We start from the raw sequence: 288358 nt of genomic DNA on the forward strand, positions 1-288358 counted from the left end.
GAAAACTCTAGAATTGATCTTGTTAAGTCCATCAGAGATTTAGAAGTTGTTTTGGACTATAAACTGACATACAACGAGCATAAAGATAATACAGTAAATACATCACTGAAATTACTTGGCTTCATTATCAGAATATCTTCTGATTTTACTTATGTCCGTACAATCAAAACTCGTTATTGCTCAACTGTTCACCCTTTTCTAGAATATGCCTCCATAGTCTGGTCTCCATTCTATGTCAATCGCATAAATCACATTGAATCAGTCCAACATCGCTTGTTTCGAAAAGTAGCAATGAAAATGATGAAATGATGAAATTGCATCGTCGGTCATTAGTCTACTTCAGGTGAACTAATTTAACACGCGTGTGTCATCAACTATGAACTATGGACCCTACACACCTAAAAAAATAATAATATTAGTGATATAATTTACTAATAGCTACCTCGCTTCCCGTGTGACAATCAACTAAAAGACATCCTTAGTTCATAATCCAATTATTAAAAAAAAAAAAAAACTCAAAAAACGTAAAACTTTCACGACATAAATGGTGATCCCGACGTGATCCATAACGTGTTACTGACAAAACTAAGTGTTCAACTGATGGTACCTAAAGATGCTACTGCTAATATAGTAGTAATGCGTAATGCACTCTTTACTTTCTAGTGGGGAACTGAGGTCATTTTCTATTTTCCTGGCTTACAGCAATTCAACATTCGTGATAAGTAATTTGTAATTTAGATTTTTAAAATTATTTATTGTTTTTTAAAGGAATAACCTGCTAAGCCTCTATTTTGAGGCTTGTCAGCAGGTGAGATAGAGGGGATATGGAAGGAGGTAATGAAAAGTACACCACAACACCCAGACCAATTGAGAAAAAATCTTTCTCGCAACTGGCGGGAATCGAACCCGCGACGCCAGTTTCACAGATAGCCGTCTAACCAATTGCGCCACGGCGCCTGTCACCTTTACATACACAAAATATATTATTTACCGTTCCCACAGTCCTAAAGACAATAGTTGGTCAGATGACAGGGGGAAGTGTTTTTTGGGTGTATTGCACATATGTTTATTTTAATATCTCTTATAATTATGACATGTGTAATGCTGAATACTATTTAGTATTTTTTTTCTGTAATAATTTTAAAATTGCAAACATAGGTTTAATCAATTCACGAAAAAAATCTCCATCTAAGATCTGATTGAGCTATCTAAGACCAATATAATCCGAAAATACGTAATGTAACAGTTAAAATGCTGTTTTATTAAATAAATTTGAAAGGCAGAATGGTAAACGCTACACCGCGTGTAAAGTGGTCACTCAAACTAGCCAGTGACGGATTTTAAGCCGTGTAAATTCCTGGATTTCAATATTCCCCTTCTCAATGGTGCTTTTTTCCTCTGTCGCAATAAATTTTTATCCTAATATCTCCCCAATGAGTAAAATCCAGCAATGTTTACAAACATTTGGACAAATTTACCTTTTTTTTATAAAATTACAACTGGTAGAAAAAACTAATAAAAATTAGTATTGTTAGACTATTATGTAAAATAATTCAACCAGATGAACTTCATCCACATCAATAAAGGTTTCAGTTAGTAAAAACTACACAAAAGTAAACAGAAAAGTTGAGTGAATGTTACTGAGTTAGTAAAGAGGCTTCTATAACAGGGCAATACGGGTCATAATCCCTGTAAATGCCTAGATTTTCATATTTCCTTCTCCTTAAATGTTTTTCCTATATGTTGCAATAAGTTTTACAAAGATGCCTATATTATGTTTGGGATATATCGAAACTTGACATACTCGTATCTACACTACATCAGACACTATAATTTAAAATTTCGCAAATAGTTTTTAACCGTTTTTAAGAAATAAAAATCAAAAACCGTTTGAATGGTCATTGCGATCCTTGTTTTTCTTTTTCACAATTTTTTATCGCAACAATCATAATATACCAATTATATAGTTGTATCATTTTCGTGTTTTTGTCTTTTGAGAAGGACAATAATTCAACCAGTAAAATGCAAAAAGCCACCCTCTAAATGCGTTTCAGCGAGGAAAAAGTTGAAGGAAAACTCTTAGACTTTCCTGTTTTTTCAGTTTTTCTGCCCTTGTTGGTAGATAAATGGGAAGGTTATATATCATCGTTAGTTCACAAGCTAAAGCACTGGATTCTATTCCCTTTCTCCGGATTTGTTCTTCTAAGTTCCTCGAATGAGGCTTTGTTTATTTGAAATAGGGCGCTACTTAACTCGTTACAAATGGGCGCATTTCAAGTTTTATTAGCTTAATTCCTTGAAGTTTAAAAAAAATATTTAATTAAGAATTGTATCGGACGTCCAAAAAAATTACCAAGACTTTTTTACTAACTTGTTACAAAAGTTGACTCTTGACCCCGATTGTATCTGCCATTTAGTTTTAAAGTTTTTTATAAATTGAAATTATTATAAATACCTAAATATCAATGAGTTCTAAATAACTTATTATCAGAAAATGGAAATCAAGTTAGGGCAAAATGAGATTTGAAACTCGGAGCTCTGATCCACCATTCATAGAGGTCATTTTCTTTTTTTCTGGCTTTCAGTTTTTTGACATAAATTTTATGTAATGGCGTTTGAAAACAAAATTTTTAATGCGTCCAAATCCTATCAAACGGGTTTTTCTGGAAAATATCAATTAAAAATAATTACGAATAAGAAAATCTAAAAAACATGAGTTTAACCAATAATGACATATGGGTTTGAAGCAAGGGCAGACACAGTCAGAACTATTGAGGACTTCCGAAGATGAAGACGCTGAGGATGATAACAGACTTATCTCTTAGAGATCACTTGAGGATCGCTAGAATAAGAGAGGTATGAGAGGTTGACGACATTGTGAGATGAAGTAGACAGTAAAGGAGGGACTGGTACGCTTATGTCCAAAGAATGGACACAATACTTGAGTTTTCCCTTCGCCTTTCACTTTTCTTCCCTCTTTACCCCATTCCGTCTTAATTGTTTAGTGTGGATATTTAGTAAATTTTTATTTCTAATAATATTAATGTTTTTATTTTGTTTTTAAATGAAAATATTATAATATACCCACAATATGTTTATTAGGGTGGTTCAATTTCTAATTTTTCGGAAATTCAAAACGGCCTTAAGCGGAAAAGATGTTCTATAGCCTACATACTCGTATTAAGGGAAAATAAACAAAAAACAAAATTTTTACGATAACATTTGCCACGAGACTGTTGAAGTTTAGGTATTTTAACATTTTAATGGTAGAATTAAAAAAAAAAATTGGGTAGGGCAAATATTTTTTTTAGTATTTATTGCAAAGACAAAACATAAACAAAATGGATACAATTTTTTTTTAAATATGTGTTGAGCAGTTTCAGAAAATATTTTTTTTTATGTTAAAAAAAACATTAAAATTCCAGTTGACGGTTATTACTAGTGTTAAACACTGGCATTAATTTGTGCCGTTTTTTGTTTATCTGTTTCTTTTTTGGTTTCTGCAGAAAGAAACTGATGCTTTTGTAACTATTTTGACAATTCGTGTGGTTTGACTGTGACAGGAAAACCCCTTTGTGGAAAGTAGTATGGCCTCCTGAACAATCGATGTGTCTCCTATTGCTTCTGAAATCATCTTGTAGGTAAATTGTTAAGTCGTTCTAGAGTCTGCCAGATTATCTTTTTTAGTCAAATACACATAATCTGTTGCAGAAATATCACATTCTGGAAATTAGAATATTCAGATAATTGTTGCAAATGTAGTCCGTTTTATTTTGCAGGCTATCGGAATTATCCGGAAAATCATATTTTCTTACTTCTCTTCTCTTGTCGGCTAGAACGTGGCTTGCACTGATAAAAGAACATTCTCAGGATACAAAGTAAGTCTTTTTTTAGACTGGATCATAATAACTCAATTGAATGAAACTCTTTAATGTCACTTAAATCTCGGGTGGATTATTGTGAGATGATGCTGCTAATAAATCATACTTGCTGTTGTAGGCCACCTTAATTGCCAAATTTTTCTATGAGTTCTCTTCGACAGACTTTAATTGCAATGTCCAAAGTTGATAGTTTCAGAATGTCCATTAACTGAAATTGATCAGTGCTTAAGCTTTTTTTATTAATGACTTCAGGTAGCTTGCATTCTATTGAGGTGAATAAAATTATAGGCAGCTTCTTACCATCTAACAATTTTTCGATTTCTCCCGTGAATCTTTTGAGCTCAATTGTAGTTTCATCCAAATTTGCAAAAATATGACAATCTGCAACGTTATTGGCATGTAATTGGTACAAAAACCACTGTTTCATGGAATCCAATCTCAACCAGCTTTGTGAAAACAATATCAGACCTTGTATTGTGTTTTACAATTTTTCTAACTCTTCCGACATTGACAAATAATTTTCTAATATGCTTGGACTCAAGTTCTCTTTACCAGACGTATGTGTTGTTTTGATTTGATTTTCCTTCCGATTTTCCTTAAAATTATGGTCTTGTCATGACGTCGGTCAAAATATAAATTAATCAGATCAGAATTTGCTACAACTGGCTGATATGGTAAATTGGTTCTTGTTTTTGTTCTCTTACCCCGAATTAAAATTTAATCAATGACGTTCGATATGTTGCTTAGTAATATAAGGCCAACATCTTGAAGTAAGGCTGACATGATAGCTACCCCTGCTTAATCAGCATACTTATAATATCACTACTACGCAGTTCTCTTAGCATATGTGAGTAATTTATAACCAAAAAGGTTAGTAGCTGAAGTTTTCATAAAGTAAATAGACTATATATTCATGGCCAGTAACAAATTATTGTTTAAACTAAGAGATAAAATATGTCAAATGAGTATTTCATGGAAAATTTAATTTGAATAATTGATACAGATGACATAATAACCTTGTTTTCGGATCAAATGATATTATTAGTTTATTAATGTATTGTCTTTAATACTTTGGTAATTAGCTGACATTACTATCGGATCAAAATGAAAGTTGAGTCCTTTTTATGAATTGTGGAAACTTATCTTTCACAGATTTGAAAAAAAATATTTTACCAAATGACTTCGAAACCATTACTTTTGTTCCAGTAAAGCAATTCTTGAATCAGTTAATCTATTTCTTACGAAGACGTGAAACATACACGGGAAATTAATATTGGCCATATTCAACACTGTTTAACAAGATTTCACAAGAAGTGCAATTGAACTGTATGAGGTTCTTCTACAAGCATTTCGTCACAACTATCTGATTTACTGGATGAATCGCTTTACCGTTACCGTTCGCGGACGAAGCCTCACGTTTATTTCGCTCATTTTAAAAGAAAGTATTTTAGGAGGAACAATTTATAAATTTATTAAAACTCGTTCATATGAGTCATAATATTTTTTATTTATATTCTTAAATCCCGTATGTTGAGGGTAAATTCAGTCATTACATTTTACTATCGCTAGGTAAACAAAATTTTCCTTCTGTTCTGGAAATACTAGCCAAAATGCTTTTAAGGATGTTTAATTTATATTATCTATTGTATAGTGTTCCAAAACATATTTTATAATGGTTGGAAGCAGCCCTAATTTTCATAAGAGCTCTAGTATTTGAGCAAAATATTTTTTGTAGGCCCTGTCTCAAAAATTTTATTGATAACTTCGAATCACGTCGCTCGCAAAACATGTATCTAAAAAAACTTCATCAATTTCAGCTAATTTAAAAAAAAATAATATTCGTATTATTCGTTAAAAAAATATATTAAAAATAATAATAATATATTTAAATATGTCATAATAATGGACACTCAGTGATACATGAAATTACTTTTATCATTAAAGAAACATTTTAAAAACTAATACTTTAGTCTATCACAGAGTTGATAAAAAAACAGCTTCACGGTTTCACTACTAATTTCTTGGAATCTTAATTGAAATATAATATTGGCATTTAGAACGTATAAGGTTTTTTACCATATAGAAAAAACAGTCAAAATTTGTCAAAGGTTTCTAAGTTATCGAGAAAAATATAAACAGTATATTTGCTGATCAAAGTCACCTTACGATTCAAATGTCGCCCGATTTTACTATTGATACTGGCTTCAAGGTTGGCGTGTGAGGGGGAAAAAAGCATAGACAAAAATAGGGTTGTTTTAATTTCTATAAATGGCATTACCAACATTAAAATAAATGCATGTTTCGTGGTGTACTGTTAGGTGGATTGGTATAATTTAATTTAATACCAACCGAATATAATAGCTTTTCTGAGACATTGAATATTGTAAACGAAATTTATGAATGAAATTATTGGTTATCTTTATAAAAAACGTGATATTTCCCTATTCCATTTTTAAATCATTCTTCCTAATTACTTTATATATTTTAATACATATTTCCTAAAAATGAGTTGTTCTTCTTTATTATTGCATTTAGGTATTTTAAATCATATTTTCTAAGAACTTTATATTTGTCAACATTTATCAAGTAAAATATTTGCGTACATTATTTATTTATTTATTATATATACGGCCTAAGCCAATAACAACAGTTATATGAAGAAACTTAAATGCAAGAAACTGAACAAAAAGAACATAAAACTATTTAGCGAAGACAAATAAGGGCAAAACAATAATTATATACAATATATTCATAAAAACGAAAGACTAAGACTTCGAGCTAAACCATGCCAATCCAACTTCATCCTACACTGTTTAGTCGAATTGACTAATCTACACATTCTGGACATTGGGGCATAAAAACCAAAGTTGCTCTTAGAAGATTTTATAAATAGCAGATTTTGACTTCTGGTGACATGGTTGGGAACATGAAAAGAAATTGATTGCAACAGAGATGGGACATCACTATAGCATTAAGTATTTTGAAAATGCATATAAGGTCCATCACAGTTCTACGTCTCTCCAATGAAGATGGATTATGAGATCGCTCTATTTCAAAATAGGAATAATTACCCCTTTGTAATCCGTAATCAATTATGGAAATATTCCTTATTATTATATGTATCAATATTATTACTTCATGTACTAATATAATTTATTTAATAAAACAGAACATAAATGAAAATTGAGCTCGCTCTGTAATGATTATTGACAAGTTCTCAAATTTGGATTCGATAAGGGGGACAATTTGTAGCGGGAGACAGCTCGCACGATTAATTTTGGCCGGAAGTTCCATCAATCTTCCGACCGGCACAGATAGGTCGTCAGATAGCCGTCACTTTGCCATTCATTAGTGATGTAACACTAATGAATAACCGATTGATAAGATTCTAAATAAAAACTAATAATTCATTTTTAATTTATTTAAATCTTCAAGTACAAAACATAATAACATAACCTAGATTATAAAAACAATAAAACGCTTTGTACTTACAGCCAATCTGCCAAACAAAATGAATTTTTTACCCTTGAAAATAGACGCATTGTATTTTAGTTATGCTATATACATAAATTATTAAATAATAAAGTAGACTCTTTTAACCTACTCTCCAAAATTATTCCTAATGTTCCCTTTCGCAGGACAAGAAATAAGTATTTATTCCATCTGCCAGTATGTAGCACTAACTATGCACAACACTCTTTCCTCTATCGTTCTTGCTCTAACTTTTATTTTATTTTTCATCTATTGATATATTTTACATACCCCTTAATTAATTTAATAATAAATTAAGACTTACTATTTCTGGCGGCGATACGATCCCACTTACTATTGAATGATGCACCCTCCTGAACACTTACTCTCACACTGATACACATAAACACACATCTACACTTACAAAAACACATAAACACATCCTTTTGTTGTAACACAATTTAATAATATGTATGATTTTTATTTAGAAACTTTGCTGGTCTGTCTTTAAACTGATTTTTTTTAAATTTTATTATATCATTGTCGACTGTTTGTTTCTTTAAAATAAATAAATAATGCTTTGGCGGAATTATTGCTTAAAGTAATATTTTCCAGGGAATCAAAAAACATACCGCTAAAAAAGTTGCTTAAAATGTATACGTTCAAAATATGTATTCAAAATATTCAATATAAATAAACATTAATTTTGAATAACAGGTTTTTGAGTATACAGATGTAGCTTGTTGGCCTCTAGGTGTAATGATGAGCGCGTTTGTCTACTATGCGAGAGCTCTTGGGTTCGATTCCCACCCTGGTTGATATGAAATATTTATTTTAAAGGGGGTTTTCACACAATAATATTTCATAGTCCCTAGACTGGTACCTAAAGCGTAAAACTAATTACTTTACTTCAATGTAAAAAAAATGATCACATTACGCAGCGATTGGTGTACCTATATAATGCCTTATACACCATTAGGTGTGAAAAAATAATAATGATGATGACGTAGCTTGCTCATATACACTAAAATAGTTTATAACGTACGTTATATAAATTAAATTATGTAAAATATGAGATCAGGTAATAGAGTTTGAAACGAGACGAGAAGATGATTCAGGAAAAAGAAGGAATAATTATGGGTAAAACGGGAATAAATATAAAATAATGTGTATAGTCCAGTGTTGCCTTTAACGAAAAACAATATGTTTATACAGACAGTTAATGGCTCTGTGGGATTTTATTTGTTTATGAAGTAGGTTTTGTATTTGTAACATTTATTGTAAATAGTAAAAAAGTTTTTTGATCAAAGTCCTTATGTGGACTACAAGATTAAAAAAAAAAAAAAACATCGTTTAAATTGAATTAAAAAAATAAAGTGATGTAAACATTGGAAGGTTTAGTAAAGGACTAAATGGTGTTAAACCTAAAAGACCTATGTGGAACATATCCTCCAATTCTTCGGGTACTAAGGCGATCTTTTTTGTACCAAACGTCACCACCTTTTAATTAAAAAACTAACCAACTTTTCGAGAAATTCTTGGCACAATAATTAAAATAATTTACCGAAGTAAGTAAGCAATGGAGTGTATTTTAACATAACTTGTTGAGTACGATTGGCAACAAACTGAGACAAATTATTTGTTTTAAATTTGAAACGATAAGAAAGGAATACATTTTTATATATCCAGGCAAATAAATAATAGAGTTCTGTGTGTGGCATGAACCAAACCCTGGACGTGTGTTTTCGACCAAATCGTTTATTTCAGATAGCAGAAGTAGACCAAAATTTAGATGGCTGGATGATGTGAAAGTGTCTGAGAGCAATTGGCCAGATGAACTGAAAAAGAACCTCATGGTGCAGAGAGAAATGTAGAAAGTTTTTGGTGGAAGTTAGGGCGCACGGCGGGCTGTAGCGCCACTGATGATGATAAGTTCCTCTCACGTAAAAATCCCGATCAAAAAAGTTAAGTAAGGTTAAGTCCACCTCAATATGTAAAAGTTGGTATGTTCGTCTACCATTCTTGAGATCATGGATTTGATTTCTGGCAAGGTGGGCGTGAAATATTGATTTTGTAGGTTGTTTAAACTGCAAAATTTAATTTTTCCTGGACTGGCACCTGAAATGTAGCATTGATCCTTTTACCTTCATATTAATCAGTTTTTACTTAAACGTAAGTATGTTTAAATTCAATATCAAATTGCACAATTGTTTTTTTTTCACAAGATTGATTATCAATAATTACCTTAGACAGCGTCAGCATAGACTGTTTCACATTCCAATATACAGGACCAATCTGCCAATGGTTATGCTTGTTGGAAGGACTATCTCTATGTTGAACAATATCACTTTGGACATTGACATTTTTCACGTCTCTGAGGGAGTTTTTTGTTACAAGATTCTCTTACTTTTTTAACATATTATTCTTTGGATATTATGTATACTAATGTGTTTTTCTTATTCATATACCTAATTTTAACTAATTATTTTAATTATTTCTGTATGTATAAATTAAGATATTCCATTTTGTAATGTATATATATATGAATCAATAAATAAATTGAAAAAATAAATAAATAAAATCAACGGAAAAGAAAATACAAAAAAGATCTTCGTCATCATTGTATTAATTTACATAATTTGCATGCGGGTAGGTAATTAATAAATTAAAATAAGTAATCACATTAACTAAACAAACGGTTTAATGTATAAAGTCTTGCAAAATACAAAACAATACAACTTTACAGTTCTTATCAATAAGCAATTTATTAATAATGTTAAAAAATTCACGTAAATTATCTTTCCTCACTTAAGTAGCAATAGCAGATTTAGACATATTTTATTTTAGTCACAGCGTTAACTTAAAAAAAAAAAAATCGTTTCTCATATAGTTCGAATAAAATAAAAATAAAGAATCATGTATCCGATAGTAATTACTGATTTTTCGCATCACTACCCGTCAGATTGACTTTTTGAGTGTTTTGTGGCTCCGGACCAAAGTGACCTATCCGCATCTTACAACAAAGCATAGAAAAGTGGAGATGGATCCCATTTATCAGAAGTTTCAATACTTTTATCCAATAATGACGCAATGGGCGTTACAAATAGGGTGATTTGTTCAAACTTCATGGCACATCTCATGTCACGAAACAAAAAAAATGATCAAATTATTCTCTATTTTTACCTAATAAATACAAGTTCGATTTTGTATCACAAAGATAAATCAAATGTTGATTTATGAAGAGCTTACTTAAAAACAACGTCTCCATTGCCAAGAAAATGAAGAATACAATTCTGTGTATGTGTGGAAGTGACTCCGGATCTAAAGGGTTGTTGGAAATCAATGGGTTGTGGTTCTGTAGCTAGTGTCTCGGACTCACGGATCAAAGGTCCGTGGTTCGAATCCCACTCTACCCCAACTTGATTCCCATTTTCTAATAGTGAGTTATTTACAACTCGTTGAAAATGGCCCTCAAAATTAAAAATTTTGGTAAATCATAGGAACGCAAATATATATATATATTTTTTTTAAATGGCCCGAGGTTCGAACTCCACTCTATCGCAACCTGTTTCCTATTTTCCGATAAGTTTACAAATTTACAACTTAAAGATAATTAGCCACAAAATACTTTTTTTTTTTAAATTGAATTTTATTAATTTATTTGACTTACCTTTATTTCTGATATTTTCATTTAAAACTAAAAAAATATATTTTAAGTCTAGTAAAAAGGCTGAATAATACCGACTCAATTTTTCCCTTTGTAAAAGATATTTTTAAAACAGTATTGAAATAACTTAAAAAAACAACAAATAGAACCATCGAACCATCACACCGTTTCCCCGTAAGGGTAAGCAGAGAGAATAGAACGTCATATTATTCTCATTTCTCCCTTACTCTTCAATCACACATTTTCTTAAGTATAGAAAATAAAAAATCTTAAAAAAGAAATTCAAGCTGAATAAAAATGAATAAATGTTACGAAAAAAGGAGAACTTTTTTATTTAAAAAATCATATATAAGTCTTTATGACGGTCTCAGCATTTGTAGCCAAAGTTTGAACATTGAACATTGAACACTGAACAGCATCAGGTGTGAGTGGATCCACCCTGCAGTGGTATGGAGAAGCGTATTGTTGGAGCTTTTGTGGCGTTGCCATAGGCTCCGGGCTCATTGGCGAAGTAAAGTGGCAGGTATAAAGTAGGTAACATTGGCGGATCGTTACTATGGAGCAATATCTTCCAATTAACCAAACAAACACATGAGACATGTACTAGTAAATACTATAAATAAACCAAGGAAGAGATGTGTAGGAAATAGAAAAAGAAACGGTTCGTATTTTGGTAACAAGTTCCGTAAAAAGGTATTAATGCTTCATATGTTCCTAGAAGCATATTAAGAAAGTTGTTTGCGGACCTGCAGGCTTATTCTGTCACAATTTCGTTTCGTATGTTCGTTCGTTCGTCATATATTCATCTCCTTCAAACGCTAAGTCGTATTTTGGTCTTGTTTCCTTTCAAATGATACGAATAAATTTACAAAATGAATTAGTTACACAATAAAGCTACTGCACTTTATTATTGAAAAGTGTGACTAAAAGCCGCCCTGTAAGAGACACTTCTAATATTTTTAGCTCAAATATTTTTACTATGCAGAGTTATTTAATAATTTATATTGTATTACACTCCCACACTACCAGAAGTCAAACAAGAGGATGGGTCATGGGGTCTATCACAAACTCTGAATTCGAGCAAAAACATTTCAGGTTTCTGGGCCCCAAAATATTGAATATGTTACCCAAACGTTGCAAAACCATGACCCGGATTCAATTCAATAAATTCGTGAAAAAATGGTTAATGGGTTAAGGTCAAGAAATTTTTTTAAATTTACTCAAAATACATTCTTAAATAATAAATTAATATTGTATAACTGTCTAGTAAATAAACTAGTAGGTGGTAATGTTAATGTTTATTTTTGCATAAAAATGTCTGCTTTAAAATAGGTTGTACCTAGTTAGGCACACTAGACATGATCCAAATAAATCTATAACCTAAGTGTGTATGTGGTAGATAAAGTAATTGTTATTTTTGTTAATTGACTATGATATTATTAATAAACTGTATCAATAATATTTTGATTTTGTCCAAATGATTGCAAAAAATGACTTTGTTTCACCCTCCAGGGAGTTAACAAGATTCAAATATTATCAACAATATTTTGAGTTTGTCCAAATTTTTGTAGACAAGGACTGGATTCAACTCCCTGGGGAGCCGTTTATATTTACATATTACAACAGAGATGAAGAATATTTAAGAAAAGGTAATATATTTGTTGGTGAAATAATTCAATTAGATAAATCTCACCTGCATAAATAAAGGTTTCAGCTCTTTAACTTCACAAACATAAACAGACGAAAGAATTGAAGGAATATAGATGTTCAAATATAGGCAGAATCTTGAATGTTACACAGTGTGTAAAGTGGCCACTTAAACCAGCCATTGAGAGGTCATAAGCCCTGTAGATGCCTAGACTTATATCTTACCTTTTCTTAAATTTTCTTCGTCTCTGTTGTAATATGTTCAAATATTATAACAAATGTAGATAACATTCAACAGACCAAACTAAAAATATTGTTATTTAAACCAACTGGGCCGCAATTACAAACGCTATCTTCATCGGTACGTACCGAGACGGTATATTTATTTTTTCTACTATTTGTACCTTTCTTGATATGGTGAATTTAAATCTCCCGATGTGTCGATAAACGTCATACGATCGAATTCAACCAATTAGTGAAGCTGAAACTTTTTAAATTTAAGTATTTCTCTGTCGTATTTTAAATAAACTTCTGTTATCACAAGTTAGTCTTTTTACCCAAAGTGTTTACTTCGAAACGATTAAAAAATATAAATTCATTACAATTAAAGCAAGAAATGCTCGCTTGAACACTTTTTAAATGTCTGAAAATTTATAAGACGATATGATTTTTTTTCTGTATGTATCTACCGGGGTATTAAAAAGCTGGCTCTTTCGACATTTCAATACATATTCACGATAGAAAAAAATAATTGAATGTATTAATTGTGTACAAAAGACACGTTGCACTTTTAGGACGAAAACGAGTCAATTGAAAAAATCATCTTTTAGGGAAATTACAAAAGAATAATGTAAATTGTGACACCTTCATATTCTTACGTCGATTGTTTCGTATGTTTCGAGGTAAGCGCCATATTTTGAATGAAAAGTTATACTGAAAGCATGCAGCTATAAATCTATGAAAAAAAATCGTGATAAAAATAATTGATTATATGTTTAAACAGGACATTTATTAAATGAGTCTTTATTGGATTAAAAAAAAACATACAAAAGCCCTTTGATAAATAAGATGACATAGTTTTAGTAGGTCAGATGAGGTCACCAAATACATGCTTTTATTTATTCACGAAATGACATAAACGCTAACGTAAACAGGTCACAAAGATTATCGATATTTAAAATAATAAAATGACATAAATTTAAATAAGTCACCAAGATTATCGGTAAGCCGGAACGAAACAATCACATAGTGAAATTGGTTGTTTTTAAATTTGAAAAAATAAAATAAACATGCCATTTGTATCGGAATAAAATCGACTCAACCGGCTTTAGGTCACGATATGTTTGTTTGCGTTGCGTCCTTCACACAGCGATGTAAACATAACACTAATTGCGTCGCTTCCGAACTGATATGGAATCTAAATTTTCTGAGCAAAAAAGAGCTGATGTAACGGTTTTGACCGATGTAACCCAAATGTTGCATTTTTTAAATGCAGAAAGATGGATAGTGTTCATTGAAGTCGTTTTATGATCTCAAGTAATATTAAGCTTTTTTTAAATTCGTTCGAATTCGTTTTTGTCTCCGCTATCTTGTCTTTTTTTTAAATATTCTCCCTCTCTGTTTTGTTATAATACTCTATACTACTATCTATTTTGCTGGAAATTGCGGAGAATCCAAAAATAAATTGTCCGACACCGGGGATTCATACAAAATAAAGTCATCCCTTAATCCAATTATTATCATAGCTGCAAGCTTCCTGCAGTTGCTATTTTTCATCATTATTCCAGACAACTCTAACGTCTCGAGGAGAAAAATCTTTCTATTTTAACTATAATTTATATCTTGGAACTCATTTAAAAATTGAAAAAATCCCCAAGAGGGTAAAGATTATGAACCAACATCCATTACAATTATTTATAAATCACACATTAATTAAAGTGTTAAGTTTACAGGTTTTCATCATCAATAGCAATAAAAATATATCGTTTTCCAGAGTCCTAAAGTATCACAGTATCACACAATAACAATTTTTTTTCTGAAATTAATAAATATTTATTCACTCTTAACAACTATTAAGTAAATGCTTAAACCCTAATTGCGAATATTAATAATTATTTAATCTAACAAAATGTATAATTAACAAAAGGTATAAATATGGCATAATCTAGGCGGGCATGGCAAGAGAGACATCGTAAGTCAGGAGTGACAACACTGCTTGCTTCTTGACTGCCCAACATAATTAGGAGGCCATATTATAGAATTCAATTCAAGCAAACTACGAACAAATGATTTATACGATGTAATTGCAATTTTCGGACTTTTGAATGACTTAGATATTCGCAAAATGAATCCACAGATTTTTGACGCTTTCATTGAAATTTGGTCAATGTGATAGTTGAATTTAAGTGTGTTATCAAAAAGTATCCCAAGATCTCGAATAGTCTCGATGTTCATTAAAATTGTGTTGTCGATTGAATAATTGAAAACGATTTTATTTATTTTTCTTGTGAATTTAATTGACAAACATTTATTTATATGAAAAAATAGGTCGTTTTCATAACAAAAAATGTTGGTCATTTTGTAGTTTACGACAGTCATCAATTGATTTTATAATTTTGAATATTTTAAGGTCTTCCGCAAATAAAAGATATTTGACAATTTAATTTTTACAGCAATATCATTTAAAAATATCAGAAAAAGTAGAGGTCCGAGGTTGGATCCTTGTTGTACCAGAGGATACGGAATAAGCAGAGCCTGAAAAACCGCTGATAACAACAATCTGAGATCTGTGCGTGAGGTATGTTTTAAATCAATTTGATAGTGAGCCATCCACCCCAAATCTCTGAAGTTTTAATAGTAAAAGATTATGATAAACTTTATTGAAAGCTTTACAGAAATCTGCATATATGGCATCAACTTGCAAATTGTTATCGATGCTGTCACTCAAAAATGGGTGTCTTGGATAAAATTTGTTGCAACAGATCGTTTAACATTTAAGTATTACTTATAAACCTCGCATAGAGTTAAACTCGGCTTAAATCTGAGATAGCGACCATAGAAACTTATACCTGCACATTATGTGGTATTACTCTGGAATACGCACGCGATCTGTCAAAAGTCATCAAAATGGATAGTTTATTAGTTTTTTTTTCAATTTTAAACAATTTCGAAGTTCTGCGACCTTCTCAATGCGATTCAAGTGATTTTTAGTTATCTGTTTAAATAATATCTAAAATGTCATATATTTGTATGTGATTTAATTAATTGTGAAAAAAAAGAAACACGGATAAACTTTAGAATCCGTTTTTAACTTCTCATCTTCTTCCTAATTTTGTTTTTTTTCGGTTTTCTACGGTTTTCTCTATGTTCTCGATTACACTGACAGTAGTTTTGATTTGACTTTGACGTTTGTTTGTGTTGTTATAAAATTTACTGCGCACGCGCACATATCAGCGTTGACTGTATAAAAAAATTAAGCATAAAATAACCTGTGAATTGTTATTTTAGGTAATAAATATTTTAAAAAGTAACCTTTTTTTATATCGGTTTAAATAGATAAACTGGGTATAGTTATTTCTTAATATAAACCTGGTATAAGGAAATCTAATAAATAAGGTCCTTCATATGCTGGGTCTAAAGTATCGTTTCGTGAGATGGTGATGGTTTTCGTTAGCCAGAGGTAAGGAGTCTAAATAATTGTTATTTTTTTCATTTGAATATTCTATAAAATATTATGTATTAGAGAAAAAAATACTAATTTTATATATTATATACTATTACCTGAATAAATACATTACATAAAATAAAATACCAAAACATTTATTTTTTGTCATAAATCACGTGATATTCGCTTTAAAATGATTGTGTGGTTTTTAATCCCAAAATCCCGGGAATGAAGAAGGATTATCCCTTTTTTATCCTTCATATGCTCCCTTAAGTAGCGTATGGTAGCTTTCCATACAAATTATGGTTGACAAATACGTATGTGTATTTGTACGTATGAAATGCGACATAGATTACAATAGTCCTGTGCATAATCGGTTATGATAATCGAACCGTTCCATTAGTTCAACCTAACTCACGAATTATTACATTTGATTCATAACCAGTTACGAATATCAAGATATGCAACGGAAGGATAATTAAAAGTAATGATCTTAATTATCATTATCATTTCCTTACCTGCATGTTTTGGTACATTGCATTGGAAAAGTAAATGCAGTATACTACGATCCTCTGAAACAGAAAGGCAAGTCTTGCTATAGGTACCAGTCTGAACACAATGAAATATTGATGCATAACTACCATATAAACAAATATTTTATTTCGATCTTATGTTTTGTCAATCAATGGTAAGCAAATGCGCTTACTATTTTACAACGGGTGGGGTTTTTGCAACTCGATTCCCGATTTCAGGGTTATTTAAGGACTAGTCATCGCATCGGGACGAAAACACTTGTCCATAATTCTGATTGCATTTCACACACATAACTATATTTATCAGTCGTAAGCCACGTAAATGCCTAGACTTCCATATTACCTTCTCAAAAATGTTTTTCTTCACTGTTGAAACATATTCAGTACTTCTTTCTTGGTTTTGTCTAGAGCGCTTGTCTCAGCCTTAAATAATGCACAAATCTCGGCATAAGCACACCTATCATACATAGTTTGACCACACATTCACTCAAGAGATTGCATTTTGACAGCATTCAGTCTACTTTCCTTATAATTTTTTAAATTCCATAATTCACTTCCACACTCAAGTGTCGGCACCAAGACTCCATTGCGAACTGCTAATTTTGTCTTCTGCGACAAACATTTATTTGCCAAGAAAAAAATCCCTCTCCAAATACGAGATTTTACTCTATTTGAGATGTAGAAACGTTATTATTAATAATGTATGTACAAACCTTATGTCTATAAAATCTTATTTTTTTAATCATTTTTTTTTTCAAAATTTAAATAATAAATCAAACGATTGATTTAAGCGCACCATTCACCCTTTTATTTATTTATTAATGAATTTAGTCCATTCAAAAAATGGCAAACACATATCCTTATAATACGTACAGACACAATTGAAATAAAATTCAAAGAAAAAAATTAAATCAACGACAAAAAATTTACAAAAAAATACTACTTTAAGACAAGATCTGGTCATTTTAGTGATTGTTTAAGTTTAGAAATACTTACAAACAAAAAAGTTTAGATCATGTCTCGAATGATCTTCACCTTAGCCTCTTTCTAATATCTTTCTCAGTGTTTCCATCCCTCGTAAACAAACATCCCCGATATAAAAATTCCTCTACATGTTTCAGTATAACCGCATTCTCTGTGGTTTAACATTTAGTCATACTTTCATTTCTTTCAAAAACCATCACATTCGATTTATCAACACATTCATCAGCAAATCACCACTCTTGCATTACTATCTTATTGTTTTAGTATTTCAAATGAATAATTTGCCGATAATCGAATTCAATGACACCAATCAATCGGTTTTGCGCACCGCTAAAACACAAACACCTTTTTTATCTATTGATTTTCCGGTACATTCAATGCTTAAGATCCATCGTGTTTTCTTTCAGAAGTTTCATAAATTTTCCTTTTAAATTTACATGCCGGATCTCCCGCCAGCAAAAAATATATTTTAAATGTATCGTATCTGATCACGTACGATTTCAATGCGGCGAAATTTTTACCGATCTAAATAAAGAGTCTAATTTGTATTCTATATATGAAAACGTGTTTTCTTCAAATGATATGTAAATACAGAATTGTAAAAGCTATCCTTAAAACATATGTACATATTTCAGTTCCAGTTTCATTGCATTAAAATGGCGTTCAATTTTTAGACAAATAGCACAAAATAATTATGGATTATATTTAATTTATTATGATATCGCTTATCTATAAATTTCTAATACAATCATACACAAATAGAAAGTAGATTGATATGTAAAGCGTTCTAAACTTACATATGTAGCCCCTAATAGTCAGCGTAGCTAGAAATACCATAAGCAAAGTTACTCAATGTTAGTATATAACCACTAACCGAACATTTATAGCTACCGGTTTCGAGACGTACCTGTCTTTTCGTCAGCACACTCACTACACCAACATGCAAACACAAAAGTACACTTTTACCATGACCATCACCTTATATCACCGGATTTTTTCATAAATACTACAATATATATGTAGTATTTATGAAAAAATCCATTAACTACGTGCAGAGTTAAAGGGAATCCAAACACAAAGTTAAAAACAAAGTTTTTTTATTTATTTAATCCTTTTTTAGTATCTGAATGTACAATTTTAACTGCTGTATCCGTATTAAACTTGCAATTTACATTAATTAAATGATTGGCGAGATATGAAAAATGTTTTTTACTTATTATTTGAACAAAAAGAGTATAAAAATAATTTTGAGAGTTTTGTGAAGTAGAATAGTAGAATAAGTAGATTTATTTTGATAATAAATGTACATTTAAATATATAATTAAATTAAATATATAAATGCACATCGGGCGCGTTCTGCTCATACATATTATGGATGCGGCGAATCTCTTGAATATTTGAAAAAAACAACATGTATTTTTTTATCAAAAATTATAAATATTTTTTTTTAAATCTACAATCATTCCAAAAATTATCACTGAAAATGTTTATGCTCTGAATGTTCTGAATATCAAGGTACCTCGGCCTTGATAGTATTCTTTATATACGCTAAAATTTGGATACTCCTCTTCATTTTGAGTCCAATCGTATTAAAAATGGTCGAATTTCCGGGCACGCGTATAAAGGTTCATTACGTTGTCGTATTACGAGATTCATAGAGATAAGAGCATCCAACTCGTAATGCGAAGAAAAAAGACTAATAACGTATTGCATAATGTTTTAAAAAGCATATTATTGTAATATGACTTATTCTTTCTGGCTGCGATACGATCCCACTTGCTATTTTATGATGCGCACACTTACACACACCTGAACTCTCCACACACATACACACGAAGACACAAACACTTCTCTACACTTACTCTCATACAAATACACATACACACACCCTTTTTTGTACCACAATTTAATTTGTATACTTTTTACTAAATGTTATCAAATATTTGTATAAAACCACTAACCGACTTTTCTATGTCTACCGGTTTTGAGACGTACCCGTCTCTTCGTCAGGACACCAATTAAACCAACATGCAAACCAACCGAAACCGGTAGACATATCAAAGTCGGTAGGTGGTTATAAACAAATATTTAATATCTTTTAGTAAAATGTTTGACCACAAAGTTAATGCTTTAAATATTAAAAATATACTTTTTAATAAGAAACTTCGCTGGTCTGTCTTTAAATCGTATCTTTTTCATGTTATTATATCATTGTTGACTGTTTGTTTCTGTAAAATAAATAAATAAAATTAAGGAACATCATCTCGAGTTTAAGGTACTGTCCTAATGTTTACAGCTTTACCGTTAGACCCGCCTGCTGCTGTGTTCAGTTAATTTATGGAAAATCAGTTATTATTATTGCAAAGGAAACTTTTATAGTACCATATTCGTAACCTTAAGCACACTTTACAGAAGTAATTCTACGCCATATTGATTTTAATAATCATTCCTACTAAAATTTAGAACATGATTATTTGTTGTTAGCATCACTACTGAAAATACTCACCGCACGCGCCTGATAAATATACATATGTAAATGTATATGTGTGTGTGTATTTTGCATGTTGAGGAGTGGACGAGGTGTGAAGATAAAATATATCTCGTCCCAAGAAGGATAATTTAGAGAGTAGACCGTATTGTTGGAGTAGAAGGGCAAGAAAGGTTGCGCAACTCCACTATCCTGCTGATGTTAAAGCATAACGCGGAGCTGGAACCTGGTGAAGAAGTTGGCGAGTTAGAAGTCTTGCGACGCTGGCACAGCTTGTATCGAGATTGTGGCCTGAGTAGGCTTCACTGGTAGAATGTCATTTGTTCTAAATTGAAATGTGTTTGTCCGGTACTCACATTGCAAACGCATGATTATTGTTACGTGGAGATGCGCTAGAAAATGGGAAGGACGGGTAAGTAGATATAGATTTGGTTGAGAGTTGATCCGAACAATGTATGCTGTGTTTATATTTTCATGCAAAAATAAAATATGTTTAGGGACATGCGAGTAGCTAAAAATCCTCAATACTTGCTAAAATACCTACCCCGTTAATCGTTTAACAGCAATTATTATTCTTAGTACATGAGGAAATATTGTAAATATTTAAGTTAGTTTGATAATGTTCTAACGAGACAAAACGCGTCACATTATACACTCTTGAACATATTTAAAAAATAAAATAAGAATTTAATCTAATAGTCGTAGTAGTAATTTTATTTTGGATACCTTTCCAAATTTTACCTAGTACATATTTCATTTATATTTATTTAATGTTCGCTCAATTCACAACAAAAAAATAAATATATTTGCGCACACGTCACGTCCTTAACTTTTATGTAGCTTTGATGTAACACGAGTCCAGATAGGATACAAGACTTAATGTATCTCTCTTATTTAATTCAATGATGAAATTGTTTTTTTTGTATTCTTCGAATTGTCGTTTTCACATCGGATTTGCAAAGTTAAATATGCGTAAATTTGCTGGACTTTAATACAATACATTTTTATCATTATAATGCAAAGGTGATGCCAATATCACAATAAATCTGTTTTATTGTATAAAATAGCGCACGAGAATTGAACTTATTACAAAGAAGATAGAGACACTGTTCTGTGGCCGGTGTTTGTGTGAAAGAGACAAAAACAAACAAATAAAAATTTGTTCAATCAGTCGGTTATTGGCAATGAGTAGGAATCCACGCTAGTTATATGACGTTCGTTTTATGATTTTCAATTTATTTTGATAAAACAGACCTAAATTGTATAGTATTTTTTATAATTTTTGGAAGATAGATTATTTGACGGTATGTCGCTATGTTTTTTTTTTCAAATGTCAATTCAGAATATTCTGTCTTTTGCTTGAGGTAACTTGATGTTACATCACCGCGTGTTAAGGAATTTGGCAACACATCCTTTTAAATGTTAAGAGATATTTCTTCTTTATTTTTTTGTATAAAAAAACGTTAAAATTGTTATTTTGTTAAATTATATTAAAAATGCATTCGAAAATTTTAGGTGTAAAAAAAATAATAAAACGTGATCTGACCACGGTAAAATAGTCAATACTTAAATAAATCACATATTACCCCTTTTTAGCTTGACAATTGAAATATTAGGCGACTAGGAAATAGTCAGATCAGTGACATTGTAAGAGAAATCGGTTATTTAACCATACTTACATATTCATGAATTTGTACAACATGCCTTAAATCTGATCAAACAGAAGCCGTCAATACTCCTTTTCTCGTTCAAGAACGTTCATGAATAATTCAATTCTATGAGATATTTACTACTTCGTTTTATGGTTTGATTGCTGAAAAAAATTGACATTTTGATAAAATACTTTCACAATTTATTAAACAAAAACTAACTATTCTGAGCTTAGATATTTTAAACTTCTCAATAACCAGTTGATTCTCAATAAAAAATAAACAACTGACTAATTTGTTTTAAATTAATAAAAGAGAATTATCTGAGTCGGCAATTAATACGAACGCTTTTCTCAAAAACTGCCATGAAAGTTTAATTATAAAACTTTTACCTAAAGTATGGGTGTCAATACAATTGTATTTTTTTTCCAAAATGAAGAGAACTCTTGTTCTCTAAGTAATTTGTCCTCTTGTATAAATTACAACAAATAAGTCAAAAATGTATTATCTTCATTTGTTATCTCCTTTATTTCCCCGACTGAACGTAAACTGAATGAGGTGTCGAAAATGCTCACTTACGTCCACTTGCTTTTTTTTCTCCATTTTTAAGGCTTGTAATCAACACAAATAATACCTGTAACGTCAAAACAAATACAGTATCTTGTTAAGCAGAAATTTATATTTTAAATTATGTAATATAATTACCATTATGTTTTAATCTTGGTATTCATTTTTAAATTGGACATCGAATGTATATTGGAAAACGCATTTTTACACAGCATAAAAAACACTCATTTTAGAAATTATCAAAACAATTAAGTCTTTTTCCAGAATTAAAATCCGGGATATTTCTACCAATTTTGCTTTCCGAACCCAATGTCAAATTGTCCATATGTAGATTATAAAAAATACAATGTCATCATTTAAATAAATGAGAGAGATAAATCAAGTCAAGTATCCAATGTAAACTTTTGTAACACCATCGCCACACCAGGGATATATATATAAAATGGACAGTTTTGTTTATGGTTTTCCGTGATTTCATATAAAAATAAAGTTGCATCGATTGAAAATACATTTTATTGAATACATTAACCCAGTGTCCCAAAATACGGTTTATATTTTTTCTATTGCTCTCTTTTAAAATAAATTTATTAATGAGCCCAGTATTACCACGTACCCAACAAATATTTTAATACTTACATATTTTTAAAAAGCAAAAGAGCTTGAAATTCATTGTACCTAATTAACAAAATGTCAAAGGGTAAATGTTTAGTTGAATTACTAACTACTTTGACCTCACCAACTTTGGTTTATTAAAGGAAACAGTGAAATATATTCCCAAAACAAGGAAACTGCTAATAAATAAAGATATAACGCCGTAACTTTACGTCACACGTTAATAACACGGGTAAGCTCTAATTTATGAGATAAACATTTTGCTTCTGAACTAACTGATTCTCATGACGAGAATTTTTATATTAAAATTGTTTTTGTTGGCGATACGATATATCAGAAGAATCTCTTAGGGAATTTTCATTTCGTTAAATGAAATTATTAATGAAAATTTTTGCCATGTTTACTTTTTTACAAAAAAAACTCATTGTTTCGTTTACCCACCGTTCGTATAAATTATGCCTAGAACTGTACATTTGTATGCTTGGTTTGAATGTAATTCATTCTTACAAGTTATGTTACCTGTTACTTTTTAACGTCGAATTTCCCTAATAATTAAAACATTTCATTTATCGTATTATCGACAATGAGCGTCGTAATCGGTACGCTTACTGCAGCCGGTCTCACTACGTTTCTCGACCAATCAGAGCACGCCTTTACAATCTGATTGGCTGGAGCACCAGTATGAGTAATCTTACTGGTTACGATGCTTACTGTCGATAATACGATAAATAAGACGGTTTCATTATTAGGGAAATTTCACCTTAAAAAGTTACAGGTAACATGACCCGTTACAATATAATATGCTGAAGAAATTCAAGCTTCTCGATGGTTGACCCTTTTGATTAAAATAAATCGACATTATTTATTTATTATATATATACGCCCAGAGAGCTTTTGGGTGAACAATATTTGAGTTTGTCCAAATGTTCGTAGACAAAAGACTGGATTTCACCCCCTCGGGAGTCATCAAAATTAACAAATTACAGCAGGGATGGAGAATACCTTAAATAAGGGAATATGGAAGTCTAGGCATTTACAGGACTTATGACCAGTCATCGGCTGGTTTAAGTGGCCACTTTACATACTGTGCAACATTCACCATTTTGCCCATGTTTGAACATCCATATTTCTTCAATTCTTCCATTTGTTGATTTTAGTGAAGTTAAAGAGCTGAAACCTTTATTTTTGTTTGAACATTTGGACAAACTCAAATATTGTTATGAAACCAACTGGCTCAAGAAAAAGTTTAAAAATTGAAAAATTGTTTTTAGGCGTTGCTTAGTATGTGAAATAATTCAGTCACAACAATTAAGGTTTCAGCTCTTTAACTTCACTAAAATCAACAAATGGAAGAATTGAAGAAATATGGATTTTCAAACATGGACAAAATGGTGAATGTTGCACAGTGTGTAAAGTGGCCACTTAAACCAGCCAATGACAGGTCATAAGCCCTGTAAATGCCTAGACTTCAATATTTCCTTATTTAAGGTATTCTCCATTCTAGTTGTAATTTGTTAAGTCTATGGTATTATTTTTATTTTGTTTTTATTCAATACAATTTATGATAAGGGCTTAAAATCTATAACAAACGTAATTTGATATAATCTAATACACACAACCAACATAACTGTGAAGCCTTTCTTTTACTATACGTGTAAAATAAAATAAAATATTTTACGCATACCTAGGTATTAATGGATACCTGTTTTTGTTTTTTTTTAAATATTTCATTATGTTTGCAATTGTAGAATTTTATTTTAAGTTTCAGTTTTATTCTAATGTGTTCTCTATCAAACTTTTTATACTACCAATTATTACTAATTCATTTCGTACTTTTTTGCGCATTCATATTAACGTATTTTTTTGTTTTTTAATCAGGGATTAGATTCTCATCAAGCAAAATTCCCAGATCTTATATCTGAGACACTCTTATCATCTATTATCAGTTTGCATCTCTTAGGGTAATTAGATATTGTTAACTTACTTCTGCAGGGGAGAAACGAGGAGGGGTGAGGGGGAAGTCTGATACACCGTCAACAGCGCAACCGCGCCCCTCTCGCTTCTCCCCTCTAAAATTAAGCAAACATTTGCTTTTTTAATATTTTTTTTTTTTAATTCTTCTTTCTAAATATTTTTTTAAGTATGCTTATATGTCTTCTTGCCCAAACTGATCATCGTGGTTTCGGATGTGACAGAGTTTAAAGAACATCCTGTATATTCGATCGATTAAAATTGCAGTGTAGTTAACTTGGAAACGTCTTTCGAATAAATCACGATGTGCTCTCTTTGCTTGTTTTACCGTTCTTGTACTATATCATTTATATGAATTTATACGCCTTTTTACCTAAATAAATAAATAAACAAAAGTAAGCGTGATTAACATTTGTTGCATTAGAGATGGAGAACATTTAAGGGAATAAGAAAGTCAAATTTCAGAAACTTAATTAATAATTACCCGTCAACTGGTTTAAGTAATCAATTTATTCATTCAATTCCTCCATTTGTTGACTTTTGTTAAACAAAACAATAAAAACTTTATTGATCTAGGTGAGATTAATCCGATTGAACTGTTTCACCTACTAGACAACTGCCGAATAAACTTGATAATTGTTTTACTTATTTTATATTAGCTGGTTTAATCAGTCCTCGTAGAATTCAGTTTATGTATTGAAATATTAAAACAAACTCTGAATAGTTTTAAAGTATGCAACTTTCGCTTTTTGTTAAAGCTAAGTTGTATATATATTTTGAAATAGAAGAGACAGTGACGCGCGCACAAAGCTTTGGCACCTGAACCGAAAAGTGGTACCTGTATACGGTGTCTCACAGCCAAAGCTTTTCTAACTAACTGCTAAGGAGCTTTCCGCAGACAGGACATCGAATATCTAACGCAAGCATTTTCATTCAAGACTTTCCACAGAGTTCTAGAGTATCTACTATTGCTCCCACACGGGCTCAGGAAATTCGATTCGGCGAACAAACATAAGGACAGGAGACTGTTTCTTAACATTTTGAAATCCGTATCTTCGTTTAGTGCAAAAATACAATACTCAAATATTTTAACATTTATTCTGCATCTTTTATAAGTAAATTTTAAAACGCATATTTTAAATTTTTAAATGTACTCAAGTAAAAATTATTTTAAATGTTTAATTTCTTATAAACCCTTTACAACATAAAATATTTTTTCAAAACATGCGATGAAACTCGACTTATCCGGATTAATGAGTTCCAGGCGTTATCCGAATACACAGAAATTCAAATAGTTGGATTAACCTTTAAATTAAGGCAATGATTTTAAAGAAAACGCAAAATTTAATGCGTAGTTATTTTTTTATTACATACGTATCACTTTATTTTTTGGAACAAAAAAAAAACTACATAGGCATAGCCTGTGCGTGGATATACTCAATCAAGAATATATTATTACACATAAACATATTTTAAAGTGTGCTCTTACAATAATAATATAGTATAAACATAAATCTTGTTTGCAAATGTGTCTCGAATTGAAGTCTGAGTTTCGAAATGGTGTGAATGAACCTTTGCCTAATTTACTACTTTACAATTTTATTCAAACTTATAACGGTTCATCTAAAAAAAAAAATACTTTACGTAAAAATTTAATCTCCTTTTAAATACTCACTATCAAAAAGCGAAAACTAACAAAAAGGATAGAAAAAATTTATTTTTACCGACAAGATATCTAAACTGCCTAACTAGTGAAAGCTTTCTCGTTTTAAGACAGTCAAAATATAAAAACAAATATCAATTAAACAAAAACAAACTTATTTAATATTTTCAGAAAAAGGAAGTAAATAAATGAAAAATGTAGCAGAAAAACATAACTCATCATCATAATTCCCTTTCCGCACCTAATAGCGCATAGGGCACTGCTCGGTAAACCGATCGCAGCGTTTCTTGTTGATTTTTGTTACATGTGGTTAAGATGATCTGCGCTCTCTGTCTTACGCTCCAGGGACTATGAAATAATTTAGTGAACAAATACATTTTTTAAATAAAAAAACCAAGTTGAAAACACAGTAAAAGAAATAGTAAAAAACATATTGAACGCCTATTCAAAAATACAATTAAAAATTTTATTGTAAAAAACACACTGAAACATAGGAATAACGTAGTAAAAAAACTGTTTAAAAATATAGCAAAAAACATAGTACAAGTCGTGGTAAAAAACATAGTTAAAAGTAATGAAAGTCTAAAAAGTTCAATAAAAAAAAACAAAAAAAAAATTAAATTAGAATATGTGTTGGCCATTTAATAGCCATCATCAACCGCTCAGGGCCTCCGCGACCAATTTTAACAAGGAAAAAGTTAGTGACTTCTTTATCTTGTGGCTCTTACAACCTTTTCATGGTTCTAGCATTACATTATGTAGCTTTTGTTCCATGTAGGGGGGTATTGTCTGTGCTAAAGATATTCTTATCATTTTCGGAAAATTAGATCGGTACTGGAACTTGAGTCTGATAATGATGAGAAACTGATAACTGAGTGACCACCACTGGCCTTAATAAATATTTCTGTCTAATATCAAACACTGCAAATAACAGACATTATTTGTATTTCGTACACGTCACTGTTTTTCCACCGAGTCTAACATGCAGTGTAAAGTTCCAAGATATGCCTATCTTATTGTTCAAATTTCTAACTGGAATAATTAATCACTCCACTGTAGAGACATTGGGTGTTTGTATCATTAAGATGCGCTGTAAAGTTTTTGAATGTGTTCACAACACGTACAGTGACTTGCCAACATTTCTCTATCCACTTTTGCATCTTGGTACAATGAACCGACAGCATCACAAAGATATAATGTGTCTCGTGGAAACCATAAATGTAGAAGACTAGTGGAGCTGTGAACATGACAATACATCCCGTTAAGTAACTTTTGAATCAAACTTGTCTCACAAACAGAACATCGCATTGGTTCCTATTATTTAAAGGTTCTTCGACTTTACGAAATTATTTTTTAAAAACAAAGGATGTACGTTAATTGTTTATGCATTTATTTTATTTTATTTATTTTAGTTGTACAGCAAAATACATTTAAAAACGAAAAAACATAAAATGAAACTAATAACAGATATCGAGAAAATTACATTATACATAAACAAATAGGTATAAAATAAGAATTTCTTCGTGTTTGTGAAAGACAGAGAGAGTGAGGATATGTATCTGTGTGTGAAAGTGAGGGTGAGGGTGTGTGTGAATAATTTTTAATTTTGTATTGAAAAAAAGAGTGCATAAATAATAATTTGTTTAACAGCATGAAATTTCTAAATGAAGACATTGTAAGAATAATTGTTCAATAGAGTAGATTACGTTAGTGAACATTATCAATTATATACATTACCAAAGATTTTAAAACTAGCATTGAGTATTAATTTTAGAGCTAGAATTTCGAGTTATTTATTACAATCGAAATAGTCAATAGAAAGAAATTTAGAATTATACTCTCTAGCAAAACGCAAAAGTGAAGAGTTTTTGGAATATTTTGTACGAACAAATGGTTCATGGAATAAACAGTGAGATGTGTAATGAGAACGGTAGCCAGAAGAGTTAAAAGCTTATTTTGAGACTAGATTTACAAAAGCATATTAAAAAATGAGAAATTACATCGCTTTATATTTGATTTTTCAGCCGCAAATATGCAAATATTTTAGGATTTTAATGAAGATACGATAAATTTAGGATTGATCATAAAATATAAAAAAATCTGTTTTAATATGAATTTTTTTTTCCATAAGACTTTTCCAGACCGCGTAATTCTATTGAAGGTGAAAAGTAACTTGTGGCACTTGTCAAAAATCACGTCAATTGGTCGCTTCATTGTGACAACAAAGAATAATTTATTTTTTTACAATGAATTCACCCGACGGAGTGATTTTTTTTCGCGATGGAAAGTAGCCTATCTCACTTCTCAGAAAGGCTTTCCTTATGCACAAAACCGAATCGATCGATTATTTCGTTGCGACGTGAAGAAAACGCAAACAAAAAACAAAGACACTTTTGCATTTATAATATTACTGTGGAAAGCAATCCTTTTCTGTTTTTTGATTGCCTCCGTTTTTGTGCGCTAAACATTGTTTTTTATTTATATATTTAAATGTTCCTACTAACATAAATACAATTTAAATGTTTACTTAGTTCACGACAGGCACTAACTCAGTAATATTTCAAAAAATTGTACGCACTTTACATTATACATCCGTATTATTTACGGTTATTTAGTTTTTTTTAAATTTATGTAAGTATGAACGTAACTATTTTTTTGTTATTTTTATAAATTTATAGTTTTTCAAGTCAGAAGTTACAACAACTCAATTCGGGACATAAATAATATTAGCATTTAGAAAATAACACATATTGTGAACAACAAGGAAACAAAGCAAGTTTAGAACCTTTATAACTCAATATACTACAGCAATATATACGCCTAAAACCTTTTTTTACTCAAGCAGAATAAATATATATAAAAAAACGCTTTTATGAATAAAAAAAGTAGTGAATCTACTACAGGAGATAAGATCATTTACATCACATGCCATGCAGATGATGCCGTTAAAGTAATGATGAGAACATATCCATCTCAGTTAGTAAACATCTGGATGCCTAAAAAATGTCGTATAGTACAATGAACAAATGATTATTGGAAACATAATTCGGATATACAAAACGTGTGTCAGACCAAATCATGGCGTATTCAATAGAAGCGAGGATAGATAGAGGAGGATAGATGTTATGATATCTTATCCACGTTAAATCCCTTATAGCGTTTATAAATAAATATAAAGCATAATTTATTCACTATTTGAATAAATTATTACTTTTCTGGGGGTTAAAACGTGTTTTCTTATGCAGCACATAAATATACTACCAAACTAAATTCAAAGTATATTATGGCAAAACACAAAAAGAGTTTTGAAAAAATCGTTAGTAATCTAACGACAGAGCACAGTAAATAAGCTTTATACGAAATACTGTTATTTACCTATTGACTTTTTATGTTTACGAGAAAACTTGACAAGCCAATTTTTGTAATGGGTCTTAAAACTAAATAACCTACTCGTAACAGGCACCATAAATAAATCCAAAACGATACAAACAATCTTATTTTTATGGCACTCCTGTAAAATATAAATTGTATAAACATATTATAGACTCGTAAAAACCGTAACGTATTTTCGTCGAAACCTGCTCAGAATATCCAGGTTGTAAATTTTTGCATAATGGTCGATGTCTGAATTGCAATATTCTAACTAAAGATATGTTTGTTACTAAAATATATTATGGCGTTTACGGTCGTGAAGTAAGTTCGTTATTCATTTGGTGTAAAACATGATAAATTGACATAGAAGGGCAGAGCGGGGCTACTTGAGCCGCAAGGTTAAGTGAACAACTCATACTGGTATTTAAATGCTGCATAATAGAAACAATCTTGAATGACGGATAATGAAGGAATTAAAAAAATCAGCCATCATACTTAGAAACCGATCGACATTCAATCTGAGCGTACTAGACCAACGTGGTTTTTTTACACTCAAAGTATAATAACCATTGCATTGCATGTTTGTTTTTGTACGTCCACTTTCTTTGCGTTTTTGTTACCTTTTGTTTTAAGTGCGCAGCTCTTACATTTCAAAAAATATATTAAGGCAAAACTTAAGGCAAAAAAACGGAATCACTATAACATGGCTCAACAGACCTATTTTTGGCTTGATATTTGGTAGCATTGCTTAAGGTATGCAAGATGCACACTTTAAGAATAAAATTATTGAAGATATGAATTATCATTCATGTTTTTCTGTAACTGAATTTAATTTAATGTACCTTTTTATTTATAACATTAATTTGTCTACATTTTATTTTGCACAATTTTAAGAAACAAATGAATGTATCAATGGCAATAGTAACCGAAAATATGTTAAAAAATAAAAACTATAGCCGACGTATCTGCAGTATATTTCAGCTCTAATGAACCCAATTGTTTTTTAAACAGCCAAATAATATTTTTAGGGATTACTTGCTTAAAATTTCAACAAAATTATTTTGCGGGTTTGTTCTTTTGTATATGCGCTGTCTCACGTGTGAATGGGCCACTGAATATGATTTTGAAATAATATAAAAATTACAAGATAAGGTAAGTTAACTTTTTAGTAACAATAATAACTTTTCGGACGTGCGTACTGTGTTTTTCAACTATGAGCCATTTCCACATCAAATGGATAAAAAGTAAATATATGTAATATTTTAGTGATTAAAAAAAATCTGTTAATTTAATGTGTGTGTCATGGGCAAATGAAGAAGGATCACAGTGAGATATTTTTTAATGTTTTTTGAGAGTTAATAATCCCCTTTGTATTGTCTAAATTATCATTTTGAAAATAAAACATATTTGACAGCTTTGATATAGGTAGTAAATAATAATTCGATATTCAAGAAAGTTTTAAGAAGTAGTCGGTGTTTGTCAATTTTTCAAACACAAATGAGAATAATTTATATTAAATTCATAACTTTTTGATAACATAAATATAACTATTCATATAAAATAGATCCTAAAAAAGAAATAAAAAAAACTGAACTCAAATTACAGTCACCAACTACATCTCAAACTACCGTAGTCATTCCAAACTTGATATAAATAAAATAAAAAAATGATAATGGTAGATGGGGCAGGATAAAAAACACATGGAAACCTTTTAAACTTTCAGCAAATCATTAGTTTTTTTTTCAAAGAAAATGGATAAATTTAAAATTGAAAAATAAAACGATGTGTTGAAATCAAAAGAAAATAAAAAAACATTCAATCTTAATCAGATTGAACAAATCGTTCTTAATACTTATGTTGAAATTCAAGAAGTTCAAGTGGAAAATGATGAAAATCCTAAAGTCCCGATAGAACGATTATAATTCAAATTAGATTGCGGAGACATAAAAAAATAACATATCATCGATTATTATTTCAATCCATATAAAAAAACAAAACAATTCAATTTTACTCAAAAGAGACAAAGGAAAAAATTCTTCAACAAAAAAAAACAAAGGTTTTATCTGTCTAAGACTTACAGTGAATTTTAAGGAACAAATATACACTAATGATAAACTAACTCCAGCAAAAAACGACTACTCTGACTCACCAAAGCCTATGGTTGGCCGAATGCAGTCAAAATACAGAACAATAGTTTTTTTCTGATAATCAACAAAAAGAAACCATTCCCTTCTATCTACCGAGGCATACATAACCTTCCAAACATACCTCACTTGACGGTATCTCATTTTTTCTTAATACAGAAATTACCAATAATATACGAGAAAATATCACTACAATAACATTTTCTCTCTTCAAATCAAAATCCTCTTTCTTTTCTAACTCATATGTATAGTGTCCATGCATGCGACTTAGCTGTGGAATCAACTTGCATCAACGATGTTACTACAGTATATCTGTTTAAATCACGTTTGAAGAAATATCTCCTTTGTCTTCCTACATCTCTCCCCCTTTTTTCCCTCTTAATTCCCTTTTTCCATTGTGTAATAGTATTTATTTAAGGCAATTAACATACAAATACCATTTTTTTCTATTTTTAAATATGTTTAGTTTTTTTGATTTTTATTTTCTATAAAATACAATGTTGAGCAACTTGAATGAAAATAATAAATAACTTTTTTCAATAACACTATTTTTTATGTTTTGAAATAATCTGTTTTTTTATAGTATCTGTTGTTTTTACTTATAAAAATAAAATAAAGGCGATTGAAATAAAACTAATTTAGTATACCAAAGCAGAGCCTTATGCACCATAAGATGTAGAGAATGCTATGATGATGATGAAATTGTAAGCTAAATGGTGAAACGAATTCTTCGTTACGTAGAAATAAAAAAAAATGTATTCTACATTTAGCCTTACAAATGTCTTTATATTCCTGTTAATCAAACTTTACCATCTCATTTCAATTTATAAATTGAATATAATTTCTAATGAATACATCTGGTTTGCATTTTGCTTATACTGATCAATAAACAGCATTTAAGTTTTACCAAAGATGTTGCAGAGAAACTTATGAAAGAAGCAGAGCTCTTAAGTTAATACTCTTAAGAATCAATCCTCAAGAAAGCCTTTTTCTACCTTTGACTTAAAGGGTCTTTGCTTTGACTCGACTTTGAGTGAATTTTCGTTCTAGCTCAATGATTGCAAAAATTGTTTCACAGTCAACTTCAAGTTAGTCTTTTTACGATTTTCTAACTTAAGTGGGGAAAATTCAATAGATAATCAATATCAATGTTACTTTGTTTTTCAAAAACCAATGTACGAAAAACTCCGATTTTTCGCACTAGTTTAGTACAGTAATGAGAAAGTTTAGTGGTTTTTAAAATATTTTTTATTTAATAATACACTATCTATATAAATTTCAAAAACATATCTATGGACGAGGGGAACAACCACATAAGTCAAAATACATTAATTTTCAGGAGACAGCTTTTTGTGTCTTTAACATTGCAGGAATCAAATCTAACATTGAAAAAACATTTTTTTTTCTCCATACTTATAGGAATTTGAGTATTGCTTGTAATCAGGAAAACAAAGTCATGTGATAACTCTTCAATGTAACGTCGTTTAAGGCATAAAGTAAGGTTCTTCGAGAAAAAATTTTTTAAGCCGAAAACTAATAAATTTATTTTGTGTGATAAACAACATTGAAAATACTATCCTAAATAACTTTATTTGACTCCTGTATTTTGGAACACGTGCGAACATAGGTGCATACTACAAGATGAGCAAGTAATAAAAAAAATGAATAAGTTGACTTATGTGGTTGTTCCCCCCGCCCGTTTGTCTATCTTATTATCGGCGCCATGATTTTCTAAGTTTTGTGATTTTGAAATCGCTCCGCCTGTGACGTCACAAGTTCTCTTCGAAGAGTTCTGCTGATTGGTGGGTTGGCTTTCCGCAAACCGGATATATATCACAAAACTCAATTACTGGTTGATTCAAGAGAACTGGTGACGTCGTTCAGAGCAGTTTTTTAATTATTTTTTTATTCGTTTTCAAACATCTTCGCTAAACAATGCAATGCTCTAATTTTTACCTTGATTGAGAAAAGATGTTTATATTCAATTTCCCGTAACACTAAACTTCCTCCCTTAATGTAACGTGTTTTTTTATGTGTAGTTTCAAATAGTTATCATCATTTTCAACATCATTCCCCTAACTTTCAACAGCTAATGGTGTATAGGACACTGCATTGGTACACCAATCGCATCTTATCTTGCTTATTGTTTTATTACATGAAGGTAAGATGATAATTCTTTCGTTTCAGGTGCCATTGCAGGGACTTTAAAATAGTACAGTGGAAAAACACCTATTAAATAAATATTTTATTTATTGATTTGGTGTTTATTTTGTAGAACTATATGTTCAAACTTCTAATATTAGAAATCAAACACTGATTTGAGTCTACTGAACACTTTATTTTATGATATATAATGACATTCTATCCATTTAACCTTCACATTTGTTTGAAAATGGCCTAACAAGGCGAAACAATTGTCACGAAATTTTTGTTTTTATATTTTTTATATTTGTAAAAATAAAATAAAGTGTTCAGAAGACTCAAATCAGTGTTTGATTTCTAATATTATAAGTTCAAATATTTTATGTTGGCAAACCGGAGACCTCGTGCATGATAGGCAAACGCGCTAACCACCACGAGGTTGACTTTTGTAATAACGTCAATTGATAATTTTGTCGCTTATAAAATTAATAAGCAAAGTTTTTTTTCAGATTTGTACTCTCTAGCAACACTCAAATTAATAATGAAATGACTTATTCTTGAACAACGCTTGCAAAATATTGAAATTTGTTTTTAAAATCAATGTTCAGTTTTTCAGATCCCTTCATAAAACCATACATTTACTGCGTGGTAAGTTTGGCAACAACATTATTTCCTGAAAAAGCCATGTTAATTGGCCACCACTATTCTATGATTTGACGCCATTGGATTATTTATTATATAGTTGCGTTAGATCTATTGTCAATGAAAAACGAAAAAAAAAACTATTTTAGCATTGGAATTCAATATAATATGCGCTACTTCAGAAATAGTGCCCGATCTGATTGTAATACTGACTTAAAATTAGACCTACATAATGCACTACGAAAAAATATGTGAAAAATACGAGGCGTGATTATCGTTATTAACATTTCCTTATCCGCACCTACCTGGTGCATAGAACACTATAATAGCACTTTGATTGTAGCCGATCTTCATCATTTACGGTATAATTTAACTAAATGTGGGATCAGTGTGAAAGGAGATATTCTGAATAAGGTAGAAGAATTGGTGTACTAATTTGAGTGCCAGGAACAGGGTGAACGGTGCACTAAAATCTACTTTGGCCAAAAACTTTTATCGCAGGAGGCTAAACTCGCAGTTCACAACGGAGTTCTAGTGCCAAATCTAATATATGGGAGCGAAGTATGGAATTGGAAAAATGATGATGAAAGTAGATTGAATTCTGTCGACATGTGATCCCTCAAGCGAATGTGTGGTAAAACGATGTATGATAGGTGCACGAATATCGAGATCCGTGAAGTATGTAAGGCTGAGACATACATTATCGACAGAATCAAGAAAGGGGTGCTGCGTTGGTTTGGAAATGTAGAGCGAATGGACAGCAAAAGTTTTTTCTGATCGTGAGCACGGATATAAAACTAGAAATAAAAATGAAGTATGGCTGCCATTTCGTAAGAAGACAAAAACACAGAACTCGTTGATGCACCGAACTGTACAGTTATACTATAGGAAAATAGAATTGAAAATAAGAATACAAAAACAATTAATTTCTTTTGAATGTTAGTTTAAAAACATGTGTGTAGCAGATAAGTGAGCTCTTAAAAAAATATCGTATTTGAGTTGGCTTTAAAGAAGTTTTTTTTGCGGGTTTTCCAAAATTATAAGTCAATGTTTTTTTAACGAAAATCATTGTATGTGTAAAGGTTTTCACGGTCAGTGTTATCAATATGTTTTTTTTGGGTGATAACGTGTGTGTTGGATTGGTTCTGACGTTTCGGCTACCAGTGCAGGAGCCATCTTAAGAGAAAACTGAGTGTTTTGTATAAAAAAGTATGTGTTCAAGTACTAGTAATTTGTTCCGTGTCGCAGTCGGCGGTAGGCACATTTCTATTAGTTTTCGTAGTATATAGTGCTAGAAACCAGTAACACAGACACCTAAATAACATAAACAAAAGCGACGGGCTTAAATCAAACTCAACATGCTCAAGCTGTGGTGATTGGTGAGTGGTTCAGTGATTGTGTTGTAGATGATTTTACATGAACCCATATCAATAAATCTTCTGGTTCTTTCCAAAAATTTAAAATAAAATAGTTTCGTTCTCTGCGATATTTTTGGTTATAGCTTTGAAGTTTATAAATCTTAATAATTAGTGTTTATTTAATAATAATTAGACATAAATTAATAGAAGGATATTCATGTATAATGTTTGTACTTTTTTAAGACCAAATAATTCATTTAAAAAAAACTTCACTTGCCACTCACGGAACAACGAAATATTGCAGTGTAGGACCACCTGTAAAATAGAATCGAACCAAGGACCGCACACATGATAGACAAATGTGCTATCTACTAAATTACGATACATACTCTTCACTCAATTCCTTTTTTCAGAGTTTTTACCAAAGAGTTGCCATCCAATCAAAATCACTCGTCTGGAGTTTAGGTTATATTTTATACTCTGAATTGTACTCTCGTATACGGCGCGGACACATAATAAAAAGTTAAAATAAGCATTTTGAAGGTTATAATAAGCTTAAGCTTAAAGCTGTAAACGTTGTAAACAAATCACCAGTCTTGAAGATGCCTACTTAGGCGAAAGCGCTCGTTGGTCAAAATAATAAAAAGTAAAACTAAACCAAGAAGTTTCATTGATAAGTTTATTTATAAATTTTATCATTATCATTATAATAAGCTTTCTAGTTAACAACTATGAGCAATAGAAATACATTTTTTTAATTGACAAATAACTTTTTGTCTTGCGTTTTTTAATTGAACGAACAAAACTTCCCCTCTTCACAAAAAGCGTAATGTTTCCTCCAAAAATCCGGGATTTGATGGAAACTGTCGTCTACCCCGTTAAGGCACTACTTCATATTTAAATTAAGTTATAAATCTTGAATGGTTTTTCTTTACGCAAAATAAACCTCAAGTGACCCAGTTAAGCACTCAAACAAGATGGCGTAATCCAGTTACGCATTTTTTGTCACGAAATTCATTATTTCAGTCGTAAAATAAACACCAGCGGTATTTCCTCGTTTTCTTCAGCGTCTTAATTTTTTATGTTTAACTTTGCCTAGATAACGTAAAGGGCTTATTTCTAGAAGTGTAGGCAAGAAACACCTTTATCTACGTCCCTCGTGACCCTTCTCAAATTGTCAAATATTATTTATGCACTATAAGAGACAGCAATGAGAAGGGATCTCCCCAGGGAAAATCAATCTTGTTTAAAGTGACTGAAAATATGATGGAGAAATAAAGTATGGTGTTTATATTATGGTGCCCTGTCTTATTGTAAAATCAAAACCAGAATATTTTTTTTATAATAAAAGCCACATCAAAGTTTGTTAGTGTAAATTATTGACGGAAATTAATTGTAATTTAATTGAAAATATGTAATGCCATCGACATCAAAAAGAGACTGGTGTAGGCCTTGGATTTCTCAGTGTTCATGTACAGTATGAAGTGTTAGACACTGAGAGAATTTGAAAACAAAAGTGAAAAACTAATGATTATTTGAATTTTTAATTGTTAATCCTTTTTAAAACACAGGACTTGATCATCAGCGGCGTTATATAAATAATTCTTGATCATCATTGTATTGATTTGCAAGTCGCTGCGTGCAAATAATTGGTGAATTCAATGAATAATTAGTACCATGATGATGACAGTAAAACAAAAAATGTAGTCTTGTTGGTCTATGTGAAATACGTAAGTTTATTAAAGTTAACAGTTCTGGGCAATCTATTTTATTATTTAATAATTTGTAAATATACAAGAGGTCATCTATTGTCCTCCGGCTTGACAGTAACGGTAAATTTAAATTTGATTACAATAGGTAGACCTATTTTGAATTGAGCGTATCTTAAAACTTTATTTGTACTCATTTAAGATCTTATGAGTTGCAGTAATAAGCAGGACTTCAAACTGCAGATGCGAACTCTAGCTGTGATTTTACAATAGAACAAAACAAAATAACGCTTGTTTCAATATTTTGAAAATCCTGAGTGTTACGTATAACAAAACCTAAAATTTACACAGCCTTATTGGTGATATATAGATATTATGTCATTTTGATTCCTCTATCCTTACTTTTCAAATCAAAGGTACCAGTCCCGAAAGTAATGAAACCGGTCTCTGGTTGTTCCAAATTTGTGAATTTAAGCATCACTCATATTTTGCGTATTCCTATTAAGTTAATTCAATACTATTAAGCCACTTTTACGACTCAAGAAATAAAATTGAACTTAAAAATTATTATATCGAAGATGGCCCGTATGCAATTATGTATTCAAAGAGTTTTCAATAAAAACATAATATTATCTTACTATTAACCTGTTATAGCATCATAAGACAGTTCACTAAAGTTCATTGAAAATCGATGTCATACCACTAGTACGACCATTCAATGCAGTTAAAGTAAATTTTCTCACAAATAAATGATTGCATCATGATGTTGATGAGTTAGGTTGTGGTCCTGTGGCTAGTATCTCGGACTCACAGATCAAAGGTCCGTGGTTCGAATCCCACTCTACCCCAACTTGATTCCCATTTTCTAATAGTGAGTTATTTACAACTCGTTGAAAATGGCCCTCAAAATAAAATATTCGGGTAAATCATAAGAACGCAAATATTTCTTTTGAATAATAAAAAAAAGTTCGTTTGAGATCCAGGGTCAAACTAACAGGGACGCGTATTTTAAATATGTAAAAACTGGAAAAAAAGGACCTATTTCGCTATTTTTTAAAGTAAGCGAAACAATTGTTTACACGTATTTCATATTTCTTTTCACAATTGAAAATACTTTGGGGCATTGTAACATAATGTGATACAAATGTCACATTATAATTTTCCAATCATTTTTTTTATTTTATAATGAAAATATAGAAAAACTTAAAAATACGTATTTCATATTTTGCAGAAAGCTATCAGAATACCTTGCATTTTTTTTATTTCAAAGAAGTCGAGTAAAAAGGGGTTAATGAATATTTGTCGGACGTAGCTGAGTAATGTGGATGTATTTAAAGTATTAACATAATTAAGGTGTATGGTGATTTTATTTTGTAAGGGACAAATAAATATACTGCGGATATCTCCCGAGAGCCTTAACCACGCTTGCGTACGTAAAAGGAAAGAGGTTCTTGATGTACTGCACGTCTGCTGCTAAAGTCTAGCTAATTAACGTTAGCAAAATTATTGGGTTACTTAACAGGTCGTTATAAGTTTAAACATAATTATTTTCTCCTTTATTCATTTTAAAATTTCAATATTTTCCTTATCTCTTTCAATGTATTATGTTCTAAAAAAAGACAGAGAGGTCAACCAATTGGCGATACGGAATAATGTTGATAGTTGATTTGCTTTGAAAAATATTTTAAAAAATTATAGTGTATTTTGAAAATAATATTTTCATATAATACTCCCTTAAAATTCCTGATCTTCTGGTACATATTTAAGATAATAACAATAAATTTATTGTTTTTTTATTTGAGTTTGTTGGGTATTTCATTTCTGCTAAGCTTCTGTTTTGAAGCTTAAGCAGCTTAGAAGGGTTGGGTAAACGACTAAGATTAATATTTACAATAGCAGAATCGTGTGAATAAGATAAGAATGTTTTGTAAAAACATAATTTATAACAGCCAAATACCCATTTTATGTGGAAACAGTAAAATTTAGGTATTTATGGGGGCTTCTGACCTATCATTGGCTGGTTTTTGTGATAACTTTCCTCGCTGTGTCACCATTCTGCTTAATGTTTGTGAATTTCTCATAGATACAATTTTTAGAAGTTATATATTATATATAGCTAATGCAGGTGTCTTTTACATTATTTGACCCTCCCTTAAAGGCGATATCTGCTGAATTTTAAATTTTATTAACGATATTGTAAAGTTTTTTTATAACGATATTATTTATTTTATCCGATCGATCATTCTTTTGAATATATTATCTACTGCTAAATGGTTGATATATTTTGAATTCTATTCTTATTCTATTCTATTCTATTTTTTGTAATAAAATTCGTTGCAATGCACACGGAAATACCTTTGAGACAAGATGTATTAGTCAGGAATTTTCAGGGCTTACAACACAGGCAGAATGGTGAAACTTTACACGGCGTGTAGAATGGCCGCTCAAACCAGTCAATGACGAGTCAAATGTCTTCTAAATACCTAGACATTCGTGTTTCCTTCTCAAATGTGTTTTCTCCGTTGCTAAATTTTCAATCTTGATAACTCCCTAGAGTGATTTTTTTCTCTCAATATATTGAACTTTAAACAATTGTAATCAGGCAATATCGACAATATTTTGAGTATGTATACATATTTTACAAATCACATGTCATAAGTCCTGTAAACGCCTAGATTTTCACATTCCACAAAAAAATCCTTCATCTCTCTTGAAATTTTCGTATGTTGATAAGAATCTTAAGAGTGTTAAATTCCCGTATTAGTCTGCAAATATTTTGACCTAATTAAAATTAAACAGCATTGGTTAATTAAATTTGAATAAATAACACTGTTCAACATGATTTTTGTCTCACAATAGATGCAATTAAGGCAATTTTTTATCCTGTTTTCAAATATGTATTTGGAATTTCTCCATCACGTTTAAAGTTTATGTTAGAAATGTGTTTGTTTAAAATTTGTGATATTCAGTAAGCTAATTTACACTATACCAAAGCTTATATTATCATACGTCTTGCTGCTACATAGCGCATGAATAGATGTAATTAAAGCGAGTAAAAATGATTTTGTAAATCAACAACAACAAAAAACAAATACATCGAGCAAAGTAAACAGTAAAAGAAAATAGAAAAAAAGAGCATTCTTAACATAATGTATGGTTAGAAAGATGACAAAAGAGATGGCCAATAAGAGTGACTATTGTAAGTTTTATGTAAGTTTGGTATTCTCCGCTCATTTGCCAACATCTGGCTAACATTGAGGGGAGATCCTTAAGCCCACCATCCACCCGCAGCAGTAATAGAGTCTTGGGGGACTCTCTGTCAGCTGCGCATAGAGGAAAGTTATTATAAATATTCCAAAGGAATACAAACTCTATGCAGATTAAGGAGGGGGGAGGAGGATGTATGAACTAAGGCCAACACGTCGTCCCCACCCCTCAGGATCCCCTCAATGCCTCTGTTTATTTTATTTTAAAAATATGTATAAACACAAACAATTTACATAAACAAACGTATCCAAATATACAAATACAATTTCTTAAAACTATAGTAGCACAACAAACATAACTAACACAACAAACATAAATAAAACACGGATATTTACAATAAGAGAACGGTTTTATATAAAAAACGACTCCCTGGGTGGTCAGAGGCAGAGGATCCGAATACCACTCACGTAAAGGGAGGACAAAACAAAAGGACATGTGCGTTCCGCTCGGAAGAAAGCACAGTCCCAACTATATCAGCATCTCACAGGAACAGTTGCCCGTCCCACCATATTTTACCCACCTAGGCGTCCGCATCTGAGGAGCTGGCTAACAGCCTAGAATGCTGTTGTAGGTAATACATCCCTTTCGCCCGTAGTGCGCTGGTTACTTCCTGGTAAATTAATGTAGATGCACAGCGCACATGTTATTGTGTAAATAGGTGTTGCCGGCTTCGTGCCCTTTTTTTATTTTCAAACGTTTGATTCTAATTAATTTTTCATTGATATTTGAGTAAATTTGTGTGATGGAGGAAAAAAAGTATAATTAGTGTTTTTGAATAAACGTAGGTAGTACAGTTTTGGTAACACTGTTATAATATTACTACTACTACTACTACTACAGACATGCCATTTCCCCGTAGGGGTAGGCAAAGAGAATGGACCGCCACACACGTCTATCATGGCATACATTCCTAGATTATTTCACATTCATACATTTTGTCATACATGCCCTTCGGTTCTGTCTGCTTTTGATATAACTAAACTTAAGATTTTGGTTTATCTGATCATGCCACGACTACCTTGGTCGTTTTCGTCTCACGTTACCATTCATTTTTGCCATATATACTTGTTTTACCGTCCATTCGTTCTACATGACCAAACCATCTCAGAGACCCTTTCTTAATCTTAATTATACTTGACTCAGATTTACACTCTCGCCTGATTTCATCATTCGTAACCCTGTCATACATTGATTTCCCACACATTTGCATAAGAAAAACCGCGTTCACTCGGCGTTATAATATTATATGTATATTATCAACATTGTTAAATTTAAGCAATTGCTTGTCACAAATAAATACTTTCCAACAGAAACACATTTATAAAATCACTTTTAAGGGTTTTCGCTGTTGCCATTTAATTATGGTTAGGAATGGGTTGGGGTTGAAATAAAGCATCCAATATAATTCACCCTTTGTTTATAGTACATCTACACATTTGTAACTTAAAAGTATTAACTTAATGTCTTTAACAATTAATTAACAACATATTTCCGAATTTTAAGCTACGGTTGGAAAGAGGAACTGTTTCACACCCAGCCAGTACGGTGGCTGCGCGCGATGTTTATGACATGATAAATAAATAAAAAGTTTTGTTATTTTTTGTTATTTTACTGATTCATTAGAATTGAGTTTTATTTTAAGTTCCTTACTGGTTCCTGACTGGTTGTTTTCCAAATAAAATAAATTTTAACAATTCTCATCTTTCTTATGTGAACACACAGGTATGTTTACACACACACATAATTTGATGATAAAAGCATGAAACCATTGCATGAATACTGTATGATAATACGATTCGCGTATCGATTTACCTCGCGACAGTTTCTATAACTTGAGCTTGAGCAAGTATGTTGCAGATAAAAATATCAAATCTGCAATAGAAATACTATCCATATGGTAACAGTGACTAAAACCGTAATGTAAAATATCTTGAGAATTTAATAATATATTAAATAGGAAAATTTATTTATTAAATACATAAATGACGCTTTGTGCATTTTACGTTATTTAAAGTAAAAAATACACCATTAACTACACGTATGTACAAGTAAATAGTAGTGACAGACAGAAACAAGATTTTCAGCCAAAACCGCAACTACATTTCGGCTTCTGTTCTTGTTTAGACCGAAACTGAAATAAAAACTTATTTAAGTAAATTTCAAGTCGCTTCAATACGCCCATAATTAGGCGTTTTTATTGTTAAACATAACGAGATCATTGCTCAACTGTTCGCTCTTTTCTAGAATATGCCTCCGTGGTCTGGTCCATGTGAATTCTATAAATTATATTGAATCAGTCCAACATCGTTTGCTTCGAAAAACAGCATAGATGCTTTGACTATCAATCAATATTAAATATTTCTAGTCCACAAAAACGTAGAACTAATATTGACTCCATATACATTCGGCATACTAAATGGTATAATTGATGTGCCATCATTACTGGGACAGGTAAAATTTTATATTCCGGCTCATAGGTTGAGAAACAATGAAGTACTATTCATCAATCAGCTTAGACCAAACTATGGCCTTAACTCTCTAATGACCTGTCTTTGTCGTATTTTAACTCGAGACAAGATCTGGATTTTTTGGTTTAAGTTTGCATGGATTTCAACGAGCTATTAATAAACAGTCCAGATTTTGTCTTGATCTCCCTTATGTTTGTCAATGTTTCATTCGTTCCTTTTTAATGTTTTTAACAATTCTTAGATTGTTATATTCATTCATTTAAATTTTATAAATGAACAATGTCCGTAAATAAATAAAATGAATGTTAAATGGAATACTAAATGAAATAAAACAAGGTCAATAACCCCAGTTAAAAAGTCAAAGCAACTTCGTAAAAACATATTTTATATGTATTTTATATGATTATAATTATTAAAAAAACGGCATACATTTAATCCGTAGATTTGTTTATTTTAAGCGTTTTTGAGTTTGCTGTATTTGACGAATATATTTTATGAAACAGTCCTTTGATCTGCGCTATAAGAAATTTTACCCATGGGCTATAAAGGAATTACAAAAATATAAATATTAAAGATCTAGGAACTCACGAGAACTTAGTCAAAAGCCATAAGATACATCCGAGTACAGCCGAACGTAATCCAACACATCCCGAGCGCACGTTTTGGCTGAGCCAAAGTTTCAGACAATTTTTAGCCGAAACTCGTTGTATTCCATGAAAAAATTCAATCAACATTTAACTTTAAAAATTCCACTAGATTTATGAGTATCCATCTCTGCCTCCTAAAAACTCTGCAACCTAGAGTATGCCGATGATGCGGTTATACTTGATGATTAAGTCGGGGGTCTTCAGGTCACTATTGATAAGCTAAATAAGCTCCTATTTAGATAAGCTAAATAAGCTCCTATTTAACTTATCTAAACCACACAGTTTTATTTCCAGTACATACATACGTGTCATGCGCGGTCCGCTTATATAATGCATGGAACCATTGGTTCCCCTAAATTAAGACAAGTAATGTTTATGAATTACCATGTTTAATAAATCACTCATAATAAATAAACAAATAATGTTAAAAAAAAATAGATATTAATCGTGATAAATTGCGGAGGAATTTTACTATCGCCTAGTAAAAAAATGATAAAAAGCAACGTGATCTCCCAACACATCCATTTACCAACGTTGTCATGCGCGTACTGATCGCCGAGTACTTGCTACTGGCTGGCTGGGTATTAATAATTTAAAAAACGATCATGATTCGCGAACCAAATTCGAAATTCTGTTCCAGCACCGTACTAAACGCGCAGTCCGGGCGTAGGCGCAGACTAAAATTCTCACTAAACAACGGAAGCAATCGAACCATATCAATACATCATTTTCCATGTAGTTTAGATGCTATGCGAACGCAACGCCGCGTAGCACAGATGCAATTTTGGTATTTTGGCGCTGAACATAATATTATAATGTAGAATTTAATTCAAACATTACATCAATATAATGTTGAATTTTCGTTGAAACATCATATTTTTTAACAAGATAATGTCTATTTTGGTTTTACTGCGTTTTAGTCAAATAAAATATAGCGCTTTAAAATACTTTGCAGCTATAAATTATTGTTTATAATATGGTGAAGTAGGTTGATTTATGATTACAATTACTAGATATGTAAAATTATTGTTATTATTTCTAATCATATGAATATAGTATTTAGTTTGTCTTTAATTTCTTAAGGGCAGTGTATATTATTATATACCAACAACTGACACATAATTTTCTAAAAGTGAATTATTTACAACTCGTTGAAAATGGCCCTCAAAATTAAATATTTGGGTAAATCATAAGAACGCAAATATTTCTTTTTATTAAAAAAAAAAATAAAAATTGCTTCTCTAATCAAAAACCTTACCGCACGCCTCTGATACGTGTATGTTGATGGGTGCTGGACTCAATATCATTGTTTTGTCTATATATTTATTTCCAGAGCAATCGTTAAAGAGGCTTCATATAATTCATTTACTATAGTTGCCTGTTAATTTACCTCTTCACTTATTATTACTATATCATCTGCAAAACGGATATAATGTAAAGCCATATTAAGAAAATTATTTTTTAATTAATAAACAAATACAAAGATTCGACGAATGGTTACGTTACCTGCCTTTGTACTCGTTCACCGAACGACACACTATGGCAATACTCCTACTACCATCACGCTGATCTCTGATGTTGGTTTTCTATGCAAAATCATCGTGGAGCAGCATAAATATTCCGGCTATGTTTTCATTTTGATTTAAAATAAAACTGCGAATCGCGCAATACGTGAGGGTACTTTGCTTTTGAAGATGGTATCGTTTTATTATTTCCATAGTATTGTATAAATAAAACGGCAAAATGCGTTTTCGCGAGATTCGAAATGTAAAAAGGTTTTGTCTGATGTTGAGATACACGTCATTAAATGTTTACGTGTCTTATCTACGACGATGTTGCGGTTTGTGCGTTCGGCCAGACATACAATTAATATTAATTGGACAATGTTTGATTATGTCCAAATGCCTGCGGACTGGCTGGATTTCCTCCCTAGGGAGTAGTTCATATTTAAATTTATTTCAACAGAAAGGGAAAACATGTCAACAAATGGAAGAGTTGAGGAAATGTGGATGTTCAAACATGGGTTGAATGGTGAATGTTACACAGTGCGTAAAGTAGACACTTAAACCAGCCAATGACAGGTCATAAGCCCTGTAAATGCCTTGACTTCCATATTCCCTTCTCAAAAATATTTTCCCTCTCTGTTGAAATAAATTTAAATATTAATTGGTTTAAGTCGTATTTTCTCAACATTATTTTATTTGTCCGAGTGGATGAAGAATTCAACTAAGTGAGTAAAACTTAGGTAAAAATACTGAAAAATGAAATCGTTTAGAAAAACATCCGTCTTGTATCTAGTGCAGTGGATGGCGCGTTTGCCTGAGGAATGCTTGAGGTCCCGGGTTCAATTGCCAGGAAGGATAACATAAACTATTTGTTTTTTAAGGTTATTATTGACTTGCATTTCATTATACCTGGACTAGGAGATGAAGCGTAAAACTAATCACCTTTCCTTCCTGTGACAGATGATCGAGACATACCGTATTTGATTTAACAATTCAGTGCCCTATGCACCATTGGGTGAAGCTAAGGATTTGGTGATGATCATAATAGCAATAAATCTTTATTAACCACAATATACGATGTATTTTATATTTCTTGCTGTGCCTATCAAAAACCTAAATTTTAAATAAATAAAAAATCTATTTTTACATCCATACTTAGCTTCCTCTACATTATTTATACATCTTCTTATATGCCACGTCATGTATTTCTCGGTCTTTCTCGTGTTCTGCATCCATCAACATTCTCATCGTTAATCCTTCTAGACATTTTTAAACCGCCCAGCAGAAAGAATCGAAAGGATAAGGAAGAAAGGCGGGAAAAAATATGCCAAAACACACAGACTAATAAAAAAAAAATATTTTTTCTATTTTTTCTTACAACTATTTAAGGTTCATACAATAGACCCACTTTATAAAGTAAATTCTATAATACAAATTTATAAAAAAGAAAAATTAAAAGAATTTTAAATGAATAAGTCACTCAGATACCAACATAATATTAAAATTCCTAAATTCCATACAAGTCATGGTCAAAATAGTTTTGAATTTAAAGGTGTAAAAAATTATAATAATCTTCCTAATGAACTAAATACTTTTAAAAATAATATATCAATAAATAAATTTAAAGTTAATCTAAAAAATTTTTTTGAACTCGTGTAAAAACAACATTAAATTTTAATTACTATGAATGTATTATTGTTTTATGTTTTTTCTTTATATATCCAATCTTTTTATTTTTCTTTTCATGTACTCGTATTAAAAATTATATGAACTCTTATTAATAAACAACTAAAACAGTGTAAGTCACTCTCCAAGCACAAGTGTTAAGTCTCTTTTTTTTTTGTGTTACAGTGATAACATTTACCAGATGTGTAAAAGAAGATATGTTTAGAATTTCACAGAAACACGTACTTTTTATGAAATTTATGAATAAAAAAAAATATTAAAAAAAACTGCAACTGGCAGAAACCTACTTCGCGAAGCTTGACAATTTATAATGTTGTTCTGAAATTGAATTTGACATTACAGTACAGTTCGGATTACACTCCTTCACATTCCGATCATTATTTTCTGGTTGATAACCCTTTAAAGAGATAAAACAGAAAAACTGTTATGGTAAATTCAAAAATCTCGCTGAAGCTACCACCACACCGTAAAAATGTCGTCACCTGGGGTTGCTAGCTTTACGTCCTATCACAATCTGCCCCACATCTGTATAGGTCAACAGGGCCGGCGTATGGTTTTAAAAAACAAGAACATAATTGACTTCAGAAAAACTCATTTTTAATCAAAAAGTTTTAACCATCAATGTTATATTTTGTATCATGTAAATTGTTTATTTGAATAAATATTGTGTCCATTTCATTTTCAAATACCTCTTAATTTTTTGTGTATATTTTCTTATTCAAATTATTTCAATTTTTATTATTTTAAGTTTGTTTTTTTATTAATGTGTGTTTTTTTTATTAATTTTAATATTCATACAAATAATATTGTTTGTTTTTTTTTAGGATTTACATTTACGCTTTAATTTTTATTACAACAGGTATTTTTTCTTATTCGTATTTATTTTTTATTTTTTAATGAATTTTTACTTATTATATTTATTAAAATTTACATACAAACATATATATTGACGTAAAGAGAAACACAAAAAAAACAGTTAACAATTCACGTCGAAGAATTTTTCAATGAAAAAACTTGTTACACGTTGGGAGAAATGGTTAGGCTTAACAGAGAGTATGTAGAAAAATAATTCTATGATTTTGAAGCGTAAGCAGTTTTTAATGTACTTTTTGCCCAATTATTCACATTTGTTTTTCTTCATATTCTACAAGCATATGTACTTCAAGCATACTTCACAACCTATCCTCGTATTACATATTTTATTCAATCTGTATTGAGAACTTTTGGGAAATATGCCTGTTCTTTCGACATGCCAAATAAATTCGTTTCCCAAAAAATACCCGCTAAATTAAATTTTAATGGAATTTGACTCTGTATAAAGCGCGAAGGTAACAAACTCCGATTTATTAGCTAGGCTTCGATAATCTGAATAAAAAAACTGGCTAGGAAATTACGACTTTCCAACCCGTTGTGTGCCATATAGTAGCTTTTTACTGCCAAACTTAACCTTTGTTTAAATTTTGTATGGACTAGGAATATTTTATCCATTTTTATGTGCTACAATAAAGTCTATACAAAATCCGTTAAGGGGTTTTCCACATTAAATCATATACCTTTGTAGTGTAATTTTGTATTATTGGATTATGAAAATCGAAAATATGGTCTGTGTCCGGTTGAATAAGTGAGTGCTTTTTGTTATTAAATTCATTTCATAGTGTGTAAAATAAAACCAGACCCCTGGACAAGTAAAATAAAGACGGTAAAAAAAATCCTCATTATAACAGTAAAAAAAAGATTGAACATTTGGGCCTAAGTCAATTTGTATTTGTAAAACAGTATCGATGAAAATAATATATCTGACTCGAGTCGTGCCGTGGCTTTTTAGAAATATTTTGATCAAATTTGTAACATGGAATACGGGCACAAGTCGACTTGTTCCCGCAGTGCAACGCAATAATATTAATCTATGATTTAATATTATTTTTTTAAAACCAACTAAACTGTTTGTTCCCTGGAATACGTGATTTTTTATTTCTTTATTTAACATGTTAGACATAATTTTAAATTGTACATTGGTGGATTTATTGCCAAATGGCAACTTCTTCCAACCAACTGATAATGATAATTTCACTAAATAGAGTTATAATTTAGTAATTTAACTTTTTTTGTTTTTTTTTATTGCACAAAAAACTTTTTTTTTTTTAAAAGTACTAATGTCGTATTAATTTTTTTATTATTATCTCGTTATTCTTAATTTTACTGTGTTATATTTATATTTAGTACATAAGATTTTCTCATGGTTATTGCTATCTTTATTTAGAAATGTTATGTTTCTTTTTAACTTTTTGTATTATATGTTTACTTAATTGTTTAGTTTTAATTATTCTCCTATTTCATACTATGTATGTACTACATGATTATTGTGCATTGCTGTGATTATTTCTGTAAATAATTATTTTTTTGTAAAAGGTTCTTTGAACCGTTGATGAATAAATAAAAAAAACCTCTTAACACAATTCTATATTTTATCACTTTACATTGTATTTTTTTAAATTTATGTTGTTAATACACTCATATTTTTTTATTTTTTTTATACCGACTATACCTCTTAACACTGTTCCTATCTTTTATGTCTTTATATTGTATTTTTTTTTAAATTCTGTTGTTTATATACTCATCTTATTTTTTTTATACCAACTTTACTTCTAAACACTGTTCTATCTTTTGTTGCTTTATATTGTATTTTTTAAATTTGGTATTGTTTATATACTCATATTTTATATATGTTTTATGTATGTGGGCGTGAAAAATTAATAAAATAATATTAAAACATATTGTAGAAGGGCACTAATTTTATCTCTGGTCTATGTCATCGTCGAACCTGAGATATTTCAATAAGAGCAGAGGTTGGATGAAATTCATGTAGAACGAATGGATAAGAAAAAATTAGTACAAGAAGTATATATATATATATGGTGAAAATGAGTGGTAACGTGAAACGACCAAGAAAGACGTGGCATGATCAGATAAACCAAAATCTTAAGTCTGGTCATGTCAAAAGCAGGCAGAACCGAAGGACGTGTATGACAAGATGTATGAATATGGAAGAAGCTAGAAATGTATGCCAGGATGAACGTGTGTGGCGGTCCATTCCCTCTGCCTTCACCTACGGAAAATGGCGTGATGGTAGAAGTAAAAGTAGTAATATCAGTGAGACAGCAAATGGTTGAACCCTCAGGAGAAAGTACTAATATCCTTTGAGCCTTCTACATAGTTGAAGGTGAGCTTGAGAAAGAAAAGATAAGTAGAAATGTAGAAAAATGAGTGTTTAGTGGAAATATAACTCCAATTTGAGCAATAGCAAAGCAAAAATGTATTTATAAAGTTAGACCTAAGTGTACTTAGTGCCAAATTGGTTTTTGTATGGAGAAAAATAACAAAGAAAACTGGCACAAGTCGTAAATAAAAATAAATAAATGAAAACGTGATTTTTTTAAAGAAATAAATATGTAATCTCGTAAAAAATACTATATTCAATTATTTAATTTACTTTCAAATAATTTTGAATTATCTATCCTTACCTCTGTTTTGTATAAATATATTGAACGGCTTAGTAAAGATACCAGTCTCGAAGATGTCGCGAAAGCGATGAAACCGGTCACTGGATTTTCCAAATTTGTGGATTAAAATATCACTTGTCTTTTATTTATATAATAAATATTTAAATATATTCAAGCATTGAAGTTGAAAATGGAAAGTTATGTCTTTTGTAATTTATAAAAAACCACCGATTCCCTAGCTGTCAATAAGTAAAACATCCACACTGTTAAATTACACCACACAGACTTATGCCCCTTTTCCATGTCAGCACAGAATTAACAAACCTACTTCTTTATAGGAAAATAAATATTTAGGTTAATAAGGTTTATGAACTTTACATAAATTAACGGATGGACCCACAATTTTGAGGCCCTTACCATAGGCCTCCACAGCCTAGTCTTTTACATAAAAGAGAAAATAAAAGGAAAAAAAAGTGTTTCATGAAGAGAAAAATAAATTCCAAAGAAAATTATTTGAATTTGATTCGCCCTTTAATCAAGGCAGTATATTATATACAATTATGGTAGTGATACCAATGACTGATATGTAAACTATCGTATGTTGAACACATAAACTTTTCAGGAGAGCTATTTAAAAATGTTTTTGTATACTTAATTAACAATTTTGAAGCTATTTATGTGATTTTTTTAATTATATTTATGAAAATTCATGTGTTTTAAATGACATTTGAAGATTATGTTCACTTTGATCACTTTTTGAATTTTCAGTAATACAATTTTTTTTGTGGAATAATTATCGGTTCAAAAGACCGAATTCAGTACTTACGGTTTTTCACTTGGAATCTGCATTAACCCATACGTACATGGAACAACGTACGTTCTGACGGCGTAATTAATTGTAACTGATACATGCAATAGGCGGCGCCACGTCCGTTTCTATTCAACACAATCGTTTGTTTTAATACCATAGTTTACGCCATGGTTGTAAAACATATGATTTTTTACAAGGAAAAAATTGGTTGTATAGATATTAAGATTTCGAATAAAGGAATTTAAAGTTATTGTTATTATCTACACGTAACTTTTAAGAAATGATATTCGATATTTTGGGGTAAACGATGGTATACGTAGCTGCCAATGATATGTGTGTAACCACCAACATTTTCGGGGTCGATACATAGAACTCAATTCCACATAGCTATTAAATATATTATGCATACTCACAAATGTAAATTTGGATGTAACCGTATATTCAATTTGTCCTTAATTTAATACTAATGATAGCACTTTATATGTATCTACGTACATAGCTGGCAGATATAATCAATTCATAGAGATGTAATTTGGTTTTCTAGTTTGTCGATTTATACAATTTGAATTGAAAATTCAGTATCGTACTATTTGTTTTCTCAAAAAGTTTGTAATTTGTGTATTTTTATGTGCTTTTATTAATTATACAACGTTTAATGGAATATGATAATAACTTTTCCATCTGAGACATTGTTTCATTTTATGAAAGTACTGGATATAGGACAATTTTATTTATTTTTTTTATTAGGAAAACAAACAGTATGTACACAAATATTGACAATTTTTTTGTATATTAGCGTGTGTACTCATGCACACACCAAAAAAATTGTTGACACTTAATACAATAATTTAAATTATGTTCAATATAATAATGTAATAGAAACGAAATGAAAAAATATGTAAAAAATAATAAAGTTAAATATCTGCTACTCTCAAAATTTCAATAATTTTTAACCTAAATTTATATTCACTGTCACAAAAAATATCAGCCTCGGTAAATATATTGTTATATTGGTCGCATATTCTAGGTATTGTAGATTGTTTAAAATAGTTTGTTGACGCATTTTCTGTGTAAAACAGAAAATTTTGTCTTGTCGGTCTAGATGGCAAACGAAATGGAAGTCTTTCAAGTAGGTTAGGAGAATAAATTTAATTTTTTATTAATTTGAATAAAAATAACTAGTCTAATATTATTCTTTGATTTTTAAGAGAGTTCATTCCATGGTACTGTTTACTTTCAGCATGGTTAGAGAAGTTAATGTTTAAGCAATAGTCAACCTGCTTAAAAAAATTTGCTAAACCCTTTCTAGTCTATTAATACTTACATTATAGTAAGGTGACCAAATAGACAGACATAGTACAGTATTCTAACTGGGGATGAACAAATGTTTTGTAGAGTTTTTCATATGTCTCTGCATGTTTAAATGGTTTCAGTGCTGCAGAGCAGCGTTTATTTTATAATTAAAAAATACATACAAGAATTTGTTACCCACTAAATACGAAAACTTTTCGGTGGGACACATTTTTTTATGACAATTTTATATTACATTTATTTTATTTATATTTTACAAATTTATTCATAAACAGGCACTATAAAGTATCTAGAAGATATTTCTTCACTTCTTTTTTTTTCGTTTGAAGATCTTTCATGTTAATGATGGTTTGTGGGAGATCGTTGAACAATCTTGGAACAACGCAATTTAATGTTCTCTCTCCGAAATAATTTGTAATTCGGGGAACAAACAGGGAGTCCTTAGTTTTTAATCTAGTGTTGTGAGTGTGGGAAACTCTTTTTTATATTCCGGATCAACAAAGTGATCTCTAATCAATGTGTAGTCACAAAGTTGTTTTACCGGCAAGACATTACAGAATTTAAAAATATACACCTTCGCGCATATGTTTCGCCTCACGGATTATGCTATCCGGTACAAGCCCCCTCAACAATCTCACCTGAATATCATAAATTTTACCTAGATGAGACTGGAAGGTGAGACCCCAGACACGCACTCCGTAAGATATAATGGATTCAATGAGCAAGGTATATTTTTATTTATATCCCTACAGAGATGAGGTAGAATTTTTTCAAATTCAAGGTTCAGGATTATGGATATTCGAGCGTTTACAGGGCTTATGACCTGTCATATAAATAATAAATAAATAAAAATATATACCTAATCCCGTCTTGGGAGAAATCCAGATTTGTGTGCAGGTACACAAACCAAAAAAAAGCGAGGTATATATTATGTACCTTAACGTTTTAAAAAGGAGAATGCTTTTGATTTCATAAATCACCTTAAGCCAGTACCCTAATCTGTCTCAGATTCCATCAATATGAACATCCCAGCTAAATTTAGAATCAATAATTTATCCTAAATATTTATGACTATTTACAACATCAATTATGGGACAATTACATTTATCTGATTCTATATTTAAATTTGAATGAAGGCAAACATTAACATGAGCTTGTATTTCTATTTCAAATTCACATTTAGTAATATATCGTGAGGATACATGAACAATTTTAGTTTTTTAGAATTTATTACTCAGCCATAGTCATTCGCCTCGATACTCGAATAATAAGTCCGACCATTTTATGTGTTTTTTTCAGGACTGATTCAATATAAATATTAAACATTAGTTTCGTATCAATATTAACACGTATCAAATAAACATTTTAAAGAGTCATTTACACAATTCTGGTCATGACGACTTTCTCTGATAATGTTGGTGATGTTATGCAGAACCATTATTTTGATGGGAAATGTTTCTGATTGTCGGTAAATATTCTTGACAAAGATATCCCATTTCAGTCCAAGAATGTTTCTCTGTGCCCTGTTCTAAAAAACCTTTATCTTTTTTTTTTTTTTTTTCTTCACATAAGCATTCTTCTAAACAATTTTCTTAATTCCCGCCAAACTGCAAAAGCAGTTTTTTTGCAGAGATTTCTCTCGTTAAACATTTTTGTAACACAATATAATAATGTTTACATAAAATATTTTTAAAAAATCTTAAAAATATCAATAAAATAAAAGTTTAAAAAAATTAAATACAAATAAATCAAGTCTTTTTTGATAACGAAATATATAAAAAATAATAAACAAACACTTTTTTTGACACTGTTTTTCTTCTCCGAGATCGGATTCTTTTTAGTGAAACTTTGATGATCCTAAAATATTATAAACATTACAACTCGCCTTCTTTCCTTACCTCCTACTCTCTACATAGTATAGTGTAGACATTCAGTCAATTTTTACTTCTTAATTCTATTTTTATCAATATGAAAAAATTATTGATAAACCAACAATATGTTCATATACCACTGATTTTCTTAAATTGAACGGTTTGGGTGGGTAGGAAGAAATTGCCTTAAAGAACTACGCCCGCCCTTATGCATATGCATGTTTACTGTAAATGTATATAAAGTTTTAAAATATATAAAGCTTTTATTTGACGCAAATTAAGTACATTATTTTTTTTAAGTAAACAAACAAATAATTCTCCTCTTTAAAGAAATATATACTTTGCACATTATGCACTGGGCCTCTGTAGTGTAATGGTTATGATACTTGCCTCACGTACGGAAGGTTCCGGGTTCGATTATCAGTGAACACAAAAAAAAGATTTAATCAAACCTGGGTGCTCTGTGTTGTAATTCACAAGCGTTATTCACTTTTTAGCTTGTTGCGTTGTAAAAAATAAAATAATAATGATAAGCAAAGCAAAAAATATACAACTCACATTTAAAAAAATAGTGTTTTATTGAAAAATAAGTCCCGCCTTTCAGGTGCCAGTCAAAGATTATTGAAATATTGCAGCATAAAACAAACTTCAAAACCAATATTTCACGTCCATTTTGCCAGAAATCGAACCCAGAACCTTAAGAATGGTAACCGAATGTGTCAACCACTACGCATCAAGATGGACTCTTTACTCAATTTCCTATTTCAAGGTTTTTTCCAAAGAGTAGCCATTGAGGCAAAAACGCTCTTTCATTTTGAAGTTATTTTTTGTAAAGGCGCTTTTCCGATCATTCATTGCAAGACGTCATCCGTGAAGATATTCAAGTCAATATTGTTTTCTAAGAAATTCGATCTTTCGGCTTTTCAAATTTGCTTTCAAGAATTGAAGGGTAAAATACAAAGTTCGTGACCTTACCAACCCTTGAAAAGCGCCCCAAGTTGAGGAACAGTCACAGTTTAATTTAAAACCTCGTTTTAAACTTCAAATGTCACAAACCAACAATTTTTCAGGAGAGTGTTTAAACTGAATACCATAATTATACCCTGGGTTTTATGTCTTTTAATGAAATAAAATCATAAACATACTTTTATTGCACTGTACAAAAATTAAAAATTAAAAGATACGTTTCTGATATCTTTTTTATGTATGTTATGTATATTCTATTTTCCCACACCAAGCACACGAGGTTTCATTTGTATTGATGTGGTATTTATTTAGTTTTTATTTGTATATACTTTTGCCTTATCATGGAAATCTTTTGTAAAAAGATTGTTACTTTTTAAAAATGTGAAATAAAAATAGTGTGACATTTTCTGTTTTTGGACAATATTCGAACCATTGCGGTATTTAAATATGAATAAATATGAATGGTTGAATTAAAAATAGCTGTTTTTAACTCTTATGGTGATGTCACACTAGTCGACATAGGACACAAAACTTGATATATCTCTTTTATTTTTTTTAATGATGAATTCGTATTTTTTGTAATCTTCAAATAAACATTTTCACACCCGATTTGGAAAGTAAAATATGTATAAATGTGTTAAATGTTAATACTAAAAATAATTATCCTTACTCCGCGAAGAATGAATGTCCGCTAATTCAGCAACACATATATACAGATACCGTATACAAGAGAGAGCACGAAAATAGAAGTTATAACAAGGAAGACAGAGACGCTGTTTTGCGACGGGTGTTGTCTAAAACAGATTCAGTCTTCAGTCGGTTGATGACCGTGATGGGGGACGCACGTGCGTAACATGAGCGGCGTATTTGTGATTTAAAATTTATTTTGCTATAACAGGGCTAAATTATATGTTTATTCGCATAAATTAACGAAAGGAATTATTAAACAGAGTGTCTCCGTGTTATTTTTTTTCAAATGCCTAAACTTTAAAATATTCCATATTTTACTAGTGGTAACACGATGTTACCACCGCGCGGAAAGGGATTTTTTACCACAGTCTTTTAAGGGTTAAAAAGTAGTATAGTAGTGAACATCATCATCACCATTCTATGGCCGCTCCCTAGCTGGAGCATATGGTATCCACAAAGAGCCTTTATGCATCTCTGTCGACCGCTTACTCGTTTGCGTCCTCCCAAGTCAGGTTCTTGTCCCAAAGTTCTGAGATAAACTGCCGGTGAACTGTCAGCAGTGGACATCCAGGACGTCGAGAACCTTATGCCTTGTAAAGTAGGCAAGCGTGGTTAAAACTCTCGGGAGGCATCCGCAGTATATGGCCTAGCCAACCATATCGTCTGTTTTTTTATTACCCCATTCCTCAAAAAGTCAAACTACCGCACACCTAAGATTCTTCCGAGACACTTATTTTCGAAACTCAGAATTTTGCTATTTTGGGCCCTAGTGAAGTGCCACGACTTGCATCCTTAGAGGATAATGGGTGTTATGCAGGCGTTTTATTGGCGGTATTTGGTTTTCACTGAGTAAATATTCAATCTCTAGACAGCCTTAATACTGAATGTGGCGCCTTCTACTCCTAACCGTAATCCCAGTTATTTTTTAAGGCTGCCATTTTCTGTAACATATACTCCCAGGTATTTGAAACTCTCGACCCTTTCGATGATTTGGTTTGGCAAAGTCAGGGAATTTTGAGCATCAAGGCACAAAGTATTACATAGTACAGGGATTTTGGCAATATTGATTTTTAAACCCATGCTCGTGGAGTACCTATTTAGCTAATCTACAGTGACCTGAAGACCCCCGACTGAATCGTCAATTATAAACGCATTATTGGCATACTCTAGGTCGCAGAGTTTTTGGGAGGGGCAGATGGATATTCCTCTATCTAGTGGAATCGACTTTCTAAGGATAAAGTCCACAAGGATTATAAAAGGGAACGGTGCAAGGACGCAACCTTGGCGAACTCCGGTGGTGACCTCAAACCAATCTGTGACAACATCGTTAATTCTGATTTGGCATTCGCTACTTGAGTTAAGGGCTTTAATAAGTTCGATTAGTTTTATAGGCATCCCATATGCCTTTAGTACTTTCCAGAGTGTAGGTCTTTGCGGACTATCAAACTGTTTTTCGTAATCTACGAAACACATAGCCAAGGAACTATTAAGTTCCTTGTTCTCCTGTACAATATGTTTTCTTTCTGTTTTGTTATAAATTTCAACACTAAAAATTCGTTTTAAGTATCCTCCAATATTGAAATATTTGTGTAAATCATAAAAACACGAATATTTATTTTTCCACATTAATCAATCCTTATTAATTAGAAAAACCATAAAAAAAACACAATCACTTTAAAATTTTCATACCGGGAATGTTACTAAAAACTTTGTTATTTTAAAATTATCTTCGCATACCGTATTACACCATTTGAAACTGCTTAATGCTCAATCTTAAATTTTTAGGTTTCAAAATAACTAAGACCGTATCTGAGAAGGAACGGTAATTTAATAATAGATAATTTTGATTTCTCTAAAATAAATTTAGTCGGTCTCGTGATGTAGTGGTCAGCGCGTTTGCCCACCATGCAAGAGGTCTTTTTACACTAGAATTTTTCATAGTCCCTGAACTGGTATTTGAAGAATAATATCAAATCAAAAATCATCTTACCTTTATGTAACAAAAATGATCACAATACGCTGCGATTGGTATAATAATGCAGTGCCCTGCGCACTATTAGGTGCAGAAAGGAAACGATGATGAAACCATATTTATTTGAAAGTGTTTTGTTCAAAGTTAATTTTTTTTTTCAATACACATGAACAAAATAATTTAATCGATTCGCTAAATATCTCAAATTCAAAAATAAAACATAGTTATATTCATTTTGGTTGAATTTAAAATAAGCCATTATTTACAAATTACTATACAGTTTGCCCACCGTATACCGCACACAGCATCTGAGGACATAAATCTTCTTGGCGGTGCTCACAATCACGGAAAAGTAGCTCGTCGTCGAACGAGAAAGCTACACAAAGGAGCTCTCTGTATTCTGGTAGCCTGAGCATCTTTGTACTGATAGAAGTTAATCCAGAAGTACATCATGTGTATTTTTTGAGTTAAACTGATTGGACATAATCAATTCGCGGAAATAATTACAAAACTTTTTAAAAGCTTCGAAATTCTTTTTGGAAATCACCAGCTCTGTATATCCAAGAGGACCTATAGCAGGCCAACAGATAGTAGCGAGAAGCTCCATTTAGATCATATTGAGGTAAAAAGGGACAAGATTACGGTATGTATTTAAAATATTGATTAGGATATCCGCAGCAGCACGAAGGGGAATCAACAATTTTAAAAACAAGTTTTTAGTCATAAAATTTAGCATGATCTGATAAAAAACTGCATGGTCCAATGATCGAGGATTACTCAAGAAGATTTTATGCGCTGACGGATTGAAGAAAAAAAGAAAGGTAACTCTCCGTGAAACGGAAGATTTTCATCGTGATTGCCAAGTATCTAGAAGAGCATAACATAACTTTAAATAATTGATCGAGACATTCGCCAGAGTAGACAAACGCCACCAACGACAGAGGAAAACTTTTTTTCAAGTGGAAATTTGCGGATCGTTGCTGGACTACCACATTTAACAGGGACAAGCCCGTTAGAACCGGGAGTGCATATGTCAAGCATCTCCTATATGCTCTAACAAGGACTGGAAGAGATTGACTTTATCCGCTTAAATTAATTCGCCTAAAATATTGCAAGTCACATTAGTGTGCCCAACATACAAATACAAAGCACGCGATGCCAAAGAAAACGGAGTTATAATAGGCCGTTGAAGTATCAAAAGAGAATGCCCAGCTGGCTCTGGCCAAGCGTGCAACTTTGTAGAAAGCCGTCATTTCCAAATTCACAGCTTTCCTAGCAAGGGAAGCATAAGACAAATTTCTTTCAAAAAGTAAAGCGAGGCTTGACACTTAAAACCAAATTGATAGCTCAAATATAAGTGCTCAGGAATTCGGTAGAAGGAGGACATTCGAGATTATTTTTTAATTGTAAAATTTGAATTTTTCGACGAACAAAACTTAATTTGTTCCGAATACTCCAATCGGCTACTGTATTTACTGCATAAGCTGCGTCACCTTTCGGGGACCTGCGGGTATTGCACAATTTACAAGACTACGTAAGTATGATTTAAACCAGCCAATGACAGGTCATAAGCCCTGTAAATACTTGGACGTCCATATTCTCCTCTCAAAAATATTCTCCGTTTTTAATTTAATATATTACGTAATTATGCTATTCTTTTTAGCGTTATTGATAAGCATATTTTCTTAAAATTAAAGGTTAGATTACACAGGAAGAAAGCTCATTTCTTCCACAAAAAAAGTGTTAAGTCTAAAACGGAATCCATAAAATGTTATTTTGAGTTGGTAGAAAATTCAAAATTAAAAAAATCATTATTGGCTTTCCTTAAAAAAAAATATTGATTTACATAAAACAACTACGAAACAAATTTTTATTTAGCCCTTTACTTTTCTTCATTCAAAAGAATTCCCGCATTTTCTCCTTGAATTATTGCACTAGAGCAGTGATTTTTTTACCCATAATAGATATAATATACTATTTGCGTGTATTTATTGTTCGGCTTTTTTGATAAAATGTTTCTTATGGGAGCTAGGATAATCCGGAAACCCATAAAAGCGCCTAGTTTTGTTTACCGCCTTCAGACGGACGATATACACATATCATAAATAATTTTGAAAAACAGAAAACATACCTACACAGATAATTTAACCCTAATACTTTTTTTTAAATACGAAATCAATTCACTTTTGAGGTGCGGAAAACAGAACAACGAAACTTCGATTTTGTCGAATTTAGTCAGGCATAATCAGACCAACGTGTATTAGTATTCTGTTTCGCATAGTGATTTACTACAAGATCTATGTTCGAAAGTTTAAAAAATCTTGCATTTCTTTAAATAAATACAAAAATAAAATTAGAAAAAAATCTCTAATCTTGTAAATTGCTGAAGATTACACTGCATCAAAAGTAAAAACTTATTACGATTACTAGTATTGACATTCACGTGCACATATTTTGCTTGTTTCGTTTTTTTATAATCCGTGTTTGTCTTTGCTTCATAGTTTCATGTTCAGTTTTTTGTCTATGTTTCCTCATAATTACTGTTGTAATTTGCTTTGGCTGTATATAAAAAATACATTTTTTTTCGTTTAATTTAAAGCTATAACAATAATAAGTCAAGCAAAGTTGAAATATTTATACACAAAAAGGTAACTAAATAAATATGTCACCTAAAATGTTGAATTCCTAAAACATCCATCTTTTGATCGCAAAGATCTATCTTGTTCAGTTAAATAGACATTTCGAATAATTTCAAATATTTGAGAACTCAATTTTTCTTCCTAATGAAGCGTTATTCATATAGCTTTCAAATTTGGGCGAGTTTTGGAATAATTATAATTAATTGTTCCTAATTCCTTATCTTGAATCACGATTAAACTATCGTAGATGGATTATTTATGGTCACAAAGGCCTTTAATGGAAATTCGTTTAAATTATTAAAGCACGAGAATTTGGAAGCCGTCCAAATGTCAAGAACAAAACAAAATCTGTATAAGATGCATAAAATTATACGTTTAATGAATAATTAATAAATATTCATCATTATTCATGAAGGAATTAAATTTCTTAAAACTGAATAAAATTCGCATCTGCTGTACCAACCTTGATTCTTATGATGATTAAATTATATATTTTTTCTTACGTTATATCTAAAAGATTTGTAAGAAACACGAGATCGCAGAGTAAAATAATATTTTTTTTAGTATATAACATAATCATATCGTAATAAACATTGTTCAATTGAGTATTATTTAATTTTTAAATTATTTATACTAAACAGGTTAATTTTATTACAATGAACAAAGTTAAATGTTTCTTATATATGTAAAAAACTTTCTATTTATTGATTTGTCAGTCCTATCATACATGTTTTGCAAGAAATTCTTAAAATGTGTTATAAGTTTGTTTGAACTACTTTAACTTATTTCAAAACTAACACGTGAACATTTTGCAAACTTTGAAACACGTCTCATTTTATTAGTTTAATAGTTGTTTGTACACGAGTTATTTCAACACCGTGCCGTTTGGCTTTGTACACTAATTGTTTTAACAATTAAAAAAAAAAAGATTTTAACAATACCAAGGCGCTTTAAATGCCATTTAACAATAACTTACTGTCGTTAATATTGTTGATCACAGCGTAGGTGTTAATTTAAAAAATGTATACCACAAATAAAGCTCTAGTAATGATATTTTCTACGTTAATATAAATTTTAAAAAGCTAGTCTTAAATTCGAAAAGGTAAAATGTAGGTATCTCTCATACCAGTGCGAATGGTAAGTTTTTTTATAGGTAAGCTTTAAAAAATATCGTTTATTTGTACCTACATGGGAGGTACATAATATAATGTAAGTAATATTTACTATAAATTGAAATTTTTTTGTGGTTCTGTATGATACAACAACTCTCATCCATGAAATCAACTCAAATTATGTAACTTCGTGATATATTATATTATAAAGATATATTATCCATTACTTTAATACATAGTTCGTTAAAAAAATAAATCAAAAATACCACTATGAATTCAGTCGATATTAGGTATTCAATTGAAATTTCAACTGGCCGAATTGTTCTGGTAATTAATAGTGCTAAAGACGGGCCGCATGGAGCGCTATATGTCCTGCAATATGACGCATGAAAGTAATTATGGTCTTATGTCAAAAGTACCATCTCAAAGAAAAATAGTTCTTAAGAAACAATGTTTGAAATACTGTTTTCCAAATCAAGAATCTTTAAATAATTTGCGTAATCTGCGAGTTTAATCTAGGAAAAAAACCGGCACTGGGGTTACATTCAAAATATAGTAAAATTATTTGTATGACAAAATAAGCTGGAATAATCAGTTAGTTTCTTGGCTCACCGCAGGCGCTGGGCGCGCTTTATTTATATTAATATTTATATTAGGATAAAAATACAAATGGTGGAAATGATTTAAAATAAAAAGTAATTATATTTGTTTTTTATGTAAATAAAGTTACAATAAAACATTATTAAAGTTAGTCCAATATAATGGTAAGCTGCACATAATCACTTCTTTACACGGTTCACCCCTGTCTCATACTAAGGAGTATCTTATCTGAATTGTCTTTTTAGATTTTTAATTTTAAGTAAAAAGTTCAAGTCTGACTTGCTCTAACTTAAATTCTATATTTAAAGTCAAAAATTTTAAAGCTTTCATTCATGTTACGAAGCTGATTATTTTATGCGTGAAAGTATAATAAAAAAAAATGAGCGAAGAAAAAAAATCCTAAAAACAATCTTTTAGAAATTAAAAAAATATTAAAAAATTGATCAATTGGAAAATTTTCAAAAACTCATTGAAAAATCAACTTGAAAACTACGCATTATCGCAGAATATACATGAAGGTGATTCAAATAACCCTCAGTATGAGGCATCTACATTTTCCCTTTGGACGTCACTTCTCCGGCCACTCTTTATAAGCTTACAGTAATTTTACATAATTACAAAATGTATGTATCTAGACCAATTGTCAGACTAATACTGGTTTCATCGCACTTGCGACATCGTCAGTTAAGTATGGTTTTTTAAAACCTAAATAATGAGGTTTTTTATGTAGTTTCGCAAGTTTGTTAATTTATTAAATACATTTAAAAAAAAAAAAAAAAAACACCTTTTAACGCAGGGAAAAGTCAAATAGTTATATTGCAAAAAGCGGAATTAAATTTGATTTATAATTAGAAAGTCAAGAATCGAATATAATAGCACGTTACCATATCTGAAATTAAAAAGTTTTAAATCAGTTTTTCCAATCGGTATATTTGTATATATTTGTATATACTACATTTTTGGGGGTTTCCCCTGTTATATTTATTTATGTGTTCATTTTTGAATAGCGTTTGTAGTGTAAAACTATGAGTAAAAAAAAATGAATCAAAAATTCGTCGAACAACTGCACAAAAACAAGGTTGAGAATGCTATTTAATAAAATGGTACAAGCTGTTATTTTTTATCTTCTTAATATATCGATTACCCGTAAAATTAATAATATAACGCAATTTATTATTGCCTTACAGTTAAAAAGACTCATTAGAAGCGCGAAGAAAATGGCCTTACAATTCTTAAGTAATTTCCTTCTTGGCCTTCATTCTCTAACGGACCTACATCGTGGTAAAACGTGTCGCCACGCAGAAAAAAGTTGTTTTGCGTGATGAGAAAATGCTTACATTTTACTATAACTGAAAAACAGAACGAACATTCAATCGTTTCATTCATAAATACAATCCCATACGTTATTTTACAATTATTAAATTAATAATACACTGACAGCCAGTGTCGTTGCCATGATAATGAGTTACACAAAAGTTTGAACTAAAGAAAATGTTTATGTCTCTTTCTCACACGAATGTTTGTATGAGTATTGTGATTTGTAGTCCCTTTATTACAAATGGAGAAGTTCAGTGGTTCTTTTGAATATTTTTTTATTTGTCCATAAACTATTAAACGAAGCCAAAAAAAAAAATTTAATTTAGCCCTTTTTTGAAAAAAAAAAAGTACTTTTTTATCATCGCTATGACTTTTTTAAAGTTTTGTATTTCTAAAATTACTCCGCGTATGACGTCCCAAGTTCTCTTCTGCTTCTTCTCGGTCAGTTCTAAAGATTGGTCCATCGATTTATTGTTAACTGGAAATTTATATATATCTTCTGAATATACCGACTTTTTAATATTTTTTGTATGCTGACATACATAAATACATGTATGTGTACATTCTTTAGTTATTTTATTTTTTATACGCATGTTTATATAATGTTTTTTGAATTTGTGTATGTCTAACTAACTCATTATATTTTTGTATTTTATTTTGTAAAAGGCACTTGTGTCGTTTAATAAATAATGAAATAAATATTGGGGGTCTTAAAACCAATATTATGAAAAAGAAATGTTTAAATTACCTACTCGTCTAAATTTGTCATTGCGTAATAGTACTAAGATCTCAAATAATTTGATTTCGTTTAAAGTGTTAAATTAATTTCCTTTCAATTGTCAAAAAACTTTTCGAATCACGACTTAACTTTTTATGATTATGTAATTTCCACTTCAAAATAGATTCTGCGTAAAAACGCTTTTAGTTCTGACAAAATTGAGATTTTTCGTCTAGTTTAGAGAGTGTAATGTGATGAAATTTATTCATGCCTATTTTTCATGACATCTAGAACTCTAATATTCCATGAAAGTCTCCAAACTTTTCCCAGAACGACAAAATTATGTTGATAGTCATTTATTTTGATGAGATTTATGAAGACGAATGTTCATGCCCTTCCATTTGTTGTAATGTGGAACGAATTTTGACAGTTTTGTCTTATTATTTTTTACTCTTTTCGATTTGTCCTATAAATTTGTCGCTTAAGTTCAGTGATATGTTTCATTGGTTCTTTTAAAACACATTTTGTTTCAATAGAGACATTGTTTTTGAAAGAGTAATATTATGTGAGTTTAGGCATTACAAATAAAAGCAAATAACCAGTCATTGGCTGGTTTAAGTTGTCAATAAACTTGAAAAATTACGTATTATTTTCCGTTTTGAAACACATACTAATATTTTTAAAACCTCCTGAAGACATTTCTTAAATTTGTCCATTTTAAATTTCTCGTTTCAGCAGCTTTATTTCATTAAAATCAATCGTTATCTTTGAACAAAATCAACAGAAAAATTCCAACAGGACTAACATTAATTTTTAAAGTTATGAATTTATTTATTGAGTACCCAGTTTTGCTAGAGTAAGTGTCTGTCATATCATGTTTTGTAATTTTTTTTCATATTCAAGTTAAATAAATTTTAAGATAGTGTGTAAATGTGTAATGCAGAATAAAAAATTGTTGGACTTGGTAGATATTATTTAGGTATTTTATCAATACTTGGTACCTTTTGAGAGAGATATTTACGTAGAAAGCCTTTTTACGTTTTGAACTACATAATGTAGGTTTTTGTGTTTTTAATAAGTTTGATGAATACTGTATATTTGTCTGAATACGTTCATCATTGTTTGTCATTAGATGTTTATTTCATGTTTTTATTGGGTGTTAACATAAATAGTCTCAGTTTTTTTTTCTTATTAAACTATGAAACGACATTCGAAAGAATTTTTTTGCTCCTTAAGACATTGTTTGCTTTAACGTAAATGTATTTTTTTTGTTTATTTAATTGTACAATACAGCACTCCTGACAATTATAATTTAAATATGTAATATAAGTAGGTAAATATAAAAAAAAAAACAAATAAAAAAGATTGTTACGGTCCACAAAAACAATAGTAAACAGAGACGAATTAGTCACCAATACACGTTATGATACATAACTAGAGAGGAAGAGTTTGAAACTGGTAATCCCAGTATGGAAAAGATCCACCTCTCTCGGTACGCTGTTCAACAGACTAATGATTCTCCCCGCAAGCATCACCAAAGGTAAATTTGGCCTGCATTCTGGAAAAAAAAATAGTCTGTGTTGCCTAGCTTTTAAATAGTTGCTCGGTGCATACAACTTTATCAAAGCCCCCGCTTTATTACCCGTTCTGAAGTTTAAATAGCTAATTTATAAACTGATCGTTAAATCGATTTATTTGATTACAAGCCTTCAAAAGGGAATGTCAAGAAGAAGGAAGTGAGCATTTTAGACACTTCCTGCTATTCACACACTGCTGTCAATCGAGGAAATAAAGGAGAGAAAAAAAATGTTGTATGATTTTTGTCTTCTTATTCTCTTTATTTGAAAAAAAAACAAGATTAACCAATGTCGCTCTGTAGCTGCAGGATGAGTTGTAATCCAGCACTTATTTGCAAACGATTCCTAAAAATAATTAGAAAAACCAACATTCGATTTTTTAAATTGGGGATAGGATTCAAACCGTCCATGAACTCCGTAGCTGCAAGACATGCTGTAATCAAGCTCCCATCTGTTTTTTTTTTAATAAATTAAAATTGGAAACGTAGAATTCGAATCCCAAACGTCGATGGGCTATGTAGCTCAAGACGCGTTGGAAAATTTATTGTACAGCGCATTTGAGGTGATTTTCACAAAAAATGTCGCCGTATAAATTATAAACAATATTAAAATAATCATAAAATCTTCATCTATGTTAAAAAATATATGTTTTAAAATTTTCGACATAAGGCCTTCATCCACTCACGTCTTTAGTTTCCCGAGAAGTTTTATCGCCGATTGTCTAGAAAAAACATGTATCTATGTTAAGGATGTCCCAATATCTAGGCAAGGAGTAATACTGGTATAAAACTCAGGTTCTCAATTGAAAACTGTATTTTTTTTATTTATTCACAAAGTATCTAGTAATGGGTTGTGTATGAATAAGCATATTGGATAGATGGCCTCCGCGGATTTGCTAGCACATACGCTCTCTTTTGACGTAATTTTCCATGATCGTTTTGCCTAAATGTGGCTGAATTTCTTTAATTCAATTTAGGTAGTCGTGAGATTGTTGGTGTAAACCTTAAATTTTAAAAAACTGTAAAGAAAAAATTTCAAAGGCGTTAAATCGAATGATTTAAGTGGCCAATTCTGATCACCAAAATGAGTAATTACATAACCAGGAAACTAATAATGCAATAATTAAATTGTTTTTTTGGATGTAAGGCTTGCGGCATCATTTTGTTGAAACCACATATCGTCCATATTTATATCTTGCAATTTAGGCACAAAAAAATAAATCATCATCCCTCGATAGCGAGCACCATTAACTTTTATTGCTTGACCAGCTCCATTTTCGAAGAAGAATGGTCCAATGATGTCTCCAGCTTGAAATTCGAATAAAAAAGAAGCATGTTCTAGACGTATTTGTTTCTCAATAATCACTTATGGATTTTCTGAACACCAAATGTAAAAAAATTGACGATTAACAAAATTATCAATGTTAAAATGGCGGACTCCGTGTTGTAGTGGTCAAGGGTTCCGGGTTCGATTCCTAGTGAAAAAGACAAAAAAAAAAGTGATTTTTCTCATTTCTGGGCGTTCAGTGCTTTAATTGGGCCTCCTGGCCTGTTGTGGTGCAAAAAAAGAAAAAAGCCTTATCGCTGAAAATTGTTTCGTCCGAAAAATTAACATCCACATATTGTTCTATAACCCATTAAACGAACTGTCTTCTCTGTGCGTGGTCAGTAGGCTTCAGTTCAATTAAACTTTGCAAAAACGAAGATGCAAAATTTTCGCGAGTATAAGCCATAAAGATGTTTTCGAAATGCCTAATTCTTGACCACGGTTGATGTTCCTGGACGATTAGCAACACTCTGCGATGTTTTGTATTGAACGAGTTGTTGAAGCACGCCAAAGTGTCCAAGATCATGAATTGCTCCTGTCTTCTTGAACTTTAAAATCAATGTCTTCACCTTTGTAGAACCCAAATTATTTTTTTAAGATTGCCTCACAGTGAAAACGCACTGTTATTTTATGAAACACTTCGTTTTTAATAACCCTTAACTGTCAGCTTTCACGATGTATTTTTTTATTTGTTTGAAACACTTTACCGCGCAAATGGTGCAAAATCCAAAACTTGCGTGAATTTTGGAACTCCCTTTATAAAGTTTCCAAATATATTTTTTTAAAGTAATCTTGTTAAATCATGACACATGATACGAAGGTATAATGGTCCATTGGGGTTGCACTTTATCTAACTTGCTTATCGTAACACCTGTTCACCTAACTCTACTCTAATCAGAGAAAACTACACTTGACTTTCCCTCTTCGTAGATTGTACGGCTTAACATCCCTTAGAAATCGCTTTCCTCCAGACAGAAATAAAAATAAGTATTTAAAACTAATTAAATTATTAGACATGTTGAAACTATCAAATTTATCAGAATACAGAGAAGTTTAATCATGAAAGAAGCATTTTATTAAATAGAAATGATTTATTTATTAATTCATACAAATACATATTTATTACAAAAAACAACGTATTCCTAACTCTGAGGCCAAAAGCCCAGTGTAGAGTTGGAAATAACATAATGTAAAGTGGAAGGATGCAAATTATTAAATAAAAGCAAAAATAAGAATCAAACATTATTACGTTATACATATTTTGATAAACAATGATTTAATATTTTAATTTTGTCGTTCTTTATTTCCACAAATATTATGATTTCTAGGATTTTAGTAAAATAATTAATCAGTAGACAAAACAACTCATATACATTATTGACAAAATATTCTTGACAAATAATGCAACCGCCTCTATGCTTGTTATAATATGCATACAAGAAAATCGAAATGAGTTAGTTTTTCTATTTTTTTATATTTGAAAAAAAACGTAAAACAAAGTATTTTAAACTTATTTATTTATTTAATATATTTCAATAAACGTTCGTAAATATGTATTTTTAACCACACCCAATTTTTTTATATCTACCAGCTTAAAGACGTACCCGTCTTTTTGTCGGGACACTAATTACACTAACGTTCTAATTTAATGAATAATACGCTTGTGGAAGGTAAGGTGAGCGGCGATAGCGGGGTGGTCCGCTATAAAATACAAACATATTTAAGCAAGTGACCGTGGACCGCCTTGCTGTCGCTTTTGGCTAAGTTGCCTGCGGGTGCGATACCCTACCGTTACCACACCACAATGTTAAAACTTGCATCTATCTTGGTACGGGTTTACCTACATAGATAGATGCAACAAAAAATAAAAATATTGGAAATATACAGTCAACATCCCGTAGACGTCCCGGAACTAACTAGTGTTATAAGCATAAAAGTACCTGTTCAAAATACTCGGCGGCTAAACTTATTTTTTTTATCTCTTAGCAGTCAAAATTACTTCACAATTCACCAATACCTAGACTAAACTGGCCAGCGGCTAGGTAACGAGTATGGTGAAGTTGATATATTTCGTCTGACTTTATATAATTTTAAGTTAAGTATTCAAAAGGTGTTAAATTAATCTGTATAATATTTTTGAATATTATTCTTTATTTACTATTTTTTTTCATATATCTCTATAATAATGTGTATAGTTATGTTTGTATATATATATATATATATATATATATCTATATATGTAAGCATGCATGTATGTTTATGTGTGTATGTATGTAAACATGTGCATGTAAATGTATGTGTGTAAGTTTTTATATATAAGTATATTGTTTATCTTTTAAAATACCCATATACCTATTACCTTTGTTAGTAAATTTCCTATATTTTGGTTTTTCTTGTGTTATCTTTAATTTTAACTAAATGTACACACTTATGTTTCTCTGCTGCACATAAATGTATTTCTACTAAATGTAAAAGCTCGTAGGGCGTGTATATTAATAAATATAAATCAACATTGTAATTTTAGGGATTATATCTAAATATTTTTTAATGTTTTAAATATTTACTTAAAGGGGTGGTTTCACACCAGAATATTTAATAGGCCATGGATCTGTACCTGAAGCGTAAGACTGATCACCTTACCTTCATGTTACAAAACTGATAGATATATGCTTCGATTGGTGTACCAATCCAGTGCGCTATGCACCATTAGGTGTGGAAAGGGAATGATGATGATAATGATTTCTTAGTGTAAATACGCATTGTATTAATATTATTTTTAATATGTAAGGTGATTTTTTCATAATGCTCAATAAATATTATTATTATTATATCAATATCACAAACGTCCAAATACGCTTTCACCGCAGTTGCACAAAAATAGAAAATCACGGTGCTTAAGTATCACATTAAATATACGAGTGTATTATTTTCATGGTGTTTTTTTTTTACCATTAAAGTCATTTTACTAATTCTGAATATGCTTTCCATTTTTTTCCCGCACTCAAGGTTTCAGAGTATTTATTTATTTTATTTATTTGACACTTTGTATACATATAAAGGTGGGTAGGCAATTTCTTCCTACCTACCCAAACCGTTCAGTTTGAGAAAATTATAAATACATTGACATATTGAATCTTTTCTGTCTCCTAACGAAAAAAAAAAATGAAAAGAGAAAGAAAATGGAAAGAAAAAAGGAAAAAGAAGAAAAACCAATACATGGATTAGAGCGAGAACAAAGATCGCCAATGTGGTCCATAGGGCTGCCAACCAGAAATGGAGCTGAGCTGGTCATAGCCAGAATCACAGACCCTAGATGGACCAAAAAAGTCCTGGAATGGTGACCCAGAACGGGTAGAAGAAGTGTCGGCAGGCCTCAGACAAGGTGGTCTGATGACATAAAATGAGTTGCAGGAAGTGGTTGGATGCGGTTGGCTCAGGATAGGGAAATATGGAGACTAAAGGGGGAGGCCTATGTTCAACATTGGACAAGAGACGGCTGATGATGATGATGATTGAATCTTACAATTTTATACAAAAATTAAAAACAAAGATTAACAAAGAAATATAAATATAAAAAAATTAACACTAAACTATGAAGAGAGGAAAGGGGATGGGAAGGAAAGAAGAAGGATAAAGAAACAATTTAAATATTTAGATAGTGACATTTCAATCTTGACTTAAATGTTATAAAGAAGGAGCGTCTCTAACATTAGTGGGTAGATTATTCCACAATAGAGCGGCTACTACTGTGAAAGAGAAGGCAAGAAAATTTGAGCGATGACAGGGTATTAAAAGGGTTCTCTCGTTACTAGAACGAAGAGATTGTCCGTGTTGTGAAAGAGGCTGGATAAGCTCTCTCATATAAACAGGCGAAGTGGGATTATATAAAATATTGTGAAGAAGTGATAGAATGTGAATGTTTCTTCTATGCCTGATACTAAACCAGTGTAGTTGCGTGCGATACTTGGTTATGTGGTCAAATTTGCGAAGATCAAAGATATAACGAATACAAATATTCTGCAATCGTTCTAACTTATCAAGTAATTCAGAGTTAGCATCTGGATAACATACATCCGCATAGTCAAGGAGTGGAAGAAGTAATCTCTGGACTTATGTTTGCTTAAAATTAATTGGCAAGAAATTCTGTAATCTTTTAAGTGAGTGCAAACTGCTATAAAGTTTACGATTTCCTTCGTTAACCCGATCGTGCCACCCTAAATGCTTATGAAAGATAATACCTAAGTTTTTGACTGAAGTCATGAATGGAATTTCTGTACCATCTATTTTGAAAAGAGGAAGTGTGGAAAAATTCAATTTTGAATACATTTTTTTACCACCAACAAATACAATTCCATGTTTGTTGGTCCATGAAGAGATATGCTCGAGTGCAAGTGACATTACTTTATGTGTTTCAACAATGTCGACGGGTTCGAAATGAATAAACAATTGCAAATCATCGGCATATAAATGGTACGAACTGGCACAATGCATAAGACATTTAAGAAACGAGATTGTTTAAGGGACAACTTACGTACATTATAACGTGATTTATTTGCGAAACATATTTTTATTCGTTTTTTCCTGTATGTCGTGGCTGGTTTGTCTCTTTTAAGGTCCCACTTAAGTAGTTCGCAAGCATGTTTTAGTTTCATTTTCCCGTGTAGGGCGATTCAGGCTGATATCTTGGTGAAATCTCAACACATGGTAAGCAAGAGATACGTTGGCTCCAAACCTTATCCTCATCTTATCATCGTTCTGTTTATAACTTTTTTTTTAAATGTAAAATTATTTTTCTTTTTGAGGCTCAAATCACTTCACCTAACACATTACATAATTTATCAGGACAGTTTACACGGTTACGTGGCATTGCAACGTTAAACATATTATTTATTTATTTGACACTTTATATACATATACAATAAATATACATATAAGGGCGGGCATATTGCCTTAGGGCAATTTCTTCCTACCTACTCAAACCGTTCAGTTTAAGAAAATTATAAAAACATGGCCATATTGAATCTTACAATGTTATACAAAAATTAAAAGCAAAGATTAACGAAAAAAAAATAAATAAAAAAATATATAAAAAAATTAACACTATACTATGAAGAGAAGAGAGGGGTGGGAAGGAAAGAAGAAGGATAAATTAACAATTTAAATATTGAGATAGTGACATTTCAATCTTGATTTAAATTTAAATAAAAAAGGGGCGTCTCTTACATTAGTGGGTAGATTATTCCACAATCGAGCGGCTACTACTGTGAAAGAAGTGGCAAGAAAATTAGAGCAATGACAGGGTATTAAAAGGGTTATAAATTATAGTTGATAGTTTTAGAGGTACACGAATTCGGTTTGATAATTCGTGATACTAGTTACAACGGAAAACAGATATTCACATTACTAACGGTAAAAAAAAAAATAGTGCGGGTCATGCCAAAATTCGCTTAAAATTCTTCAATTGCTCGGGAATCCTGAAGTCGTCAAATTATTGCCCAAAACCAGATTTATCAAAACAAATACGAAATTGTTTTAAAAAATGCATGATGTCAACTGGTACCAAAATAAGAAAAATGTTAAAAATATAATATGTGAGGCAAGATATGGTGATTTGGGAGCAAAATATGAATTAAAAAAAAAATGCATGATAGACAATGTCTGATGGCATTCGAATTAAACAGGTAAAATTACATAAGAATCAACGACAATAGTTCTTGTACCACAATCATTGTCGATTAGTGTAACCATGCGACAACTACTGTATATACGAGTATTTGACGAAAGAGTACCTACTTTAATAAATTATAATTCTGACAATGAACAAATTTTTTCGTTAACAGAAGGTATGATATCAAGAGGTTGTCTGAAAACAAACATATGTGTTGAAATTGTCGTAAACCTGTTTTATACGGTGCAGAAAACTGGTAAATTTATGACAAACCTATTAAAAGATTTTTTGTCTGAGCCGATTAATAATAAAATTCTGAGTGTGAAAATTCGTTTCGGAAGTTTGTCTATTTCTCAAATTATATCCATCTTACTCCAACATAATCTTAATAGTTTTTCGCTCTTTTGGAATTTACGAAACGAAAGTAGTTACAGAACAATGGTCTAGATCCCTGTAGAGTGGAGGTAAGACCGCTTTGTGGCGAAATAGTTGCTGTTTGCCCACCATGCCTGAGGGTTTGATGTTATTTGATTTTAAAGGTGTTTCTGCAATTCAATGTTTCATGGTTACTGGATTGGCACCTAAATTGCAAACATTCTAACAAAAATGATCAAGATACGGTTCAACTAGAGTACCAATTCGGTGCCTAATGCACCACTAGATGTAAATAGAAGCATGATTGAAGAGAATGACTTATATACTCGTATAAATACTAAGCCTTAAATTGTACATCTCTTCCATTATTTACCCAAACCTGATTCCCATTTTTCGATGAGATTTATTTATAATTCGTTGGAAAAGGCCCACGAAATTTTTAAATTTGGGTAAATCAAAAGAATGCAAAAACATCTCTTTAAAAAAGAAAACAATTTTTTTTGCCAAGTATTATTTTTTGGTAAATTCAGCGATTTTTAAGGTTTATTTATTTGTTAATGGACTATCAAACTAAGCAAAAAAAATGGTAATATTTTTACGTATCGAATTATTAGTGCTATGAATTAAGTTTTGTTATTTTGAAATTACTCCACGTGTGTTGTTTCAAGTACTCTTTGGTGAGTACTGCTAACTGGTAAATTGGCTTTCCGTCAACTAGAAATATATCAAAAGACTCATAAGTTGATTCAGAATAATAAATGATGTTCAAAGAAGTTCGTTTTTGTTAAAAAAAAAAAATTTTCATATATTATCAAGAAAATTTGCCATACAATTATTAACGAGAGTAAGTAATTTTTTTTATTTCTAATATAATTTCTCAACATTTTCTTTCCTACGTTCTGAGTCGTGTAAAGCGGTCACAGAATAGGGTGAAAATACGCAAACGTGTGCGCGCTAGAAGACGCTATAATGCGATTAGGTAACGAAGAGTTATGACGTCACACGTCAGCTAGCAAGCCTGGCTTGCAAACTCTAACAATTCCCAAGGTATACCCTTGTATGACTTGTAATATCAACTTATATTTAATGAGACATAACTTCATTGAGCAAATGCATGCAGCTAAATTAATTTGCATTTATTAGCTAATGGGAATGAAATCGTGCGTTTTAAAATTATATTTATTTCAGTAACGCGAATCACTTATATCTAAGTCCACTAGAGACATTAAGTAAAATAATTTTCTTTTAATTATAAAGCAATATTTTATGATGTAATAACTTATATTTACATATAAGTTATTAATTTAAAAAATACTTGGTTCACTTCCACTTATTTAATTTGACCAATTAGCGCTTTCACCCTCCAATGGACATCTTCAGACTGGTGAATATTATACAGTGTATGGATAATTTATATAAAACTAAATATTATCTTAAGTGTAGGTACATTTAAAAATAAGTTGAAAAAAATACAATACGCAATATTGCAATGGAACAGAGTGAGACAAATGATCGAAACACGTGTTGGCGGTGTACTTTGAGGATATTCTATGTTATGAAAAATATTTATTGTTTTATTACAATGTACAGGGTCTAACTAAGGGGGCTAATAATAATGAGTTATAAAATTCTATCTGCTGATTTATTAAGATTCTATCGCTATTATTTTTTATCCTATTTATTTCTAAAATTTCTAATTTATCTAACTAATATAAGTTATTACATCATTACAATGGAATTCCATCAAGAATTGTCAATAAATAATTTAAATGAAAAAAAGCAATATTTTATCATTAATATAACATATTCTTGCTCCGAAATATCTATCTGAGAATTTCATTTACCATTCTGATCATGGTCTTTTGTGAGTTATTTTTTATTGTAATGTTGTGAATTCCAGATCATAGGTCTAAAATTTACTCTTTGCTTTACTACAATCTTTAAATCAACTATTTTCTAGCTCAAGTATGTAACTAATTGAAAATGTGCCTGTTTAAGAATAAATTGTTAGAATGCAAAAATTTTCTTATCAAAAAACATTTTTTTAAATGTTTGGTTCACCACTTTAAGCATGACAACATTTATATTTAAATGAATAAAACATTACTTTGGGTATATAAATTACAATTCTATTCAATTAAGTAATTCACTTTTTTTCAATTTGAAGCACTAGCGTTCATTACAATAAAATAAATAAAAAACAATCGTGTTTTCAACCTATTTTTTTTTTTAACAACCGGTTTCAAAGCTACCCAAGCTTTTTTATCAAGGTATAATTGAACGTAGTTATGCAGAATGCAGCCATCCATAGAAAAGCGAAACTGAGATTATAGCACCTTTATGAAATTTGTAAATTATCAAGTCTACACAACAATCGGTATGTTTTTGACTTTGACAAATGATAAACAATAAATACATTTTTTTTTCATACAACAAACAAGAATCTTATTATGTATTTGACCAGTTTTAATGATTTTTAAAGTACCGTCAGATTTTTCTAGTACTATGGGTGTTCTTTGCAAATTGAGAAATGCCGTTTTGTAATCGATACTATTTTTAGAAGGTGATTATTACATTTTTTTTGTATAAAAGCGGTCTAGCTGTTTTTAGCTAGTTATTAAAATAAAGTAGGATAAAATTCATTTGATAATTATTAATAAATTAATTATTCATTATTAACTATATTAATTATTCATTATCAATGAAAATAATTCATTGGCTTATTACACCTTGATAAAGAAGCTTGTATAGCTTTGATACCAATGGGTACCAAAAATAAATGGTTGGCAACAAAGTTTTTTTATATTTGTTTTATTTACTAACTTGTTTATTGTAAAAAAAACACTGCTTTTTTGTATGAACAAAATAGATAGAAAGACGTACGGTCTTTTGAACGGTTATTCGGGTATGCGGAGGGAGTACTTTTAGTTATTAAGTCGAATGACGCTTCCAGTAAAATGCACTCAGATGCACAGGATAAATTTCATTATCCGTTACGTAAACAAACTTATCACTTTGTGATTCAAATATCGTTAACAGAATAACTAACTTTCTGCAAGCAACTTCTAAATTACTCCTGTACTATTTAACATACATAAGTTTTGGGAGAATTTAGCATATTATGCTCTCCGTCGGGGGCTCGCTCAGAGTTTGCAAGTATGTGGATTATTTTCTACATATATTTGAAAATTTGACGATAGGTTAAACCGTAATCACTTAATAATTGTGGGAATTTTTTAAACTTTTCACAAATAAATTAATAAGCATGTTGCCAAAAGCAATATCTTCCAACCAACCAAATAAATAAAAGTGTAAATAAATCATGATTCAATTGAAAAACATAAAAATGTATTATTAATATGTGTATTTTTTTTTTTTTAAATAAATATTAGCGTTCTTATAATTTACCCTAATATTTCAATTTTGGTGGCCATTTTCAACGAATTGTAAATAACTCACTATTAGAAAATGGAAATCAAGTTGGGGTAGAGTGGGGTTTGAACCTTGGACATCCGGCCCGTGAGTCCGCAACACTAGCCACGGGACCACTACCCGATTATTATATTTATTTCATTAACCCTTCCACACTTGGGGGAAGTTTTAAGAGTCCCCCGGGTGGCCTATTTTCTCAATATTTTTTTTATTTCTCTGATGTAATTTTTTGCATAATCCTACCTCATAATGTTAAAAATCTATGTAAATAACAATGTTTTGAGTAAATCCAAATGTTTGCAGACAGGCTGGATTCAGCCATTGGGAGTCATTCAGATCCCTATTATTGCAATAGATAATGAAAACACTTTTGATAAGGAAACATGGAAGTCTAGGTATTTATAGGGCTTATGACCTGTCATTGGCTGGTTTGAGTGTTCACTTTACACACTGTGTAACATTCACCATTCTGGCTATGTTTAAACATTCACGCTTCTTCAACTATTGCATCTAGATAATAGATAATACAGTTAATAAATTACTGAAATTACTTGACTTCATTAACAGAATATCCTTTGATTTTTTTAATGTCCGTACAATCAAAACTCTTTATTGCTCAACTGTTTGCCCTCTTCTAGAATATGCCTCCGTGGTCTGATCCTTCATTCTATGTCAATCGCATAAATCACATTGAATCAGTCCAACATCGCTTGCTTCGATAAGTAGCGTGGATGCTTGGACTAGAGAGAGGTTGTTATTCTTATGCTGATATAGAGTCAATGTTAAATATTTCTTGTCTACAAAAACGTAGAACTAATATTGACTCCATATATATGTTCGGCATACTAAATGGTAAAATCGATGTTCAATCATTACTGGGACAAGTAAAATTCAATATTCCGACTCGTCGGTTGAGAAACAATAAAGTAATGTTCATCGATAAGCAGAGAACATACCATGGCCTTAATTAAAAAATTGTAAAGACGATGATGAAACTTTTTTTTTAAATACACGACTCTGAATAAATGAACTCTCACATTCCTTCTCCATTTAAATTATTACATGATTTTAGTGTAAATTAAATTTTCTTTGCTTTAGTTTTAAAGTATTTAAAATAGGAGCCGTTATTACATCTTAAGTCTGGAGGCTTTCAATATCCCATAAGCAAAGTTTTGAATGCAGCTTAACCGATCTAAGTTCTTGAGTTTAAATATATTATTATTTTCTCATAAACTCACCCCCGTCATACACATAAAGGGAAAGTTTTCAACTTAATTATTTGCTTTGCAATTACCGTCTTATCTTGACGAAACAAATATTTACATCTCGTCCTCTGTAAATCTTCAAAGGGTAGATTATCAAAATTCTGCCAAAAGTTGGAGAGTCAATACATTTTAACCTTTATACGTATAATTTTTAATATAAAAAAAAAATATCAAATTCGTGTTTTCGTATTGAATAATCTATTTCCTTAATTCGTCTTTTTTTTCTAACTCGCTTCCATGGACAGGACACAACAACAAGCAGCTGTCAGTGTTATTATTTACATACTATCATCTGATACACTAGGCACTGGATTGGTACACCAATCGCAGTGTATCTTGATCAGTTTTGTTACATGAAGGTAAAAAGGTCCAGAGGTAATGAAATATTCTATCGTAAAAACACCTTTTAAAATATTTTTTTATGTCAACCACGTCGGGAATCGAACCCGAGACCTCTTGCATGGCAGGCAAACGCACTGACAACTACACCACAAGGCCGACTGATGTACTATTTTATTGTTAAAAATGTACCAAATACCATAACTTTGGCGGCCATAGGGAGATAGCGGGTTTCGGCAAAACACCACTTAATTATTTACTGATTTTATCAATTTAGTAGTTTTTAGGAATAAAACGAAAAACTTATAAAAATTTTACAGCCACGCTGTATATTAATATATTTTTTTCCATCAAACGCGGCAGCATTATTCTTCGTACCGTCACGTCTCATCATCACGAATGCCCGTCAGGCAATGAGCAAGTGAGGCTCGATACCAAGAACTTGTCCAGAAGGGGCGATTTCACCGCAAAACGTTTCGCGCGTTAGCGAGATACTAGGCGCCAATAACTCGCGTCCACAAGCATTACGCGAATCCAAAATACGTGCGTAAATCGCGTGCACTTTGCCAACTCTCGATTCGCGCTTGATTCGCTATTACGAATTACGCACCAGAGAATCTCTACGACAAGCTGTAACGAATTGAAATGTCATATACGAGGCTTGTTTTTTTAAGTTTTTTTTTACCACATTACAAACAATGATTAATAATAAAAGTAATGTTATTTCACTGGGGTTAACCGTGACAAGGACACTTAACAATAACCTTTTTTTGTTGTATGGAAGTGAAACATGGAACTGGTAGAGGAAGGATGAAAGCCGAGTGAACGCGGTTGAAAGGCGATCTCTTAGACGAATGTGTGGGAAATCAATGTATGACAGGGTTACGAATGATAAAATCAGGCGAGAGTGTAAATCTGAGTCAAGATGTATGAATGTGGAGAAAGCTAGGAATGTATGCCAGGATAGACGTGTGTGGTGGTTCATTTTCTCTGCCAAAATAGCGTAATGGTAGTAGTAGTAGTTTATTTTTACATGTGAGAATACAGAAAAAAAAAACTAAATGTTTAGGCAGTTTTAAACCCTACGTATTTGTGTTTATATTTTATTCATGTGTACCTATATCATTTATATTGAAAAACACACAACAAAAGAACAAAAACTAAACAAAAACTATACATTGGTTATAATATTGGTTTGGGCGAATGACACTATCCATTTTACTTCTCCAGCTCCACTATCCATTTTATCAATATTTCATTAAGTACTTGTAAAGTCTTTGTGGTAGTGGAACTTGGCAGTCTTGTAAATCGAAAAGTAGAAAACACTCTTGTGAAAAATTTCTTTTATTTTTATGCTTATTTAGAAGTACAACAGTAACAGACAGGGCGTAGATGTCAACTGCAAAGATAAGACGTGCGAGAGTAAAGAAAGTGAAGTCCGCATGCAAAGACAGAGTAATACGGCGTTCTATCCTCTCCACCTACCCCCGCGGGGAAACGGCTCGAGTAACACTGTCCACTGATCTACCCAACTGGTTGATTGTCTCAGTCTAACTACGATTTCAATGTGTTTATTTTATATAGGAGAACAATTAGTTTGTTATAAATGAAATGGCCGGCGCAGCGCCAAGACGCGTCTGTTCAAAATTTAAGCCGCCTAAACAAACTGCATAATTTAAAACGTGAAATAAGTATTTCCCTTATAAGAAATATCGTCGCGCAGCAAAAATATTTCAGAGCTTTCGTATTCATTACACAACTGTCTAAAAATAATAATTATCCAAAGTATATCTTTACAACTTTCAAACTAAAATACAAGTTTAAAAATGCTGGTACTAATTATATTCTACAAAAAAAACTATATTCATACGCGATAAGACATCACCAGAAAATTCTAGTAGGCCAAATACAAAAGTTAACATATGTCTAGAAATCTACTCATAAAAGGTCTACACCGTACCGTTTTAATATTTAAAAAAAAACAAGTAAACTTTCTGGAACAATTTTATTTTATGATTAAAGACCACATTTTTATTTATTTTATTAGGTAAACAAACAGTATGTACACAAATATTGCCAATTTCTTTGTATATTAGAGTAAGAAACTCATGCACACACCAAAAAAATTCTTGACACTTAATACAATAATTTAAATTATGTTCAATATAATAAATGTAAAAGAAACGAAATGAAAAAATAATTATGTTAAATGTCTGCTTCTCTCAAAATTTCTATAATTTTTGACCTAAATTTACATACATTGTCACAAAAAATATCAGCCTCGGTAAATATATTGTTATATTGGTCGCATATTCTAGGTATTGTAAATTGTTTACAATAGTTTGTTGACGCGTTTTCAGTGGAAAACAAAAGATTTTGTCTTGTCGGTCTAGATGGCACACGGATTGGAAGTTTTTCTAGTAGGTTAAGAGAATCAGTTTTATTACTTATTAATTTGAATAAAAATAACTGGTCCAACATTATTCTTCGATTTTTAAGAGAGTTTATTCCATGGTACTGCATACTTTAATTATTAAGACACATTATTAAGACACTTGTCATATCAAACTACAAGCTGTTGTATTCCGTCATGATAGAAGTTTGCAGCCAAATGCACCAAATCGTCAGTCAGTGAAAGCTCTGACCCATTTGCGAATCACTCATAATATTTTGTCCATACACTTCACAAATTTGGCGGTAAATGTCAACTGCTTTCACGCCTTTAACACTGAGAAAACATATAACCTCGCGTATTTCAGTAAGCGGGATTCTCTATCTAAATAAATGTAAACGCGATCGACTGATGCCGCAATGGCATATGTGACTTGTCAACAGATGTCGGTACACAGCGTGCATGTGCAGAACACCGGCCGCAGCGCTGCCGCGGCGGAATTTGAAAACGGTACTTACTTAAAAATCTCCCTTTGTATTACGCACTGGTCTGTGTAATTTTACGTCACTGGATTTTATATATATTTTTAAGTACAAACAGGGCGCATTGTTGTATCGCGTTTATTGATAAAGTTTTTTAATGACAAAAAGTTGTGCTACCGAATTTTAAGCGTTCTTTGCATTTTGAAATATCTTTAGTGTCACAGTATAAGAGATTCATTTTTTCGATTTCCGCAAGTCATTAATTTTTGTATCTGACATTATAACCTCCACCCTGAAGCAGACAATGTGGCTCCCGTGATGTATATAAACACAACGAAAATACAAACAAACTTACAACCTTGAACATGGATTTTAAAACGCGATTTCAGGAGACGTTTTTAGTTTGATCTTATTTTCTATTATTATACTCAGTATTAATATTTTTGGAAACCATAGTTTTTTTAACATTCTTTTTAAATGTGAAAAATTACGTTTATTTGTTATAATTTTAACGTATATTTTTATCCGTAATAATTTTAGGTTAAAAAATTTTTTCAAAATTTGAGTATATTTTGTAAAATTCCCGAATTTTTAGTCTTTAAATATTCATACCTTACCATCTACAGATGTGCAAAATACCATAATACTTATTAAAATAAACATAATTTTAAAAGTTATTGCGCCGTGAAAAAGAGAAAAAATAAATACTAAAATGGATTTAAAGACTATGCTCGTAAAGCTTTTGAATGAAATTATAATCAATATTATTGTAAATATATCGTTAAGTATAACGTCATGCAAAAAGAGTCGGTATCAATTGAATAATTACTCACTCATTTAAGTTTATGGGAGAATGTTCCTTGTGGTATTTCGCTGTTTTAATTTTAAAAATCGTTATTCTGGCTTTTTATGTGTGTTAATTCTATTAATTAAAATTCTAACAATCTTAGTACAAACTTGTTGAATCAATGTCAAAAGTCTTAGCCACTACACTTAAAAGAGTAAGACACCCAGAAAATTCACAATTCTCCTTCAGCGCTGTCTTCCGGGTGACCGTAGGTCAAACGACAGTGAGCATTAGGGTGAACTTCAAATCTCACAAACCAATACAGTACCCTATCTTTCACTGGGTGCAGATAGGCAAAAGATGATCATGATTCTGGATTCTAAATCATTCCAGAAATAGTAGGGTTGCTTATTTCTGAAATGATTTAAAATCTATGTAGACACAATCCATATTTTTATAAAGTAGGAGGTGCGTTTACATCTCATTAACGCTGGTGATAAATACACAAGATTTGAAAATGAGATCCTGAAAGGGGAGATGAGCTTGGATAAAGATATTAACCATTAAATATTACTGCTTTGTTTGGCTCTGTGGATTCACCATTAAAATTTAGATTCAGTGGGTTTGTGTTTTCTTCAATGGTGAAAAAATAACACGAAAATATAAACTAATGTTTGCATTATTCTCGCTTGTATATTTGCTTGTACAAATCAATATACAACACTGTAATGAATACACGCCTTTGTCGAAAAACGTAATTATCATCACTTATTTATAATGATTTTATATTTATCACAGTTGATTTTGTGTTGATGATTGTTGTGATAATGTCTTCATTACTATTTTTTACTTATATTAGATTTTTTTTGTTTCAAGAACTTTATAACATTTTTTTAGATGTCGCTAGGATTTCGAGACGATGAGATTAGCCGATTGTTGGACGTGGATACTCATGATGATGATGACGAAAGCGCACAACAGCTAGAGATATTAAGCGAGCCAGAAGATAACCTGAAAGTGAAGGAATATCAGCTGACTGAAAGTGAATCTGAAGAAAATATCATCGAGGTGTCAGTTTTCTATGAAAGCTCCGATTCAGATGTTCCTGTTTCTCAGTTACCAAAACGAGAACGCCGCATAGAGTCTAGTTCTTCAAACTTTGAAGATTCTGTCCCAGTTGAAACTATTCAAACCGGTCAAGATAGACTACAACAACATGACCCCAGGGTTGTTATTCCGAGAAAAAAAAATATTTGAGGCAAAAATGGGCATAAATGGACAACGAAGCCTAGAAAGCGAAAAACTCGTGCTGCTTGTAGATGGCCATTATGCTTGTTTTATAACTCGATTAACATAGCAATTATAAACTTTTACACTGCAGAATAACTGCAGAAACAATAAAAAAAGCATATCCTGACGTGATTTTGTTTTGGAAATGGATGATGCTCTTATGGAGCCTCAACTCAAAGAAAAAATAAATATTACAACTTTGCGGCGTAAATTGAAATAGCTCATATAAAGTATTATTCTTAAAGCGGAATCAATTTAAGAACCAAATTCAAGAAAATTATTTGCCTTTTGTCCATCCAAGTCAAGGAAAATGACAACAAACTTTTGCATTTCATGCAAAAGAGCCATATGTAGGACGCATAATATGAACATGTGTCCCAACTGTGCAGAATAAAACAAAAATATGTTTTATTATAATGTGATTTTTTTAATCAAAATAATAACAATTTTTCTTCTCATATAAGGAAAGAATCTTATTTTCTCCCGTTTTATTTCTATGTCATATTTTTAACGAATATTTAGCAACAACATCACTCGTAAGATAGTAAAATAATCAAGGGTAAATCTTTCATCAGTTGGCTTTGCTCACAGGACGTAAATACAAAAAAATGTAGCGAAAAACGTTTACCATTTAAATATGCTTTTTGAGGCAAGCATCAAATAGTAAACACATTATTTAAAACAACGTATTATTTATATTACAATTTTAAGAGACAAGACGAAAGAAGAATTTACGTAGTTTAATGTGATGCCACAAAGATCAGTGGACTTTTTACATTAGGAAGCCCTTACAACAAATTAATAATAACAAAAGAGTCTAAAGCAAAACACCCTCTTATTTTTGGGTATTTTAAAAGTTAAAATTGGCCAGTGAAAGGCACCATTTTTCACGTAAAGTGATTCCAACTTGATTCATCTCTCAATACCAGCGATTTTTAAGAAAATATTTTAGGAAAAAATATGTTTTTCGCAAGGCATAAATCACTCTTCGCCGAGTCCTTTAAAATATTCCGCCTCTTTTCTTTAGAAGCGATTACCACAAACAAAGTCTCCTCCAATTTACGTGCTTAAAGCTTGTTCTAATCGTGATTTAGAGAGTTTTATTCAATTGTGGTAATATTGATCCATTGGTTCACAAAAATAGCTTTTTAAGTAAGCGGTATGAAAATATTTCTTCAATTTTTTTAAAAGATGTAAAGGTTACAGATAGTTACATAGCAATGAAATACATATTAATAATAAAAATAGTAAACAAATTTTTTTTACTTATGCATGGCCTATTCATGGGTATACAAGAAAATATTAATGAATTTTTGCTCCTATAATAATTCCAAAAGACCGCCATAACAGAAAGTGGCTTCTTAATAAAGAGTTTTTTTATTTATGTTCTAAAAATAATTTACCTATTTAAATGAGGATTATATGAGGATTATTTTTTTCATTTATTTGTTTTTCTTTTTGTTTTTTCTTATTTTTTTTATTGTGCGGATACAGTCTAGCTACTGCCCCTTATTTCGAATGTAATTGTTTATGTAAATATGTATTAGTTTATTTACGGATATTGTCCATTTATATTATTTATAGTGTATTAATATTACAATATAAGAAAAGTTAAAAATATTTTTTCTTTAAAGAAAAGAAGCATTGACAAACATTGGGGATATCAAGACAAGACACTAATTATTTGTGCTCGTTCAATTCGTTGTAAACCTTAACCAAAAAAGTTCAGATCTTGTCTTGAGTTAACAAAACGACAAAGACGGGTCATTGAATAATTAAGAGCGTAGTTTGTTCTATGCTGATCGCTGAACAGTACTTCATTGTTTCCCAACCTACGAATCAGAATATGAAATTTTTGTTGTCCCTAATATTTATTTTGAAGTAGCATTAATATTTATCTAGGTTAACTTCACCAACAAGCCACAAAAAGTCTCTTGGTGAAATTTCTGTATTTATGAGATTTATTCCTTTTGTATGTGTCTTTATTTTTATTTATGTTTACTTTTACAATTAAATAAATAAATAGTTAATGAATACCTTAAAAATAACGGTGCTGTTAAATTTAGTGCGATATCTTCTTTATAAATATATATTTCTTTTGTACGTGTGATGTCACTAAACTCCTCCTAAACGGCGTAACCGATTTAAGTGCGGTTTTCAGCAAAATGTAGATCTTTACGCTGCGCAAATTCGTAGGTTTTAAAATTTTCAATCGAATGTTTATAAAAAACTTAGAAGCAAAACTCTTTTTTTCATTGACCTATCAATGTTGATTCAACGAGAATGCATATACAAAAAAATGGACGGGTAATTTAATTTATTTTTAAATTATTTTTTTGCACCACAACAGGCCAGGATTACAGAGGTGAATTACATCACAGAACCCCCGGGCTTGAGAAAAATTAAATTAAATTTTTGTGTTCTCACCGGGAATCGAACCCGGAACTTTCCACTTGTGAGTCAAGCGCCTTAACCACTACACCACGGAGGCCGCCTGGTGTTGTTTTTTTGTGTTTAAAAAAAATTGTCGTTTAATGTTTACAAATAAAATTCGCTTTTTAAGGCTCCCAATCAGATGCTTCCCTTACAAACCTTATTATTTCTTCCCATTTATTTCTTGTTACTGGATTTTTGGTTATACTAACATAATATTGACTGACATTCGATACGTTTTTGAAAATTGCATTCCTGAATAAAGTGCAACCCTGTTGGTTTTGAAAATTTTATATTTGAAAATGAATAAATTTATGTTTTGGAACTCAACCATAAACAAGTACCTAGCAGGGGCGTGCGGTGACTACTGCTGGGAGGGATGCTGGGAGGGTTGCTGACAGTGAATATATTTTTAATATTAAGACTATTATTGAGTGACGTGTTTCTTATCTAAATACTTGTCATCGTGAAATAAAGAAATCATGCAAATAAATAATCGTTTTTTTTAAATCACCTGTAAGTTAATCCATTCATTTGAGCTTTAGATTGATTCGTCGTTTTTACTTCGAAAAATCGTCGATGACTCAATCATAAAAAAAAAATTTTTCCTTCAAGGTAACATAATTTTTTTCTCAACAGAAATAATAGCGAGAGATGAAAGCTTGTCCTCACCAACTGTACTAAAATTCTATGTTTTCACTCTTTTCATTGTTGAAAACGAAAGCTGACACATAGTTTATGTATTACCAAAATAGTTTAAAAGTAAATGATTAAAAACACAACCGTTATAGACTCATTTTTGACTAAATTACTGATAAGTGACAAGAACAAGACAGCGGCTCGAGGTACTGCGGAACTGTAAATAACTAGGTACCTACAAAAAAGTACAAAAAATCAATACCATGCCCAAGCTAACTGACCAAATTTAAATAATAAGCAATAAGGAAATTCAGCACTGTGGGAAATCGGATACAAATAATGTTTTCTTGCACGCGGTAAAAAAAAGAGCATTAAATTGTACGGTAAAATTTCTTATAAATGTACGAAAAAAAAAAAAAAAATACCTTAATAAAAACGCACTACTTTGAATGACGTCACTGGTTCATATGAACCATCCAATGATATGAGAGCATTGAAGGATATCCGGTTTAGTCACCGTAAATGAACCAATTGGAAGAACTGTCATATAACAACCTCTGACGTCGCACGCGGAGTTATTTCAGGAATACACAACTTTAAAAAATCATAGCGCCGATAATACGATTTATAAAAATAAAATATAAAAAAAATTGGCTGAGTTTAATATTATATTAACAAATAAAAAGAGAAACAAAAGACACCGAACTTCCTCATTTCATACTTTATGCCAAATGATATAAAAAGATCTTTAACTTAATGCGCATGCGCGGGATCGGATTTTGAAGTATAGAATCAGACTCAATTTTAACAGCAGAATCCAGCTTATTTTAAAATACAAGGCGACAGTTTGTATACGGTATTACGTTGGTATAGGAATTACGCGTACGTGGACATACCTAAGCAGATATAAATTGTGAAATTATTGTTTCGATAGAAAGTTCTTCGAAATTTTTTTTTATCAAGGATATTTTGTGGATATTTTCCCTTTCATTCTCGTTTATTTTAAAACAGGTATACATTATTCTACATGTTTTTCAAGGGATGCGCCGCATCCACAGTATCTATGGACAGAACGCGCCTGGTACCTAGGTACCTACTTAAATTCAGTATTAGAATATTAGTAATTTTTACTTTTGGAATTTAATCGATCTTTTTCCAAGCAAACAGCAGGCATGCCAACGTTCGGGCTGGACAACGTCTGTCCGGTCCGCTAGTTTTATACAATAAAATAAATGATATTTATTAAACAACGCAAAAAGCTAAACAAAAGGCAGCGGCACATTTCTAACTCAATTTCAAACAGAAATCTCATCTCGCGCGTCCTGACCGGGAATTTTTACCTGAGCATTTTCACAGTGAAATGAGACTTGTTATTTATCGCAGTAGTTTTTAAGATACTTCGAAAGGGTTGCGTTTGAAACGGGAATTTATAAGTCTTTTCTTATCATTGTAATGCAGAAACAAGGGCAGTGATTTTTTACCGGAATGAACAGCGTTTTACCCTCCTCCATACCCCTGGTGTAATTTACATACTTGTGAGGTAACTCTTAAAACTGTTTTATATAAATAATGTAACTGAATATTTTCTTTGAGTAAAATCACCACATAAATTTTATCTGCCAACCGGTTTTAGAATACGACCACTCCTTTGTCAGGGCTCAAAATAAACTAACAATGAATATTTTTATTCTTACACACAACAAGTATAAATCTTAGAATAAATCATCTGCCATCATGTGCTCTAAGTGTTTTTATGTCCTGGCTACCATTTTTCAGAAGATAAATATATTTTTAATTAAACTGAACGATTAATATTTTGTTATAAAAATAATTCTCACTGGGTATGTAATTTTGCCTAGTAAACCGAAATGAACCATCAGAGTTTGTTTATAGGGCAGTATTTTTTGTAATGGTACGTTTTACTCCCAAATAAGCATATATTGCCCCTTAAATATTTTAAATTTTCGAAGCCCTTTTTAAACAGTGCTCAAAGAAGCAAAGATCCAAATCACTCTGTCTTTGAATACAAACCTCGCTTCTTCTACATTCGTTCATCATGCACGCATGCCGATTATTTCTACTCTTAAAATATCCATCTTCAAGTATTTGATAGACTCGATAGTGGCGTGTCTTTCTCATTCTTCCTCGTTTTCTGTATCCATCAACATTCGTATCGTAGATCTTGTTAGCCGTGCTTTCACTGTCCATTCGCTCTACAAGTCCGAACCAACGCAGCACCCCTTTCTTCATTCTGTCGATAATGCTTGTCTGATTTTAAATTGTTCACGGATCCAGATGTTTGTGCACCTATCATACATCGTTTTTCCACATATTTGCCTGAGAGATCGCATTTCATCGGCATTTAACCTACTTTTATCATTATTTTTTCAATTCCATACTTCGCTCTCATACAAAGTAGGCAAGTGTGGTAAAGAATCTTAGGAGGCATCAGCAGTATATGGCCTAGTCAGCTAAATCGCATCCGCTTGATGACAGTAGTCACCAGAGTTTGCTGCGCCTATTTTTTCATAACTTCATCCCTTACGAAGTCAAACCACCGCATTTTTAAAACTCAGTATATTGCTGTTTTGGGCCCTAGTGAGGTGCCATGATTAGTATTTGCGGAGTAGAATCGGTATTACGCAGGCGTTATATATACATTTAAATATTTTAAATATTGCAAAAGACTAGATATTACTCATTTGTAAAAAAAAAACTTATTATTTTTTTTATTAAACTTCAAAGAGTCGTTGTAAAACATATAAATTGTGAATTTATTTTTTTTAATGTATGTTTTGCATGACCTTAAATAGACTGAGTGAGAAGACCTTAAAAACCGGCAATTTGAACATGAACCTAATCAATGTATTATTCAAATGAAAGAAAAGTTATGTTTACTGAAAGACGATGTAAATGATATAATAAATATGTTTAATGAAAGTTAATGTAGATATTTATTTACATACTTATTGTAATATACGCTAACTTAGGAAATAAAATAAAAAAACTAAAAAAAACAATTCGCTCTTCTTAGAAGAGAACACTTTTCATTGCTTGACGTACCGCATCATTCTTCAGTAATTCCTTATCTGTTCTGGATGCCAGACTTTGAAATGAGCTATCACTTGCCATAAAAAATGCACCTTCCTTGGCCACTTTTAAGAAACGCCTGAAATATTATTATGTATCCTTGGAACACTTGACAATATTTTGAGTTTGTCCAAATAGTTGTAACAAGGACTGGATTCGACTCCCTGGGGAGCTGTTTTTATTGACATATTACAAGAGATGAAGAACATTTAAAAGAAGGTAATATAGAAGTCTAGGCATCTACAGGGCTTATGACATGTCAATGGCTGGTTTAAGTGGCCACTTTACACACTGTGTAACATTCACCATTCTGCCTATATTTGAACATCTATATTCCTTTAATTATTTTATCTGTTGATGTTTGTGAAGTTAAAGAGCTGAAACCTTTATTTATGCGGGTGAGATTCATATAATTGAATTATTTCACCAACATACTGGGCAACGCCTGAAAATGTTACTTTTTCATTTTCTATACTTCTATTATGGACCAGGTGGATTTATCAACAATATTTTGAGTTTGCAGAAATTTTTGTAGACAAGGACTGGATTCGACTCCTTGGGGAGCTGTTTATATTAACATAATACACTACATGAACCAGCCAATGACTAACTTTTTTTCCATCCCTGTTTTAATTTGTATTCCTATACGTAGAAACATTTTATCTTACCTCATAAACTAACCTGTAAATCACAAACTACAGAGTGAATCTTAAGTGTGTGTTCACTGTTGTCAAAACTAATGTTTTGACAACAAAACACGCCCTTAAAAAAACACACACACCTTCAACAATATCGAATAACGTGACTGCCTTTATTCCATCTACTGGCAGTTCGTAATTACGCAGAATTCTCGTTTCGTTTCGTAATATTTCGTTATACGCAGAATTCTCGTAAAATTTGTTTAGCTTCGAGCTACAGTAAATTTATAGACTATAGGTGCCTAGATCTATTTAATTTTAGTCAATTCATAAGAGGTGTCCATTTTTTTCCAAATTTAATAATGAGAACAAAAATCAAACAAATTGATTAGTTTTTTCCATAGAATAAAGAATTGTCCAGAAACCACATACGCGCATCAAACAGAAGGTGACTAAACATTAGACTTTTTAAGGAGTAGTTTTACGTTATGACCTATTCGTTTCTTTGTAGACGTCGCTCAGTACAGAACTCCCGATTTGAATTCAGCTATGCCGTGTTGTGTCGTTTTAAAGCGAAGAAATGCTGCTGGGATAAAAAATAAACAGGTTGGGATCACATTACATGTGTAGGTAGCAAATGCACGTGTAATTAGAAAATGTATTGCTTAAAAATAAAATTATTTTTCCATCTGTCAGATTGTCAAAGAAAACAAAATTGACATTTTGTTAGTGATGCCAGGGTAGTCAAGTTTCTGACTCTACTTTACTCATCTAATGAGAAAACTAATGAAAATTGAACCTCTTGAATTTAACAACGCCGTGGTGGAAATTTGACCAACATTATCTTTAAAACATCAAATAACGTGACATAAAAATAACCGTGTTGTAAAAAAAAATGTATATTAGTTTTAAGCTCAAAGTTCATTAATTAAATTACGTTTAGATATTAAATGACACTTTACTTATCCACTCTGTGGTGTCAATCAATGTTTCTGCGTGTACAATAAAAGTTTAGAGAAATTAACAAATTGCTTTGTTTTTAAAAACATCTTACATTTGTGTTATGATTATATTTTTCCGCGATTTGGCAACATTACTCGGCGACTTTACACATGCGCGCGGCTAAAGCGGGGCAAAGTGGTGGGTTTTTTGTACACAGTCCGATGTATTCAAATGTGGTTCTACACTCCTTCTGGACTATTCTTAATTCTATGGTTTTTTCATTACTTCGAATACATAAATAAATACATAAACTCATTCTAACTAAGAATTGCTTCCTTTATTTCAGTCCGCCTAGCGGTGTAATGCTCAGCCCATTTACCAACCATCCAATAGGTCTCGGGTTTGATTCCCGACTGGTTGACATGAAATAACTAAATATTTAAAACATTTCTATTACTCCAGAATATTTCATAAATTGGCACCTGAAGAGTGAGAATGATTATATCACCTTCGTTTAATTAACACGATCCAGATACGCTGCGATTGAAGGGGCTCATAATGATTATTTTCACTCTCAGTCATTGCACGCTTTAAAAACGCCCATTTTCTGTATATGCACGGAAAGGCGGAGTGAAAAAGTATAAAATAATTTAAATGTGTTTTGAAATAACTTATTTGCGTAATACATAAAACAATATATTTAAAATTAAAATCTGAGCACTTTTTTGATCTATATAAAAATTTAAAAAGCTATCGATAATAATCTACCCATAATAATTAAATGAATAAAAGATTTAAATAACAATCCTTAGATAAAAATGCTTAATAACACTGTTCAACAAATGAATTTTTTTTAGTTTACATGAGCTAAATATGATGATTCTTGTAGAATTTTTCCCCTTTTTTGCACATAAGGTTTTAGAGTAAAACGCATTAACCCTTTCATAAATTTGTGTTTCTAGAGGTAGATACATAATATCATAATTTATTCATGAAACATATTTGATTTTATATGTATTTTATTGCTGGCTTGTCTTTTAAAAGGTTCCAATAATAGTCTGTAAACATGTTTTCCTTCTATTTTACCCTGCAGGGCGATTTAATACAGCTGAATATTATTAAACTTTCTAAACATGTGGTAAAAAACAAATTTTATTATTTATTTAGTTATTTTTCCTTTCTAGGGTTTGAATGTTACTTCTCCAAATACGTAACAAAAGTTGTCTGGGTTTTTTACACAGTTGCGTGGCATTGTTAAGATGATCAAACAATTGCATAAAGCTTGAAGGTTTTGCAAATTTGGTTAGTCCAAGTTTTAAAAAGGAAATGAATGAGTGATGATTTGCACTTCACAAACGATAGTAATGAAATAAGCAACTAAGAAAATAAAACATTATTCCTAATAACATGTAAAACCACACAATTATTCCTTTTTTGGGAAACCCAAAGTCGTTCTGTAATTCGCTAAAATCGAGTTTATCCGGATTTATACTCCATCGAGTGAAAAAAAATACATAGTTATGTAACTATGAAACGGCTTGATGGTTTGATTTGTTTAGTTCTGTGTGCCTACTTTACAAGACATTAGGTTCTCGACGTCCTGAACATCCGCTGCTGACTGTTCGTTGGTAGTTTATGTCAGAACTACGGGACGCGTACTTGATTTGGGAGGACGCACAGGAGTTGGCAGCCAAAGATATGCATGAAGGCCCTTTGTGGATACCATATTATGCTCCAAATGGGAAGCGGATATAGAATGATGATGATTTGCAAAAAAATATCAATTTACTGTATTTTTTTACAGAAGAAGATAACACTTAGTTAGGTTCGTAAGTTCGTAATAAGGAAGCACAGCGGTAGTTTTATTTATATTTTATTTGTTAACAGTTCGAAAGGGACAGACTATATAAAATAGCAAAAATAACTCAAAATAATGAAGACTGGAATAAATTTAAATCGCAAAGAAACAAATACCTAATTGAATTAAAAAAGAGAAAAAATGAATACTTTAAAACAAAAATTGAAGCTGAAAAGGAGAATCCAAAAAAAATGTGGAATACAATTAAATCATTGTTAAAAAGTAAAGAAAAACAAATAAATGAAAACATACAATTTCCTAATGGAATAGAGAGATCTAATATATCTAATAAATTTAACAAATATTTTATAAGAAGCGTGGAAGAGATAAATGAGAATATAGAACATATAAATTATAATTTTAACTTAGATGAAGAACAGGAAACCAAATTAACATTCAAAAAATTAACACAAAAAGATCTTTACGCAATAATTAAAACAATTAAATCAAAACCTAGTCCAGATGGAATTACAATTAAATTATTGGAAAAGACTCTACCCATCATAGGAAATTACTTATTGGATATTATAAATGAATCGTTATTGCATGGAGTCTTCCCGAAATCATGGAAAACATCATGTGTCATTCCAATAGCAAAAATAAAAAAATCAGTGAAGTGTGAAGAATACAGGCTGTCATACTCTTTTTTAATATTAAATCTTACCTTGCGGCTAATAGTCTCAGGTAGAACTTGTTCTTTTTGATCTCAAGGTTCCTTGAAGGATAACATGGGTCCTTAGTTACTTTCCATTAGGTATTATTGCAAAATTCTAATAAAATACTGAATCTCTTGCTTGGTTGTGAACAACGGTGGGAAAAGACAGAATAAAGTGGTTCATTTCAAGTTTATTTATTACAAATCAGTAAAATATAGTTTTACAGACAACGGACATATATGTTTCTTAAGATGTACAACAATTATTTATGAGGGACTTAATTATAGTAAACAGGATTAATAATAATTGGAGCAGAGATCTCTCCTAGTAAGAATTAAAATTGAAAATAGCCCATTATTAACAGGATTCGAAATTAACCTAATGTGATTACTTCTAAGTGTCCTAGAACCGAAAATAATTTGGGCAGCGGTTCCCCGTAATGAGGATAAAGATTTGAATAATCCTGCGTATCCATTAGTTCACTGTAGTATTACATTAGGAGTCACTAATTTTCGAAGTATATTTCCACCAACCTTTATGAAGAGATGCACGCGAGGCACTCACATAATCCTCTGAGAGATTCGAACCATTCTATATTATTTCACTTGAGAAGGAAGTACTAGGAACACCAGCGATTACGAAGGATCCTAGAAATGGCGTCCTGTGTCGATTTGCCATTGAGGAGAAAAACTGCTGAGTCACGCCTCTGCAGGATGAATCAAAGAAAATGTCGACAACTCAGGTTCAAGGGCGAGATTCCGGGGTAACCTGACTCTCCATACTACAAAAAAATGTATTTCTTTACAAACGGCTCGAGAAAGTAAGTTAAAAAAAAACAACAGTTCCGTGCTGTATACTGTACTTACTAAATGGAGATTTGTTAGTTGTTACGTGGTGTATAAGGCTAAACAGCCGTCATAATGGATTCTAGCTTAAAATGATCATACGTATCCGATCTGTGGACAATAATGAAAAATTACAAATTTGTATAAGCGAAACAAGTTGACTTATATATTCGAAAGTTGTTGAAGACTTACCGGAAGCTGGTTTAATTAGAATACAAGTTTTTTTTGGGCACAACTCAACATGGTGCATAGGGAATTATACCAAAACTCCCATAGTTATTTGCGAGGGAAAACTGGCCTAGCGCGGCGTGGACACTGCTCGCGAACCAGATTGCAACTGGCTGGCTCGCCAGCGCGAGTGCTACGGCCCTACGTTCAAAAAACTAGTGTGGTGGGAGGTATCACGTGACCGCGGCGGAACGACCGCTGTCGGGTAAAGCGTTTATTTACGCGATTGATTTTGTTTTCTATATTCAATTTTTACTTTTAAACTATAACGGTTCTGATTATCTTATAGGTATAATTATTTTTGTCGCGGGACGCGACAAGGCCCATAAACACCCTTCCAAAATATGAACAATTATTGGAATATATTGTAAAGAATGAGTTAGTTAATTTTTTGGAACAATGGGAAGTATTATGCAAAGAACAATGTGGATTTCGAACCAATCAATCTTGTGAAATGGCTATTAACTTGGTTTTAGAAGATTGGAAAGAGGAAACCGATAAGAACATGTTCGTAATTGCAGTTTTCTTGGATTTTAAAAGAGCCTTCGAAACAATAGACCGAGAAATAATTATTGAAAAATTGAAAAAAATAGGAATAAAAGGAAAAACTATAAAATGGTTTGAAGAGTACCTTGGCGATAGATACCAAATAACGAAGGTGAATGATGAAATTTCCGAGCCCCTCAAAATTTCATTGGGAGTACCACAAGGATCGGTTCTCGGACCGGTTTTGTTTATTATATACATAAATGATATTGTCGAAACATTAAAATATTCAAAAATAAGACTCTTTGCAGACGATGCCTTAATATATATATCGGGAGAAAATTATAAAACAATTATGGACAGACTAAATCATGATCTTAATAGTGTATCACTGTGGCTAAAAATTAATAAATTAAAATTAAATGTTAACAAAACTAAATATATGAATATTTATTTTATTTTATTTTTTTTTTTATTTTTTTTTTCAAAAATATTTACAAAAAAATCTTAATTAAAGTCCTGCTGAATTGCATACATACAACTCGTCAGCAGGTTCTTATAAATTACATTAATTATTTACACTTAGCCTACATTAACAATAATTTTACTTAAAAAACAATTACAGATTACATTTTGAAAAATTAAAAACTATCACTAATACAAAAAACTTTTTTCTAATAACCATAATTTGAGCAAACGTCGAACTCCTGTATTTAACTCAGTATTTTCAATATTGTTTGGTAACATATTAAATATTTTAGGTATACTGTATTGCAGTGTCCTTTTGCCATATTTATTGCAGTATCTAGGAACAGCTAGCCCTTCCATACTAGTAAACCTGGTGTTGTAATCATGTACCAACTTGAGTTTATACTCGGAGTGCGACGCATGCTGACAAATTAATTTGTACCAAAGTAGAGCCCTAACAGATAATTTATTTACAGATTTATACATTAATGATATTGAAATATTGTGTCTCTGGCGGTATACATCTTTATGTAGTAGCAATTTGATCATAGAATTTTGCAAGGTTTGAATAAAATTAATATTAGTTTAATATTAGTTTTAGTTTAGGAATAGGAAACAAAAGAATAGAAATTACACCATCAATTGTAATAGAAAATGAAAAACTTAATGAAGTCACTGAAATTAAATATTTAGGTGTAATGTTGGATTCAAAACTTACATTTCACCAAAACGCTAAGATGGTAATAAATAAGATTGCAAAAAAAATATCAATTTTGGGAAGGATCAGAAGATTTATTGATAAGGACTCCTGCAAAACTATTTACAAAGCAATTATTGAACCACACGTTAACTACTGTAGTAGCATTTTATTTTTATCAAACAAAGAAAACATAGATAAACTAACTGTATTACAAAATAAAGCCTTTAGAATCATTTTGAAAAAAAACAGATATACGAGGGTAAAGTCGATGGTAAATGAAATGAAAATATTAACATATAAACAAAGAATATTTTACAATACAATGATATTTGTTCATAAAATTATAAACTCTAATAAAAAAACAGAATTTTGGAAAAAAATTGATCGGAACCAGCATGAACACAATCACAATACTAGAGAAAAGAACAAAGTTAGACTTCCATTTAGGAAAAAGGCAAAGTCACAAAATTCAATTTTATTTAAAGCAATTAAAAAGTATTACGAAATGGAAAAAAATATTTATGAAGAAAAAAACATATCAAAATTTAAAATAATGGTCAAGACATATGTGATAAACAATTTATAAATTAAATATATTTGCAATGTTATTATTAGAACACACATAACAATATGTATGATATATGTGCCCTATTTTAAGATTTAAATTTTTAAAAAAATAGACTGTCAAATAAAGTCAAACAAATGTTGTATTCTTTTGTATTGTATTATCAGCGTTATGATTTTTAATTTTTTGCAAATTTGAAATTACTCCATCTGCGACGTTACGAGTTCTAGCTAGAGAGTTCTTCTGGTTGGTGAGTTGGCTTCTTGAAGCCGAAAATCTATCAAATTTTAATCATTGGTTTATTTTCAAGAATTTGTTACGTAACTCAAAGTGGCTCATTTTTTTTCTTACGTTTTCGAGAAATTTTGCTAAACAATTAAATCCTCTCATTTTGGTCAGATGTAAGAAAACATTTTTCATATTCAATTTTCTAGAGCAATGACAATCCTTATTGTATTTAAACAATATTTTAACCACCCCCAGTTTATAATAATATATAAACAATATAATAATGAAGGTACACTTTAAAAGGTTGATAAAACTTCCTTTTATGTACCCAGTTTTTAATGCTAGTTTTTTAAATATATTATTATAATTTTATTCGAAGCAAGGCATAAAAAACTCTCTCCTTTCTAGTACAAATGTACATGCTTACAATTGTGGAAATGCGAAGAGCCACGTCAGTTTTCAAATTACAGGCTATACCTGTGGGACTACAATTTGAGCTTTTTTCCAGCCTAAAATAGGAAATTTCGGAGTAAACCGAACCTGAAAACCTGCGGAAATCAACTGCTACCTACTTGACACGAAAATAACACTTATTTTCAAAATTACCTCTTAAATTATTTACTAGCTTTTCATAAGGGTCTACTTGCGTTTTTCTAGTATGTATTTGGTCTTATTTGGTTCTATATTTACTACAGTCGATTAACCATTTTCAATATCAGTACCGGCTTTTGTTATTTTGTAATTTTGTTGGCGACCTACGTGTCGTAATAGCTAAGACATTTGACTTAAACCGGAAGGTTCCGGGTTCGATTTCCGGTGGGAACACTTAAATTAATTTTTTTTTCTTCTCAAACCTGGTTGTTCTTTGCTGTAACTCACCACTCTTATTGGGCCTCCCGTCCTATTGCGGTGCAAAAATAAACATATTTTTTTAATATGAAAAATATTATTTACTTTTTATAAAATACCAAATAACTATTAGGCAACAGAAGGTAACTTTTTTTTTTTTTTTTTTTTTTCTTTTATTCAGGAAACATACAGTACAGTTACAAAGTTTAATATTTTACACAATTGGACTTAATTCTAATGGACCAGTGAAGTTTCCATATTAAAAAGCAATTAAATCTAATGTTAATTATGAAAGTATAAAAAAGAGAAGGAAAAAGAAAACATAAATGAAAGTTGTTTAAAAATTTAAATTTAAGTAAAAAAAAAATATATTTTAAGGTTTGTAGTTTGTAGTGAGTATTTACAAATGGAAATAATATTAAAAATGAAGAAAACTTGTAAGATTAATTAAGAATTAAGAATGGAAATAAAGAATGAAAAACATACTCAGATGTAAAAATAAAATAAAATAGTAATAACATTTTTTTTTTCTAAAAAAGGAAAAACTTAAACACATATTTATTTTAAGGGATTCAAAGAAACGATTAGAAGAATCTTTAAGTGAAATATAAGACAGTAAATTTAAATTTAGGTCAATTTAAAAAACATCTTCAAAATTAATGACACATTATAGTAAGAGCAGCAATATATTGATTTTATTAACATATATAATATAAGTAATTAAAAGTAGTTTAAAAGTATAACAAGTATAAAAACATGCCAATGGCAGCAGAGAAAAAAGAAAAAATAAAGAAGGAATAACAAGTATGGCAAGTAATCATTTAAAATTTGAAAAAGCAATATAAGGAGAAGATTTTAAACCAAGAGAAGTCGATAAAAATTTCATTAAAGCGATTTTAGAAGTAATACAAAATTTCAAAAGAGAAATTTAATTTATAATAATAATATGAATGTATGTAATTTGAGTGATATAAGAGAAAAAGGGACCAACCGGAGTTTTATTCAAAAGTTTTCAATACACTATTTTTAAATAATTGTAATCCTGTATGATATATATCTATATGGTTAAAAAAGCTGTTAAAAGTGGAACACGATCTGTGTAAAAACGAATTCTGGCAATAGTTCGTATTGACAATAGGTATTCTAAAGGTTGGGTGATTTCGTAGGGCACGTGATGGACAGTTAATTTGAATTTTATTTAGGAGCTGGGACGAATCAGCTAGACTGTTAATAATTTTATAATTTTATAGAGGAATGTGAGGTCCATTAATGTTCTCCTTTTTTCGAGGTTAATCAGTTTGTGAAAACGTCCAGATAAGTCATGATTTGGAAATATAAGAGAGCATCGGAAATTCAAATGTTTTAAAAATTTGTTTTGTACTTTCTCCAGCCTGTCAATATAAGTAATGTATTGTGGATTCCAAATATAAGCAATATTGATATTAATATTGATTTTCTAATAGAAGCAATATTGTTTATTTTTGTATTAAACAGAAACAAACCTTTAACAATGATATAATAACATTAAAAAGACACGGTTTAAACAAAAATCATACATATTAAATTGTGGTACAAAATAAAAGGGTGTGTTTATGTGTATTTGTATAAAAGTAAGTGTAATGGTGTGTTTGGGTGTATTTGTGTGGGAGTAAGTGTTTAGGTGAGTGTAAGTGTGAGCATTATTAAATAACAAGTCGGATCTTATCGCAGCCAGAAAGAATAAGTCCTAATTTATTTTTGAATAATTTAAAAGGCGTGTTAGGTATATCAATAGATAAAAAAAGAGCATTATAGTTAGAGCAAAAACGATAGAGAAAAGAGTGTTGTGTATAGTTAGTGCTACAGACTAGCAAATGGAATAAATACTTATTTCTTGTCACGCGAAAAGGGACGTTAAGTTCATTTTTGGAGACTAGGTTAGAAGAGTCTATTTTATTATTTAATAATTTATATAAAAAGCATAATTCAGATATAGTGCCAGATAAATCCATACAAAAAAACACTAGGCAAAGACAAAACGGTACTCTATACAAAACGGCATGTTTTATTTTTATTTAGAAACTTCGCTGGTCTGTCTTTAAACCATATATTTCTAATGTTATAATATCATTGTCGACTATTTGTTTCTGTCAAATAAATAAATAAATATTTAATAAACCAGCCGGAAAAATATTCAAATTAACTAGTTTAAATAAAGTCACAATAAAATAAATTGTCACTACACTATTACACAATTGGTATGGAACACAAATAATTCAAAACGAAAATGTTTATAGGTGGACAGGCACTGGTTTCAAAAGTTCAAGGAATTAATATTTTTAGATGTTCAGTCGTTCTTGTTTTATTTAATTTATTTATAACAATCGAATTAATTGATTATTTCCGTCAACGTAAAGTAAAAGAGCAATAATTCCCTAAGGAAGAAATTTAGCCTGCCTACAAGCATTTCTACGTACTAAAAATATTGTTGATTAAACTAACTAGTACAAAAAGAAGTATTTAAATTGAAAATTTGTTTTCAGGTGTTGCCGGTGGGTGAATTGGTTCAGCCGGATGAATACCACCAACACGATAAAGGTTTCAGCTCTTTTACTTTACAAAGCTGAAACCAAAGATGGAAGAGTTGAGGAAGTGTGGGTGTTCAAACATAGGCAGAGTGGTGAATGTTATGGTGTAAAGTGACAGGTGATAATTTCTGTAAATGCCTAGAATTCCATATTTCCTCTTTAAAATGCTTTCTCTCTCTGTTGCAACAAATGAAGATTATTCTCGTTTTCGAAACCAGGTATATAATTAACTATTTTAATGATTTTTTCGTAATATTTGTATATGGCCGACATTTCTATATCCACCATCTTAGGTTTATATAAAAAATGTCTCAAAACCGTTGGATAAAAAATAAGGCAAGTGGTTATGTAAGAAAAACGAATTTACTTACAATTATTGCTAATAATTTACCATAAAGTTAATGAAAAAACGCTTTCGAAAAAATAGGTTAACTGCTAGAAAAATCCCGATTAAATGTTTTATCCATTTAACAGTTATGTAAAAAGCCTGAATGAAAACGTGTTATTAGTTCAAAAAATATTTAATTTTTTAATTCGTGAAAAAAAAATTAACAAGAGTTTAGGAGGAGAGATTTATTTAATAATTGAATAACTAACAAACGGAAAATTTTAACGATTATTTCCGTTTTTTAATGATTGATTTTTTTTTTAATAATTGATTTAATTTTAACTACTAGAAAAAAGTAAAAATATGCGTTATTCCCATAAAAGCTACATTTAAGATGAAGTAAATATTGCATTGCCTTCAACGATGTGAAAAAAATATAAAAAATCAAAACGCAAACATTCCTTAACTCATATTTATTTCTATGTAACTCGTTATCATAGATACAATAATAGTTTGTAGCTAGCAATATTTAATCAAGGATACAGATGACATTAGATACGCAATGAATAACAAAATGCTAACCTTGATAACATTACTCCACTTCAGCAGTGCTTTCATCTCTGTGGATTTCGATCTTTTGTTGGCTAGGCTCAAAACACTTAATATGACACAACCGGTTATAAAATGATTCGGATCGTATTTACGAGCTAGACAACAGTGCATCAAAACACCAGATCATCAATCGGAATGGGTTTGATATTGCCGCTGGAGTACCTCAAGGTGGAGTTTTATCACCATCACTATTTTCCCTGTTTATCAATCCGATAGCGGAATGTGTCAATTGTTCATATCATCTCTATGCAGATGATTTACAACTATATCTTCATTGCAGACCTAAAAACACCAGCAAAGCAATAGAATCAATGTCTAATACACTAAATTGCGTGACAACATGGACAAAAGAGTATGGTTTACTAACTAACTCATCTAAAACACAAATTATGTTTGCGGGTAGTCAAAGATTGCTTAGTAAGCTAGACGTATCTTCACTTAATCCTCCTTATGTCAATGGTACCAATATTCAATGCAGGAAATTCGTTAAAAATTTAGAAGTACAAATGGATGAAAATCTCTGCTGGCGAGCTCATACTAATGAATTAAGCCGCAAAATATTTTTCAGACTACACTCACTTAGAAGGTTGCAAAAATTCTTACCCATTAACACTAAATGCACCCTTGTTCAAGCATTACTACACCCGTTCTAGATTCCCCCTATGTTTCCATTACTGATTTAAGCTGTGAGCAACTCGATAAACTATTTTCATATATCTTAAGCTTTTTAATTTTATTTTCTATTGAATATGTTCTGTAACTTGAATTATAAAAATTAAACTTTTATTTTATTGATTGATTGGAAGAAATTGTCATTTGGCAATAAGCCCGCCAACGTACAAATAACATTATATATAAACAGTTAAATAAAAAATTGAAAAATATTTTATGTACGTCACTATCAAAGTTTTGTATCCTTATCTAGTGCTGTATAAGGCACTACATAAAAACACTGGTGATTTCTAAATGCGCGATGATTTGTCAAATTAGATAATGGAAAACCATTTTAAGTGTGAAAACCCTATTGTCAACTGGCAGTAGTCAAACTAATCATTTTACGAGATTAGAGATCAAGGAAGATTTTTATTAGACCAAAATTCGATAGCCGTATAAATATTTGCTTAAAAAATGTCACTTCAAGTTTAAAATTTAATAGATTCAGTAATCTTTTACAGTACTCATTTTTTATGTTACAAAGTACGCGCGAAATATCTCGCTCATGGGCTGACTCGACACAAGACACGGTAGCTTTTGCAAAATATCTCGCACGTGGCCTGGAAGGGGTTAGTAGTGCATTTGTGCAGCAAATTATTCTCCCTAACCTCAAAATAAGACGCAAACTTTTTCGTTAAATCTTCTATTGATTTTGTTTGAAAGAAATATTTGTCAACAAACGAGTTTCTTTTTCGTCCTAATAATTTATTGATTTCGTAACTAGGCACTGGTTTAATAAATTATATTCTATTTACAAATGAAACGGTTAATCTGTTTTTTCATTTTATTTATTCATTGAAATTTTCGTACATAATGTAAATTTTGCATTGGTGAACTTATTGCTGAATCATCGCTTTAGATTGTTTTGTCCAACAGATCAAAACGCAAATCTGCAGAAATAGAGCTTAAAATTTTATTTTACTAAATAGGCACAAATAATGACGAAAACTTTAGACAACATTCATTAAAAACCCCCTTAAATTATGTTAATAAAAAAAAATATTTTTAGATTATAAACTAAAGCTTTCTGAAGACTTCTGTATGTTTAACACAATTTCGCGAAAAATGATTTGTTGGATTAAAACAAACTAAAGCGACGAAATGGCGACTTCTTTCAACCAACAAATAAAATTGAAGTTTTATTTACATAATTTAAATTACAAAACGTATTCAATATAAAATAAAGTAAAAAGCCAAGGAAATACGAAAGTAGATATAACAATATTTGTATATAAATTACCTTAAATCAATACTATAACTCCGTGGGAAAAGAGAATAAAGAGGAAAGACAAAAGAAAAACGGAGGATAGATTAAGTAGAAATATATGTTTTTTCAGACGTGATTTAAACAAAAATGCTTTAGAAACATATTTGATAGTAGATGGGAGATGATTCCACAGCTGATCCCCATGGACAATAAAAAGGTTAGAGAAATTATGGATAGGTATTGAGAGGGTGCTTTGATAATAAGAACGAATAGGTAAACCATGAACTGATAAGCATTGAAGTTTTTCTCAAAAATGTGTAGGTTCATTAGGACTATGAAGTTCAGAGAATAAAAATGAAAGGGAGTGACAGTCGCGCATTTTGAAGTTTTTTACAGTTGTAATGCAATTAAAGCATTTTCACCATGCACAAAGATATATTTCTTTGTAGCATGAATGAAGCTACAGATGTAATTACTCACGAATTGAAATGACGTTTTCTGTACGCTAGTAATGTGTCTAAATAATTATTCGTCTTGTCTATAACTGATTATTAGTTAATCAAGCGGATAAATTTATAACAGGTTACAAATCTCTTAGTTTTATCCATCAATTAATTATGCGTACATATCCATAATAAGTATGTCCAAGCTCGATTTCGTAACATCTTATCTTGCTTATTGGATTGAATTTACGAACGAAATGATATAACTATTATTTTTCACAGTTGCAATTAAATCAAAGCAATTTTTCATCACATACCACGGCATATTTCTGCGTAACGTCACATTTAATGATAATGAATGATTATCAGATAATGAGAGCCCGGAAGGTTATTTTCATTTCAGCATTGTGCCTTTTTAATTACTTATCACTGACCGTAACCAAATAAAAGTTGATCCATTTGATATTTTTATAACGGATTATGGATTTTTCGCTAACATCCATCAATCGGTTAAGTGCATTTATCCACAATTATTAAATAACAAAAACTTTATAAAATACAGTTTCATTTTCTAATTAAAATGCATAGTATGCAAAGGTGGATAGGTACTGGTTTTGAAACTTTTCAAACAAAGCTTTTCGTTTTATTGGTATGATTCAACCCGCTTACGAGCTTTTTTCCCGGATCGGATGCGGAAGCCGGAAGTTACAAATATCTCAATACATGTCAGAGTTGACATTCCAAAACATCATGTTTATACCTTCCTGCCTCCATAGTATTTGTACGGAGTTTCGTAATAATATAAACATGTCCCCTGGTATTTTACCAATCAAATATGATTTATTACAGCGCTTTAGAATTCATTGAAACCAAAATGAATATTTTAAATTCGAGGATTTTGAAATCACATGAAATGATTTAAATGAAACGTTAACTTGAGAGTTTTCAATATTGTTTGTGTTCCGAAATGTTTATAGAAAAGTGTATTATCTGTGTCTTGGCGGATGAATAATACAGTTCTGTATCTACAATAGAAACAGAATCCTGAATAAGTGCTTTTGACTCTATGGCTGCTCTCCTAAATTTCCTGAATAAATAAATCAAGAAAATATAAGTCCGCCGTGTATTAAAACGGTTGATGCGTTCGCTTACCATGTTAAAGAACCTGAGTTCAATCGACCGTAGGATGAACGTAAAATATCGGTTCTGAAAATGGTTATACAGTGCAATATTCCATTGTCCCTGCACTGGCACTCAAAGCGTAAGACTGATCACCATATTTTCATGTTACGGATGATTGAGAAACATTTCATTTGGTATACAGACTCAGTGCCCTATTCACCAATGAGTGTAAATAGGGAAATGATGACAACTACATCAAAATGTAAAATTTTATCTTTGAGATAATATCTATTATCTTTTAGATAAATATTTTTGCGTACCCTATATTAAATATTATATTATTATCTTTTTTATACTTACTGTATACTAATTATATCAATTGTTTATTACAATTTTTGAGTATGTCCAAATGCTTGCAGACTGGCTGGATTTCCTCCCTATTGAGTTATTCAGATTTAAATTTATTTCAACAGAGAGGGAAAACATTTTTGAGAAGGGAATATGGAAGTCTAGGCATTTACAGGGCTTATGACCTGACATTGGCTAGTTTAAGTAGCCACTTTACACATTGTGTAACATTCACCATTCTGCTCATGTTTTAACATCCACATTTCCTCAACTCTTTCATCTGTTGACTTTTATGAAGTAAATGAGCTGAAACCTTTATCGCGTGTGTGAGATTCATCTTGCTGAACCAAATCACCTACTAGGCAACGCCTGAAAACAGTGTAAATGTTACACAGTGTGTTAAGTAACCACTTAAACCAGCCAATGACGGGTCATAAGCCCTGTAAATGCCTAGACTTCCATATTTTCTTCTCAAAAAATGTTTTCCCTCTCTGTTGAAATAAATTTATATTGTTTTTAACCTTAATTTGTTTATTACTTTTTTTTTGCTTAAATTCTCTACAAGTTATTGACAATTTGCTTTTCAATTCTAACATTTTTCTAATATCCATATTTATATATATTTTTTTTAACTATTAAAACTTTCACTTTTTATTTTATATTATGCTTTTTTGTTTCTAAAAAAAGTGTTGTTTATTTTTAAAACTATAACTTACTATGTTTGTACTTACCTGTATATTTTTTGTAAATGCCCCTTGGGCGTATTGTAAAATTAAATAAATAAATAAAATAAAATAATATTGAAAATAAAACTAGTTAGAGAATCCAGGCAACTTCTTTTATAATTTGTATGTACCCACATACCTATTATAACGAGTTCATTTATCCGCGTAAGCACTGTATGTCAATTAACCCCGTTATTTGCCGTGCACTTGCAACGTTGCCGGAACACCTTTTTCCGAGCTAAGGTTGAACAACCTAACGTGACATTTTTTTTTTCTCTCAAAGCTCGTTGACGACGGAGTTCAAAACTTCCAGATGTAATTTCCGAATATTAAACGGAACGTGGGCAACTCAAATCAAAAAAAGTAATCCCGAATCAACCCTGGGGCGTCAAATTTGATGTAAGTTCTCGTTTTTTTATTTTTTGCTATTGCGGAGCTCCAAGAATAATTTTCTTACGTTTTTGGGTAATGTTCAATCAAGCTCCTCTTGACTATGTGAAAACCTAACCTAGAACTGGCACCATATATTATATAAAAATCCTCTATAGATATACATCTTGCAGATAAAACCATATATAATTTACTCAGCGAGATGCTGGGAGGCATATATGGCTTTACAATTGACAAAATTCCAACCTTAAACCTCGACAGTCAAAAGTTCATTCTTTGATGGTGTCAAATATTCCAGAAGAAAAAATATTTTCACAAATAAACCACATGATGACTATCTCCGCTCAATTTTCCAGAAGTTTTTGAAGGTTATCCGTTAAACTAATGATCTCTAGAAAGGGTCCAACATTTTTTTTTTAAGCAGGTCGACTACCGGTTAAACATTAACCTTTCTAATCATGCTGAAAGTATGCAGTACCATGGAATAAACTCTCTTAAAAATCGAAGAATAATGTTGGACCAGTTATTTTTATTCTAATTAATAAATAATAAAATTGATTCTCCTAACCTACTAGAAAGACTTCCATTCCGTGTGCCATCTAGACTGACAAGACAAAATCTTTTGTTTTACACTGAAAACGCGTCAACAAACTATTTTAAACAATCGACAATACCTAGAATATGCGACCAATATAACAATATATTTACCGAGGCTGATATTTTTTGTGACAATGTATGTAAATTTAGGTCAAAAATTATTGAAATTTTGAGAGAAGCAGACATTTAACATTATAATTATATAAATATTTTTTAATTTCGTTTCTTTTACATTTATTATATTGAACATAATTTAAATTATTGTATTAAGTGTAAACAATTTTTTTGGTGTGTGCATGAGTTTCTTACTCTAATATACAAAGAAATTGGCAATATATGTGTACATACTGTTTGTTTACCTAATAAAATAAATAAATAAATCTCTTAGGAAACGTGGGAGAAGTCATCTGTAGTATAAAAAATTACAGCTTAATTCAAGAAATAAACTCCTTTTCATTAAACTTTAATGAAAAGTTTGATTCATGAAATACCTATCAGGAGAACATTTTTTGGAAGAACTAAATTTCTGATTTTGTTTAAGTATCCATTTGAATCTTGTTTATTTATAAATTTCATTTTGTTTTGTAGTCCTTCTCAATTTTCTTTGATTCAAGAGAGCTCATTTAAATGATTTCTTGGTGCAAATCTTTCATTTTTTTTTCTCTTAATGGACAAAACATTTTTTTTTTTACATTTTTGAAAGTGGTAAATATTCTATAAGGAACTGATTAATTGATGTATAAAATAAATTAAAACAACTTTGATTCTAACGACTAATTTTATCTACTTATAAAAATTTGGAAAAAAAAAATTTTTTTTTGATTAAAAATAAAGTTCAACAATGTTTGAGTATGTCCAAATGCTTGCAGACTGGCTGGATTTTTTCCCTAGGGAGTTGTTCATATTTAAATTTATTTCAACAGAGAAGGAAAACGTTTTTGAGAATGGAATATGGAAGTCTAGGCATTTACAGCGCTTATGACCTGTCATTGGCTGGTTTAAGTGACCACTTTACATACTGCGTAACATTCACCATTCTGCCCATGTTTGAACATCCACATTTCCTCATCTTTCCATCTGTTGACTTTTGTGAAGTAAAGGATCTAAAACCTTTATGATGTTGGTGAGATTCATCCGGCTGAACCAAATCACCTACTAGGCAATTGGAAAATTGTTTTCAGGCGTTGCCTAGTAGGTGATTTGGTTCAGCCGGATGAATCTCACCAACATCATAAAGGTTTCAGCTCCTTTACTTCACAAAAGTCAACAGATGGAAGAGTTGAAGAAATGTGGATGTTCAAACATGGGCAGAATGGTGGAAGTAACACAGTGTGTAAAGTGGCCACTTAAACCAGCCGATGACAGGTTAAAAGCCCTGTAAATGCCTAGATTTCCATATTCCCTTCTCAAAAACGTTTTCCCTCTCTGTTGAAATAAATTTAAATAAAAACAAAGTTGTTTCTTTTTATTTTACAATAATGAATAAAGTTAGTGCGTCAAATAACGTTGATATATATGTATGCCATAGATTTGGCACTAAGCACCCGCCTTGCGTTACATTCAACTTAGGTTTTGGAGCTTATCTTGTGTTTGGTGGGATATTGTGTTTTTCCTTGTATACGCTAAGCAGTGCAAAAGGGCGAGATAAAGGCACAGATTTGAATTCAGAGGAAGTGGCATACACAGTAAGTCCTTTTTACTCTACTAATTTCAAATTCACGTTATGTGAAGCGTCATCTCTATTCAAGTATACCTCTGTGTAGCATATACGAGAATGTTTAGTATCCGATAGTGATAACTTTAAAGTGGATAATAATTACTCTTAAAAGGCTATGCTACAAAATTCCTTTACAGGCGGCGATGTAACATCGTCTTACCTCAAAAAACAAAATATTTTGTAGTTTGTATACATATTTGAAAAAAAAAACAAAGGCAAACACTGTTAATTAATTATTTTTCTAGCTTTTTAAATCTTTATACATAAACTTGTCAAAGTGACTTAAATGAAAAATCTTGTGGTAAAACTTTTCAAAAACTTATGTACATTAGTGTAGACCGATATTTTTTTTCCGAATTTCAAAATGAAAGGGGTCTTAAAAGTTGCCTTTTGGATTACTCGGAATGCAAAAAAAAAAAAAATATATATTTGATTCTACTTTTGGACCTCAATTAGAGCTTGAAGTTTTCGAAAAAGTCATTTTTTGTGCTTAACCGGCTTTCATTGCGTATTTTAGTAAGAAAATCAGTCTAAATAAATTTTAAAATGTTCATTAAATCTTATTAAATAAGCATTTAAGTGCGTAAGTTGCATTTTGTTTTGTAATAAATGGGTAGCATTGTTTTAACGAGCCATTGTTTTCGTCAATATTAGCCAGGCGCTCAACGGAATTAGTTCCGGGGAGTGTAAACTTTTTTTATTTCGGTAGTTTTAAAACCTATTGAAATTTGTGTGATGATTAAGTTATATATTTACTAACAAACATATAATTTTATCAATATAGATAATGGACAAAATATTTAGACAGCTATTTAAACCTCGGTTGAGGGCCAAAAGTATTATAGAATATTTTTTTATACAATTTTTACATTCAATGTGATCCAAAATGCAAATTTTTTAGACCCCTTTTACTTTGATGTCTAAAAAAATAACAAAACTTCATAAATCATCGGCCCATTCTAATATCCATTTCCCAAGGAATTTATTTGATCAAAGTAACTTACACGTGTTACTTTTAATCTTTCTGCGCTACGTGAACCAGATTTTATGTATCTTTTTTTGGTTTATTCCCTAAGTGTGTGAATACCCAATTACAACATTTCCATGAAATTCGTGAAATATGAGAATTTTTAAAAACATTTTCGAAGCAAATATTAAATTTGAAACACCTGTTATACTTTCGATTAAAATACCGAAAATTTTAAATGAAAAATGTTTTACGCATAGTAATTTATTTGATATTATATGTACATAATATTAAAAGTAGAATTCGTTGAATAACCTAAATAATACCTGACTTTGACTTTAATTTTTCAAAGCACATTTCGGGATTTTGAACATTTAATTGCGCATTGATAAATTCATTTATTACCAAAAGTAAAACGAGTATGTTCTCGTTTTTATTTTGTTCATTATTTGCATTATCATATCTACATTTGCGTAGCACTCTATTAAATTAAATTTCGGTGACAACAGTCACCAAGCAAAGGAGATACGATTGAGTGGGCCATATACTGCGGACGAGGATCCCTAATCACGCTTGCCTATTTTACAAGACATCAAGATCACGACGTCCTGGACAGCGTTCTGTTTGAGGGTAGTTTATGTCAAAACTACGAGAAGTGAATCAGGCTTGGGAAGATGCATAGGAATTGTCAGCTGACAGAGATGCCTGGAGGCTCTTAAGGGATTCTGTATGCTCCAACTAGGGAACGAACATGTATTTATAATGAAGATTATGACATTTGGGTAGTGTAATTTATCAATTAAAATTTCACAATCACAAGCTTTACCCTAGTGTTATGCTTAAAATGCTTGTTTTTAATCCCATTATTTTTTTAAAAATCATGATAATTTGTATTTCACAGTTTTATTTTATCCATTAATTGAACATTAATAATTCAACATAACACTGGGAAACATACAAGACGACGACATAATATTAGTCAAAAATGCTGACATACATAAATATAACACCAGACAACAAAAACACTATCATATTGAAAAAGCAAAGACAAACACAGGACAGTCAAAAATACTACATAATGGACTTAAACACTACAACGACCTACCTTACTACTTGAAAACTTTTAATGGAGACAAATTTAAAATCAATCTGAAAAAGCACATGATGACTGAACTAACTAGACTAGACGAGACATAAAATGACTAGACAATATTAAATTTCTAATGTAACCCTAACGGGTTTTTTAAAATTGTAAATAAATAAAAAAAAATAAAATTAAAAAAAAACATATTACAACAGAGATGAAGAACATTTTTGAAAAGGTAATATAGAAATCTAGGCATCCACAGGGATTATGACATTGGCTGGTTTAAGTGGCCACAGAGGGTTGAATCTAGTCCTTGTCTACAAAAATTTTGACTAACTCAAAACATTGTTTTTAAATCAACCTGGTCTGAGAAGAAGTAAAACAATTTATATATAATTGAAATAATTCATATAGATGAATCTCACCGGCAACAATAAAAGTTTCATCTCTATAACTTTACAAACGTCAACAAATAGAGTAACCCAAGGTATATAGATGTTCAAATATAGACAAAATGATGAATGTTGCGCAGTGTGTAAAGTGGTCACTTAACCGGCCAATGACAAAGTTGGTAATAAATGAAAATGCACACTCCGAGCTATCCACGCACACACACATGAACGCACATATAAAACAAACACAAACATATACATTACATGCGGTACATATACATAGCATAAACCACTCAGGATGCACATTCAGCAACTACCCCAAATAATCAACCCCATGAAGAAATTTTCTGTATAAATAAATAATATAAATTGCAGTAATGGACCACTGTTAGAATCAATTTTGCACGCCCTCTATGTCAGGAATTGAACCTAGGACATCAATTTGTACTCAGGCTTGAGAATTTTTTTTGTGTTCTCACCCCGTGATTAAGTCTGACGTACTGGTATATGCCATAACACCACGGAGGCCATTAATGAGAATATGTATTAAATAATTAAGAATATGTCATGAACACATGTATTGAACCGGGTTATGGTACTGTGGTTAGTGTCGCAGGTGCGAACCCCACTCTACCGCAACTCGGTTCCTATTTTCTAATATTGAGTTATTTAAAACTCGTTAAAAATATTTTGTTAATCATTGGAACGAAAATATTTATTTTTTTAAGAAAGGAGAAAAATTCACATAATAATTGATTGTTCAGTGGTCATTTAAAAATCATATTTTACACGGTTTTTAGTGGTTTAATTAAAATGAAGATACTATAGAAAAACAGACTATAATTTATCGTATAATATAACTCTAATACGAAAATCAGTTTTTAAAAAAACTACCCTTTACTGAGTATTACATGAACTTATTTTCACCAAAAGTTTTGTTCTCCCTTCTTATATTAATTTTCTGCGCTAAAATACATATTTTGAAGGCCACTGTAAACATCCCCCATCATTGTTTCAACAATGTTTTTCTTATGTTTTTATTTTCTTTTGAATGTTTTTATATTATAAAAAACTCTCTTTCATTAAAGCCCTAAAGTATTTGTTTACGTCTAAATTTTAAAAAATACGTTTTTAAATACGAATTTATTCACATCTGAATACTGTGCTGGTACAAAATATTTAATTAAAAAAAAAAAAGAATAACCCTCTAAGACTCTATTTTGAGGCTTGTCAGCAGGCGGGTTAGAAGGGATATGGAAGGAAGTAATGACAAATACACCACAACACCCAGACCAATTGAGAAAAATCTTTCTCAAGTTTTTTTCATGCAACTGGCGGGAAACGAACCCGTGACGCCAGTTTTGGCCGTCTAACCAACTGCGCCACGGTGCCTGTCCGATCACTTGCCAGTGAGCAGTTATAATTAGGAGGTATCCCACCTAATGGTGACTCGGCAAGTTAAGGCTCAGAAGCTGAGAGTACCTCGAAAGCAAAATTATTATTGACATAAAATGATGGGTATGATTCCAAAACTATTTTATTTATTTTACTCGCCCAGACGGCTTTTACATGACCGGTAAAAAAAAATAATTCAAGTGTTTCGTAGTATAACGGATTTATATGTATGTCAATCAATGGATATGTACTAAATCATTTTTATTTATTTTTGTAGGTATCGTATTCTTTTTCATTTTTTATTTAGTCTTAAAATAGTCCAAACATAAAATATGAATGTTGAACTAAAATAATATTATTATCTTCTATATATTAACATTTCTATGGTATTTATAACAGTTTTTGGCAAAAATGATCTTGAAAGACTTTACGTAATTGTATAAGAAACACCACAAACCGAGAGGTTTGTGAGGTTAAAGATGTGGTCAAATGGGGGCGAAATCAAAATGATACAAACACGTACAAATATTTGATTCCACTATTCCATGCACTGCTCCACATGGAATTCCAGATGGACAACATCCACCAGGAAGAACGTTGGAGCTATAGCTGGAGTTCAGCGTAACAAGGGGATAATTCTCTAAAATTATATTATGGAGTCTTCAAAAAAAAGAAGAAAAAGAAGAAGAAAATTCAACTAAAAGATACAAGTAGAGAAACATAAACAATTTTTTCAGGAAACTGAACATTTTTACTAGAAATATATTGGCAGCAATGTCAAAAATATGCTTTTATGCAACAAACATTTATTTCCCATTAAAATTAAAACACTCAGTCAAAGATTAAATAAAACTTATAATATTAGAAATCAAACACTGATTTTAGTCTACTGAACACTTTATTAATAGACATTCGTTTGAAAATACCCTAACAAGGCGAAACAATTGTCACGAAGTTTTGTTTTTATATTTGTAAAAATAAAATAAAGTGTTCAGTAGATTCAAATCAGTGTTTGATTTCTAATATTATATGTTTAAATATGGAGTTCTACAAAATAAACACCAAATCAATCAAAGACTAAATAGTTTACTTGAAATTCCTTATTTTAAATTCAGAATCCGCTAAAAACACTTATTTTTTATTGCCCCAAAACTGTTTAGTGCATTTCATAAGAACAATATGACGGAGATTAATTATTTGACGTTGTTTTGATTTAAATTTTAGTTAAAATTATGGAAAAGCAGATATAGATAGTATCTTTTTTTAATGAATATCATATATTTTAATTATATTTTTCTCATTTTTATTGACAAAAAATTGAGTTTTAGTATAAATACTTATTTTTATTTTTTAATATATCTTATTCCTCCAGTGTCTTTTATTGAAATTAAAAATAATGTGTATTTTATTTATACTTTTACATTGTTTGTATTCTTTTTTTATACAGAATAATATTCCCTCACTGGGGTGTCCCGTGCCGAGGGAAACATTTTACGAAATGTGGAACATGCCTTAAATTAGTAAATTAACAAAGTTATTTTAAAAATAATAATAATAAAAAAACGTAATTTATCTAATTATCATTAACATAATAAACAAAATAAACTAAAATAATCTTAAAAAAACATAACCAATTTATATAGACCAATAGACAGAATTTCATAAACAGTACACACATTTTACCTATGTGGCTTGATTCACTCATCGATCCGTGTGCAACCCACCTCCACTATCCATTTTTTAATAGCAATTTTATACTGTGAGTAATTACTTATTGCCCTTATAGAAAATGGAAGTAGATTGTACACTTTAACCGATTAGTAGCCCAATCCTTTTTGACCGAAGGTTATTTTAATTTTTTTTTGCAGCATCGGGGTGGAGTATCTAGTAACTTTTGTATCCCCACACATATGCCACATTGTTGTGGATTTCATTGTGTTATTGTGTAGCTTATGTATACCTATCTTAAAATGCAAAAAAAATATATAATAAATAACAGTAATAAGAAAAACAAAAATTCAAATATTAACAAATTCGCTTCAACACTGGTATTATATATATTTTTGGGAAAGGAATTTTAAATCGACTTATTTACAGGACAGACAATTTTTTATAATTGTCATTCATGAAGTTAGGTAGTTTACAGAAATAAAACTCAGGTCTGTTACATGTTTGTTGTTAAACTAAAAACCAAACAAAAAAATTGGAATATTTTTGTTCTTCACACAAATACAAGATTTACTAGATACTCCACCCTGATGCTCCAAAGAACAACTCAAAATTAATACAACTTTCGGTCAAAGAGGATTGGCCTACTACTCGGTTAAAGTGTACAATCAACTTCCATTGTCCATTAAAACAAATAATAAGTACTCTCAATATAATTGCCATTAAAAAAATGGTTATTGGAGGCCAAATAGGTAAAAAATTGTTTCCTGATTATGGAATTTTGTCTGCAAGTTTATATGAAATTATTATGTTTTTTATGATTATTTTAGTTTATTTTGCTCATTATTTTTACGATGATAATTAGGTTAATTAGATTTATTACGTTTATATTTTCTTATTATGTAAACTATGTTAAATAACTAATTTAAGGCATGTTTTATGTTTCCCTCGGCACGGGACACCCCAGTAGGGGAACATTATTCTATATAAAAAAATTTACAAAATTGTAAAAGTATACATAATTAAATAAATAGTACAAAATTACGTCACTTTAAGAGGTTGCTAAATTAAAACTATAAGATACACACTATGTAACATTCTCTATTCTTTAGTTTAAACATCCATATTTCTTGATTCAACAGTCTGTTTTCTGCAGTAAGTTTAGGAATCGTTCATTGTTTTCTCTGAACTGTTTATAATTTTACCTCGTGAGATAGCTAGAAACCATAATAAATTTATTAACCAAACTTATTTACTGTGGTAATATTTCTTGCATTTATGTAGGAATAAATGATTGTAAAATTGTAATAAATTTATTTAAAATATATTATAACATTATTTTTAACCACGTACAATTTTAATATATATAAACAATACTAGATTCAGGTATTCTGAATTACCCATCATCAGGTGTAAATACAACTCAACTAAAATGTACACATTTGTACTTATGGTACGTTTTTCCACAAAGCGAATGCTGAAACAATAAATAGGTTATTTGTAATAAATTACCATTGATTTATATGCAAACACTAGATGCAACAGAAGACACCCACCCTGTCTTGTGTTCCAATCAACCTAAGTTCCAGAACCTAACTTGTTGTCAGTAAACGTGAAGCAGCGTAAAAAGGCGTGACATTCAACTTTGAATTCTCATTAAACTGGCATAGACAGATGTTCACTCGACAACGTTGATGTAATTAAGAAGTAAATTTTTCCACACTTCCTCTTTTCAAAATAGATGGTACAGAAATTCTATTCATGACTTCAGTCAAAAACTTAGGTATTATTATTCATAAGCATTTAGGGTGGCACGATCAGGTTAACGAAGTTAGTCGCAAACTTTATAGCAGTTTACACTCACTTAAAAGATTACAGAATTTTTTGCCAATAAATTTTAAGCAAACATTAGTCCAGAGCTTACTTCTTCCACTCCTTGACTATGCGGATGTATGTTATCCAGATGCTAACTCTGAATTGCTTGATAAGTTAGAACAATTTCAGAATATTTGTATTCGTTATATCTTTAATCTTTGCAAATTTGATCGAGTATCGCACGCAACTTCACTGGCTCAGTATCAGGCATAGCAGAAACATTTACATTCTATCACTTCTTCACAATATTTTAAATAATCCAACTTCGCCTGTTTATCTGAGAGAGCTCATCCAACCTCTTTCACAACACAGACTATCTCTTCGTTCTAGTAACGAGAGTACCCTTTTAATAGCCTGTCATCGCTCCTATTTTCTTGCCTCCTCTTTCACAGTAGTAGCCGCTCGATTGTGGAATAATGTACCCACTAATGTTAGGGACGCCCCTTCTTTATTTACATTTAAGTCAAGATTGAAATGTCACTATCTAAATATTTAAATTGTTCCTTTATCCTTCTTCTTTTCTTCGCATCTCCTCTCCTCTCTTCATAGTATAGTGATAATTTTTTTCAATATATTTTTATTTTTGTTAATCTTTGTCTTTAATTTTTGTATAAAATTGTAAGATTCAATATGTCCATGTATTTATAACTTTCTCAAACTGAATGGTTTGGGCAGGTAGAAAGAAATTGCCTTAAGGCAATATGCCCGCCCTTATATGTATATATGTATTGTATATGTATATAAAATGTCAAATAAATAAATTAATAGATCATCTCTTTTTAATTATACCTCTGTATTAATTACTGATTTGTTTGCACTAAAGTGTAATTGAATTCAAAACATACCCAAAACCAATAAGTGATATTTTAAAATGATTTTAAATATAATGTAAGTAGATCAAAGTTTTGCTTAACTATGCATGAAAATATGGAGTAAGAATTTACCTACAAGAAACTTCGTCAACTGTTTGATTATATGCTAATCTACGCGTCAGAAAGTCTTAAATTTTAAATAGATTCTGTCTAAAAGTTTCTCGTAAATGTAACATGGGAAGCGTTTCTAAATTGTGCTATGCATAACTTCTAAAAAGTTTATATTTGTCGAAATCTCTAAACGCAACGTTGAATCAAAATAACCGTACAAAAATTGGCCGTCGGGATATTTATGATCTATGTCAAGATAATCCTAATATGAGATGTATTAATTTCAGTTATTTTGAATGATTTTTTCGCGGTTAGATGGGATAATATGCTGCTGTGGTGGTGGGTGTTTGGTTCAGAGATTGTGTTTTAGGTGATTTCGCATGAACCCATATCAACAAAAAAACTTCTGGTTCTTTCTAAAATCAAAAATGTTTTGTTCTCTGCAATTTTTTTCGTTACCTACCACTTTAGTGTTGCAGTGTAATGTGTGTTTCAAGTTTGTATAGTTTAGAACTATTGATAATTAGATAGAATTTAATTAATATTAAGACATTCAAATATTATAATATTTTTACTACTACTATATTTTAAGACCAGATTAAAAAAAAAGAATTATGGAGGTCGCGATCATTATATGATACACAACGTAAATAGCTTTTGAATTTACAAGTCTAAGAATAATTTATAGTCAAGAGCTTTTGTGATTCAAACTCCACGTATTTATTAGGAGGCTGTCGGCGTGGAAGAGAGAGTAATCTTTATTGTATTCTTATTTAATAATATTTTGACAGCGCCCTCTGGTGGCCAGTATTTAATTTCGTGCGATGTTCTGGTACAAGTTATTTTTAATAATGTTAAGTTATTTTTTGCAGTTATTCACTGGCTTGTTTCGATCATATAATGTCGATATGACAAGTAGGTAGAACATACCCAGGTAAGATACAGATAGTACAGAATTTAAGTGTATACTGTCTCGATATATACATATGAAGATAGCGTTCATAATTGAGGCCCTGGGGTCATATGCAGGAAAGACGTGACATTTTGTCACGCACTCGAAAATAGTTGAGTGGTTATCTCGAGTGCTTTGTCAAATTGCTATCTTTGAAAAACCTTCGACAATTTAATAATAAAGCGAATGAAAAAGTAGCTTAAATAACAAATACATATTTATCTTTGGCTTTCGTGTTACCTCTAAACATCCATTTTCTTCCACTATATATTGTTTCTAGTCAAACTTGCTCCTTTGTGTATTTTCTGTATGTTATTTGTACGTTTATGACAAAAGAAAATATTTTACTCAAGACACCGCAACATTTAAAACTTTTCTTAACTCTATATATTATACGTTGATACGTTATATGAAATATGTAAAAACAATTCGTTTAATGCATTTTAAAAGCTAATTATTAATAAATATACAATCACTATCTCAAATACGTATTTAGACATCAGCAAATAATAAAATCACTCTTAAATCGTGTTTCATTTTGGAAACGATTAGAAATATGTATTGATATTTATATTATTTGCACATTTCTGGATACACCAGAATCATAACTTTCATCAATAGGGAAATATCACGGTTTTAATACATTTTTTAAAATAATAAAGGTCTATAAAATACTGTCCAGTAAAAAAAATAATTATTAGTAGCCTAATAATACTTTTGAATCTATTTCATATACTTTTATCGGTAATCGTAGTTTATGATATATCCCTATTGTCTTTATTTTAACTATAAAAAAAATAAATTAAATAGTCGTCATTCAAAGAAGAATTGCAAGCGTTTTACAAGAAGAAAGTTTGACAGGTGAAGGTAAAATGTCACATTCGACTGTCAACGTCGAGTGTTTTGGGGCACTCGAGATGAATTCGACTAATTTTTGATCGACTTCACTCGCATAGGTGGTTCAAAAATACTGCCGCTCAACAATTTACAAAAATCGCGATTCTTAAGACGAATGAGTCTTGGAGGAAGAGATTTAGCAATGGACATCATAGCACTCGCTCTCCACTTATTAACCCGGCTCTTTAAAGACCTAAGCTAGGAGACCGTGAGTCATAATAGAGCTACACAGATCTCAGTAACATCACAAGCCTATTTAGCTTTGACCTCTGTAGTGATAAGTAGGTTCATAGTCCCATTAATATTAACTTTTAATTATTCAATGATCAACCATGTAACCAGCCAGTAAATTAAAAATATTGTCATTAAGTTTAAATTACTATACATATCGTCCAACTCTGCTTAATATAAAGGTGTGGCGTAATGAATGGATAACTTTAAACCTACGCATAAGTGATCATGATGATTCAGCAAATTAATCAAATTATTCGTAATTTTTTTATTTATAGAAAATTACGCCTATCGCCACTTTTTTCGGTTATAAGATTGCAAATTAAGGAATTTTCTCTTTATGTTCAAAAATTGACATGAATAGATGTGCTTTCAAATGTAAATTCCCATTTTTGTTTTGCTGGAATATTTTTTTTCAAAAAGCGCTTTAATTTAGATTAATGTTTTTGCTAATTTTTTTCGTAAATTTGATCTCTTGTAACGTAAAAAAATATACGGTCACTTGAGAGAATAATTTAGAAGTAAACTGTAAATTTCATTGAGATTCTTAAATAACACACAATATTTCTTGGATGAATATTATTTTATTTTTCTACGATTTCTTTTCCTTTCTCTCCTAACAAGTTGATTATTTTTATTAATTTATGTTTTGAACTTTAGTTTAAATTTTTGGGGAAAATTTTATCATTTTATCAATATGTTTTAAATATTTTCGTAAGTTAAATCTACGTTGTTATATTAAAATCAAATATACTTTGTTTTAAATAATAGAATTGGCTGTGCACTATTTAGCCAACTTACTGGAATAAAATTTATTATTATTACTGTAATTTCTAGAATTTTTTCTTTAAATTCAACCTATTCCTGTGACACAAAAATGGCAGTTTCCATTCGATAGCACGTCTGCTTTCTAAAGAACAGATAGAGAATATTCCTTAATTGACAGAATCTCTTATACTTCATTTAAATTTCTCCATAAAATGTAGCATTTTCAATGTGTTCAATTTAACGTAACACGTTGGTTGTTTACGATGTTTTACTTGGAATATCTCAAGCTCTTATTTGTTTGTCAAATTACTAAACATGGTTCTTTGTTTATTCAATGAAATGTTTGCTTAGCTTTTCTAAGCAATATGGTATTTGTTTGCTAAATTTTGTCTTAGCAATTGATATAAACAATTTGCGTAATCCAAATATAATTAAATGAAAATCTCATATTGGCGCCATGAGTGGGTTGACTGTCTTCTATCTTCGAACATAATAAATAATTAAATGATTTGACATATTTCATTAAATAAACTTATTTAATTCATATGTCTATTTGTGGATTAAAATAAACGAATTGATTTTTTATCGAATTAAAAAGTAATTCACTTCTAAATGCAATTCATTGCAATTTGCAGACAAAACACATATTTTGTAACGATTGTAAGTAAACTCATAAATAAAATTAATTATATTTTTACGTGGATTCTGACTTTTTAAACACCAAAAAATTTCATTAAAACCCAGTTGGTAGAAAAAAACTTCTTTAAGGCAATTTCTTTATACCTACCCAAACCAATTTCAACCAAAGTTCAATTTGAGAAAATTACAAGTGCATGGATATATCGAATCTTACGATTTTATACAAAAATTTAAAACAAAGATTAATAAAATAAAAAAAAATAACACTCTACTATGAAGAGAGAAGTGGCGATGAGAAGGAAAAAAGGAGGATAAAAGAACAACTCAATTATTCAGATAATGACATTTCAATCTTGACTTAAATGTAAATAAAGAAGGGACGTCTCTTACATTAGTGGGTAGATTATTCCACAATTGAGTAGCTACTACTGTTAAAGAGGAGGATAGAAAATTAGAGCGATGAAAGGGTATTAATAGGGTTCACTCATTACTAGAACGAAGAGATTGCCCGTGTTGTGATAGAGGTTGGAAGACCCTTTTCAGGTAAACAAATGAAAAGGGATTATTTAAAATATTATGAAGAATTGACAGAATGTGAATGTTTCTTTAATGCCTGATACTGAGCCAGTGTAGTTGCGTGCGATATTCGGTTATGTGGTCGAATTTACGAAGATCAAAGATATAATGCATACAAATATTCTGCAATCGTTCCAACTTATCAAGTAATTCAGAGTTAGCATTTGGATAATATACATCCGCATAGCCAAGGAGTGGAATAAGTAAGCTCTGGACTAATGTTTGCTTTACATTAATTGGCAAGAAATTCTGTAATCTTTTAAGTGAGTGCAAACTGCTATAAAGTTTCCGTCTGCCACTCTTAATCCTTTTGAATGATAATACCCAAGTTTTGACTGAAGTCATAAATAGAATTTCTGTACCATCTTTTTTGAAAAGAAGACGAGTGGAAAAATTCACTTTTTAGTACATTTTTTTAATACCATCTACGATTTTTAATAAATCTCTTCTTTTTGACCAATCTGTTTTTTGGTTAGCTGGAAGATATTGCTAAAAACAATAAGTCTGACAAAGTACTTATTCTTTGTACTTGAAATTTCAAATAAATAAATGACATTTATGAATGTATTGATTTTAGCATATAAGACTCCCGAAATGACACGGAATTTTCAAACAAATCGGAATATAAAAAATGTCATAGTTCTATACAATTGTGTATTTTGTTTTTTTTGTGTATTAAATACATTTAAAAAAAAAAACATACAAGCATTAATATAAAATCACCTTGTATCTTAGTGATTTTAGCATAAGTCTACATAGTGTATCATAATGGCAAACTTACGTTACGCAAGGTTTTCCAGGAGAGGTTTTCTGGCAGAGGGCTTTGTAATATTTCAGCCAATGTCTAAGAAAAAGCAAAACGAAAGCAATTTTCTTCAATTTAGTATTCCATTTCATCGCCGAGCCAAGTACTAGGGACGAGGAATCCCACATTAGCAACATTTTTTTTTGTGGACGCCTTCGTTTGTAAACATGCTCCCGTACTAAATATACGCCGTGTCAAGTATGACAGAAATATAATTGTAATATTCGTAGGTTTTTGGCGTATTTTATTACAAGGATAATTCTTAATTTTTTTATTACTTATATTTATTTGTAATTTTAAAAACCCTGTCACGATTATATGAACATATTTTATGTTATTGATTGATTTGGTGTTTATTTTGTAGAACTCCATATTTAAACTTATAATTAGAAATCAAACACTGATTTGAGTCTACTGGACACTTTATTTTATTTTTACAAATATAAACATGTAAAAATAAAAACTTCGTGACTTCGCCTTATTAGGGTATTTTCAAACGAATGTGAAGATTATTTGGATTGAATGTCCTTATATAGTTATATAATTCAAGGTACTTAAGTAGAAAATAAAAATAATCTTATGAACTTTAGCATGTACATTAATCATAATAGACGGAAAAACCAATGGTTAAGGGTGAGGCTAAGTGTTTAATAGGTAATGGGGATTTATATAACTATAAAAGGACATTCAATCCAAATAATCTTTACATTCGTTTGAAAATGCCCTAATAAGGCGAAACAATTGTCACGAAGTTTTTATTTTTATATGTTTATATTTGTAAAAATAAAATAAAGTGTTCAGTAGACTCAAATCAGAGTTTGATTTCTAATTATAACTTAAATATTTTATGTTACACACGTTGCGTCTTGTTTAGTTATTGAAGTAATTATGTGCTTCTTAATGTCGATTTAAAATTTGTCACCTGTATAATTTTCCGGTTGTAGTATTTAAGTAGTCCGGTAAGTATTTTTTTTCCACAACAACAGGTCAGGAGGCCCAATTACAGTGGTGAATTACAGCACATTACAGACAAAATTGCAAAAATCACGGCCAATTTTTGTGCTCTCACCGGAAATCGATCCCGGAACCTGGAGTCTGTGAGTCAAGCGTCTTAAACCCTACACCACGTGGGCTGGCATTGTAATGCTCAGTCTGCTGCATAGTATTTTTGACTGTCCTGTCTGTGTCCTTGCCTTTTCAATGTTGTAGTATTGTTTTCTGTAATATATTTGAACGTAGTTATGCAAAAAGCAGCCAGCCATTGACAAGTGAAACTGAGATAATAGCGAATTCGTGAAAATAGTGAATTATTAAATCTACACAACAGTTGGAATGTTTTTGACTTTGACAAATGATTGTCGGCCTCGTAGTGGAGAGGTCAGCGCGTTTGCCTACCAAGTAAGAGGCCTCGGGTTCGATTCTTGACATTGATACACACCAGAATATTTCACAGTCCCTGGACTGGTACTTAAAGCGTAAGACTGGTCATGTTATCTTCATGTCACAAAAATGTTTAAGATACACTGCGATTGGTGTACCAATGCAGTGTCCTATGCACCATTAGGTGCGGAAAGAGAATGATGATGATGACGAATGATAAACAATGAATTCATTTGTTTGTTTTATATAACAATGAAGAATTTAAGTATATATTTGACCAGTTTTAATAATTTTTAAAGTAACGTTAAATTTTTCAAGTACTGTGGGTGTTTTCTGCAAATTAAGAAATGCCTTTTTTGTGGTCGACACTTTTTCAGAAGGTGATTATTACAGTTTTTTTAATGAAAGTGGTCTGGCGGTTTTTTGCAGAACATAGATTTGACCTTACTGCACCCGATAATACAAATATCTGATTTTTTCAAAATTGTGGACTGGCTGCTTTCTGCATAACTTCGGTGATCTGTGTATGTCAGCATTTAGTATGTTTCCCTATACATTTTTTTACAGATTTTTTTTGTCTCAATTTTTGCAAGTATTTTCTTTATTTTATTTATTTATTTATTCATTTTACAAATTTACGGACAATGTTCAAATTATACAACGAAAAACAATAATAATACAGTAACAAATAATAGAAGCAATACAACAAAGAAAAGCAAAGACAAGTTTTTTTTTTTTTTTTGTAAAAGAAATATTTGCGTTCTTATGATATACCCAAATATTTAATTTTGAGGGCCATTTTCAACGAGTTGTAAATAACTCACTATTAGAAAATGGAATCGAGTTGGGGTAGAGTGGGATTCGAACCGCGGACCTTCAGTCCGTGAGTCCGAGACACTAGCCACAGGACCACAACCCGATTCAATTCGATTCCGATCAGTTAATACATTAGACAGGCTTGATGGAATCCAGGTTAATTCTACAAATATCCAGTCAATTTATTGGGAATATTTCTTCAGTCTATTTGGAAAAAAAACAATTTACGATCAAAATAATTTAGATCTTGATTTTCATTTACAAATCTAAACATTCTTGGTAAAGGCGCATGGAAACCATAATTAGTCTTATGATGACTGAGGAACAAAATTGCATTATTTCTGAGTCTACTTGAAGGAACATTAAGAGATATTTGTTGGAGAATAGTCGGGACATCAAATAAACTATTACGTATTTTAAACATGCAAATTAAATCTGCATTAAAACGACATTGTGAAAAACTAGATATATTCCGGAAAAGTTCCATGTTGGTATAGTTATAGTGGTTTCTTGTGATTCCTAGTTAGTACGAAATTTTTCTTATAAATTTGTGCTGAACTGATTCGATGCAATTTATATAAGTAACATATACGTATTCAAGAATGGAACAAATTAATGAGCTGTTAAGTGTTTTTAGAGTTAAAATGTTTTCAAAATCGGATGTAGCTCTATTAATAAATCCGAAAAATTTAAGAGATTTGTTAATGGTGTAGTCAATGAGTGCATAAATAATAGTTTGTTGTCTTAAATCACCCCAAGATCTCTTATTGAAGTTACAACGGAAAGAATTTAGTCATTAAATTTATAATCAAAAGTAATATTTTTATTTAGATCTACGGTAATTTTTTTTTGTATTTATTTATATGTCATTTAAGGTTATTTATTTTGCACTAGACATGAATAAAATCAATATCATCTTGTAAAACAAGACAGTCACTAACATTTTCAATTCCTTTAAGAATCTTATTATCGTCAGCAAAAAGGCAAAATTTTGTGGTAGAGAACGCAATGACAACATCATTAACAAATAAATTAAAAAGAAGGGGGGCTAAACGAGTGCCTTGCGATACACCTGATGTAACCATAAAACTATTCGAGATGAAATTATTAATCATGACACTTTGTTTTCTTTGGAAGAGATAGGATTTTAGAAATGACAAGAATGGGCCTCTAATGCCAATAGCATAACGTTTAGAGAATAGAGTTTTTTGATCGACTTTGTCGAAGGCCTTAAAAAAGTCAGTATAGAGTACATCAACTTGTAGATTGTTTTCAAATGCTCTTAAAATTGTAGCAGTGAATAAAAGTAGATTTTTAGTGGTTGACGAACAGCAGATTTAAATCCATGCTGTTCCTCGATCAGTACATTCTTAAAAACAGGAGTTATTTTATTACTAATAATAGCTTCAAATATTTTCGGGATAGGAGAAATTTTGGAAATGGGTTAATAATTCGCAATATCAGATTTTATATCAAACTGGCGCGTTTTTTCATACAATTCAGAAGTAAGAGTCAAATAATGAAAGTTGTATATTATAAGTTCAATATTTTTTGTATTCCCATGTTAGAAACTAGTTGCTTGTTGAGTATTTAAGTGTGGACATCTTGGCGTTTATAAACTCCATTTGGTAAAGCCAAGTTGTTCTTACCACAAATTTGTTAGCCTTAGAATAGGATCTTGTTTCGTTGGCTGTAAATTATTTATTCCAAATTAAGAGAAAATCTCCACATTTATAAACAGCTGTTTACTTCTAAAATACACAAGTATATAAAATATTTATGTAAATAAAAACAATATAATAGTAGGATCTCAATATGACAAACGAATAAATTGTTTTGAATAATTTTTGATGCCAGCAGTGATTTATCAATTTATAATATTTATTCCATAAATTCATGCTGACAATGTAATTTGCTTTGTGCATCATTATACCTATTCACTATCCTTTGTTGTGTCATTCACAAAGCAGAATAATTAATTTTGTGTCCCAATTAAATCATTAAAAAAAGGAAATATCACACAAATTGGTTGATTCGTAAGTCCGTGTAATTTATTGTAGTCCTGGGACTATTTTATTTTTTTCAAATTAAAAATACATATTCATTAAGTTAGGCGCATTTTGCTTCTTTGGGTAAACAACCCAAGTTAAGCAGGAATGTTTCATATAGGAAATGAATATAAATATGATTGTTTATTAAACATTTAAGTTACATATTCAAAATACCAAATAATTACAATGATTATAAAAATATGCATAAATCTTAAATTTAAAAAGTACGAATACGATTAGATAGAAATAAATTGTTTCAGATGATTAAGTAGTATATATTTATATATAAAAATTAATAATATAAAGAACCAAACTTTTTTTTAAATACAAGTTTATATATAAGATTTTAGCAAAAAGCATTACTAATTTATTTATTAACGGCCGTAGCAAATTTGTACTAATTTTACAAAATAGTGAAAAATAAACAAAGAAAATAGTAAAGGGAAAGCAAAGTTTATAAACAAATCATAAGACTTGTGATAAAACTGCATAAGATCACCTAAAAAATAAGTAAAAGTGTTTTTAAAATTTACAAACATAATATTACGTAAATGTGTACGCCCATTACGTAGGCACATTATTTATATTGTATACGTTAGTATAAATATTTGAATTTTTTTTATTTATTAACCGATGAAATTTTTGGTTCATTGTTTATGGTATGTTATTTGTTTTATTTTATTTCATTCAGAAAACATACAGTCATACATCTTAAGTATTTAAAACAAGTTTTTATTATAAAAAAATAAATAGAGCAACTTTGTTTTTAACCACTAATTTTTATTTTTCACCGACCGGTTTCAAAGCAAACAAGCTTCTTTGTCAAGGTTTACGTAAGTAATGAATTGATTCCTTTTTATTTTATATTTTAAATAAAAAGGAATCAATTCATTGGTTACGTAAACCTTGACAAAGAAGCTTGTTTGCTTTGAAACCGGTCTGTGAAAAATTAAAATTAGGGGTTAAAAACAAAATTGTTTCATTTATTTTATTATAATGAATAACCACAAAGTAAGTGCTTCAAATATAAACTTTATACAAGTTTTTATTAATTATGTTAATGATAATAACATTAAATTTTGCAAAAATAAAACCTAAGCGAGAAAATAATGATTTTACAATCAACATTTGGGTTTTCCGCTGAGGTTATTATTGGTAATAAATGAAAATATCGGATACACACTCCGAGCCATCCATGCACACATATATGAACGCATGCATATACACACATGCATACGCGCATCTACATGTTGCCATGTACAAATAAAACATACACAAACACATACATACATTACATGCGATACATTTATATAAATATTTATTTCCATTTATTTATTTATTATTTAGTTACATTGAGAAAATTGAAGAGTATCCAATTCATTCTCAACACATTCCAAAATATACACATCAGATTTGTTAAATAGGAAAGAGAAAAAAAAGTCTTGTCAAATGGACATACATATTTTGTATGTTTTATTTACATGACTTCCTTTGGTTCTGCATCGCGGTAGGTAGAAAAGCCTGTGTTGCCTTTGTGGAAGATAATTAATATCGGAATTATGTATGCGACCACCAATGAGTTGACAAAAGTGAACACTCAAATAAATATCTCTTCTCCACAACAATGATCGGTAGCCCAGCATTCCTACTAAGGAGTCAGTCGGGAAAAGCCACGGGTAAAATCCATACTCCCTGAGATACAGATAAAGCAGATTTTTTTTCATTTTTCAAAAAACACTCAAGTTACTTGCTTACGAGGGCCGTAAAAATAAAACTAATTGTTATTTTTTCTTAAAATGTTGACAGACGTCATATGTTGAAAAGAAGATGCCATAACCAATATGGCGTTTGATGAGACATAACGTCATCAATCGAAGGCAAGCTTTCCGTCAAATGACCCTCGTGCGCTGAACTTGGTTTGAACTGTGTGAAAAAAACTTGAAACTTGAAAACTTGAAAACTTGAAAAAAACTGTGTGTGTTTACTAAATGTTATTAAATATTTGTATTTAACCACTTACCGACGTTTCTGTGTCAACCGGTTTTAAGACATACCCGTCTCATTGCCAGGACATCAACTAAGCCAGCATGCAAACCAACATGCAAAACCCACTATACCTCTTCACCATAGTTGTTGGACAAAAATATAAAACCAACACGACATGCATTTTATTAAGCCCATGCACTGATTAGGACAAACATGCACTGATTAGATTATGAACATATTCTGTTGTTTGAGAATTAATTAAAAAAGTAGAGGGGGTGGAGGGAGGGGGTAAGCTTAATAGCTTCAATAGGGTGACTATTACAGTGAAACATCGTATAAAGGACTAAATTGGAAGTTTGTTTGATTATTGATCAAAGGAACATTATTTTTTAAAGCTTTCCTAATGTAAATTATTCCATATTATTTACTTTTAACCCTTTATTATTGTATGTAACTCCTGTGTTTTTATTGAAGTCATGATTTAAATTGATCATGTGATTTGCGAATTCAGAGAAATTATTATTGTGAAGACACTTCATGTGTTCTTTAACACGAATATTAAAATTTCTTGATGTTCTTCCAACGTTAACTGAAGGACAAGAATTGCATTTTAATCGGTAAACACCTGAATTATTTTATATACTATTTTTATTTTTATTATCAAGCAATAATTTACCAACCTGTAATCATAGAAAAGTCAGTAAGTGGTTTTATACAAATATTTAATAGCATTTAGTAAAATGTTTGACCACAAAGTTAATGCTTTAAATATTAATAATATGTTTGTTTACTTTACGATGACTTGATTTGTGATTAACTCTTAATTTAGGAATTCCGGGTTATTTAATCAAGCTTCGATGTAATTTTCAATGCATTGATTCAAATACATAAAGGTAGGTAGTTTATTGGTAAAGCTTAAATGTGTTGATTGCACTAATTCATATTATTATGCAAATGACCGTTTAATCAAAACGAGGGTTTGGTACAAAGGATCGTTTTCCAAACAAGCACAACCCCTACAGTCAATACCACGGAAAATGGATAATGTACAATTCGTAGTTCATGTGGAATAAGCTCAAAGCATTACATCTGTCAACTGCAATTAACTAAGCAATTTTCCCGCATATACTCGTATGATACATGTATTAATAAAAAACATTAAAATAGATTGGGGTTGATAAATATTGAAATTGAAATTAACAGCTTTTGTTTAGTAGACAAATAGTTGTTGTACATATTGTACCTTTGGGATGAAAATTACTCAACTAAAAAAATCAACTTTTTAAGAAATTACAAAAGAAAAATGTCAATTGTGACACCTTCGTATTCTTTCGTCGATTATTCTTATTTTTTGAAGTAAGCATCAAATTTTGATTAAAAAAATATACTAAAGTCTTTCAGCTATGAATCTATGAAAAAAACCTCCAGTAAAAATAAATTATTATAAGTTTAAACAGGACATTTATTTGATGAGTCATTATTTGATTGAAAAAAAAACAAACAAAATCCTTTTGATAAATAAGATAATGACATATTTTTTATTGGGTCAGACCAGGTCACCAAACACATGTTTTGTATTTATTCAAGAAATAACATAAACGTAAATAAGTCACTAAGATTATCGATAATTTAAATAATATTTTTTTAATTTTAATTTTAATTCTTGTTTATTAAGAATAAATTGACATTAACTGAAATAAGTCGCTAAAATTATCGGTAAGTCGGAACGAAACAATCATAAAGCTAAATTGGTCGTTTTTGTATTTAAAAAAACAAAATAAACATGCCATTTGTATCAATATAAAATCGACTCAATCAGTTTTCGGTCACTATATGTTTGTCTGCGTTGCATTCTTAAAACATTGAAAATAATATGTATTTTTTTTTGTTTATTATTATGGTTTAACACGAGCACAGCTAAAAAAAATATTAAAAAATTATGAATATCTAAACGAGTGTAATTTTAAATGAATAAAAAAATAAATTAAACTTGTGTCCGTATTTTTCTTGATTTAAAAATCAGCACCAAACGTAAAACAAAATGGTACAGATTTAAAATCATTTCAAATAAAAATTTCCACTCAAATATGTGTTTTGCTATTGCATTTTATTTTATTTTGTATAATTACAAGCATAAAAATGGAATTCTAGTAAACAAAAGAGAGCATTTTTGATAAATATTATCGTTCGCATTTAATCGAGGAAATAACGCTGCTAAAACTGATTGCGATATTTGCGCAGTGAACGGTGAAGAAGCTATGAATTATTTAATAATTTGTGGTATTTTTTTTGTATCGTCTTGGTATCTTCGTTTGGAAAAAAACAGACACAATTTATGTGTACACCTAATATTTTAGTATATAACCACTTTAAATGACAGCCTTTCTAGAAATCAAGCCTACCATCTTAAGCGTAGTTGGTTAATGCGCCGATTACAACAACACAAGCGGACTTTTCTGCACCCATTTTTAATTTTTTTTTACCTGAGAGCAGGCATTACGTCAAAGCAATCATCCAGGATTTCGGTTCTATTTCGCACGCAGAACTGTATTTTCTTACAAAATTACACTCGTTTAAATATTAATAAACTTATTGAGGCTTTTTAGACTGTGCCCGTATCAAGCCATAATAATTATCAATAAAAAAACACGGTAAAATTAATAAGATTAAATTAAATTTATTTCAACAGAGAGGGAAAGAGTTTTCGTGAAGAAATTTGGAAGTCTAGGCATTTACAGGGCTTATGACCTGTCATTGGCTGGTTTAAGTGGCCACTTTACACACTGTGTAACATTCACAATTCTGCCCATGTTTGAACATCCACATTTCCTCAACTCTTCCATCTGTTGACTTTTGTGAAGTGAAAGAGCTGAAACCTCAGGTTCAGCCGGATGAATCTCACCCACGTGATAAAGGTTTCAGCTCTTTCACTTCACAAAAGTCAACAGATGGAAGAGTTGAGGAAATGTGGATGTTAAAACATGGGCAGAATGGTGAATGTTACACAGTGTGTAAAGTGGCCACTTAAACCAGCCAATGACAGGTCATAAGCCCTGTAAATGCCTAGACTTCCAAATTTCTTCACGAAAACTCTTTCCCTCTCTGTTGAATTAAATTTAAATATGAACAACTCCCTAGGGAGGAAATCCAGCCAGTCTGCAAGCATTTGGACATAATCAAACATTGTTAAGATTAAATTATATTGATATGTGATGCAAAACAAAAACAATCCAGAAAAACAAGATATAAATAACAAATAATAAAATTCCAAAGAATACAATTTAAAAAATAATCGCATGTAAATATTAATATATAAATTATATGAATTTAGATTCATACATAATCAAATGCCCGAAAAAAATGTATAATTAAAATCAAGAAAAAAAAAGTATAGTCAAATATAGTGGTATAGAAAAAAAACACTAGGATTATTGAAATCAATAGAAAAAGAATATATATATATATAGAAACATAAATTAAACGAGAAATATGATATGGTGTCTAGAAACTCACTTTATACTTTACTTAGAAATAAGATCAATAAATAATGTACCAAATAAGAGTGATTACGAAATCGAATAATATAATAATAATTAATAAAAAAAATATCAAAATACAAGTAAAAGTATGGAAGGAAAGCAAATTTTACAATTTTTAGCAATTGCTTATTTCGAACTTTAAAAAAATTAACAACCCAATATTGAACACCTTATATTCCATTTAACTTGGACTTGCACCTGAAACGTAAGATTAATCAAGATAAGATTAATTGACAGGCGCCGTGGCGCAGTTAGTTAGACGGCTATCTGAGAAACTGGCGTCGCGGGTTCGATTCCCGCCAGTTGCAAGAAAAAAATCCTAGAAAGATTTTTTCCGCAATTGGTCTGGGTGTTGTGGTGTATTTTTCATTACCTTCTTCCATATCCCCTCTATCCCACCTTCTGACAAGCCTCAAAATAGAGGCTTAGTGGGTAATTCCTTAAAAAAAAAAAAAAACACTGTAACTTCCGGTCACAGATGATAGAAATGCTCTGCATTTGAATTAACAATGCAGTTTTCTATGTACCATTGGGTGCGGATGAAGGTTGATGATGATGATTATTGAACTTATTTGCCTATGCGTTTTCTAGATACAAGTCTAGAAAACTGCTTACGAAATAAGAAGATGAAGGCATTAAAAAATAAAACAGTTTGAAAAGTCTAGTCACGAAAGACATATCACATATGATACATGTTCTAGTAGGACGCGGCGTATGGCGGAATCTTGTTGAAAACTCGTCGTGAAAGCGCAGAGAAGAGCTTTTGGCCACTTGCCAAATGTTTAGATATTGTCCCATATCCCTACATAGTCGCTATTCACCCCTTTACTGGGGAGAAAGTTATTGAATCGCCTACCCCAAGTAAGAAATTGTCATTATACGAAGCCTTTGCCCTTAGAAACATGTTTTTACGAAGTTTTTAGCGTTTTATTGAAGAGTGTATAAGAGTTTGTTCGGAAGTTTTGTCTTGTCAAACGATACAGAGACGTTGCTTGATTACTGAAAACATCTGAAATACGTTTTTTTCTACCTCACCGATCAGTTTACCAGATTTCATTAACATTTTTTTAAAAAGTGTATTTAAATGTTAACATATAAGTGGTGAGTTATCATATAATTATGAATCGATTTGTTGTCCTGGGGCTAGTGTCTCGGACTCGCGGATCAAAGGTCCGTGGTTCGAACCCCGCTCTCACCCAACTTGATTCCCATTTTCTAGTAGTTAATTATTTACAACTGTGTAACATTCACTATTCTGCAGATGTTTGAACATCCACATTTCCTCAACTCTTCCATCTGTTGACTTTTGTGAAGTAAAAGAGCTGAAACCTTTATCACTTGGCTGAGACCAGCCAATGACAGGTCATAAGCCCTGTAAATGCCTAGACTTCCATATTCACTTCTCAAAAATGTTTTCCCTCTCTGTTGAAATAAATTTAAATATAAACAACTCCCTAGGGAGGAAATCCAGCAAGTCTGCAAGCATTTGGACATAATCAAGCATCTCTATAAACATATTACTAAATATTATAATCAATAAATGCTGTTCTGAAGCACTGAGAGACGTAACCCAAACTCTAAAGAAAATTTTATTATATTTTTGATATTTAATATTAGCACTCATAATAAAAATCACGAATTTACTTGTCAAAATATAAAAGCGCCATCCCAAGCGTGAAATATTATTAAACTTTCAAGAGTAATGCGTTATTTAAATATCTCTAAAACAAGAAGAATAAATCTGCCAGAAAAAGGCGGATACGCTTTGATTGTTATATACTGTGGAATCTAAAAAACATAAATAATGTATGGAGTATGGAAATATATCTTGTCTCCATACGTGTGTACACATACGAGGATGTCATTCTGATGCGAATATTCCATAGAGATGTAAGAAATATTATGAAAATTTATTTCAACCCTCGCGGAAAAGTTCCCTTTATATTTTTCTGTACATTTGACTGATACAGTTAGAAACACATTTCTAAAGTTCTGATGCGAAATTTGATAACAATTACTCAATGTAAAAATAGAATAACCACCCTTGATAAATGTTTAGTTTATTTATAGTTGAGTTGAAAAATATCAAACGCCAGTATTTCTACCCAATTTATTTTTGACATTTGTTCAACAAAATGTAATGAAAAAAGTGTGATCATTGCAGTACTATTTAAATTAAAACAGCTCCTTATATTTACAATAAAGGCATTGTTTAAAAACTCAATGCTAAATATTTTCATTCATCTTTAAATTTATTTCTTAAACATTGATACATTTTTATTGCGAGAGAATCTATAGAAAACTGGTGCATTTATTTATTTGTTTTATTAATCGATTTGTGAGTTTACAATTTATGTATTGCTTATTTTATATTAATGAAAATGTTCCCTCACTGGAATGTCTCATGCTGTGAGAGACATTTTTCAAAGATGCTTTATTAAACATACTTCAATCATAATACCAACTACATATAAAACATAAAAAGAACACTCAAAACACACAAACAAAATACTGTTAATAAAAACATCTCTTAACCTTTTTGACTTAATCCACTCATCAATTCGTACGCATCTCACCTCTATTATCATTTTATTAATGGTGATTTTCTAGTGACGGTATTTACTAATTATCTTCATGGACAATGGAAGTACTAAGATTATACTGTGTTTTTTTTTTCAAGAAATCTTTGCGTTTTACCCAAATATTTTAATTTTGGTGGCCATTTTCAACGAGTTGTATATATTTTAATTTCTTGCAACACAGAGGAAAAACATTTTTGAGAAGGGAAAACCAGTCTGCAAGCATTTAGACATGCTCAAAACATCGTTGAGCTGTAAATAATTCACTACCAGTAAATCTAAATCAAGTTGTGGTAGAGTGGGGTGTGAACCTCGGACCTTTAATTCATGAGTTCACGACACTAGCCACGGGACCACAACTTTAATGGAGAAGTAGAGCAATCCTCCTTGACCGAAAGTTGCTTTGATTTTCGATTGCTTTTGCAGCATCAGGGTGAAATGTGTAGTTACTCTACTAGTTGTGTTTGATTTCACGGGCATTGACACCAAACACAACTATGTCAGAAGTTTTAAATACTTTTAGTATGCATGCATTAGTAAAACTTTTGCATAGATTTGTTTTATAGTCATTTAAAACGGAACCACGTAACGTCACTATTCTTTATTATTTTACTAAATATATAACAATTAAAAACCAGTATTTAAAATAAATAATTCCAGCCGACCTCATGAGAAATCGAACCTGTGACCACATATTCGGCAAAAGCATTAACCAGTTCACCACGCGAGGGGCTAATCTCCGCCTGATTGTATTTTGAAAGATTTCAATCGGATAGTTATCGAGTTCAAAATACAAAGAACCATACGAATACTATTTTTTGTTCTGCAAAATACCAAGTTAATATTGTCGTTTTGACTGAATTTTGCGGTATTTGTAAACTAAACTCACTCGAAACGACCTACAGAGAGTACCCACATTATTATACTCAAAACAATTTTTAATTTTGTCAGTCGTAAGTAATTTCTTTGGGGTGTACCAGAATTATTTAATAAACTGTTTTGCATATCAAACGCATAAATTATTATTAGAAATAAATTTAATTGTTTCGATTGAAGTAAAAAATATTAACATTTTTATTAGTTAATTCATTTAAATATTGTATAAGGTAAACAAAGAGCGTAAACATTTTTTTTAATTGTTAGAGGACACATCTTTACTAGACAACTATTCTTATGACGATACAAAAAAAAAACAAAGGTAGAAGATAAAAAATTAAATAGATGTACGAGTCTATAACGATAATAATGAAATTAATATGTGCTTATCTCAATGTTTCTATGACTTTTGACAAAAATTTGTATTCGTTTTCATGAAAAACATCAACCTCGCTAAATTTATAGTTATATTTTTCACATATTCTAGGAATGACACATTGTTTTAAATAGTTAATTAGTGGTTGTCTGTAGAAAACAAAATATTTTGTCTTGGTCTAGATGGCACGCGGAATGGAAGTCTTTTATTATTTCAAGTAGATCAGGGGAATCAAGTTAACTGTTTATTAGTTTGTGCAAAAATAATTGATCTTGCATTTGTTTTTGATTTTGCAGATAGTTTATTCCGTAGTACTACATTTTTTGAGCATAATAAGAGAAGTTAAAGTTTAACCGGCAGTAGACCTGTTGAATTTTTGTCGAACCAACATTTTCCTAGATACCAGACATTTGACACTTATAGACTATACTACAGGTGAATATATGTTTTTTCGTTTTCAATAATGAGTAATGGTTACATATTATAATTTTTTGACTATTCAATAATAAATTAATAATTGTAGTCTGTCTTTACGGGTTATTTAACAAATTACTTAATGTAGACTGTGAAAACCAGGAAGACTAACATTACTAATGAAAAATTAATGACTAGAAAGCGGATTCATGCTAAACTGGCGATATGTATAGAAAAATAAATTTATACTATGTGCAAAAGCAGTATTCTGGAAGTGTATTGCCATTTTAATTGGTGAATTCTAACTTGCATTTGTACGGCTTCTAGGTGCGTAAAATAGTGCATGAGATCTTGCTTTGGTACTGTTATTCATAGAACATCGCATTCAAGTCAAAAGTAATAATATTTTTCATCTAATTGATAAAACATGACAAAAACATCATTCCATGCTCGCACCGCAAACAAAAGGACCATCCCTACTGAAATTTGGAGAGCTGCTAATTGGGTGACTGGCTTAGAAGTACTGGCAACTTTGCTTTTCGTGCGTATGGCGTATGAAATTGAATCTTTCGTTCTCAAATATATACGTTAAGAGTGAGACGTGAAGAGCTTGTGAGACAATTGTAGTTTGGTACCATTTAACTTCATTGCCCGCGACGCAACGGCGATGTGCAACACGCAGGTAATTTTTTTATTGTTTCAGTGATTTATCTGCAATTTATGAAAATGATTTTTCTGTTACTAATAAGAAATAATTATTTGCAACAAAATTTTAACTGATACGTGAACGTATGATGAGAAATACCGAAAATCTTAACCCAGCATTCATTATATTTATAAAGATATTCAAGTTGTTTTATAAAGAGAGAGTAAAAAACACGATCAATATATAATATTTTAAGCTAATTCATACCAATTTATCTTCATCCCACACTATGTTAATGGCGAAGATATCTTTGAAAGGCCCAAAGAATTTCAAGTTTTGTGACGAATTAATGTTTCTCTAGGAAAATATGATGCCAAATGAAATGATGTTGAAGTTCAGCATCCTAGCTTAAAAAAAATATGGATACAACATCGGATAGTACTTAAATAATCAGAAAATTATTTAAATAACAAGTTGCATAGAAATGACTCAGTCGTTATAATTTTACATAAAGACAAAAAAGTGTATTTTTTTATTACGTGAGTAAAATCAAAAAATCATCCTTGAGTAAAATAAAGTGGGTACCACATGTATGTACACAGTAGTAGTCTTTTTATTTCATTCGTTTATGGAGTGAACAATACAATCGACCTTTTAAATGCAGAAACAGTGCAGTTTTTCTAACTTTGTTGGCACATCCATATGTAGGTTGCCAATGCATTACTTTAGTGTCAACTGAGAAGATGTCACAGATTAAACAAAAATCTAGGCACTATTCCAAAGAAAAATAGAACTACAGAAAATGGCAGCTTTACGAACAAAATCAGCGCTAAAAGAAAATAATTGCCATACACATTAAATAATCATTAAAAGATTCAAGTATTCACATATTACGATAGAGATTAAAAAGATTTTAGAGAAAGGAATATAAAGTCTAGACATCTACGGGGCTTATGACCTATCATTGTCTGAAGTGACCATTTTACACACTGTTATATTTACCACTCTGCCTATATTATTTAACTTCACAATCATCAACTAATGAAGGAATTGAAGGTATATACATGTTCAAATGAAAGGCAGAATCGTGAATATTACAAGTGTGTAAAGTGGCCACTTGGCCACAAAGTGGCAACCAGCCAATAACTAAATTTCTATATTCCCTTCTCCAAAATCTTTTTCATAGCTGGTTCAATATTTTTTTTAAATTTTATTTTGGAAATCAACAGTTCTATATACATATTTATAGTAAACAAACAGATATAGTGTATAAACAAAGTATACAAAGTTAGCTTAGAAAATATATTACATATTAAATAAATACATATAAGTTTATTCATATAAAAATGTTATTTTTATGTACTTGCAAATATTTTTCAATAATCATAGAATTTTTATTTTATTTTTTAAGAACAGTAAGTATTGTAAATTGGGCGGGATTAGGACAAAGATGTTTGAAGAGAGAATAAGCAGGGGAATGGCGATGTACATATTTATTATTATAATGTCTAATATGTTAATATTAATAGATCTCTAAGGGGGTTGAATCTAGTCCTTTGTTGATTGATATTAAAAATTGAAAATATTTTTGACATTCAAGAATGTTAGTGAAAATCCTTCATGAAAGTTCATTGTAATTAATTATAGAAATAAAATACATGTGATCATTAAATCCAAAAATTTGGGATAACCTGTGACCGGCTTCATCGTTTTCGCGTCATCTTCGAAACTTTGTCAAAAATTCTTTCAGACAAAAATAATTAACCATGTTTTATGTCTAGCCAAACTCATGTAGACAAGAACTTGATGCTACCCCCTTGGAGATACTTGTATTAATATATTAAAACAGATATGAACATTTTATAGAAGGGAATGTAAAAGTCTAGTCATTTACAAGACTTATGACCTAAAATTGAATGGTTAAAAGAGCCACTACACACACTGTAACATTCACCATTCTGCCTATGTTTAAACATCTTTATTTCTTCAATTCCTACATCTATAGATCTTTGTAAAGATGGAAAGTGAATTTACCAATTTTAATGCAACATGCAACAACGCGAATCCATGTTCAATTGATTTCATTTTTCCAGGATTTTCACCCTCAGCAAGACCTGGAAACGCCTAGATTTTTACTCTCTCTAATAATTAATTCATCTCAGTTGAGACGTTATTAATTTATATTGTTTTAATCAACGTCACTCTTTTCATTCCTGTTCTCCTAACAAGCCATTTTTAAACGATAAAATATTTTATGTATTCCGTTACCTTGCAAAAATGGAGAAGTTTTTCAAAATTATTAGTAATTTATTTATGAATAGTTTAAAAAATGTAGCCAACGAAAGCTTTAACATTCCATGTTCAATATAGCATACTCAATACAGTTCATATTCTGTGGATATTGAAAATTCACTTCATGTAGTTAAAGGATGTTTTGCTATAAAATGTTTATTTACATTAGCAAAAAGGCTTCAAAGGATAATATTTTATTAAAATGCGTTTATAGAAATGTTTGTGGTTGGTTAAACGTAAAAATTTTTGAATGAGATTTGACTTTTTTAAGAAAACATTAATATTATTTTTAAAAATGTCCCAAAGGCGGCTTCTAAACCAAAATATATTTTCATTTATCTTTGTTGCACCAAATAAGGGAATACGTTTGAAAAAAAAGAAATATAGAAGTCTAGGCATTTAAAGGGCTTATAACCTTCCATTGATTGGTTCAAGTGGCCACTTTACACACTGTGTAACATTCACCATTCTGACTATATTTTCACATCCACATTTCCTCAACTCTTCCGTCTGTTGACTTTAGTGAAGTAAAAGATCTGAAACCTTTACCATGTGTGTGAGATTCATCTGGCTGAACCAATGCATCTACTAGGCAACGCCTGAAAACAGTTTAACAATTGTATGCTCTTTCTTATACCAATTAGTTTGATCGGCAATGTTTGAAGTATGTTAAAATGTTTGTAGAAAGGCTAGATTGAAATGGAGGCAAGAAACATAGGCAGAATGGTGTGGGTCCATCCTCTCTTCCCACCCCTACCCTACTCCTTCCTTTACACGCGGTGATGTAACATCGAGTTAGCACAAGCAAAAACATCATATTCTGAAGTTAAAACATTTCAAAAAAAAACTCAAAGAACCGTTTAATAATTTGTTTCAATAATTTATACATTTTTTAACATAATCTGTTAAAGCAAAATAATTTAAAAATCATAAATACACCGGTCATATAACCAGCGTGCACTCTCATCTACTGACAATAACATATTAATTTGAAGTTTTTTTATTTCTTTCACGCAAACACCGGCCACAGAACAGCGTTTTAGTCTTCCTTATTTTAAGTTATATTCTCGTGCTCTTTCTTTTACTGTAAAACAGATTAATTGCGGTTCTGGCATCACTTTCATTCGTATAAATATTCTTTGCAGAGTAAGGATAAATATTTTTTTAATTAAAATCCAGCATATTTGTATAAATTTTTATTTCCAAATACGATGGGAAAATATTTATTTGAAGAAAACAAAAAAAAACAACTTCAGCATTTCAATAAACAAGAGAGATATATCAAGTCTCTTATCCTATGTAAACTCGTGTTACATCATTGCCACACATGAGTTAAGTATAGTATATTTATATATGTACATATATATATATATATATATGTACATATTTATATATATATATATATATCTTTACAAAATTCAAACTAACGGTAAAAATATTAAAATTTATTTCAACAGAGAGGGAAAACATTTTTGAGAAGGGAATATGGAAGTCTAGGCATTTACAGGGCTTATGATCTGTCATTGGCTGGTTTAAGTTGCCACTTTACACACTGTGTAACATTCACCATTCTGCCCATGTTTGAAATCCACATTTCCTCAACTCTTCCATCTGTTGACTTTTGTGAAGTAAAAGAGTGTTTCTTCCTTCTCAAAAACGTTTTCTCTCTCTGTTAAAATAAATTTAAATTTGAACAACTCCCTATGGAGGAAAGCCAGCCAGCCTGCAAGCATTTCGACATACTCAAACATCGTAAAAATATTTGTTGTCAATTTCCTTAATTAAATGTTGCTCTTTGACATTTCAGTCATATTTAAGTTTTTAATTTGAATATTAAGGAGTTAGGTTTTTTTTTGTTTTTATTGTTTTTTTACCCTTCGTGTTTTTTCTACAGTACTTCATTTGTTTTTTTGTTAAGTAACTTGAAAAGCTTCTTTTAAAAAAAATTTCACCCTGTTATAGTTTGTATGTGGGTGAATGTATATGTGCGTGTGAGTGAGTGTGCGTGTGCATGTATATGGGTGTATAATTATACATGCAGGCGCACGCATGCGCATTTGCACGCATTTGTATGTGCACTTATTAATAATAAAATGTTTTATTTACCTATATTATACTAGCTGACCCAACAGAAGTTGTCCTACCCGAACGTTGGCTTGCCTTGGAAAAATAACTTGAAAAATATTGATCAATAGGTACCTAGGCACTAGTTTGTGATTAAATTCCAAAACTAAAAATTGTCAATTTAAAACAAATATTGAATTTAAGTGGCTACTTGTTTTTGTTGAATTCCAAAACGTTAAATAAATATTTTTTCAAATATGGCATTCTTTTTGCAAACGTCAAACTTCAGTCGTCTCACCAACAAAGGCGTGTACTTATATAAATGTAGGAATACAATTTTTAAAAATGTATTGAATTTAATATTTTTTAAGTGTTACCAAAAATCCAATAAAAAGAAATAAATGGGTAGAAATTATAAGGAATTTAAAAAAAGAATCTGATTGAGATCCATAATAAAAAAATGCTCTTTGTAAACATTCAAAAACAAACTTGTCTTATACACAAAAAAAAAAATATCTTTCCATTTTTTTGCAAATGCATTCTTTTCGAATGCAACCCTGGTAGATCGATGAATAAAACATTTATGCTCCTAACTTCTTTTTTACATATTCAATTAAAGATTTTTATGTCTACAAACACGCACAGCGCAAATATCTATATTTCTCTGAAAACCGTACATAAATCAGTTAAGCCGTTTAGGAGGAGTACGGTGACATCACACGTACATAGGAATTATATACATATATATATATATAAAGATAAAACAAAATAAAAATAAGTATTTTTGACGGTCCCGTATTTTTCCTTGCTTTTAAGTGATAAAGTTGTTTATATAATATGGCAGGCTTGTACCAAAATAGCACGCATCATTGAATTCCACTCACTGTATTGAACGTTTTCTAACAAACAAAAAAACACTCTGTATACTTGGCAATTTAGCTCTCCTGAACGTAGTATTCCGTAGTATTATGAAGCCGAGGTAGTTTGCGGAAATAGACTTTCAACCTACATTGTTACTTTAATGACCCAATATGTACTTGAGGACCACTTCATTTGGAGCCAAGGAAAACTCCAGGCTCTTGAGATAGCTCGCTATTACGAGAACAACGTAAGCATTTATTAAGACGTCGATTGAGCGGGTGTTTATTTAAGGAGAAGCTATCCTTATGTTTAATGGGCCTTTTGATGCGGTGCTAATATGCATGAAAGTGATTCAATGTATCGGAAAGTTATTTCCTTATTTATCACGGACGCATTAACGATAGCGATCAACTCATCGAGTGCCCACGCAATAATTTCGTTATCGGAAAACGTAAATTCATTGACTTCCGTAAACTGAATATTATTTCCAATGAAGTCATTTAGAAAATCATTCATTGAATTAAATCCATATAAAACACGTACAAGAAAATATGATTTTACACGTAACCACTTACCAACTTTTCTGTGTCTACCGGCTTGAGACGTACCCGTCTCTTCGTAAGGACACTAATTATACTTACATGCAACACCCAATATATACCTTCACCCAGTTGCGAACGGTGATTTTATTTACAGGTTAGCTATAAAAACATTATTAATTTGTTCCTACATAGAAGGCACATAATACATTAAGTTATTTATTTATTTATGCTTTATTAAATTAGTTCATAGCATCATAATACAATATTAACATATTTTTTCAAATTAATTTTTGATATTTCGATTTTTACTATTTCCTTTATTTCTTCAGGTAACTCATTGTACAGCTTTAATCTCTTGTACAATGAGTTTTGAGATTATGTTTTTTTCCTCGTTGGTTTTATCTTATCTTTTTCTTACCCCTTGTTTCATATGTATGACATTGTTGGTTAAATTTTATTATTGTTTTTATTTTATTCATCCCCTCAATTATTTTATGCATAAAAATTGCCACATTATATTTAATTTGTTGCTTTACTGTAAGCAAGCCAATTTTTTCGTGCATTTTTTCTACATTAGAATATATATTTTTTTGAGTAAAATACTCATCGCCTTATTTTGAAGAATTTGTATATTTTTAATTTTTCCTTCATCACATGAAAAAAGACTGTGAGAACAGTAATTTTTGCAAGGACATAATATTATTGTTTTATATATAATAAAATACTACTTTTTATATCAATTACATTTCGTAATCTTCCCATAAATGGATTTTTTTTTGTTACATATTGAGGAAGTAGACCCCGAGATACATTACTTCGTCCACAGAATTTATATTCAAATTACCAATAATAATATTGTAACCCTGGGGTATTATTTTTTTTCTAATATTCATATAATCTGTTTTTAACATATTAAATTTTAATCTATTTACTTTTAACCATTTTGATATGTTTCATAAATTGTAATTAATCTTATTAATAACTATTTCATAATTATCTCCTGATATGTAAACAAGTGCATCATCTGCAAAAAATTGGATTTTCATGTCATTTATGTATTTGATAAACAATTATATTATATTATAAATGAATTATATTATAATGTAAGTGTTTACTATAAATTGCCATTTTTTCGGTGGTTCTGTGTGATACACCAACTCTTATCTATGAAATCAACTCAAACGACACTTTGTGATGTATTATATTGTGTAGCTATATTATCCATTAACTTAACAAATACCTTATATAAAAGTTTATTAAAAATGGCCCAATGAATTCAGTCAGTATTAGATATTTACATTACGATTAGGATGCCAACTGGCCGATTTGTTCTAGAAATGAATAATGCTGAAAACGACCGCGTTGAGCGCCACATGTGTTGCGAGTCATATGTCAAAAGTATCATCTCAAAGAAAAATAGTCTTTGAAAAATAATGTTTCTAATACTGTTTCCCAAATCGAGAATCTTCAAAGAATTTGTGTAATCTGCAAGTTTACCTTGGAAAAAAATCCTGCCACTAGGTTTAATATATTATGTTCAAAGTATAGTACACTTATTTGTATGAATAAATAAAATGTAGTAATTTGCTAGTTCTATGGCTCATTTGCTGGCGCTGGCGTATTTTTTTTAAATATGTTTATTTATATTTGGAACAAAATACAAATGGTGCTAATGATTTATAAGAAATAAGAATTATTGTTTGTAAGCAACCCTTACATGCTCTTAGTTTAAGTATGTGGGTTTAAACACCCTTACGAGCATGTGGTTTTAAATCAGGATGTTTGCTTTATATTTTTGTGCAACAACTATAGTGAACGTGAGTATTGGGTTTTGCATGTTAGTTTAATTGTTTTCCTGACAAAAACTCGGGTACGTCTTACAACCGGCAAACATTAAAAAGTTGGTAAATGGTATTCAAAGATATTTTAAAACATTTTGAAAATGTTTGACCACAAAGTTAATGCTTTAAATACTGATAAAGAATATGATTTTATTGGATAGTGTTTTTTTAACATGTATAATAATTCATATGATGTTACATAAGATGACAAAGTCTACATAAAATACCAGACTGTATACATATCTTTAAAAAAAAAGAACATCGTATTTTGCTGTAGAAGATCTGACATACATGATAATTTTTAACGAATGTCGTAAAATGCGTTTTTAAACTGAAAAAGTATGTGTTTTATTTGTGTTTTCAAATAACTAAATTTTAAAAATTGGCATATTTTGCTTAACCCTTTGATCCCTGACAAAACAAATTTATCCCGGTGTCAAATAACTCATATCTCTTTGTATGAAAATGCATTTAATATAACTTATCACTATCGGTACATATTTGAATATTTTTAATAGTTTTGGCCATCATAAAGTAATTAGTTCCAAAAAATGTGATTGGTTATGTTAAATTATTACTCAATATTATAAAATGATGGCAAGTTTGTTCTTTTTTATTATAATCTGGGTTTTGCATTTATTTTTGTAAATATATCGAATTAAAAAAAAAACAACTTTCAATATTGCAATTCCCTGGCGGTACAAATTTATACCACTATTTTTTCTTTAATATTCAGACTAGTAAAAAAACAAGAAAAAATCGTAATCGATTTCAAGTTATAAATAGCATAATTAATAAAAATAACCAAAAAAACGGTATTCAACGGAGAATCAAACATGTACTCAGGAAGCAAAAGATCAAATACAGCCAGGAATCCTAGCCTCCTTTTTCGCTTTAAATCTTGCAACTCTCGCGTAAATGTCGCGCTCACGAGAATATGAGTTTCAAAGCTTTTACTGCATAGGGCGAACATTGAAACAAATAGGGGAAAATAGAATATTTTTACGTAATGCGCAAATACAGAAAAATGCAAAACGGACCACTTAATGGTTTTTATTTATTTTTATTTTCCTTGTAATTTAACCTTGTAATAAAAGTGATTTATAGAACTTTATAGAACTTGCCCGAGCTCACGAAGCAAACAGACGCTTTTATCATTTTCAATTTCGTTTATGTTATTTTCATTTTGATAGATTCATTTACTTAGTTTTAAGAAGTGAAGATCCATCACTAGAAATTATAGAACTTATAGAAATTATAGTTATTATGGTATTGAGATTTGGGCATTTGCAGGGCATATGAACTGTCATTGACTGAGTAAGTTAATACTGAGTAATATTTACCACTGTGCCGGTGTTTAAACATCTACATTTCCTTAACTCATCTATTTGTTGACTTTTGTGAAGTAAATGAGTTGAAACGTTTATTTGTGAGTGAGATTCATCCGGCTGAACCAATTCACATTTTACCTTCTAGGCAACGCTTGAAAACAGTTTTTCAATTTTTTTACTACGTCGTATACCAGTAAGTTTAAGTAACAATATTTTGAGTGTGTCCAAATGTTTGTAGACAGGCCGCTATACATTTACGTGAAACATAAAATTTGGTTTTCAAAATCCAGTTAAGAAAATATGATATTATTTTTAACGATGTACATTTTATTTGAGTTTTTTGTTGTGGATTTATGTTCATATTTTTTTATTGCACTATACAAGGCTAAGAGATCCCATTACAGTGGTAAATTGCGACACAAAACCCCCAGACTTAAGCAAAAAATATAAATTAGATCTCCTCGGGAATCGAGCCCCAAACTTTCCGCACGTGGTATTTTTTTTAAATCTACAGGCTTATGAAAGCCTTAACAGATTGGCATAAATGAGTTTATATTATATTACATGATTTAATTCAAACAATCTTAAAATCAATTAAAATTTACAAACATATAATTTCGGCATAATCTAGGCGGACATGGTAAGTGTGTCATCGTGAATCAGGATTGACATCACCGCTTGCTTCGTGAATGCTTGCCTTTGCTGTAGAAACACATCGACATAACCGTTTCATGAGATTTACAAAATGTAAACCTTTAGCCAGGGAGCTGCCATTGTTTTATTACATTTTGAATATTTTTATCTTTAATCACCATGAAAGAATATGATATTTTACTTTTGTGTCAAGTAAAATATCATATTTTGTGTTTTTTGTTCTCAATATGGGCAATGCAACACAGAGAAAAAAAAGTTTGTTTTACGTATGTTCTTGAATATTTTTATTTAAAGTTTTATATTACACTAGCTGATCCGAGAGACGTTGTCCTGCCCGAATGTTGGATGGCCTTGGAAAAATACTTTTTATTGATAAGTAGATACCTAGGTACTTGTTTGTGATTTAATGTTTATTTGTGAAGATCAAGTGCCGAAATTTAACAACTTATTATTTAACGTGGCGGCCTCCGTGGTGTAGTGGTCAAGACGCTTGACTCACACACGGAAGGTTCCGGGTTCGATTCCCGGTGAGAACACGAAAATTAAAATGTGATTTTTCTCAAGCCTGGGTGCTCCGTGATGTAATTTACCACTATTATTAGGCCTCCTGGCCTGTTGTGGTGCAAAAAAAAAGTAAAATGTACAAAACTATTTCTGTATGATATAGTGCTACCTATCAATGTTCATTTAAAAATACAAATGATTCCTTTTTTCCTGTATCACGTAAAATTACTCGAATATCAAAAGTAATACACAAGTGTATCTGACATCTTAATCAAAAAAATAATCAGAAATTTTAGGCGGGAAACATGCGTAATAACAAACAAAATTAAAAAGAAGCAGATATATTCCTTGGTACCCACACTCTACACTACGCAGATGCGTTTCTACTATCATCTCCCAGGGAACAGCCAAATGTGAATCAAGTGTTTTTACAGTTATTTACTAGGAAAAAGACAATAGATCCTGTTTACTGCATACGAAAATAAAATAGGGATGAGTTTGAGTTTGGGTATCGTCTATTGTCTTGTTAACTTTAATAATAAGTTAAGGAATGCTATCTTTGTTTAGTTTTTTATATTTTTCTTTTAGTGCTGTTACATGTTCACTTAATTGCCATACTTACTAGTTCTTTGCTCAATGTATTATTATTGCGTTTCTTAAAATTATTTTTTATTATTAACTTTTTAAAATCATTCTTATGTTGTTGAAATTCCATTTGTCGATGCGTTTTGAAGGTGCAAGACTTTTTGTGATGTTAGCTATCATATTATGTAAATGTTATCAACTATCAAATATCTAAATTAAGTAAATGGGGTCTAGAATTTCAACCGTCCATGCGCTCAGTAGCTGCAAGATTTGTTGTTATCTAACTTCTGATTTTATAAATTTGATTTTTATTTCGTTTTTAAAATATCATTTAAACTCTAAACTTCATTGTCAAATAAAAAAATTAAAAAATAAAATGTTAATAGGGGCTAGATTTCTTATTGTCCATGCGCTCTGTAGCTGCAAGACGTTCTGTTATCTAGCTCATATAAATCATAATTGTAATATATCATAATTGGAGACGAGGAACTAGAATCCCAACCAACATGCGCTCTATAGCTGCAAGACGTGTTGGGATATTTATCTATTGTACAGCGCCCTTGAGGTGATTTTCACAAAAATGTTGCTAAATAAATTATCCAAACATTATTATTAAATTCCAAAACTAAAAATAGTTTATATTTTAATATTAAATTTTAGTAGGTACTTGTTTATGGTTGAATTCCAAAACATAAAACAAATATTTTTTCAAATATGGCATTCTTTTTGCAAACGTCATACTCCGGTCTTTTTACCAACAGAGGGAAGTACTTATTTATGTAGGTATACGATTTTTTTTGAATGTATTAAATTCAGTACATTTTTTTTATAATTAATAAAACATTTAATACAAACATTACATATTATACTCCCAGGAGTTATTAGAAACTCATTTGGGATTGTACATAAGAAAAAACATTTTTTTGACAATACATAATATCATACAAATTAATATATCCGAAATAAAAAGAAAACATTATTGTATAAAGCAAATTATTAATGTCGTAATAGAACTTTCTTTTTCATACAATTCTTTCTCTGTTTTTGATGTGTATTATTATTATCTTATCTCTTTCTGATATTAATTTATCAAATATTTTTGTGTACCGTATATTATATTATTTTCACATATATACTTACTGTTAACTAATTTTCATTATTTGTTTTTAAGATTAATTTGTTAATAACATTTTTTTTATACGTATATATGTGTATATATGTGTGTATATATATATTTAGAATTCTTAATAAGTTATTTACAATTTGTTTTTTAATTTTAACATTGTTCTTATATTCATATTTTTAATCTTTTTTTTTTATGCAAAGTTTCGCTTTTTATTTTGCATTGCAGTTTGCTTTTTATTGTTTCTACATGTATATAAAATCTTTTTTTATTTCTTTTAATGTGTTGTGTATTTATAAAACTATTACTTTCTTTGTTTGTAGTTACCTGTATATTTATTTTTATACTTATAAGTATATGAAAATGTATTTATTTTTTTGTTTGAATTCTTTACAAGTTACTTACAATTTGCTTTTTAATTCAATTACTTTTATTATATCCATTTAAATTTTTTTTTTTTCTTTTTACTATGTAAAGTTTCACTTTTTATTTTGCATGGCAGTATGCTTCTTATTGTTTCTAAATGTATTGTTTATCTTTTAAATTTTTACGCACTATGTTTGTACTTAACTGTATATTTTTTGTAAATGCCCCTTGGGCGTATTGTAAAATTAAATAAAATAAAATAAATAAATAAAAAATATAAAACACCATCTTATATAAACTTCATTAAAAATGATCAATATCAAAAAGATTTAAGAAATATTTTTTAATTGCGACACTTCTGGATTTTTTATTCAGTTTTTCGTGTCTTAGCACATCAGGCAGTTTATTATATTCGGAATGGCCAATATTTTCCAAGGATCTACTGCCAAACTGCCAAACATGAAGATTCCTTGAATAACGCGTATTGTAATTATGACCAAATGTGTATTTTAAATTTGAGTGAGCAGAAAAGTTGATGATTTTTAAAATAGTATTGGTTATGTCATGCAGTGGCATTACCTTAAAAAGAAGTATCTTTGTTTGTCGGTAGATATCCTTGACATGAGAATCCCGTTGTCCAAGAATGTTTCTTAATTTTAGTATAACCAAAAATCCAGTAAAAAGAAATAAATGGGAAAAAAAATTAAGAAAAGAATCTGTTTGAGATCCACAAAAAAAACAAATGCTGTTTGTAAACATTCAAAAACAAACCTTTTTTCATACACAAAAAAACAACATCTTTCCATTTTTTTGCAAATGCATTCTCCTCGAATGCAACCCTGGTAGATCCATAAATAATACATTTATGCCCCTAACTCGTTTTTACGTAATCGATTAAAGATTTTAATATCTACAAACACGCACAGCGCAAAGATCTATATTTCTCTAAAAAAACCGCAAGAAATCGTACCGAGGAATTATATATATAAAGAATGCGTATTAGTATTGAAATATTAATTAACATGGCTAGCCACGAGCACAGCCTAAAAAGGGATATTAAGTTCACGAACCTGTAAATAAGTGTATTTTTTTAATGAATAAATTGAATGATAAATAAATAAATTATAATTCTCTTTATTAATTCAATTCTTGGTAACAAAAGTCTACAATATATGCAAGAAAAGCGATTTGCTTATAAATTTTAATAAATCGAAGGTGATGGTTTTTGAAAGGGATGAAAATATAACTAAACGTGAGATATTCTAAATCAGGTTAAAGAATTTGTGTACCTGGGAAGTATGTTAACTAGGGATGGAAAGACCGAGAAAAATATTGAAAGGAAGATGAGTGCCGGGAACAGGGTGAACCAAAATCTACTTTGGCAAACAAATGTTTATCGCGGGAGGCTAAACTAGTGGTTCACAACGGAGTTCTAGTACCAACTGTAATGTATGAAAGCGAAGTATGGAATTGGAAAAATGATGATGAAAGTAGGTTAAATGCTATCAAAAGCGATCCCTCAGGCAAATGTGTCGTAAAGCAATGTATGATAGATGCACAAATGTCGAGATCCGTGAAGTCTGTAAGGCTGAGACATGCATTATCGACAGAATCAAGAAAGCGGCGTTGCGCTGGTTTGGACACGTAGATCGAATAGACAGCAAAAAAAACGGCTAATAGGTTCTCGATGCAAATGTTGATGGGTGCAGAAAACGAGAAAGACTAGGAAATACATGGCACAATCGAGTCCATCAAATACTTATATTAAATAAGATGTACGTGTCAAAAGTAGAAATAATCAGCGTGCGTGCATGAGAAGATGTATGAATGTAGAGGAAGCGAGGTCTGTATGCCAAGATAGAGTGAAATGGTGTTCTATCCTCTCTGCCTACTTCTACGGGAAAACGGCGTAATGGTTTGTTTTGTTTGTTTGTTTTTAACTATTTTACTCAATTGTCTTTTAATATTTTATAGTCGTGGTGAATAACCTTTATAACAATTATTTAACGTACATATTTTGATGTCATGTTTTACTTTAGAAAATAAATAAGGTACGATAAATAGCTAACCATTAACTCTTTTACAAAGAAACCTATTCAGCGTTGTCTTTTTTCAACACAATTTCTTGATTTTTCCATATTCCCATGTATGTTTTCCGTCTCTGTTGCTACAAATTTAGATCTAAATAACTCCCTAGGAAAGAAATCCAGCCAGTCTGCAAACATTTGGAAATACTCAAAAAAAAATCTTGACACTGTACACTGTAGAATATTTCCCCCGTGTAAAAAGTGGTTCGAGGGAAATTTTATTTTTTATAGTAGTAAAATATGTATTATGGCACACTCCATTAAGGGTAAAACTGTCTTCCTATTTTTCGGGATAACCGTAAAAACTATTTCATATAACGATATAGTTCGCCTCTAAGATAACTTGCAATAAGTTTTAATTCAATGTGCTTCACTAGTTATGATGTTATGGAAAAAGTATTAAAGTGTCTTTGATCTCATAACTACCTTCAATAGAAAATAACTGGGAACTTATGCAACGGAAATGGGGAAGCATTATATTAGATTGCTCACCTGCTTGGGATATCTTGACGACTGCTGTTAGATGACATTTATCTAAAGTTATGTAGGTTTTACCTCCGAGTTGACCTCAGCGATCATAAAATTTCAACGAAGGGTTGGATTCTTGCCTGTATTGGAGGTCCAAACATTTTTATCGGAAAGATCTCGAATAAAAATATTTCTTTAAGACCCCATCCAAACGCTATGGAAAATAATGAAAATAACGTCGTGTTTTGGTTATATCTAAATAATTTATTGATACTTTTAGTAAAGAATTTTAAGGAAATCAGAAAAAAAGTTTTTCAGAAAAAACGTTTTCTTTCATTTTAACGTATCCTTAAAAACTGAGGTAAAAATATAAACGTGATTTTATTAATTAGTTATTTTTAGTCTTGATGATAAGGAAGTAACCTTGAAACCGGTCGACGTACAACTCAAAAATTAAAGAGATTTACACAAATTTATCAATAAATAAGTTTAAACATATTAATTATTGATTATAAATGCCCTTTTATACAGACAAAAGTACTTTATCAACGATAAAGTGAAGAAAAAAATATAGAAAATCTAATACAAACGTATTCGAAAGTGCTTTTTGAGAAGGAATGTTTAGGTACTTATAGCGTTTACGAGGAGTGGGTTGTTTCCATTATTATTATTTTATTTACTTATCCGCATACATCGGTGCATAGGGAACTGAATTGACACTCTGTGTCAGCGATCATTTGTAATATTCGTGAAGGAAAGACCTGGCATACAATCATAAATATTTTACGACACCGAATTCACAGTGAATCAAACGTGAGACCCCAAGCACAGCAGAAAAATGCACCAACCCAAGATCACAAAGTGTACAAATTGATATTAGTAATAGTTTTTACCTGAGAGAAGTAAGTTATAGAGTCAGTAACACTCTTCCGTAGTTTTGGTTTAATTACACATAACACACAAACTATAATTCTTTATTTTAAAAGATAAAATACGGTAGTTCACTTTTTGCAATTTTGAAGTTAAAAATGCAGAAATTATAGCGATAAACTATTTTATACTTAAATAAAACACCGAAGTCCACTTTTGTAATATAAATGCTTTTTCAAGATGAAATAAAAATAGGAAATCCACTTTATTTTAATATAGAAAACTTATGTAGTCCCAGGTACGCTTTTTTTATTACCATTATCACACATCCATTGATTTTCACTGCTGATGCATAACAAGCCTCTCCCATACTCCTCCAGACGTCCCTGTCTTGCGCTTTCTGTATCTAGTCACCAGCAATTCTCTCTTTGTCATCTGATCATCGTATGGGGAGCCTCCCTTTACTTCTTTTGTCTTCACTGGAGCTACACTAAACTACGCTTTTAGACCATCTTTGGTCTTTTAATCCAACAACAAGTCCCGCAAATAACCATTTAAGCTTAACCAATCATTTGACTGCGTTCGTTATTCTCCACCTTTTCCGTATCTCGATGATGCTAATCCGTTCAGACTATTATATGTAGCATGACTTTATAATGCTTTCTCTGTGGAGGTTCCTTATAATTGATTTAGTGATAGTAAGTGTTTTTGCTCCATATGTCAATACTTGAAGTACACATTGGTACATTCTGTGTTTTAGACATTAAGGAATGTTGCTGTCGAAGAACTTCTTGAGATTGCCATATGCTGCCCACCCAAGACCGATTATTTTCTAAAGCTCAGTGGTTTGGTTATCTCTGGAAAGTTAAATTTTGTAGCCGAAATACTTGTATTGGCAATATCTACAGCGCCATCGAGGACCAGATTTGTCATTAATTTGGTCTTGCTTGTGTTGATAATGCTAAGGAGTCTCACTTTTCCTGTCTCATCTGTAAGCTCTTTTAACATGACGCGCGTATCATTCAGATATTCTGATATCATTAAGGTGTCGTCTGCAAAATCGTAAACTTGTTAAATTGAGGCTATTTGAATACGTTCTATTATTTTTTTAAATCATAATTTTATATTCTTTGAGATCTTTATAGATTAAAATAATTTCATTCAGTTCAACGGTTATTGTGTTTTAGAAATCGCACAATCAGACAATTTTGATTCATGAACATTTAGTTTAACATTTTTTTTAATTGTTAGAAGACTATACTTACATTCTTTTTTAAAATGCAGGTATTAAAAAATATAAATGAAAACATTAAGACTGTTTAACAACCTATTTTCAACAATGTATTTTTATCAGATAAAACACCACATCATTATTTAATAAATAAGAGATAAATATCAATTCTTGAGTCCTGTGTAGACGCATGCAATGTCATAGCCACACAAGATTTAAAGATAGTCCTGTTAATGCCCAGAATTCCGTATATCCTTCTTAAAAACAGACCAAATTTATTCTCGTCTGTGTTAAAATATATTTCAGTAATCAAACTGGTTATTTTCAGTGCTTAAAATTTTTGTACTAGTGAAATTTAGAAGTTCCTTAATATAAATTGTGTTAGACTCTTAAGATGATTTCATCAACAAAAATTCTTATACAATTTTACCAATTATCGGTAAAATAAATAATCAGGATATCGGTACAATTAATAATCATAATTTATATTCAATAAACTTTTCGTTTTCTATGGGGCTGCTAGGACATTGTTCGAGGGAAGATCTTTATATTCTGCAAATTATCTCGTTTCTTTGAACCGGAAACTATTCTTTAGAACGACTTTTCTACTTGAGTAAATTTGCTCCAATTATTTTATAAAGAGGCTTTATATTTCGTTTAATGTTTTCAACAGGGGATTTTATATAAAATACGCAAAAATCATTTTCATCAAAAAGAATAAGAATGGTTCAAATTTCATCTAGCTACTTTTTACTGTTCTTTTAAAAATTTCAATTTAAAAATCGTTACGTAAAATTTATGATTTTCAATTTGGAAATATTTTTTGTTAAAAAGTAGAAATATGAGGGTTTTTCTGACTAACATAAGCATTACAGTTTTGAGGGAAATCGCTTTCGAAAATAAGAATGAAGTTGGAGTAAATTGTGTTATTAGTAAGTCCGCGGAACTTTCAACGAGACCACAACCCAAAATTCTATTTAAATGATTTATTTATTTTTAGTAAAATAAGGAAGTTCAAATAAATAAAATAAAATAAAATAAAATAAAATAAAATAAAATAAAATAAAATAAAATAAAATAAAATAAAATAAAATAAAATAAAATAAAGTAAAATAAAATAAAATAAAATAAAATAAAATAAAATAAAATAAAATAAAATAAAATAAAATAAAATAAAATAAAATAAAATAAAATAAAATAAAATACATACAAAACATACAAGACGACGACATGATATAGGTCAAAAAAGCTGACTTACACAAATATAACACCAGACAACAACAACATTATCATATTGAAAAAGCAAAGACAAACACAAGACAGTCAAAAATACTACATAATGGACTTAAACACGAACTTGAAAACTTTTACTGGAGACAAATTTAAAATCAATCTGAAAAAGCACATGATGACTGAACTAACTAGACTAGACGAGGCTTAAAATGACTAGACCTTATTAAATTTCTAATGTAACCCAAACGGGTTTTTCAAAATTGTAAATAAATAAAAAAAAATATATAAAAAAAAATGAAACAAAATAAATTCATTTATTATATAAATGAAACACGAGTGATACTTTAATCCACAAATTTGGAATTAAAGTATTACGTATTAAAGTATTGACGTATTAAAGTAAAGTATTAAAGTATCACTCGTGTTTTATTTATACTCGTATAATAAATTACAGTGAACTTCCATCAAGAATTTTCACTTAAAAACTTAACTGTTTTAAAATAAATTATTAGCATAAATATTAGCATTCGTCCATTTATAAATTGTTATCCTATTTCTAGTTATCAAAACGATTTTTTGTTTTAATAAATATAGTGATATAGGAATGTATTAAAAAAATGTTAACAAAAATGTTCAAATGTATCAGTGAAATAAAATAAATTATTCGTACATTAATTTGAAAATGAAAAATGTTTTACCGGTTCTTAAAATTATCACTCTTTTTTGCAATATTGTGAAATACAATAACTTTTAGGACTGTTATTTAATAAAAAGTATGAAAAAATAGCTATCGGCTGATTTTTTTAGACTTCAATACGCACGGTACAAGAATTTTTAAAATTCTACGCCAAGTCTCTACGTAAAGAATTTCGTTTGAACACAAAGACCAAACTCACAGATATAAGTGAGACAATCGAGTATAATATTTTACCCCATAATCAAGCGAGTTTTTTTGGTTTGAAATTTGGGCACATTTCAAGGTAATGCCTGAAACGATAGGCACGCATTTTCAGTTTCCCCTTTTCCAATTACCCTCATTTCCGTCATGTTCAGCAGACGAAATAAATTTACAAAGGTTTCCTTACTTACTGATAGGTGTACGTGATTATACCTGGATAAAAATCAACACATTGCATGCGGAATCCAAAATCAGATTTAAAATATTACATGAATTACATTGCTTAACAACTCCTAAAGCTTTTGCGGTGAATTTATACACCATTATTTTATTTATTTTATGCTTGGTTCGAATATCAAACTAGTCTACACCACCTTAAAAGTTAACAAAAAAAAATTAATTTACGGGGTTTTATTTGTATTATTCCATTAAATATTTAAAAACCGTTGATGTTTTTTCAAATATATTTTATGACACCTTTATAAAAAGTGTTTTTTATATAGAGTAACGAATTGCCTCATTACCGCTTCACGCTTCACGTTTTCTTTATGGATCAAATATTTGCTTTACGAAACATGACAGAAAAAATTCTTGCTAAAAACCAAAAGCTTTTTTGCGGATTTGTCGATCTGCAAAAAGCGTTTGATAACGGAAAAAAAAATAGAGGGTTTTATCGGAGTATGGAGTGAGCGGAAATCTGACACGGGCTATTACTTCTCTGTATAAAGACAGGATAGCATATGGTAGGGTAAATGAATCATACACATCGTGGTTTGACATTCATAAAGGAGTCAAACAGGGATATGTGATGTCACCATGGCTGTTCAACGTTTATATCGATAACTGTATGAAAGAACTGAAAGGCTTAAGAATGGGCAAAAATGGGTGATTTAACTGTCAATCGTCTTTTGTATGCTGATGATGCCCTGCTTCTTGCTAACGACAAAGGAAAACTGCTATTCGTGGTAACAAAAGTCAACGATGTATGAGAGGGAAGCGATTTTCTGATGAATGTCAATGAATCGAATGTGATGGTTTTTTAAAGAAATGTAAGTATGTCCAAATGTGAAATCACTGTAAATAAGGTTAAACTCATAGAATTAAGAATAATCCAGAAGGTGCGTGGAATCATATTTGAATACATCCGACTGTGTCCAAAAATCCCCCCACTTTGTTCCACTTTCGCCGCGCGCATTCGTGAAGTCACTGCGTAATGTTGCCAGATGGGAAAAAATATAATCATAACACAAATGTAAGGTAAAAAAAAAGCAATTTGTTGATTTCTCTAAAATTTTATTGTGCACGCGGAAACATTGATTGACACAACATGATAAAAAAGGGTCATTTAATAAGAGTAATTTAATTATTAAACTTTGAACTTAAAATATTAAACAAATTTTATTTTACATGAATCGGATATTTTCAAATCATGGTAAATAATATTTGATATTTAAAAGATAATGTTGGTCGAGTTTCTACCACGGCGTTGTTTAATCCGAGATCTTATTTTGATAAGTTCTCTTTCTAGATGAGCAGAGTAGGGTAAAAAAATTTACTACCATGGCAACACTAACAAAATGTCCATTTTGTTTTCTTTGACAATCTGAAAGATGGAAAAATAATTAAATTTTTAAGTACTGCATTTGTTACCTACACATGCATTTGCTAATTACATGAAATGTGATCCCATCCTGTTTCTTAAAGATCCCAGCAGTATTTCTGCACTTTAAAACGATACGGCATAGTTGTATTCAAATCGGGAGTTGTGTACTGAGTGACGCCCACAAAGAAACTATTGGGTCAAAACGTAAAACTGCTCTTTTACGAGTAGTTTAGTCCCCTTCTGTTTTATGCGCGTATGCGATTTCTCGACTATTCTCAATTCTATATTTAAACTTAAACAGGCAGAAAATTGTGTTTATCTGGAAAGTATGTTTACTAGAGATGGAATTGAAAAATATATTGAAATGAGGGTGAGCGCCAGAAACCGAGTAAACAGGGCACTTAAACCAACCTTGGCAAATAAATTGCAGTTCACAATGAAGTCCTGGTCTCCACTCTGATGCATAGGAGCTTAAGTATGGACTTGGGATGATAAACAGGGATGAAAGTAGGCTGAACGCTGTCGAAATACGATCTCTCAAGCGTAGTAAAATTATGTACGATAGATGCACAACTATTAAGATTTATACATTATGTAAAGCTGAGATAAGCACTATCGACAAAATCAGGAAAAAAGCTCTACGGTGGTTTGGACATGTAGAGCGAATGGAGAGCGAAAGAATGGCTAAAAACATTTACAATGCGAATGTCAATGGATTCAGAAATAGAGGAAGACTGAGAAATACATCAAATCCTACTAAATTCAACTAATACTTGAAGATGGACACGTTAAAAATCAGAATAATTGGTGGGCGTGCATGAGAAAATGTATGAATATAGAGGAAGCGAGATCTATGTGCAAAGATAGATCGATGGGGCGTTCTTTCTCTCTGCTTTCTCTTACGGAGAGACGGTGGGATGGTTTGCTGTTGATCTTTTTATATTAAAAAGATTTTTCCTTTTATATGGGTTCTACGCTTAGTTTTTAAAGCATACCTATTGCAAAATACATTTCGATAAAATTATAATTTGTTAAATATTCAAGTTAAATAAATACGTAAAAATTTACATTTCAAAGGTATTTTGTTTTTCCGAATTCTCATATCATATTATAAGTGATATGTTATATGAATTGACAATGTATTCATTGCAAAATGTTTGGCAATTCATCTTGTTAATTTAGAGATAAAATAAATCCTATTAGGTAAAATTTACAATCTTTCCTATTAAAGGGGACTACTGTAAAATAAGATATAAAAGTTTTTTTTGCCCTAATAATTTTTTTATTTAGTTTTCAATAAATTACTGGGTTTTTCCAGCCTATGTACGTTATTTGGATATAATTGATACATTATTGACTAAACAATCTGGTATTAAAACTAAAAAAAATCAATTGAAAATTAAGCGTTACCTAGATAGTGAAACGATTTAACCAGATAAACTTACCTACATGATTAAGGTTTCAGGCTTTTTACTTCACAAAAGTCAACAGATAGAAGAGTTGAGGAAATGTGGATGTTAAAACATAGGCAGAATGGTGAATGTTACACAGTGCGTAAAGTGGCCACTTAAGCCATCCAAAGGCAGGTCATAAGCCCTGTAAATACCTAGAGTTTCATCAGCTCAAAAATGTTTTTCCTCTCTGTTGCAACAAATTAGGACTTTATTTTTATTTGAATATAATATTTACTTAATTATAGTATAATTAACAAATTTTATATCGCAGAAATCAGTCTTTTCAATTTTTTTTATTTAAAAAAAAAAAAATTACAATATTTTAAAGCCTAGTTAGGAATAATATATTAGAAGCAAATGACTGGTCATCTTATTTGGGTGGATATTACAAATAATCGCTGAAATCAAATACGCGACGAACAATTAGGTATGAATATTAAAAAAAACCTTTTTGTCTATTTATTTACTATACTGGTTATGTAAAAAAATCATATTTTATGAAACCGAGACAAACAAGGGCAATAAAATAATGGTTCACAATACATAAAATATTTCGAGCTAAGCCATAAAAATACATCTTTATCTTCCACTGTGTGGTGTGCTGAAGAGATCTGCGAAACGCGTGAGATCTATCCTAAAAAATCCAAAATAATGTGATAATTTACTAATTTATACATTCTGGTCATTGGGGGCATAAAAACAAAAGTTGCCATAGAAGATTTGATAAATAGAAAATTTAGACTTCTCGTGACACGGTTAAGAACATGAAAATAAATTAAATACAACAGAGATGGGACATCAGTTAGAAAATTAAGTATTTTGAAAATGCATATGTAGGATAAGGTTGTTGAAGGTTGGTAAATCTCCTACTCCAGTTAGAGATTGACAGAAGAAACGAGGTTGCTGTTCAATGCGTATTTATTACATGGCAAATAAATAATGAATCGTGTCGCGCGAGTGTTACGGTGATGAGGAATTGAAGTAACTGCAATTGAACTACATACTGAAACTGAGTGACTGATTGACTGAACTTCACTGGACTGGGCGTTGACTGCGCCTCGTGTTTTTTTTATAGGCCACGTTCATTTGTCCTTCATATCTCCACGGTAGGGACGAGGTTAATGCGCTGCATGACGTTGATCTCGTCTTTCGCAGAATTTAATGAATCGAATTTAAAATTGAATAAAATTAAAATAAAATTTTAATTCTGTAATGTCCTGCCGGTAAAACAACTTTCTGAATATAAATTGATTGTTGATCACTTTGTTGATCCCGAATATAAAAAAAGAGTTTCCTACACTCACAACACTAGATTAAAAACTAAAGGCTCCCTGATCGTTTCCTGAATTACAAATTACTTCGGAGAGCGAACAATTAATTGCGTTATTTCAAGGTTGTTCAATGATCTCCCACAAACCATCATTAACATGAAAGATCTTCAAATGAAAAAAAAAGAACCGAAGAAATATCTTCTAAATACTTTATAGTGCCTGTTAATTAATAAATTTAGATAACTTAAATAAAATAATGTAAAATAAACCAGTCATTAAAAAATATAAAAAAATTGTCCCACCGAAAAGTCTTTCGACTTGTGGGTAGCAAATTGTTGTGTATTTTAAATTATCAAATAAACGCTGCTCTGCAGCAGTGAAACTGTAAAAAAAATCACTAGAAATCGCTGATTTGCTTTTTAAAGTCATAAGTCTATGATTCAGGTGAAATTATTTATCGCGTGTGTGTCATAGACCATGGACCATGAACCTCACACATATATAACGTTATGTTAAATTCGTATCAAAATCCACCCGGTTAAAAACAAAAAATTATGCCACTTTTGTAAAGGGGTATTTCGAGTATTATGAAATTAAAATTTATGACCTACTTCCACTGTCCATTTAAACAATTAGTAACGAGAAAATGTTGAAAAGTCTATAAAAAAATGGATAATGGAGCTGGGTTAAGGTGGATTGTCTCAATCGACAGTGCCAATATTGAATCACCTACTCTAGTTAACCTACTGTAATTAATGTTATGTTTTTGTTTTTTATTGTGCGTTTTATAATATTAAAATAGTTATACAGAAATGAATTATAAAAATTAATATACAAAGTTTAATACCAGTATGCAGAGACAAAACTTGAGGTGAGAAAAGTACATTCTATTGCCTTCACCTTCGGGTTATTTTCTGCATATGAGATTAGAATGTACTTTCCTCACCTGAAGTTTACTCTCTGCATACAAGTATAAAACTGTATTAATATTTTATTATTTTTCTCTGTATTTTGAGTGTTCTTTTTTTATTCTCACATGTTGAAAAATAAACAAAATTATATTGTTAAGTGTCTTCGGCACGGGTAACCTCAGTGAAGTAAAAGTATTTTTACTGCAGGCGCCGTGGCGCAGTTGGTGAGACGGTGAAACTGGCGTCGCGGGTTCGATTCCTGCCAGTTCCAAGAAAAATATTTTTCTCAATTGGTCCGGGTGTTATGGTGTATTTTTTATTACCTCCTTCCATATCCCCTCTATCCCACCTGCTGACGAGCCTCAAAATAGAGGCTTAGCGGGTTATTCGTTTTAAAAAAAATAAATTTAATATTGTTTTTATTGTGATAAAAATGAGTGTATAAATAAATAAATAACAGAAAATAAAATAAATATTAAAGCGACATACGAGGTTTTTACATGAAACTGTCAACCTTATAAAAATTCGTTTCTTGTCTTACTTCTTGTAAAAAGTATATTCTACCTATAACGCATGTCACCAATACTTTTCTCATCCCTTTTAGATGATATGTTCCTGAAGGAATGGGCTGAACGGAGCAAATAATGTAAGAGAATGATTCCTTACCCGACTTCGTACACCTTCAATAAAATACTATATCGAATTGCTTACGGAATAATTTTCTACAGAAGTTGTGTGAGCGTGCGTGCTTGTGCTAATATAAGGCTTTGTAAATTATTCAAAATTGATGATATTACCTTTATTCGAACAAACAATAATGGCGAAAAGGACAATAAAAAAATACGATTTAAAGGGTGTTCATGTACATAGGTTCACCTATGCATGTGTTATTATGCTAAAACATGACTTCCAACAGGGAGGAAAAGCATTTTCAAGAAAAGATTAGGAAAGTCTATTAAGAGGCCTTAAGACCTGTTATTGGCTGGTTTAAGTGGCCATTTTTCACAGTATATAACGTTTACCATTCTGCCTATATTAAAATACATTTTCTTTCTCTGTTGTAACAAATTTAAATCTTAACATTTGGATATCAAAAACAATAATTTCTGAGAATGGCTGGATTTCACTAAATTTATTGCAACAGAGAGAGGAATATGGAAGTCTAGGCATTTACAGGGCCTATGAACTTATGTTGCTACTTTACACACTGTGTAACTTTTTCTGATGTTTAATGATTTTTTTTAAAAACTTTTTTATTCGTTGACCTTTGACGATCAGACTTGATTCTTCTAGTCTTTTAACAAGCTAATGAACTAACAAACCCTATCGCGATCAAAATTGGGAAAATTAGAATGATGATGACAGACAAATTTTCTAAATACTAACCAAAAATGAGCGAGCAGAGTGATCAGTCTAAACGCTTTAAATACCAGTTTCGGAACAATGAACTAGTGCCGTATAGAAAAACCTTTAAAATAAATATTTTACTTCTTCCCTGCCGGGAATAGAACCCAGGGGCTGAAGAATGGTAAACGAAAGCATCAACTACTAAACAAGATCACTATACATGTTTTGGCGGATTAATATTACAGTTATGTGTGTGAAATAGGACCAGACCCTGGAAAAGTGTTTTCGACTCTATGGCTGCTCTCAGGTAAAAATGCTGAGTAATGTTTTAATAGCAAACGGTAAAATTATACAGCTCAGATCATTAACTTCTTAAGGATCTATAATAATTATCCTTATCCTTTTCCACCATGTTCCAAATGAAACCTGAGGCCTCTAGCTTGGTAATAAAATGACCCGACTATTAGACCACACGGTAGGAAAAAAAACCTAATAATTTTTCCTATAAAGAACTGGAAAGAACATGTAAAAAGAATCACTTGAATAAAAACACATTCTTGAAAGCAGTTTTAATTGAAACAAAAGTTTCGAAAACCTATTTTCTGTACTAAAATTATCCTAAATATCAAATTAAAACCGATGCCTGCGGAAATACTAGAATTTTTGTAATTGGATAAAAAAATATGGATTGATTTTTTCCTCAACTTTGTTCGATTGGTTTTATAATTGAACTAACTAATTTAGATTCAGAAACATCATTTTCAGTTTTTTTACACTCCATAAAATTTTATGTTCTTAACCTAATTTTCTAATTTAAATATTCCCTTTTAGTCCTTTCATTTCACCGTATTTGAGAAATAATTTAAATCAATATTTGATTCTTTTGGTTAAATTTTTTTTACATTAAGTTTTTTTATTTTAATAAGGTATATTTAATAATGTAAATAAACTTTCAAATAAAGTATTTTAATATACGATCACCGAAACCCTTTTTAATTAAATACAGGCCTAAAAATTTGACCTTAATGTGAAGGTTTTAATCATCTCAATTAAAATATGTTTCTTTATTTTGGATTTTGGACGAGTGATTTCGAAGCAGTGGCTGCTCTCGGGGAAAACTTTTTAATTAAAAAAAATAGTATATTTACGTCCGCCTCATAGTGTCGTGGTTGGCGCGTTCGCCTACCATTTCTAGGGTCCTGGGTTCGATTCCTGGCAGGTTAAATGTGAAATATTGATTTTAGAAGTTGTTTTAACTGCGAAATTTCATTGTTTCTGAGCTGGCGACGATCATCTTTGTGTAGCAGGTGATCGAAATACGCTGTTTTTAGTTTTAAAAGGCAGTTTTCTAAACACCATTAGGTGCAGAAAAGGAAATAATGATAATGATGGTCAATCATTGACTGGTTTAGGTAATCACACTTAATAAGGAAATTCTTTATGGTGTAATTGCTTAGTCGTTTGGCGTAATTAAAGTGGTCCAGGTAAAATTTCCATTGAAATGACTAAAATTAAATGTCATTTTCCTCAAGCCTGAGTGTTTTGTGCTTGTTACTCACGACTGTTATTTAATTTGTCATATTGTGGTGAAAAAAAGTAATTTATTTAAACAAATCGGAATATACCAAGACTGTCAAGTAGGTAAATTATTTATTCCGATGAATTCCAATAATGGTTTCAGCATAATTTCGAATGGAAAAATCAAAAAATATTAATATTCCGACATAATAAATATATAAAACAGAAAACGAACGATCATAGGCCCAATAAATGCCTTAACTATTTTATTTCTTGTTTACAAAAGTTATCTATCTCTGTTTTAATCTTAAGGTAATAATACGCCACTGGCTAATAGAGCCAATTATCAACCATAAAATTCATAATTCCCTTTTCGCACCTAATGGCGCATAGGGCACTGCGTTGGTACACCAATCGAAGCGCATCTTGATATTTATGTTACGTGAAAGTAAGGTGATTAGTCTTTCATTTCAGTTACCAGTCTACGGACGATGAAATATTCTAGTGTAAAAAAACCTTTATAAAAAATATTTCACATCAACAATGTCGGGAATCGTACCTGAGATCTCTTGCATGGTAGGCAAATGCGCTGACCATTACACCACGAGGCCGATAAAACCACAAAATCAGCTATAATTTGAAACAATACAGTGGGCCATAGGTACTCGGGTCAAGAATTGCAAGTGCAAACTGAAACCATTCGTTTCACGTTTGTTGTTCGCCGAACCAAAAACTTCGTTTGGGTTTGTTCCACGCAATAGATCTAAAGATCTTTGCTAGGGGGGTATTATTCTAAGGTTGTAATATAAATCTAAGAAAATTATATATTTTATTTATGAGTTGTCATTTATTTGACACTGAAAAGTTGTTTGTGGCAGAGAATTATTTTGCTTTTAAACACTTCAAATCCTTCTGCTTGAACGTTGGCGTAGGTAGGCGTAAAACATAATTTTATAAGCTAACTTAACTTGTTTATAAAGTATTTTAAAAACATGAGTAGGTGATTAGAATAAGGGGTATTTCATGAAAACAGCGTTTTAATATTTTTAAGGGAAAAAATAAACAAAAAATACTTGCATATTTCATTCTTCATAAGTAAAAAAATATGAACAATAACAAAATATAGAATTAAATTAGCATATATTTGATCACGCTAAAAAATATAAAGTAATAAATTTGAATATTTAAAATACAAGTATGATTATAGCGGAAAGGTTTTTCGAAATAGTAAAATGAAAATATTTTCTTCTTAAAAATCTATTTGTTTTTTTTAAACCTTTATTTAACTTTTAGAATATTTCATAGTCTCTGGACTGGCAACTGAAGCGTAAGACTAATCATCTTATCTTCAAGTAACAAAAATGATCAAATACCCTGCGTTTGGTTTACCAATGCAGAGCACTATGCACTATAAGGTGCGGAAAGGGAAAGATGATGATGATTATTTAACAACAAAATATTCATTAAGTAAAAATAAGAACACTTCAGGTTTAATTTGTTAAAAAAGAGTCTGGTTTTTATGTTTGGCAAGCGTATAAAAAAATTTGAAATTAAAACACAAATTAAAAAGAAAAAAAATACATAGGTGTCATGTGTGGTTAGTACTGTTCTACGGTGTTGAAAAATGTACTGTCAAGGTGAGCTCCATAAAGGGTTTTAAAATGTGGCTTTATGAGAGAATACTCAGAATCTTGAGGATAGATTTTGTGACCAAAGCAAAGTGCTGCAACAAGAAAGTCGGAAGATCCTTAACTCTTGTGTGGCTGTGATGTCCCACTAGTCGACATAGAACACAAGACTTGATATATCTCTCATATTTTTTAAAATTATGAACTCGTTTTTTTTGTAATCTGCAAATGGACATTTTAACACCGGATTTTGAAAGTAAAATTTGTATAACTGCGCTGGATGTTATTCCAAAAAATATTTATTCTTGCTACGCGAAGAATGAATGTCCGCTAATTCAACAACACATCTGTATAAGAGAGAGCACGAAGATAGAACTCGTAAAAAGGAAGACTGAGACAGTGTTCTGTGACGGGTGTTGGGTAAAACAGATTCAGTTTTCAGTCGGTTGATGGCGGTGATGGAGGACGCAGGCGCTTAATATAAGCAACGTATTTATGATTTTTAATTTATTTTTCTACAACAGGGCTTAAATCTTGTGTTTATTTGCGTAAATTATTGAAAAAGAGTTAATAAACAGTATGTCTCCGTGTTATTTTTCTTCTTCAAATGTCTGAACTTTAGAATATTCCATATTTTACTAGTGGTAACACGATGTTACATCACCGCGCGGAAAGGAATTATTTACTACAGTCTTTTAAGAGTTAATCACTGTCAAGAAAATCTTCTACCTTCAGAAAACTACTGCACGTGAGGTGGGCTTGAATCAATGAAGGTAAAACAACGTTCATGACTCAAAGCCAAAACACATCCAACAGAGCAAGTGGTAGATTGCAGTCAACAAATAATTACACTTCTGAGGCAGTCGATAAGTTGACGTACTTAGCCTTTATTCTCACTGAATGTATTGAGGAAACAACTAAAATAATGAAGCAAATATCGGGGGACAACAGAACGTATTTCTCTAAGCGGCCAGTGTTTAAATCCCGAAGCGTTCACAGAAACAAGAAGATTACCCTTTACCTGACCATTATAAGAAATGGGAAATGTGTTAGTGCCTAAGAAAATCGTGAATGGATATCCAGGGGGAAAAGAAGGATTGAAAGACCAAAGTTGGGGTGGAAGGAAAACGTCAAAAAGATACAGTATAGCTTCTACGTGTAGCAAATTTGATAATGGCTGCCGAGGGCAGGCGGAGTTGGAGGTGAAAGTTGAAGGAGGCCAAGGCTCGATTTGGGCTGTAGCGCCATCAAAGAAGAAGAAGAACCAAGAAAATTCCTGAAGAAGAAAAAGACTGTCCTTAATAAATTGAAGAAAAGACGCATATATTGGCCATATGTGCGGATGCAAATATGCCATTTTACAGTAAGTGGGAAGGCGATATATATTATGTCCTAGCTGAGGAACAGCCGAGACTAGACGTGAATGCGCAGGCACGGGGTTGGAAAGTTGTTCCGGTTGGCTCAGAATAGGGGTTTCTAATCCAGAGATATTATCAACATCGGTAGGTCTAATACTTTTTCTTAAAATACTAGCATATTGCTCCATAAAAAATTGAAATAAAAAAAAAATTGGCATTAATCCAATAATCCATTAAAACTCTCTTCTGTTCCCTAGTTCGCCTGCACCTAGAGTATTTCTCTGTTATTTGGTCTCCATATTATGATGTTCACATCAAGAATATTAAATCGATTCAACATCGATTTAAAAAAAAAGATAGGCTGGAGGTTGAGCTTATCCAAAGACCTTTATACGTATAATGAGTTAGAAACTACATTGAAAATATCTTCTTCTTAAGACCGTCGAAATAAATCTGACCTTATAGTTCCATTTAAAATTCTCAACTCACTCTTTGATGTGCCTGAACTATTGAGCTCAACAAAATTAAATATCCCTACTAGAAACCTCAGACAAAACTTACTCTTTCATACCGATAATCATAGAACCCAGCGCGCGACAGCTGCCGAGCCCAACGCGCCACGAGTTGGTTTTCATTCCCCTATGGCCAGAATTCTTAGGTCTGCCAACAGTTGTCTTCTTTCAAACGATCACTGAATCAAATTCAATTATAAACACCTCTATCCCGCTTCAACTCCCACAAAGTCTACTATAAACCATTGAGTCTTTCTAATTTTGTTATAATAATTATCTATGTTTAAATGTGTCCATAAATGTCCATATATATTTATAAATAATGTTTCTGTAGAGCAATATGCTAGTTATTTAAAAAGGTGATGTGTGTTGCAAATAATGTTATTTTGAAAATAAGTACCTATTTTTTCGAGCGCCAACAAAATAAAGACGATTGTTCTAAGAACATTTGCTCGACAGTTCTACTCAGGGATGTACTGACTTCTTAATGAAATCCAATACGTTAGATTTAAGTTCCGTAAATCAATTAAACGTGAAACGAATACTGTACGGCTTGTATAAACAACACGTGTGTGGGCATACAGAATGACATATTTGACTTATTTAATATAAAATAGATTTGATTTCGAAACAGTATAAACCATACATCTACTGAAGAAATATTCCATAAATCACAACTTATGACACCAAAACAATTATACACTAAAAGAATATTCACTTATAGATTCAAAAACTACTCTTACTCAAATAAAAGACACAACCCCCACAATACATCACATACAAATAATATAATCACTAGATCCTCAACACATAGACAACTTAAACAAATACAAACTAATACCACTTTCGGACAAAGGGATTAGAATTGAATTAAAATCTATAATCTACTTCCACTATCTATAAAAACAATTAGTTATAAGAAAATGTTTTAAAAGGCTATAAAAAATGGATAGTGGAGCTAGGTAGAAGTAAAATGGATTGTCTCATTCGCCCATACCAATATTGAATCAACTGCTCCATAAGTGTATAGCTTATGTTAGGTTTTTTTTATTGTCATTGTGTGTTTTAGAATATAAATAATGTAGATGTACATAAATACCTTGTTTTTAAAACTCTTAAAATATTTGTTAATTATCTTTGTTTTTTAAGTTAGTCTTCTTTGTTTATTCTCAAACGTAATTTCAAAAATGTATATTGTTAAGTGTCCTCGGCACGGAAAACCCCAGTGAGGTCACATTATTTTTATTATTAATTATAGTTTGTTAGCGAAAAGTGTGAATAAACAAAAAAATAAATATGTTGGATATTTGTGGAGCTTTGTTTTATTTTAGAGAAATATATCAATAAAATTACTTTGTTTTATGAATACATATGTTTGTTAAGTTATTATATTACCCTGAAGAGGGCAACTTGTAGATGCCGAAAGTAGTGGCTTGTGTCAATAAAAAAGTGGTTAAAAAAACAAGGTATTTTTTAGACTTCTTTTCAATATAAAACAAGTTGAAAAACATTCTAAAATATTAAGAATTATACATCCCACACACAAGCCATGCCTTGGTTGGATTTTTTTTTTGTAAAAATTAAATAGTGTTTTTTTTGTAATTGAAACATGTGTTACCTATTGTTAAGACCGAAAAAAAAATACTACGTAGAATGCATATACAGGCAGTAAATATAAAATGTAAAAACAGAGAAAAATGTAGAAAAATAAATTAGGATTCACTGATTTTTTAATTTTCAAAAGAATATTGATTGAGAAGGTAAAAAAAAGTGTAACGTTTGAAGTGTATTCAGTGAAAACACGAAAAACGACAATTTATTACCAAAAGATTTTGGATAAATAATAATTGAAACCGTAATTAGTTATATAGTGTCGTAAAGCATTAATAATTAATGATACCATTTCATGATAACGAAATCCGTTTAGTACGGATTGGTATTATTTCGAAGCCTTCATAAATAGCGATGGATAAAACACATACATTTCGTCTTATACGAAGGGTTGTTATATTGTCATAACAATATCACGTAAATCCGTGAAGACAAAGGTTCTATAGCGGCCATTGTGGTCAGAAACGATGCTTACGTGACGAAACATCAAGAAAGGACCTAAATATGACAAAGGAAATCCATATCGCGGGTCTAAATCCTTTGTACTGGATCTAGGTCCTTTAATCGATGTCTAAAACGAAACATTGTTTCAAAACGCTCAAGATCTTTATCTCTATGTTTTGTAACACAATAGCTCACGTTGTTCTTAACACATTCATCCATTAATTATTTATTTTAAAAAGAAAAAAACAAAACTACCAGAGTATTTTCGCAAATAAATCTATTATCAAATTTAACAAATATTTGAAGGTGGATATGTCAAAAGTCGAAAAAATCTGCGCACGTGCATGAAAAGGGGTATAAAAGTAAAAGATACAAGGTTCATATGACGTTAATTCCTCTCTGCCTATCCCCACGGGAAAACGACATGATGATTTGTTTGTTTTGCTTGGAAATCACGTAACTTCGACGTCATCTGTCACTCGCTTCTAACAAACATCGCGAACAAGTATGGTGCGGTAACTTAATACTCGAACGTGCCATTTGTCCCAAAGGGAAAGAAACATTCATGAATTTCAAAGTATGCGTATTTGAAACCATTGTAAAAAAATATCCAAAGTCATTCGGAAAAAAAATACCCTTGCCATTTTATATTTTTCTTACTTTAAAATATTTCTTTACTACTTTTCTTCTATACTTCACTCTTTTACTATAAATCTTTTATTCTTTTTTTTACTATACATTACTTTTACCAAGTTTAACCATAATATTATTTAACTTTGATTAAAAATGAAAAAAAAGATTTAAAAAAAATTCCATTGCCATTTTATATTTTTCTAATTTTGAATATTATTTACTACTTTTCTTCTATACTTCACTCATTTACTATAAACCTTTTATTCTGTTTTTTACTTTATATTACTTTTACTGAGTTTTACGATAACAATTAACTATGTTTTCCTTGTATAATTTAACTTTGTATTTGACTTTAATTTTGTAAAAATTGGCTATGGCCGTCACTTGTAATAATAAATAATAAAACATAGTAAAATAGTACTACGAAAAGTTAAACACATTTCAGTGGTAGCGTTGTAAACTAGTTAATAGTAAGAGTCAGATGATAATCTAGTGGCCTCAAAAACATTTAAGGTACGTATAACGAAAGTAGTTTTTAAAAAAATATAAACTAATATGAGTTTTATATAATAATTTAAAGTAAAACGACCAGAGCATCCTTAATTCGTATTTTTTCAGCAAAGATTTAATAAAAAATTATTAAATCATTACATACGAGCAAAAATTACACATGCCACAATGAATCATTATTTTTATGTTCATACCGACTTGATAGATAATTTCACGTAAAATCGGAACTACAAATTGTTCAATATACACAGATACATTTATGTATAATAATAATTTACTGACATTTTCGTATCATCATCATTTCCTTTCCGCACCTAATGGTGCATATGGCGCTGCGTTGGTACACCAATCATAGCACATCTTGATCATTGTAGTTACATGAAGATAAAATTATCAGTCTTACCCTTCAGGTACCAGTCTTGGGACTATGAAATATTCCAGTGTGGAAACACCCTCTTAAATATTTTTTTTTATCAACCATGTCGGGAATCCAACCTGAGACCTCTTGCATGGTAGGCAAATGCTCTGACCATACACCACGAGGCTGACATATCCGTATATACATACATACACAACAAAATAATAATGCAGATGAGCAATACAAGAAAAATGCTGTTAATATATTTTTTTGACAATATATAAGCAATTCCTGGTAATCGGAGTTAAAAAAATGTGTTGATCTTTCAAAAGAAAGTTGTTATTGAACAATTGGCTCATATTTAAGGCTATTTTTTTATAAAAAAATGATGGATAAAAATTCATTTTAAAATCATAACTATTAAAAGTTATTAACTGTACATCATTAAAAAACATTTATGACCCAAATTTCGAAAATACTTTTTTGTACCTGCAAGATGTTAATTTTCAACGTATTTTTGGGTTTTAACACAAACATCAATATATGGAAGAGTCGAAGAAATACAGATTTTAAATGTAGGCAAAAATGATGAAATCGTTGGAGTGTGTAAATCTGAGTCAAGTTTAATTGATAACATTAAGAAAGGGTCGCTGAGATGGTTTGGTCATGTAATACGTATGCACGACAAAGGCATGGTAGAACAAGTAAATATGGCAAAAATGAATAATTATGTGATACGAAGACGACCAAAGAAGACGTGACATGATCAGATAAACCAAAATCTTAAGTCTGGTCATGTCAAAAGCAGACAGAAGTGAAGGGCATGTATGACAAGATGTATGAATGTGGAAGAAGCTAGAAATGTATGCCAAGATAGACATATATGGCGGTTCATTCTCTCTGCCTACCTCTACAGAGTGATTTCGTGATCGTAGTAATATTAGTAGTAGTCAAATAATGGCAGAATGGTGAATATTACAGAGCGTAAAGTGACCACTTACACAGTTAATTACAGGCCAAAACTCCCGTAGATGCCCTTACTTCCATATTCTTTTTTATATATAATGTTATTCACCTCTGATGTAATGTGTTAATATTAACAGCTTTCTAGGGAATTTAATCCAGTTCTCGTTGACAGAAATTCGGAAAAACTCAAAATATTGTCGATAATCTACCTGGTCTAAGAAGTGTGAAAATTTAAAAATATTTTCAGGCATTGCCTAGCATGCAAGTGGAATAATTCTATCAGATGAATCTCTTCCGCATGAATAAAAGTGTCAGCTCATTAACTGCACAAACACCAACAGATAGAAGCATCGATGGAATATAGATGTTCAAATATAGGCAAAATAGTGAATGTAACAGTGCGTAAAGTGGCCACTTAAACCCGCCAATTTAGAAGGTTTGTCGAGTTTTTTTTATTTTCTAGAACTGAATTTATTGCGCAAGGGATTTATTCAAAGCTTTTGAAACAAAATGAAGAATCTATTTAAAAGTAAACACCAAAATGAAATAAAAGGTAACTTTTATTGACCAGATTTGTTTATTTTATTTTCTTTAATTGATCAAATGCTTATTTTCTTCTGCAAAATAAACAGGTATCATTTATTTTTTTCCTATGTTAAGATACTTAAAGTGTCGTATCTGTCATTATCAAAATAAACTAAATTCAAAACATCTACGACAGAAGTAAATTTCACATCAAAGGGAGACGACAGATATAAAATGTTACTCTTCAGTCGTAAACCAAACTGTCTCTATTTCTGTGTTAGTAAGTGATAGCAAAATAAACTTTGAAAGAAAATATTCTTCGGTACAATGAAATTGTTAATATACTACAACAGAGCACATTTTAGAAAATGGAATATAGGAGTCTAGGCATTTAGGGCTTATTACCTGACCTTGGTGTCATGTGGGAACTTTACACGCTGTGTAGCATTCACCATTCTGCATTTATTTTATTTTATTTTATTTGGGAAAACAACATTTCATCATACGTATTTATAGTAAACAAACAGATATAGTGTATAAACTCAGAACTTATAACAGATTTCCACAAAGTATACAAATTGGTAAAGAAAATATATTACATATACGTTTATCCATTTCAAGGTGATGTCCACATGCTCCACTTAGGAGCGGATGTGGAAAAGAGGAGAAGTTTATACATATAAAAATGTTATTTTTATGTACTCGTAAATATTTTTCGATAATCAAAGAATTTATTTTTATTTTTTTAAGAAGAGTAAGTTATTGAAAATTGGGCGGGATAAGACGAAAGGATGCTTGAAAAGAGGATAAGGAGGGGAAGAGAGATGTGCATATTTATTATTAAAATGTCTACCAAGTTACATAATTCATTTTTAGTGTAAATTTTTTTCTGACTGATGTTTGTGTAATCTATGTCTTTAAATTTTGTATTGTACACTGAAAAAGTCTTACGAAAAAATGCATTTTGAAAATATGATGTTTTACTTATTGGTACATGAAACAAGTGGTACCGTCTGCAAATCCTGGCTGGCACATGTATTGTTATTAAACTAAGTAGTTCTGTACAGTGAACTATTCCTGTCATAATTTTGTGAAGCAGTAGTTGGTTCGCACACACTTACTATTCTATTTAAGCAAATTGATTAGTATCTTAATGTTTAAGTTCAGAGAAAATAACATTTCTAACATAAGACTCTCTTTGGCATAAGTGAAGCAGTTTTTGTTATTTTTCTCGAAAACACCAAAACGAAAATTTCCTATCTTTACTTGCAATGCCTTCCACTCATTTCCACATATCATTTTTGTTAAAAATCGTTTTTTTACAACTCTTTGAAATCAATCAACAAAATGTATTACAATGAAAAAAAATTCATCTTCCTTTTTGAAATTATTATTTTTATATTTCAATAATTAGTTAATACGGAATTGCCCCTATCCTGTCATTCAAATGTTATCTTTCATCAAAGCTCGTCACGATTATGTCCAAACCATTTTAAGAGCATTGCCTCCATTTATAGAAAGATATCTGTACAATGATCAAAACATACGGCTTTATCTTTAGAAATAGGGGAAGAAAAAAGACGTCGACGAGATTATGCCAGACATTTCATTTTGAGAATTTAATTAATTTTTTTGGTACCACCCTTTTCCTATTTTAAAAAGATGTAAATATAAAAGATGATTCAAGTTATGAAACGTGCCATAAAGGTAAGAAATATTAAAACGTTTTTATGCTTTGCACATTTATATTAAAATAATACAAAATTTATATGTATTTTTACAGGGTGTTCATTAAACCCCTTCACATCCAAAATCACGATGATCAGTATGAGCAAGAGGATATTTTGGCACATTTTTTTTTTTGGAACGAATAAAATTTTAAAAATAAAATGTCAAAAAAAGCAAATGGTTGCTTACTTCTGCAGGGGATAAACGAGGAGGAGGGAGAGGGAGTTCAATACGCAGACAACCGCGTGGCCGCGCTCCCCTCATTTCTCCCCTGCAGAAGTAAGTAACCATTTGTTTTTTTACAAACTTTTTTTTTTAAATTTCTTTGTTCTAAATATTATTTTAAATATGCTTATATGTCTTCTTGCCCATACTGATCATCTTTATTTCGGATGTGACAGGGCTCAAAGAACACAATGTGTATGTATGTATATGTATGCATACTGTATTTATTTATTTTATTCACAATGTACTTATGTAACTTTAATCGAGACACAAATATCAACTAATCCAAGTAGCGAGAGAGGAGTCGGGTGGAGCATTAATGTTTTTGGTACTGAGGATATTTTATTTATGTTTGATATTGTTCGGAAGAGACGACTGCGTTTACTATCAAGGCTCACAAAACAAACATTTTTTCGCCAACTGCTGCTAGGTTTACGCCTATACTAGAACTTGCGTTCCATAATCATAACAATATTCACCAAATAAGAGAAACACCTTCAATAAAGTTAATTCAAAATTGGGGAACCAGATTTAGAGATTCAGAGACAGCTGTCAACAGAAATCGCCAAGTTTCAGGTCCATTTTTTTTAACCGATGAAAACGTCCAGCTTGTGAGTGATTCAGTGTGCCCAACAGAATGCCCTACGAGGTTTTTGCGAAACCTAAATGACTTAATACCGAGAACACGTACAATATTTTCTATTCGTAGACACTTTTCGTGTACAGCTCCAAGAGTGTTCAACGTTTTGGGTGAACATACTAAGTTCTCCAAAACAATGTTTTAGATGAAGAACAATAACTGGATTTGTCGAGGGGAAGAGACCACTGTATAAGATTGCTCCGAGAATGAATATTTAGTATCGATGCTGTTTTCATTGTAACCCTTAATTATCTTTGAATAAAGTTAATAGTGATGCTTAATAATTTGTAAATGTGTATTTCACTATTGCTAGTCGTAACATAAAATTATTTATTAATCTGCGAATTAAAAAATATATTGTACCATATAAAGAAATAACTATTTAAAAAAAAAAAAAATATTTTTTATTTAATTTTGCAATCAAAATTCATAAGTTAATTAAATTATAAAATTATCGAGGAAATAAATTAAAATTTTAGATACATGATCTTAACTTTGCTACATCTTGATTTATTAAATAACTTATCAGTAATATATTTCTTGACATGAATAATTTTAAATATGTATTTTGAATATTGACGTGTCGTTATATTTATAAATGTTTTGAATTTAGTACAGAAGAGTCACGAATTAACACGGAATCTTATAAGTCTGGAAATAAAAAAGATAATTGTGCTTTAAAAATATTGTGTGAATTAAATAAATAAAAAAACAAAGTGTTGAAAAATCCACAAATTTCACTTAGGTACAAGGCGTTTATCGGTTTTATGAATTGTTTAATCATCATTACATAAAATAATGATAAAACTACTAAAGTTTATTCCATATGAAATCCAGTAGTCAAAAAACGGAACAATAATGATTGATGGACAAAACAAATATTCTATGCATGTTTCTGTGAATTACTAAGCAGAGGGGACTGTAATGGAATTGAATGAAAATAAGTAAGTATCTTCAAAGCGATGCGTTATGCGGTTTCAGTCGTCAATCACAACCTTCAACAAAGAAGACGGACTATTAAGGGAAGCCACTTACCGCGTCCACTCTTTCTCGTTCTCGTAGCTTTCGGCTGTATCCAGACACTTGACACTTCAGATACGGCACCAAATACGCGTTACGCGGAGGGCCTTGTGCGGCGAGCTTCTGACACTACTGGCGCGATTGGATGGAAAATAAATATATGAAAGCGGCGCGGCGATTAACAAAAAATGTTGCGGATAGACAATAGGTCTAGCTGTGGCGGGTGATGAAGGAAGACTGAGGAAGGGTAGGCAAGGCAAGTTGGATGTTGATATTGTGACAATAAACGACACCGCATACCTACATAATGATAACATAACTCACGACGGATGGATGCTTAAGACTTTTTTTACGAAAACACGACTGAGCAATATCTTAACATTGACGTAGGAAATTTCCGTGTTAAACTTTAATCGAACAAGCAAAATTATCATGACTGGAGTTCACACAATCTGAGGAAAATACGTGAACAGTCATTGCATAGCCAGAAGGTAATTGTCTAGTGGGCTATTTCAAGTAGAGGAATCATTCGCCTATATTTTTTAATACTATCGTTGCCAAGCTGTGATGGTTAATTCTGAGAAATATTTTGAACCTCAGTTATTTTTAAGGAGAAATTTGCATTTGCCCTTTTTTCAACAGAAACATTGACTTTAATATTTTACCTCCTTTTTTACAATAGTAGCTGCTCGATTGTGGAATAATCTATAGACTAAAATCAGAGATGACTCTTATTTATTAACATTTAAATCATGTATGAAAAAAAAATTCACCTCCTGAATATTTGAGATTTTTTTTTCTCGTCCCTCTTTCCTTCCATCTTTACTTCTTCTTCTCTTCATAGTATATTGTAAATATTTAGACAATTTTAATCTCTAAAAAAATCGTATTTATTTATTCGACGGCTTACGCCTTTGAATGTTTAATAAAGCATAAAATTATTTTTAAAAACAAGTTTAATGTAACAAAACACCTGTACACAAGTGAAGACAATAAACATACACAAAATCAACAAATAAAAAAGAAATAACAAAAAAAAAATAAACAAGGTATGCAGCAAATTAAAAAATAATTTAAAATTATAAATACAAAAAGGATTGAATTTATTGAAGTAACAGAGGCGATGTATCATAGTATAAACAATTCAACATTAAATTAATTTGTATAAAGATTAATGAAATAAATCTAAATTTCTACGTTTGTTTAGAAACATGTGGAGCAGTGAAATATGTGAGTATCTAGCATAGTTTAAACTATGCGAACCAACAAAAAAAATGAATATTTTGTCTCGTCTCACACTGTCTCACATAAACATTCACAGAATTTAAAAGAGCGGTACTGTCAAGAACATTATTTAATAACTTGAAAAGCAGCACTAAATAAGTCTGTATATACATCGATGTTTTGTTCAATAATAAAAATATTATAATTTATCTACAATGTGTTCATATACCACTGATTTTCTCAAATTGAACGGTTTGGGTAGGTAATACCGAAATTTCCTATATATGCTAGCCCTTATGTAAGCTGGTATTTAAAGCGTTCTGATAAATCAACTGTGAATGCATCTATGAATGCTATAAGGGATTTATTTCGAGGAAAGGTTATCTCTCGGCTAGGTGACAACTCCCGGTCAGCACGATGCCTGATGTTACTTTTTTTGTGAAGTTTCCTCGAGAGCATTTTTTACCCAAATTAATCTACCACCACCACAGAACAGAAATAAATTATACGGGCTGAAGTCGCGAAGATTTAGAAAATATGCGCGAAAGATTAAAGGGGTGCTTACGTATTTAGAAATTAAATCGACATACATGTGCTTAAAATTAAATTGATAGTAATTTGAATAACTTGTAAAATTTTTTTGCTTTCATTTTAAATTTTTTAAATCTGCCACTAACCTGAATGTATTATTTATATTTGAAAAAATGTGTTTATTTATAAAAAAAATTCAATCAAAAAAAAATTCACAGTAAAGCATAGATCTTAACAACAAATTAAAACACGATGTGCAACTCGTGGTACCACAAAAAACTGCATTTTTTCAGAGGCATTACACGCTGCTGGACCCCTAAGTTTAACAGTCCGCCTCGTGGTGTAGTGGTCAGCGCGTTTGCCTATTATGCAAGAGGTCTCTGGTTTGATTCCTGACATGGTTGACATAAAATATTCATAATATTTTGAGTTTGTCCAAATGTTTGTAGAAAAGACTGGATTTCACAAGGGAGTCATTAGGTTAATTAAATTGAGTCATGAATATTGTAATAAAACAAATTGGTCTACGAAGAAGTAAAAAATTTAGTGAATTTCATGCTGTGTATTGAATGGTCAACCATTGGAGAAAAACGTGTATTTTTTCTAGAAAGATTTGAACATAACCAAATAAAAAAAAAACAAAAAAACGTTTGCAGTGAAGAAGCTAAGTTTTTTTTTTCATTTGCCAATACTATCAAACTAAGTCGAAAAAAAAATTTTTTTTCATTCATTTTAAAGTTTTTTAATTTTGAAAATACTCCGCCTGTGACGTCAAAAATAACAATCAAAAAAGTTCTCCTGAATGGTTAGTTGGCTTCCTGGAAACCTAATCATTGGTTGATTTTTAAGAACTTGTCACGTTGTTTAAATGGGTCCATTTAATAACATCATTTTTGTTATTTTTTCCCCGTGTTTTCGTGAAACTGCGACGTAAAATTAACTGCTCTTATTTTTACGACGTGTAAAAAAAACATTTTTACATCCAATTTCCCGTAGCACTGAACTTCTTTTTACAAGCACTTACCTGCAGGGATATCTCTCTTCAAACCTTTGGCAACGAAATATTAACAAAAATTTTAAAAAAGTAAACTTAAAATTAAATGTATTCCTTTTTATAATTTAAAAAAAAAATCTATGTTTTTACCTACAAAAATTGTGTATATTTTTTCACATACTTTGTGAAAATTTTATTTTTTAACTATTTTCAAATCAACTTTTGGTTTATTTTTATTCATTGCTGGATAGAAACTATCATGATGCCATAGATTTGTGTAAAAGCTTCACCCTTTTCTAATCCCACGTTATATATTTACAAATGAGGACCGAAAATTCCCGGCGGATGAAAGCACGATACCTTTTTAAATAAATGATATACCGTTCGTAATCGTAATTCATGAAAACCAGAATGGTATTTTCGGACTTTGATTCCGGACACTTTTCTGTTCTTTGTTTGCTGAGAAATAATTTATACTCCCATTTTATTTATTTTATTTTTTATTTTTATTTTATTTATATAATCCAATATAAAATACAAATACATAGATACCAAAAATGTTTATACAATACGATACATTCAATATATTTATTTATTTATGGAAGTAGCCACTCCACTGGCCCACAGGCACGTTCCGGAGTCAGTGTATTATTTATTTTGTACGTAATTGTACATAATTTCACATCAATTTTGTAAAAGTTCAAAATAAATAATTTAAAAAAAATTAAATAAACATACCTACAACCTACTATATCAATAAAACGAAGAAGCTATAGTATAAGTAAGTATAGCTTATATCGGATTATCGATGAGGTATTGCTGCGAATTCCTCATAGTTCTATATTTACAGTTTGCATTACCTGACTACATTGCACGTAGCATGGTCATGCACGCCTCCAAATGCACATGATTGTGTTGAAAGTTTAGGCATACCATAGTTTCCATCGCTGTAGATGGAAAAGTTCCAGTGGCAATGCTATATCTACTTTCTGTAGGCTGGATAATGCACTACTGTATACCTTTTGTTGGGCTTTTTTATGTCAAGCTAAACATCCATAGATTAACACAGGTCTAATTATGGCTGTATATATCCAAAGTGCAGCGTTTGGTTTAAGGACCCTTTTTTTACCAACATACGGCAGCCAGTGCCCAGTACAATTTTGGCTTTTCTGATCACATGTTGTATGTGTAAATTCCAAATTAGTAATTGATCCGAGATTATTCCCAGGTATTTGACATCCTTAGAAAAGTTTATAGTTTTATCAAAGAGAGTAGCAGTATGTTGTTCTTTAGAAAACATGCTGTTATTAATAACTTATTATAATTACAAGTGCTGATTGGTTTCAAAGCTACACAAGTTTTCTTATAAATTTATAATTTAGCTTTAAAAATATACAAAGATTAATTATTCAATTCATTTAAAAAAACCCTCAACATTCAATACGGAAATTCTATAGAAATTATTTAAAATTCATACAGATGATACTATTTATAAAATAAATTCCATTATTCAAATTTATAAAAAAGAAAAAAAAAGAATTTGAGGTAAATAAGTCACTCAGATACTTTAGAAGAGTTATTGTTATAACATTTACTAGATGTATAAAAATAGAATTATTATTATTTATTATTATTATAAAAAAAACATGTACCATTTATGAAATAAATTAATAAAATACAATAATAAATTAACAATGAATGTTATCCTATTTCATAATTTTAACAGTATGTTCTGAATACTAAATCTAATACATATTATGGAGGTAATATTTTAAGTCATTTATCAACTAGTACAAGTTTTTTTACTTTAATTATTTTACAAAAACTATCTACAAATTATATATGCAATCAATGTTTTAACACTATTTTTGGAAAATGAATATTATGTATTTAATATGTTTCATCACCATTTTGGATTTAGAGCATGTCACTCCACCATCGAGCAAATGCACAAAGTATCTTATAGATCGGATTGTGGTCCTGTGGCTAGTGTCTCGGACTCACGGACCAAAGGTCTGTGGTTTGAATCCCACTCTACCCCAACTCGATTCCCATTTTCTAATAGTGAGTTATTTACAACTCGTTAAAAATGGCAATCAAAATTAAATATTTGGGTAAATCATAAGAACGCAAATATTTCATTTAAATAAAAAAAATGTTTCAAAACTATTTTTGAAATAAAAATATTATGTATTCAATATGTTTCATCACTATTTTGGATTTAGAGCATGCCACTCCACCATCGAGCAAATGCACAAAGTATATAACAAAATAACGCAGAGCCGTGAAAAAAAAAATGGTCTACGGCTTTTTGTAATTTACAGTTGACCTTTTTATTAAGAATTTTTAATTGTATTTTCACAAGTTAGTATTACATTCCAATCCAGGGACCATTACCCTCTCGGACTCCCCAAGTTACAATACTAATATAGACCTACATAACACGATTTTTCAGGAATAGGAGTATCTGACTTTATCGAAGTGAAGAATGTCTTTACCAGTTTACATTGATAAAGTTAATATTGGCTGAATGTTTCTTCAGATTTCCAAATCTTTAGGAGACGTCAAACGTTTCAATGTCCAAGAATGTATTTCTTTCCATTACAATATTAAAAATTTGAAAGCCCTATTTACAAGTCGCATTCTGTCAAAAGTTTTATCTTAATTTAGAATTCGTTTCTAAATCGGCCACCCATCCTGCTTTTCAGCGTAATTGCATTCACGTAATCTCAGCTCCAAACTTTATGACTGTCGTTTGCTTCAGATTAAGAGACATGGCGCACTCAATGTTTTTTTATCCGACAAAAAAATATTGCTGTCGCATTTTTGTTTATACGAGTAGTTTGTATTTTGTTTTGTTTATTTATTGAGGACATGATTTTATTTACAACTATTGAGACTGAAGTCCCGCCTCCATAAAATTAACCTGTGTTGAGTTAGACGAGAAATATGCCTATTTATTTTATTTATATATACGCCCAATGGGCATTTTTAAGGACATATGTATGCACAGAAAATTGTTACAAAGAAAAGTAGACAGACACAATAGTATACACTAAAATAATTTAACAGAAAAATAATATTATTTATATGCAAAACAAGAATATCGGAATAAAAATAACACAGCACATCAATAAAAAAAAAATCATGAAACAACCAAGTCAAATAATTGAAAAATTATGAAATTTCCAACAAAAATAAATTGTCAGCATAAGTTTTTTATTTGTACTTAGTGGTGTAAAAAGCACTACATTAGTCCACTAACTGCAATATATCTTGATAATGTGGTACATTAAGGTAAGGTAATCAGTCTTACGCTTCATGTTTTAGCCCAGGGACAATAAAATATTTAAGTGTAAAATAAACCTTACCAGGAATCGAGACCGGAATCTTAAAAATGATAGGTGAACACGTTAACTACTTAAATTAATTTTATAAGAGTAGGTACATTGTCATAAGGTTATTTTTTCCTTTTTACCCAAACAATGAAGTATATGGAGATAAATTAAAAATGCATTAATTAAGATTCTTATATTTATTATATAATTTTATTAGAAAAGAGAACATAATGTACAAACACACATTTTTTATTTTTCTAGAAACAAACACAAACTAAAAATCTACACTTTATTTAAGAAAAAAGGAAGGAAGATGAGAAAGAAAGAAGGAAGAGAAAGAAAAATCTCAAATATTCAGATAGTGATATTTTGATCTTCATTGAAACGTTAAAAAAGAAGCGGCATCTAGATTTTTTTTAGACTACTAGGTGATCTACTCTTCGGTGAACTGGCACCCGAAACGAAAAACTGATCGCCTTACCCTCTATGTATGTGGCAAAAATATTAAGATACACTCAATTAGAGCACAAACGCAGGCCCTATTCACATTTAGTGCGGATAGGAAATAATGATGAAAATACATATTTTTGTACCAATCAACTCATAAAACAATGACTTTTTTATTCATATCAATTCATCGCCAAAAATATAGGAGGCAATAGAAGACAACACAAAAAAGTATGTTTTGGCCCGCAGTAGTATATTTTAAATCAGAATTCTAAGGTGCCTTCCCACTACCTTTGAAGGGTCATGTTAAGAACGGGTTCAATAACAAATAACGAAAAGCAGAATAAAAACAAAAAAAATAATATTTTTTATTCATTGTAATCTACAATCAAAAATACAGTTACACACTCACATAATAATATAGTTGGAGTTAAATAGATACTTAATACTAGAATAAAAATGGTCACCTAGACATCCTCAGGGCTGTAGGCTGTTGGAAGACAGCGACGTGGGGTAAGAACGTTGCATATATTTATTTCTGTTTCGTGGTATAACAAGTCAATATGTAGGTTAAATAAATATGTATCTAAATACTAAGAATTATATTATTCAACTCATTCAGCGAAATAATTAGCAATTAAAAATTGGAAGAATGCAATGAGCTCGTTTTTAATGTGTTCACTAACTACTGTACACTTCATTTATGAACACAGTTTTGACTAGTGAAAGTCTAAAAATTTTATAAGAACAAAAATGTTTTTAAAAATAGAAATGAGGGATGGTTCTAAAGTCAAACATGATTTTTGTCGTGAATCCACGACTTGGTGAATTTGAAATATGAAAATATAAAATGCAATAGACTTATGGACGTCATGCAAAGTCGCTTCGAGATATGGATTTGATGCAGCTAAGTAGGTACTTTAATATAAAATGGTACACATTTTTGGTTGAATGCGAAAACTTTAAAGATATTTTCTCTATTGCAGTTCTTATTTTATTTTCCATCAAAATCATTATGGAAAATTTTCAGCAAGATTTTAAAGTCAAGAAGTGCAGAAATATTTTATTTTCCCGTTAATCAAATATTTAATTACATATTCATTGAAAAGTTAACATACAAATACAAAATATATACATACATTTAAGGACGGGCATATTTTTTTACGGCAATTTCTTACTGCTAACCCAAATCATTCATTTTGAGAAAATCACAGACATGTTCAGAATTTTATAATTTCATAAAAAATAAACTAAACATTTACATTATACTATATAAAAAAAGAAGAGGGGATGGAAAGAAAGAGAAAGGAACAATTCAAACATTTGAATAATGACATTTCAATCTTGATTTAAATGTAAATTAAGATGGGAAAAATTGGATTTATTGCAAAAAAACTATGTTTAAACATTTCATAAATAAACAAAAATATTATATTTATGCAAGATATGTTTTATACTGAAACACGAATAATCAAGACCATTTTTAATAATTCTGTAGTAAGATGGTAGAAGGGATCATTAAATTTGTAGGTTTTTCGGTTGTTTAGTTTTCAATAGTTTTTGTAAATATTTCAGTAAATACACGTAGAAAAAAATAAAAATAGTTTCCTTTAAAATGGTAATTAATTGTTAAAAATTAACGCTTAAATATTTTACTTTGTAGATAAAAAGGATTTTACTTTGTGGAGTCTTATTCTAGCTATCCTGAACATTAAAAATAAATACAGATGACCCCTTTTGCCATCTGACTACCAATTTAAACAGGCACTTTTATTTTTTTTAGCAAACGCGGTCGATTGTAAATAAATAAATTAGGCCTTACTTATAAACCTGGTATCAAGTTACGCCTAGGCATAATGATAAAATAAGGATAGGAATACTATTTTTATTCTACCACTATAATAAGGATGGTTTTCCATACATATTATATCACTCGGACTAACCGTAACTTTATACCAGGTATATGAGTCTACGTAATCTCAGGCGGAGTTTATTCACCATTACTTTTTTCCCTTTTTATCAATCCGATAGCAGAATATGTCAATTTTTCATATCATGTTTATGTATATGATTTACAATTATATCTGCATTGCAGACCTGAAGGCACCAGTGAAGCAATATAATCGATGTCTAATAGACTTAATATCGTGTAAAAATGGACAAAAGAGTATGGTTTACTTATAAACCCATCTAAAACACACATTATGTTTGCGGGTAGTTAAAGATTGCTAAGTAAGTTACTCGTATCCTTTCTTAATTCCATATCCAATACAGGAAATCTATAAAAAATCTATGAGTACTAATGGATGAACATCTATGCTAGCAAACTCATTCAAATGAATTAAGCCGCAAAATATTTTTCAGTCTACACTCACAAAAGGTTGCAAAAATTATTACCCAAATACTAAATGCTCACTTGTACAAGCATTACTACTACCCATTCTTGATAACGCTGATGTTTCCATGTCTGATTTAAACTGTGAAAGATTTTAGAATACATGCATAATGCATGTTTTTGGTCTTAAAAAATATGACCACATTTCTGATTATCGTAGGCAACTAAAATGGCTCATAATTAGACAGTGAAAAGACTATCACTCTCTCTCACTTCTGTTTACTGTACTTCCTTGTCCTAACGCTCCTATATACCTCTGTGGAAAATTCCCCTTACCCATCCACAATTGAACGTAGTTATACAGAAAGCAGCCAGCCATAGAAAAGTGAAACTGAGATAATAGCCATTTTGTGAAAAGAGTGAATTATAAAATCTACACAATAGTTGGAATGTTTTTGAATTTAACAAACGATAAACAATGAATACATAAGTTTTTTATATATAAAAAACAAGAATCTTATTGTGTATTTGACCAGTTTAAAAGACTTTTAAAGGACTATAAGATTTTTCTAGTTTTGTGGGTGTTTTCTGCAAATTGAGAAATGCCGTTTTTGTGATCGACACCTTTTTCAGGAGGTGATTAATACAGTTTTTTATACAAAAGCGGTCTGGTTGTTTTTAGCAAAACATAGAATCGACCTTACTGCACCCGATAACATCAATATTTCATTTTTCCGAAATTGTGGACTAGCTGCTTTCTGCATAACTACGTTCAATTCCTCTTTCTTCTCTTACTCATATACTCGTAGTGTCCATGCGGTTTGACTGTGGAATCGTCTCCCATCCACTATCAAAGATGTTACTACAGAATCTCTTAAATCACGTCTGAAGAAACATTTCCTTTCTCTTCTTTAATCTTTCCTCCTGTCCACATTCCTCTTAATTTCTTTTTCCCATTCAGTAGTAATATTAATTAATGGTTATTCATATACAAATACAATAACATCTAATTTTATATATCTTTAGCTTTTTGATTTTTCTTTTCTATTGAATGTGTTTTGCGACTTAAATTTCAATAATGAAATTTTTATTTTATTTGTTGGTTGGAAGAAAATTCCGTTTGGCAATAAGCCTGCCAATGAACAATTTACATTATGTACAAAAAGTCAAATAAAATGAAACAAGTAAGGCCAAGTAAATATTAAAATTAAAGTTAAATACCATATTTTTTGCAACCTGTTGAGCATTTTTTATATCCGATTTCCTCATTGTTAAAGTTAAAATAAGAAATTGAAATAATATTTTTTATCATTAGAAATATTCATTTCATCACTTACCATGAACGTGTTGTGTTTTTGACTTTATATTATTTGTGAATAAGTGACTTTCCGTTAAAATATATGTGTAGATTTCATGTAAATACTGATTATATTTCTAAAAATCGTACAAATTTATTTGAACGTATTCTGAATTTTCGTAAAAGAAGTTAAATTGTCTTTTCAAGCGTCATTGATCAAACAAAATAAATATTATATTCTTTACAGAAGTCTCTACCTTAAACACAAAGAAGTCATATCTTTAAAAGTATTTTTTTCATGATATATCTAAAAACATAAATTTTTGGCAATCTTTGTCATTATTATGGAGTGCAACAATATTTTGAGATGTTCCAAATTTTTGTAGACAAGGGCTGGATTTAACTCCCTGGGGAGCTGTAAATATAAACATAATACAACAGAGATTAAGAACATTTTTGAGAAGGTAATATAGAAGCCTAGGGATCTACAGGGCTTATGACCTGTCATTGGCTGGTTTAAGTGGCCACTTTACAAGTGTAATATTCACCATTCCGCCCATATTTGAACATCTGTATTCCATAAATTCTTCTTTTTGTATCAATAAAACAGCAATCACCAGTTTGTGAAGTTAAAGAGCTGAAACTTTTATTTATGCGGGTAAGATTCATCAAATTAAATAATTCCAACGAGAAACATTTATTTCATCCGATTTCCCGTAGAGCTGAAGTTCAACATTCTGACAGTGAAAGGGTGCATTAGTTTATAAGCTTATTAGTAAACTAGAAGAAACAAGTCTGATCAGGAGAACCAGAACCATTACCACCCCTCCACCGGCCAAATAGTTAAAACCTATTAAGCCCAAAATAAAATCAATGTCCTATCCAATACAGGCTGAAGACAGCAGATAAAACTGAGTAAAAAAAACAATGCTGATACGCCAATGATAAAAATCTAGTATGTGAAAAAATGTCTGCTCTAGTTCTTTAATCCTGGGAAAAAATACCAGAATACGTTTATATTAAGAAAAGTCAAACAATGTTTTCTCTTAAGTCATCAGAAGAAAATTACAGACCTGTAGCTGTTTTTTCTGCACCAGCAAAGGTGTTTAAAACTATCATATGTAGAATCGTCACTTCCCGAGTAAGCCATTTATTATTGATGAACAACATGGGTTCAGGAAAAGCCGCTCGGTTGAGACCAATCTAATGCTTTTCACAAACTATTTCACGGAAGTTCTGGCTGCACGACATCAGTCAGACTGTTCATATAATGACTTCGCCAAGGCTTTTGATACTGTCGACCATGATGTCTTATTAAATAAGCTGTATGAGGCGATAATAATGGCGAGCTATTTCTAAAAGACAAACCAATACGTCTCCTACGGTCTTTTCACATCAGAGTGTTTCTACACTTTCTTGGGTGTCTGGCAAGGCTCTAACCTGGGTCCGTTGTTGTTCTCAATTTTCATTAATAATATTAAAAATGTAATTTTGAACTCACGTTTTCTGTTATTTGCGGATGATTTAAAACTGTTTTTAGGGGTAAAAACTTCAAACGATTTTTGATTTTCCAAGCAGATATATTTAATACATCTGAACGGGGAAGGCAAAACAAACTTAGGATGAATGTTTCCAAGTGTTCGGTCACTATTTTTTCACTACAAAATGAATGACCAGAATCTTATACGAACATCAAATGTTGAGGATTTGGGCGTTAGATTTGTGAGCACCCTGACATTTCATGAACACAAAAAGACAATCAGTGGTAATGCATTAAAAATGTAAGGGTTTGTTCTGCGTACTGCCAGGGTTTTTGAAAATACCCGTGTACTGAGAACTCTTGGCAACTCCTTGGTGCGAAGTAGACTCGAGAGTGGCTCGATGATTTGGGGGCCACATGAACTGAAGTACTCTCTTATAATAGAGAAAACCAACAAAAACATTCTTAGATATCTCTTCATGAGAGAGGGCGGGTATTATTCTTGGCTCTACCCAACCGAGTTTCTCCAGGGTATGCTTGGCTACAACAGTTTAAAGACTAGAAAAAATGTGTATTTTAGTACACATTTTTATCGATTGTTGCGCACGATCGATAATTTTGAGATTATGATGAGCATTGGTTTGTATGTTCCTGATAATTACCTAAGACAGCGTCAGCATATATTGTTTCATATTCCGATAAACTGAACCAACCTGCCGATTGTTATGCCCGTTAGAAGGGCTACTGCTTTGCTGAAAAACATCGCTCTGGATGTTGATCTGTTCTATGTATCCGAAAGGGTTTTCGGAGCAGGATTCTTCTAATATTTTGACAAAAGTCTCGTAATGTATTTTTTGTATTTTTATAATATGTACGTATTAAATTTAAGTTTGTTATCTATATAATATTTAAAATTAATGAATTGAATTGAATTGAAACTCTATGCTGATTTAATAAAGTTTGTTAGGACTACAAACCAAACAACTGCGGTTGGATAGCGGTATATAATATAGTATAATAATATCTTCCCCTTCGCAATCTTAATCCTGGGGATTGGTTTGCAGCAAAGTCCTGCATCTCGTCCTCCATTAGTCTATATTTTCTATTTTCTGCAGTCCTCTTCAGCTCGACATATGAGGCGCAGTTTAAATCTTCGTACACTTGCTCCAAATATTCCCGTCGGGGGCGCCCTCTATAATTTGTCTCCTCAGCCATTTCCTCTATGATGTCGTGCAGGAGACCTTTTTGGCGCATAATGTGACCGATCCATCGGGCTCGCTTCTCTGAGATAGTTTTGATTAGGTGCCTACCTTCTTCGATTCTGTTGAGAACCTCATCATTCGTGATGTGGTCTCTCCAGCAAATTCCTAATATTTTTCTGTAGTACCGCATCTCAAAGACCTCTATTCTTTTTTTATCTTTTTCGGTAAAGCACCATGTCTCACAACCGTATATCAATATGCTCCATACATATGTCTTGTCAAGTTGCTTGCGGAGTTTAAGGATGATATTATTTGAATCAAAAATATTTGATTTTTGTTAAACGCAAGCCTTGCTCTGTGTATGCGGCAGTCGACTTCTCTTTTTGTTCTTCCATCCCAGGTGATCTTGCTTCGAAGGTACACAAACTCTTTCGCGTTTTTCAGAGTTGCTCCTGCCATTACTATATTCATTTGTTGCTCATTACGGGCCACAGTCAATACTTTGGTTTTGCTTCTGTTTATTTTCATATTATATTTGTTATTTAATACATTTTCCGTGGATGTCAGAGCCTCAGTGAGTTATTTTTCACATTTAAAAATCAGGGCGATGTTATATAATATAATATAATATAATATCTCGATATAAGCTTGTCTTAAGGACCGTTAATAATAATACCCAATATCCAAATAGAAATAGGCGAATTCCATTGATTTACGTTTTCAAATGTTTAGGTATATTTGTCTAAATAATAATAGTAAGTTTAATATGATTTTTCGTTTCACAGATTGTGAGTCAATGCACAGGGCCGGAGCAAACCCATCACAACAGGCACTGATTGCCTTAGAACCAAACGTGACAAGAATCAGATTCTTTGTTAGGGCTGAACTGGTATTTTCTCAGAGATTTGTGACAAGACACGTCTGTTTGAAAATTCATTAAAAATGTGACACAAGGTGAAGGAATAAGAAATTGACTTTCAAAAAATGTGTATTTATTTTAGATAGTTGTACAAATAAAATTTGAACACCTAGTGATACTTTAACTAATAAACAATACAATTCAACATAAAGAAATAATATCACTAAATTCTCAACACAAAGTCAACTCAAACAAATGCAAATTAATACCGCTTTCGACCAAAGCTGACAACGCTTTCGCAATTAAAATCTATAACCTACTTCAACTGTCAATGTTCAAAAAGGATTTAAAAAAATGGATAGTCAAGCGGTGTAGAAGTAAAATTGATGTTTTTTTTAATTTAAATTCCTTTATCAAAGCTTACATTTACGGGATCTCAGATTAAATTTATAGAAAACAAGCTTGATTTTACAGAATCTTAAATTGTTTATTTATAAATACCAGTTTGATTTTACAGTCAGTCTTCTTTTGGAAGCATTGGAACCTGAGACTTTCCAATATCTCAGCTTTTTGTTAAAAAATCTCTATTAGTGGCCTCCGTGGTGCAGTTGTTAAGACGCTTGACATACACGCGGAAAGTTCTGGATTCGATTTCTCATAAACAATTTAAAAAAATATCTTGTTTTTTTAGACAGAATGCTCTGTGCTGTACTTCACCGTTGTATTTGGGCCTCCATGCTGTTGTGGTGCAAAAATATTTTTTTGCATGACGACATTTTCGGTTACTGTTACGCCATAGTCTTGTTCGTGTCTTTTTACAATTTTTATGGTCTCAATTTTCATTCTGAGAAGTTCAACAAACGGCGTGTTTTTTGTACAGTTCAGTGTAAGCGGTCAAGAAAGGAAAATTTTGATAGATATCTCAACCGAGACGAAGAATACAGCTATCGCCAACGAGGAAACCTCAAATAATATAAACAGTAGACGTGAAAATCATTAACAATAAGCAGAATTGTGAACATTACACAGTGTGTAAAGTGATCACTTTGAACAGAAATTCCCAAAACGCTTAGGTTACCGCATCCTAAATAATGCTTTCATTCCATCGTCTATTACTTCGTGTCTGTTGAGATTAAGGTATATTTAAATATTCAAAAAACTAATGTTGTGATTATCTATTTTATAAATTTATTATCAAAGTTAGTTTTTAAACTTCGACAATGAAGAGGTCGTGTTTTCAAATTCATAGAGGTAAATAATTTGTTTAAACGATGTTTTATAAAATGACAGATTAAAATAAATACCCGAGTCCGGACAGGTGAAAAATACAGTCCGTGGGTAAAAATAAACCAAATTTCTGGACAAGTGCTTTCGACTCGATGGCTTCTCTTAGGTAAAAATCCAGAAGAAGGAAATTACGTGGAGATAAATTCACCTCGTAGTGTAGTGGTTGGCGCAATTGTTTATTATGTTTAAGGTCCCAGGTCTAATGCCAGAGTAGGTCGACATGGAAATATTGATTAGAAAGGTGAATTTTACACCACAATATTTCGTGTAGCTGGACAGGCGCACTAAGCCTATGGCGGATCACCTTACCTTCATGAATCAGATGCTCTATATACGAAACAAACTCAAAATCAGGGACGTAAAAGCGTTAATGTAGCCACAGCCCCAACAAGATTCTCACACAATAGTTAGAGTAGCTGGAAGGAACATAACTAACTATTACATTAAATGTAAGCCTTGAAATTCATTATTAATCTCTTAATAATTTCGCATCCGAGCGATAATAATAGCACAAGTCTGCAATTAAAGTTTTTGAGTTAAGTATGCAGAGGTGTTTTACATTAAATTCATGTATAACTCTTGTATAATGCCAGTACTCCCATAAGGGTGCGAATCTTAGAACCTCAACTCAAAAGACTTGACTTCTGATTTTTTTAGTAAATGCTGTAGGAGAATATTAGGAATAAGGTGGTTTGATTTCATGACTAATATTGAAGACTGATAACAGGCGCAACAGCCTGCAGGATGAGTGTTTTGATGCAGCGGTGGACCTGACTTGGACTCGTGCTGCGCATGCCTCAGAGAACCTAAACCCAAGTTGCTTTTTCTTTACACCTACGGGTTCCCGCCGTCCTGAAAGGCCTTCAATGACAATCATTCGGCTTTATTCGGAAGAACAAAAGGACGCAAAACTGATGTGAAAGAAGACAAAAGTGCTGGCTGGCATAGGGTCTCCTGGAGGCATGTAGTGATGTCCACATACTCCACCTAGGAGCGGATATGGAAAAAGAAGATAATGCAGAAATGTTCCTGGGCCGTGTTTACAGTAGGAAGTTAAGGAAGCCATATCATCACCATGACTGTATAGTTAAAGATAAATTCTTCCGAGTGATTACGAAGATACACTGATGATTCTACACCTTTATGTTTTTGGTAGGTACATCGATATGTACCAAGGGGACGCGTACGCCACGGTACACATATCTACGAACTAAAGTGATAACCCTTCATGATTACGTCAAAGTTGAAGATAAATTCTCTCGAACGATAGAAGATACTCTACCGACCCTCCTTCTCCTCCCTTTAAGTTTTGTGGTAGGTACATCGGTATGTACGGACGGATTTTGTACCGCACGAAACATATATCTTATCAATAAAAGTGACAAATACTTTTTTTGCATCAAGAAATTTTTACTTAAATATTTTTTCAATAATTTATTTTATTTTTCAATCGTTCTGAGGTAGCCAGTTTTTTTTAAAGTCTGTTTGAAATACGAGCTAAGAATTAGTTAATTTTAAAGTTGAATTAAATTCTGACAAAACTGTCAGTTTTAAATTCGAACGACTAGATGCAATAGCTAAATGATACCTTAAAGAACATCTAGCCGTAAAAACAATGCTTCCATTTAATGTATTTAATTCATTTTTTTATAATTGTTCTATCTGTTTTACTTTTTTCCTAAGTGTATTATTGAGATATCAAAAAAACTGGCTTTGTAATACCTCAGTAGATAAATATAGACGAAAGATAAGCATACCGTCTTGGCAATTAATTCTCAAAAGTTGCATAAAAATCACGTTCAAGCCAGCAGTTTTTGCTTTCATTGGGATTAATAATTGCTTTGAAGTGGCCACTTTTTCTCACAAAACCTATTTAAAATATGAATGAGAACTAGTTTAAATTTTAATAAATAAGAAACGCGGAGTAAATTTTCAGCGCCTTTTATTGATGAGATTTAATCATATGACGTCGAGATGACAAGTCGTAGAACATACCGAGGTAGATAGAAATATAGGCGGCCTTCGTGGTGTAGTGGTCAAGACGCTTGACTCGCGCACGGAAGGTTCTGGGTTCGATTCCCGGTGAGAACACAAAAAATAAAATGTGATTTTTCTCAAGCCTGGTTATTCTGTAATGTAATTCACCACTGTAATTGGGCCTCCTGGCCTGTTGTAGGGCAAAAAAAAAAAAAAAAATGAAATGAAAAAAAAAAAAAATATCTCAGAAGTTAATTTTACCATTTTAAAATGTACTGATGAGGGTAGCTTTTGTAATTGCCCCCTGGATATATTTTAATCCGCGGAGTTAATGGCATAATTCGTTAAAATACTTTTGTTTCCTTAAAATTAATAATGTAATTGGTATTTCGTCTTCTAATACAGTGCCCTTTGCATCATTTTATGCGGACAGAGAGTATGATGCAATATTCTCTGTCCAACAGCAAAAGAAATAGTATTTATATTTTATTTATGTTTTTTTCAATTCTTACTCCGGAACTGGCACGCGAAAGAACGATCCTTCTGAAATCTGGTTGGGTTCCGTTTGCGGATTTGTTCAGAATTTTCTCAGCAGTGACGTCAAGTAAACCACTGAAGACATACCCGGGAAGTTCAAGTTTTATACAAGAGAATCTTCCATTTTATTGGAAATATGATTTATATGATGCTTTAAACTACATTATATCTGTTCATTGTTGCAGTAGGTTATTTCTACTTGGAAATTTATTTTTCTGGATGTTTTAATATCTTATTTCTTTAATGGGCAGACATAAAAGTATACCTGCAAAAATGCAACTTTTCTGGAGAGCAAAAAAATAATAATATTATCCCAATTATTTGGCAACAGAACTCATATTTAGCGAAAAGGGTTATTATTTACACATTATTCTAGTCTATTTCCAAATGAAACTGTTACCAATAATATCGTGTTTTTCTACTGACATTTCTTGATGGAACTCCATTTTAATTATAATAATAAAACTAAATACGTATTTTATTATATTCAATAATACTGTGTTTGTATTTTCAGAGCAGCTCTTACCTCGTCTACTCCTCTACCACCCCCGCTAGGACCACTACTACTACTGGGAATACCACCAAATAGACTACCACCACATAGACTACCACCTCCACCACAGCGAAATCGCCGCTCCCCTCCACTACCGAGAGTAAGTGACCATTATCCATCAATCGCTGGGTTTATAGTGTGATATTCATTTTCCTTTCGTTTCAATTCGTCAGCGCTGAAATTTTTCTTGGGATATCCCTGATCACTAAACTACCTAGTTTTTTTACGGTCATGGCAAATTAAATGAAAAACTATTTGTTTTTGATATTCTTAATTTATTTCATGCTGTTGCGGATGTCCTAATGAATTTTCTGAAAACATCTTGTGATCTTGTCCCTTTCCCCCTGTCATGGTCCTGTCGGATATAAAAATATTGTGGCTTCCAAAAATAATGTAAAAGCTTTTAAAAATTTTTGTTATTATTTAAGCAGTTACATAGACCAATATACGTATAGTGAGATAGAAAATATCTTAAATATATCTTCACTTTAAGACCGTTGAAATAAATCCGACCTTTTAGTCCTATTTAAAATTGTCAACTTACTCTTTGATGCGCCTGAACTACTGAGCTCAGTAAAATTAAATATCCCAACTAGAAACCTCAGACAAAACGAACTCTTTCATACTAATAACCATATAAATAACTATGGTTTTCATTCCCCTATGCCCAGAGTTCTTAGGTCCGCCAACAAACATACCAGTCTTGATTTCTTTGATACCAGGTTGTCTTCTTTTAAACTATCACTGAATCAAATTCAATTATAAATTCCTCTCTCCTGCTTCCTCTCTCACCAAGTTTACTATATACCATTGTGTCTTTCTACTTTTTTTTGTAATAATTTTCTATGTACAAATATGTCCTTGAAAATTCCCATTGGGCGTTTATATAAATAAATAAATAAATTATATCATTATATAACATTACATATGTGTAAATATATTCGAGTTATTTGTACAAATAACAGAAGCACTCAACAGATACTACTTGAACCATTAAATATTGGTCAAAAATGAGTACTTGTACTACTAGAACTAAGCTATTCTATTTGTATCACAAAGTAAATGGTAAAAGTCAGTCTTTTTATATTACTGAGACCATCTTGTACTATTTGTGCCACTGAAAATGACACAAATACACTTATTTGATTTTTAAAAAAGGTTAATAGGCATTAACTGGTTTATTTATGTTTTAAAAAGTTGTATAAAATTATTGTTAATACCATTTATGCAGGCATACAAATGGCATTTTCTCATAAAAATCGTTAAATGAACAAAAATTCATCTCCCATTAAAGATTTATTTTGGACCAATCAGTAGTTAAAATACCATTTTACGTTTTGATAAGGTGTCCAATGTGAAATTTCACTTGATAAAACTCTACAATGCAGAGTCTCCTTAAATTAATTGAATAAAAGAGTGTATAATTTGACGCGTTTCCTCTAATAAGGACATTATCAAGCTTTTCATGTTCATCCTCTGAACCACCACCATTAACTATTATAACTCAAATAGTCCCTTAATAATAAGGGTTAATCGTTTGTAATAACCTGTAAGTATAATTTATTGTTATAACTATCATAATATTATTAGAAATAAATAAATATAGTCAATTAAAAAAAATCTAAAATATCTTTTTTTTAAACTTATTTGTGCATGCTGTGTTCACATGTAATCTAAGAACACTATCTAAAAATAACCATTATGTACATTTTTAGACGGCAATTATTGTCGTTTATCTGTAAGGATGACTTTTTAAATAATTACATTAGTTTCTTAATATCCTCATAAGATAAAAAGTTTTATATTATATAATTATACTCTTGCATATTAATAAATAAAAGTGTAATTCAATGCGGCGAAATTCTATACTGGATACCTTATCTTTACCCAACAAATTCTAATATACTTATATTTCTAACGTAGTGGATATTGGTGTACCTTTGGATATTTTTTTACTTTTTCGTTATTATTCATCACTTATTTGTTTACAGAGATAGTCATATTTTTGTTCCTGTTTCAGATTTATGATTTTATTGCCTTTGGATCATAAAATTTTGAAAAGCTTGAAAAAGCACCCATTTCAGTTTGTAGCGATTTTCAATCAATATACGCTTTTAAGAAAATTACCATCATTGTTGATCTGAACGAGAATTTAATGTTTACCTTGCCGAAAATTGAACTCCGGGATCATGGGCATGGCAGACAAACGTGCTAACCATTGCACAGCGAAGAGAAATGATCTTGATTCGACCTGAGAGAAAGTACCCTTTGAGTTGAAAAATTCCAGTTATTGGAATTTTACTCACAGAAATGTATTATTCATTCAAAATAAACATTTCCAGAGTTGAAATTCAACATATTTAATGTGTATTTTTAAACTATCGCCATACTTCTATGAATGTAGATCTATCTTTTTACTTTTTAATGCTAATAAAGAAGTTTTAATTTTTTTCCTTGAAACCGAGAAAAGTTTTACGTAGATTATTCATTTTAAAAGTTTTACGAATTGAAATGACGTCGACTGATGCTAGATATCATTTCTTAAATTTTATTCAGAAGAAAAATCCATTCTTCATTAATCTTAAAAAGATCTTTCATATATACAACTTTTATAAAAACGTATTATTTTTCTGTATGTGAATTGAAAGAAATTTGAGTTTTATAGTGGCTATTAGTTTTTATTTTATTCAAACAAACGGCACTTAGTATTGAAAAATACATTTTTTTAAATACACTCAGGTAAGTAAAGTTAAGTTATAACGTTGTTAGTAAAATACATAATTTAAAAAATTGACCGTTATAAACAGTTCCTTATTTATTTCATCCAAATACTTGTAGACTAAATACGGGACTTCACCTCCTCAAAAGCTGTTTTCAGGCGGAGCCTTGTATGCAAAATATCAGATGAATCTCTTCACAACAATAAAAGTTTCAGCCCTTTAACTTCAATGAAATCAACAAATGGAAAAATTGAAGAGATATTGTAACGAATCTTATTAATTTAGAGAAAGATGTTCAACTCGAGTATAACTCAGTTATATGGTCACCGCATTACAGGGTGCATGTTAAGGACATCGAAAGAGTTCAGCATAAATTTTTGCGTTTTATCAATTTTAAATTAAGTATACCGATTGAATACATAAATTACTCATACTTAAATGATTATTTAAACATCCAAACATTAGAAAACAGACGAAAATTAAATGACTTGCTTTTTTTGTTTAAAATAATAATGTCGATGTTCGATTGTTGTGAACTTATCAATTTGATTAATGTGCGAGTGCCTGGTCGAGTTACCCGATGTAATACTTTGTTCTACTGCGGTCCATCATCGACCAATTACAGCGCGAATTCACCAGTAATGCGGATGCATGTACTCGCGAACCAATATGCTAACAACATCGATGTCTTTAGCGTGAGTCTTGTAAATTTTAAATATCAATGTACATGTTCCTTATCAAATAGAACTTAATATTCTGTTCATATTGTATTTTATAACATTATGTACCTAGCTGCTTTAAACCTTTAATTGTATTTCTTTAGCTTATTTAAAAAATAGAAAGATATATATATTGCTTTAATTTTTTTAAAACCAACTTAACTTTAAAACACAGTTCTATATTTTATTACAGTATATTGTATTTTTTTTTTTTTAATTTATGTTGTTAATACACTCATCTTTTTATTTTTATACCAACTATACTTCTTAACACTGTTCCTTTATTTTGTTCCTTTATTTTATTTCTTTATATTGTGTTTTTTTTTAATCTATGCTGTTTATTTACTCATCTTCTTTTTTTATACCAACTTTACTTCTTAACACCGTTCTATCTTTTGTTGCTTTATATTGTATTTTTTAAATTTAATGTTGTTTATATACTTATATTTTGTAAAATTTTCATGTATGTAAAAGCCTTATGGGCGTGAAAAAATAATAAAAAAAAAAAAATAAAAAATATAGACAGAAAAATAAATGTCACACAGTATGTAAAGTTTCCTTCCCTGAAATTTTATCCATGTCTGTCGTAATCTAATTCTTATTTTATTAAAAATAAAATGTACTTGAATTCCTAACCGGTAAATTGCGAGCCGAGAAATAAATCTTAAAAGTTTTTTTTTACTAAGAAAAGTTTCTTTTAGTTGATCGTACTAAATTCAGTAAATAAACTATATTACTATATATTTATATGTACAGATTGATTGTGATACTTACAGGATGATTGATAGGCGCATAATTCACAAGTCTAGTCCGCGGATTTAGAATGGTTTGCAAATTGCGGTATTAACAAACCTCTACAGCTCAATCACAATGGCCGCACTTGTCGGTAATTCCCTAGGCGATAGAAATTTCTCATGAATTAATTGTTGGTTAAGGACTTTTAATGACAAAACCTCACCTTATACTGGGGCACAACTCCTCATTATTTCATTCTTCTCGCGGTCAGGCTATATGGGATGCTGGTTTGAACAATTTACTTGAAATTGAATAGTTGCGCTTGACGACACGAAAATTGTGTATGTATACGTTGAACGGATAAACAATGCGGGGTGCAAAGAATCTAAAATTGACATATATTGACGATTACTCAAAGAACTTATCAGCAATCAAACAATAATACATGATTACATGCGCGGATATGGTTAGTACCTCATTGCCGTAGAAAAAAGGTATTATCACCCACGGTGAAGTGTCTACATTTATTTTTCCAATTATTTGTACCTTGCTTTTGTTATATGCAAGGTTTTATCGTATAAATTTATCTTTAGGTTATATTCAGTTGATTTAACATTTTTCATCGTACATAACAATAATAAAAATAAAATTAGAATCAGAGTTAACGAAATAACTCTAGAAATATTACATTAACAAATAATTATTTTTTTAAAACTGTCGTAAAAGTTGGATACAAAAAAAACATAAGGAGCTAAATACCACCTTTAAATAACTTAGCCTGCTTGATTGTCCCTGTAATGAATCGAACAGTCTCTTTTCGTGCATCATTACAGTTCAAGAGCTCAGCTAGGTTATTAGTCGCAGCAATCCGAGTGTTTAGTTTGCATTCAAGCTCCCATCTCGGCCTATCTAACATTGGACAGTATATGAAAAAATGTTTTACAGTCTGCTCAGTGTCTACATTCCGTTCAGAGTTCAGTAGGTAATTTGTAATTAATTATTCATTCAAAAATGTTTTGTGTATATCCAAATGTTTTGAGACAGGCTAGATTTTCAATGACAGGTTATAAGCCCTGTAAATGCCCAGACTTCCATATATCCTTCTCAAAATGTTTTTCTCTCTTTTAAAACCTCTTTCTGTTCCTCTTTACCCCCTTGTTTCTTAATAGTAATGTGTAGATATTAAGTCGACTTCTATTTTTCTTCTAAATATATATATTCATAGGGTCTGCTACAAACTCTGAACTTAGGCAAAGAAATTTCAGGTTTCTTGGCCCCAAAATATTCAATATGTTACCCGGACATTGCAAAACAATGACCGGGATTCAACTAAATAAATTTGTAAAAAAGTATTTACTGGGTTTAGCTAGAGAAATAAAATAAAATTTACTCCAAAACATTCTAAAATAATAAATTATAAAATGAAATATTGTATAACTCTATAATAAATTAATTAGTAGGTAGTCATGTACTTTATTTTGCATGAAAATGTCTTAAATGCTTTAAAACAGTTTGTGCCTAGTTACGCAGACTATACATAATCCACAGAAATCTATTACCTAAGTATGAACGAGTATGTAGTAGATATAGAAATTGTATTTTTTTGTTAATAAACCATGATTCTTATCATTATTATTACAAATGTCAATATTTTGTTATATAATGAAAATATTATTTTAACAAATTAAAACAGGGAAAAAGAACACCTTAGAACAAGGAATATGGAAGTCTAGGCATCTACAGGGCTTATGCCCTGTCATTGGCTGGTTTAAATGGCTGCTTTACACACTTAAATGTTCAAACGTGGGCAAAATGGTGAATGTTACACAGTGTGTAAAGTGGCCACTTAAACCAGCCAACGATAGGTCATAAGCCCTGTAGATGCTTTCACTTCCATATTCCCTTTTCTAACGAGTTCTGCATCCCTGTTGTAATTTGTTAATCTTAATGACTCCCGAGGGGGTGAACTCCAGTCTTTTGTCTACAAACATTTGGACAAACCCAAATATTCCAATAGAAATATTTTAATTTACCGACAATTTGTTAATATACCACTAATTTTCTTAAATTCAACGGGTTAGGTAGGCAGAAAAAATTGCCTTAAGGAAATATGCCCGCTCTTATACATTCGTAAAACTATATATGTATATTAAATAAATAAATAATATGTGTACATATTTGTATATTTTTTGTAGAAAACGTTCTCCAATTTGATTTTACCCTCTCCTTCTTTTCTACATTCGCTCCTAAGTGGAGCATGTGGACATCACCAGTTGCCTCCAGGAGACACTATCCGGCACTCTCAACTCCTCCCACATCAATCCAGCCTCTTAGTTCCGCCAATTAAAGTCGAAAGATTGTCATCGACGGCTTTCTAGGACGGCGTGAGTTCTGGTGAACTCGGGTTTAGGTTCTCCTGAGGGATGCGCAATACGTGTCCATGCCAGGTCTCTGCCGCATCCTCAGGACGCTCGTTATAGGAGGCTGCTGCGTCTGTTCTCGGACTTCAATGATATTCATAAAACTGAGACACCTAACGAGGAAATTCTCCTCAAGCACTTAATCTCAAAACTCAGAAGTTTGAGGTTCTGAGACTTTGGTAACAGATTCTAAGATTCGCACCCATACAGAAGTACTGGTAGTATACAAGAGTTGAATAATGTATAATGTAACTTAGTCTTGTATGTTTTAGTTCAATTTATTACATTTTAATTAATTATTATAATTACGTAAACAAGTGCAGCATGAATGCTTGCTTACATAAAACGAAGTCTTGCGAACGTTCCCGGAGTTGTTTTGAATCGAATTTCCAAAGGAACATGTAGCGTTTCAACCCAAATCTAATTTGAATATAAATTTCGGACCAACGGTTGGCGACCCGAGTAACAGAAATGCCGAATCGGGGACAACGGTTGGCCCTCGGACACATCTTAATGTGAATTAGTAATGAGCGTAAATAATCTAATATAAATATAATCGAATAATTTATAACCGATCACGAGAATATTCCATCAATCTAACAATAAAAGATTTTAACTTGAATCATATTTTTTTTATCAATCTTAATATTTTTAGTTTGTCCAAATGTTCATTGACAAAAGACTGGATTTAACCCCTTAGGGAATCATTAGGATTAACAAACTACAACAGGGATGGAAAACATTTTAAAGAAGAGATAATATAGATATACGTTAATAAAAAAATAGGGTTTATGATCTATCATTGGCAGTAAATAAAACCAAATGGTCCAAGAAGATGTTTTAAAATTGAAAATATTTTCAGGCGTTGCCTTAAATAATAATTCGATAGGGTGAATTTCTTCATAATATTAAGGGATTAAGTTTTCTTAATCAACGAGTTTGATTCCCGGCATGGTTGATATGAAATATTTATTTAAAAGGATGTTTTCACGCTCGAATACTTCATAGTCCTTGGACGGGTACCTAAAACGGAAGACTGATCATCTTACCTGTATCTAACATAAATGATCAAGATACGCTGCGATTGGCGTACCAATACAGTTTCCTATGCACCATTATAGATGGGGAAAAGAAATAATGATGATGATGCTATATTATATTTCAGTTAATCAAACGTAGAGGTATTAACGATTTTTATTATTTTAAAAAGTGTCGTTTTTGTAATAAATCTCCTTAAGGGCGCTTTACATGAATTATTTTTATTCTTATCCTTCAGTATTAAATAAGCTTCTGACGTCTCCCCAACCCTTGTGGTGATTGATCCTGAATACGCAAAACCGACAAACAGAGGGCGCGGTCAAAACGTTATAAAAGAAGAACACAAAAGAGATCCTACTCTTTTCCATGCCAACAGCCGCCGAACATGACGTTTAATCTCCAAATCTTTTGATTATAAATTATTCTTACCATTCTGCTTACTCAGTAAAAAATAAATCTTTGGTGAATAATATTTTTCGCGTATCATTTATTTACCACGACCTGCATAATTCTAAATAACTTTAACTAAATAATATTAAACTGGGATAATCTAACAACCCCATATCTAAACTTATCCCAACAAATCGAATTCGACATGTTTAATATATATATTTTTTTATTATTTATTTACAATTTTAATAAACCCGTTAGGGTAACATTAGAAATTTAATATTGTCTAGTCATTTTATGTCTCGTCTAGTCTAGTTAGTTCAGTCATCATGTGCTTTTTCAGATTGATTTTAAATTTGTCTCCATTAAAAGTTTTCAAGTAGTAAGGTAGGTCGTTGTAGTGTTTAAGTCCACTATGTAGTATTTTTTACTGTCCTGTGTTTGTCTTTGCTTTTTCAATATGATAGTGTTTTTGTTGTCTGGTGTTATATTTATGTATGTCAGCATTTTTGACTAATATTATGTCGTCGTCTTGTATGTTTCCCAGTGTTATTTTGTGCACAATTTTTAAGGTCTCAATTTTAGTCAAGTAGTTTATGTCAAACTGGTGTGTTTTTTTTTTCAGTTCAGTCGTAGAGGTCAGGTAGGGTAGGTTGTATGTTAGTTTAAGAATTTTATTTTGTTGTCTTTGTATTCTTGTTATGTCTGTCTTGTTACCAGTTCCCCAGAAGGCGATCATGTAACTCAATTTACTTTTGACATAGGCTTCGTACATCATAATTTTTTCCTTTCTTGATATAAAATCTTTAATTTTGTAGAAGAGGCTATGTAGTGATGCCATTACTTTAGTGAGTCCGTCTATGTGTTTTGTCCATTATAATTGTCTGTCCATTGTGAGTCCTAGGTAAGGCACATGTTCTTATATAATACACATTATAATTCGACTGTTAAAATTCGAGATTTGTATTAAAATATTTACCTTAAACGGTGCAAGAATACTGAAATCCTTATCAGAACTGATCATTTTAGTAAGAAAAACACCTTGACCAAATAAATTCATGTTTTAAAAAAGAAAAATAATGTTTTTAAAATTTATGCAAATATTGAGATAAATTTAATCAATTTATACTATTTACATAAACACGTTTATTTTTGGGCGGTTTAAAAAAATGTCATATACTTTTAAAAAGTACGATTGTTTGAAAGTTGGGATTGCGAGTGTCTATGTCCAAATCAAGACAAGTTTGCATCAGTCGTTCTAGAGTACAGGATTCGTAATCGAATGGAATGGCAACAGATTCATCTTGTGTGTACAAAATAAAATCGAATATACTGTATAGAAAATAAATATTTGAATAATATTTTATAACAATCATAGGTCCGACAAAGATACTTCAAATTTTCACACGAATACAAATATTTTCAACAATGTTTGATTATGTACAAATTCTTGCAGACTGGCTGGATTTCCTCCCTAGGGAGTTGTTCATTTTTAAATTTATTTCAACAGAGAGGGAAAACATTTTTGAGAAGGGAATATGGAAGTCTAAGCATTTACAGGGCTATAACCTGTCATTGGCTGGTTTATCACAAAAGTCAACAGACGGAAGAGTTGAGGAAATGTGGATGTTCAAACATGGGCAGAATGGTGAATGTTACACAGTGTGTAAAGTGGCCACTTAAACCAGCCAATGACAGGTCTTAAGCCCTGTAAATTCCTAGACTTCCATATTCTTTTCTCAAAAATATTTTCCCTCTCTGTTGAAATAAATTTAAAAATGAACAAATAATTTCATTTGGAAATTTTGATTTTACTTAATAAAGAATTAAAAATAACTCATTTTATTCGCCATTGTAATTAAGGCTCCATTGGAAATAATGATCCTTCCACTATACTTTTTTTTCAGTTTCCTGCGTTTTTTTATCATTGACTCTAACGGATATTTAAAACCTAATTATAAAATAATATTATTTTAGTAATTTTATAATCTCGGCAGATTTTCACATCACTAATATGAATTAAACTTTAAAGTAACCGTGTTACTTGAACATTTCTATGACTGTTTAGGGACTGTGTTCCCAAACATCCCGTAACTAGTTTCGGCCGCTTGTAATGACATATTTGTAGAACTTTAACATTAAGTTATTCCTAATGTGTTTATTGACAATTTGGAATTCTTAATGTTTAATACCCGTATGCAAAGACAAACCTTAAGGTGAGGAAAGTACATTATATTGTCTTCACCTTCGGATTATTCTTTGCATTTGAAATTAGAACGTACTTTCCACACCTTAAGTTTTGTCTCTGCATACGGGTATAAGTCTCATTAATATTCATGATTCCTTTGTAAAATGAAAATCAATGTAGGATTTCATTTCTCACGTGTGTTGTGTCAAACCGCCTAGACGTATTTTTATCTCGAATTTTAAAACGTAAAAAGCCCTATGAGCGTTTAAATAAATTAATAAAAAATATCAAAAGTGATGCTACGCAGAAATATTTCTTCTTATGCGATGAAAAAATGCTTCAATTGCATTTCAACTGTGATGAAAAATATATTGTTTCATTCGTAAATACGAGTACAATCCGATTTGTGATAAATGCAGATAATTACTTGTATGTTTATGAGTGTTTTTCAAAATTTTATCGGCTGCCAGCTAGTATTGTTTGTACGTAACGAGTTAAACAAAAACAGTATGCATAAAATAAATATCTTTTTTTTTATATTTGAAGCACTAACTTTGTGGTTATTCATTGTAATAAAATAAACACAACAACTTTATTTTTATCCACTAATTTTTACGTAAAAAAAAAAACGTAAAAAATACGTTTTTTACGTATTTTTTTTTTAAACCACGTAACTAAGTTACGTTAACCTTGACAAATAAGTTTGTTTGCTTTGAAACCGGTCGATGAAAAATAAGAATTAGTGGTTAAAAACAAAGTTGTTCTATTTATTTTATTAAAATAAATATCTAATATAAATGAATTATCTTGGTATCTAGATTAAGAAACCTGTATCATGTCTTTAGCTTACTCAGAAACATCTTGGACGTTAACACTCTTAAAAATGTCTACTCTGCGTTTTTCCAATCGGTGGCTGCTTATGGCATAATTGGCTGGGGAGGTTGCTCGACAATTGTCATGAACGTAAATCAAGACGCAAAAACGTATTCTTAGAGTTATGCTTCGGTGCCCTCCGACCTACCCATCTGAACAATTATTTCAACTGTTAAAAGTTTTTGATATTCGTCAAATCTTTATAAGGAATGTATTGACAATTTTCTGGTCAGGCGACTACGGAAGGAGGTCCCAACAGAATGCCCGTACGAGGTTTTCGGGAAACCTAAACTTTTAAATACCGAGAACACGTACGTTGTTTTTTTAATACGCTTTTCATATATAGCTCCAAGAGTGTTCAACGTCTTGGATGAACATATTAAGTTCTCCAAAACAACGTCTATATTTAAGATGAAGATCCATAATTGGATTGTATCGAGGGGTAGAGACCACTGTATGAGATTGCTTCGGGAATAAATATATAACATCGCTGCTGACTTCATTATTATCCATATACGTATATGTCTATATCATCACTGTCATACGTATTTTTACATAACTTTTCTATATTCCATTTTTCGATATGTATAAATTTTTATTATTTATATTTAGTTAGTATTTTGTACATTGTTTTGATTATTTTGCATATTGTTTTGATTATTTGTAAATTGTTTTAATACGTAAATAAATATTTTTGATTTATCTATCGAAGAAGAGTCTCGACTTAACATGGAATTTTCTAACAAGTCGAGACATGAAAAAACATATTATTGTGTCTATGTAAAATTGTGTATTTTGTGCATTAAATAGAATTAAAAAAATAAGGGTTGCGTAACATAATTTAGAGACATAAACTAAGGATATTTGTTGTTAAAATAGGCACTCGAAAAACTTATCTTAGGCGTACATTTTAACGAAATTCATAAAAGTGCCAATATTTGGAAAACTAGCGATTTTTTAGTGAGATCATAAAGACGTTTTTTTGTGGGTCTTGAACATGCATGTCAACCCTTAAAGGCAATACGTTGAGTTTTAGGACGAGTGTATAAAGAGTGTATAAAAAATGTAAAAGACAATAGCATCACATTAAGAATGCATCTTTTAATAAACAAATACAATAATCATAAAATATTCTTTAATATAACAAAGCAAAATTTTTTATTGAGATGAAACTGAAAACAAAAATAAATAAAATGCAAGATGCTCGCGTAATACAACACGTACAATATAGTTGTACATATTTTCTATAGTCTTTGAGTGAAAACAGGATGCATTTTTCACAATAATAACATTATTCGTTATGTCTTACAATGGTCCAGTGAATTTATATTACGTACCCAGAGTAATTTTCTTTCTTGGAAGAAAATCATGTTGCAGGTAATACGAGTAGTAACATAAAGAAATGAGACATAGTTAAAATTTAATATATAAAGCATTCCTTTTGGGTTCATATTATGTCTAAATCACTTCAGAAGTTTATTAATATTTATGAGTATATTTAAATAAATGTGAAAAAGATTTTTAGAGGAAAAATGGAAGCCTTGACACATTACTAAGCTTTTGATTATTATAAACGAATTTATTGAGGACATTAATTTTCTGTTAAATCCGTACATTATATAAGGCTGAGATAAGCAACATCGACATGCGTTGGTTTGGACATGTAGAGCAAATGAACAGCGCATAGAATTAAGAATAGTTCAGAAACCAAATATGAGCATCAAACAGAAGGCAACTAAACTACTCTTAAAAGAGTAGTTTAAAATTTATTTTATGTTTATATTTATGTTTATTGTAATATTCATGTTTATTGATATATTTATGTTTATGGTTAAGTTTATAATTATGTTCATGTTTATATGGTAGAATTGGCTCTGCACTATATAGCTATTTTACTGGAATAAAAAAATTAAAAAAAATGAGATCGATAATATTTCTTTAAAAAAAAATAAAGGTTCTTTTATTGTCTGAAAGAATTTACAAAAAAAAAAACACTTAGTCTAAGCACGGGGTTCTGACAAACTGAAAACAATACTATACTTAAACAAAGTTATGCAGAAAGCATAGAAAAGTGAAACTGAGATAATGGCACTTTTGTGAAAAAAGTGAATAATGAAATGTGCGCAACAAATGGAATGTTTTTTACTTTGACTAATTATAAATAATAAATACATTTTTTTAAAGATTAAAATAATTGTGGTGTGTTTGACTAGTTTTAATGATTTTTAAAGTATGGCTGACCACACAACCTAAGTTGTGCATTTTGCAGAAAACAGTCAGCCCTAGTAAAACTCTAATGTACGTTGTGTCGTCGTGTATTGAACATGTTACTTTATATTTGTATCAGGGTATTTTATTGTAAAGAATTCCTAAATTCATTTGTTAAAGAATGTTGGTTTATGTTTTAAGTCTGGCTCACCAACCACAAAGCCTAAAATATGCATTTTGCATACAACAGCCAGACCAGAGTTTACTAGCTGCTTTCTGCTTAACTGCGTTCAATTAAAAATAATGAATATAAAATATGCGTACGTAATTATTATTATTATTATTATATATAACTTATATAGCGCCATTTTCGTAACAAAATACCTCAAGGGCGCTTTACATAGTGATTCTTTTAAATTTGTTATTTAATTAAAATAATTTATTTTGTTGTCACGTGCTACGGATTTATTCAAATGATTTAGAGAACAAGTGGGTTTTAAGTTTTTTTCCGAAACATCACTTCACTTTCACAGCCTCGCACCTCTGCTGGGAGAGCATTCCATTCCATAGGGCCTGCGACCGCAAATACGCGTTCACTAAATTTAGTGCGCTGTTTGCGTAGAGGTATAATAACTTTTCCTCTCGCCGTAGACGTAGCTGATCTAAGCGTTAGACGCCTGTCAGCCAGTTCATCTGGAATTCATAGTTTTCTTAGATATTCCGGAGCAGAGTTGTGCAGTGACTTATACATAAGCCAACAGAGTTCGTATTCGACCCTCTGTGGAAAACGTAGCCAGTGTAGTTCCCGAAGTAGTGGAGTGATATGACTGAACTTAGAGATTCCGAAAATAAGTCTCGCTGCGGCATTCAATACAGATTGTGGCGGGTTATTTTGTTTATTGGTAGACCTGCATAGATACCATTACAATAATCGACTCTAGACACTACAAACGCATTTATTAATTGACGGGCGGCATCAACCGGCAATTTTTTGCGTATGCATTTAATTTGTCTCAGCTGGTAGAAGCATGAACTTATCGTTCTACTAATTTGAGCGTCAAGAGAAAGGTCAAAATTGAGTAAAACTCCCACTAGTTTAACGGTGGGTAAAGCGGTACTCCCTACATTGGGTAGGGCCGTATCCTGGATCAAATTCGGTCGTCTGGCTGAAGCGACCCATAGTTGCTCAGTTTTTAATGGGCTTAATGTTAGTCTGTTTTCAGCCATCCAGTTTCCTATTTTCTCGATGCATCCATCAATTAAATCGACAAGCACACTTCTCTCGCCTGGTTTGCAATGAAAATAAATCTAAGTATCATCTGTGTATCAGTGAGATCACAATCCACATTCTTTGATAATGTTCTCTTTATCTTTAGTGTAAAGGAGATAGAGGAGTGGTCCGAGTACTGACCCTTGAGGCACTCCTGTAGAGACCCGAAAGTTGGTTTAGCTTTAAATATTGGGTTTGAAATTTTTTTAATAGAGTAAAATTTAAAATCATCCAACTTCTTTCACAACACGGACTATCTCATCGTTCTAGTAACGAGAGAACCCTTATAATACCCTGTCATCGCTCTAATTTTGTTTCCTCCTCTTTCACAGTAGTAGCCACTTGATTGTGGAATTATCTACCTACTAATGTAAGAGACGCTCCTTCTTCATTTACATTTAAGTCAAGATTGAAATGTCACTATCTAAATATTTAAATTGTTCCTTTATCCTTCTTCTTTCCTTCCCATTCCCTCTCCTCTCTTCATAGTATAGTGTTAATTTCATATATATATTTTTTTAATCTTTGTCTTTAATTTTTGTATAAAATTGTAAGATTCTATATGTCCATGTATTTATAATTTTCTCAAACTGAACGGTTTGGGTAGGTAGGAAGAAATTGCCTTAAGGCAATATGCCCGCCCTTATATGTATATATATTGTATATGTATATAAAGTGTCAAATAAATAAATAAAATTATAAACATTTTGAGTTACTTTTAATGTCTTAAGAATGAGAAAAAAAGATTTTTGTGCGCCTGTGGTAAGTAAAATAAATTTTCCGCTCTAAAATTATGATTATTGAAATAAAGAATTAAGAAATAAATACGTTTATACGGAAATGCAAGTTCTTGTATAGACCGAAGGGTTTCGCAGTAAATTGAGTCGTGTACTGGACCACAAGACAACTTTAGTACAATAACTGACTACGGCTTGGGACGATATTCACCGTAGGCGGACTGTTCTATGTAACGGTACGTCGCGCGTCGGCTCTCCCCTAGTCGACATTGCTAAGGGCTGGAAGGGGCGAAAGGGTAGTTGAAATTCACGGCAACACAGGGATAACCATGTGATTAGAGAAAACGAGACATAAAAAGCGTTTGAAAGTAATTTTATATAAATTAATTTCAAATTATTTTTTACAAATGCTTTGTCAAAGATAATTGTTTTTATTTCTTTTCAAATACTTCTCGCGGCCGGAAAGCGAAAGTGTTCTTTCAAAACAATGCTGTTTGTGTTCTTTATATAAGATGCTTGCTTATTTTTTAATAAAACATAACCTCCACAATACAGCACATACAAATAATATTATCACTAGATCCTCAACACATAGACAACTTAAACAAATACAAACTAAAACCACTTTCGGATAAAGGGATTTTTAGTTTTTTTTTTTTTTTTTTTTTCTTTATATGCCTCCACTCGTTTGCGAGTGGAGGCATATTTATTATTAATTATAGTTTGTAAGAAAAAAATATGAATAAATAAAATAAAGTAAATAAATACGAGTTCCGTTGCGAAACTAACGGCCGCAGTTGGCAGGCGACATTATTATTCTTCTTCTTCTTATCAGCCCGTTTCTCTTCACTGCAAGATATAGGCCTCTCTAAAATATTTCCATGTTTTTTTCTGTCCTGGGCACTGTAAATTATTCTAATGTTTTCTATATGTATTTGGGTTTTGTGTCGTTGTTTCATTTGTTTGTATTACTACGTTCTTCTTTTTTTCCGAGGCGGGATCTGAAGCGTGCGGCCGCGGTCTCAATTTGGAACTAACACTGTATTCCTTCACTGTCATACTGGGAAATCAGAAAAAGGTGATTGTGCTGACCATGTGTATTTGATTGATTACAAATTGGCAATACTGCACATTGCAGTGAGGGGTACAATGAAAGCTTTTAAAGTTTCTTTGTGTTGTTATTTCCGCAGTTTGATTGTAAAAAAATATTCAATTTTCGCTTAATTAGTTTTTAAAAAATGATATTGATATGCGAAACTGAATAAAGACTTAAGTCTTTATAAACAGTTTCGGCAAAGGGGTGGATGCTTTCATTGTCCTGGGCATGGGCACTCTGTTTCCATACATGGCCCATGACAACGTCGTCAGTCTATCTCCTCTGTGGTCTCCCTACTTTCATTTTACTTTCGCAGGGTTTCCCGTTTAGTATTCTGGGGGTCTACTTATTGACTTTTTGTCTCGCCACATGACCCGCCCACTAACCATTTTGGTTTTTTCACTCTTTCTGCGATATCAGTCACCTATGTACGGCCTCTTATCTCCTCATTCCTTATTCGGCCTCTCAATGAGACACCCAACATTTGTCTTTCTATAGACAGCTGAGTGCACATAGTTTTGTGAATACTTCTAGCAGTGAGTGATACTGTTTTATGACCGTATGTTGCCACCGGCAGAAAATAAGAGTTGTAGGCTTTGGTCATCAGATTATTTCTGAAAACGTGTTTCAGCTATCCAAACGCAGCCCAACTTAACCCAATTCGTCAAGTCAGTTCCGCAGTTTGATTTAATTTTCCTTACTTGGTTCTGTGCCAAAGGTGAATATGCTTGTCAAAGCTCCAAAAATTTTACTTCTAGTTCATATGTTGCTAGATATTGGACTCAAAACCCTGGTTTTGTCTATATTCATTTCTAGACCGATCTTTCTAGAGGTTTCGTATAATTCTTTTACTATATATTCCAATTCATTTACATTTTCACTTATCTTTACTACGTCGTCTGCAAAACGAAGGTAATTTAGATACTTACCATCTATTTTTATGCCTTTGTTACTCTAATTAAGCATCTTGAAAACGTCTTCTAAGGCTTAAGTAAAAAAATTTGGAGATATCGTGTCACCCTGTCTTACATCCTTTCTGATCATGATTTTCTACGTCTTAAGATTGTCGTTCATTTTTACATCCATGGTAACACTTTCATCTACATGTTGAATCAACCTCGTGTATCGATAATCAATCCTGGCATTGTCAAGTGCATTTATGATGCTACGCAACATCAATTATGTGTTATTATTATATTATTTCAATTTATTGATCTATATTTAATTATTATTGTTCACAAACAATTCATACGATATTCGTAAAAAAATCATAATTTGTTTTGTTTGGATAATGTTCATCAGTTATACGTGAACACAAAATGCACTAATGATTTTTTTTTAAATTTACTAGTTTTATTAAATTCCATTAAAATTTTGAAAATTAAAACCATAAATTATACTTACAGGTTATAACAATTTATTGTACCTAACTAACAAAGAAAACTATTTGATTTTATAAAATGCGTTACAGTTATTCTATAATTATTTAATGTATCGTTAAAGATATCAATCAGCATTAATTTCTACAAATTTGGATAGCTTTTATAACGCAATTTTCGTGAAAATCACCTCAAAGGCGCTGTACAATAAATACATATCCCAGCACGTCTTGCAGCTACAGAGCGCATGGACGAATAGGATTCTTGTTCCTTATTTCCAATTATGATATTTATCAAATATAACAAATAGGAGCAAGATTTCAGCACGTACCGCAGTTACAAATCGCATGGACGGTAATTAATCTAGCCCATATTTACATTTTATTTTAATTTAACAAAGAAGCTAAGTCTTTAAATGATGTTTTAAAAAAACTCATTTTTAAAAATAAAAGTTAGTCTTGCAGATACTGAGCGCCTGGACTGTTGAAATTCTAGACCCCATTTACGAAATGTCAGTGTTTTATGGTTGATAACATTAACATATTGAAGCCAACCAATCGTCTTGCAGCTGTATGACGCTATTGACGATTGGAATTCTAGCAACATAAAATTATATTGATAATTTTACAGGAAATAAACGTTGCGCGAGGCAAGTAAATTGTCAAGCGTTCATACTAAAAAGTTAACTTTTTTTTTTTTAACACAATAGTGGAAGCGAACCTATCTTGAACTACGACAGGGCTAGCAACAGCTTTTAACGTAAGAGGTTAAGAAATAATAAGTCACCATGAATATTTAAAGCATTAACTTTGTGGTCAAACCTTTGGTGAATGTTACACAGTGTGTAAAGTGGCCACTTAAACCAGCCATTGACAGGTCATAAGCCCTGTAGATGCCTAGACTTCTAAATTACCTTCTCTTAAATGTTGTTCGCCTCTGTTGTAATATGTTAATTTAACTAAATGTTATTTAATATTTGTATATAACCACTTATCGACTTTTCTATGTCGACCGGTTTTGTGAAGTCTAATTAGCTGTCTAATTAGCTGCAGATATATCTTTTAAATAACATTGAGCGTAAAAATGTCGCCTTATGGAAACGGTTCGTAGATGATATTTTTTGTATTTAGACTGAAACAAAACGACAATCAACTCCATTTCTTAATTTAAGAATGCTTTTGATCACAAAATTTAATTCACATTAGAAATCCAAAAGAAGAGTAAATATATTTTTTTAATTTGATATTAACGAGTATTTATAATCAAACATAATTAAACATTTTCCGAAACTGACTTACGTGGATATCGTCATTGATAACTCATTTAAATACCCTGCTTCCCAAAAACATTCCGCGGTTGCATCGTTTAAAAAATGAATAAATGTTCCTCTTTCTAAACATAACTTCGAAAATGATTTTTTATTGCTTTTAAAAATGTATATATAATTAACATATTACAACTAGTATGTAGGTGAAATAGTTCAATTAGATGAATCTCACCCGCATAAATAAAGGTTTCAGCTCTTTAACTTCACAAACATCAACAGATGAAAGAATTGAAGGAATATAGATGTTCCAATATGGGCAGAATGGTGAATGTTACACAGTGTGTAAAGTGGCCACTTAAACCAGCCATTAACAGGTCATAAGCCCTGTAGATGCCTAGACTTCTATATTACCTTCTCTTAAATGTTCTTCATCTCTGTTGTAATATGTTAATATAAACAGCTCCCCAGGGAGTTGAATCCAGTCCTTGTCTACAAAAATTTGGACAAACTCAAAATATTGTTGATAAATTACCTGGTCCAAGAAGAAGTATAGAAATTGAAAAAATAACATATTCAAGCGTTGCCTAGTATGTAAGTGAAATAATTCAATTAAATGAATCTTACCCGCATAAACAAAGGTTTCAGCTCTTTAACTTCACAAACATCAACAGATGAAAGAATACAAGGAATATAGATGTTCCAATATGGGCAGAATGGTGAATGTTTTACAGTGCGTAAAGTGGCCACTTAAGCCAGCCATTGACAGGTCATAAGCCCTGTAGATGCCTAGACTTCTATATTACCTTCTCTTAAATGTTCTTCATCTCTGTTGTAATATGTTAATATAAACAGCTCCCCAGGGAGTTGAATCCAGTCCTTGTCTACAAAAATTTGGACAAACTCAAAATATTGTGGATATATAATTGATTTAGAAAATAACATGTTTAATAGAAAACTAAAGAAAAAAATAATTTTCATTTATTCATCAATTTTCATCATCAATAACATTCAATTTTCATATCCTGTCAAGAGTATTTATAATTATACTTGTAGTGATACTAGGTGGAGAAAAACTCTTCACTTAAAAACTGTATCCACAAATGTTTTCAATTTTTTTACTAATTAATATCACACCTGCTTTTTATACGAATAAAATTGTGGTAAATAAATGCTTGCTTATAAAAATGACAAAAGTGTATATCAGGTGTTCACCAATTAAAATGAAATTTGTGTCCTTCAGTTTACGCTAGAAGAACATCAAGATTTTTTTTATGTTCGTGTTAAAGAACATATTTATTTATTTATTTATTTATATACGGCATTTCTGCCATTTACATATATGTGGTTCAAAGAGTGCTTAAAAATATAATTTAAAAAAAAAAAATCGAGTATGAAATATTAATATACTCGTACTGTACACATTATTAATCACTTGAAATACATATATATATTTTAAAGAAATTATACAATAACAAAATACATCAATCAATCAAATTATAACTATTCCAACCCAATCTTCTGAAGATGATTTGATTTGCTCTTTTTGATAAAAATATGTTGGTCACTTTATAAATATAAACTAGATATATCAAAATGTGATGCATATTCATTCCCGGTATTCTGTAATCTAACAATAGGTAAGTTATATTGAGCTACCGTTCGAGAATTTTGACAATAAAATATTGTAGACGTTCTGCTCAATCTAGGTGGTACATAGAATGAAATTAATTTCAGTAGATCAGGAGTATCAAACATTGGTTTTATTATTTTATATAAAGTCGTAAGATCGGTCGATGTTCATATGAAGTGTCTTCACAATAACAATTTCTCTGAATTCTAAAATCACCTAATCAATTTTAATTATGACTTTAATTTAGAAAAGTTTAAATCTTACATACATATAACAAAGGCTACAAAGTAAATACGAGTAACATGGAAATGTTTCATTTTAGGAAAACTTTAAAAAATCATGTTCCTTTCATCAATAAGCAAACAACTTTTCAATTTGCATGCCACGGATTGGAGATTCTTACTGGACGTCGAAAATAAAATATGAAAATAGAGAATAATTTTTAAAAATATATACACAGATGGTAACCATGAAGTTTCGCTTTATATATAAATCGTATATGTTCTATGAATGTGTATGCGTATGTGTATGCGCATGAGTGTATGTACGTGTGTGTATGTACATGTGTATATATGTGTGTATATAAATGTGTATGTGTGTATGTATATGTATCAAAATGTGTATACGAGTAAGTTTATATTTTATTAGTCTGTGCTCTCAATTAATTTGTTAACTATAATTATATATAAGAATGTAATTGCCTAGCTTAGAACGGGATATGTACCCTTGTTAGCTGGGCTAAGTGAACGTAAAATTGTATTTTTGATAAAAGGTGTAAATAAAAAAATTAAATTTAAAAATTTCTACAAACAAAAATTAAACCTGCTTTACGACCGACGTTCTATTGTAATAGTTACCCTATACCTATTAAACTTACGCCCCTTCTTTCATCTAGTCCCTTTTTTTCAAATTATTTCTCCCACAACATAAAATATTTTCATAACTTAATCAGTGTATGTAACGATTGCTTATCAAAGGGCGTGTCGTGTTGGTTTAATAGTCTTGTGCAACAATTATGGTGAAGGTGTATAGTGGGTTTTGCATTTTGGTTTAATTGGTATCCTGACGGAGAGAAGGGTACGTCTTGAAACCGGTAGACAAATAAAATTCTGTAAGTGCTTATATACAAATATTTAATAACATTTAGTTAAATGTTTGACCACAAAGGTAATGCTTTCAATATGTATAACATCAATGTTATTGTCTAAATTGCCACAAATCGAACATGGAATATCAAGGATGACCCAGAATTATTTTTCTTATTTGGTAATACATATACATCTATACATCCTAATGTTCAGTATATTTTTGCGTCCTACTAAAATCAGTTTTTCTGGCAAAATAATTCATTGTACAAGAGTGAAAAGTGCACATCAAGATAATATTTAACATCGGTTTCTAAAGTATCGTTAAACTTTTTGAGATCAGTTGTTTTCTGACACCGAAATAGTAATTATAAATTTCATTACTCGTGTTTAATTGATTTGACAGCTGCTTTGTTCGCCTTCCTTTAATAGTTTGTTTCAATCGTATTGGCTGTCTGTAACGCGTCGTAGTGAAGCGAGGTGCAGTGCAATTGGCTTATTGTGAATTATTGATATTGGGTGCAGGCAGTGTTTCACATTGGCGGCGATTAAAAACATAGAGGTTCCGGCTATCTTGGGTGCAGTCAGTTATCATATTTCCTAATTATTTAAATATTTGCATATTGCAGTTTGCAAATAAGTTGGCGTTGCGCTCATATTATTATAATACCTTCCATACAAGATAAACACATTTTTTACAATATGAGCAGCATGAATTGCAAAATTTGTCTGAAAAATTTGACCCTTTCAAATTCTCTAAAATGTTCGACATGTTATGATAGTGTGCACCACTCCTGTATTGGGACCTCCTCGACCAACTTCAAGAAAATGTCACAACTTGCGCGTGCAAATTGGAAATGCGATACGTGTAAATCTCAGGATCCTAGATCCAGATCCTCTAGCCCTCTTGCGATTCCCAGCTTCTCAGTCGATCAATCATCTGGTTCACCTTCTCTTCACTCTTCCAGTATTAACATTCAGACGATATCATCAGATCTGGAGAAAAGACTCGGTCAGATGATGAAGACAATGCTTAAGGACTCCATTGAATCGTTGATGACCGAAATGAAGAAAATTATTAATACTGAAATTACGGCGGCATTGAAATCAATTACTCTCGAAACGGAGAAAAAAAATTACCGACTTAGAATGTAAATTAAATACTTCCAACGACCGAATTGTGGAACTCGAAAATCAATTTAGCGATCACCAACAATGGCTAAGAATAAATAACCTGGAGATTTCTGGAGTTCCGGAGCGGAACAAGGATCTTCCTTCTAACATCCTCGTCGACATCGCCAAGCTATCCGGAGTATCTTTGAAGCCCGAGGACATCGAGTTTGTGCATCGTGTGCAAGCATTCAAACCCGAAGCTGGACGGCCAAAAAATATTGTTGCAAAGCTTAAAAGCCGTCAGATTAAGGATAATATTTTATCTGGTTTTCGGAAGCTTAATTGTTCTTCTTTGGATTTAGGTTATACCGGTGAACCTAAAAAGATTTTTGTACATGATCACTTGACTCCACTAAATAAAAAACTGCTTAATGATTGCAAACAGTTATGTAAATCGTTGAATTTTGAGTATGTTTGGGTGAGAAATTGCAATGTATATGTGCGAAAGTCTATGGGTTCCCCGAGAATTCAAATAAGAAATAGTTCGGATTTCTTAAAGCTTCGAACAACAAAACCATTATCGTAATTTTTCAGTACTTTGAGTTTAACAGTATTTCGATGCAGTTTTTTGGACACTTCACTACTTCACATATACTCAACCAACACTTTACACATATCCTAACCCTTTCACACCAAATAAATTTTACAAAACGTTTGTTACTTTTGAAGCATAATAATTTTACCATTATAATATATATGTATTTTAAATTACTCTCATATATTTATTACTTTAGTAAATATGTCAAATTGTGTTATATTCTCAGGTCATTTATTTTCAAAGGGCGATAAATTAACACTTTTTTATCAAAATTCTCGCGGTCTCCGCTCAAAATTGCCAATTTTCTATCAAAACATAATTTCTAATAACTATGACGTAATAATAATAACTGAGAGTTGGCTTTGCGAGGGTGTTCTCAACTCAGAAATCTGTGACAGTAGATATGACGTATTTCGTCTCGACCGTGATCGTATTGTGAGCGGTAAAACGAATGGTGGTGGAGTTATGATTTTGGTACTTAGAAGCCTCGGCGCTCGCGAGCGTTCGGAATGGAGACAAGTCGGCTCCGAGTGTTTATGGGTTACTATTCCAGCTTCATCGCTTCGCTCGCGCAACAGTAATCGCTCTTTCGCAAACCGTGACCTGCATATTTGTTCTGCATATGCTCCCCCCGATGGTGTCAATAATAAACTAAAGAATAAAAATGAAAACCACGTACCTCTGTCTCAACATATTCAACGTCTAATTTCATTATTTGAAAATATTCTAGAATCGAGTGAAGACTATTATATAGTCGCGGGAGATTTTAACTTGTACAATATTGGATGGAACTCTTTCGATTTACCAATTTACAGTCATAAGGGTCCCGTTGAATTTCAGAAGGCAGGAAGAAGATTGATCGAGTTATTCACAAAACATAATTTCTATCAATATAATCTAACTAAAAACTCGAAAAACAATGTACTTGATCTTATTTTTAGTAATTTCACTACCGAAGTCATTCACTCTAGCTTTCCTTTAGTAAAGGAGGATGTTTTTCACCCATCATTGGAGTTGTCGATCACAGATATTTTTGCTGCTCATTTTACTAATAACACTGAACCGAGAAGAAGATTTCGTAAAGCCAACTATGATGTAATCAATGAGCAATTAACAAATATAAACTGGGCTCAACTTTTTGCTGGTTTAACTGCAGAGGATACCGTTACTAGTTTTTATGATTTGCTTAGGAATGTAATAAATACGCATATTCCTCTTGATACAAGAATCCAAAAGCAATTCTATCCCATTTGGTTCAGTGATGTTCTTTTGAAATTAATCAAGGAAAAGAATAAGGCTCACTCGAAATAGAAAAAATATGCTAATCCGCTTGATTATGACGAATTTGCATTGTTGCGTAAACGACAAAAGTTATTACAAGAAGATTGCTTCCAAAAGTACATTGGATCGGTGCAAGACAACGTAAAAAAGAATCCAAAACAGCTATGGTCCTATATAAAAGCTCGTCGTGGTATTTCTACTTACCCCAAATATTTTGAATATAAAGATACAAAATGTGAGGAAAGTCAGTCAATTTGTCTTGGATTTAATGACTTTTTCAGTTCTGTTTTTAGCAAACCCGCTGACATATATCCCGTAACCAATCTCGACCCACCATACTGCAATGATAATGGAGTAATTAACAATATCCAAACTACGGAAAATGAGGTCTGTAAACTGTTGTCCATGTTAGATGCTAACGGGGGTGCTGGTAGTGATGGAGTGCCTCCATATTTTATTGTAAAATGCGCGAAATCACTATGTTCCCCTTTAAATATAATATTTAATATTTCTCTCAAGCAGGGATATTTCCCTCTCAAATGGAAAGAGGCTCATATTTTACCTATTCATAAAAAAGGTTCTAAAATTAAAATTATCAACTACAGGGGTATTTCCATTCTTAATACGTTTAGTAAGGTATTCGAAAAAATTGTTTATAAAAGCATTTATCCCATTATTGTTAAAGGAATTCCTCCACATCAGCACGGTTTTCTCAAAGGCAAATCAACCGCGTCTAACTTAATTGAGTTTACGAACTTTGTACTTCGTTGTATGGATAAATGTGAACAGGTGGATGTGGTCTACACTGATTTTGAAAAGGCATTCGATCGTGTGGATCATATCGTCCTTCTGAGAAAAATTCTTAACCTTGGAATACGAGGTGACGTATATAGATGGATATCATCCTACGTAAGCAACAGGAGCCAAGCTGTCGTACTCGGAGGTTTTCGATCCAATTTTATAGATATTACATCGGGAGTTCCTCAGGGTTCACACTTGGGTCCTTTGCTCTATAATGCTTACCTTTATGATATATATGCAGTCATCCATAATTCAAATTTCTTGATGTATGCTGACGATAAAAAAATATATTTGAATATTAAAGATACCAGTGACTGCCATAATCTCCAAGACGATCTTCACCGATTAACAGATTACTATGAAAAAAATTTCATAAATGTAAATGTCTCAAAATGTTTACTCATTTCTTTTTCACGTAGCTCCAAACCTATTTCACATCAATATTTTTTAAGTAATCAAGCTATACAACGAGTTGAAAGTGTTCGTGATCTTGGTGTGATTCTAGATAAAAAACTTACGTATGAAAACCACATCGAAAATATAGTAAACCGGTCACACAGAAACTTAGGTTTTGTTATCCGCACTTGCCAAGTTTTTAATGATATTGGTAGTATCAAATTAATTTATTTCGCTTACGTTCGTAGTCTCCTTGAATATGCCTCCTCTGTGTGGTCTCCCCAGTATTCCATACACAAGATAAGGCTTGAAAATATTCAGAAAACATTTTTGAGACATCTCAATTGGAGATCCAGATTTACGGACCTTAACTATAAAACTTCTTGTCATAAACATAATATACTTAGTCTTGAGGATCGTCGTTTGTTATTAGATATGGGTATTTTACATGACATTCTTTATGGACGTCTTGATAGTCCTGTTCTGGTTTCTGAGTTGGCCCTTAACGTACCTGGCTACCGCACCCGTCACACGAATCTATCTCTTTTCCATGTACCCACAGTTCGCACCAACTATGCTCAGAACTCTCCTCTGATTTGCTTGACGCGTAATTATAATTTATTTTTCAATAACATAGACATATTTAATTACAGTAAACTCACTTTTAAAACCAAAATTAAAAAACTATTATTTGAAAAAAATTATGTTTCGTTATAAAAAAAAAATATTTATATTTTTACATTATAATTTTAAATTGTTTCTATTCACTCATATCAAATACACACTTACCCTGTCCTTAAACCTACCCTCACACCCATATACAATCACACACATATTCACATACCTACCAAAACCACACTCCACTTTTTTACACACGCATCCTCACACACAAAAAAAAACTCGCACACATGCACTTCTATAAATTATATTTAACTGAACTGGATTTTTATAATTGTATTTATGTGAAAAACTGATTTGGCTTTATTTTCTGTTTTTTTTATTATGTTGTGTATATTTCTTTGTATTGCTGTTGTTTTTCTTAATAAACAAAATAAAATAAATAAAAAATACAATCACATACTGAGTTCATTAATACTTTATCACACCTCTTATAAAATGCGTATTATTTAAAATAAGCTCTAAAAAAGTACAAGAAAATATTTCAGGTATTTATCTGACAACGACATTGAAATATTAACATAAAAATGTGCTTTGTTTAATGTATTTTTATATATAACTCTAGCGTCTTGATTATATTTCACTTGCAGGACAGTATTCTTAATTCGTCTGGACTCGAACAAATTTTAATATTCTCGATTGAGAAATTTCCACCTTAAATTCAGGTTTGTGTATTACTTGTAAGTTTTCAGCAGTGCGATGCTTCGTTTGCACATCACTCGACACGAGTTCTCGGTAATTGATGGTAGCCTCTTAGCGCCGGCGTTGGTACGCGGCAGTGGCTGTGCGAAGGCGTCGCGGCGCTACATTGAAAGGAGAACCAATATTTGCTCGTCGTCTTTCAATAGATTTCAGGCCGCGACTGTAATCATAATACTAAACGGAAAGGTCTGAAGAATTTTCAGTTTGAAATCGTACACCTTTAAAAGTTTTCTTGGTCGGAAAATTTTTAAAACGTCATTTTATTTTTCCGGTTTGAGTCGTAAGCTTTTTCATTTGTATTTTATTTTATTTTCTTAGAAAACTAACGGATTTTTATAAAACTACAAGATATTTATTGTAAACACATTTTGTCAGTTAATTAAATCGGCATTTACTTCGAAACACTTCATTATAAATTATTATGAAAATAATACTTTGTCATTACTGTTACACAATTTTAAATATTTTACGAGAACACTACTACAGTTTCGGGAGAGCACTCCTCCCATCGACGGGTGATATAAAACCAATATAAATATAAAAATATTGTTCTCGATGTTATAGAATTTGAATTTAAAAAAACAAATCAACTCCTACACCAAGTAAATAACAAAGGCAGTAATATGGATAATCTAGAAATAGTAAAAATTCACAAAAAATTTAATTCTGAGAACAATTTAATTAATAACCACACATTTTATTACAAGTGCTGTCATCCCACATCTTAAATCTTAGGATTAATTATTGTAATTTCCACTTATTTGCCAAATTTTTTACGAAATAAATTAAACTTATCGTTTTTTCCCTCATTGATCGTGTTTTCATATCTGGTTTTAAGATAACTATCTTTATATAATATATGCTCTCACCTTAGATTAGTGGAATAAACCCCCCTGTTTTAAGTTTCACTGATTGTTATTTATTATTTTTTTTAATTCTATGACATCGTGAACAATATTCTGTGTTTATTATATTGATTTTATTTCACCCATCGATAGGAGTGCTTTACCGAAACGATAGCAGTGTTCCTGTAAAATATTAAAAATTGTGTAATATTAATGACAAAGTTTTATTTTCATAATAATTTACATTTTGTCAGGTCCAATTTGAGTCATCTTCGTAATTGGTAAAATATATTTTTTTACATTAATATAATACATAATGTAAAGCAACGCTGTCAAAAATATCTATCACAAGGGGGATAAATTACAATTATTTTTTATTACAAAATTTATTTGCATTCAGTCACAATTTCGTTTATTAATTGAAAATAGGAACCGTTGATAGAAGAAAAACAGTTTTTCAGTTATTTATTAATATTTTGCCAAACAGTGCTTAATAAAAAACGATATTTGATAAGCGTAACAAATTACAATAAGTTTATCAATTATTCGAAGTTATAATTTTGATAATCATAGACAACATTTCAGGTTTAATATTTAGTTGTTTTACACAAATTTCAAATTAGAAAATCTCTTCATTAATAAATATGGTTAAATGTTCGTCTTTCCTACCTAAATCTCATGATACTTAAAACTTACTAATTATCCCTTATTTCAGTATTAGTAATGAGAAGGTTTTAAGAATACTTCTCTGGATTCGTACATGGAAATATTTGTTAATTAATATTGTATCTTAAATAATTAATTAAGTACGTTAGAATAACCCAAGAATGTTATACTAAAGTGATTTTGTTTGTGAATATATTTCATCCGAGAATTACAAATTAGCACGAGTATGCATATAACAATCAATTAAAAGTCAATTGTAATTAGTAGTAAATAAATAAAAATAATAATTCATCATTAAATAATTGTAAGCATCGTTATTAATTAAATAAATAATAGTATTTTCCCCTTTATTTCACTATTGTAAATATCGGTTTAATTATTAATGGTAAATTATTGATTATTCATTATAAAAAAATAAATTATAATTAAATATTTTTTTTTTACAAAATACATTTTTGAAATACAAAATAGGTAAATATACAGAACATCTTATATATAACGTTTATACCTCTCTAATTAAGTAGATACTTGTGTTTAGAGAGGGAGTTCGTTTCACATTTTTTTATAAACAAAGTAAATTAAAACAAAGTAAATTAAAATTGAAATTAAAAATAAGCAAGGTAATTAAAAAATAAACATTCTTTGGTATGGAGTCTAGGAAGGGGTGAGTCTTAAATGTTTTTTAATTTTAGTTTTAAAAGTTTGATAATTTTTTATAGATTTTAAGTTTTCCGGAAGTTTATTAAAGTTTTTTTTACCTTTGTACGTATAATGGTTCAACGCTGCTGTTGTTTTACATCTGTGCAAAATTAAATTATTAGAAAATCTAGAGTTATTTGAATTTTGCACTTCAATTGTTTTTTCTTTAAAAGTTTGTAAGATAGAGGCTTTATTAAAAATTTCTTCAATTGTTGGTATATTAAGTTCTTCGAATACTAGTTTTGATGGGTAAGTTCTGGGCTTTTTAAGAATTCTTTTTGCAATCTTTTTTTGAATAATAGAGAGTGATTTTAAGTTTGTCCTATAAGCTCCTCCCCAGTCTATAATTCCATACTGCAGAATTGACTGTATTAAAGCATAATAGACTGTATTAAAGCATAATATACTGTTTTTATAAGTTTTAGAGATAAAATATTTCTTAGTCTAATGAATACATATATAAGTTTCCTAATTCTTTTGACCATAGTGGCTATTTGTACTTTCCACTTCAAATTACTATCAATTATAATGCCTAGGTACTTAATATTATCCGCTTTTTTAATTGTCGAGCATGAATGAATTAATGAATGAATGTAATTAAAAATAATGAACGAGTAATTTATCGAAAATTATTATTTATACTATGAATTTAGTAGTTCAATAAGGAAATCATTCGTAATATATAATAAAAAAGAAAAAAAAAAAAATGAATTTTGAATAATAAATATTTAATAATAAATAATTAATCATAAATATTTTTTTGTAATTAATACTCATAAATTGTAACATAATTAATAATGATAAGTTGTCAAAAGTAGTTAACAAATAATAAATAATAAGTAATGAATATTGAACAATGAATAGTGAGTAATCAACAATAAATCATGAATAATGTTTAATATATAATGAAAAATAAATATAAATATTTTTTTTAAAGAAATAGAAATATTTGCATTCTTATAATTTACGCAAACATTTAATTTTGGGGGCCATTTTCAACGAGTTTATATGTATAAATGTATGTATGTATACATTATATATATTTATATATATATATATATATATATATATATATATATATATATGTATATATATATTTGTGTATGGATATGTATATATATATGTGTGTATGTATCAATATGAGTACACTAATAAGTTTATAATTTATTTGTCTGTTCTTTCTTTTAACTTTTTAATAACTATTATGAATTAAAATGAAATTGTCTAGCTTGGAACGGGGTATGTTCCCTTGTTAGCTGGGTAAAGTGTACAAAAAATGCATGTTAAATAATAATAAGTATAAATGAATCAATTGAAAAATACAATTCAGTTTTCATTATATTACAATTACAGTACCTCAATTGCGTTTATTGAGTTAAAAAATACTTTCAGTTACTTGCCATAGTGTAATCAGCCATGTTAAATTATTTAGTCATAATATAATCCTATTGTACTTATGTATATAATAAAAACTTGGCGTATTTACAAAGTTTTGGAGTAAGGACTCAAACTTTTGAATCATAATTAATCTGTCATACGTAATTCTTCAAAACATTGCATGGAATTCTAAGCTATTTTGAGTAAAGTAAAGGATTATGTGTTTCTTGATGTGTTTATCGTGTTAGAGTTAAAGAACCCGAGTAATTTGGAATAATGGTAGCATTTTAATACTAAGTACTCTGTTTAGGTTTACGCCCTTCGTATGACCTATTAAAACATTTTGAGCTGAAAATATGATTTTAGGGTTCTTGAAATTTACGAGCTTTCTAACGTGCTCTAATGGATTTCTTTAAGGTCCGTGAGGCCTTTCGATATTCTGTGTATTTAATGGCTATTTTATCATTTTTCCAAGTCAACATCATTTCACAGTCATTTTTTGAAATATTTGAGAAAATTATTTAATACATTAAAGACTTTAATTTGCAATGAAAAATATTTTTTTTTTTTTTACAAGACTCGAATTGATTACAAAATAATCATAGCTTTAGATAAAAAAAAAAAGTAAATTCACTCTCTGGAATTCTCGTAATTATATATTTTTTTAAATTATCTATCATTCTACAAGGTAATCGGTCAAACAAAATATACATAATATATTGTTTATATTAAACGAATTAATTTTGTGGTCAAACATCTTAACAAATTTTAGCAAATATTTGTATTGAACCACTTACCATCGTTTACAAACGTCTTAAGTATTTTAACAATGCTCTGAGTATGTCTGAATGCTTGCAGACAGGCTGAATAGAATGATACAATGAGTAAAGTGGCTACAAAAACCAGTCAATGGGGGGTCCATGAGCCCTGTAAATGCCTAGACTTCCATATTCCCTTCTGATTTGTTCCCCTTTCTTTTGTAACAAATTTGGATCTTAAATATATGTTTTCAATTTTTATTGATATTTTTTATGAATCTTCTCTTTTATCTTTATAATATATTTGTATTGTTAACATTAATTAAAGCTTTTTGGATAAATTTTAACCGATTCTGTAATGATTTATATTGATTTTTTTTCTGCCGCCTTTAAAATGCTCGTAGAATTATTTTCAAAAAATCTTACAGTTATTTTACTTTGTGCCTAAAGCAATTTTCGCTTGTGTGATATTTCAGATTTGATTGCAACATTTATCATTTGGGCTAAAATTGAATAATGCGTTAATTTTTAAAAATTGTTTACAGTACTGATATTTTTTGTTAATATTACTGGTTTCATTAGTACCATACCACAGTAAATAATTGGACTGTTCTTTAAACATTAAGAAGGCCATAACGAATATTCTCCCTGTGAATTTTTTGGTCTCTTTCCACCATTTTTCCCCTTTTTCTATTTCCCTTATTTTTTCGTACATTTCACGCTCAATTCATTTAAACTGTTTGTGTCACACGACTCACGAAAATGAGTACTTACAATACCTCTATTTAAAAAGATGAAGCCCTTATCAAATTATTTCGCTTTCAAATTTATTTATGCAGATTAAAATAATTGTTGAATTTCTCGCCTTTAATAATTTTCAGGGAAATCATCGCAGATTTTTTGCGGGCAATATTCATAATACTCCTTTCGAGCAAAAAGCTCTTTCCGAAGGTAGCTGATTCTCTTAAGATATTTGCAGAGAGCCGGCCGAGCTTGGGGAGAACTAATTGGAAATTTGATTAATGATCTGGCCTTCTTCTCTGATTGATTACCCACTGCCACTGCCCGTCAGCAGTAAACAGAGAGACTAGTGACATCTATGAACCGTCAAACGTGGCGTGAATCTTAAATTTATTTCTCCCTCGCTCCGTACCTCGCGCCTTTTGTTTCTGACGAAATCCACCGAGGTTTGGGAGATTGATAAATTACTTAGTGACCTTGTTTTAATTGTACTTGTAAAACATTGACACCTTTAATCATTGCGGTTTTAAAATTGCCTGTCAGCGGATTTTTGGGCACTCCTTTTAGGGACTAATCCTTTTTCGAAAAACGATGGATCTTCATCGTTTAACGCGGGTACCTATAAACAAATTTACATTTTGTATATAATATCAAAATACTGGTAATATGTTTTTTTTTTATTAATCAATATTTTGACATGAACGATACATGTTTTTTTTAAAAATTCTAATAAAAATCTACTTTTAAACATCTGGTAAATGTTATAGCTGTAACTCTCTAAATAAAGAGACTATCTTTTGTGCTTAGGCAGTGACTTACACTGTTAGAGTTGTTTTTTTATTAGAATTTATATAATTTCGAATATACGAGTGCATGAGAAAACAAAAATTTTACCATATAAATAGAAAAACTAAAAATAATTATAGAGTAATACTTATTAAAATAGAATGCTGTTTCTGTCACCTTTGAAAATAAAACTATTTTTACCATGATTTGGGTGGAATTTAGGAATTTTTGTATTATTTTAGTATCTGAGTGACTTTTTCATCTCAAATTCCTTTACGTTTTCTTTTTTTGTAAATTTATTGAAATTAATTTTTTAAATAGTGTTTACTGTATGAACTTTAAATAATTTATGTAGACTTCCGTATTGAGTGTTCAGGGTATTTTTTAAATTTCTTTTATAATTCATCTTTGTACTGTTTAAAGAGGGTTTAATATATCGGCAAATGCACCACTCCATCCTACAATACCATGTTGTGTTAATGATTGTATAATTGAGTTATGAGCAATTTAAATTTTTTTGATTTTTTTAATATTCCTCAATCTAATAAATATGTTTACACATTTTCTTATGCGTTTACTGAATAGGTAGTAAATTAATTAAATATTTTTTGTCGGAAAATCACTAAATGTAGAAATTTATATTCAATTAATACATATACATATCTCAATTATCATTTCAATTATGCTTTTATATACATATTCTTTTTCTGTTGATTTAAATGATACTCTTATTTTGTTTTTTTTTAATACTACTATATTTTACTATTATTTTGTTGATTTTAATGATACCACTATTTTGTAAATTTGATTATGTGTGATTCTTAATTTTGTATAGTTTATATTTTAAAAATTATTTCTGATTATCTTTTTTTGCATTGTATTCTTTGGAATTTCATTATTTATTACATTTACCTTTTTTATCAAGATTGTTATTCTATGTCATAATAATTTGATCTACATAATTTTACAATGTATTTTTACTGTGGCTTGACACGGGCATAGCCTAAAAAGTCTTAATAAGTTCATAAATATTTAATGTTGTAATTTTGAATGAATAAATAAATAAATTAAAAAATAAATTAAAGCCAATAAACTCACCAAATTATCGTCGTTTAGTAATTTAGTGAACTTCAAAAGATGACCCGTGCTCTCTGTTTCATTGGGTACTGATTAAATTCAAAACATATTATATAAAATACATAATTTTGCCAGAAATCACTCATTTCAGTCGAGCAATTTAAGCCTAGATGAATGAAAAGTTCTTTGCCTACGCAAAAAAATAAATTTAATTAAATATTTAATATCTTACCCGAGCTTTACGTCGAATTACAAATGCTAAAATAAAATATGTACTAACATAATAATAAATATATTTTTAAAATTAAATGTTCAAAATCTTACCCAAGCTTAACGTAGAATTACAAATTCTAAATAAAATATGTCTACTAACAGAAGGAATAAAATAGTTTCTGGGATATCGTCCGTGAAACTGCAATACTGCGTAACAATCAATTGAATTTTTGGCAGGATATCCTAAAAAGCGTTCTGTTAATATATTACTTATGATTTTCATCAGCCAAAAATACAACTGTTGTATCAGAAAAATCATTATTTAGATTTAAAATAACAATCATCAATAATTAACTGCTCTTAGACTCTATAACGAATTGATTTCAGTAAAACATTTTCGTAAAAGAAAAAAACAGGTTATGCGGTATGAAAGTATCACCAACGATATGGTAGTTTGATTTTGTAACCAACATTGAAGTCCAAGAACAGACGCACCAGTCTTCTTCTATGTATATCGAATGTCTTACAGATGGCCTGGCGTAGACACGTGCTGTAAATGCCTCGAAATTGTATCTTCTTTGCACCTGCGGGCTCCGATTCAAAAGGCATGACCATTTTTGTGATATACTCGGCTAAGCTTAGGAACGCAGGATTGACGTGGAAGGAAACTGATGTCTGGCAAAAAAGGTATCTTAGAGACGTCTGAAGATGTCCATATACTTCACATAGGATGTTAGTGGTTGTTAAAAATAGAATGGTATAGGATTAAAGAATATTCGCTTCAAATTTAGTGGTTCTGATATTTATTTGAAACTTTTACATATTATTTTGGATGGAACGGTAGAGGGTTTAAGGTACGCTGATTTTAAGTTTAGTTACCTCCTAAGAGGCGGTGCTAAAACAATCCTCTGCAAACGGCACTGTAACGTCGCGTTACATTAAAAGGCCGTTTACACGTGGACAATACACAATTATTTTGTCCTTTAACCACTGTTTACCTGTAAACAGCAACTTGTACATCGTCACCGAGATAAACTAGCAGGCCATCTCCGCGGAACAATAATTACCCCTAACACTGCCACACGTACGGAAAGGACCTTGTAACAGTAGCAATTTACTTGACGTGAACGTGTCGCTCCCAAAAACGAAATTCTGCCGAAAATGGCTTCGTTCTTTAACAATCTCAATTTATCTTGGTAGAATATTAACAATATTTTTTGTGTATTCGCTCTTAACAAACACCGTCGTGTATTAATTTTTGCAGCGCTCACGTGCAAACTGCGGACAAATGTTCGTATTGTCCCAGCATTCTGTCATGCGTGGTTAAGGCTGTTTACGGAGCTAAGACAACACTATATAGTCATATATTATATTTTGTATTGTCCACACGTAAAAAGCCCGCAAAAGACAAAATATTTTGACGCCCAAGTATTTAAAAACCAAAAAACAACACAAATATATCATTATCATTTCCTTATTGCACCCAGTGGTGCATAAGACACTGTTTTGTTAAACCCAATTAAAACATATAAAATTATCAGTCCTACGCTTCAGGGGCTAGTTAAAAAAAACCATTACCGCTTACGCAACTTTTAAAATCAACATTTCACGTCCATCTAGCGAGGAATCAAACCCAGGACCTTAATAATCGTAGAGATTACGCTAACCACCGTACAACGAGGTGGACTTATCTCAATTCATTTTTTTAATCTAAAATTTTTACCTGAGAGCTGGTATCGATGTTTTATCCATTTGGACGAAGAGTGTACTGTTTAACAGTATATTTTCCATCATTTACATAAATAAAATACTTGTCATTGAACCGATCCAAAAGGTAGAGGAAACGATGACTTCTGAGCTCAAATTTATTTATATAATATTTATATGGACATTAAGGTGGTTCGATTTTGTTTTTGAAATGGGAAAAAGATGTTCTCCGGCTAGAATTAAAGGAAAAATAAACAAAAAATATATGTTTACCAAAATGTTTGCCGCGAGACGGTTAAAGTTTAGGTATTTCAGCATTTTCATGGTAGTATTGAAAAAAATTCGTTTGGGTAAGCAAATATATTGTTATTTTATTGTAGTATTTATAACCTGTTTCCTAATTGGTTTCTGCAGACAAAAACTGAAGCTTTCTCAACTATTTTCACAATGCGTGTGGCTTGACTGTGACAGAAAAACCCTTGATGGAAGGTAGTATGGCCTCTTGAATAATTTATGTGAGTTTTATTGCTTCTGAAATCACCGTATGTGTAAATTGTTTAGCCGTTCAAGGCTCTGTCAGATTGTCTCACTTTATAAAATCCACATATTCTGTTCCCCAAATATTGCATCCTGGTAATTAGAATATTCGGGCACTTGTTGCAACTATAGTCGTTTTATTTGCAGGTTCTTGGAATTCTCCTAAAAAGCCTAACGTATCTTCAGTGCCTTCTCTCGTTAGCTAGCACTGATAAAAGAACATTCTCAAGATATGTAACTCTTTTTTTTAATAACTGGGTGATGAAAATTCCTGATTTATTTTCACTGGACTAGTACCGAAATAAAGCAATTGTCCTTTACAAATACCGTGCACCATAAACGTTTAATGGTTTTGTTTTTATATTAAGCCACATAGGTGTATGAACTTTAAAAATGAATTTCGTTAGTGTCACTTGAGTCCCGGATGAATTATTGTGAGATATGTTAACCAAAAGGCGGACTGTAAATGAAAAACGAATTTCATTCAGTTTTGTGATAGGGAAGTATTTGAGAAAGGATAGGAACATTGAATGGATGCCTACCTTTAATATGATCCAAATGTTCTTCAATTTACGGCACTGGGTGACAAAATGAACTCTAAAATGTAAAAATGTTTTCTACGACGCGCGACGATTTTATCCAATTTTATGTGAAGTCAAAAATGTTGTTCGGTTTTTTTTTCTCAATCCGAATCTTCTAATTTTGAATATCTTCTATCTTGATGTAAGGTAGGTACCATTAGGATGGGTCAAAGGAAGGATGGCAACAAAAAGTAATCGGCCAGGAATAGTATCGATAAATGCTGTTATTTACATAACAACGTACTAGCCCAGACGTCAGGTCAGTAAATTACACTCTGGCTGGAAATAATTCAATGAGTTGTAATAACAAGTGCTTTACATAGAGCTGTTAGTTGCTAATAAAATATTCTAATTGCGACCTTGAATTCTTACTGAAAGTAAAAAAACAAATGCTTTGTATATTAGTTTCCGTCTTCCTTTTACAAAAATCTTTCCGTTTATATAATAATGATGATCAAGTTCTTTAATTTAATAAGCTTCGCATTAAGGTTAGGTTTACGCTTGGTTTTTTGTGGAAAGGAAACGGAGATGAGAAGCGAGCGAGAAAGCGAGGTCCGCGTGCATGGCCTGGCGCGAATTTGTTGATCAATATTATAAATTATATGTTTTAGCAAAAAGGTGTTAAAAATTTTAACTGTAGTTTGAACGGTGTTCTTTATTTTTGTAGTAACCAATATGGTGGGAAACGAATTCCCTCACGGATGCGGGGCGAGAAACAGCGGGAACAAAGTTTTTGGGCTTCTACGATATTATTTAGTGGAGTGGACTGTATTTTAACTTTAATGAAATAAGTTAATATTCTCGATATGCGATATGCAGTGTCAATTGGTCACAAGCCCAACGAATGAGAAGGATTAAGAATGAATGCCACCACCTTGGTTCGTTCTTGATAGAATTGCGGTGGCCCGACTGGTCAATTGCAAGCGGCACTAACATTAAGATAAGCCCCCGATCTGGAGCTGAACACTGGTGGGTGGTGGAAACAAAGTCTATGATGCGGCACACGCTTAACGAAATAAACGCGCGATCCACTACCCAAGGTGTCTTAATGTGGTGGATGATCAAAGGATACTGGCGGTGGGAAGTGAACAGATGTTGTGGGTAAAAAGGATGTTGAGTTGTGCCAATATTTAAATGCATACCCACATAATTCGCTTCCACAATATTTGTCTGAGATCAACACAAGTTGAGATATGCTCAAAAAACCAACATTTTTAGCATATTTTGAATTGTTTTAAAAACTTCCACAAATAATTCAAAATCAAAAAAAGGATAAGTAATTAACAACTCCCAGTCCTATCCAACATAATAGTATTAAAGCTCCTTGAAGTATTTCAAGACATAACTACCTGACGGTGACGTCTGGATTATACAACTAATGAATTCTGTTTGCGGTTGATAGCTACCTCAAGCATCAAATTTTCTAGAGGTCCTCTTCGACAGACTTTAATTGCAATGACCAAAATTGATAATTTTACAATATTCATTAAGTATAGCTGATGAGTGTTGTGACAAGTATTTCTTATTAGTGACTTCAGGTGGCTTACATTTTATTGAAGTGAATAAAACCATAGAAAGCTTCTCGCCCTCTAAAAGTTTTCTTATTTGTCTCATGAAGCTTCTGAGTACAATTGTAGTTCCATCTAAATTTGCAAAAACATGCCAATGTGAGAGCTTATTAGTATGTGACTCAAACACTAACCACTGTTTCATCGAATCCAACCAGCTTTGTATGCAAGATCAATTTCAAACCATATTATGTGTTTTCCAATTTTTCAAACTCTTCTGACATTTAGATACGTGACCAATATACTCTGACTCGAGTTGTTTTACCAAACTTATTGATTTTTTGTTTGAATTTTTCTTTCATTTTTAAAAAATGTTGTAGTCTTGTCCTTACTTTTATCAAAATAAAAACTAATCTCATTAGAATTTGTTACGACTAACTGAAATAACAATAAATAAAGTGATTCTCGTTTTTGTTTTCTCACGCCGAATTAAAAATTAAATCAATAGCGTTCGATGTGTTGCTTCGTAATATAAGGCCAACATCTTGAAGAGCAACTTACACGACAGCTGGTCCTGCTGGATCGTCACATCAATTGTGAGGTTTTTGAGATTTGGGATGCGCTTTCAACAATATCCGACTCTATTGGAAAGTTAGAACTCTCACTTTTTCGCAAAATATTGTATGCTTAATTGTTGGGATTGATGCTTATTTTAACATTATTTAAAACTTATTAACAATTTTGTTACACGGCGTAGAAATGTCTTTCTCATATAGCATGTCAGTTTTAATGCCAAAATACGTACCAGATTACGTTTTCATAGGAAGAAAGCAAATTTTGTGGCATATCACAACCAGACCCGAAAACCAGGCAAATCATGTATTTGCTAAATATCGCTATAGTGCAAAACTAGTTTAAGTACTCACACAATTTACATAATGCAACAGTAATTTATTTAGCCCAAACATTGGTCTATTATGCTATTCTGACGGCCGCTCGCTCATTTTGATGAAATTTTTCGAAATGATTTGAGAGGATGCGAGGAAAGAGTTATTTATATAAATCATCGTCACATACTTTATAATTTATGATAATAATGTGTGCATAAAAACATTCATTTCGCATCCAAAATCATCTAACCAAAACAAAGCTTTTTAAAAAAAATCTAAAATTTAACCTCCTCGCGACAAATCTTACCCTTAAATAAGATTGTTTATTTTATTTTTCCCTTATTCTACTTATTATGGAACATTTTTTCTGCTAAGGGCCATTTCGATAAAAGTTATTATTTCTAGAGGTATATTTATTTATTTATTTGACACTTCATATGCATATACAATATATATAAATATAAGGGCGGGCATATTGCCTTAAGGCAATTTCTTCCTACCTACCCAAACCGTTCAGTATGAGAAAATTATAATATTACACAGTGTGTAAAGTGGCCACTTAAACCAGCCATTGACAGGTCATAAGCCCTGTAGATGCCTAGACTTCTATATTACCTTCTCTTAAATGTTCTTCATCTCTGTTGTAATATGTTGATATAAACAGCTTCCCAGGGAGTCGAATCCAGTCCATGCATACAAAAATTTGGGCAAACTCAAAATATTCTTGACTAAAATGTAAATAAAGAAGGGGCGTCTCTAACATTAGTGGGTAGATTATTCCACAATCGAGCGGCTACTACTGTGAAAGAGGAGGCAAGAAAATTGGAGCGATGACAGGGTATTAAAAGGGTTCTCTCGTTACTAGAACGAAGAGATAGTCCGCGTTGTGAAAGAGGTTCAATGAGCTCTCTCAGATAAACAGGCGAAGTTGGATTATTTAAAATATTGTGAAGAAGTGATAGAATGTGAATGTTTCTTCTATGCCTGATACTGAGCCAGTGTAGTTGCGTGCGTTACTCGGTTACGTGGTCAAATTTGCGAAGATTAAATATATAACGAATGTATACACAATTGATCCACCCTAATAAACATATGCCATGAATTACAATAATATAATGTTTTCCAGCATGTTTACAGGACGACATTGGGACGCGTTTAGAGTTTATTACCACAGTTGTCGCAATATCCGTATTTCATTTTACTATATCATGGTCGTAACCTAACATATTACCATTTTAACAGGGGGGTTTAAAAGGCTTTAAATCACATGACACACCTTGTGTAACAAGGTTTATTGGAGAAACATGTTATGTATTATCGTCATTATAGGATCTCGGAATACATCTCTCAAAGGAAGTGTTATTTTTCGCCCCATCTTTCGCAAAATCCTTGAATTCTGTCAAATGTGGGGTTTTAATATTCAATTCCGTTGTATAACGTCTCTAGAAGGAAATTATATGCACTTGGTGTGATAAAAAGGTGGCCTTGTCACGGCAGAAAAAATATCTAAAAATTCCAGATTAATGTCTCAAACGAAATGAAGGAAAAAAACTATTTGGTAAATATCTTTTGTCAGCCTGTGGTGTAGTGGTCAACGCATTAACTTACCATGCACGAGTTCTCGGGTTTGATTCCCGACATGGTTGACATGAATTATTTATTAAAAAGGGCGTTTTCAACGTGAATATTACATAGTCCCTGGACTGACACGTAACACAAAATCGAGATACGCTACGATTGTTGTACCAATGCAGTGTCCTATGCACAATTAGGTGTGGAAAAGGAATGATAATGATGATGGTTTATCTTATCTAAAATAAAGAAATGTGCTAGGCATTTGCAGTGCTTATGACCTGTCAATTGCTCGTCATTGTGATCACCCTTACACAATGTTTAACATTCACTGTTCTACCTAATTTTTGTAATTTTTTTAAATTAATATATTTATTTATATATTATCTACGGTTCAAAGAACCTTTTACAATAAAAAGTTTTGCAGAAATAATCACAGCAGTGGACAATTCATTATGTAATATATAATATGAAATAAAGTAGAATAATTAAAACTTAACCGCTTAGTTAAAGTAAAATATTTATTTAAAAAATCAGCAAAAAAAAAAGGAACATAACATATCTAAGGTGACAAATAAAAAATAGCAAGAAACGTGAGAAAATCTTTTTTTCTAAATCTTATGGAACAAAGTAAAGTTGAGAATAATTTAACATTAACTGAATGAGGCTAGTATTTGGATAGGTAATAATGAAAAAGAAAAATGATGCTACAATAATACTTTATACGTAATTGGTTTTTTGGAGCAATATGAAAACTTAACTCATCTTAATAACACCTTTATTTTATCAGAATTGGCAATTAATCCACAAATGTATAATTTAAATTTAGATGAGCAAACAAACAAAAATACGTATCCAAGGAAACAAAGTTAATTTAATAATATATTTAAAAATAAATGTATTCCTTTTCTAAAAAATTACGAGTTAGATTACATTTTAATGAATTAACAGAGTTTGTATTAAGAATATCAAATATTTGGTCGAACTTATGTCCTGTATCCTGGATATAGGTGAACGCATTTCAAAGTTGGTACGGGAATTGTTACAAAAAAGAATTCCTTACTTCTAGTGCGCCTACCAGGTATTCCAATTTTTATAGGTTCGAGTAAAGCAGGGCTGTCAATTATTGATTTCATTATTTTAAATAAGAATAACGAATCAGCTATAACTCTTTGGTCTGACAATTCAAGTAATCTCATTTCACTTCTAAGAAAACCATAATTTAAGGTTTCTACAGGTATGTTTTGTGAAACTTATTAAATGTAACTAATGAATTTCAAGCTATCTAGAATTAGTCGAATCTTTTTTTTTTAATCATTATCATAATCTTAACATTCAAAGGTCAAGAATTTCTGTTACAATATGCAAATATTAACAGCTCCCTGGGGAGTTATATCCAGTCCTTATCTACAAATGTAAAGACAAACTCAAAACATTGTTTACAGTTTTTCAAGTTAAAAATCAACTCTGTCGACATGATATTTATATATTTTAACGATTTAGAATGAATCAAAACGATGCAGTAAAATAATGTTACTTAGGCCTTATAAATGCCAGTTTTTTCTCAGATTCTACTATTTGGTTAAAATACCTATAAATTCTTTATCACATTGTAATTAAAAGGCAAATAAACTTTTATGGTAATCCGGTACCTTGTATTGTTATCAATATTTATCGAGTTGACATAATAGCAAAGATCTGTTTAACATTAAGTCAATAATGGACATAAATGTCGTCTTGTCTACATGATGACAGACGTTGTAGAGATTAATGGGTCTATCATAACGATATGCAGATGATAATTATACCGTGTTATTTTTATTTATTTATTTAATTTTATTAACGTAAACGGCAAATCTGCCTTTTACAAACATTATAATACTAACATATTTGGCTTAATATTTTTTTCCTTTTTTTCAAAAACATGAATTTTAAAAACAAGATTTATAAAAATAAAAAAAATCAAACTAAAAATTATACAAGATTGATATTTTAAAAAATAACCTAAAAATTATACAGCATATTCAGTAGAAAGTTTAAATAATAAAACATTATATATTAAAACAACAAGAATAGCATGAGTACTGTTTCACACAGCTAGGCAAAGTGAACAAAAAACTGTATATGAAATGCATGAATAAATAAATATAATTACCATTCACCATCTTTGAAAAAGTTCAAAAGGTTTGTTCTATAGGAACAATACCCTACCCTAAATATATCAGATACGTGGGAATAACTATTGCCGAGTTCATGAAGTCTATTTAATACTGCATTACAAGTATACACTGTCCGTGAATTGTTGCTACAAAACGGTGGCACTTGTCTAGTCATTCTTCCAGGCACCCTGAAGTTAATGAGAGATAACCGTTCAGGGCAATCCCATATTGAATTTACAATTTTGAATAAATTTAAAAGGTCTATAATTCTCCTTCTATCGTTAAGTTTTAACAATTTTATGTTTTTTAGTAAAAAATCGTAATTTAAAAATTCATGACTGATTCTAAGTTTAAAATTTACATACCGTAAGATTTTTTTTTGGACTCTTTCAAGAGAACTTTGGTGACAGTTGTAGTAAGGAGTCCATATTGTAGAGTTATACTCTAACTGGCATCTCATTAATGAAGTATACATCAACTTCAAAGTGCCTATGTTTTTGAATTCCTTAGTCACACGTAACATGAAGCCTAACATTTTTAGAGATTTACTAGTAATATTATTTATGTGCTTAGTAAAGAATATTTTTTGATCAAAAACGATACCCAGGTTGCGCACCTCAGAAGTTCAGGTTGTTATGCAGAAACAATCCAATCAATAATTACCAAGAAAAATTAGCATTCTTATAATTTACCTAAATATTTCAATGTTGATGTTTACTTTCAACGAGTTGTAAATAACTCACTATTAGAAAATGAAAACCAAGTTGAGGTAGAGTAGGGTTTGAACGTCAGATCCCTGATCAGTGGGTCTGCAACACTTACCACGGTACCACAACTCGATTCAAATTTGACTTTTAAAATAAATACTACTTTATCAATAGTGAATTTTTATTTAAGACATCCAACCCAAACAATCAACACAGTATATTTTCGAGAATCTTTTTTTCAACATTATTTTGGTACGTGTATTTGTACATACACAAATCTGGATTTCCTCCCAAGGGGGATTAACATATATACAAAAATCAAAAATGTTACCTATGTGGATATTCGCTAATAAGCGGAATGGGGAATGTTGTAGTACCTACTTAAAGTGGCCACTTAACCCAGCCAATGACAGGTCATAAGCCCTGTAAACGCTCGAATATCCATTATCCTGAATTTGAAAAAAATCTACCTCATCTCTGTAGGGATATAAATAAAAAATCTTTTTCTCACCCACGACTATTAAATATTTGAAAAAATTGCTTACATTTAAAGCATTAACTTTGTGGTCAAACATTTAATTAAATATTTGTACATTACTTATTTGTACCTAACTGTTGCTTTTACGAAACCGGTAGACATAAAAAACTCGGTAAATGGTTACAATATACAAATATTTAATAATTTTGACAGCTTTTAGAATTTTTTACTTTAAAACGTTTTTTGTACATAAAAATACTGCAAAAATAATCTAACCCCAATGTTTTTTTTTACTAATATTAATAATAAAACTCTGTGGTGTTTTCATATTTCCTACTTATTTTAAAAATGAAAAAAAATACAAAAATTATACGAAATCACTTAAATATCATGATTTTTAATGTGTCTTATAATTGTCTCCTTTAAATCAGTGTTTCTTTAATAGTTACTTATTATACATATTTGTTTTAATGAAAGCAGTTAAACAACAGGGTTTTGAGTTTGTTCAAATTTTTGTAGACAACAACTAAAAGAACAAATACTAGATATAATAAAGTTGAAAAAAACCGTCCAACCAAGGAAATCCTAAAACTATGACCTTATTTACAAAATAATCAAAATGTCGAACACGAATCTTATTTTGAATTTCACAAATATTCTAATGCAATCAACAATTTGTGTCTGCCTCGTGGTAGTGTCAGTGCATTTGCCTGCCATGCAAAAGGTCTCGGGTTCGATTTTCGACATAGTTGAAAGGAAATACTTCAATATTTTTCAATTGTGTTTTTACAATAGAATAAAATAGTGTAAAATTGATCACCTTACCTTCATGTTACAAAAAAATCATCAAAATGCGCTGCGATTTGTATTTTAATGCAATGCACTATGCACCATTAGGTGTGAAAAGAGAATTGTGATGTTACAAATTTGTTGCTTTGATCGTTTGCGCAAAACTTGGTTCAATAGAAATATGAAAATATGGATCTAACTGTTTTAAGTTACTACATTGCACACTGATTAACATTCACCATTCTGCCTATGTATTTTTTAATCCATTTGTTGTAAGCTTTTCCGTTTGTTGATTTTTATGAAGTTAAAGAGCTGAAAAATTTAAATGTGCGAGTAAGATCTATTCCATTACTTCACCTACTAGGCTCGCCTGAAAATACCGAAGCGAAATATCTGCAAAAAACCAAAATGTGTTTTTTGAAGGAAATTGATTTTTCTTTATAAGATCTATCGATTGGTGAATCGAATAGGATCGAGTCGAATTGAATTGTAATATCATTTAATAGAGTAATAATATGAAAATACTTTAGGAATAACATACCTATCTCAGTTAAATATGTATTTAGTTATGCAGAAAGCAGCCAGCCATAGAAAAGTGAAACCGAGATAATAGCAGCTTTGTGAAAAGAGTGGACGATCAAATCTACACAACAATTGGAATGTTTTTGACTTTGACAAATGATAAATACTGAATACGTTTGTTTTTTTTATACAACAAACAAACATAAAATTATGTATTTAAAAAGTTTCAATAATATTTTGAATTTATCCAAATTTTTGTACACAAGGACTGAACTCAACTCCTTGGGGAGCTGTCAATATAAACATATAACAACAGAGATGAAGAACATTTTAAAGTAGGTAATACTGAAGTCTAGGCATGGACAGGGCTTATGACCTGCCAATGGCTGGTTAAAGTAGCCACTTTACACACTGTGTAACATTCACCATTCTGCCTATATTTGAACGTCTATATTCCTTCGATTCTTTCACCTGTTGATGTTTGTGAAGTTATAGAGCTGAAACCTTTATTTATGCGGGTGAGATTCATTTAATTGAATTATTTCACCTACATACTAGGCAACGCCGATTTTTAAATTTCTTTACTCCTTCATAGACCAGGTGAATTTATCAACAATATTTTGAGTTTGTCCAAACTATTGTAGACAAGGACTGGATTCGACTTCCTGGGGAGCTGTTTATATTAACATATTACAACAGAGATGGAAAACATTTAAGAAAAGGTAATATAGAAGTCTAGGCATCTACAGGGCCTATGACCTGTCAATGGCTGGTTTAAGTGGCCACTTTACACACTGTGTAACATTCACCACTCTGCCTATATTTGAACATTTATATTCCTTTAATTCTTTCATCTGTTGAGTTTGTGAAGTTAAAGAGCTGAACAAATTAAAGGAATATAGACAACATACGGTTTTACAATCACTTTTTTAAAAATTTACTTTTTTGGGTGGTCCCGTGTAAGTTGGATTAGTTTCAACGTCTCGGCTACCATTGCAGGAGCTATTTTTTGCTAGTATTTTGTACCTTTGTGGTTGTTGTTATAACTACACTTTGAACTACGCTTATCGCCATTTCCACAGCTCCAGATTGTATTATCTTTGTTTAAAATAAAATCAATCCTTTTCTTTTAGAAAGTGTGATTTTTCACTTCGTATAGAACTAACTGTATCTGGCTCTGATTACCTTAATATAAAAGAATACACTATGATAAATTGCCTCTGTCACTTCAAGACTTTTTATTTTCATCCTCTTTTATTTTGGTATTTATGATAAATTTATGAATTAGAAATATATAGGGTCACCACGGCTCCAAATGGCCGTGGTTCGAATCCCACTCTACCCCAACTTGATTCCTATTTTCTAATATTGAGTTATTTACAAATCGGATTTTTTTCTTAAGTTCTACACATTTATTTATTTTTACTAGATTTTTGGTTAAGCTAAAATAATATTAACTGACAGTTGCAAAAGAAATTCGATATTATTTTTAATTGAATCATAAACAACTACCTTGGTACCTACTTACATCATCTCTTTTACGGTTATCATTTCGGTGTTTATATGCTTTTATGACACAATCAGGCATTTCGGTTTCAAATTAAATGTCACGCTAGTGTCAAAACCCGGCTGGCGAATAAAGAATCCGCCTTGGGCATGACTGGCCGTTTTGGCATGAGTAGAGTGTCATTATTTTAGAGGACTCAAGGTGCATCTATGTATCAATGGTTTTAGTTAAGAAAACCGAACCTGTTTCTTTTATTACGTAAAGCATAATTAAATAATGTTTTTTTAGTACACATAATCGTGTTATATTTAAGGAAAATGAAACGTGGATATAAATTTTTAAACTTTTATATCTACGGATTTAATATATATGTACGAGTATTATAGACGGAATATTAAAGTTTTTTCTTTTTCCACTCTTCATAGTATAGTGTTGATATTTAGTTAATTATTACTTCTTAAAAACTACATGTTTTCTATTGACATTGCGTTCCACGGTGAAATTAATAATAAACCAACAAAATATTAATATACCACTGATTTTCTCAAATTTAATTGTTTGGGTTGTTAGGAAGATTTTGCTATAAGGGAATTTGCCCAGCCTTATGCATATGTTTGTAAACTGTTTGTGTTTATAATTTGTTTAAATAAATAAACAAATAATAAGAAACCTCAAATAAATTCTCACGTCAATATGTATCCTAACTTAAGAGGTTTTTTAATAGTTGAAATTACCAGCAATATCAAACTCAAATAATCCATGCCGGGCGATACTGTCCCAACATTAAATATGAGTTATTTAGTTTATGTCCAAATAATTAATATACAGCGCCTGTTTGTGCCATTAGTTGCTCTGAGATAGTCCTAACTACACTACAATAACATAATCTGTCTTAACGATAATTGATCTAATGGCCATAATAACCATAGACATCTTTAGCAAGTATCTTTACAAGAATATACATGTATTGCAGTAGTGAGAAAATGATTTGTTTTTTGAGTCCCGATTACAATGAAAGGTTTGCAAGGTTATCTTCGATTGTCCATTTTTTTTATTTTATTTATATTTTATTTTATTAGGAAAAACAACAGAAATATTTTTAACAAAGAACTATAACAAATAGTACAAATAATGTAAATATAACTTTTTTACATATTATTATAGTAGAACATGTTCACACTAAGTAAAAAATGTAAAACATTATACAAGAAAAGAAATGAATAGCATTGCAAAAAGTAAGATAACACTTTTTTATAAGATACGAGTGCACGAGCCATCCGGAACTTAATTATCAATAACATTAACATATTTAAAAAAAATAAAAAATATTTTTTAAAAATACAAATATTTTATTTTAAAGTATTCCACAAGTTTATTATTTGTATGCAAGAAAAGCGATTTGCTAATGAATGTTGATACATCTAAAGTAATGTTTTTGAAAGGGATGAAAGTATGACTGAATGTGAGATCAGTGTGAAAAGAAATATTCAGGTAGAATGATTTGTGTATCTTGGGAGTATGTTTACTAGGTACGGAAGGACTGAGAAAGGTATTGAAAGTAGGGTGAGTGCTGGGAACAGGGTGAATTGTTCACTGAAATCTACCTTGGCAAAAACAAATGTTGGTCGCAGAAGGCAAAACTAGCAATTCACAAAGCAGTTCTAGTGCCAACCATAATGTATGCGAGCAAAGTATGGAATTGAAAAATAATAATGAAAGTAGGTGGAATGCTGTCAAAGTTCAATATCTCAGGTGAATGTATTGTAAAACAATGTATGATCGGTGCACAAATGTCGAGATCCGTGAAATATATAAGGCTGAGGCATGCATCATCGACAGAATCAAGAAGGGGCGCTGCGTTGATTTGGACATGAATATCGAATGGACAGCGAAAGAACGGCTTAGATCTACAATGAGAATATTGATGGATGCAGAAAACAAGGAAGACCAAGAAAGACATGGTTTGATCAAGTCCATCAAATACTTTAAGATGAACATGTCAAGAGTAGGAATAATCGACGTACGTGCATGAGAAGATGTAGGAATGTAGAACAATCGACGTCTGTATGCAAAGACATAGTGATGTGGCGTTTTATCCTCTCTGCCTAAATTTACGGGAAAACAGAATGATAGTTTGTTTGTTTGTTTTTCATTTAATAATGATTTTTTTTATTGAAAATATCTAAATGAGACCAGAGTAAGTTTAATTTAGATCAGCTACGATGGGTCAATGAGTTTTAAACATAATTTGAAAAATCGTTAAGTATAATTTTATAATCGTATAATTCAAATAATGTTTCAATAGATAATGTAAAATCAAATTTTAACCACGAAAATGTCTATATTTGTATAAAAATTTAAAGTATTTTTATCGGTACCCTGTAAATGAACATGTTCCGAAAATTTCACAGATAATATGCATTATCCAACAAAATATTACATTTTACCTAAAATACTATTTTTTATTGAAGATAACTCTGTTTACTTCCTATTGTAAAACCTGGTCAAATAAATAGAAATATTTAGAAAAAATATCAATCGAACTGATAGAAAAAGGTAAGGTTTACAAATTTAAGTCATAAAAGAGCGTTTTAAGCTATCAACAAGGACAAAAACTATTTTCAAGAGAGGAGTTAAGGATTGAATTTTCCTTAGTGGGAGGGATTTGAGTAAGAAATACCTTGTTGATTTTCCAAATGTTTGAGTTTACTGTTTACCATATTGATGTGCCATATATATGTTTTTAAGAATTATTTTTTGTATTTCTGATCCTATATTTGTGGTGATATACTAGTGTGTCTGTGTCAACTAATTGCTCGTCCCATCTCAACACAAGACTAAGTCCCATAGAGTTGGAACTTAGGTCTCAAATAATGTGTAATAAACAACATGTTTGTAAATAAATAAATCAATAAACTATATAAATACACAGACTACCACATAACCTTCCATAAAATATTTTCGACCTCTGTTCTAATATGTAAGTCTTGGTAAACTCTATTGCGGTTGAAATCCAGTTTTTGTCTACGAATATTTGGACAAACTCAAAATATTGTTGATAAAACTAACTGGGCGGAAAAAATATAAACATTTTCAATAAAGTTCTATAACTTCGCAACTGTCTACAAACATTTTGACATTATCGAAAGATCGTTAGGTAGTATCAAATTATTTATTTTTTTTACATGGAAAGCCACTTTAGAAATAATTTTAACATTCTTTTTTTAACTCACCCCAATTTCCTATTATATGGTTATTGTTGATGATACATAAATTTGGCGATAACGATTAACGGGTTAAGTCATAAAAATCTTGCATTAACTTATTTTCAATAATGAACATAATTACTGTATTTCCCTAAGTGCGTACTCAGTTTCGACGTTAAATTTGAAAGTTAGTTAAGTTTATGTAAGGGTAAATATTTCATGCTGAATATTAAAAGAGACGTTAAATATTTATCACTTAGCTTAAAATGTGCTCTTAGCTTTTCATTATGTTTTATAAACAGTAATATACTCTTAATGCATTCAAATAATTATTTTTCCGTCATAAAAATGTTTTAAAGTTTTTTTCGTTTTAAATAATCATATTGAAGGTTCTGGTTTCGACTGGTGGGAACACAAAAAAAAATATGTGTGTTTTCTTAAGCCAGAGTGTTATGTGTCGCCACTGTAATTAGGTATTCTGGCCTGTTATGAAGAAAAAAAAAAAAAAAAAAAGTTTACCGGAAAAATGCACAAAATTCCTTGAATGGGAATATTCCTTGCAAGTGTTACAAAAATATTTTTTACGCAATGCACTTGAGATGATTTACACAAAATTGACTCTATATAAATTGTCAAAAATCGATTCCCATAAGTAGGTTTTCGCTCTTTTACTTTACAAAAATCAAGGAATAGAAAACCTGAAGAAAAAAATTTGAATTAAAAATTTAGGCAGAAAGGTGAATGTCGAATGATACAACTTCCTTCCCTCTTTCCTGTCCTTTTTACCCCCTCTTCTCTCTATAGTAAAGTGCAGATAATTAGTTCATTTTTATTAAAAAATATACAAATATTTTTAATATTTTCTGCAATAACTTTGTGTATCATTTTAAATTAAATTTGGAGAAATAAAACTTATACTTTGTTTTTTGATACACTCACTTTATTTTCACCTAAAACACAATTACCCCCACCCTCATACTTATCGACACCCACTAATTTGTTCACTGTTTCTTTTATGTATGTTTAGTTATAAAAATACCCTGAAGAAGGTAACAGTTGGTTACCGAAACTAGTTGGTAGAAATAAAGTGAGTGTATCAAAAAACAAAGTAGAAGTTTTATTTCTCCAAATTTAATATACATATATGCTTCAATGTTTTGTTTTATAATTAGGTATTACAATATACCTACAATATCTTCACATACCTCTGATTTTCTTAAATTAAACGTTTTAGGTAGGTAGAAAGAAATTGTCTGAAGGCAATATATCTGCCCTTATGCATGTAGGGTGGATAATCTTTTAGTCGATGACACATAGTGTAACGACTCCAAGAAGAAACTCAGCGTTTTCTATTGAATTAAATACATTATATTCTGCAGAACACAAAAGCAACGTCCTGCAGTACATTAACATAGTTCCTACCAGGGAGACACGAAGAACAAAGGTACGTGGTCTATAAAGAGACCCCAGAGCGCGTATGTAAATTGCATGTGTTTATAGAGTGTTAAAATAAATAAATAAAATATTACATAGACAAAGTGGTCTCTTATACCAGCCAATGACAGGTCAAAAGCCTGGTTTATCCCTTTACTTCCATATTCTTTTGTATAATGTTCTACATCTCTGATGTTATGCATTAAAATAATGATTCTAAACTAACCAAATCACAAAATGTAGATTTGGAAAACACATACGTACAATTTATTAGCTGTAGCGCAAAGAAAACGCCTTTTTTAGTTCTGAATTACGTATTAAAATAATATCACAGAGAAATATTTCAATGATAAAAAATAATAAATAAGATTGTGACGCTTTTGATGTTCAATTCCGTCCAAAATGTGGAACACAGGCAACGATAACACCGTTTTATTAAGAACATTCGGGCCATTTGGCAACGATATTATTTACCAAAAGGAATATTCTGTGTTTATTTTACATTGGCTTCAAGCAATTGATACCAAATTTAATAACGTTCGTTCTCTAAATATTAGTTTTCAAAACAAAGAAACGCTTTGAGTAGCGGTTTTGGTGACACAAATTATATTCTAGAAAAATTATATTTAATTTCGTTTGTAAAGATGGCGGGAGAGATAAACGCGAAGTTCGACAAATTGAAAGCCTTTTTAGAGATTTTTCAATCATTGAAACTGCCAAGTTTTCACTGCGGTTTCAAATTTATATTCGACGTGATTTATCGTCCTCTTTGTAATTTTCATTTCAATATAATTTTGAATCTTCAATAAGCGTTGGTGAAATAATACCGTTCACGGCGCGGTGGTCGATTCAATGAAATATTTTCTAACGCTTTTATAAAAAATAAATGAGCATGCTTTAATTTTTTGATCCTTTTTGAATCTCAACAATAGAATTCGTTTAGTCAAGACATCTTGGGATCAGTTTTTATAAAAAAAGATTACATACAACCTAAATGTAAATAAGAAAATCGAGGGGGTATTTGTCTGCTTCATACCTTATAAAATTAATTTCAATGTCCCCTTTTGAGTGACAAGAAATAAATATTTATTTCATCTGCCAGTCTTACTCTATCTGACTGCAATACTCTCCTATTTGCTTTTTAATGATGCACACGCTTACACACACTTGAACACGAACTCTCGTACTAATAAGCACCCTCTTCCCTTTTACATTATTACCTCTTACCATAATTTAATATGTATTTTTACTATTTAGAAACTTTGCTGGTCTGTCAATCACTCATCTTTATTACGTTATTTAAGAATGTTTTATCTGTTTGTTTCTTTGAAATGAATAAATAAAATACCCCAGTGGTCAGTTAGGTTACCTAAAAGGCCTGAGAACTCATGTTCAATCATTCCTGGGAATCTGAGTTATATGGAAGGTGAGGTAATAAGTCTCATGCTTATGATCCCATTCCAGGATAAATGAAGTAGTGCAGTATAGAATCATCACCGAAACCAATATTTACGTCCACCGTGCCAGGAATTAAACTCAGGACCTCAATCACTACTCTACAAATCGCACTTTTTCCCACACGATTTTTTTTTCAGAATGTTTACGTGCGCGTAGCCATTGATTCGAACTCTGGTTTTATTTGACCCACTGAAATGTATTTTTTATCCGCCTAGATACCGATAAAAACAAATAAAATAATCTGTTTTTTTATTTATTGTAACAAGGATTACAACGTTTGAATAATACACATAATTTTCCTTAATTATCAAGGGAAATAATATTGTCCCTTTCGTGTTTGGGATCTAAAGCACGTATTTGAGATTTATCTCCATCCTAGGTCAATGGACCTACGACCTTATTACCAATAAAGTCGAACTTCCACGTCACGTTGCATGTCTTTTTACAGACGCGGACTTGTATAATAATATCTCCAACTTCGCTTTGTTCTGCTTTATGGATTCCCGATCACTCGAGATATTTACCCTTTTGAATATTACACAAGACTCATTTTATCAACCAACTTATGAAAATTTTGTCACTTGAATATGTTGTACCTATTACGTAGAAATTTATCGTAAAGTAAAGTTATTATATTTAAAAGATATAGATGTACTCGTTTATTTATTGAATTTAACTTTTCATCTTTTTTCGGTACCTTGTCGGGTCCTCCTAACGTTGTCAACCACTGCAGTGAAAACATTTTTGTCCTGGCTACTTGTATATTCCATAGCCAGGGACTACTGTATATGGATGAAAAATATGTACAGAGTGATTTGCCGTTGCCTATTCTGATATTTTTTTCTGTCCTTCCCTAAGATCGTTGGTTCTGGTTTGAAGGCGTCAGAAACTTCTATTTTATCCTGTCGTTATCTGCTGTGATCACACCGTGTGGTTCCATTGCCCAGGGTTCGCGACGTAAACGCGAAAGAGTTTGTTGCCAGTGGAATGCAACTGAGCGTTCGCAGCATTTTATAGCATCACGTCCTTCAGCAAGATGTGACTACTGACAGTTCAAACTCCAAAACTTAAAAAATGTGTCTTAACTGAGATGATCCATACCAAGGACATTTGAACGTAGTAATGCAGAAAGCAGCCAGTCCACAACATAATTGAGATATTGGTGTTATCGGATGCAGTAAGGTCAATTTTATGTTCAACTAAAAACAGCCAGACCGCTATCATACAAAAAACTGTAATAATCACCTTCTGAAAATAAGTCGATCACAAAAATGTTTTTTCTCAATTTGCAGGAAACACTCATAGTACTAGAAAAATTGTACGGAACCTTAAAAATCGCTAAAACTAGTTAAATACAAATAATTATTCATTGTAAAAAAAAAATTGATTCATTGTTTCTCATTTGTCGAAGTCAAAAACTTCCAGCTGATGTGTAGATTTAATTATGAACTCTTTTCTTAAGTTTTATTATCTTAATTTCACTTTTCTTTGACCTGCTTTCTGCTTAACTACTTTCACGATTAAATATTTTTTATTTTTACATAAAAACAGAAAATTAACATAATATCAAAATACTTTTCTATAGCTCTGTATGCAACTTGAAATACATAAAAATAATACACCTGCACTCGTTTTGCAGTATTTATCTTAAGAAACCCAAAAACGTTTTAAATAGATTATTTCAATAATAATGTATCATTTTTCAATCTTATATCAAGAATGTGCAGATTTAATTATGTAATATTATTGAAAGCACGGAAATTGACATTTATAAAAGCAGATTGTGTATGTTTAAGAAATGTATCAATATGCGTTTATATTCGTATTAATTAATTCATTTATTTATAAAAATTATTTCATTTTAATCACTCACATTTTTAATCTTATTCAGCATACGAGTATGTTACATTATTTTCTTAATGAAAAAAAGTTTTTTAAAAATGTAAATTTTATTAGTATTTACACGTGATTTAGATTTTATGTTATGTATAATTTTTATGTGACAACATTAACAATAACAATATCATGTGCAAGCCTCTAATTGGATTTTATGATATGTATTTATAATATTTATAGTATCTTGTAAATTTATGAATGTCTGTTAATTTTCCAATGAGACAATAGAGACGCCCCTTCTTTATTTACATTTAAGTCAAGATTGAAATGTCACTATCTAAATATTTATATTGTTCCTTTATCCATCTCCTCTCCTCTCTTCATAGTATAGTGTTATTTTTTTTATATTTATATTTATTTTTGTTAATCTTTGCTTTTAATTTTTGTATAAAATTGTAAGATTCAATATGTCCATGTATTTATAATTTTCTCAAACTGAACGGTTTGGGTAGGTAGGAAAAAATTGCCTTAAGGCAATATGCCCGCCCTTATATGTATATTTATTGTATATGTATATAAAGTGTCAAATAAATAAATGAGGTAAAATAAAAAATAAAAATATTGATAAAAGATAAACTATCGACTTTTTATGCGAAAACTTTAGTTTTTAATAGTACTTTTAGTTATAAGTAGAATATAAAAAATATATTTTTTATCTATTTTTAAATCAACTCTAGAAGTGCTATTTCAAAAACAAATCTAAAGACTAGAGATTTTAAATTTGGCTTGGCCGAGTAACATGACCCATTTTACTTCCACCCGGCTCCATTATTCATATTTAAATAGCCTTTTTAAACATTTTTTAGTTTTTGTTTAAATAGACAGTGGAAGAAAACATTACGTTCTTGAGTATTTTCGATCACTACGATTTTATGATGAAAAACTGATGAAATTAATATTTTTTTTAAAAAACTTTTTGATTTTCCGTTTTTAATAATATAACCACGTTTACAGTTTGTAAAAAATCATTAAATAAATGCAATATGCTCACCGGTTTCAGAACATGACTGTTCCATTGTCAAAGCATAAAAATGAACCTGTTTGGAATCGGGTGGAATTTTACATTTATTTTAGTGATTTTACACAAACTTAATACGCAGTTACATTATTAAGAAAAACTGTGATAGAAATGAGAATCAAGTAGTGCCGTGCTAGTGGTAAAATTATTCATATTTGATTCTTAATAATAAATAACAAATTATACTGTTTTTTTTTGCAATACAAAAGGCCAGGAAACCAAACTTCAGTGGTAAACTTCTTGAAAAATATCACATTATTTTTTTGTGTTCTCGCTGGGATCGAACCCGGAACGTTTTGTGCGTGAGTCAAGCGTTTTAACCACTTTTTCACGCAGGCCGCCAATGTGTACAATTGTATATGCATACCGGTTTTGGAAGATAACTGTATTATTTTACTAATTGTGATTGCTTCAGTAAGCTAATTGACGGTATCTTATTAAAATAGTACAATTTTAAGAGTTTTCTAACAGTAGTGGGTATTTTTTTTAATATTTCTTAAAATAAAAAATAAAAAATATTTGCGTTCTTATGGTTTCCCTTTTTATTAAATTTTGGGGGCCATTTTCAACGAGTTGTAAATAACTCACTATTGGAAAATGGGAATCAAGTTGGGGTGGAGTGAAATTCGAACCATCGACCTTTGAGCCGTAAGTCCGAGACACAAGACACGAGATCATAACCTGAATCGTATTTTTGTAAGTGTTTCAATTGCCGTAGAGATCACAAATAACAAAAAATGGTATTTAATGAACCCGCACTGGTATACCAAACGCTCTCGCGGCCGTAGAAAATACTTTAAAAGCGCGTATTTTGTATGTAAATACACGCTGTAAGTGCTTTATCAACGGCCGCAAGAGCGTTTGGAATAGCAGCTCTGCGGCGCAATTACAAACGATTGTTGACGTGATTAAAAACATGCTAAGTATTTGAGCGATCACAATGAATATGCTCAAGTTATCGCGGTCGTAAGTCAACGCGTATATAATCTCTAAGTCAACGCTTGTGTCGGTTTTTGTTTTGTTTTCCTCTTAACTTGAAACAGTTTATTGCCAAAACATCGGCGTATATTATAAAGTTAATACAATATATTGCATTTGCAAAATAGTAAGGAGTTACTACAAAAAGTGAAAATTTAATTACAAACAATTACTATGGCGTTTGCTTTTCTTGATATTTGGCCTGCCGACCGCCGGCTAATTGCAATTAGTACCATAATATATTATGAACAAACAAATAAAACTTTGAAAAACTAAATTATTTTACTTTACTTTACTTTACTTTACAGTTTTGGAATATTTTCAAAAATAAATTTAAAAAATGTAAATTTTCCAAACAAAAATCAAATATGTGAACGCGCAGCAGGATTATGCATCGCGAAATCACGATGTTTATTACGTCGATTTAAAGTCCTTAACCAACGCCTATCCAAAAAATTTTTTTTATTGCATCGGTAATGATCAACAAGTGCGGCCATTGTGATTGAGCTTCTGAGAGTTATATGCCGCATTTCAACTTTGTCACTCGTTGTGATGTTAAAATAGTAATGATACAAACATTTCATTTCTTCATTTTATTTTAACAATACGATCCAAAACTTAAACAGGTCGAAAAAAAAACGGCACAAAAACCCTGAATTTTTTTATCTGCATAATACTCATTTAAATATGTTTAGAAAAATACGTGTTTTAACATTTTTTCTATATAAAACACTTATTAATTATTGAAAAGTAAATAATTTATTGATTTTTCTGAATGATATCTTGTGCTTTGATGAAAATTTTAATATAATTTCTAGTAATTATAGTTAACATATTTCACTGAATTTTACAGCATATATTTTCTTTTTATCATTTCAGCATAATTAAAAGAAGGACTAAAAGTTTTATAAATTTTATTAAACATCAATATTTGAATGGTCGTTAGATTTTATAAATTAATACGGTACTTATGAAAGTGAATTTATAAAAAGCGAGATAGAGTCCAAAATACTTAATTCTGGAGAGCGTTACTGGTATTAAATATTTGGGACTAACAATAATTTATTGATTCATGAAATGCAATTTAAATTCTCAAACTATTTCTACTAAAACAGTCCGAATAATAAATTACTTCTTGGCACTTGGAAATATTCTCAAAATTGAACATTTATAAATCAACTCCAGTAAGCATAAGTTCACTCTGTGTTGACGTATAGGCTAATTGGATGGGGAAACTGTACTTAAACCATCATCATTTTAGCAGCAATAGCACAAAACGAGTTAACACTGGTAATTTAAAAAAAATCTTACCAATATCCTAGTGATTTACTTTTTGAGGAATTCATGATATCAACAACAATTTATAATAAGAGCAGTGATGGCTATACAATTGAATTACGACAAATCTACCACTATTAATCATAACAATTTTACTTGGTGCTACCAATAAGAATCAGATTCTTCAAAAAAAAAATTTAACACTTCTTTGGCACAGGGGCAACACTATTATATTTGAAAACAAATATGTAACCTTATCCCTGTAACATTAATACAATGTTGTGTTGTCAAGCTACAGAGAGTGATGTCCTCATGTCTTTATGCCATTGGTCGGGAGAAGTCGGAGGAACTTATGACAATTGAAGGAAGACAAAAATTGTGGCAGAAAATATATCTTTGAATGTGTTGCAAAAAAAATAATAAGTGTGAATTTTCACATAGAATACAGAATAGTCTAGAAACCGCACACGCACATCAAACAGAAGGCAAGTCAACTACTCATAAATGAGTAGGTTTACGTTTTGACGAATTAGTTTCTTTGTAGACGTCGCTCAGTACGAAACTCCTGATTCGAATTCAACTATGCTGTATTGTGTCCTTTTAAAGTTTAAAAATACTACTATGATCTTTAAAAAACAGTTTGCAATCACATTTCATCTGTAATTTACAAATGAATGTATGTATAACAAATGCATTACTTAAAAAAAATTTTTTTTCCATCTCTCAGATTGTCGAAGAAACAAAATGAAAATTTCGTTATCGTTGACAGGGTAGATTTTTTTTTACCCTACTTTGCTCATCTAATAAAAGAACTAATGAAAATTAGACCTCGATTAAACAACGCCGTGGAGGACATTTGAACGACATTATCTTTAAAACATCAAATATTATTTAACATGATGTAAAAATATACGTTTTATGTAAAAAAAAAAAATGTTTTATATTTTATGTTCAAAGTTCATTAATTCAATTACTCTTATTAAATGACCCTTTACTTATCTACTCTGTTTTGTCAATCAATGTTTCCGCGTGCACAATAAAATTTTAGAGAAATTAACAGATTCCTTTTTTTTACCTTACATTTGTGTTATGATTTATTTTTTTCCCATCAAGCAACATTACCCGGCGACTTCACGAATACGCGCGGTGAAAGTAAGGCGGAGTGGGGGATTTATGGGACACAGTCCGATGTATTAAAATATGATTCCACGCTCCTTCTGGACTATTCTTAATTCTATGGTAAAAATGATAAAAAAAATTGTTGTGCTTTTGTGTTAATGAAATTTCAAAAAAATAATTCATATTTTAAAAACCACTACTGCTGTTATTAGTACAAAATACTGATCCTGACAATGATTCAATTTTAAAAAATGTATTGATGTAATGAAATGTATTAAAGAATATTTTTAAAAGTACTTCTTCTTTTCCACATCTGCATCTTCCTAAGTGAAGCATGTGGACATCATCAGTTGCCTCCAGGAGCACTATCGCCAGCCCTATCGCCAGCCAGCTCTTCAGCTAGCCTCCTCTCTCGTCAATCCAACGCCCCTTAGTTCTGCCGAATAGAGTCGAAAGATCGTCATCGACGGCCTTCCAAGATGGCACGAACCCGCAGGTTTAAAGAATAGGCAAATTAAGATTTTCCTGAGGCATGCGTAACACGTTTCACAATAAAAATACAATGTGTTTTTTTCCTATTATTAACTCTTTGTTGTATTTTTAACTCAAAACAAGATCTGGATTTTTTAAATTTAAGTTTTCAACGATTTTAAAGAGCACTAAATAAATAGTCCAGATCTTGTATTGATGTCCCTTATGTTTGTCAATGCTTCTTTTTTTTAAACGTTTTAAACCATTATTTCATTGTGTTATTCAAATTCTATTAATTGTTTACATGGACAATGTCCGTTAATAAACAAATAAATAAATAATTATTAAAAATACCTTAAATTCTTAATGTTTTATTTCATTGCTTTCTTTTGTTGTTTTTGTGTGTTGATATTTTCTACAAATTGAGTACATCAGATGAAACAATCAACTTCTTTAAAAGTAATTATAAACAAAAAAACAAAGACAAACTGGCGTTTAAAGAATAAGGTTAATTAGTTAAAAAATAATGCTTTGTGTTCTTAATTATAGTACAATAACGAGACGCTTTGATTTGACAATTAATTTTTAACCGTAATTTTACGAAAAATTTTCCTCAAGTTTTTTTTTTACTCTTCCTAAATGTATGAATTCGACTAGACCTTTTTATAATTACGTTTTAGGTATGTCTTTATATTTCAATTGTTAAGTCAACATTTGCCACAGAGATATTAATAGCATTATCCATTTTGTTTATATGCACAAATGTTTCAAATATACTAGTCATATAAAAAAAAAAAAACCAACATTTTTTGTCCAAAAAACTCCTAATAATTATTTTTATGGTGACCAAAGGTAAAAACTAAATAAACTCAAAAGTTCTTATCTTAAAAGTATACGTTCTGAATCTAAAATACTAGAGAATCAAATGTCTTTATCTAGTCTGAACGAGTAGTGTAATGCATTTTTGTCAATTTCCTGTTCCTTTTAACAATGATTGCTTTTCTGCTTCTGACTTCCTGTTATACTCCCTCAGTGATAACTGTTTCCTGTGCTTTTATTTTTGTAAAACATCTCTACGGTCCGTTGTGTGAAATAAATTGTTTTTGAAATTGAAAAGAAATAATTACATCTCCTTACGTCTGCATGAGTCCTTAATGAAAAATTTATGATTAATTTATTTTTTTAAATTCATGTTAATTGAACAATATTCATTTTTGTTAATAAGTACCGAAAGTATTAAAAGACATTTTAATATGATGTTTGTGTTTTTTTTTAAAATAATTTATTTTATTGTGAACAAATGGGGGTTTGTGGTCAGCGTGTTGACATACCATGCAAGACGTTCCAGATTCGATTCCTGACATGGTAAATGTACGGAGTATTGGTATGTTGTTGATTACTTATATGTTTGATGACTTTAATAGAAAGAAAATTGCAAAAAAGGTATCTCTATTAGGAAGAATAAGGAATAAACTAGACTTTGTTGATATTATTGTTTCCTTTATTGATTATTGCTCCAGTATTTTATATGTAAATGATGAGGGAGATCTGAAAAAACTTGTAGTGGTAGACGCACGAAAGTAAAAGAAACTATTCAACTTCTAGATATTATGACAATTGATTTAAGAATCAAATTCAATGCTTCCAATATAATTATTTAAGGAAAAGTTCCAAGATATTTCCAAAACAAAGTAAAAATAATGAGTTATTTCATAACTATGCATCAAGAGAATCTGAAAATACAAGACTGAAAACCAATCAAAAGCAATGTCCCAGAACTGCCTTATGTACAAAAGAATAAAGTTATTCGAGGAAATGCCAGAAAGCCTACAAAATGAAAACGGAGTATATGTATTTAAAATAAAATGTAAAGAGTTTTTATGTTAGAAATATTTGGTTATATATATTAGAAAAAGTAAATATACATAATCCAATATAGGTGTAAATAATATAAAATAACAGTTACCTGTATGATAAATAGTAAATAAATATAAGTAGATATAAGTGAACATATGAAATAACAGTTTGAATATTATAAATTAAGATAGTAAGTTTACAACAGTAAGAAATAATATTAGAATAAGCATGGATGTAAATATTGTGGTGTAGAAAATATATAAGACTATGTTTATCATAGAACCAAATATTTTTTTTTTTAAAACAAAATAATTAGTCAACTACATACCCACATATCGTGGCAAGCTTATAGATTTGTCTCTTTACTGAACAGTACTTTTCTTAAGCTACATAATAAGTAATAGAGTATTGTTCTTCATTAGACGTACCTGTAGAAATTATAACGGACTCAGTATTGATGTAGACATTTTTAACTGCACGTTGCATTTGTACAGAAAATTTCTTCATGTGGTCGATTATTTGGGATAGTTGCTTGGGATGTGCATCTTGAGTGGTTTATGCTATATACATGTGCCGCATGTAATGTATATGTTTGTGTATGTTTTATATGTGCGTTCATGTGTGTGCGTGGATGTCTCGGAGTGTACATTCGGTATTTTTATTTATTTTAATTCATTACCTCCATGGAAAACGCAAATATCAAAAATTATTCTTTTCTCACTTAAAATTCTTATTTATTTTTTATTTGTTTGTCTAATTTAATGTTTATATCTTTTTAATTTATGAAAACTTAATTGGTACTTTTATGTTAATAAAATGTTGTTTTCAATACTTATTTTGTATGACTGTATGTTTTCTGAATAAAATAAAATTAAAATTAAAATTACAAAAAACTAATAGTTTCAACATAAAATATTGATTAAAAAGGGTGTTTTTCAGTGATGATATTTTGTATTCCCGGGACACCAGAAGCGTGAGACTGATAACCTTACTTTCATGTAACAAAAATAAACAAAGTACGTTGCATACGATGCGGAAATGGACCGATAAGATGGATAATTATTAAAAAGTCTTATTTAAAATGTTCGCTGCATTTTATAAAATTACACGCTTCAGCAAGATGGAACTCACTTCAACTGTGCTGACTGTGCAAACGCCCAGTTGCATTCTACTTGCAACACTTCTGGCTAGTCCGATACGTTAGCGTTCACGTCGCAAACCCTAGGCAATGGGATCATACCCGTGACAGTGTGATCACAGCAGATAACGAAACGATAAAAGGTGAGTTTCTGGCGCCTCCAAATCAGATACAACTAGCTGAGGGAAGGAAACCACTTTGGTCATCTTTTCCCAGAAATCACTATGGCGAATATATTCAATAAGCAGTAGTCCTGGCTGCGGAATACAAGAGTAGCACAAGACCGAGATAATTTTGCTGTAGTTATCGCCAATGTCGGAGGAACATGACAATGCACCGCAAGAAGAAAATTTAAAAAGTCATATAAACTACATTTCTTACGTTTTATTGACAAAAAAAAACAATGGGCACTGGCAACACTAAATACCAGGCCTACCAACACATCAAACTAACACACCATCAGCTGTGAAACGATAACGTACATGAGACTTTCTCTTCTCAGCGCTGGTACCGGTTGTCCGACACGGCATAACTAACGACAATCAGCACAAACGTAAATTCAATTCACCTTCCTTAACACGGTTAGTTTAAATAAATATTGCCTGAATTTTTATTTCTTATATTTTAACCGTTGTTATTGTGAACTAATTTATAAAATTAATATTCAACTTCACGTCTGATGTGTTTTATTATTGTCTTATCTCTTTCTGAAATTAATTTATCAAATATTTTTGTGTACCATATATTATATTATAATCTTATATATACTAACTGTAAACATATTTTAATTATTTTGTTTAACATTAATTTATTAATACCAATTTTTGAAACATTAGTATAAAGTATATATTTAGTTTAAATTCTTTAAAAGTTATTTACAATTTGCTTTTTAATTCTATCATTTTTCTTAAATCAATATTTTTATCTTTTTTACTATGCAGAATCTTACTTTTTATTTTGCAATGCAGCACATTTTTTTTGTTTTTGCGTGTAAACAAATAAAGGTTGTTTATTTTAAAAAATATAACCAACTATGTTTGTACTTACCTGTATATTTTTTGTGAATGCCCCTGGGGCGTATTGTAAAATTAAATAAATAAATGCTGAATATCAAAAGCCTGTTTAATTATTTGTACATTATTTTTGCAACAAAAAACACCTAGGCAATAGTTAAATATTTTGAAAAAAGTACGAACACGAATTCAAAACTACACGATCAAAAGTCTTCCGGGCTGTCAATGTTGAGAAGGATCTGTTTTATTATAAAAATATAGACAGAAGTCAGTATTGATCTCTTTATCTTGTCATCTATTCAGAAGAAGACCATAATACGTAGACATGTTTTTGTTTATTTATTGCTCGTGAAAATAAGTCAACCCTTTTTACGTTATACCCGCCGTAAATGTCATACATTCAAATACAAAATGATTTATTCTAACTTTTGTAGAACGTGCCACATTACGGTGAACATCATAAGATATGTTTTAAAGTTTTTTGTCTTTTTTCTAGGCCAAAACGCCGGTGTGATCATGAAGTATTTAAGTTTATATCCATTCAAATATTTGCCCGTAATAACAATAAATCATTTTGTATGCGGGGCACTAGTTTTTGAAGCGATGTTTTTTAGAAGATGAAATATTTTCCAAGAAGCGAAGGTACAAACTAAACGAAATGGGCATTGAAATATTTTTACTAAAATTAGCTATGAAATCTTCTTTTAAAATGTATATTTCACAAAATTATATTGCACTCGTTTAGCATATAAATTTATCATCAAAATTAAAAACTAAACATGGTTAAAAGCAACAGTATTTTGAATATGTCCGCATATTTGTAGAGAATGAACAATCATGTTAATGACTGGACATCCATATTCTCTTAAAAATGTTTTCCTTTTCTGTAATAAATTTTAATCTTAATAACTTCTCAGATATTAAAATTCAGTCTCATCTTTTATTAAACATTTGAACGGACTCAATGTATTGTTGATTTCACTAACTGGTACAAAAAGAAATAAAGAAATCAAAAAGTATTTTCACTTGTTGCCTTGTAAATCAAATAATTAAGCAATATGAATTTGATTCACATCATTAAAGGCTTCAGCTCTTTTACTTCTTAAAAACAAACAGATGGAAGAGTTGAAAAAACGTGGGTAATTAAATTTAGGCAGAATGGTGAATGTTAAACATTCTGTAAATTTTACAACAGAGATGAAGAAGTCAAGGCATCTACAGGGCTTATGACATGTCAATGGCTGGTTTAAGTGGCCACTTTACACACTGTGTAACATTCACCATTCTGCCCATATTTGAACATTTATATTCCTTCAATTCTTTCATTTGTTGATGTTTGTGAAGTTAAAGAGCTGAAACCTTTATTTATGCGGGTGAGATTCATGTAATTAAATTATTTCACAAACACCAACAGATGAAAGAATTGAAGGAATATAGATGTTCAAATATAGGGAGAATGGTGAATATTACACATTGTGTAAAGTGGCCACTTAAACCAGCCATTGACAGGTTATGAGCCTTGTAAATGCCTAGACTTCTAAATAACCTTTTCTTAAATGTTCTTCATCTCTGTTGTAATATGTTAATTTATATTTTTAATTGGGTGTAATGATACAAAATAAAATTGGTTTTTCACCATTCTGCCCATATTTGAACATTGTCGCGTCCCGCGACAAAAATAATTATACCTATAAGATAATCAGAACCGTTATAGTTTAAAAGTAAAATTGAATATAGAAAACAAATCAATCGCGTAAATAAACGCTTTACTCAACCGCCATCCAGCGGCGGTCACGTGATACCTCCCACCACACTAGTTTTTTTGAACGTAGGGCCGTAGCGCTCGCGGCTGGCGAGCCAGCCAGTTGCAATCTGGTTCGCGAGCAGTGTCCACGCCGCGCTAGGCCAGTTTTCCCTCGCAAATAACTATGGGAGTTTTGGTATAATTCCCTATGCACCATGTTGAGCTGTGCCCAAAAAAAACTTGTATTCTAATTAAACCAGCTTCCGGTAAGTCTTCAACAACTTTCGAATATATAAATCAACTTGTTTCGCTTATACAAATTTGTAATTTTTCATTATTGTCCACAGATCGGATACGTATGATCATTTTAAGCTAGAATCCATTATGACGGCTGTTTAGCCTTATACACCACGTAACAACTAACAAATCTCCATTTAGTAAGTACAGTATACAGTACGGAACTGTTGTTTTGTTTTAACTTACTTTCTCGAGCCGTTTGTAAAGAAATACATTTTTTTGTAGTATGGAGAGTCAGGTTACCCCGGAATCTCGCCCTTGAACCTGAGTTGTCGACATTTTCTTTGATTCATCCTGCAGAGGCGTGACTCAGCAGTTTTTCTCCTCAATGGCAAATCGACACAGGACGCCATTTCTAGGATCCTTCGTAATTGCTGGTGTTCCTAGTACTTCCTTCTCAAGTAAAATAATATAGAATGGTTCGAATCTCTCAGAGGATTATGTGAGTGCCTCGCGTGCATCTCTTCATAAAGGTTGGTGGAAATATACTTCGAAAATTAGTGACTCCTAATGTAATACTTCAGTAAACTAATGGATACGCAGGATTATTCAAATCTTTATCCTCATTACGGGGAACCGCTGCCCAAATTATTTTCGGTTCTAGGACACTTAGAAATAATCACATTGTAGGTTAATTTCTAATCCTTTTAATAATGGGCTATTTTCAATTTTAATTCTTACTAGGAGAGACCTCTGCTCCAATTATTATTAATCCTGTTTACTATAATTAAGTTCCTCATAAATAATTGTTGAACATCTTGAGAAACATATATGTCTGTTGTCCGTAAAACTATATTTTACTGATGTGTAATAAATAGACTTGAAATGAACCACTGTATTCTGTCTTTTCCCACCGTTGTTCACAACCAAGCAAGAGATTCAGTATTTTATTAGAATTTTGCAATAATACCTAATGGAAAGTAACTAAGGACCCATGTTATCCTTCAAGGAACCTTGAGATCAAAAAGAACAAGTTCTACCTGAGACTATTAGCCGCAAGGTAAGATTTAATATTAAAAAAGAGTATGACAACATCTATATTCCTTCAATTCTTTCATCAGTTGATGTTTGTGAAGTCAAGGAGCTGAAACCTTTATTTATGCGGGTGAGATTCATCTAATTGAATTATTTCACCTACATACTAGGCAACACCTTAAAAAGTTATTTGAAAATGTTATTATATGTTCAAATATGGGCAGAATGGTGAATGTTACACAGTGTGTAAAGTCGCCACTTAAACCAGCCATTGACAGGTCATAAGCCCTGTAGATGCCTATATTACCTTCTCTTAAATGTTCTTCATCCCTGTTGTAATATGTTATTATAAACAGCTCCCCAGGGAGTTGAAACTAGTCCTTGTCTACAAAAATTTGGACAAACTCAAAATATTGTTGATTATGTAAATTGAGCACTTAAACTGGCAAATGACAAGTCATAAGCCCAGTAAACGACCGAGCTTCCATATTTCCTCCTCAAAAATTTTTTCCCTCTTGGTTGAAATAAAAATAATAAACATACAATTACATTTTTTTTATGTATACCTCAATATCTCATTATATGAATCAGAAAATGGTCTCAATTAATAATGTCATATAATACACAAATTCAGTGAAATCCACAGATTTAACCATAAAACTCACAAAAATCAGAATACGTTCTGTTATTTGAAAAAATATTTTTTAAGACGGTTGCGAAATAATGTGCTGTTTTTTGATCAACACAGCACAAACAATGGCCTCCATGCACCAATGTCCCGATTGCATCGTATTGTAAACTCAAGACAAGATCTCGACTTATTTATTTAATTTTTATTTTATTAACATAAACGAAAAATCTGCCTTTTACAAACATTAATAATATTTACATATTTGGCTTAATATTTTTTTTTTTTTTTCAAAAACATGAATATTAAAAACAAGATTTATAAAAATAAAAAAAATCAAACCAAAAATTATACAAGATTTATATTTAAAAAAGTTACCTAAAAATTATACAGCATATTCAGTAGAAAGTTTAAATAATAAAACATACAGTAAAACAACAAGAAAAGCATAAGTACTGTTTCACATAGCTAGGCAAAGTGAACAAAAAATTGTATATGAAATGCATTATGTAAGTCTTTATAGGTTTAAAAAATCACCAATATAGACCGGATCTTGTCTTGATTCTAGCTTTAATTTTGTTTAGTTGTATTTTGTTTGATTATTACCTGTATTTCGTATAAGAAATTGTATTTACCATTGTTGGAATGGACTGCATAAGTTCGTCAGTAAATAAGACTGGCGCGTGATCCCACGACTGTGATACTGTTACTTATCAACTTCAACTGTCAATGCGTATTTTCTGTCGCTTGTGTCACTTAATTTTTTCTCGGTCTTATTTGTTTAACTGCATTTTTTCAGTTCAGGCATGCTTTTATTTTCTAGAAATGCTAATTCCTAATAAGATTCTTGAAACATATAATTATAAAAACCTGACGTTGATTGTTGATTGCAGAATAATACAATGTTAGGTATCAATAGTCGAGTCGTCAGAAGATATCTCGTTTGTCTGTTATAGCGCAAAAACATATACGTACTGGGCATGCCAACGCGCAATTTTCAATCCAAAGAAGAGCAAAGAAAATGGCCTGAGATTTGGAAAAAACATTTTCTGACCCATATAATAAATACAAAGTATATTCATTTCTTAAACTTCGTGTTTTCAGAATCTAAATTTATCAAGTATGTTAGTTTGGAAGATAGACGTTTTATGTTCTGTACTACATACATATTTATAAATTATGACAAATATTTCAAAATCTAGTTTATTGCCATATAAAAATAACATATGTATTTTGTTTAAATAGGCGCATAAATACATTTTATTTGTTGACAAATGCAATGTTTTTACTATAGCTGTGTAATTTTTATATTTCTACCCATCCGATTGAACGAAATATTTCCATACAGGTGTTTCAAAAACAAACGATTACCCTTTGACGGCTGATATGCCTGCATATGACTCACAAAAATATGCAAAACATAACCTTTGTAAAAACCAATCATATTTCAAATACTTATTCTCTTGGGGGCCACAACTAAAAAAATATTTCCATATTTAACGTGCTTAATTTATGTTATGTAATCCTAAATAACCTTGCTGGTGTTCACAGTCCAAATTAATACAGATAGTGCTGTATTTTCGCGTGAAAAAATCTATAGTGCCTGATTTGAAGTCTTTTTTTTTGTTAAGTTGACTCCTAATACTACAAAAGGGTAGATTATTTATTGGGGAACAGATTATAGTGAAAAAAAAATCAACTTTTGAAAAGAACACGTTTGTTTTTAGGACAACCTGTATAATATAAAGTATCAATACTAGTCGTTAAATATTTTGCTATATTCGTTTAAAAAAGCGATCGCCACATTACATAAATAGTTTTTAAAATAATTGTACTTTCTTACTAGATACACTGCTTATTTGATTTAAACTTCACTTGAACTTTGAATTTAATAATAAATATTTATTTTATTTCTTTATTTAATTTTACAATACATCCAAGGGACATTTACAAAAATTATACAGGTAAGTATAAAAAGTCTGAATATCTAGTTAAAAACACAAAAGATCCTTTAAAAATAACAAACAAGATTCTCAATTTACCAATCACTTAATTGAAAATAATCATAAAGTTCATATCTCAAATAAACCAATTCCATTACATGTTGAAAGCAAAGGGCGTAAACTTAATGTACTCGAACAATTGGAAATTAATAAATATCTGAATAATCCTAATTTTAAAATAATAAATGAACAAACCAACCTAATATCTTCACCACTATTAAACATATTTAAAAAGACTGTTATTCTTCACTTTGTTCCTTTTTGTATACGCTTATATGACGCGTAATTAATAGATGAATCATGTTACAATTGCATTTGTATATTTTGATAAGAAATTTTTAAAAATAGAAATATTGTAAAATAATACATTTATGTTTATATAAATTTCTTCATAATATTTCAATCATGTTTTTAAATTAAACGAACAGCAACCTATTAAAATATTATTAATTTTTTTCGACAGCAATTATCTTAAGTTATAAAACTATAAAACTTCATTGATTATCTCACAATACATACTTGTATGTCAATAAATACTTACTTTGTTATATTTTTCCCGAAATTCAAATATAAATACATAAATTCCCCATTACCTATTAAACACTTAGCCTCGCCCTTAACCAGTGGTTTTTCCCTCAATTATGATTAGTGTACATGTTTATTTAATACAAATATTATTTTTATTTTCAACTTAAGTACCTTGAATTATATAACTATATAAGGGCATGCAATCCATCTAATCTTCACATTCGTTTGAAAATGCCCTAACAAGGCGAAACTATTGTCACGAAATTTTTGTTTATATATATTTATATATTTTTAAAAATAAAATAAAGTGTTCAAGAGACTCAAATTAGTGTTTGATTTCTAATATTATAAGTTAATAAAAATAATAAACTTTAGATTTTCATCATATAGTTGATCAATTTAAAATTTTGATATTATAATAAAATAAACATGATTAAAGGAATATTAACTTATTACACACTGACAAACGTTTCACTTTACAGTGTTTCAAAAAGTTTTTTTTTGAAGACACAAAATTTTGTATTAAAAATATCTACATCTTTTTTTTGTTTTTTTACAATAAACATAATAATAAAACTGAGTATTAAAAAAATAAAGCATAATAACAAAGCAATGAAATACATATTTATAGAAAAATAGTAAACAAAAAATCCCACAAAGGCATGGCCTGTTCGTGGGTATACAAGAAAATGTTAATGATTTTTTTCTCTTATAATAAATAATGGACAGTTATAGTATTTTTGTGTAACATATGAAAAAAAATATATATTCTGTAAAAGAAAATATGGTATTTCTTTAAAGTAATTAAAATAGGAAATAAAAAATATTTAAAAAAAACCCTAAAATATTCCTTATTATTAAAGGGCAACAAAATAAATCATAGAAAAAAAGAGTTCAAATCTTTAGTTTGAATCCAGGATAGTGCATGTTTTTTAAAGGAAAGGAAAGGAAAATTTTGAAAGTTTGAAATCAATGAAATATTATCAGTAAAATAGAATTAAAAATTTTTGGGCCTATAAAATATGCATGTCTCTGTGCGAGCCTCGTTTTACAATGTGGTATTTCTAACACACAATTCCTTTTTTGACTTGATCTGTTTGAATTACTTGTAAATAAATTTTGGTTCTTAAATATATATTTTAAACATTGAAAACAATATTTTTGTCTTAGATCTAAAATGGGGATATTATTGAGTTGTTCATTAATTTTGGTCGCTTTTTTTACTATCCGAGTTTGGTGACTTTCCGGTCTTTCTTAGAATACTGGCTAGAAGGAAAAATTATGCTCCAACACATATAAAATTAAATGTTTTTTTAGCTCAATTCAATTGATTTTTTACAGAAAATGAGTTATATTAAAATCGAAAAACTTGGAAAACCCGTTGAGTCGTGACAATGCAATAGTACTAGCTAAAATCAATCCTTACGTATTCTGATTTCGATATGATTTCTCTAAAACTAATTTTACAATTGGATATAAAAGAAACCAAGTACCTTAATCATGAAAATATGTATCAGGAAGCATTTATCTTGCAGTAATGATAAGAAATATTTTGTGTTTCCGTGTACCTATCTGGACATTTCCAAAGAGACACGACCTGAAATGGAGTTCGATATATCTTGAGAAAAGATAGCTTTCTTAAGTCAATACTGTTCTTAGTAGACTCCGTCAAGTCAATATGTTACTTGGAACATTAACGCTATGTGTTCGTAAAATCACTTTGCTACTGACTGGTAACCGAGACGCCACATATGTATGTACATATTGTACATACGTGTATTTACTATTAGCGAAATTACGGCGAGATTGTAAAATACATCGTAATTTATCTGTCAACAATATTTTGAGTTTGTCCAAATTTTTGTAGACAAGGACTGGATTCAACTCCCTGGGAAGCTGTTTATATTAACATATTACAACAGAGATAAAGAACATTTAAGAAAAGGTAATATAGAAGTCTAGGGATCTACAGGGCTTATGACCTGTCAATGGCTGGTTTAAGTGGCCACTTTACACACTGTGTTACATTCACCATTCTGCCTATATTAGGTGAAATAATTCAATTAGATGAATCTCACCTGCATAAATAAAGGTTTCAGCTTCAACAGATGAAAGAATTGAAGGAATATAGATGTTCAAATATAGACAGAATGGTGAATGTTACACAATGTGTAAAGTGGCCACTTAAACCAGCCTTTGACAGGTCATAAGCCCTGTAGATGCCTAGACTTCTATATTACCTTTTCTTAAATGTTATTCATCTCTGTTGTAATATGTTAATAATTTATCTTTCATTACTCAAAATTTAAATATAGTTTTCATTTCATTCAGATAACGTTTTACAAACATAATCAATCAAAAACAGTACGTTTTAAATATAATGTGTGCGTTTATAACATTCTACTTGACTCGATTACGACTCGAAACAAATCAACCCCGTGATTTTCTAAATGTAAATGTTAAAATAATGTTTGTTCGTTATAATAAATGTATTGTTATACCTATATTTGTAATATTTTATCAGCGTTTTGTGTGTTTTATTATTTTACTTTTGATGTTACTACTTGGATATTCCGTCCCAAAATGTGTTGTTTGTAACTTCTGAGTGTGCAATATTTGTAAAACTAATAAATCTTTAAAATATTTTAAGAAAATGCTTGTTTCATAAACTGGGGAATCAAGATATGTTACTGGGGTATATCACGAAACAAAACGAAACGAAACAAAATGAAACAACAAAACAAAACGATACGATACGAAATGAAACGAACAAAACGATACGATACGAAATGAAACAAACAAAATGATACGATACGAAATGAAACGAACAAAATGATACCATACGAAAAGAAATTGAACAAATCAAAACAAAACCAGATAGAATGAATGGAACGTAAAATAATTCCAAAGGGTTTTTTATTTTATCTACATCATAATCAACATTCCATTTCTACACCCAATGGTGCATAGGGCACTTCATTGATAAAGCGATTGCAGTATATGTTGATATTATTTTAAGATGATCTGTATTTCGATTAATTTGCCAGTCCAGGGTCTATGAAATATTACAGTGTATATAAACATTTTTTTTTTCTTGTAATATGAAAGAAATATTTACGTTTTTAAAATTTTCCCATACGTATTTTAATTTTGCGACCATTTGCAACAAGTTGTAAATAATATTATTAATTGAATCGGCATTCACTTCGTAACACTTCATTATAAACTATTATGGGCGTAAGTATAGCCTGTGAGCTCGCCAATACATGACAGATGACAGTAAACATAACCATAGAAAAACATAGCAGTTGAGCTCTCAGAAGTAAAGCAACGTGAATGCAGCAATGCTTGCACTACATGTCAATAATATTCTAATAATAAATAATATTGTATGGCCATACGGATCTTTAAAGCACACCTTGGTTTAATTACTAATAGTATTTTATCGGTTAGGAGGTGGAAAAGCCAAAAAAAAAACTAAGACGAACTTTTAGCATAATTTGTATTTTGCCACGGGTCGATTAATATTTTTTATAGGTTATGAATGTTTTGATTTATAAAAGTAGATTGACGCTTCGTTCAAAGAATTTTAGGGCGTTGCCAAAACAAAAGTACTCGCTAGGTATTAGCTTAAGCACACAAAATGCATAATTTATTAAATATCATAGATCCGCGAGCGATTTTTGCACGTTTTATATTCATGGTATAAAGGTTAAATACAAAAACGAGATTCAAGAGAGAAAAAAAAGAGATTCATGGCGTAGCCGAAATACTGTAATTAAAACGAGGATGTTTTTGTTGATTGACGTTAGCAGGCGCTACCCAGGGGCGACTTTGTGACGTGAGAAATTATTTTAAAAAAGAGATTCATGGCGTAGCCGAAATATTGTAATTAAAACGAGGATGTTTTTGTTGATTGACGTTAGCAGGCGCTACCCAGGGGCGACTTTTTGACGTGAGAAATTATTTAAAAAAAAAGATTCATGGCGTAGCCGAAATATTGTAATTAAAACGAGGATGTTTTTGTTGATTGACGTTAGCAGGCGCTACCCAGGGGCGACTTTGTGACGTGAGAAATTATTTAAAAAATGAGATTCATGGCGTAGCCAAAATATTGTAATTAAAACGAGGATGTTTTTGTTGATTGACGTTAGCAGGCGCTACCCAGAGGCGACTTCATGACGTGATGAAATTATTAATTTAAATATTTTTTTTCATTTTACATAGCGTAGCCGAGATAAGAAATTGCGTGGTGTTTCGAAATTTAACCGTGTAGGTAGCCGCCTAGTTACAATATTATTTTTGTATTTGTATAATTCCTGTTTTATATTGTTTATGTATTTATCGCTATAAGAATTAAACTAGAGATAGTTTTTACTTTTAATCGCTATCCGTTTTTTAGATTATATTTGTAACACTCAATAATATTTATTTTTCGAGTATTCAATGTTATTTTTGCATTTTAATTAATATTGTTAATATAAAGCGTATTTTTATTTATTCGAATTTACTAGACTGTTTTTATTACAAAAAATAAAAATGCATATTTCTCTATGTATTTTTCTGTTATAAACAATCTATAAAAATAATACACATCAAATTTCCATTGTCCGTTGATTTGATTTGCAATCTTCTTTTTTTTTCGATGGTTAAAACTCTAGGAAATTCAAAGACAATAAATTTTTTACTGTCATATATTGGCGAGCTCACACGCTATACATTGCCCCTATTATGAAAACGAAACTTTATTATGAGTGTTACGCAATTTTGATTATTTTACTAGAACACTACTACAGTTTCGGGAGAGCACTCCTCCTATTGACGGGTAATTAAAACTGAGTTTTATATCACCCGTCAATGGGAGGAGTCCTCTCCCAAAACTGTAGTAGTGTTCTTGTAAAATAATAAAAAATTGTAACACTCATAATAAGGTTTTATTTTCATAATAATTCAAGTTGTAAATAACTCACTATTAGAAAATGGGAATGACGTTGACCACGTCAATTCTACATATATGTCAACCATGCCGGTAATCAAACCCGAGACATCTTGCGTGATAGGCAAAAACACTGGCCACCACGGCACGAAGCCATTATTAAATAATGCATATCGAAAATTCGAGTGGGTACAATAAATATTTAGTACGTGGGTGAGAGTATAAAGCTCTTCCATAGAATCAAAACTAAACAATTTTTTAACTACTACGCATATCGAAAATTCTACCCAAAATTATATTTTTTTTTTAGTTTGTATGTAAAAAGGTGAGTGCAAGACCTTGTTGACTGGTCGTTTTGACACAACACCGAAAAGTAAGGCGAGGGGATATAAGGAAATTTATTCTACTCATCTCTCAAATTTAAATCCTGAAGAATCTTGACGTTTATGCAAAGAGCTGTTCGCATGACAACACACAATCCATGAAGAAATATCTAGACGAAGAAAATAACTTGACGCTAAATTGATCAAATAAGGGCGTCAACACATCCTGAAATCTTCTTTGAGAGGTTTATTTATTTATTCATTTAAACAATTTATATACATGAGCAGTTTACAAACATATGCACAAGTGCGGGCATATTGCCTTAATGCTATTTTTTCTACATACCCAACACGTTCGATTTTTAACACTTCAAACTTTTAATTTGATTCTTAATTTTGTCTTTCAATTTTAACTTTTTAATTTTAATTCTTAATTTTAACTTTTAACTTAATTTTAATTTAAACTTTTCATTTTAATTTTAACTTTTACTTTTAATTTTAATAATTTGATTTCAACTCTTAATTTATACTTACCTACATCTACTACCTGCATCGAATAATTTATTGTTAGTTGTGATTTTTTTACAATTAAATTGAAATGTTCATGGAAGCAGAAAGAGAGGGGGGAAAGTAGAGTAGCTTTACAATGTCTTCTCCTTTTTATGAACTTTTTATGTAATATTTTTATTTTTACTTTTTTAGAATTAAATTATATTTCCCCTCTCCTCCTGCATTCATTAGCGTGAAATCTGTAATTGGTCTTACTTTTTAAAATTGTTATTTTGTACCTTGTTTTTTATATAAAGACTGTATGATTTCATTGATAAATAAATAAATACATTTGAGAAAATCAGTAGTATTTGAACATACTCTTATTAATATTTAGACAATTTTCATTATTAAAAAATATATATGTTTATCAATGGGGGGTTATTTTGGACGGCCACAATTAAGTAGCTCACATTACTTAATTCACATTAGTCAAAGACGAAACTTTTTGATGCTTGTGTTCTTCCTGTACTAAAATATGGCTGTGAAACTTTTGTGTTCACGAAAAACAAATTTACACAAATTATCAGTGACACAGAGAGCCATGGAAAGGAGAATGCTGGGTATTTTGTTGAGAGACAGAAAAACCAGTACATGGATTAGAGCGAAAACAAATGTCACCGATGTGGTCCATAAGGCTGCCAACCAGAAAAGGAACTGGACTGGTCATATGGACAGAATCGCAGACTCTGGATGGACCATAAAATTCCTAAATTGGTGACCCAGAACGGGTAGAAGAAGTGTTGGCAGGCCTCAGACAATGTGGTGTAATGGCATTAGACGAGTTGCAGGAAGTGGTTGCACGCGGTTGGCTCAGTATAGGGAAATATGGAGACTAAAGGGGGAGGCCAATGTTCACCATTGGACAAGAGACTGCTGATGTTGATGATGTTTATCAATATTTTGTTTGATAATAAAAAAATAAATTGTACCGACATTTTTTTCATATATCACTGATTTTCTCAAATTGAATGATTTGGGTAGGTAGGAAGGCAATATGCCCTTATTATTAATCAAATAAAAATTGACTAAATATCTACACTATACAATGAAAAAAGGAGGGAGTAAAAGGGAAAAGAAAGAGGGAGGAGAAAGAAAAAAATCACATATTCAGGAAGTGACATATCATACGTGATTTGAATGTAAATAAATAAGGGGCGTCTCTGAAATTAATGGGTAGATTATTCCATTATCATGCAGCTACTACTGTGAAAGAGCCGAATAAATTATAGCGATGAACGGGAGGGTATTGAAAGGGTTCTCCCGTTATTATTTATTTATTCATTTGACGGAGTTATGCAGTCTATTCTAACAATGGTAAAAACATTTTCTTATAATAAATACAGGCACTAATAAAATTAAATATAATTAAATAAAATTAAAGCTTAAACGAAAAAAAAATACTACCTCAAGACAAGATCTGGTCTATTTTAGTGATTTTTTAACCTATAAAGACTTACACCAAAAAAGTCCAGATCTTATCTCTAGTTTTCAATGCGACACAATCGGGACATTGGTGCGTGCAAGCCATAGTTTGTGCTGTGTTGATTGAGGAACAGCACGTTATTATTTCGCAACCGGCGGATTGAAACATTGAATACCACTTGTTCCAGTAACGATGGTACATCAATTAAGCCATTCAGTAAATTAAATATAAATATGGAGTCAATGTTATTTCAACGTTTTTGTAGACTTGAGATTTTTAACATTAACTCTATTTCTCCGTAAGTGTGGTCTCCCCTCTCGAGGACAATCATCAATGCTACTTTTCTTAGCAAACAATTAGGGCGAAGAGATGCTGTAATAGGTTGAGGTTATGCGGTAGGTAAGAATTTTGACGAGTAGATACATATTTACACACTGTCTTTCTGTCACTCTCTTCTACAAGACTACATGCCTTCCCCGATACACTGCAAAAACAAGACAATTGTACGACGCACTGATTTTACATAAATAAAATCGACTAACTCCACGTTTCACTGTTCAATTTTTGCGCCTCAAAACTTAACGGATTGTTATGTTTTTTTTGTTGCAAAAATAGTATTGGAACTTTTTTCATTTTTAAAAATGCTTCATCATATTTGTATAATGTATTTCCAAATACGGCAGATCAAGCTGGGCTCTTTTTTTGGTTTTTGGGTGGTTCTAGCTCCCATTAAAAAATCATCAAAAAGCAAAACCATTGAGATACGCCAATATAAATATCAATAGCGTGTTAAAAAATCATTCTTTTAGTGCAATAATTCAACGAGAAAATACGTGACTACGTTTGTATGAAGAAAATTAAAACAGCGTTTCCTATCGAGACCTGAGCCGCGATTATAAACGCTACCTTCATCGGAACACATCGAGACGGTAAATAGTGAAACCGACATTTATTTTTGAAAACGTATGTTTGTTTGAAATTAAAAGTATCTTCGTCGGTAAAAATATTAGAAAAAATGTGTACGTATTATATTTTTTATTCAGAAAACTTAGTTTGTACGTTTATGTATAAAATTTAATATAAATTTTGGCTTCGTATTGTAATACAAGCCGTGGGCGTGAGCTGGTATTCTTAACGTTTTTTTAGCTTGGTATGCGGTGCGTATTTACATACTAAATACGTGCTATACGCGATATACCCGAAAAAGTCGTTAGAATCAGTATCATCTGAAAGGATTCTTATTTTTTTTCGAAGAATTTTTACTTCGTAAAATCTTCAAATTAATTATTTTTTTGGTCCGTGTGATTTTTATTAAAATTCTGACTAGCTAAAAACATTCTGTGTTAGGTACGGAGAAATTCTTTGATTTATATTCAATCAATAAGGAATGTACAGTCTATCAAAATAGTGTGTGAAAGTAACAAAAGAATTAAATATAAATCATTCAAATGTGCGTACTGCATACACCAAAAATTGAACGTTAAATATTCACATAATATTATATGTTTATTATTTATTCAAAAGCAAAGTACGCAGGTAGAAAAAACCAATTTTATTTTGTATCATTACGCCCAATTAAAAATATAAATTAACATATTACAACAGAGATGAAGAACATTTAAGAAAAGGTCATTTAGAAGTCCAGGCATTTACAAGGCTTATGACCAACAAATGAAAGAATTGAAGGAATATAAATGTTCAAATATAAGCAGAATGGTGAATATTATACAGTGTGTAAAGTGGCCACTTAAACCAGCCATTGACAGGTCATAAGCCCTGTAGATGCCTAGACTTCTATATTACCTTGTCTTATGTTTGTGAAGTTAAAGAGCTGAAACCTTTATTTATGCAGGTGAGATCCATCTAATTGAATTATTTTACCTAATATAGGCAGAATGGTGAATGTTACACAAGGTAGCCACTTAAACCAGCCATTGACGCCCTGTAGATGCCTAGACCTCTATATTACCTTTTCTTAAATGTTCTTCATCTCTGATGTAATATGTTAATATAAACAGCTCCCCAGGGAGTTGAATCCAGTCCTTGTCTACAAAAATTTGGACAAACTCAAAATATTGTTGAATAATATAAATATTCAAATTAAAAAATGCTTAATCAGGAACTATGATAACTATAGAAATGCGAGTAGTAGGTAAATTTACGTGTTCTCAATAACCGTTTTTTGTTCCGTTCTTGATAATATTATAACAGTTTACTGTTAGTTGGATTTAAATCAAAATTATGGACTCCATAAAACTATGTGCATATTTATACGGTTGCTTAAGGTTTCAAAAAAATTACATTAAATTATTTTTTCATAAATATTAATGCATATGGAAAATATACTTGAGGATAAAAGTCGTGATAGACACTATTTGCCAAGTCCGGACAAAAAAATAATATACCGTATTACTTCGAAAATAACCCGTCTATACACGGTTTTTACATACAGCAAAACTTTAAAGGAACATGTTTTCAAGATAAACTTACTTTTCAAAATATCTTTATGATTGTTTTTCCAAAATATATTTTTTATTTTTTACTTTTTTTTTAGATAGATTTGACCAATGAAGCGATACCTACGCACCGGGAAAAGAAGTGGCTAGATAAGTAAGGGGTAGGATTTGTGGAAGGGATGCTCGTGCGAGAAATAAAAGATTTACTCCTTATTTTATATTATAAAAAAAAAATTTTAACAAATTACATCAGAAATGGAGAATACCTTTAAGAAAAAATATGGAAGTCTACGCATTTACAGGGTTTATGACCTGTCAGTGGCTGGTTAAAGTAGCCACTTTACACACTGTGTAACATTCAGCATGTTGCTTATGTTTGAACATCCATATTTTTCAAATTCTTCACTCTTTTGATTTTAGTGAATTAAGAGACGAAACCTTTATTGTTGAGAAGAGATTCGTGTGACTGAATTTTGTCCACAAATATTTGGACAAACTAAAATATTGTAATAAAATCAACTGGTCCAAGAAGAAGTTTCAAAATTGGAAAATTATTTTCAGGCGTTGCCTAGTATGTGAAATAATTCAGTCAGATAAATCTTTTAACAACAATAAAGGTTTCAGCTCTTTAACTTCACTAAAATCAACAGATGGAAGAATTGAACAGATATGGATGTTCAAACATAGGCAAAATGTTGAGTGTTACACAGTGGGTAAAGTGGCTACTTAAACCTGTTTGTTCCCCGAATTACAAATTACTTCGGAGAGCGAACATAAAATTTCGTTGTTCCAAGATTGTTCAATGATCTCCCACAAACCATCATTATCATGAAAGATCTTCAAATGAAAAAAAAAGAACTGAAGAAATATCTTCTAGATACTTTATAGTGATAAAATAAACGCTGCTCTGCCGCACTGAAAAACTGAAACCAGCCAATGACAGGTCATAAGCCCTGTAAATGCCAAGACTTATTTTTTCCCTTCTTTAATGTATTCTCCGTCCGTAATTTGTTAATCTTAATGACTCCCGAAGAGGTTAAATCCTGTCTTTCGTATACAAACATTTGGACAAACTCAAATACCGTAATAGAAAATAGAGTTGCAGAAAAATTCTTAAGATTTTTTTTAAATGTGAAACATGAGGAATGTTGCTTTGAAGTTTTGCGGTCTGGCCGTGAAAATCCGTGTTTATATTTGGAGCAGGAATGAAACGAAAAATTATCTCTAACCCTGAATTACGCGGATGTTTTTTTAGACAAATATTTTTTGTAAAAACCTACCGTTAGCTTTGAGCTAACGGTAGTTCAGTGTGAAATATAATTAGGATCCTGGTCACTTTCGCTAACATGCGTGTGGTCCCGGGTTCGATTCCTGGTAAGGTCGACTTAAAACTTTGATTTTAAATATGGTTTTACTGTGCAATATTTCATATTGAGTCCAGTGTTGAACAAAGGCCTCTAATTTGAACCTCCATAATTCCCAGTCAGCTGCCATACTTTGCCACTTTGGGACCTGCAACTCTTCGGATGTCGTCGGACCACCTGGTCTGGGGCCTCCCTAAGCTTCTGCGTCCTGTTCTCGGCTTCTAGTCCATATTTTTTTGTCCATTAACAGTCCAATATCCGTGTAATATAACCCACCCAATTTCACATAAGTTCCACAACTTTTTTTCCCTCATTAGTAATTTTGCACATCACATTTGAGATAATTCTAAACTAGAAACTCAGTATTTGGCAGTTTTGGGCCCTAAAGAGGTGCCAGGATTCCCACTGGTAGAGAAAAGTAGTTGCTAAATAAGTAGTGTGGACACTATTGGCAACACCAAATGCTGGGCAGTCCACAACAACCAACTCAACACGCCACCAGCCGCTACCGAACGGAAATCACCAAAATCAGACTTTTTCCAATCAGCGCTGGCAATAGACGTTTTACACTAGTGCCTGAAGCGTAAGACTGATTATTTTACCTTTATGTAACAAAAATGATCAGTGTCCAAGAAAAAATCTTACGATATAGATGCCGATGGGAACATTAATGCTTCTAGATATCTCGTTTTCGTAAGTAAATTAGAGTGGATAAATACGTAAGAATTTTTATTTTAGAAATTCATTAATTTCACATATCTTTTTTTTTTTTTTAAGTTTTAATAAAGAATGTTACCTCATTAGTTTAAATGATAGATCCATTTAATATTAGACCTAACTCTTTTCTGCAAAATACGTATTTTAGGTTTGGTGATCAGCCAGACTTTAAAAAAAAATCCAAAATTCCTGTAGCACATGTTTAAATTGTTTTAAAGTTATTGTATCAAATGAATTAATCGATTTTTCACTACTAAGTATCATAATATAAATATGAAATAATAAATTACATAGGCAATGACACAAAAAACATCAGAGTTTTGCTAGGGCTGGCTATTTTTTTCATAATACACATATTAAATTGTGTGGACAGCCAAACTTATCATTAAATCCTTAAAACTGGTCAAATACAAAACTTAAATCTTTTATTATTATAAAAAAACGAATATACGCATTTGATATGATATTATTATTGATAATAATACCCTTGCAGCTATTAAACAGATGCGTGTTTATAAAGTGTACATGGTTATTAAAACTTATAAATTGATGTGTGCATTTCGACGGTTTTTGAACACATCGACTGAACTAACCTATCACTTTATCGGGAAGGCCATTCCAATTTTCCACAACTCGGTTGGTCAGGAAGTTCTTCCTTGGGTTAGATGAGAAGGGGATTGTGTTTATTTTCAATGAATGACCTCTGAGATGGCGGTTTTTATTCATAGTGAACATTGATTTTAACATGTAAAATTAAAAATCTTTGTCAAAGTAAAAAACATTCCAACTGTTGTGTAAATTTGATCATTCACTATTTTCACAAAAGCCAGTTTTACTTTTTTATGGCTGGCTGCTTTTTGCACAAATTGTTTAAATTGTGGAAGGAAGAAAGTAAAATAAAAAAGAAATTCAAATAAAATGTGAAAATAAAACATAAGAATTGATCCTCGTTCGTATTTTCTTTAGTACAATAATGACGAGTTTTATTTTCTCCGAGCGATTATTATTCCAGTTTCCATTTTTATACTCGTTCTAATATCTATAAAAAAAGGTTTTTCCTGTTCTTTCTAATAAATGTATTTATCGAGTAGAACAATGTATTAGCTTAAGTGTAAACCAAAAGGCTTTTTATCTCCACTTTACTTATAATGAATAAAGCTCTTTAGTATCTCCTTGCAAGTCGGTTACGCTTAGTATTGATCAGATTTCCCTAGTCATATTTTGTTCGCAGCTTAATATTATAAGTTATTCGCTCCTTTTTGGCACATGTCCAATGTTACACAAAGCTTAAACCCTAAGTCGGATTTGTTAATACAAAGTATACGAGATTTTCTACTCGGCTTGTATTCTGTGAACATACAGTTTGTTCCAAAAAACGTTGCACTTTTATTGATAGTCAAGAGACTCATAAAATTTACCTACAATTTAAAGTATGCATTGATGTATTTCAAATCGCGTTCTTACAATGTACCTTAACATTTCAATTTTACAACCATTTTCAATAATTTAAATATTACAACAGAGATGAAAAACATTCAAGAGAAAGTAATATAGAAGTCTAGGCATCTACAGGGCTTATGACCTGTCAATGGCTGGTTTAAGTGGCTACTTTATACACTGTGTAACATTCACCACTCTGCCTATATTTGAACATCTATATTCCTTCAATCCTTTCATCTGTTGATGTTTGTGAAGTTAAAGAGTCACTAGCCAAGGGACCACAACCCGGCTCTTTTTACAAGTATTTCTATATTTTTTTGTAGTCACAAATGTAACCAATATTTTGGATTTATTTTACAAAATCTGTGTTGTTTGTTTATTTAACGTTTACAGTTAAATATTTCAATTGCTCTCCAGGGCTTTATTATATGCATTTAGATGCTCTACAAATAAAATATGAAGATTAGTTATCATACATTGATGATATCAACATATTACGTATGTTTAATTCAGACTGAAAATATGTTTTTATAAATATTGCGTCAGATTTCATTACTGAAAACCAATAATTCCATATAAACAATTCCAAATCATTTTTTAAAAATATTTTTTAAATCAATTTAACTTTAAAACTGTGTTTTTATATGATGCTGAAACAATGCTGAAAGCTAAAACAAACTTACTGTTATTTAAAATATCTCAATAAAGTAACAGCTTTAATATATGGTCCAATAATATTTTAACTACCTTCTAAATGAGTGGGTTTCCAGAATGTGTTTTGTTTATAGCGTATTTCATTACTACTATAATTTATAAGACGCTTAACAGAAATGGAAGATAATATCTGATAGCAGTAGTAAACCTGCAAATTGTGCTCCCTAAATAGTTTCCTAAAAAGTCAAAAAAATATTTTCTTTTAACGATATTTATATCTTTTTTTTATTTATTTATATCCATCAAAATATAAACGTTTTCTTTAATTAATTTTTTTTTTGTCAAAATGCAAAAGTAATATAAAGAATCGGTACCGTTAAGTCAAACTATTAACATTATTTAAAAAAATCAATGATCGTTTTCTCTTTTATGTGTTGCAACAGAAAAAGAAATCATTTTCGAGATAGTAATATGGGAGTCTAGGCATTTTTAAATCTTATGTCGTAACATGTTACACAAAGCGTTACGTTCACTATTCTGCCTATCTAACATCCAAATTTCCTCAACACCATTTGTTGACTTTTGTGAAGTAAGAGCAGAAACATGTATTGATGTGGGTGAAATTCATCTGGATTATTTCACCCCCTAGACAACGCCTGAAAACAATTTTCCAGTGTTTATTCTTCTTCTTATACCGATTACTTTTTTAAAAATTTTATTTTTAAATAAATATTATCGTTCTTATGGTTAACGAAAATATTTAATTTTGACTGCCATTTTCAACGAATTGTAAATTACTCATAATTCGAAAATGGGATTCAAGTTGGGGTAGAGTGGGATTCGAATCACGGACCTTTGAGCAGTGAGTTCGAGACACTAGCAACGGGTCCAACAGCGTATTTTGCTTTGCTACGTTTACAATAAAAATGAAACAAAACAATAATAACACACTTGATCGAAATATTCAAAGAATATTTTTTTTTGTAATTAAAACAATGAATAAATGTGGGTTAAATTGATTTGTTTACTTAAAAACCGTCATAAAACATAAATTAAAATCCTTAAGTCAAGCTATTTTGCCTTATATAAAAAAACCCTACAAATGGCCAAGCCAGTTGCATAGAAAACAATTATAAAAAGATGTGTTTTTTTTTCTTCATCATATTGCCAAATAAATTATGATTATTCCATTCCCAGACAGCATATTCATTAATAACAATTAAAATTGTGAATCAGATGAATCTCTTCACAACAATAAAGGTTTCAGCTCTTTAACTTCACTAAAATCAACAGATGGAAGAATTGAAGAAATGTGGATGTTCAAACATAGGCAAAATGGTGAATGTTACATAGTGTGTAAAGTGGCCACTTAAACCAGCCAATGACAGGTCATACGCCCTTAAATGCCTTGACTTCCATATTCCCTTATTTAAGGTATTCTCCATCCCTGTTGTAATTTGTTAATCTTAATCAAAATTGTATTCATTATGGAAAAAAATTACATTTATTTTTCAACATAACATTTTTTGTTGCAACCGAGCCTAAATCAATTACTTTTATGTGAAATGTGTATTTTTTTCAAATAAAAGTCTACTCTTAGTAATTAAAATAAAAGTTAAAAAAGGAATTCCATTTTTAATGATAAAAATATATGGAGTTATGTTTAATTTACATTCAGGTTTTACGTTTATTATTTGTATTTGAAGCACTAGTCTTTTGTTTATTCAAAATAAAATTGAAATGAAAATAAACCCTGTCCACTCCTGTCTAATTTGCTGAAAACAAATGTAAGCGATCAAATTAAACCCTCACCACCCTTTACTATTATTACACAAACACAAAATACTACTTGAATTAAAAACATGATTGCATACCTCCGTGTATCCTAAATTTATAAAATAGGATTTAAATTATTGATGGTTCGGTCATGTGGAGCGAATGAATGATGAAAGAACGGCTAAAAAGATTTATGATGCGAATGTGTCTGGTTGTAGAAGTCGAGGAAGGCCGAGAAAGACATGGCATGATCAAGTACAACAAATTCTTGAAAGTGGTCATGTGAAAAGTCGGAATAATCGACGTGCGTGCATGAGAAGATGTATGAATGTGAAGGAAGCAAAGGAAGTGTGCCAGAACAGAGTGGTGTGGCATTCTATCCTCTCTGCCTACCCCTCTGGGGAAATGGCGTGATGGTTAGTTAGTTAGTTTAGTTAGTTAAATTATTTTAAGTTTATACCCTGATAAGAAAGTACGTAGTTGCTTCGAAATCGGTCGGTAATCAAATCAATAATAGATCGTTAACTCTTTTGTGGCTGTTATGTCACACTAGTCGACATGGGACACAAGACTTGATATATCTCTCTTATTTAAAAAAAAATATGAATTCGTATTTTTTGTGACCTTCAAATGGACATTTACACTCCCAATTTGGAAAGTAAAATGTGTATAACTATGCTAAATGTTACAACAAAAATATTTATCCTTGCTACGCGAAGAATGAATGTCCGCTAATTCACCAACACATCTATACAGATACCTTATACAAGAGAGAGCACGAAGATATAAATCATAACAAGGAAGCCAGAGACGCTGTTCTGGGGCGGGTGTTGTCTTAAACAGATTCAGTCTTCAGTCGGTTGATGACAGTGATGGGGGACGCACGCGCGTAACACGAGCGGCGTATTTGTGATGTTTATTTTATTTTGCTATAACAAGGCTAAATAATATTTTTATTCGCATAAATAATGGAAAATGAATTATTAAAAAGTATGACTCCGTATTTTTCTTTCAAATGTCTGAGCTTTAGAATATTCCGTCTTTTACTAGTGGTAACCCAATGTTAGAGCACCGGGCGCAAAGTGATTATTTACCACAGTTTTTTAAAAGTTACTATGAAAAAATATATACGTTGTTTAAAACGGCGATAATGATTACGGAAGCGAGCAAAATGGAACCGATGACCTCAAGTTAAAAATTTAAATCAACAAGAGAAAAATAAACCTCTGAATATTCTCATGTGCGCAAAATTCTAATTAAAATTGTCGCGTTTGATACAAATGAGTTTACCATCTCTGAGTATAATAATATGCATGCGATACCATCTAACTTAATCCAATATATCTGTATACGCCAATTCACGCCGGTTTATTCGAGCGTTTCGTAACTGAGAATACTTAAATCCAACAATATTATTATTTTCTTCCGAGTAAACCCAGATTATGCAAATTGGGGACAATCTTGATCGCTGTCGGTATAAAACGCACGCACCGCTCTTGTGTGATACCAGGCCACAGTATTATAGGCTCAGGTATAGATACTTGCCACAAAGCCTATAACACAAAGGCAACTTTGCTCATACACTGAGAAAAGTGGGTGAAAACCTATGTAAGGATATTCATTGTTATATCCTTGGTGGGCGGACATAACAGTCTAACTGCATTTTTGTTCAATTTACGAATTATTTGATAAAAAATTTCTTGTGTAGCCTGCATCAATGGTATTTTTTTATATATGATTACACATTAACGAATCGGGTTGTGGTCCCGTGGCTAGTGTCTCGGACTCACGGATTAAAGATCCATGGTTCGAATCCCACTCTACCCCAACTTGATTTCCATTTTTTAATAGTGAGTTATTTACAACTCGTTGAAAATGGCCCTCAAAATTAAATATTTGCGTCAATTACAAGAACGCAAATATTTATTTTTCTTTCATAATAAAAATATATGTATTCATTACATCAATTTACGTTAAGTTATGTACATAATAGGTTTGATGAGTAATGTATGTATATTTTTTTGGTTTATGCTAGTGGCACATCTAAACTGCCCAACTAAGAATAGCTTCTGTGATTCTAAACAAGTTTGAGACATCCTCTATATGCAAAATGAGCATTGGGCACTGCTGCAATGGTTCTCACCTGTTCAGAATCTATGTCCTGGACTTTGCCACTTGCGAATCTCAGTTTGAGGAGGAAGATTTAAACCAAGCTTTTTTTGGATGCTTCATAATTTTTTATTATTATTTTATTTATTTAATATATATACGGCCTAAGTCAATTACAATAGTAGCATGAAAAAACATGAATACAAGAAACTGAAAAAAAAGAACATAAAACTATGTAGCAAAGACAAAAGGGGCAATACAATAATAGTAAACAATATATTCATAAACACAAAAAACAATACTTATTTTATTAAAACCAAAGTTTAATAGGCACAAAGCTGTTTTGGGTAGTCGTTTAACTATAAGGCGCAAATATGAATATTCTTATGTGTGCTTTAATAATTATTATATTATACAAACATATTACTTATGTTTGTCACAAGTGACAAAACTAGCAGCTCACAATGGAATCCTGGTCTGGACCCTGATGTATGGGAGCGAAGTATGGACTTGGAAAAACAGGCATGAAAGTAGGCTGAATGTTGTCAAAAGGCGATGCAGATTGACATTCATCAAGGAGTCAAACAGGGATGTGTGATGTCACCATGGCTTTCAAAGTATATATCGATAACTGTGTGAAAGAACTTAAATGCCTAATAATGGGAGCCAAAATGGGTGGTTTAACTGTCAATTGTCTTTTGTATACTGATGATGCCGTGCTTCTTGCTAACAACAAAGAGAAATTGCAATTTGTAGTAACAAAAGTCAACGATATATGCGAGGGAAACAATTTGCTGATGAATGTCGATAAATCGCATGTGATGGTTTTATAAGAAACGAAAGTATGACTTAATTTGAAATCACTGTAAATGATGTTAAACTAAAATAGGCAGAAAATTTTGCGTATCTGGGAAGTATGTTTATTACGGATGGAATGACTGAAAAAGATATTGAAAGAAGATAGATTGCTGGGAACAGAGTAAACGGTGCACTTTAGTCAACCTTGGCAAACAACTGTTTGTCGCAAGAGGGAAAATAAGCAGTTCACAATGGAGTCCTGTTCCCCACTCTGATGTATGGGAGCAAAGTATAGACTTGGAAAAACGGGATGAAAGTAGGCTAAATGCTGTCGAAATGCGATTTCCCAAGTGAATGTGTGGTAAAACTATGTACGATAAATGCACACATGTTGAGATCCTTACAATACGTAAGGATTAGATAAGCACTATCGACGAAATCAAGAAAGGAGCTCTGCGTTGGTTTGCACATATAGAGCGAATGAACAACGAAATAACGGCTTAAAATATTTACAATGCAAATGTTAATGAATGCAGAAAAAGAGAAATACCGAGAGAAACATGGCATGACCAAATCAAACAAATACTTGATGATTGAAATATCAAAAGTCGGAATAATCGGCGCGCGTGCATGATAGGATGTATAAATGAAGAAGAAGCGAGATTTGTGAGCAAAGATAGAGCAATGTGGCGTTTTATCTTCTCTGCCTATATTTGCGGGGACACGGCGTGATGGTTTGTTGTTATGAATCATATTTGTGAATAATTTAATGTATTAATTTGATCTCTTTTTGAATTTGAAGTAGATAATATTTATGATAAAAATAACAGTATTCTAAAAAGAAACTATATTTACTGTCTTAAAACGGGGAAGCTATCCTTCTTCTTTTCCTTCGTTTTTTTATGGCATTTACACCTCCCAACTGGAATGTTCTAGCCAGTGTAGAGTTTTCGTTTTTTTGTTCATTTTAATATTTGCACACGTGTAAGTAAAATATATAAGTTATGAAATATGTGGTTCCAGTTATGTTCAATTTGTTACCAAACAATCTTAGAAATGGCGCAACCAAAAGTAACAAGGGCAAAATAATAGACTGGCTATTCGATCAGGAGTTTATATATTAATAAAATGGAATATTTGTAAATATAGATATTTATAAAACAGAATTTATAATTATGTAATATTCTCATGGATATTTATGTGTGTATATGTATGTACATATGTATGTATGTGTATATATGTGTATATATGTATGTATGGATATGTATGTGTGCATGTACGGGTATATATATATATAAATATATATGCATAAGGATATGATAAAGATATAGACTTAGATATAGATATGGATATGTAAAGAAATAATATTTTTAATAAAATGCTTTGTGCCTATTAAATATGTACGCAATTCTGTTTTAAATTTTGGTACTCCGGTTTCGTATGTATTTTTTATTCTATAATTGCGATATTTTTAGCTTATTTTTTGCTTTTTTTACATTTTACTAAATATTTTTCAAAAACATAAATAATAGGTACTTTTTTTCGCTCCTTTACTTTTTTTCTCGTTTTTTAAGTTAGAAGTAATTATTATAATACAACTATGTAGTGTTATCATATATTATTATATTACAAGAGAGATGAAGAACATTTAAGAGAAGGTAATATGGAAGTCTAGGCATCTACAGGGCTTATGACCTGTCAATGGCTGGTTTAAGAGGCCACTTTACACACTGTGTAACATTCACCATTCTGCCTATATTTGAACATCCATACTAGGCAACGCCTGGTGTGAAAAGGGAAATGATGATGTTGATGTTAAATTATTCACAAATATGATTCATAACAACAAACCATCACGCCGTGTCCCCGCAAATATAGGCAGAGAAGATAAAACGCCACATTGCTCTATCTTTGCTCACAAATCTCGCTTCTTCTTCATTTATACATCCTATCATGCACGCGCGCCGATTATTCCGACTTTTGATATTTCAATCATCAAGTATTTGTTTGATTTGGTCATGCCATGTTTCTCTCGGTATTTCTCTTTTTCTGCATTCATTAACATTTGCATTGTAAATATTTTAAGCCGTTATTTCGTTGTTCATTCGCTCTATATGTGCAAACCAACGCAGAGCTCCTTTCTTGATTTCGTCGATAGTGCTTATCTAATCCTTACGTATTGTAAGGATCTCAACATGTGTGCATTTATCGTACATAGTTTTACCACACATTCACTTGGGAAATCGCATTTCGACAGCATTTAGCCTACTTTCATCCCGTTTTTCCAAGTCTATACTTTGCTCCCATACATCAGAGTGGGGAACAGGACTCCATTGTGAACTGCTTATTTTCCCTGTTGCGACAAACAATTATTTGCCAAGGTTGACAAAAGTGCACCGTTTACTCTGTTCCCAGCAATCTACCATCTTTCAATATATTTTTCAGTCATTCCATCCGTAATAAACATATTTTCCAGATACGCAAAATTTTCTGCCTGTTTTAGTTTAACATCATTTACAGTGATTTCACATTTAGTCATACTTTCGTTTCTTATAAAACCATCACATGCAATTTATCGACATTAATCAGCAAATTGCTTCCTTTGCATATATCGTTGACTTTTGTTACTATGAATTGCAATTTCTCTTTGTTGTTAGCAAGAAGCACAGCATCATCAGCATACAAAAGTCAATTGACAGTTAAACCACCCATTTTCGCTCCCATTATTAGGCCTTTCAGTTCTTTCATACAGTTATCGACATATACTTTGAACGGCATGGTGACATCACACATCCCTGTTTGACTTCTTTATGAATGTCAATCTGCATCGCCTTTTGACAGCATTCAGCCTACTTTCATGCCTGTTTTTCCAAGTCCATACTTCGCTCCCATACATCAGGGTCCAGACCATGATTCCATTGTGAACTGCTAATTTTGTCTCTTGTGACAAACATAAGTAATATGTTTATATAATATTATTAAAGCACACATAAGAATATTCTTATTTGCGCCTTACAGTTAAACGACTACCCAAAACAGCTTTGTGCCTATTAAACTTTGGTTTTAATCAAATAAGTATTGGCATTTGTGTCATATGTTCAGTGGAACAAATGGTACAAGGTGGTCTCAGTTACACAAGTTTTTATTTTTTTATTTATTAGATTAGATACATGTAAATATAATAAATTCAAGAACCCGTTAAACCGAAAAACGGACTTGTCGGCAGGTTTATATTTTCTTTTACAGAGAATGTTGTCAAAAGAAGTAAAGTAAATTTATAAAAATACGTAAACATTATTCAAAATATTTAATTATCTACATACATAAATACTAACAAAGTTTTATGGAATTGTTTGAAAATAATATAAAAGTGAATAAAAAAAAACTGTACTCATTTCTAACATTCATTGCGTTGCACATATAGTACAAGTTAGTTCTAGTAGTAGAAATAGACTCATTTCTCTCCCATATTTAATGATTCAATTTGATGTTATTTTTCAAAATCACTCAAATATAGATAAACAGAAGAGATAATCTGTAAACAATAACCCATTTTACAAAAAAATGAGTTATGTAGCTAAATAATTGGGTTTATTATAACGTTTTTTTGGCTCTACTAAAAGTTACACTTTTAAGTTTTATAATTTACATAATTTACACTACTATTTCCGCCCATCGAAGATATTTAATCGTTTCTTTTTTAAAAAGTCAGTTTATTAATTTATATGTTCAATTATGTACCATAATACGAAATGTACAATGTACAATAGTGGTGATATTTACAATTTTAGAAATAAATCGTATGTTTCGAAATAATTGTTCATACGATGAATTCGATGAAATCGTACTTATAAATAAAATATCGTTTGTCAAACCATAATAAGGCGTTATTTATTTATAAATTCATTTAGTAACATGTATTGAATATTTTTCCATTATTATTATGTAATTTTACACTTTTAACATTACGTTTAAATTATTATTTTTGCCAATGTTAGTCCAGAGACTATGAAATATATTCTATAAAAACAACTTTAAAAAAGAGTATTTCTACCCTAGACATCTTGCACGGTAGGCAGATGCGCTAATCATTAGACCACGAGATAGACATGATTTGATTATAAAATCAAACAGATAAATAGTGGAAATGGGAAACAAGATGTTATCTTAGTAAAGACAACTTAGTGAATTCAATGAAAACCTATTAACCAGAGCGTTAAGAGAATTTTCCAAAGAAAAGGGGAAAGAATGTTGTAATATGGCGGTAGAATTTTCTGGAGTCACTCTGTTCCCCATTATAACATTGTGAGTAAATGCCTTTCCAAGGAGAAAACGTTGAGAGGTTAACGGAGTCGGACATCTTAGTCGATAAAATTGCATGAACACTGCAAACTAGTTAGTAATAATATAACAATTCGATTATTTTCACAAAACAACGATCCGATTCAATCCACTATCGACATTTGTTATGAAGTAATCGTTAGAAGTCAAGCTATAACTGGTTATGAAAAATAACCGCCATCGTTATTTCTTTACTGGCACCTAATGATGAATAGGGCACTGTGTTTGCACTCCAATTTGATCAGTTTCACGTATCACGTACCAGCCCGGTGATCATAAAACTAATATTGCAGTGTTTAAAC

General features: G+C 30.9%; 1 long non-coding RNA gene across 1 annotated transcript; it reads right to left on the reverse strand.

Moving 5' to 3' along the window:
• Positions 1-102527: 102527 nt before the first annotated feature.
• LOC148285006 (uncharacterized) lies at positions 102528-231874 on the reverse strand. Its single transcript, XR_015823178.1, has 3 exons — positions 231267-231874; positions 230893-231109; positions 102528-102591 (listed from the first exon to the last, which is right to left on the reverse strand). It is a non-coding gene; the product is annotated as an uncharacterized LOC148285006 (long non-coding RNA).
• Between the last annotated feature and the right edge of the window lie 56484 nt (positions 231875-288358).

The sequence above is a fragment of the Micrasema longulum genome, unplaced genomic scaffold (genome assembly GCF_059751315.1).
Source record: "Micrasema longulum isolate JH-2025_06_02 unplaced genomic scaffold, ASM5975131v1 h1tg000069l, whole genome shotgun sequence".
Taxonomy (NCBI): domain Eukaryota; kingdom Metazoa; phylum Arthropoda; class Insecta; order Trichoptera; family Brachycentridae; genus Micrasema; species Micrasema longulum.